A 243,793-nucleotide genomic window follows, 5' to 3' on the forward strand; every position below is an offset into this window, starting at 1 on the left:
GCCTTCATTGGATTTCTATTACAGAGGAATCAGAGCAGTAAGGGAAATGAAGCAGAAGCTTGTTTCTCCCTCCCTGTCTCCCCACCCCAAATCCCCAGCCTCCCTCCCTTAGCTTTGGTTCATTTCCTAGAGAAGAACAGCTCTGTGATCTTGCTACCAAGCTGCAGGAGTAACTGATTCCTGATTCCTGTCTGTTGATCCAGCAGGACTTGCGAGGTCATTTACTAAAGGGAAACGTGAGGCTCTTTATCCACCCTTCACCACCGGAGATTAAAAACAACTGCAGTACGCACACACTGTGCAGTGTGAGCTCTTGTCACAGTCCACGCTGGGAGAGCACGTTTGTTCCAGTGCAGAGGCACAGGGGGATCCAAGCATGGGTAAAATGCGGTCGTATTTTGCCTCAGATATAAAGTAGCCATCGTCATATAAATTGTTATGTAAACCACATGCTGCTTGGGGAGCATTTGCATATGTTACTTATATTTTTTGTTCAATGTGGGAGGTTTTAATTACTTTTTAGGAAATGAAGACTTTTTTTAAAGGTCTCGAATACTCCGAGCAACTGCATCGAAAATGCCCTCCAGCAATCGCAGAAACAGAGCAAGGGATGGAAATAGAACATAGGCATTGCACTTTCCAAACAGAGAAGAAATTGTTTTTTTTTTTTTATTTTATTTTTTTTACATGTGTTTACTATTGCCACAGTCCCAGTGTCTCATCATAACCACTTGGTAGCTTAGATTTCATAAAAACTATGGCCCCACTGTAGGATTTTGAAAGTGATACGTGGATTCAAGATAGTTAAGCCAAATACAATTAAATGTATTTATTTTACATCTCCTTGAAGTTGCAGAGAAAACGATGATTTAAATTTGCTTTATGAAGCCAGAATGGAGTTGGAACTAATACATGCAAAGAGTATATGCCTTTTAGATTTGAGGTTTTGAACTTTAAAAATTCCGCTAGTTTTTTTTTTTTTTTTTTTTTTTTTTTTTCAGCAGGAAAAGAGCGTACATAAACCGTAAATCCTGTGAGTTCTGCAGGCTCACATCACAGAGATGGGAGTAAGGAAACAGGGAAATTTCAGCCTGCTGATACTCTGAAATACAGCCGTGGAGCAGGTTATGAAATGTACTACCATTTTGCTACCTGGTAGCACAGCACCTACCAGAAAGAGTTATTACAATGAAAAAGCCCAAAGCTGCGGCATAAGGAGAGTAATGTGCACCTCATAGTGTGCACTGGGTGTATTCCAGTTTGAGGCACAAGCATTTCTTGCTGAAGGTGATTGTATGTTCTGTGTACTTTTTAAAAGTCTCTTCAATGACATGTAGTGACGGGGATCTTCTGTAGATGGGGCCTATATGGGTATGCCAATAAAGGTCTCTGCTTGTAAAGGTGGAGATGTACAAAACTGATGGGTATCTCTGTCCCTGAGGGGCGGGGTGGATACGGCAGAGGGAATAATGACAGGAATAAAGAAAGCAAAGGATTGCTTCCCACAGGACTGAAGGGTTTGATTTCCCTTTGTTTCAGATTATTATTATTTTTTTGGTCAGGTTTTTATTTGACTATGTGAAAAGCTCTTGCATTTCGTGTATGCAGATTTCCACGTCCAGATCCAAGACTCTTCTGCATTTGAAGTTTGGTTTCAGGCCATTGAAAGGCACAAACTATCTGCAGAGTGGAAATTTGAACATGGAGTGCAACTGCCCAGGAGAATGGTGATACATCATTTCCAGGGTTTGTTGAGGTCTTATATTTTAACAGTGTCAGCCTTCCCACTCTGTAGCAAGCACAATTTACACCCCTTCTGTCTCCTAAGAGGAAAGGAAATAGAGGCGACAAAGATGTTCCCAGAGGAGTGACTAATCTTTACCCTTCAGGAGCGTTCAAGGATAGCCACCTCTACTAATCATTAAATAGTTGTTTTTCAAACAAGAGAAAAAAAAAATAAATGCAAAGCAGTTAATTCCATTTCCCAGGTGCTCTGTAATGCACATCATAATCTATTCAGCTTCTCATAGTCATTACCAGATAGAAATTAGGTCTAGCAATGAATGGTCAGTATGATGCTGTCAGCAGTACACACTTCAATTTTAAATTTAAAATGGAGTCTGTTGTCTGCCTATATCGGCTATTAACTTTACTGTCATTGTCACAAAGCCATCAATCTCAGTCTGTCCCAAACCCATTTTCTGTGTAGAGTCAGCCCATCTTCTTCATTTCCTACACATGCAGATTTTAAATCATCTTGTAAGCCTTGTACTGCACCAAAGGTTTAAGGCTGTAAGACTTGGCAGGCTTCTTTTTCTTATTCCCCCCACCCCCACCCCAACGTACATTCAGTATCTACTACCAGATGACAGATTGCAGCTATTCTCTGGACTGGATCATGCCAGAAACAAGAAAACAGAAAAGAAACCCTATAAGCTGATATGAAGTGGATGAAAGCCTTATTCCACTGAGGCTGGTGGCAAATACAGTAGAACTTAATTTCCCAGTAATTGCTATAAAAATTGTTTCAGAGAGAGTGCACAAAGCATCCTTTGTAGGCAGGATCTTGTACATTTCAGAGATGACCTCTGGTTGTGTAGCATCAAGTCATTTGAGAGTATCAAGAAATGCCCCAGTTTGTTGCCTTTGAGTTTAATGTGAGGGAGTTTGTTACCAGAACACTTTAAGCCTTTAAAAGCAAGAGTTCTGGATTTTTCCTCTCTTCCTGGTCTAACAATGTCTGAGAACATTGACTTTTATGGCCCATAAATTTCCTCAAATTTTCCAGAAGGGCACAGCTTAGGGAGCATATATACAATTGGAGAGATATGGATTTGATGGATGGACTATTAGAGAGATAAGGAATTAGCTGGATGGCCATATCCATTACAGTCAATGGCTGAATGTCCAAATGGAAGCCTGTAATGAGTGGTGTCCCTCAAGGGTCTGTACTGGGACCAATACTACTTAATATCTTCATTAATGACGTTGACAGGGGGCTGACTGCACCCTCAGCAAGTTTGTAGAGGACACCAAGCTGAGTGGTGCCCTTGATGCACTAGTGGGAAGGGATGCCATTCAGAGGGACCTTGACAGGCTTGAGATGTGGGCCCGTGAATGTCATGAAGTTCAACAAGTCCAGCTGCAAGGTCCGGCACCTTGGTCAGAGCAATCCCCAATATCAGAAAGCCAATCATATTCTGGGCTGCATCTAAAGTATCATGGCCATCAGGTCAAGGGAGATGATTCTCCTCTTCTGCTCTCTTGAGACCCCACCTGAAGTACTGCATCCAGCTCCCAGAGGGACAGAACACCTCTCTTATGAAGAAAAGCTGAGAGAGCTGGGGTTATTTAGCATGCAGAAGAAAAGGCTCTGGGGAGAATATATTGTGGCCTTTCAATATCTAACAGGTGCTTCTAAGAAATATGGAGACTTTTTACCAGGGTCCGCAGAGACAGGACAAGGGGCAATGGTTTTAAACCAAAAGAAGATGGGTCAGTTTGGATATAAGGAGGACATTTTTTAAGTTGAAGGTGGTGAGACACAGAAACAAGTTGCCTGGAAAAGTTGCGGGCACCTCATCATTGGAAGTGTTCACTGAAGTGCCTTGGTTTACTCAGCCCAGAGCAGAGCAGGCTGAGGGGAGGCCTCATGGCGGCCTGCAGCTCCCTCACGAGGGGAGCGGAGGGGCAGGCGCTGAGCTCTGCTCTGGGGACAGCGACAGGACCCGAGGGCATGGCATGGAGCTGGGACGGGGGAGGGTCAGGCTGGGGGTTAGGGAAAGGTTCGGCACCCAGAGGTGGTCGGGCACTGTGACAGGCTCCCCAGGGCAGGAGTTCCAGAAACCTTGGGACAATGCTGTCATGGTCTGATTTTTAGGTGATTCTGCGTGGATCCATGGGTTGGACTCAATGATCCTTGTGGGTTACTTCCAACTCAGGATATTGTATTATTCTATGGTAACAGTGATGTGAAGGGTTCCTTGAATAGAAAACTTGTTCTGATCGTCAATTTACTATACAAACATGAAATTATTCAATCAAGAGTCTTCTTTAGTAGCCACAGAGAAGTTTCTGCCTCTTTGTTTCCATGACAGAAAGCTGCTTCATTAACCTATGTCTAACTGGAAAAACTGTAACAGGACAAATTTGTTAAATATTCTGTGATGTTGTGTTACATCAGTACATAACACAGAAAGTAATGAAATTTGTATGTAATTTTGGTCATTTGCATTGTTGCTAAGCATTGATTAGGCACATAGTCAACTGCATTTGTTTCATGTACCTGAATGCCAAGCCAAATGTGGGGCACTTGGAACCTGAGTACTCCAAGAGCTTTATTGGCCCTCTGAGTGCTGTGTTCAACAACTAAGCTAACACTATTTGTTACAAATCTTGTGTTCAGATCCCATCCCACCCTGTAGCTGTCTATATTACTGTAATGAAATGCCTAGGTTTTACTTACTGGAAATCACAGACTTGCTAAGCCTTAATGTTACTGAGCTGCTGTGAGCCATAGATAGTATCTAAGTGTTGGCAAAACTCCCATACTGACCCTTTATTCCCCTCACCCTCCTGGGAGCTGGGGCTGGCAGGCATTTTCTATGTGAGGCACAAAAGATAGTACAATGAGATGCAACACCCATCCCATTGGTGATTAAGGCACTTCCATGAAAGACCCAAATCCATGTCTTTGACCTTTGGTGTCACATCCAAAGAGGGATGCAGCAGCATGAAACAGACCTGAAAGGAGCCGCCTTTATGTCCAGAAGGTGCACTCTGATATGCAATACAAATCTGATTCTTCATCTTTTTCCCTTGCAACCTATTTCAAATGCCTCTTTTTCTTCAAATTCTGCATACATAGAAACCTCACTGCAAAAGAGAAAGCAAACATGTATTTCATAAAAACTGAAGGATGACACAGAGTATGTACATAATTTATATCTGTTGGAAGATACAGCTTCTGAGTGCAAATCAAATAGCTGCATCCAGAAAAGAGAAAAGTACTACACAACAAGAACCAAGCAAGCACTCCTTCTACCTACAGCAGCAATGACCAAAGGATAAAGAGAGAGGTGATACTGTGTAAGGAGGCCCACAGAAGCAAGGTTCCCTGAGTATTTGCACCTTCAAAATATGTCACCAGCCACAATGAACTGCTTTACTCGTCAACGAGCAGTTCAGATGTGCTGGTCCTTAAATCTAAGTTACAGCTCAAATGGCAGCTGGGGCCTTTCCTGCAGTCTTTGCAACATCCATCAGCATTGCATATGGTCCTGTAACACTGCTGCCATTATGAGACTGAATTTCTAATTACAGGCTTGAGCCTGAGACATGGTTGCAACACCTTCTCACCAGACCTTTACCAAATTGCCAGAAAATGCTCCCTTAGAGAAAATACACTGCGCACACTATCTTACACTTTCTTCATGCACTCATAACCGGTGCTTAAAAAACAGAGTCCTATTACTCCTCACTGCAAACCCACCTGTGTACCAACAGCTGCACACACAAAACGTCAAACCTTAGCTCCCTTTATTCACATTTTGAACAGCTGGAAAAAAAAAAGCAGCACACTCCTTTCCGATGGAAACAAGCATTCTTGGCTAAGTCAGTACATCTGCAAAGCCTGACAGGACTTCAATAGCTGGCTGAGATACTTCACCAGTCCTTGGAAGGATGAGCCCGCACTGCCACTTGTCTTCTAGGTCTAAATAAGGGAAGAAGACAGCTAGGAGCAATTATAAGATGAGGCTTTACAGCAGGAGAACAAAAGTGTCCTGGACTTAGCTTCAGCCAGTCAGTTAAAGACTGTAGAGTACTCAGGAGGCCCTGATCTTCACTCTGTTTTTATTACATCAGGGAAGGGTCTCTGGGTTGAAAAATGTAGCACCACTCCATTTGTAAAATAAGAAGGGTAATAACGCTTCTTTGCAGGCCTCTACACTTTATTAGTAGCTGAAGTCTAGAATTAGGTTGGCACTGTGCAAGGCATGAGGAATGCTGCTGTCTCCAGTGGCTTTTGAACAATGAATTATAAATACAAGCCTGGAGCTCTCGAGTGGCCAGAACGTGATATCACTGCATCGTTTTGGCAATGCTTGGCCTTGTCTGAATGGCAATGTCATATCGGAGTAGGGAGGGTTGTAAGAGCACCAATCAACAGAGGATGATGTGTTTTCAGAAAGGATATGTTAAAAACAGAGGTATATCCCTTACTGAATTGCACAAAAGAGGCATTTCTGTTGTTGAGGATGGGCAGGAGCATGGGGAAGATGATAAAGGCATCACTGAGGTGTGATGTACTGGCTGAGAGGGAAAGGGAGCAGGAAATACTGCCGCTGGTGCCATAGGTCAGAGCAGTGCTCTGCAGAGCCTTGAAGGAAACCATGAGTAGCTTAAATTTAATGCAGGAGGCCAAAGGAAAATGATGGAAGAATTCAGAGGTGCCGCTGTTGAGGCAGATGATTTACAGAGGCATTTGAAATAGGTTGCAAGGGAAAAAGATGAAAATGAAGAGGAGGCTGTGGTAGTCTTGAGGAGAAATGATCAGGGCATGACCACAATTTTTGTTGTATGGCTGACAAGGGTGAGAAGTTGCACATGGCAAAGTGATGTAATTTAGTAAATGTCTGGATCTTGTCGCAGACAGGGAGAGACGAGTCTTAGGAGATTTAATTAATGTATGGGAGTCCTTGTAGAAAATTGCTAAGTGTTGCTATGCCCAGAAGTTTCTCAAGAAGTAGAAAGGAAGATGAAAGATGGTCACGATTCCCTGATTTCAGAAAGGAATTCAGCAAGAGTGGCAACCTCTGCTTCCTGTCCAACAATGAGCATTTGGACCTATTGGCTCCCTATGGGTAGAAAGCACAACAAAGACCAATTCTTTGCTTCTTGGATCCAGAGGCTTCCTTCTGCATGATGTCTGAAACAGCTCAATAAATCTTTATGGAGACATAAAGTATAAATTCTATATTGATTTCATATTGACTTGTTATAGGCAAGCAACTCTTCCAAAAATATTTTCACATGTTCATTTATCTCTCTTTAGAGAATGCAGCGTGCCAATTTCTGAGACAGAACAAAACTATCATATATTATTTTTGGATGTAAGCAATTTGTGGTTAACCTTAGCCTCACAAAACAGTGTATCAAACTCCTGGTTTCAAAACCAGGCAAGTTTACTGGATGAAGTGTGAAGGAAGGAAGAGAAAATTTCATGTAACCCAAACAATATTACACGTTCTGCCAGCCTACAATAAGACTGAAGCTGGAGTAGCTCAGCAAGAGAAGATGAAGAATATTAATGTATCAAAATATCTATATGTGGATGCAAGAAGCATGGAAAATAAGCAGCAGGCACTAGGAGATGCACTGAGCAATGGAGTTTATGAACTAGTGGGCCCAGCTGAGACAAGGTAGGCTGATTCTTGTCAATGTTTTGAATGTCAATAAAGAAGGATACAGTCTGCATAAACCAGGAGAGGCTCAGTGGCCCGATACAGCTGTGTTTTCTCATTGGTGTGGTTTATGCAATTGGCGTAAAATGATGTTCTGTTCTCTTGGAGAAGCTTAAAATTAGTGGATCAGAAGAAATAATGCACATGATGGATCCAGGGTGGCATTTTTGTTCCTGAGCTGTTGGAAATTCCTAAACTGCTGAACAAAATGGATGTAAATGTATTTGTGATGAGAGACAACACAAGCATTTTTGTTAAATGCACACTCATAATTCCTCAGTGAAGCTACAAAACACTGGATGCTCTGTTTGAATGTAGAGTATATTCTTATGAAGTTTCCTAATTGCAATAATTAGTACCAGCCGTGGGATGGGCCACCCACTTCTCTTTCCCACTTTGATGTCAGCTGCTCAAGGGAAGAATGTAAATAGAAGCTGGACTGAAAATGCAAACACGTCTTGAGGTCTCTGGCCTCAGTATCGTAGCCCTGAGTCACTGTTTTAAGGCTGAGCATCTGAAGCATACAGGAAAGAGCTACCCTAGGAAAGGTGAAACCATAAAGAAGGTATTTTAATCAGCCCTCAGGTAGTTTGACCATTAATGGTTTGTACTTTTCTTTTGCATACCTAGCGTGTTGATCACTGAAATCCTACATCCATTAGCTGAATTCCCATGCTCTGAGCACACAGACAGATAGTTTTGGGTCAAGCAGGCTCAGCTTTTTGGTTGTAACTCATGGCACACCACTGGATGGGTTTCATGTTCCTTGTTGGAGATGTCTGTAGGCAGGTAGGCACAACGTAAGCCTTGTTCATGAAACACTATGGGGAAATACAGATATTTTCTGAGAATACTTGAAAGGCATTCTCATGTGCCTCTGAATTGGCATTTTTTGGGGGTACAAGGTCCTGGTTTGAATTGGATAGCGATGGGACTTGAAATGTTATCCCCTGGTGTATAATCTGGTCAGCAGCCTGCCCAGCTGGTCTCCTCTCCTCAAGATTTTGGTTTCATGTCTGGTTGCTGTGGGGCACATGACAGTATGAAACCATCAGTTTCGACCACAGCTGTACAGTGTACTAAAATACTTCAAGGAAGTTTTCTGGGCTGGCACAGACAAACAGCAAGAGCCTCACAGGCTACTTAACCAAGAGTGAACATCACCCAAAGGCAGGCACAGCCTCCATCCCCACACATTGCTTCTGGCCTCGGGAGGGACCAACACTTATTGTGGTCAGCAGAATGCTTTATACCCAAGGCATTGCTGCAGTGCCCTTTCCAGCATTTTTTCTAGCATTCACACATAACCAGAAGCTGGCTGAATGACACTGTACATGCAGCTGGTACTTCAGACTCTTCAGTCCCATGCAGCAGACGCACGTCCTGCTTCCCCCGTCACTGGGCTCACTGCAGCCTGCACACAGCTGCATTTGCTGCCTCCCTGCCACCGAAAGCTAATGCCCCACTCCTTGCCCAGCAGAACTGCACCTGTTGAGCCTCCTTCCCAGGCTTTAGATTAGCCTAAATGCTTTTAAGCAGTAGATACATCCTTGCCTGGATAAGTCAGAAGACAGAGAATGCTTGTTTGACTAAGCTGCCCCTAATCCTTTAACGGGGAAGCTTTTATCTAGCAGAACTGGTGAGCAGGATGAAGGCTTGTTAGCAGAAAATATTGCACTGCTGCTTTTTTTTTATTTTTTATTTTTTATTTTTGGCAACTCCACAGCAGACTGCAAGGCTTTATAGACATGCATGTGTCAAAGCAAGCCATGCTGCTCTGCTGAATGCAGCCTCCTGGGAGCTGGGAAGGAGGGAAATTGGAGATGGGTTTGGGATGAGATATTGCAATCTGCAACTGCCCTATGTGGATTATTAAATCAGCGCTTTTAGGTATAAAAACAGTGTGGGACTGTCAACACTAAATATGTCAGTCACAGGTAGAAACTGCCTGGCGTCCTGCAATTCCAATTTGCATGAAATCAGAAATAGTAGGAGGAAATCTGCCCGCAGCAGACTTTCAATTTACGTCAGCCTGCCAAACTCTTCAGTGACAGAAAGCCTCTGTGTGAACACTTAGTCATCTCCTTCATTTAACATCCAGTGGGTGTAATGTTTGGCAGCCCAGCCTTCTGAAGAGACAGCCCTGGTATCTCATTTTAGCACATTATCCCATTATATTGAGCACTGTAGTATCCCAGTGTAAGGAAAGCAATGAAAACCTGTAACTGTATGTGCACAAGGGGCACACAGTCAGCACTGCTTTGTCTGGGGCCACACAAGTGTCTGTGATTAACAATTAACAGAGAGTAACTGAAGGAGCAGGGGGAGCACTGAGGCTGCCTGGGACAGCCAGGGAGGGCACAAGGCCAGTCTCCTGTGCTGTGGCCCTCCCCAGGGATATTAATGGGGCCATGCCATGGCTCACAAATAGCCTGAGGGGTGGACACCAGAGGCTGCCCAGTGCCTGAGCTGGGGGATTCTGAGAATGGCCACAGGCTTCACTTAGATGTCTTTTTAGACATCAAAACCCACCCAAATGTCACTCTACCAGAAATCAAAAGCAGGTTTTCAAAGATACCCTGGTGGATGCATGATGCCAAGTGCAAGTTTAGAAAATACCAGAGCACATGACATTGATGGGAGATGTCTGCTAAATCTTTGTCATTCCTTTTTTAACAAACCCTGTGATATTGCATTTACACCTACAGGTGTTAAATGGCTATTTTGGACCTTAGATGCTTAACTTCTGTGGAATTTAAAATCCAAGGCCCAGCCAGCTCCACGAGGGTACCAAGCTTTCAATGACATTCATGTAGCTGGCAAGTAAGAGCAAGACTAATGCACTTACAAGAAAAGCACCACGATGGCTAGTTTTCAGACATCCCAGGTGCAAAACACAAAACAAGAGTGGGCATATTGAGATTACAGCCACCCTGGTAATTTAAACAATACCCAAACTGTGCTGTCACAGGGGCTGGCTGGCATCGAGTGACCTGTGTTGAAGCCACAAGCAGACTGCCTGCTTGGAGGGGCCCTGGCCCATTCCTGCTCCTAGACCTTGGCTGGATGCTCTTTGGCAGACCAAGAGGTGGCACAAGCCAAGGAAGTTTCCAGGAGCCATTACAATGATTTAAAAGTGCATGTGATTGAATTTCAGTTTTCCTAGAAGCACCCTGGCATATTGTAGGTGGCCAATGCAGACACACTCATGGGCACCATACAGCCTGCTGGGATGAACTGCGGTGGCAGAAGAGACTTTTTATTCACCTTCACCAAGTGCCCTGGCCACCAAGCTGCAGCAAGGTGTACCCTTCTCCTGGCCTCAGCAATCTTTTATTTATTTATTTATTTATTTATTTATTTATTTATTTATTTATTTTTATTTTTGTGCTTTCTCACCATTTCTCTCAACCTTGAGCAACTCCCTGCTTTGCTGACCAGCCACGGTCTGTCTCAGACCTTTATCTACCTCCAACCAATTTATAGGGGACCTTAACAGCACAGGGTGTGCAGCAGAAAATCCTGGGAGAGCTTCACACTAAGCAGTAGTGAAATCCCTCACTTGTGTTTTGTGCCCTTTAGAAATAGATGCTTTAAAATGTTATCCTAAGGAAAACTAGAGGGAGCTGATGTGGTGGCTTTGAAACCTTGTAACAGGCAGTGATGACATGAACAGCCCTGTAATTCCATGAATGTTGAGGGCAAGGAGGTGGATATTTTTATTTACAGCTAGCCTGTGACTTGATCCTGTTAAGGTATGCTTGCTAATAGGCCTGATACGAGTGGGATTACTCTCATTACTCCCAAAAGCAGAGAGCCCACTGGCAGAATAAACATTGGCAGGATCAGGTATCAGATGAGTCATCCTTTCCAAACACAAAAAGCCAGCGAGCCAGTAAATAAACATGTTAGCTAAATTAACTACCACAGGTAAACTCCGTGTCATTTTAAAACACCCTTGGGATAACCACCACCAGGTACTTAAATCTCTGGCCTAAGGCAAGCCTAACATCATCCCACCCCACAGCCACCCCTTTGGCTTTGCTTCTGCCGACTGAGCTGAGGTCTGGGGGTGGATAAATTGGTGGGGTCCAGCGAGGTGAACGCCTGCAAGGTCAGTGTCTGCTCTCTTCCGCTTCCTGTGCAAACCACTTGAAGTCCATGGGGTCACACCATGTAAATTAGAGGGGAATTGGGCTCACGGGTTCCCTGACATAAGCATAACGCTATGATATTCCCTCAGGATATATCAAATAACTTTCAAGAATCAGTATAAGATCATAAGCATTAAACTAATGAAATAGTGTTTAATTTGGGAAGTCTTCCTGGAGAGTTTAAAATTAAAAAAAAAAAAAAGTTACCATATCACTATAATTAAGTAGGTGGACGTCTGAGTAAACTGATGCTAACAGTGCGAGGACAAAGCAAAGCAGGGCAGGATGCCTTGCCAACGCAGAGCCAGCTCTGTGACAGTCTCCTGGTGGTTTTATTTCGCACATCTTTCAAAGGACCGAACAACAACCTCTGCTAGGATCACGCCACAGTCAATTAGGCCTCACTTGTAGGAAAGTCTCACCCATGCTCGGTCCATGTGTTTCTCATGAGATTTTATCCCGCTGTTCTTGGCTGGCCTCATCACTGGCATCCTTCATGGCAGGGAACTGACCCCATCAGCAGGGCCCTTGAGGGGCTGTTTCAGTGGCCACTGGGCCAGTGGGAGCCTTCCCAGTTACCACAGTGCTGGGCCTGTCCTCTGGCCAAAGGCCTGCTGTCACAGGAGACAGGAGGTCTCACCCTTCAGCAAAAAGCCAGCGTGTTTGTCTGGGGACGTCTGACTTGGGGTCATCCTGAGCAACAGCGAGGGCCTATTCTTCATCAAGGCTGAGGAAGTCTCTCTGGATAATGCGCTCATTGTCTGTGGAAGTCAGGCAAATGCACGGGGTGTACACAGATGGTGCTCAGCACTAGAGAAAACAGAGCTGTTTAGGGAGTTTTGATGAATATGTCATCGCTGCATATGGATGCTGTGCCTTTCGAAAGAGAGAGCTGTGTGTTTTGTGTGGACTTTTATTGCATGAGGTGTCAGCCTCAGAACTTTAATGAGGCAATTTTTTGTGTGTCTTTTCACCTCAGCACTGGATTGTCCACAAGACACATTTTTCCAATTGTATTTCCCTTCTTAGAAGAAAACTGCAGCTGACAACGACACTTGAGATTCCTTCAGCTCTAGCCTTATTTTGACAGCATTGTAAATGAATTACGGGACCAATTTAGGCTGTACCATTAGCCACTGGTCCCATTTTCCCTGTGTTTTTGATACTATCTCTAGTATCTACTTCAAAGCTCTGTATGGGCTGGATGCCATGCGGTTTGACGGTGAGCTTTCACATTGAAATCCGTACAAGTCTAGCACATGGGCAATTTCGCAGCATGGAAATGATGTTTCCAAAAATGTACAGTGTTGATATCTTTTCCTTGGGCATAGGGCCCACTCTCTGCCTTCTGAGCTGAGAAACGCTCCAGTTGTAGCAGTGGTTTTGTGGAATTTATTTAAAGAACAGATTTCCAGCTGCTGCAGACTTAATAGCTCCACTGATTTCTGTTTCCACCTGATAAAATTACAGCTCGTTTGTTTGTTTGTTGGCTTCATTTAAGGTCTGAATGGTGCTGATGATCCTCACAAGATACATTTCCTTCCGCATCTTCTGTTGAGACACTGGTGCTGAATTGGATTGAGCTGTGATGTGGGAACTCTTCATCTGAAATGAACTGTCTGGTGAAATCAGGATACATGGCAATGGGAGTAGTGTGATGGTCTTTGGTTGGGCTTTGACACCAAGCCCGTGGCCATCTGTCCTTCATTTCTCTTACCGGTGCCCCAGAAAAGCTGATAAAATGATGAGTCTTTTGACCTGGGAATAAAACTCTACTGATAGAACCCAGCTCTGGGGATAGTTGTGGCTCTGAATTTCTCTTGACCATTTAACAGAACAAAACACAGCAGAGCAAAACAGATGCAAAATGTTGATGATGTGATTTTGTAGAGCCACCCTGTATCCATATAGGGTTCCTCTCCACACAGTTTGATTTTAGCTGTCTAAGGAAAAGCACAGCAGGAAAAGCGGTGGAGAATCGTACTGTGTCTTTTTAATATGGAATTTTAGCTGTGTTTCATTTCAGTAATATTTCACAGGAGGTTTCTATGACTGACAAGCACCATATAAATAAAATATATTATCATTTCAAAAGCATAACCTGTAGGTTGCTCCCTTGTGCTGACTACAACATTTGCTACTACCATTCTTCCTCAGCCATAAATACCGTGAATCAGTGAAGCTGCTGGACTCAGTGGTTTTAAAACCGGTCTATAAACTAAACATGTAAAAAAGGTATAACATAAGGTAGAGTACATATATATATGCATATATGTGTGTCAGTTACTCACTCACTGTCACATATTCATATGGTGCAAAGCATCAATGTCTTCCTTCTCAATCATATACTTTTAGCAAATGTAAAAATAAATCACCAGTAAAAATAAATCAAGTGACTTAGTTGCCCATATACTATGAACTGTGATATGCACTGGTTGTCAGTAGGTGTCATGCAACACCACAGTTTTTAAACACCTGGCTTTCATAAAAATAAAATACCCCTTAAACAGCCTATTCATCTCCAAATGGGTTCTGTTGGTTGGGTTTGTTTGGTTGTGTGTTTTTTTTAGGTAACAAATATTCTCATTTGGATGATGAACAAGTGTAATGTAAGCATCCACTAATGAGGAATGGCAATTAATTCCCATGTATATTTGGCTACATGTTTGGTGTTTGGAAAGGCAATAATAGGCAACACAGCAGACAAGCAGTCAGCTTTTGTTGGAGAATCCAAGCACAAAGGCATCAAGCCTAGTACCTGCTCACCTCCATATTACCTTTTCTTCTCTCTTTTCCCTGTGCACCCAATAATCCAATAAAAAATTCTTTTATTTCTGTCACAGCTGCAAATGCAACTCAATAATGTCATCATACAGATCAGACAGCTCAAGCTTTCTCTAATCCAATCAATGAAATGACCAAGCTGTGTTCCCTGTTTCAGTTTAAAACTGAAGATGATATCCTGACAGAAATTAATCTCAGCCCACTGCTGATCAGATCTTAGGGTATCATTGTGTTTGGTTGCTGTTTTCACAGCTTGGTCATACACACATTGAACTCACAAATGTGGCAATGAAGCTGAACAAAACAATACCTTAATTTCACAGATTTTAGGCTGATTTCAGCCCCCAAAGTGCTTGTTGGGTGCCCCAGCCACAAGTTATATGAGTATCTGGGTGCACTTTAGGAAGGAGAGTTCAGTCACACACCTGGTAGGACATGTGGGAGTGACACAACAGATCACAATGATTTCCATTTCCATGCCCCAAAACTGACATCCACCCACAGCCCTGAGAAGTTCAGGCTGCCCTGAGAGAGGGCATTAGGAGTGGTGGTTAACCTCAGCCAGTGCTTTCCTTTCCAGCTCCCTCTCACTAATTCCTGATAACACTGAACGTCTATTGATCAGGCAGAATTTCTTTTAGTTGCTTCTGGGATAGAAATCTCATTTGATTTGCTGGCATGAAGCCACCACCAGTTTTTGATATGAAGAGAATGATTTTTCTTTTCCACATCTATAGAGAAGAAAATAGTTGCAACCTTTTTTTTTTTTTTTTTTTTTTTTTTTTTTTTTTTTTTTAAGGGATTTAATGCCAAAACAGCTGGGGGAAGCAAGCCTGAATTTGTCAGACAGATAGCCTTCATTGCAGAGAAGTGTTTTGGAGTGTTCCGGTTAAAATTGGTTTTGATTTGCCAGAGTTAAGAGCTGTTGAGGATTGCACATGCAGTAAATGTTTTAACACTGATAGTGCTGAGCTGGGAGCTTGCTGCTGCTGCTGTCATTGCTGTGGTCTGGCTGTGTTTGCTGAGGCATGGGATGCTGGAGGCCTCTGGGTGCAAAGGGGCCAGGTAGAGGGATCCTGAACATGAAGTCAAATGGAGCCAGAAGCCATTCTGTGGTCAGGTCACAGTCCCTGACGATGCTGTGTGCTGAACTGAAGGAATGTTGGACAGTTTGGGTGAATGGAAGCTGAGAACAAAGCTTGACATGGCTGAATTCTTCCTGTTTGGGCAAGCTGAAGTGTGCAAGCCTCGGAGAGAAATTCAACATGACAACTCAGAAGTCTCAGTTCAATCTGCATTCACCAGAACAGCCTACCTAGCCCTCCATTTTGTGATGAATACAATGCAAGAACTATAACATTCTGATTTTTACACCACACTTACACAGGGTGTTTCGTGTTTACTCAGAGCCAGGTGCCTAAATTCTACCCAGAGAGAGAAAAAAAAAGAGAAAAAGAGACAAAGTCTCCCTGGGGATGTGACCCCTCAGACCTGCACTAAACCCAGCCCTAAGTCAGAGTGAATTTCTTCCTCCCACACAAAGTCACACTCTCTCGGGGAGATGCCATGCTGGTGTCACCAGTGAGGCAGCGAAGTACTCTGACAGCATATTGATTTTGCACAACGTAAGACACCTCATGGAAAGAAAGATTTACTGTGTGATTGATAGACAGATGGGCAGGTAGCTGTGTAATCAGAGAAAATGGAGTCTACTAGCAGCATCTTATTTATGGTTGCTTATTGTGCAAACACCGAGCACCCAAGGAGGACTGTTATTTTCTCTTTTAAAGCTCTTGGAGCAGATTCCCAGTACCATATGCAGCACTGCAGTTGGAGAACTACTGTACTAAGCAACTTGGGCTGATGTTTTGTTAACTGGTGTGTGTTACTAACAGTGTACTTATTGTTCTATTGAGTGAATCGTGGCCAACTCCTGTCTCTAGTCAGAGCCTCTGTGGTAGCTACAAAATTTGCAACACTGTGGCTGTGCCCCAGTGACACAAAATCCCCCACTTCCCCGCAGTGCATATAACCTCACTTGGGTTGTTCTTTCTGTGTCCTGTATATGGTCACAGCCTATACATCTGAATGTCCAGTAGCTGGTGGTGAAGAGGGAGAAGATGTGGGTGCTGGTGATGTAGCTGTCTGTATGGTTACCAGTAAAACCTTTAGTTTGATTAAAGGATGAAAATAGGGAGCATTCATATAGCTGGGATATACAGAGATGCAGAGGGTGTGAAAGACTTCATTCATGTGATGTATTCAAATGCGTGTCTGGTGTATACACAATTTCCAGACACATTACAAGGCAGCAGAAACAGAAGGGTGGATATGCATTTACAGAGATACCCAGTTCTTTGAGCAAGAGCAAATACGTAAATATAGCAAATAGCTCAGAGCAACAGAACTAATGGAGGCTGTTTTCCTATGGATTTGTGTCCTGGCTTGACTATACAGCATATAAAAATGTGTGAGCTCCAAATAATTATTTACCGCTGTGTCCCTTTTTCATAATGGTTTTCTAGCATCTAAGAAAGGGTTAGACAAAGCTGGTGCTGCAGCCTTTCCTTCAGTGGAGATGACAGCACAGCTCTTTCTTCTACTTGGCTGCCTATTTTCATTAAAATTCTAGGGATTCAGTACCTCTGAGATTGCCAGCCCCATGTCAAATACGGATGAAATTAGTCAGGAGATTCAAAATTTATTAGTAACACATATACATATATACATGCACACATGTGCAGCATGTGCTTTCATAAGCCTGGGCTCATAGGAAGCCAAACTAAGAAGAATACATAAAAATCTTTCTGATCTTGAAGCTCTGCATTCCCAGTGTAAAGCAAAACAGCAGAAAGTAGTTTCTTAAAATGTTTGTCAGTGTGTTATTCATTTAAAATCTGGATCTTTATATGGAAGGGAAAAAAATGGTGCCCTTGTCAAGAACTGAGCAAGAGGCAAATGTGTAATTGTTCATAGATTTTAAAGCTGGAGGACAGTCATGTGCAGGTAGTCCAGTGTCCAGTATCACTCATACTAAAGAGCGTACAGGCCAAGTAGTTCCCACATGCATAAGGCAGAATCAGTGCCATCAAATAAAACTTTGGTAAGACATACCTGGAGTCCCATACTCAATTCTACTCCTATGTGGTAAGGAAGAATTCTACCCAAAAATGGGGCAGAGCTGGATTAGTAGGATGTTCCAGGATTTTAGCACTTATTTTTTGAGGGAAGACTAAAACAGGTTGACTTGTTTAGCATAGCAGAACAGAGACTGAGAAAGAATATGGTTGTTCTCTGTAAAAATATCAGAGAGGCAAGCATAAGCAAGAAAGAAGTGCTAGTTAAGTGTAGAGACTATTGCTAGTGTAAGAACTTATGTCTGTAAATAATCTTCTAAAATTAGACCAAAAGTAGAAAGAAGCTACCTAGTGAGCTGAGGAGTTAAATTCTGCATCTGCATTTTAACAGAAGAAAATAGCAAACTTATTTTAAGATGTAGCTTAATGAAAGATCACCAGGAGGGTGTCTGACACAGTGGTATGTGACTGCAGAACTTGGACTCTACAATCCAGCACGTTCCTCATCCTCATGAAGTTCTAAAGGACTTCATCAGTCAGCAGTTGCGAGTCCATAATTTGGGGCTGAGATTTCAGCATGTTGGAAAAGCAATGTGCCATAGGGTGGGTCTGTAGTACAAAGCCATGCTTATCATTGAAGGCAGATGGGGACCCAGGAACAAAAGGGAATTTGGGTCCTTTTCCCCATACACCATGCTAGGCAGTACAATATGCAAGCCTCCAGGTGAAGTGGTTACGGCCCCACCACAGCCCCCATTTGGCCAGGCACCACGTCACCTCCTGCTTAAAGGCCACCTCATTAGCAGGAGGCCCAGCACTCCATCTCATCCCATTACTTTATCATTTTCTTTGTTCATGCCCTATTTACTGGGCTTGTAAAATGTGTATAAGCCTATAAGTGGCAGAAAGAACTTGACCGAAAATATAATTAGCAGAATTCTGTACAACAGAGATGTGGAAACTGTGGAAGGCATTAGCCATAATGACAATGCTGTTGGACGTGCATAATTGAATGTCACCCAACAGCATTCCATGTTACGTGGGTTTGATTTCTTTTACCCAGATGCAGGTGAGCAGGTTGGTAGGTATCTGAGGGGAAGAAACCATGGAGAATTATATTCTGACTTGCACCAAGATGCTGAGCTCACCTTCAAACTTTTATCCCAACGTGTAGGTGTAGAAGAAATCTTGTTTCTACCATGGCATATAGGCACTGCTGCCTGCTGTATTTCAATCTCTTTATGCTTATCAGTAGCATAAATCTCTTTTCTTACAGTGCAGAACATCTCTTGGAGGCAGGAACTCATTGACCACATGCTGTAGCAGTTGGAGAGGCATGCCTGCTAATTACTGGCACTCTGCAGCACTTACATCAACATTTGCTGTTGCAAGTAATAATTATGAGCCATAGCATGGATCAGATTGTACAACCAATAGCTTCCTTCCTACTTGTGTTTTTTTTACTCCAATTTTTTGTTCTTTACTTTCCACCTTTGCACCCTGATCACCTCCCTCATCCCTGAACCATGAACATATGCAGGCTTCAGAGATCTGACAAAGCATCCAAGTTGGAATGGAGGTAAAGAGAGGAACTAAATCCTTTTTGGAAAATCATATGAGGAGAAATCTTTCCCCTGAACCAGTCTCAATTATTTCAAAAGTTGTACTTGAGTTATCATTCCACAAGGTATGGTAAGCCTGGCTGTAACAGCATGGACTAGTGTTACAGAATTATTTTCCCGTATAAAGTGAGCAGAAAGCTCTTGCAGACCATAGGCAGAGAAGGCTGGTTATGTGTCCTTCTAGTTTTGAGGTGTTACTCATCTTCTTTCAGACCAACAAGATATCACAGGAACCAATGCTGCACTGGGTTACCAGAGTAAATCAGTGAGGTTCACTTAAATGAATGGAGATGCAATGCTATAAAACATCAGGAAATGTTAGGACAATGGAGTTTTTATACTATTAGTACTTTATGGCAACTTCCTTTTCATCTCTTACATCTTTGCATGTTCCTTGCAAGCAGGCAATATCAGCAAGGATTAGATGAACTGCAGACAGCTGCAGTGGATGTTTCAGAACCCCATACTAGTCCTTGCCATCCTCACCACAGACATTTCCCTGCAGATGTTTCAGATATTATTCCACGCTGACTGATGTCTGAGTCTGAGAACTATTGGTGATATGCTGGGCTCCTTGTGTGTTGCTCTGCTTTGTGATGGTAGTGGCTGCACCAGCACCAAGAACAGAGCACGTAAAACGTTCCCATCAGTGGTCATCTATCCACCCGTGTCATCCCAGAGAAGTCAGCTTTCACAGCACATCAGTGTGAGTAATTGCCAGCCCATCTGAGGTAAGGTCCATCTTCATTCACTGGCTCTTCCTGCAGAAAATGAAGATGTTAAACATAACATCACAAAGTCCAGCTCACATCTCAGGCTGGGCTACACCACGTGTGATTCCCAGTAGGTGCTCCAGTCCCTATCCTGGAACCCCCTTACTAGGAACCTACTTCCTCATTACTTTCCTACACAGTATAACAAATCACCTTTCTTTCCATCTGGAGGCCCCCTTAGTCCCTCCATCACCCAACCAAGAAGTGCTGGCAGTCTGGAGGCTCACAGAGGTGCTTTCAGCAGCACCTGTTTGGCGACCAGGACACCTCCACAGCGTGCACTCGCCTGCCAGTGCACAAAATGAAGCAACATACAGTGCATGAAGTGTACAAAGCCAAAAGTTTAACTGCTTTATTTTCTAGTCTCACACAGTTTCCTTCTCTGTAGTTTTGATTAGTACTTCAAAAAATGCTACTGCTGCTGAAATAATTGCCAGCATCTTGACTAGCAACTTGAGTTTTCAAGCTTTAGAAGCTAATGTTGGTCATAACACATCAGCCTGAAGGGGCAACTTTTCCAAGGCCCTATTTCTGAGGAAAAGCAAGGGAAGAGCATAGCTACGTGCGCTGTTACTGCCACAAAATATTCTCCCTGCCTGCAGCAGCTTAGGGACTACACAGTCTGTGCAGGCAGTTTTTGTATGAATGATAATGTGATATATGCTCTCTATTTTTAGTCAGCCAGTGCATATAAGAAGCTTCTAGGGTTTTAGTCTACTCAAGTAGGAGGCTGGAGGATTCATAGACATTATTTATTTCTATATATAAAGAGGAAAGTACTGTTTATTTCCCCCAATGTATTCTTATTTCCCTCTTATTCTCAAGGTTCTCCAAGCCAGAAAAGTAAATATACCTGCGAGTAAACAAATCTTTTCAGTTTAAACTGATACGAGGACTTTCTAAAGAAAGTGGCAAAATGCAGTCTAAGCTGAGTCTGTTTTTTCCAGAATAAAAATACATATTGACGAAGGTTATTAAATCAGAAGATGGGTGGTCAAACAACCAGGTAAACAATCGTAGTGTGCCAGCTGCTTTCCCAAAGCCAAGCCAACATTTTTAATAGTGACGAAGATGAGTGTCAATAGGTGTCAAAGAAAATCTGTACAATGCACCATAGGAACTATAGTGCTATTATCAAGTCCAGAAATTATGCTAAATATTTTGGGTACGAATTCTCGGCCCTTCTCTATTGATCTGCTACATACATACGTGCTATAGCATAGCTAAGTTGCCTAATTTGTAATATCACTCAGTCTTCAGCTCCCACTGATGTCAGTGCTTAGGTTTCTGGGAAAAGAAAAAGGAAAAATTTGTTATCTTTTCAGGACTCTAGACATGGAGACAGAAAAATAGATACTTGAATCCTGGCACCAGATGTCTGATGGCCTGTTTGGAGAATTCGTAAGATGAGATGGACGAGAAAAATGAAGAGGAAGGTTTCACCCAACATAATAGGAAAGTATCTGCAAGCAATCATGATGTCGTTGTAATTTCACAAACAATCCGTATAAACCGGTACACAAATCTCCGTAAGCGCTAAATGAAATGTTAACCATTATATCCCAAACGCTTTATCACAGGAGACGTTTTGTGACATCAGAAACTAGTTTTCCTTCCACTCAATTATCTCTATTAACTGGTAATGTGTACTGAATCCGTGCCATGTGTTTCATAACGCGGATCCTCATTAACTGAGCAAACAGAAACGCAGCCGCGTTGGCAAGGCGACTGGAGTGACCGGCGAGCACAGATCCCACTGGCCTGGGACCATCCATCATCAGCCCCTGCGCCGCAGTATGAAGTTAGCATGTAATTAATAGGCACTTAGTGTGATCAGCACCACCAAGAAAGTCTGGAGCAAGCGCATTTCCACCAAAGCCAGTGGCTACGGCAGCGTGCGAGACTTTATAGGCAGCGTTTTATGGCATTGGGTGGATTTCAACCCGCTGAAAACCTGGAGCAATTTATAAAGCAAAGCTACATAAAAGCAAAAAGCGCAGAGCACATAAACACATAACCCACTTTTGTTTTCTCCTGTACAGTGATGCAAAATGGAACAATTATCCTTCCCTGGAAAGACTTGAATTATAAATGACATTTCTATATCTCTGCAAATGGGGAATTCCCACACTGTCATGCAGTGGGCCTGATGCTTATTAACTTTGACCTCCTGTATAAAATGCTATCAAACCAAGGACCATCTCAGGAAAACATTTAAGCGTGTGCTTAGGCTTAAGTGCTGCGATGAAGTTATTGTGAGTAAAGCTCGTAGTTAAATACTTCTCAAAGCGGGGATGCCATCACGAGCTGCTGAGCAGCCCTGGACCACAACTGCTCTGGCTGCAGCCACACTGTCCTGCTCTGCAGCCATTCAGATGGTGAAGCAGGGAGTGAAGGTGTGTGGAAGCAGCCCCAGCACCAAAACCCACCAACTTCAGTCCTCCTGGCCTCTGTCCCCTTCTCCATATAACTGCGAACACACAGCTTGAATCTCTTCTCAGCTCTGGAAGTGTAATTCACAAGTAAATCCTCTGAGGAGGGGACGGAGTAGTGGAAACAGGGAGAGAGAGGCCAGCTCTTCTCTTTGTAGCTATTCCATAAAATTGTACCCGCACTGGAAAAAAAAATCACTAGGAAAAAAAAAAAATAGAAAAAGAAATAAAAGGAAAAAGGGGTCTGTAAAGCTGTCACATGCTGCAGCTCAGAATTTCCTGCTGTGCTTCTGTCATCACCTCCTGATCACCCCTCGGCTTTGCAGCTTTATCTAATTCTTCCTGAGGTTGCTGAGCCCTGGTTCTCCCCCGACACTGCCTTCATGTAAGTGCAGAGCTGCAGTTACACACAATTTACACCAGCATGCGTGGGCAAGTGACGAAATGGCCTCTGGAGGTCCCTTCCTCCCCACCTCTAGGCATCTCTAACTCGCAAAGACCGAGGCTCGCACAGGGCAGCTTGTCCCTCGTGGGCTGCGATGTAGAGGCGTGGAGTCCATTACAGGATTTATTAAGGGAGACGGTGGTGATGGCAGCGCTGCTTTTCCTGCAATTTGCATAAAATCTGTGCAGAAAGAGGGAGAAAAATTGTGAACATCTGGCTATGCCTATAGCCGATACAAAATTCTATTATCGTGTTGGCACAAGCCTGTGAGCGTGGCGCTGCTAAATAATTCATTAAATTAGCAGAAGTTACATGTGGAAGACGTGCACTAATCTTGCACGGAGGAACGCTGTTCTCTATGGCAGAACAAGCTTTACAAGAATTTTTACACCACCTGATGTCAAATCCAAGCCTGGAAGGCTCTCGTTCTTCCTCCAGTGAATTTAATACATGATCCGAGCTCAGAGGATGCTCGTTGCCCAGTCCCATGGGGGCTCACCCTGCACAGTGGGGAGCAGGAATCGCACAGGAGGATTCACAACTGGGAATATCCTCAGAGCTGCCCTCTGTCCGTGGCAGTCAGGTCACTGGGCTGCAGACAGACCCTACCCAAGCACTGTCAAGATAAAATATGACGAAATGTGACAAAATGTAACACCCAGCATGTCACCCACTTGGTTTAGCAGCTTGCCCCTCGTTGCTCTCCAGAGGATGCTCATGAAGTGCCCAGCCAGCCAAACCAAGCTGCTTCTGCTGCCCTCACTCCTCCATTGCACAGGTTCATGCATTTCTCAGCTGCTGGATGGGAGCTTCAGGGCCAAAAACCTGCCCACACAGCCCAGTAGGACACACAGCACGCCCCAGGGCCAGATCCAGGCCCCCAGGAGCCCAGGCTGAGGTCCTTGAGTGTCTCAGAGGAGCTGAGAGCAAGTCTTAATGCCTGCAAGCACTTCAGGTGCTCACAGGATCAAGCCATAAAAGAATGTGCTTAGGCAGCAAGGAGAGCCTAACCAGGAATCAGAGGCAGCTGGAGAACCCAGGCAGAAGCAGCACAAGCGCTGGTCACTTATTCAGGATTCATTCAACTGCCTCTAATTTGCCTAACGTACAGAATTTGCATAGACTCTGCATTTGTTTTATTAGCTTCCATACTGCATGGTATTGGCTCCCTGAACAGCCCATTTCTCATCTCTCTGCAAGATAAATTTTTCCAGCCTTTTTTCTTTCTTTCTTTTTTTTCTTTTTTTTCCTTTGTTAATTTTAAGGCAATGAAATCAAGTACATTTCCCTTCTATTGTTTTGCAAGCAAGTGTTGAGTAAAAGCCCGAAACATAGTGTCAGATCTCCCCATCACCTGGATGAATGCTGTTCTCAGAAAGGACAGTGCTTTCATCTTAATTGCTAGCTGGCAATGAAAGCGTTGGAGTTCAGCACTTCAGTATAAATCAATGAGAGAAAAAAAAAATCATAACAATTTACTAGAAAAGAGAGTGTCTTTTATTGTGGGTATTTTATACTGCTGCAAAGGCAGGAGAATTACATAGCTTACTTGCTCCACTAACACAATATTTATAAATCCTTATTATGCCAGTTTCCATCATTTTAAACCCTTTTTTTCCTATTCCTGAGCAATTTGCAAATGGTGTTCTGTTTTCTGATAAACACTGAAATACAGATGCCTTGCAAGACTCAGCACTTGTGAGTTTAAATGAGCTGAACATAGAACTTGGAATTTAAAGCTTATTTTTTAAAAAACATACATAGCTCTGAGACTGTGGAGCTATAAAATATCACCCTGAATAGGCATGTAATTCATTGTAATACATTTAATGTCAGGGCTTTCATTATTTAGCATAAAACCTGGCCAGTGGGGCTGGCCCCACTCCAGTGGAGAGAAGAGGAACATTTCTGCTCTGGGTCCTGCAGTTTCCAAGCTCAGCTCTCCGCAGCCACGTAGGCTGATCTAGGGGTCTCTCATCACAGAGCAACATATAAAATGCTAAAGAGGGGGCTAAAGATTTGAAATATCCACCCCTACTTTAAAATAACTTAATCTCAGAGTTGGGGGAGGAAACTAAAGGTTGTGCAGGTCTACCTAGATCCACAGATACCTGCGGGCATCAGCTCTTTCCAAAAGAGACCTTCCTATCACAAAATGTTAAAGTGAGAATTGCTCTAAAAAGATCAGCCTCTAATTAAACAGGATTTGTGTATCTTGTCGTTAAAGATTAATCTCTCTGGCTAAAATGTCAAGACTTCATAATACAAACACAGCATTTTCTGTAATTCTGTGGTGATCGAGTACTTTAAATGTGTACCCACAAGCCAGTGCAAGCCACTCACATTACCATTTGGAGTTGACATCCAAACTTCTCCAGCAGCTGGTCTCTGTATCCAATTAGTTTTCTTGACAGGACTTGAATATTAAGTTGTTGTGGTTTTTAATTAAATATTGAAGAATTATGGTGACATGGCATGACAGCCTACTGCAAAATAATTTACAATATCCTGTTACATTGTTATTTTAAAACAATTTTCCTAGCATGTTTAATCTTCTTAAAACCTGCTGCTAAATGAAATTACTGTATTTTGCTATATATCAAATAATGATAAATGGCATCTTGCATGTACATTTGCCTTCCCTACCCAAGGAGCATAGTTCTCGCTCCTTCCTTACCTGCCTCCCTCCTTTCCTTAAAGAGAAAAGCATTGCTTTTCATCACAAAGCCTGAGATTTTTAGAGCAGATCCTCAAGGGGGTCACATATATTAAAATCTGGGCTCACGCTGAACATGTGCTATTACCATCAAAGACAGAGAGGTCAGAATGGATATTAAGGAGAGCCTGTACGAGCCTCCTTTGTCCAGCAGCTCAAGTGAAAAGCTGCCACTTCACGTGTCAGTTGTTTTGATGCAGTTTGTGCATTGGCTGATAAAAGGATCACAAAACCCACGGTTCAACAGCAATTAGGCGTGTACAAAAAAATCAGTGCATAATAAGAATTCAGCTGCACAAACCCACAGAGCATGATTAAATTCCTTGGGTCAGTGCAACCCAGAGCAGAATTTACCTGGTAAATGCCAGTAATAGCAGATACTGTGGCAGCTTTGTTTGGATATATCTGTAGGACTGCGTTGATGCCTCTTTCCAGGTTTTGATGCAGAGCTCATCCCCTCATTAGCCAAGCAGTGAGCCCCACTGCTTCTCCTTCCACTCTGTGATCAGGAGTTCAAAATATACCTTCACGCGATCACTATTTGAATAACACTGGCTATCTGAATAACATTACAACTTAATTTTTGAACCAGCTTTGTCTGAGCTAAACTAGAGGACGAATATAAAAACTCTGAGCACACAGCATATTTTTCAAAGGTTGGAAAGATCTTTTTTTTTTTTCCAGCACAAGCAGGAAAAAATGCAGAGTTAATTTTGACAGCATAGACACTGCTGCCATTGTGCAGTCAGAAACTCGAACTTCCCAGCTGTCTTGCTGGCTCAACACTCCATTAAATGTTTGAAAGGGAAGAATACGTGCTGGAGATTTTGTTTGGAGGAATAGCTCAGGGGCAGGATATCAGACTGCTTTAACAAACATGGTTCCGGAAGCCACATTATTATTATTATTATTATTATTATTATTATTATTATTATTATTATTATTATTTCTCCTGTTCTTCCCTTTATAATCCAGGGACATAATGACACACTGCTGTTTCCCAAACCCATAGGCACTGCCAAGGAAACCTGGGCCAGCCTCATCAGTAGCACCATCTAGAAGCACGCAGCTCTGGTGCCATTTTTTAGCTTTATGAGGGCTGCAGCGTGGGGACAGCTCAGCTGGCTCCCTCCTCCCTAGCCCACGAAGATCAGGGACTGCCCAGGCAACGTCAGCCTGCACCACTGCTGGAGGGGAAGCGGTTCAAAGACAGGAGAGATTATTTGTGGGCTGGTGATCTTCTCTTCTCCACCTGCAGAACCCTATTAATTTTCCACAGTGATATTTAATATCTGCCTTCATAGAGCATCCACACTGAGCTTAGCATTTTTCAGATGTTAAGAAGGAAAGCCCTGCTGAGTGAGACACCTCTGTACAGCCCCACCATCGCGTGGTATCTGGCCAAGCTCTCATAAGCAAATGTTTGCTTTCCAGCAGGTATCCCCAGCTCATCTTTTGGGACCTACCGGTGATGAGATAACACAGAGCCAAGCTGCCTGCAGGTTTTAACAGACTTGTTAAGCACACAGGTCATGAGGAGTGGCAGAACTAAATACACTGTCAGGCTTGGGATTGACAAGTCAGACATTGCTTGTTACAGTGAGCAACCCCAAGCTGAGCAATGCAGTTCTAACATTCAGCCCAAAATACGGGCAAGACAGAAGTGCCCAGGGGGCAGCCTGAATGTCACTGGAAAAATCCCATTCAGTGCCAGTATTATCTAGCATGATGCAAGGGGCATCTGTCATCTAAAGCAAAAATTATCAGCAAAACCAATAATTTCAATTCAGATGCAACCACAGCAGTAAAAAGATAGAACAGGATGTAGGAAATAACAGCAGCATAGGGAAAAAAATAAATAAAAGTAACACTTTCCTTTAATAGCCTTTCTCTTGAGCCTCATGGCCTTCCCCAGGCACACAGATCATTTTCTTTGTACGTTCCTTTGAAGCATCTTCCCAAAGCAAGGCCATTCCTCTCTGGCATCCCTGCAGAGCTGCCATCCATGCAAGGGGCAGCCCTGTGCACATGGCATAGGTGACATCTTTATGCAGGAACAGAGAAAAAAAATTCATTACTCCCTCTCTGTGCCCCCTAATATATTCATCTTTCAAACTAAGTGACTAGGATTGACTAGGATTGCTGCCATGGAAGTGCTTTGGGGAGCCCATGTGACGAAAGCTTTAAAAGCATAAAGGGAACTATTTGTTTTTATGAATCCCAAAAGGCTATTCTGAGAGTTGCCCAAAGGGAACACATGAGCAATACTTAAGAAGAAGAAATATTATTTTTCAATATGGTATAAAATATTTACTACCTGCCAGTGATGGGCGCTGAATGATTTGTGGATATTACTTTGACAGTGCAGTGTTTAAGGATGCATTTCACCCTACATAGGCAATCATCAGAGCAGTATATCAAAACCTAAAAATCTCCTGCCAGTACGGATATTGACTGCATCTGAAAACAAATGCATGTGTAACTTGCCACGTACAACGTACCTTAAAGCTGTGTGATTTTTAAATATGTGCGTACAGATCGTGTCTATTTCCTGGTGGGAGAGACTGATGTGTGTTGTTGCTCAAGAAGCAAGAATCAAGATTCTCATTTATATCATGTGCAGAAAATGTAGATGTCTTTGCCACTCTTTACTCAAGTAGGGTGGTGGTACACCATCCTGCCAAGTGGAGAATAAAAACCGCTCCTTTCTATTTACCTTGTGAAGGAAGAGTGAGAGACAGAGGGAATACTTATGGTCCCATGAAGGAAGACAAAGGTGTAATGTGATGTGTGACACAGGACAGCACACTCTTTGCTTTGGTGTCTGTATCTCAAAAAGAAAACAATGTTCTAATAATAGTAAGAAAATACTGCCCAGCAAGTGTCTGCTCATCCTGCTAGTGCCCTACAGAATTTCTTACTTTAGTAACGTCAGCACCAGGACCCTTCACTATGGCATGGTCCTTCAAAAGGAGGTCTTGCTGCCATTCCCGTTGTGGCCTCCACAAGCCTCATTCCCTTCCCTGGGTTGGTACAAGGGGAACAGCAGAGTCTTTGCTGGGTGTGAGGCAGTGGGCAGGGGGTGCCTTACCTACCTTTGCCTCTAAAAGCCTTCTGAAGCAACTTGTCAAGTCTTCCTCTGCAGTCAGAGCAGAGCTAAAGGTAGCCCTGAGGATAATCCTTCCTCCCTACCTCAGAGGGATCCTGTGAGAATGCTGCCCAAGCACTTTGCAAAAATATTTTCTAACTAAATGCAAAATGTTAATGTGTCTATTTTGCCAGCCTGGTAAAAAAACATTTACCAGACCATGTCTTCCATGGTGTCTGGGCTAAGCAACTCATCTGTGATGCATGACGAGAGGTGGGCACCTCGAGAGAGCAATTCCTCCATCTCCAGAGAGGATCTAAGTGCATGCATGTAGGCCTGTGCAAAACTCACAGGGACAGCTCAGTGTTTGCTGCGGCTTTAATTTATTTACACAGTGGGCTGCATTTTTAATTCTGGCTTCCACTGGACTCCACCTGAGCTGAAAGGCAGTGATCATTGCTCCGTTCACAAGAGCGTTCAAAGCCCCGGGCTTTTGGTAGTTTTGGAACAAACAAGGCAAATCTTTTCAGTTTCTCACTTTTTTTCCCCAAATGTTCTGTTTCTTTTCAAGTCAATTGAAAACAGAAAATGTAAATAAAGGCTCTGCTTTTGCAGTAAGGATGTTGTGTAGATGTGTGTATAAAATTCCATGGCACTCGAGCCATATGTCACTGTTATGAGTGTATTGCCCTTGGGTAGAGCTGGACTTCTGGAGGCCTGACTGTGTGGCTTTGGATTATCTACAGGAGTGAAGGCTGGAGGATCATGCTGCCCTCACGAGAGATCGCTTCATCCAAACCTGACATGCAGCCACCTCTGGTATGGATTACGGTAGCATTTACCAGTGCACAGCGAGATAACCCAACTACATTAGGACAAGAAGTGGAAAAAGACTAACGCTGCCAACAGGAAATCTGGGGAGACCCTAAGTAGGCAGGTTGTAGCTACCCAAGTTGTAACCAGGCCAAGGAACCAGGAGAACTTTTCAGCAGCACAATAGTGGCTGTGCACAGGCAGTGATTTGGAAGAGATAAAACCTGGCTTATCTCTGACACCTCACATTGCACTGCACAGCCCACTTACAGCTGGCTGGGGAGGGAATGAAGAGCGCAGGAGACCTTGGAGTCACCACGAGATTGTAAAAGGGCCTGATGTATATATCCTATATATCCTATGCACTGCAGGACCACGCTGACCCTGTCTGGCTGCCTGCTCTGAAGGGAGGACTTGAAGAAAGTTATCCACAGCTACTATGGTTGTTATTACTTTTCCAGAGCTTGCTTGCTTTATGGACCTGTCTAGGGTCATTACGAAGTTTCTGGATTATACGAGACTTTTAAACTCTTCGGGTACCTATGAATAAACTAAGCCACATGAAATCATAGCCTAAAGGAAATTAAGAGTCTGAGTCTAATACTGGATGCGTGCCTGAAAAAATCTATGAGTGCACCAGCAAGCTTAGATGCCCTCCCTTCATATCAAATTCCTACTGAGGATTTTGTTGCTTTTTAACATTTTCTGTTGCTCAGCATTTAAAATGGCCACAGCAGTGGCACCTGAGCTAGCAGGGCTAGAAAGCATCGCTCTCGGCCTATGAGGAATGGAAAGTCCGCAAGCCACTCTGAAACAACGTTTCTGGCTGCTGCCCAGAGCAGCACAGAGGTCTGTGATGTTGGCTCCCAAACACCAGGAATGGCTGCTTAGGCATCCCACAAAGCACCAGAATACATATTAATTGCACTGATGAGAAAGCTCCCTCTGCTGAACCTCTCTTCAGCATTAATTTCTCAGCCAACCCATGCTCTGTGAATCTGAAACCATCTGCTGGAGCCTGTGTGAAGGGGGAGCCCGGCGTATCACAGGGCTGAGAAACTTGGAGCCCAAACCCAGCCCATCTGTGAGGGTCCCCTTGGTCTTTATTCATAGAGCAGTCACTCCCTGTCAGCGCTGACTTGTTGCATGAGGGCTCGCACATTGCTTCTGCAGTTGGCTGGGACCTGCTGCATGGCTAGCAGGCAGTGACCCACTCAGTTATTTACTCCTACATCTCCAGAATGATGTGTCTGGCTTAAAGCATTCTGCTGGTACCCCAGAGGTTCACACAAGCCATCAAATAATAGAGCTGGCCACAAGAACTCATTTTTTTTCCTCTAGGTCCTGTGTTGTCTTCCCAAAGCCTACTGAAAGAAGCTCACAATGTTAGAATGTACCTTCATCTGATCCACATCTTTGGCTTGAAATGTCTTAAAGATTGCTTAAAGCCTTCGATTTTCTTTACTCAATAACTTTGCTCATCTGCTGGAAACTGAGCTCACTAAAACTAGGACAAAGCTTATCCATGCAGGAGGCAGAACTGGTCAGCCTGGGACAGTGGAACGAGCTCCCTCAGGACTGAAGGTCCCTGTTTCCCTAACCTTGCCTTCTCTAAAATAAATACAGAGCACCATGTATATTTTTCAAAGAAAACACAACCAAACAAACCCAAAACTGATAAAGCCATACCAAAATATGACATTCCAGGGCATGCACTTCTCTCCAGAGGAGGGGAGAAGAAAAAACATCACATGATAGATATTAATCACATCACTTAAGGCATCATTACAAAGCATTTATATTCTGTTACAACAAACCTATGCAGATTAGAAATCAGACTACTGAGCTATTAAGCCAATTTGTCAAATGGTCAGCTGTGAAAGTTTAACTTCTCCCTTAAAAGCACTTTGGAACTGGAAAGCTGCAATGTCTTCCCTTTCTCTAGGGGAGATCTAGGGAGCTACTTACCTCTAAAACTGACATAGATACCAGATAAATTAGCAGGAATTGTACTAAAAACAGAAATAGTCGATGCCTGAATACATATGATGTACCTTGGGAAATCACCACAGATTTTGTAAAGGTAAATCTTGCCTTAGGAATCTATGACAGGCCTTTGAAGCAGCTGATAATCATGAGAGTAAAGGGGATATAGTCGATAAGGGTTTCTTTTTTTGCCAAGATTTTTTTTTTTAATGATTTTTTTGCTTGGTTTCACTGGACACCTGACAAGCTAATGGGAGAGGAAGTAACAACTGTTACTTGTACAGAAAATCCCTGACCAGAAAATGGTTGAAAGATGCTCCTAGTATTAGGTATGTTTGTCTTGTTCCTATAATCTTCATTTTACAAACATCTTCACCATTTTCTACTCACACAAGGACAACAAATTAGGTAAGCCTTCGATCTGATCCCTTTTGGGCATTGTTTTCTAACTATTGTTCATTTCAGCCCCTTTCAATAATTGCCAATAAGGGATCACCATCAGAGTAAGAAACAAACTTGGGATTTGGTTAGGAAAGTGTTTGAATCTCTCTTTCCTGCCTTTTTCCCACTGGACCTTAGTCCCCCATCATTAAATGGCAGCTGGTACACTTCCCTGCCTCAGTGACGTGATGTGAAAGACCAAGAGGTGCTGTGGCTTTGCAGTAACAAGGGACAGCAGACACCCTGTTTACAGAAAGGGCAGGAAAAAAATATGTGTTGTAGGCATACAGGGATGGTCTGTTCCTGGTTTTATGAAAGATAAAGAACAGAATTCACTTCAGCAGAATGCTTTAATGACTCCCAGGTTGAGAGCACACTGAAGAAACACTACCTGGAAACACAGCGGTGTGCAATAACACAGCGACAATGAATCTCTCTCTTTACTACGATCATCTGTGGTTCTGCTGACATAGCCCTGCAAGCCATGTTGCTGTGAACCATTAGTAATGGAAGAAAGACCTGGACTACAATTTTCAGGATCTCAGAGAAACCCAGTCATGACTCGATATGGCTTCTATCATGCCACTGCTAGCATTTGCTGGCTGGAAGGAAAAAAACAAAAGTTATTTTAGAGGGAGCTGCAGGGAAGTTGTATCTGTGTGAGCTCTGGTCTAGTTTAAGGTCTAACATTGTTAGCAGGGGTTAAACAATTTACTTCAGCGGTGTAAAGTAGACAAAAACTGCTCAATTCATTTAGCCACAAATAGGCATCTACTTTATTTTTGGGCACCCAGGACAACCACACAAGGCTGCCAGATAAGGCCCTGAGTTTCTAGATGACCCATAACTTTTGGAGGGGCAGCAGCAGAGAAAGAGGCACCAAGGGCATCTGTGACTGCACAATGAACTGCACTTGGTTTTTTACAGCCACAGAGTGATTCAAGATAGATTGAGCTTGTTTGGTTTCTGACCCCCAAGGACCAGAATGGCTGCAGAGGCCTGCCCCTCCTGGTCAGCACGGATGGGACCTTTGGCCTCCGCCGTGCCAGAAGAGAGCTTTTTTTCCAAGCTGTGAATCACTGCCCTCTGACAAGGCCCTTCAGCTTCACGGAGCTGATGATTTTGTTCCGAAACCGTACTGTGAGCTACTTTTCTACACTGTAGGCCAGATAACTTTTATCTCAGGTCCAGAGCCAGTGTGAAAAAATAACAGCATATGTGCTTCTGCTGTGGGCTAGAGCGACTGTACAATGCGACCACATTTCAAGCAGGTTTCTAGAAACCAAGAGAGATCAATGTCAAATTGCAAACAGTGCAAGAGCCAATTCTACTGGATGGCCTTCAGCATTGATTGGATTTTTTTTTTTTTCTATTTTTACTTGATTTATTTTGTTTTTTCCTAAAGGGCTCAGAAAATCACTAGTATATAAGTGCCCTGGAAATACAAATATAAAAATATATTTATAGTCCTATTTTTAAAATCACTTCTTAGAAGCCAAACCTTGTGGCCACAAGGAAGATATGGCATATAGGTTGCTAGGCACATTTGGGGGAAAGCTGAAGTGAAGCTGGTGACCTCTGAGAAAAGCCCATAGTAAAAAGAGAAAGGCTAGGATACTCCTGGAAAGTTGTAAACATAATTAAACCGCAGAAAAGAGAATGTCAGGTGGATTAAGGTTAGTGGTTCGAATGCTGTCACAGCTTGCTTGTGAAGGACATTAATGATTTTATCAGAAAACAGTGGAAAAAGAGACTGCACCAATCTGCCTCCTTTCTGAAGCAGCGTGCAGAACACAGGCTATCGACCTCAAATACATTTCCAGTCCAGACCAAGAATCATCACCCGAAGATCATGGTATAATAAAGAAAAAGGGGAAAAAAGGCGGGGGGGGGGGGGGGGCGGGGAAGCCCTTGAGAAGTGAGCTTGCAACCTGAAATCTGATCGAACCTCATCTGGTCTGCAGTCTGGTCCAAAAGAAAATCTTGAAGGAAGCTTGGGCTGACTTGAAATTTCATCTCGGAGCATCTCTTTCAGTTCCCCCCTCCACTATTTGGCAGTGTCTTTTGATACCACTGTTCTTCTCTCATTGATTTCAGAAGCAGCTGGCTTTCCTCCAGGCAAATGCTGGCTGGGAAGCTGAGCGGAGAGGCCACTGAGGAGGAAAAGCCCTTGTTTCGTGTGCTGCACATGCAAAGGAAACTGTAACTCCGTCCCCATCATATGGAGGGAGGTGGGAAAGAGGGGGCTGTGCACCAGGGAGCTGGATAAGAGGTGGAAGTTCCAAACCTGGCACGGAATGTGAAATAAAACCCCCAGACAGTAACACTTTGGGAAATGGTTGAGAACTGTAAGGGTTCTGGTTTCTTCAGGGAATTAGTAACACAAAAGTCAGTTTGATTTCACTCTGCAGAAGAGAAAGAATACCTAGCTGACAAGATAGCTCCAAGTACAGGAGATGACTGGTTAGATTACTCTGAACAAAGAAGGCTGTGGTGACAGCAAACTTTCCTTTCTTGTGTCTCAGCCTTGTAACAGATGTTTACTGAGAGCACTTTTTCCACTCTGTCTTTTCAGAAACCTAGTTCAAAAGAGTTAGGAATTCATGGCCATCAACACAACAAAAGAAGCAATAAACTTATACATATCAAGGCCGACATGTCAAAAGCTCCAAAGACCCAAGCAAGCAATACAGTGATGTGCTATGATACAAATAAGATACCGTGATCCACCTCAGTAAATTATTTTATTGCATAGGTAGTGTGTCTAAAAACTACATCTTATAAAAAGGTTTCACTTTAGAGAAGGATTCCCCCTATTAAAAGACGTATCTGCTTTGTGGGTATTCCAGGTGTTCTTTTTCGGTTGGACTTTTTTGCTTTACCATTTGCTTTACCATTCCCTTCTAATCCAAAGTGAAACAGTTAGCAACCTACTACACCACTCGAACACATACAAATCCATGGGCTCAGATGGGCCAGCAGCCACTTGTGGCCATCTGCTCCATGTCCCAGTACCACATATCGGCTGCTGTGCACACAATTTGAACAAAAGAGGGTGAAAATTAGGTCCCCCTCAGAGCTCTGGGTAAGAAGCATGATAATGTCCATTGGCATGGCAGCACAGCAAGAGGTGAGAATGATTTGGCCCAACCTACTTGCATGGATTTTAGTGTTAAAGGGGAGAAATTCATCTCCAGAAGTGTTCCTCCATCCATCCAGACACTCAGGTACATAACCAACTCTAGTTGCCATGATTAGTTTAGCTGTGAACACCAAGGCATGCAGACAGAAATATGATACAGCCGAGACTTTGGACTTATGCCAGTCAGTCATAAAGGCAGGGGAGTTAGAAAGTATTTTCCAAGAGAGGAGGCACACATACATCTGGGTAAGTTAGTGCGAGCAGGGAAGGATGGGCAGATAGCCACAAATTCTGAGGCACGCGTATTATTTTAAAGCACTTTTCCTTCAATATGTCTGTCACAGCCAAATTTATTATTTTCACATAAAATTCATTCCTTTCATGGAACTGGTTTCTAGTCGTCTCATTCTAAATTATATGGGATTCTCTAGCACATTTTTACTGTTTGGGAAGTGCACTGTAATCATCTGGAGCAACAAGGCCAATTCACAAAGAAATACTTCTCACAGAAGTTCAATATTAAGATGGTAATGTGTCTTGGGCTCAGTATTCCTGTCTGAGAGATTCTGAATTTCACTGGAGAAATTTACTCTCAAGAGCTAAATACATGCATACTTGTACAGAAGGTTCAATCGCCACATGAAGGCAAGTTATTGCCCCTCTAGTACCATTGCTCTTGTGCCATGCCCTTACCACCAAACCCTATTTATTGGCCTTTGCACCTGCTTTGATATCTCAGGACACAAAATGGTCGTCAGAGAAGGAAGAAAACCCAAATGGCCACCCTCTCCCAAAGTGCCACCAGACGTGTCCTGTGGGCCTGGAGTCATCGTGACACAGCCCATCTGAGGAGGTGCAGCCCAGGCTCAGCTCCTGGAGGTCCTTGTCTTAGACATATCACACACTGACTCTGGAGATCCCCATTTCCCTCCTCAGCCTGTGTCAGGGGCTCAAGCAAGTAGCTTAAAATGCTTGCAAGTAGCTTAAAAAGCTACTTTCCCCTTGGCTCTCTTGAAGATAACTGTATCTGGTACCGCCAGCTTGCTTTTGCACTAACTTTCTGGTTTGTCCTGGACTGAACCAAATAAAAATGTGGAAAAATGTCAGTTTTGATACTGTTGAACACTTCTTAGCGTGATACGGAAACCTGCTGAACTAACTAGAGGCCAAATTGCCCTGATACAGATGGGCCTCTCCTGCGGTAGGCAGGTGAGTAATCACTTTGGGCATGTTTCTGTCACTTGGAAAGAGCCCCGTGCCGAGCAGCCGCGAGCTCGCTGGGCCTGGCCTCTGCCTCCCATCCCTACCATCCCCTCCCCACTGCAGGCTTCTGGAGGAACGTGGATCCCCAAGCGTCCCAGGGAGAGACACCAGCTCAGCCTGCAGGAGAAGCAGATCTGGCCAGCAGGCCGTGTTGTGCTGCTGGTAGTATGCAGAGCAGACATCTCCACACACCAGCCGGCAGCTGGCTCCTCAGCCTCAGCGTGCTTGGGGAGAGCAGCTGGAAAGCAATGGCTGGCAGGACAAGCAGCAGTAGTTTTTAACTGGCCTTGAGTGTATTAAGTTTTCCTCTGGTTCGGGAATCATGTGGAATCAGGCCATCTCAGGAAGCTTGTACATGTGCCAAAGCAGTGTACCTGCCTGCAAATGCTCTTTGGAGCAAGTAGGTCCCCTGCATGGTGTTAGGAGGTATGGTGTGGTGTGAAAGAAATGGAAAGGAAAAGTTTCTGCTCTGCTCTGTCCAGATGATAAAGGGATCACCAGCAATACAATCCCAAACCCACTCTTGTGGTTCTGGCAACAGAGAAAAACACTGTTATTTAAACACTAGAGGAGAAGAAAGAGTCCTGAAGCAGTGCATCCCCGGAGAGTCCCAGGAGGCCCAGCAGCTCCTGGCACTCCTCCAGGGCCATGCTGTGCTCACCAGCCCCGCTCAGAGCTGGCACCCCAGCACAGCCATGCCAATACATCAAGCTTTCTACTTCTTGTCCTTGTGTAAAGAGGCTAAGGAAGCATTATATTGTCTTGTCACGGGGCAAGCAAAGGGGTTAATGCATCACTGCCACATGGTATCACTGGCTTTCTGATCTTGCCTAATTTCAAAATGAGACTTAAAGCATTTCTGACCTGGACGATTAGTAATTACCATGCTCTGCTCAGTGGCCTTCCACAAACATTTCTGCAGCACCTGCAGATGGTTTTGATATACTGCAGGTACTGTTTAGCCACAGGTTAACTCAGAAGCATTCCTGCCTTCGGCAGTCAGTTCACTTGCTTTCTACCTGGAATAACAGCAGTTACATTTTTTCCCCTTTGACTCAGCCCCTGTTCTTTCCCTCCTAATAGATCTGTGTGCCTTTCTGAAGGTTTCAGTAATCGGATATGGGAATCCTAACCAGCCCTAAGTATTATCTCAAGGAATACAATTTGTAGAGGGCTCAGTTGCTTCACTGAAAAGCTTTCATGGTCAATTAAAATAAGGATTGTCAAGACATCCACTTCCAAACTCCAGAAAATTGTTTGGGTTGGCACTTTTTAAATAATATATTTTTTAAAAAAGAATTGTATGACAAAAAAAAAAAAAAAGACTAAGTCTTTTCAATGCAGATTTACTCATAACGATAGGGAGCTTGGTTGTCTGTGACTCCGCAAGTCATATTATTTCTTATTCAGACAATCAGTGGATATTAATGAAAATCCCACAAGTTTTATACATTGTAGAAGGGATGGTTATTCATCTGAGAATCCCTGCTGAGTATATATAGTGTATTTTTTCTGCAGTTACTGTCCAAGCTCCCTACAAACTCCCTGCGTATCTATATAAATCAGACAGGGGCTGACAGAGGAGGCTTATTCTGATTTATCAGCTGGCTATCTCTGCAATCTGGCAAACTACCTAAGCCCAGAGACTTGCTGTGATTTCCCAAGATCATTAATAGCACGTGTAGAAAAAGCTCCTTCTGAAGCTCAGCGCTGTATCCTAATTAGAGAAATCAAAGCATTTCTCAGTTTGGGTGTTGATTACTAATGTTTGATTTTCATCTTTTCAGTCAGCACAAATAATACTCTGAGCTACAGTTGACCAACAATTTTCAAAGCAATAGAAAAATGTAGATGTCATCAATAGATGAGATTAGAGATGTTGTCTGTATTGCATTTATAACTGGCCTGCATTACAATGAACATGTGCAGTTTAATGCAGTTAAAGATAATCTGTATCGCTTGCTAAACACATTCCATCAGTTTTACATTTATGCAGCTAAAGGCAAATGTTTAAACATTTGGTTAATGCACCATATGTCTAAAATGTTTTAGTTCCATCTGACATTTAAAAAATATTTTTATATCAGTGGTAGCTCACTGAGTAAATTCATTTCTTCTAGAGCTGGGTATCCCATGCCCCTTTTTGCCACCACATTCCTAGACCTGTCTGCCATGATATCTTAATTTTTTGGCTCACTAATCTAATTTAATCTAATGTAATTGGTTTGGCAGCTCTATTAACTTTTTTTTTTTTTTTTTTTTTTTTCATGTAGGTGCTAAATGAGGCAAAATGTGTGCATGGTGTTTGAGACTGCCTTTTTTCCACTCACCCATTTTAAAGCACAACGGCAATTTTCTGGACTGGGGCAAGAAAAGTGGGATGACACAGCGCCTTTATGCAACCCACCTGGCAGCAAATGAAGCATCCTTCATGGCAGACTAGCAGCAAAGCCTTCTGGCAAACAATGGCACAGTGTAGATTAGGATCAACTTTGCACAGACTGCTCTGGTGACTCATGTGCATGAAAACTATACCTCAAGAAGAAGACCATACACAGCCAAATATAGAGACGAGAGAGAAAATAGAGACAAGAGTCTGTCTGTACTGGGGAATTTAGATTTGGTAGTGGCTGGGAACCCTTACTACTACAGGCTATGCATTGGGTTCCTCATAACATTGGGTAAAAAGATCCAATTTTTGCTTATGTATTTTCAATTGATGACTGCTTCTTCATGCATAATTAGCACGCTACTTTTGAAAAACTTGTAGCTCTCTGGAAATTCTCTACTGAGGACAGTAATGTGATAACATTTTAAGCAAGACACAGAAGTTATTATAATATCAAAACAGCAAGTCAGTCAAATTGTTTGACGAGCTGTAATTCAAACACATCCTAGTAGATTTTCTTTAAACTTCACAAAAACAACCTTCTTGGTTCTGAAGGAAAACCTTCCAATTTTCCATCTGAATCAATTTTGCAAATTAAAATTATAAGGAAACTGAAATAAACTTTTATTGCCAAATCATCGTTATGCAACCTTGCAAGGAAGATTTGTTAACGTGGTACTAAAATCAGAGCTGGTGCTCTGACTGTGGTGACAGCTAAACAAATTCTCTGCTGGTGTAACTTAGCTTAGGCCTTGGGTGTCATGCCAAAAGGATGATGGCATCACCTGATACCACGATCAGGTTACTCCAAGAGATAGATTAATTTAGATTCAATGGATTTATGTCAAGAGAGAATTTAGCCTAATATTCCTCTCACTCTGGTTTCTGTCTAGGGAAATATTCTAAGAGGAATTTTAAGTGGTTTTTGACTGATATTATTTATCGAAATCCAATATAAGACTATGCTTACTGGAGAAAGAAGAAGGTCAGCTTTTCCTCAGCACAGTCCAATTTAGGTGATTGTCAGAATACCAGCAGGTACTTCCACAAATCCAAAGATAAATATTTCTCAGAACTTTGGGACAATTTCTTTGTCACAGGTCAGGATGCAACTCTCAGTCCTGACAGGGTGGAATTTCCAAAACCACATCTTTGCCTCTGTAGGCGTCAACGTTGGTTTCACCAGCTTCAATGAAAAGAGGCCTAAGAGAGAGGTTTGCATGTCTGCAGCTTCAGGCTGCGAAGGACCAGCAGGACTTTAAGAACCATTTAACACAAAGGTCTGACAGGGAAGGCAAGCTAAGTGCTTCTGTCTTGGATGGAGAGACAGACAGGACAACCTCTTGGTCTGAATTCCCCTGCAGACCTCTCTGTGCTGCACTGTCTGCTTCGCTGCTGCCTTGTCTCATGCAGATCCTGACGTCTTGACAAGGGAGTAAAGTTGTGTTCTTCTTCCTTCTGCAAAATGCTGCTTTACACAAATGCCAGCAAATGAATCCTGATAAAGTAATCAATCAGCTTAACAGAATGAAAGCCCTGTGTACTAAAGGGTGATGTGAAATTATTGCCTAATCTATTAAAGGAATAAGCCTGCTGTAGCCCAATTACACCTTCACGATATACAATGAAATAGCTCTCAAGCAATTCCTCAACAAAGGAATAAACCTGTCAAGAAAGAAATATTTATTGTTCATCAAAGCTCCGTATTCAGGAAGTAATACTTCTTTCAGGGTCATGCTGGTAGTAACTCAGCATGAGATTAAAGGAAATTAGAGGAAGTCTTCATTGCATCTTGTGGTTTTTCATTGTTGAGCTACCAAATACATATCGAAATCACTAATTTCCACCAGCAAAGGATTATTCAATGGAAAACAAGAGTGTGAACTGATAAACAAATAATAGCAATTATTTTTGTACTATTTTGGCTCTGTAAGAGCTTTCTTCCTCAAAATATTCTTGAGTTACACCAACTAAAAACTAAAGTAACTACACTCTTGCTTGTTTTGTTTCATTTTTTTTTTTTTTTTAAATTCTGATTAGCACTGGTGTACATGAGAGTGGAGTCTGGCCCATTGTCAATATGAAATATTCAGACTCCAGATTCCTGTATCCATCTGTCATTCTGTTTGTAGTCTAACAAAGAAATTGTGAGGTGAAATAGTTCTAATGATTTTCAGCATTAAGAAGAATTCCCCTATCAATCTTTGCAGAAAAGACATACTAAAATAGAAAGGGTCATATCACAGGCTCTTGGTTAGTGAAAATCACAGGGAGAAAAGGTTGTGAAGTAGGTTTAAATATTGATTGGATACCTAGTCTCATTCTGAAAAGTTTAAGCTGTATATTCCCATGAGCCTCAGTTGCTAAAACCTTCTCTAACAGCTCTTCTGGGCTATGCAGGCAGCTGTATCTCTCACTAACTACTCATCTAATCAGGCTTTAATTAGGGTGGTTTTCTTGAGAGAAAAATTAAAAATGACCCAATGATGTATTGTAAAAAGTGCACGTTTTATGAAAGGACAAAATACAACAGATTTAAGAACTGCCATTTGCAGAATGAGTGATGCTTCTCCCTCCATGGGTTTCTGTGGAGATCAGTGGAACAATTGCTCCAGATAAATATGATTCCTGAATGAATCATTTAAGAATCATTTAAAAGAGAGCAGGTTCTGCTTCTGAGCAATTAGAGGTATGATCAGAAATCACGGAGCTGCTGAGCAGGGAAAGGGAAGCTAGTTATAATTCTGCTCCTCCACAATGGGGTGAAGAATTGCTATATAATTAAGATTCCTCAAGCTTTTATGGAAATATTTATGAAATAAGAACATCTTTTAAATAAATCACTGGTCTATTTATTATTCTGAAAAAAAAAAAAAAAAAAAAAAAAAAAAAAAAAAGTTGCATAGCCAAAATATCCACCCAGGCTTGACTGTTAAACTTGTTTGTGAGTCAGGCTCAACAGGCAGTCAGAAGCTGAACTGCTGAACATTACAACCACGGGACATTTGCAGCCTGTGCCTACAACATGACCCCATCAACTTAGGCAGAAGAGACAAAACCTACTGGGCTGGCAGCAAGTGGAATGGGGAATAAGTGCCTCCCTGGCATTGTCTGCTCTTACCCTGACTCCACAAAGGCTGTCAAATAAACACTATGTGAATTATGGGTCCCCTTATTTCAGAGAGAATATTGCAGAGCTGCAGGGCTTTGGGAAAGCAAGGCAGGTCAATAGGCACAATAAAAGTCTTGGAAACATTCTCCTAGGAGAAGAAATTGCAGTGATTAGAGTTATTTACCTGAAAGTCCCATTTCATGAGCAGGAACCACTTAGCTTGTAGGATGACTGCAGAGGTTTCTGTCCTCCAGATGTTGGCTCTGCCCCTCTTGGAAGATCCCGTTTGTGCAGCAGCAGCGCTACCAGAGCTGTTTGTAGAGCTGCTTAGCCCATGGTTCAGGTCAGCTGCAGGGGAGACCCTACAGCCAGCTCCCATCTGGGATGAGAAGCGAGGACCTTAGTCAAAGAAGGCAGAAGGGATATTCATGTTCTTCCTGTCTCGAGGCACAAGCTGGAGGTGGTAGGAAGGGAACAGCAATGAAATTAAACACAGAATCAACTCAAATACAAGAGAAAATTCCTGCCTGAATTATGCTGTGGATGTGCTTGATGCTACAGGGCACTGTTGAAGGTAAGGAGGCAGAAAGAATTGGGTATGAATGCTGCTTTGCTAAAGGTGATGTAAGTTGACTCTTAATTAAAAGAGTAATAGTCTTACTCTTACTTTGAAGTCTTACTTCATTGCTGGAGCCAATCTATAATAATTAGCATGAAGAGGTTGCCTAAAGCAGAAGCTGTCGTCAGTGGAGAGTTTCTGGCACCTTCCTTTAAAAGGAAAAAGTAAGGGACACTTCCAGATGTAGTCAGAGCTGGCCCACTGTACCGCCTCCTGTGCTCCTTACCAGCCCCACCAGGCTGATCCCCAGGGTCCATCTCCTCAGGGTGACAGCAAAAGGATGAGGACACAGGAACAGTCTGCAGCAAGGGAAACTCCAACCCAGCACAAGCAAAGATTGCACAGAGGGAGCAGGAGCCCAGAGATGCTCCATCTTCAGAGGTATTCAAAATCAGCCCAGACAAGGCTCTGAGCAACCTGGATTAAATCAGCCTGGCTTTGAGCAGGAACCTGGGCCTTCCAGTCATATGTACCCTACAACCTCATGTGCTTCACCAGGTTAAATATTAATACCAATAGTATTAGTGAGACTTCTGTGAGATGCTGGAAGGAAAGAAGGAAAAAAGCCCTGGGTCCTACAGGGCTTTCAGCGTGGGAGAAGAGACAGTGCTGGATGCCACCAGTTCCCTCCCATCCATGGATAGAGGGAAAGGAAAGCATCAGTGTGTGAGAGCACTAAGGATGTCTATCATGACAGCTTGATTCTTGACTTTCTAATGGATCTACTTTAGAGTGAAGGGAGCTAAATAAAGATTAATCTTTGTATTCTTAGGGAAATGGGAAAGAAATGTAGAACAACCTTTTACCTATTCACTGATACACTTTCCTCACTATGCCTAGTAAAAGGCAATAATAATCACCCTACAGAGATTCAAGGGAAGTCATCAGCGTACATTGTTCCCATTTGATTTTTCATCATTTCTGTCTATCCCCTGCCACAAATCATCTGAAATTGTCTCCATTCATTAGAAAAGAATATAATTAGGAATCATATGAAAACATTTTTTTAAGAGCATTAACTCTGCAAACGTCTGGCAGATCAAGAATATTTTCCAGATCCCAGGGCTCTGCTGGAATGAAGCTGAAGCTGAGTTATTTTTCAGAGACATCCACAAACCTCCAACATTTTCATTTCATTTCAATATTTTGTTGCTGTTCCTACTGACCTTAGCGACTCATGCCCCCAAGGCATGGAACGATCGGCTCTTCTGCTGTTATTTGAAGAGAGATGTTTGTTCCATATTTTTAAATAGTGATGTGATAATAAAACAGAGGTTTGTTTGACTCACAGATACCAGCAGCTGCAGTTGCCCTCAGTGGAATAACCACAGCTTGCCAGGCTGCAAAGTTTACATGACATCTTTGTACACCCTATGCACAGATTTATGGGCAAGGCCATCTGCAAGGCCATCTTAGGAAACAGATTGTGCAGTTCTAGAAATTCAGTCTCCAAAAAGCACTCTAACGCATACACAAAACAAACAAACAAGATATTTCAAAGAGCAGTAAGACTTCCAAAAAGTTAAAATTTATCCCACCAAAAGGAGCGTGTGCAACATTATATAAGCACTCGCATAGTTTGTGTAGTGCGTGAGACCTTGAAAGGGCTTCATGGGGTTTAGCACAGGCAGACTCTACTGGTAAGCTCTCCGCTGCTTTTTTTTTTTTGCCTTTCATTCAAGCCTCCAAGCACTCAGCGGTCATACATGGACGCAGCATTTCTTTATGTCTTTATGGCCACTTCTCCAGTCTGCTTTTTAAACCACCACATCCTCAGTGGATGTAGTTCTTTGCTCTTGTCTGTATTTTCATGATATACTACCAAAGTGCAAGCTTTTGGCTTTTGAGACTATTACAGCTCACCTTTGTATTCAGTGGGCATCAGGCATTCAGTGTGAATGAGATCAGGGCACCTACATCTTATGCAAGCACAAATGCTAAGAGCTGCATGGTTATTTTCTGACTTAAGGACTGCAGCTCAGCCACTTGACTGTTTTCCTCCCTCCATTCCCTTCATTTTTGTTAGCAGCATATGAAGGCACTGATTCTGCATATGCTCCAGGGGAGACAGCAGGATTTATTTTTCTCCATTGACTTCAGTAGGGCTGGGATTTCTTCCGTGAAACCTAACTGATCTTGAAAAAAAAATATATATATATTTAAGAGATAGATGGATAAATATGATTGGCAGCAAATTTCAGACTTATATGACTTAAAATGGTCATGTCTGTGATCGAGTCTCATACTCCAGAGTAGCTCAGCCAAGTAAATTTGTTTATAGCTCTTGAGCTTTGCCAAAACTTGCCATTTTACACCAGTCAAGGATCTGTCTCAAGTTACAAAGAATAATAATCTAGAAATATTTAGAATAGCTTTTATTACTTTTTAATGATATAAAAAAAATCATTTGTTCTGTGACCTTCCCTTACACAAGCCCAGTGTGAGTAATTTCAGTTGAATGCATTTTCCCCATTACGATCAATAACGGAAGCAGAGAGCAGACGAGAGCAGACGAGAAGATATTGTAGCTATGTCGGCAAATTTTCCCAACAGAGTTGAGCGGCTGCTTTATTCCTCACAAATACTACATTTTTAAAGCAGTCTTACATGTTTTAACTACAATGGGTAACGTCGCTTGCTAGACCATGCTGCAAAGCAGTGCCTGAAGCCCTATAATGTTAAACCTAACGATCTAAAATTTCATAGAGGGAACCACGGGCTGCGCGGAGGGTCTGTGTTTCTGTTGCAATAAAATATTTATATGTAAACCAAAATGACATGTATAATTTCATGGACTGAGCATCAACCAAGGAGAAAAGAAGCTCTGTGGCCAGTATATATAAAACATCTCCAGCAAGACACAAACAGTGGGTCCGTGACTGGTGGGAGTCTATCTTTCTCTGTCACATCGTTCTAAGTACATGCATCGTTCTGGATGAGCTAAATTCATTCTACTTCTTGTTTTCCCATGCCAAGAAATTCATCATGATGACAAAAAAATGTTCTTCTGGTTTTCATACCAATTCTCATAACATTTGATATTTTTTTGTTTTTAAAATGTCTTCACTAACTTTTGACAGGCTAGAAAGGTTACCAAACAATTCTGAAAGAATTGCCTGATGATTTTTCTATTGTGCTGGTGAGCAACATCTTTATTTTGAATCCATGAATAGCAAAACACATTTTATTTTTCTTTCCCCACAGGCAACCTCAACATCATGAGCACTTGGGATTTCTGCTTCGCATTGGAAATTTCAGTGATTTGTTTCAAGCTCTGTATTCCTCCCCCTTTCCCCCCCTTTCTTTCCTTCAGAAATTAAAACAATGTTGACAGAGAAGGTAGCCACTAAGATCCTTCATGTAGAGAAAGTTAAGGTTTATAAGGAGGATAGAATAAGAGTTATTACAGATACGTACAACACAGCAATAGAGTTCAGCTGGTCTTCCAAAGCTTTTGGCCAAAGGGCACCTGAGGCAGCATTTACACTATAGGGTAATGGTAAGCTCTGAATTTTTTACTGCATCTTGTACCATGCATTTTGGGTACATGCCAGGGACATCTCTGCCTGGTGCAGGCTGAGTGGAAGGGGACAATTTCCTTCCCCAAATGCACCAACACCTCCTTGCAGTGCTCAGTGCAAAAGCAGAGACCAGGTTAGAAGCAGAAGACAGGCTACTCTCAAAAATGCCACACAGCCATGAATTCATGAATTCAGAAGCACAAAACACCTGTGGCTGGGACAAGGAAAGGGACATCTGTCCAGCGTACTGCTGGAGAGGCCACCCACCTGGGAGACCACCAGCTCGTGGGCTGTGTGGCCAAAGCAGCAGCTGCTCTGGCAGCAGCATCCTTCAGTCCCTGGGCAGACACCAGTACCTACAGGGTTGTTGTGTCACCTCATACGGCCACCAAAATTACTCTGTGGGCAACAGACAGCGAGGCAGCCAGAGTCACAGCGCGGGCAGGCATGAGAAGTGCCAGTCTTGGGCATCTTCTCACAGCTGCCCATTGACTGCTGTGGGGCCACAGACAAAAGTCGCTGCTGTTTGAGTGTCAGACAATGTCCATCACTGGGGGCTTTGTTCTGTGATCTTCCTGGGAGGTAAAGAGCTGGAGGGGAAAATACTCATCCCCTGCTGGGCGTTATTAATGCCTTCCTTTATGAAATGAGAGAGCCATGCATAAGCAATCCATAAACACAAGCTCGATGACCAGACTGGGGGCTGCCAGTCTGGCGAGGAGCCACCTCCTGCTTTGGCACAAGGTTACAAGGGGTGCCTCCAGCAGTTGCTTGAATCCTCACATTTTCTTCCTGGTAAGGATGGGCAACATGGGGGACTGCTGAAAGGAAGCAACTGTGCTTCTTTCCAGCAATGAGCTCTTCCAAGCATCAAAGGAAGGAGCTACTGCCACTTGGCCCATCCAGGAACCCTGTCAAATAACTATCTGCAGGGGTACAGAGCTGAGGCTGACTTCATCAGCCTGCGTTTAGACAAATGGATCTCTGTAAATATTATATTATATGCAATATATACAATATATAATATACAATATATAATATATGTATGTGCACATTATATATATATATATATTGCATGCCTTGGTTTTCAGAAAGTTTAAAGTGTGTATATACATATTCAAGTATTGGTTGAGAATACTTGAAGTGGTTGTGCCTTATTTTTTAATTACTGTTCTTCCCTAGCAAAAAGCAAACTGGGAAAAACACACACACATGCAAACACAAACCCACAAAAACACCATTTAAAAAAACAAACAAGAATGAAACTAGATATCCAAGAGCAGGATGGGTTTCTGATAAGACAAGGAGAGGCATCAGATTATGACTGTATCTAATTTATGACTAGTTGCTTCTTCTTTTTTTTTTTCTTTTTTTTTTCTTTTTTTTTTTTTTTTTCACTCTGTGCTGAATTCTTTCAGTCTTTTCTAGAAATCCATAGGTATTCTATGAAATATTGCATGAATTAATTACAGGGAACTTATCAAATGGTTTGGAATACCCCAACAGTGAGAATATCTATCCTCTAGCAAAGGAGTAGCCTTCTACACTGTAACATGTACTGTTAAGAAGGAAAATCCTGACTGAAATAAATAGCACATGGAGCTGAGATCCTACATAACATAAGTACAAATACTAAGGAAGTGGAAAGCATAACAGAGATTTCTTTAAAAAGAAAACACAGCACAATAAAACAACAAACATGAGCAAATGTCTGGTACTTCTCTAGGAAGGACATTATGATTTATTCCATGTAGCCTTCGAGAAAACAAGACTGGAAGTCTGTTCCCACCCTTCCAAAAATGCACTCCAGCTCTTCTCTATATCTGTAGTCAGGAGTGACACTTGACCTTTGTTTTGGCAATTGTTCAGTTCTGGCAAACACATTTTGGTACTTCAACGTATATTATCTGAGGCTTTGTTACAGGAAGAAACCAATGGATTCAGGTTTACTGTGCAACCCCCAGATTAACTAGTCATTACAGTTTTATGATTTTGTGTCTTCCATGGCCTAAATATATTATTTTGTCTTCTCTTCTTCAGACCACTGCTCATGAAATAGGTGAAATGCTGCTATCCTCCTCAAAAGCTTTTTGTGCAAGAAAGATGTTGAACAGATATTACCATACCCATGCCTTTTGGTAGCTGAGATATCATAAGCATATAAAATAGCAGCACTGCACAGCGGTCAATGCAACCCACTTGGTAGAAAGATTCCTGGTTTACTTCATTGCTCCCATGTTCCCCAAACAGGAGAAAGGAACAGGATTAAAAAGAAAATGGAGTCATGTACTTGCAGGTTTCCTAACACAGCGATTAGACTCCCTGTAGTCAGCAGTTTGGAGAACAGCAATATGAGAAAACAACTTAGAAAAGGAAAAAGATTGATGGTGATGCCAAAAATAATAAAAAAGTCAAATGTTCTTGTGCTCCTGCTAGATGAAGTGCAGCAAATTAAGATTTAAGATAAATTAATTAAAAATAAGAATATAAGTCATAAAACCCAGCAGGTACTGTACTAAGGAATACATAGAAAGCTTGCAGCATGAGGTGAGAGCTGTAACAAAACAAAACAAAAACTAACAAATACAGAAACCAAACAAAACAAAACACACACACATAAAAATACCCACAACCAACCAAGCAGGAGAAGATAAGGAAAGGATGAAATGAAGGCCACACAAGGAATTCAGGTAAATAATAGATCTTCTTTTTTTCAACCGTATAAAGAAGAGATCAACAAAGGAATCATTAGAGTCTCCCAGAGGTAGAAGAGCAGGGACTAGATGTGAGAAGATGTAGGCATTGCAGAAAAATTAAATGAACTTTTTGCTTCACTGTTCCAGAGGAAGGAGGGTGAACTGTTGCCAGAGAGAGAAATGTGCTTTCCTGAGTGAGGAAAATGGAACACAAAAAAAGAGCTCAAGGTCAAAGAATAAAAGGTGATAAAGAAATTAGATTCTGAGAATGCTTCTGAGAAACAGATTTGCAGACACGGTGAGAGCGGTGGATGTCATTTGTCTCAACTTTAGCAGGGCTTTTGACATTGCCTCCAACAACATTCTTGTAGCCAAGTTAGGATGTTATGGTCTGGATGGGTGGACAACCAGAAAGGTAAAACTTGGTTAGATGGCTGGGCTCAGGGTACAGTGGTTAATGGGTGGTTCTCTGCACAGAGGACAAGTGAAGTGCTGCAGGGGTCTCTACACTGGGATTGTCCATGTTGTCCACATGAATGTTACACATTTATCAAGTTAATCAGTTACCTGGAGGAGTACTGAAGTCCACTTTCCTCAGGTTTGCAGATGACACCAAGTTGGAGGGAACAGTCGATACACTCACAGGCAGGGCTGCCATACAGGGGGACCCAGGCTGAAGGGCTGGCAGGAGCCTTAGGAAATTCAGCAAGGGCAAATGCAAAGTTTCCTTCATTTGGGGAGGGAGAGCCTCCTGCACCATTAGATGCTGGGGCTTTGCTGAGAAGGCCCTCGGGAGTCCTGGTAGACAGCACTGCCCATGGGACAGTGTGCCCTGGCAGCAAGGAAGGCTCACAGCACCCTGGGCTGTGCTAGCAGGAGCACCACCAGGAGGCTGAGGAAGGGATTATCCTCCCATTCAGCTCTTGTTAGAGCACATCGAGATGATTTGAATCCCTACAATACAGGAAAGACTTCAAAAATTGGAGAAAACATGGAAACTGCAGCTCTTCTGTGTGAGGACCAGATTTGTTCAGCCCAAAGAAGAGATGGCTTCGGAGCTGACCTGACAGCAGCCTGCCAGGGCCTGCGAGGAAATCGACAAGAAAATGGGGCCAAGCTCTTCATGGTGATGCATGGTGGGTGGGTGAGAGACACCAGGCATGAACTGGAACAAGAAAGGTTCAAACTGGGTAGAAAGAAAGACTTTTTCTCCATGAGGACAGTCAGGTATTGGAGCAGCTTACCTAGAGATCTTGCATAGTCTCCATCCAGGGAATTTTTCAAGACTAGACTGGGTAAAGACCTGAGTAATCTGACCTGATCTTAGAGCTGACCCTGCTTTGAGTAGAGGATTGGACCAGAGACCTCCTGAGGTCCCTTTAGGCCTGAATTGTCCTACAATCCTATGATCTGTGTAGTTCAAGGAGGAGCCAGCTGAGGACACTATTGAAAAATGGAAAACCCCATTTGACTTTGGAAACTCAGGTATCCTGAATAATAAACCACTTGAGACACCCTGGCAAGAGAAATAGTAGCAATGCCAATTAAAGTCAAAATTAGGAGCAGAGGTCTGTGGCTTAGCCAACAAGAGAGGAAAGGAGTGAATTGTCAGGTAGGGCTAAGGGCAGAGCTAACACTTCAGGCAGAAAAGATGATTCCATCAGCACCGTCCCTGACCTGCTGTGCAGACTTGGAGAAGTCTCAGGGAAAGCTCTCTCCAGTGGTTAAAGACATGCTATTTCCTGCTTTCTGAAAGGGACAGGCAACAATCTAGCCAAAGGGAGTGCCTACAAAAGCATGGGCAGCTTTCCTGGGGCCAAGAGTGTTGGAGACACATAGGTATGTCTCCAGGCATGTCCTCTCCAGGAGAGACCTGTGATCCAGGTCTGGACCTGCCTGAGAACAATTTTCTTACCTCTGGAGAAACCACACAGAGCAGCTACCCAGAGAACCTCACCAGAAGGAGCAGCCATCAGAGCAGGAACTACTTAGAAAACTTCCACCATTTTAACCAGCTTTCCTATTCCTGCGTTAATCATCTGCTTGCCATGCAGAGCTAAATAAATGCAATCGAGCACCAAACACCAACTTTGCCTATGGAAATCCCCAAGAAAACCCAAGCTGCTGAAGGCTGGAAATGTGTCTTGAAAGCATCAGTACTTTCCTGTCCTATTCCTGTATGGCACAGGGCTTTGGGCTGGGTACACCTTTTTCCTCTTATCTTTTGTAATATATATATATATTTTTTTCCCCAGTGATTTTGATTTCTAGACATGAAACAGAGGAGAAACTTTCTGTTCTGGTAATTCAGGGACTTTTTCTGGCTGTAGTCACAAGAAACAGGTGCACTTAGATCTTCAGATAAATGAAGATCACACACACACACAAAAAGCATGTGTTCTAATGCTTGCAAATAATTACAATTTAAAATGCCATAAGAAGTCAATAAACCCATTCCCAAGAGATCAGCAAACATTACCCAGAGATTATAAACTAGGAGTGGGGTCATTTTCAATAGATCGCTGTCACATCTCTCTTCCAAGAAATGGCAATATATGACACTGCAACTCATCATAAAAAATACAAATTAATTAACCTGCATAAAGGAAATGGGAAGGGATAAAACATGCTGAGGAAACAAAAGTAAGTCAATGTAGCTGACAGGAGATTGCAAGAAACCCCAAATAGACTTGACCATTCGAGGTAACTGGACAGTAGCATGCTAGATAAAACTCAGCCTGGACATGTAGTTTGTGGGAAACAGCTTGAAACTACTTGGGTGCATTTGTGGTCTCTGAATTAGTTGTAACCTCCAAAGAAACATATAAAGGCATAATTGTGGACAGCTCAATGAAGACATTCAGTGTGCAGCAGCAATCAAAAAAACAAAAATGTGCTAGGGGATATTGAGCATGGAACAGTCAAAGAATAATGCAGAGAACACTGGAATCAATGAGACATCCCCAGCCTAGCCAAGTCAATAGGCATTTATTTCATACACCACCTCTCCTGAAATCCACAGCCCAAAGTGCCTTGCAAACTAAAGCAGCCTAATTGCAGAATTAAATTATAACAAGGGGAAATAAGTTCGATTCTCTGTTGACAAATTGAGTAAAGAGCAAAGGGCTCAGATGAAGTCTGGGTGAGGGCTGCAGTCCACCACCAGTGATGGAGAGTTCCTGCTGAGAAAAGACCAGAGAAAAGGGAGCAGAAGAGCTAAAGATAAAGAAAGATAAATGCTGCTCAGACTGCTGAATGGGAAGCAGATGTAGATGGTTAAGCTTGTTTGTGGGTAGGCATTCACATGCATTGAGAAAAATCTATATATAATGAATTATCAGAGGTTAGCCTCAGGGGAATCATAGCCACTGGTCCAGCATTTGCAGGGCCAGACCTCAAGTGAAGCAGTGGGGGTTCAGAGTCAGCTGTTACAAATTTCTGTGCCAATTTCTCACATCCTATGTTTTGCCTAGTTTTTTTTTCCACTTGGTCTATATGCTTTGGGGGTTACAGATTATTTCTTTACATTTTCTGTATGTTTGTGTAGAATGGGAGAAACTGTGAAACAAACAAGCAGAACGATGCTGACAGGCTTGAAGCAATTTAGCTGAATAGCTAATCTGTCAAGGCCTTGGCAAATATATGCAGTTTTACAGAGACAGTGATAAGGTAGATTTGCAGACTGAAAGGGAGGGAAAAGATGGACGGATACTACCAAGTTAACAAACAGCAATACTAATGGAAAGCCTCAGTTAAGAAGAGCAGCAGAAATTATGTGCTTTAATGCTTCTCCAATCAGGCTTTAAGAAAATTGGCTAAAAGTAGCTAAACCTCAAATGAATGAAGTCAAAGGCAGAGGGAAATAATCATGCTGAATCCATCTGGATTTGCATTCATAGTTTTAAAGGTGGAAAATTATCATTATCCCCAGTATACAGATGAAGAAAATAAGAGGAGAGGAGCTAGATACCATCCACAAAGTTGTAGAGTCAGGTGTGAATACATGGGGGAATCCAGCTCAGCTTTGCTGTGACCTACCAACAGGCTACACTGCAGAAAAGTCACTGAAATGGTCTCCCTTTGTACAATAATTGTGCTCTAGAATGTTTTCAGTTAGAGGTGAGATACAAAGAGTAAAAAGGTGAAGAAAAAAAAAAAAAAAAGGCCCACAAAAAAACAAGCCACCAAACCTATCCTGAAAACAGCATTAACATGGGTCACCTCATTTCAGAAAAGGTGTAGCAGAAACAGAACTGATCAAGGAAGAATAAGTAGGTTGAATGGGCACAGCTGAGCTTTTGGGTTATAACCCCCAGAAAGGGCATAGAAGTCAATGCAAGGGGAGAAGCTGGGGGATGCAGGAAGGAGAAATGGATCTGTAATATGCTGAGAGCTGAGCTTCAGTCTAAGGCAATGAAAATCTCACTCACCCTTTTCCTACACATCGTACTCTGAGGTTTAGTATGCTGCCAGTCTCTCAAAGCACACATTCAGGTGCACTATATAAGCTTGGCATTACTATCATGGGTGAGCATTTTATTCTTACAGGCAGGGTAAATTTAAATATGCCAGGAACATCTTTTATTTTAAGTAAGGAATTTCAATCTGAAAGGGTTGCGTGGAATTAAAGTAGAAAAAAGAAAAACAAAAAGATCAGCATGGGCAGACTTTTGAAAGCAAAAATAAATCAGATATTGAAGATGGATCTATTGTGTACTTTTTAATAACTGGAAAAAAATAAAAGGAAAATCTCTTTACTGAGGAAAAATATTTTAATTCAAAACTGGATCAAAAGTACCACATATATTTTACTTAGTAAATCTTCTCTTTTGAAGAAAGAAAATGAAAAGGGGAGAAAAAAAAAGATGTTGGGAAAGACAGTGTTTTTTGTTTAAGAAGCCCCAGTCTAAATTTTAGTTTGTGTAACACACAGATGACCTTATATCTTTTAAAGAAGTAAACAAGTAAAAAAAAAAAACACAGTCAAAAGTAGTCCTCTTCATGTAAATACTCAACATTTTTTAATTTCACCTGCCCTCCTGTCAAAAGGGAAAAAAGGGAGAGGATAGAAATTGAAACAAGGATTTTTTTTCATCTCATTTTTAAAAGGTGTTATTTTAATAAATAAAAATAGTACAACATTATTTGAGGAGATCCCATGTGATCAAAGAAAAACTGTCAGCTTGGTCACAGCCACTGTCTGGGACAAGATCAAGGAAAGACACAGCTAACACTACAGACAAATTCCCAATTGTACAAAAAATAAGTGGTAAATCTTAATATGCTAAATATCTTTACAAAACTGAACTGGAAACCACGTCTTCCCTACCAGATCTTCTGCTTCCATGTCTAAAGCCCATTCCGTGCTTTCAGAGCTGTCACAGCCTCCATCTCAGCACTCCCCCCTCTCAGCCCTTCTCGGTAATAGAGTCGACTAAATTAGTTTAACCTGAGACCATCATCCTGCTGTGAAAGCTGTATTATTCCCAAGGTGCTAAGTTCTTGTTCACTGTCTTGATGGTACTTTGGGGAGAACGGCGAATCTGGACTGCAATAAATCTAAAATATTTCAGAACCTTTTTTCCACACACAGCTATTTGGAGGAGGCACCAGAGCCAGGTGTTAATGGATAGAGCAACGCTTGAACAGTCCTGGTCTCTAACCACCTGCAAGCCAGTTTGACTTCTTGAGCAATTAAACGCCCTTTGCTTCCATTGTTGATGTTAAATGGCTTTCTTTTAAGCCATATCAAAGCCAAGAGGCTCTCTTCTGCGCAACTCCAGTATCTTTCTCTGCTGTCTGAGGGCACTAGCCTCTCTACTATGGGTACCATTTAAATAAAAGGTTGGTTTTGTTTGTTTGCTTGTTTGTTGTTGTTGTTTTACCTTTTCCTCCTTTTCTTCCACGTGACTATCTGTGATTTCCACTTACATTGAATAGTTGGGGTAAACTTGCTCATTGACTCCTCTTTTTCATCTGAAAGACCTTCTTGGATGCATTTCTCTGAAATATTGGGAGATTGAGGGAATGCCTTTCTGCCCCAGTCAAGTATTTGAAAAATCAGTGCCCATGCCAATGAAAGGAAGACCCAGCATCTCTCTTCAAATCCGCATTCACCTCCTGCTGCAAAGCAATCCTGCAAGAGGCTCCATTGTGGCAAGGAAATGCGCTCTCCATGCAGACTATCCACAGGTGGGAAACAGGGCAGCCAGCAGCACCTACGGCAGGTAGGACATTTGGGATATATTGCACTGCTAAACACAACCTCTGCCATGTCCACTGAGTCCCCACCCCAGTGGTGCAAAGCCACTGCAGCCCCACAGCTCATTGCAGCCACCCTCTAGAGCACACCAGCCACCTCCACCTTCAATGCCTGTTGCAAACCAGCAGTCCCCACACCTCCTCTGGGCCCCATGAAACACTCTTGAGGCCCTAAAACAGAACTATTATTATTATTTCTCAAGGGCAGACAGTGGGGCTTGCTCTGCAGCCACCAGAGCTCTGTTTTACAGTGAGAAATGAAGATTTGTGTTGCCTGCCATGCACCATGACATGAGAGCGCTTGGTCTGTGTTGGGGAGAAGACTCCATTATCTACCTTAACATATTTCACTAAGTGTTACCATGGCTAACCTGTCCCCTTCAACATTCAGAGAAGGGAGTGAGACCCAGAAATAATACCCAGTTCCCTCAATTATTTTGCAAAAGGTGTTTCAGGAGAGCGAATTGCTGCAACTCCTTTCGATGCTACGAACAGACAATATCTGTCTTATCTTCGTATTGAAAATGTCAAGTGTGGTACCAGCCCCATCCCTCCCCTAAACAGCTGACTCATTGCAGCTGTGACACACTTTGGTCAAAAAAAAAAAAAAAAAAAAACACAAATAAGTTATTAACCTTGTTAATCAATTGAGCAAGGGATCTGGAGCCTGTAATGCAATATTGTCCAAGAATCTCTCCAGAAACCAGAAATATTAACTTAACGCATAAACCCAGAACCATGCTTGCTAAGGTTTCCTGGTGCTGTTTTTTCATAATGTCTGTGTGCTGTAGCCAGGGCAATATGTCATTTCAATTTCTTTTCTCCTTGACCTGCTGTTTTTCCCTGAAACTGTCCTGTTCTGCATTGACACTGCCCCAGCACTTTTTCAGTTACAACTTGCTGCAGGAAGGATCCTGGCAAGAAGCTACCAGACAGGGATGGTGTTCCCTGAAGCATCTCTAAATTCATCTGTTGCTCTGAGTATGCCTGAGCAGGCAGGACAAGCAGGACAAGTCTGCGCCATGTCTGGGCCTGCATTAATATATTTTGTCCCTCTGGGTTATGTGTAAAGAATAAGGGCAATAAATGGCTGACTTATTAAACAGATTCCTGACCAGATGGAGCTAACACAACTCTACGTGGCTGCACCTGATCAAGAAGACATCCTCCTAGAAACACAGTCTCAGTATGGCAGCCTCTGGTTATTGTTCCTAGTATTCTTAATCTCCTCTTCTCTCATATTAGTCCTTGATAGATTCCTTCTTTTACTCTACACTCCCATTTAAGAAACAAAATAGCACTCCGAAGAATCATTTGCTTAGGACAACAGCAGAAACAAACAAACAAACAAACAAGACATGTTTCTGGAAATCAGTTTCCCCAAATATACAAAATTTTGTCTGGGCTTGGAAAAGTCTTGCCTCTTCTCAATCATGCAGTAAAACTGAACCAAACATGGGGAGGCTGAAAGATTGCCCAAGGTCACAACATGAGTCAGTAGCTAGGTTGAGTGAAGCATCTAAACATGTGAGCTCTGGTTTTCGTCATCTAGCTATTAGACAACACTTTTTATTTCCAGCTCCTATCGATTTACACCCTTCTACTTTTGGAATCCAGCAGGCATTTTGTTGATTCAATATCCAATATCTCATAATGATCCTGCTAAAGATAGACCGCTACAGGGCAACCATATTCATGTAACGGTTGCATAAAAGTGTGATCAGGAAGTCATTTTTCTCATGTGGCCTGATAGGTAATTCCCCAGTCCAAAGAAACTTTTTACTCAGCTAAGTTTAATGCTGATGTGGTTAAAAAATACATAAATAAATAAAATCCATACATCCAAATTGAACTGGTTTGGGGATTATTTTTATTTATTTATTTGTGTGTGTGTATGTGTGTGAAATTTTCAGTGGGATGTTACTGAGATTTTCCATTTTGACAAGATGGAAACTCCTCAAAAATAGAAAGAGGGAGAAGCTGCTCAGGTGGTATAACTAAGGAGGTTATTCTTGATAGAGAGACTAATAAAAAAAGGAAGGAATTTTATCACATTGTTCATTTTCCAGATTCCTTGGATGACACAACATGTCAGCCGGTATCACTCACGCTATTTGCCGTGACAGATCCTGCCTGACACAGTGACTCAGAGTTGCTCAGGGCATGTGCCTAGCAGCCATCAGTACAGTGGGGCTGCTAAATCACTGTTTTCATTTGCTTCTGCATACTGTACATATGCAAAACCTGCATCTGCACGTGCTGCAAGCCACACTTGGTTTGTTGGCAGAATGAGAGAGAGGAATAACAAGGGACAGAGTCCTTTTCAGCACTCCTATTTCTTCCCAGCTCCCTGTGCAAAAAGACCAAAGAGCTCCATTAGAACATCAAAACATCCTTCTAGGTGTAAACCCAGCTCTGCATAAGATAAAGGAAAATGTATAAACAATCTTAGTATTCAAAAACCTTCCCAGGCCAATTGCAGTATAATGAATTCAGTGTAAACTTGTGCTGACCTTGGATCCGAAATGCTCTGCTTCTGCCAGTGATTTGCATCGTGGATATTGCTTTTGAGTCAGAAATACAGTAAAATGCAGTGTGCAGGTTGTAAAGGATGAAAATAAAGTAGTATATGAGTCTTCGCTCCGTGAGGCCTGTGTAGCCAGGAGGAACTCCACCAGAACCAGCAGAACTCCCCTCCTCAAGTGGGAAGAGAAATGCATTGTGTTTATTAGGAGAAATACCTTTGTACTTATTCTTGTGTGTTAATCCATGCACACAGTCTGCCTGAAAGCTCATAGACTAGGTAAACTGTATACAGGGAAAGATGGAAAATAGCTGTTCAAGCTACACCTGCTGCCCTGATGGCCAAATGCCTTCCCGTGAACCTGGGCACACCTTTGTGCTCAGACAGGAGTGTTGTGGTGCCAGGCATCTCACTCCCCATGCCTGCAAGCCAGCAGCTGGATCCAGAACCAGCCTGCAGGAAAGCAGAACAGGAAGGAGGAGAAAAATGTTTTTCTGACCTTTGCACTCACAAGTTTTTCTCACTCTGCTCTCTGGAAATGTCATAGCTGCCAGCACACAGCGGTGATCCAGGCAGCTGCAAGGACTGTCTGCTACTGCCACTGGAGGGTCTTCCTCCAGCCACCGCCAGGTGCTGAGTAGTCCCAGTGCTCTACACACTTGCCAATGTTTTGCTCTTTCTTCCTCACCCTCATATCACATCAGCTGGGGTGTTCCGAAAAGCCTTTCCCCTTCGAAGCCCCCATGTGAATTGGGTTCTTAGTCCCATCACTGGGACACTTGTGGGTGCTTTCAGAGACCTGACAGACAGTGCAGGACACTTGACACACACTAAGCACCGCAAACCTATGAGAAAATGATTTTTTGAAATGGTGAAAGGACTGAATGTGCCCGAAATTTGCAGCCCTCCACCTCCAAAGCACTAGTTTTAGTATGGGATATATCATAGGAACCGCACATGCCTTTAGCAAGTTAGTCTCTACCACTCATTGTCTGGCAATACCAAGCCTTCACAGGTATTTATCCTCACAGGTTGTTATTACAGAGCATGAGCTGTAGATGCTGTTTCTCTGCCTCTTTTTAACACAAGCAACTGTTTAGTGAGTTACTCGCGCTACATGATCTTATCTAGTTCAGTCGTAATAAACATCATTCCGTGTTTGTAGAACACCTTTGTCCCACAGGATCTGAAAGTACTTAACAGAATCGTACTGTTTTCCTGGATAGACTCATTTTTATTCAATAGGATCATAATGTGCCTTGTACAGTCAGAGATTTTTAAGTGAATCTTCAGATGTGTCAGTTCTTGCCCAAGAGAATTTCAGTAAATACACCTAAGATCATTGATTCATGCAATTCTGGACCTCTTCCACTTTATTCTGAAAAGTCAATATTTTTGAAGGGTTTGGTATAGGAATGTTAGTGCAGTACATTGGTAAAGACAGCTCTTCTTCTGAGGGGATATGAATGCTAGCACCAGTAAAACACTGGAGATATTAAGGGAATATTGCTCATGACAGAGGAGTAGATGAAGTAAAATGAGGCCCCGACAAAGCAGGTGCATTGTTTCTTGGGAAGGCACTTCCAGCAGCAAGGATGGGTTTCCTGCTACACAGCATGACACAAGAGATGCCAGCAAACACAGCATGGTTTACAACCCTGTGCTTGACTTGCTGCCTGAAGGCGTAGTCCATCACCTTTCCAAAATCGTGCATGATCAGAATGCACCATGGAGGTGAGGGTTTGGACAAGGTTTCAGAGGATGCATGGAGATGGATGGATGGATCCCATCTCTGCCACTGAAGAGGCACAGAGGCCAACTGGATGACCTGTTGGTGATTTGGACTTCCCATGTGCTCCAGAAGGAGCCACGTTCAGCTTCCTGGCCCCTCCACTGCCTGGGGCTGTCCCTGTCATCCCCATTCTCCTCATCTGCACAGCAGAGGTAAAAAAAAAAAACACCCTGGTGACACAAAGGGCTGCAAGATGATGAGGTGTAAAGCACTGGGTAAATGTAAATGACAGCCAGGACTCTAAGTGTGAAGAGCATTTGATCATTCTTCTTCTGCACAGGTGATGGAAGGGGAAGAGGATTGCTTCAAAGTAGCAAGGAGCTATTTCTGTCGGTGCTTGTGGTGCTGGGGGTTGTTCAAGATGAGAACAAAGGACTCACTCCAACATACATATCTGCTCAAAATGTAATAACACGCCACTTTGCAATGTCTCTGTAGCTACAAACAGTGGACAAGTTAGGTGGAAAAGGTTAGCAATCTTAGAGCAGAGCGAGGCATTGGATGAAGACACAAAAATGAGGAAAAGAGGGTTTGTGTGCCAGCAGGAGACACTTCAAAGCACACAACTGATATTGCACAATTATCTCAGCAACATGTGTTCAGCTCCTGGCAGGGTCAGAACAGTTCAGCCTCCTTCCATAGTTTGCAAACAGACAAACAAACAAACAAAAATAACTTTCCATATTGCCCTGCAGCTTTGCTGTCCTTCAAAGGAGCGCGAACATATGAGGGCCCCAGAGCTGTACCTAGACACGGGAAACTATGCAGTAATGGGGGAGACTCCTTGGGGAGTGCCCCGATCAGAGCTTCCTAATCCTGCTGCATGTGAGCCCTGATATCTGGCAGGTCTGGCAAAACACCAAGTCTTTTGGATCCCTCTGATCCGAAACAGTGGAGTTTGCAGGTCAGTTTTTGGGGAAAGTCCTTGGAACTCCTTAGAGAACAAAAGAAGTGATCAGTAGTGGAGAGGAGGACAAACCTGGGAGGTGCTTGTGAATGCCAGGCTCCAAAAGAAATAAGTTTAAGGTATATCATGACCAGATATGGCCATTTGAACCCACACATCTTCTTATGGAGAGCAATTGCACTTGTTTCACCTAAGGGCAGAATTAAAAAATAATAAAATAATCAAATCAAATCAAATCAAATCAAATCAATAATAAAATAAATCAAATCAAATCAATAATAATAATCAAAAGCAAAAGAAGGTGGAGACTCACACAGATCTGCTATGGGACCACTGAGGTCTTGAACAAGACCAGTGGCCTCTCTGGTCTGCTTCTTCACATATTCTTTCTCCCAGTCATAAAAGAGGGACGGCTACATGTGCTTCAGGACGGGTGCTGAAAGAAGAAACACATGGGTGCTTGCTCTGTGCTTTGGAGCTGAATCCTGTGCTACAAATGAGAGAGATTAATAATATTAATGCCCAGGTAAAGTCCTGTATAGCTCTAATAGGACTGTTTGTTATCAGGCCATTCTTTCCTCTAGCCCTGGGATCACTGCTGAACACTTTGTGTTCTTCATTCCTTGCTGGCATGCAGCACCAAAGGAGGAGAGTTACTGCTACACACACAGGTGGTCTGAAGGTTAGGATTGCAGAGATAAATGCTCAGGGACATTTAGAAAAGCATGGTACCATGCCAGCAAATGGCCACGTTCATAGGATGCAGACAGTCTGTAAAACTACACGATCTCAGCCCAAATTCACTTGGGTGGTGCCTTCCCCAAGTGAAGGGGCTGCTTGTCCAGCACACACCACCCCATTAAAAACCACCAGCATTTAACAGCATGCTGCAATGGATGATGTATTTGGACCATCACAAGGAAACAGCTGAAATACAGGATATACAAGCTAGTCCAGAAATTCCTAAATATGAGGTTATTTGTCTCTATCCTGGTGGAGGAGAACTGCTGCCTGATGTAACCACATGGGTCAGATGAAGTGGGGCAGCTTCTGGAAAGCAGCTCATCCTCCCAGTGCTGGGCAAGAAGCTGACCCAACCCAACAGCTCATGCTGTACCCATCACACCAAGCTCCAGCGGGGTGATTTCTTCAATCCGATTAATCTCTGCAGACTTTTCTGTGCTTGATTTTATCATTTTTCCCTAATGGAGGATAATAAAAATTACTGATGACATCTCTGTTCCTTCTGACAAAAAAAAAATATGGGTGAAAGAAAATTTCATTTTAAACACTTAAAAACCTCTATTTTTCAGAAAGGAGACTAAGTTTTCATATTCCTACTATGATCTGTGTGGAAGAAATTAAACATTCATTTCCAGTTCTTGCTCTCGGCGCTTCTCAGAGGAGATCTCGGGTACTAAACTTCTTATTAAATGGAAAGGAGGACAAAAGGCAGCAAGCACAGACTTACTGTGTTCAGGCTGAGAGTAAAGCTGTTCCCTCCTGGTCAGTGTAGCCAAAAATCACACTTTAAAAGTGAGCTGGAACGTATCCTGCAGTGCCCGTGATGCTGCACACCTCGCCTGCGCTGCTGGCCAGACCTCCAAGCACAGAAGTGGGATTTACAACGGGGATGAGAAAATCTGGGCGCCTATTGCTTGAAATCACCTCTGTGGTTCTGACATTACAGCTAATTAATTGCTAACCTTCCAAATTATATTGATTAGAGGCTGACAGGAAGCCCAGTAATGACCTAGGGCCAACAACCGTGGCACTGGGCCACCCCGTATTTATTCCCCCCCCCTCCACTCCTGCCTTCTGTGGGTACCAGCCTGCCCGTTACAAGCCAGCAGGAACAAGGCCAATGCCACCCACGGGAAGGTCCATTCCCCAGCTCTACCAGCTCTCTGGACTGCCTTAGCAGCCACACAAATGTCTGGGATGGCCACGGCCAGGGATCAGTAGGGCCACCTGAGGGAGTGGTCTGATAAAAAACAGCCTCTCCCCATGGTCCTCATCTTACCCCAAACCTAAGTAACCCTTCACATAAACAGCAAACTCCAACTACACGGTGTGTATTTAGTTTTAGGTGTAAATGGATTTTGCTGTTTTGTATCAGATGCAGAGGCAGGAATAGCACAGCCATTAGTGGTACACACAGACCCGACACTAGAAAACACTGGCAGAGCCAAAACCAAGATGGAGCTGGTCTAATGGACATGTGGCTTCAGGTCCCAGCTGTGCACAGGCTTCACACGTGGGTCAAGCTAATTCTTGCCTTCTGTATGTAAAATACGGCTAATGCTGCTTCCCACATCCCCGGGTACCAAGGGGCTGATGCTTGTTAAGTCTTTAGCAGCCACATGCCCAGAACATCTCTGCTGTGCTGGGAGATGGTATTTTGGTGCCGCTGGGTTATATTTTGAAAGCAGTGGACGTTGGCATTTCAGAGAGGCTGCAGTGGGCTGGCACACAGAGAAGGCTCACCATCAGCACAAGGTGAATCTAAACTCAGCAGAAATCTGCCCGTTTCAGTCCTTACACACTGTCTTTGTCACAGTCTGGTGGCAAAGAAACATCACACCTGAGATAAGGAGGGAATCCATCACTGGGAGCCAGGAGGTCCCCATTTCACCCTGGTAGGTGTCAGCAAGGAATTCCGCTGCCCTGGTGAATTTACAGACCGGGCACATACATCACGAGGAGTATGAATTAATATCCCAGCCACAGATAATAGCTTTATTCTTGGTCTTTGCACACTTATAAAATAGTTTCAGCCTGCTCTTTGCTCCCCGTTCAATGAGCAATAGAGGAACGATTGCAGGCAGTCAGAGCTTGTTCTTGGGATAGACAAGCCCCACCATGAACTTGGCAAAGGAGCTGGGGAAAGTGTTTCAAAGCAAGAAGCCATTGCAGAGGCTTCTCGGAGTAAGTGCAAAGCACTTCTACCCCTCCTCAGGCCACAATAAGCAGATGCATTTGGGAGAGCAAAGCATCCAGAGCCAGGGCTTTGGCTCAGCACAGCCTTTTCTTCTTGGCAAGGAGCGAGCCCTTTTCCATCAACTGTCATGGATCTGGACAGTCTTGACTCAGGTTTCCACAGACGGCAACAAGTCAAGGGGCCCAGGCAGGGAAAGTAATTAAGTTTTCCGTGGAAGCTGGATCTGCCATGTCTGGAACAGGCCAGCATGCTCAATGCGTATCACAGGCCTGGCCTTTGGAGGGATTTCAGGAAGGAGGGAGGAGATATTTTATCAGGCAGTTCTGATTTCTGCATTGGCATAACCATGGCCGCAACAGGAGATTCACAGGGGTTAAAGCCTTCGGGATCATTCTGGCCGTCTCATCTGCTCACCTGCGTGAGACAGACCTGCTCTTTTCCCCACTGATGCCCACATCCAGCCCAAAGCCACGTAGTTTGGCAAGAGCACACTCCCTGGAAAGACAGCCAGCCCTGATTTACGGGCTCCAAGTGATGGCGACTCCCTCCCACCCCTGAGCAACCTGCTCCAATAATGACTTACGAGAAGAAAGGGAGCTGTTCAGTCACTGGTATTTGTGTACGAGGATTTTACATGTTGCAGGGGTGCCCACCGCAGGAAGCAAATTGCCCCCTGGCTTTCATAAACATCATCTGCACACAAACATTACCCAGAACAACTGTATGGCAGGGAAATTCTCCGGTGTAAGATAATGGCATCTCCACAGCAGTAAGAAAGGTACGTACCAGCTGGGAAAGGGGGAGAGGCGACAAACAGCAGCCAGCTGTAAAATGACCGTGTCGGGGCTACAGCTGCTTGGGTCTGCCTGATTTAAAGCCCTAGCCCCAGCAAGGCATGCTGAGGAAACTAATCCTGGAGGAGAGTAACTTCATACCCAGGAAAATTACAAGGCACCCGGAGGTCAAGCTGCTTCTGTGGGGTGCCTTTATAATGCGGCCACCAGCAGGAAAGATGTCGGAAATTAAGTTCCATCTAATCAGATGGAACTGGCAATAAAGCCAGGACTGCTCCATCTATTTATTACATTAAGTCCAATGGAACAAAAGCCCTTTTTCTTTCTAAATTTGGATGTAATTATAGCCAGCTCTTCATTAGTGCTTTGTAACGTCCATCTCAGAGTGCTTTTCAGAGGAAGCTGATGGCATCATTCCTCTTTTACTGGCAGAGAAACCGATGCCCAGAAATTGAAAAGCAATTTGGCCAAATCCTCGCAACAGCCCAGCAATAGACCAGAGAAGGGAACGTGGCCCCACTGCATCATTATCCCTTCCCCACATCCCGTTGTGCTGTGTCCTGTAAACGTGGTGTAAACCTACCGCTACAACCCAGGTGCAGTCAGACTGAAAGGTCCGTGCTGGCAAGAGCCAACTTCTTGTCTACCTCTGTGAAGGCTGCTTCCCCATCGTGTGATCAAGGGATGGATAATTTCATGTAATGTAGACTCATCTAATCATGTTATGGGAAGGAATGCAGAGCTCAAGTGTCTCTGTATTAAGCTGTGTGGCCTCAGACGAAAGATGGGACACAACTGCTTTAGGCCATTTAGTCATCGCTTTAGTCATCGGATGTTCCTCCCTGGGACAGCAAGGCTTGTCATTTTGTGGCCGAGAGGCTGACGGCTTCCAGACCTCACTCTCCTCCCCACTGCCCTGCTCTGACCAAGGGAACGCTGCTTCCAGCAGCCACGTTCCCCGCTGGAAAGAAACAAACCCTCAGCTTGCAAGCCAGGATTTCAGAGCTGGTGTCATAACCATCAGCTGGAAGGGTTTTAAAGCTGCCCTTCCCCACGGGTGCCCAGCCATGAGCAGGTCTCAGGGCAGAGCACGTGGCGAGGCTGCAGCAGGGCTGCCCTTTGCTCCCAGGGGGTTTCCCAGCTGGCCACCAGCCAGCTGAACTGCAGCATCTGCTCTGTGAGCCCAGCCCTGCATCCCCTGCTTTCCCTCCCTGGTAGGAAGCTGCCCAGGAGAAGGTTTTAACCTGCCTTTAAAACGTAAACGGGTCTGTCCGTGTGGACTTCTGCCATCTTCAGATGTGCTTAAAAATTAACATTTTGTCCTCCAGCATAGAGCAAAATCACAATTTCACTTCCACCTGATCACACCAATTGAGCAAACAGCTTCTTCGGGCACTAGGAAGGAGCAGGGAGGGAACCTGAAGCTTTCATCCTCCATCAGCATCATGAGCTTCCAAAGAAAACACTAAGAAAACACTGCTATCAACTGCTCCAAGGTGGGGACAAAGGAGTTAACTTTATATAAATCATCGGGACATGTGCCCAACACTAATCCTCATGGTACGAGGCACAGGCATAAAGTAGTCATTGCTCCCAGGGGCTTACAAGCAGCTGGATCATTCCAAATACTTCAGCATGGCTTTTTCTTTTTCTTCTTTTTTTTTTTTTCTTTTCCTTTTTTAAAAAAAATCTGCTGTGAAGTGTCCCAATGGAAGCAGCTGTCTGATGAACACTTCAAGAAATTTAGCCCTTATCTGCAGGTGCTTAAATAGGAGCTGAGCCCTGGGGGAAAATCACACCTCTGAGTGGCAGTGAGTATGGCTGGGAGCCTGTGTCAGGAGATCCTGGATGTGATCCAGCCTGGACCAAGGCAGGAGCACTGGGAGCAGCCTGGCCTTGTGGAGCTCTCCGTGATCCAGGAAGGGAGATTATTCAGGCATCCTAAAATGAGCAGGAGGAGAAGGGAGGAACCCAACAGCCTCAGTACCCCAGGCAGTCCCCTTCCTCCTGGGGGCATGGAGACACTGCTTGAATATGGCCAACACCAAAACACATATACACAGCAAAAGCAGGCTGCACTAAACCATAAAAAACCACCTGCACTAAGCTGTCTGTACAATACTTTCTCTGTTCCAGTGGCCCTTCCAGCTTTTTGGCACCCTGGGCATCACCAAGCATTGGGTTTGTGCTGTAGATCCCCTTCTTGGCCATGGGAGTATTTTCACCACTAAGTAAAGCAGCTCCAGAGCATCCACTTGTCCATGCTGTTTCTTCACTCACAGGTCTTCTGGCATAGGTTCAGCCTGTGCTAACTTGGTCTCCCAGACATTGCCCATGAATCATTTTTGTCCCTACCAGTACTGCATGGTTGGAGACATTTTCCAGTCTTTCCCCATTCCCAGCCCGTGCGTGTCAGTGAGCTCTCCTCTCCCCTGCTCCTCTTTGTACCCCGCGTTCCCTTTCTCTGTACCAAACACCCAAATTTGCCATTCCAGGTCTGGGTCTGGCAGCTAGAGTCACTGCTTTCGTCAGCATGTTGCAGAGTATTGCTGTTGGAAATCATGTGAGCCAGTCACATTTCTATGCCTCGGAGACATTTCCCATCCTCTGTTTCTGCTGCCTTTGCTAAACAACCCGTCTCTGATACAACCCGGCCCACAATCCCAGACAGGCATTTTTCTCCCACTCCTTAAAACCTTCAGCTCTTCCCATCTAACTTCTGTGTCCTGTGATTTCTTTCAGAGGAGGCTAAGCAAGTGAAATGTGACCTTCTCTCTCTGCTCACTTCATTCTCCCCTCTCTCTGCCCTCCACCAGCAGGTCCTGGGTTTGTCTGCTTCTGGTCCCTGAAGCCTTCAGGGACAGAATGCCCTCTGTCCTCTCATGGCTGTGCAAATATAGTTCTGATGCTTTTGTTCTTTACAAAAATATCTGGCTCCATTTGCCTTCCCATTCCTTCTCCATGTGCAACCTTTTCTGCTTTCTCTGGTTGCTTCCGTATCTTTTTAATGAATCCTCAGGGATTTTATTTCTATCTTCTCCACAACATTCAGGGAGAAATGATGTGAATCTCCACTCTCATTTCTCTTCTCTTCTTCTTCCAAGCATTATCCCCAGTTTATTCTGATCATTTCTGGACCTTGTTTCTCAGTTCAGACCTGCAGGGACCCAGCAAGGTGTGTTCTTCTATTTGCTCTGCCAAATCTTTCTGTTCTCCCCCTGTAACCAAATCAACTGTTAGTCATTAAAAGTGAACTTCTCCAAGAGAAATGGGGGGGGGGGGGGAAAGAATGAGGAGGAAGAAGCTGACAAATAGCATCTCTGCAGCAGAGCAGGGAGGCCAAAGCTTGGGAGCCTCCTTTCTGGTAGCTCTCACCTTTGGAAGTGTCCATGCTACTGATGGCTCTGCCAGCAAGGGGAATAGCTTTTGCCTCACCCCTTCTCCTCCTCTGTGGAAATGGCTGCATGGAAATCCCCCTCTGAAGTGCTATGAAGCAGATCGGGCTTCCCAAAATCCATAACGGCCCTGCAAGAGTGCCACTGCCCCGCTGCACTGCGAGGGGACAGCGCAGGCCGGGCCCTTCTCATACCCCAGGGCCTCTCCCCAGCCAGCTCGGGGTTGTTGCAGCTCCGTCCCCTCGCCCTTCAGCTGCTCTGAAGCAAGTTTTATGTTTTAATTTGTACCTTCAGAGTCGTCAGGTTGTCTCTTCTGGCTAAGTATTTGTAAATACGCTGGGTGCCTGGTGAGGAGCAGGCCAATCCCACCCCTGCGCTCCTGTCAACAGCAAGGCGGCAGCGCGCTGCAGCCCCTAACAGGGTGTTTCTGGATGCTTGCACTGAATACATGATCACAACAGCCACAGATGAAAGGCTTTTGCTATGAGAACATTTCCTTCCAAGGGCAAGATGTATACCCCAGACGGAGGACATATACTGGATATTAAACATCGAGGACCCCATTTTCTGCTGTGCTCCAGCTGCTGAGAGCCACTTTGCTGTAGCAGAGTAAACATAAACCCAGTCAGACTGGGTTTACAGCTGCTTTGTGTTACCAAACTGGCACAAAGCAGCTGGAGTGTACCCGTAAAACTGGCCCCTACAATATTCTTGAGGCCTCATCAGACCTCATTTTATCAGCACACTTCAGATGGCAAGAGGGGAAATTGTCCATCCCGAGCAGAAATACAATGAAATCAGTTAAAGACAATGATGCACTCTCAGTATAATATTACACAGTAGCAAGTATTTTATGGGAAACCCTTAGAAGTCAGCTGCTTTGGAGCACAGAGGAGAGAATTGAGGCTCCCCAAACCGGCAGTACAGCAATGATCTTACCCAGCAACATCTCCCTCACCGCCCAGCCCAGCCCTGCCCGTGTCTGAACACTGAAATTAATTATGGGGTGAAGTAAATTGATGTGTTGCCTACTTCTAAGTATCCATACATTCACTTTCTAACACAATGTCAAAGAGATGCTTTTAGCCCGGAGTTACATGTGGAAAGTTCATTGCTCACACGAGGTTTGCAAAACCCCCTAATGTGATGTGATTTAAATTTGAAGTAGTGTAAATTTGCAGCCCGATAAAAGGGGTAATCACAAAAGAATGCATGACAGAACACACTCAGACCAGTGTTTTGGAAATTTAAAGTAGAAAAAGAAAGACTCAGCACTCTTCAAAAAGCAGGAGGTTGTGTAAGCACTTGAGAGGAAAATAAATGAAAGAAAAAGCATTTTTTCTACGTGGAGAATTAATCTGCGCACTGACCTTCAACCTGCTCTGGCACTTACACGGCTGCACAAAGGAAAATGCAGACATGGTGCAAATGACATAAACAAATTCCTGCAGAGGAAACCGTTCTGATGGAGACATCCATTCCCCAGACTCGAACCCACCCTGCCAATACACTTGCCTCTTGCACAGAGCACAGTTCCTGCGCTGTTAATGGAAAGCTCCCCTCACGAAGCATGGCTTGCAAGAGCAAAAAATCAATGCGCCTGGGTTTGAATTTCTCAAGCGCCCGAGCTGCCATGCTTTGGCAGTGAGAAAGCCTTGGGCTTTGCAGGCTCACTTGCCCTGTACTGAGTCCTCGTGGGCTGCCACCTGAGATGCCTGCAGCCCTCTGATCGAGTGCACTGCACGAGGCAGGGGTGGTGACAGTGCGTTTGGGTGTCAGCGGGGCTGAGCTCCTCTCTTGGGTAAGAAAATGGATGCTATTGCCTGCTCGGCAGTGAGAAGAAAGGGGAAGCAGCAATAAGGGATGGAGACAGTTATTATAAGTTTGACTAGGGACCGAATTAAATCGATGCAGTAAATGGCACTTAATGCACTTCAGTGACCCAATGCATTTACTTCATCATACCGTGTGCTGTATGGCTGATTACATTTGATGCATAACACATGAAAAGCACTAGAGGCCATTTCTGGAAAGTCTCAGGATGCAAAACAAATTCTCTGGGCACCTCAGGTTTTCAGCAATTCTGCACACGCACACACTCGCACCCCACACGCACTTTCCTGCATGGCACACGGGCTCTGACAGCGCCTTTCAGAGGTCACCTTGACACTGACTTAGTGCTCACAACGGGTTTGCCTTGCTATGATCAGCAGTCAGGGCTCCAGCCCTGCACAAATTCTGACAGTTTTCTTGGTTTGGTTTGATTGAAACAGCACAAGTTCCTTTTTTTTTTTTTTTTTTTTTTTTTTTTTTTCAGACCAAAGTCCAAGAAAACTTGGTGCAATCTTGGAAAATTAAATAAGCGTTCAAGTTTGCCAGCTGAAAGATACAGTTGGACTTCACTCACTTGCATGGCATCTGTCCATACACACAAACCAGGCCAGCTGTCCTCAGAAAGTTCAACCCTGAGGGCTACACGAGGGCTCGGATTTCTTCATCGACACGGCACCCTGGGGAATACCCAGTGCCAGAGCAGTGGGGATGCAAGAAAGCCAACACAGTCCTAGAGAGAAGCTAGCTGCTGAGAAAGCTGGGTTCATCTTGTCCTGGCATCACTTTGCTTTATTTTTATTTTTTTTTTCCTCCGCCTGCAGTCAGGGAAGATGCTGAAGACCTTCTGAGCATCTCTGAAATCCCTTGACAGATTTCATTGGGCCCAACTGTGCTGGGACGGAGAGGCTACTCATCCCAGAGGCTGCCCCCTGCCCATCCTCACAAATTCCCATCCAGGCAGCAGAAAGGTTTCTCTGCCCCTGTCCACCCACCCCAAGAGCAGAAGTTGTGAGCTTATCTAACCCAGCTCACTGTGAACAAACTGGGTAGTGGAGAGCCCCCATGGGTGTTTTTTTCAGGGGGTTTGCAGGGCTCTACAGGCTCTGTGCCTGATGGGCTCCTGCTGTGGACTTTTCCACCGCCCCCTGCATCCCTGTGGTGCCTCCTGTTCAGGGCAGTGTGTTGAGAAGCTGCTAGCGGATGGTGAAATGTTACCCTGGCCTCTGAGTCTCCTGAATTGGTGCTGAGGACACAGGTAACCTCCAGAACAGCTGGAGCTGCAGACAGGATGTATCCATAACTGTAATGAGCTGGGCCTCCACAGGCTGGGGTGCCTGTGTCGTACAAAACCAGACCTCAAAATCTGCCCCTCTGTTATGGAGGAATAATGATTTCAAAACATTTTTGTAAGTGGTTGTGACTGTGATGTTGTTATTGCTGTGTGTCACCATTAATCACGATGCTTTTCCAAGCCTTTTCTTCATTTAGAGGTTAAATAGAATAAATGAGTGGAGACTGCAGTGCACCCTGTGTAACAAGATGGGGGGTTGAGGCGGCCACCTCCAGTGCTCCCACCTACTGGTACCAGTTCCTGAGTTCCTCCCATGTGCTGTAACACAGATTCACTCTTAATCCAAGTGCTTCGTCTGGAGAGCAGAAAGCACTGGCACAAACCCCTACATCTCACATTCTTCCTTGTAAAATTAGGTTATTTATGAATATTTGCTTGCTGTTCAGGTACAGTGAGGTGCAGAGAGGTTAAATGGCTTGTTACCTCAGAATAAATCACTGGAGGAGTTGGGACAAGAATCTTACCAGCCCTTCCTCTGTCTCATTACACAAAAACTGTCTCCCTTGGCACTTTACTTACCACAGACATTATTCCTCCCAAGGTATCAGACTTGACTTCTGTTCCTAGCATCATAAAAATTACACAGGGAGGCTGAGCCCCCTCCCCACCCAGTTCATCACATCTCACTTGTGGGCCTGTATTGCAAATCACCACAACCCACACAGAAAAGCCACTGCTCCCTCTCAACTGGCTTTGAGGGAAGATCCAGTCCCAAGGTGACCTCAAGCCACGATCACCCCAAGGTACACAGCTAAAGAAGCTCCCTGTGGGACCGTGGTCTGGGACTCAGGGCAGGCACGAGGACAACTGCAGCAATTCTGGATTCACTCCACTGTTGCTGAAAACAGAATTTGGTCCTGCTCTAAGAGAAGGAGTGAAAAATATGTATTGGATTTATTTGCCTTTGGAGTGAACTAGACAGATTTCAATACTTAAGGGGATTGCATTTAAATCATCTGTGGATTTTGAAAACAACATTATTGCTTGGTATCACAAGCAATTCCCAATTTTTAGATCTTCTTGAGCTAGACTCAGTTTTACTCTTAATAGCAACAATTCTATTACAGCTGCGAGGGAGATGGAATTGCAATGAACTGGTATACATTTTCCTTAAAAATTATAAAGTGACAAATGTTTTATTTCACCTTCTCTTGAGGTTTTGCTGGGTATTAAAAATAATCTTAATGCAGTCACTGTTTGGCATTAACGTAGTGCTTCAGCTACCTGTTTCACCACAGAATCAGAGAAAGGCTTAGGTTGGAAGAAACCTTAAAGATCACCAAGTTCCAACCCCGCTCTAACAACCCCACATCCTTCTGGTGCTGGGGGCCCCAGCCCAGGACGCGGGGATCCAGGTGGGGCCTCACAAGGGCAGAGCAGAGGGACACAATCCCCCCCCTCCCGTGCTGCCGCCCTTGTGGTGATGCAGCCCAGGACACAGTTGGCCTTCTGGGCTGCAAGCACACACTGATGGCTCGTGTTGAGCCTTTTGTCCACCAGAACCCCCAAGTCCTTATCTGCAGGGCTGCTCTCAATGAGTTCTTCCAGTCTGTCCTCATGTCTGGGATTGCTCCAACCCAGGTGCATCACCGTGCACTTGGACTTGTTGAACCTCATTAGATTCATATGGGCCCACTTATCTAGCTTGTCCAGGTCCCTTTGATGGTATCCCTTCCTTTTGCTGTATTGACTGCACCACTCAGCTTGGTGTCATCTGCAAACTTGCTGAGGGTGCACTCAGTCCCACTGTCTGTGTCGTTGATAAAGATATGAATCAGTACTGGTCCCAAGACTGACCCCTGAGGGACACCACTCATCACCAGCCTCCACCTAGACACTAAGCCATCAACCACCACTCTCTGGGTATGGCCTTCAAGCCAATTCCTTATCCACTGAATGGTCCACCCTTCAAATCCGTATCACTCCCATTCGGAGATCAGGATGTCATGTGGGACCGTGTCAAAGGCCTTTCAGAAGTCCAAGTAGATGACACTGGTCAGTTTTTCCTTGTAAAGTGATGCAGTCACTCCATTGCAGAAGGCCACCAGATTGGACAAACACAATTTGCCCTTGGTGAAGCTATGCTGGCTGTCTCAGATCACCTCATCTTGCATGTGCATTGACATCACTTCCAGGAGGATCTATTCCGTGACCTTTCCAGGCACAGCTGTTTCAGGAGGATTGTCGGATTTCAGCATCTCACAAGGTGGTGCTCACACTGTAAATGTGGTTTTGCTATCTAGTAGGATCAAGACATCACTGAATAAAAAGTTATTGTAACTTTAAAAGTCTAATTCTGCTCTTTTTCAAGGCCTAAACCATCCATTGTCTTCAACACAAATAAGAGGGATTTATACCAACTCAAGAAAGAGGAAAATCTGTTTCTTTTTGATGTATCAACCCTTCTATGATTTATGCTTGGTTTGTGATTTATGCTATGATTTATATTCTTGGTTTTCAAAGCCCATTTCAGATATTCTTACCTTGCCCATTTTCATGCTTTCTTCCCAGTTCCCTGATGCTCCATCGGTAGTAGCAACAGTGTGGGCATGGTGATCAGGACACTAGTACCTTACCTACTGCACCATGTGGCTTCACAGCAGCTTTAGGCGACGAGATGGTAAAATGGGGCAGATTTTCAGAAAAACCCTAGTACCTACATAGCAGACTAGCAAACTGTGGTAGAACTAAAAACTGAATGTTTGAGTAGCTGACGAGTCTGTTTCAGGCTTGTATCTTCAAAAGAGCAGAGTGGCTGCAGATGACTCTGTTTTTCCAGCTCCAGGTCAAGGTGACAAAAAAGGCCCTATTTTCTTCCTAAAAAAAAAAATAAAAATCAAGATCTTTTCAGTCTTCTACAAGGCTACCAAAAGAGAACCCCACTGGTGATGCCACAGACCTCAGGCTGTTTATTAAGAACCAGAACTGAACGCGGATCTCTTTCAGAAAGGAACAAAATCCCTTGTGTTTGTTTGGCGAACATGAATGTGAGCTGTTTCTAAGTAGAGAGGAAGGGAGAAGTTTGAGGAAGAAAGATTTTACAGGGTCAAAATTCTCTTTTCTGTTGCAACTTCAAAAGAGTGCTGTGGATTTTTTTTTGTTTGTTTGTTTGTTTCAGTCACTACCTCAGCAGCTGTTGTTAACATTGTGTTCTTCAAATACCCTCTTGCGAAATCTCAGGAATGGCTCTATCCTGTGTCTTCTGGAAAGAAAAGTATCTGTTCCTTAATTCACTTCACCGCCACCAGCAAAACAACAGTTAATTACAGAATGGAAGTGGGGAGGAGCTCGAGCCAACAGAGGAGCCACTGCAGCAGGCAAACACCCATTCATCCTTAATGCGCCATAGAAATGCAGGTAATGTGCAAAATGAGCTACACTACCTGGAGCAGGCAGCTCATAAAATTCATGTACAGCCCTGAATGCGATGCAGAGAAACAAAAGTGTGGAATACAGCTCATCATGCAGCTACTGTAATGTCACCACCACACTGCTCAAAATCTTGAGCAAAATCTGTTTCTCTCCGATAAGATTGTGGATGCAATTAGCTAATGGCTTTAGAAAGGGAAAGCAGGGACCCGTTCCTTTTCTCTTTCCTAAACATTTAAAAGAGAAAATAAAATAAGATGATCAGTGCCAACTCTCTTATCTGTCTCCATTCAAGTGACAGCACAATGAGTTTCAGCGAGATTTTTCAAAATAGCCCTACAGTCAAAAGTGCGTTTAGAGTTGAATTGATTACGCGCTACATATTTTGGGCCAGATCCTCAGTTTGAGCAAGTAAGCAAAGTCCCAGGGACTTCCCTGGCCTGGCTTTGATTTATTCCAGCTATGTTTTCACTCCCAGGGTGGTAGGTTAGCATGCAAGGCTAACTTTGCATGCACTGAGGGATGCCTCTCACCTAGCCAGTACAATGCAGAGATCTCCAGTGAAGCTCATCCTCTGACAGGCTGCTTTTCTATACATCTCTACAGAGATGAAGCAGGCACAAATTCTCTGAGGGACCATTTCACCTGATTTATTTTGCATTTGATCGCCACTGACTGCATAGGCCGCTAGGGGTGCTCAGCTATAGCAGTGGCTTGATTCAGCTCAGGTTTGCCCTTCTGAAGGGATTATCCCACTTTTTTCCACTTACCTCATTTTGGTTCACATCATGGAGCAGTGCTGGAGCACACGAACTGGATCCTTTTTCAGGTTTCAGGCTACAGCTCTACACCAACTAGCCCATGCTACTTGCTGATGTAGACAACTGCCTCCTGGTAGCTCCTGCAGTTGTAGCTTTCTGTATTTAATCAAATTAATTCCACCCCAAGTTGTTTTGTATAAATAACATGGCCAGAAGCCAAGTGTTGAAGTGCTGAAGGAGTAAGAATGCTGTTCTGGGATTATTTTCAGGGTAACATTTCTTTTTTTTTTTCTTTTATTTTCTGAAGGGAAGAAGCCCATAGCCAAAATCATCAGTGCCTGTAGGTATGGTCTGTTTTGGAGAAACCTGTCCTGCCTCAGAAAACCAGAAGAATAGACAGGATGTAAGGACCTCTCCATGCTCTGACAGTCTGAACCCCACAAGGGATAAGGCCAGCCCTGGGCATCTCTGATCCAAACAGACTAATCACAAATCCCTCAAATTTCTAGGCCAGTGATGTTATCAGGAACTTTCCCAGCATGGGATTCATCAGAGCAGATGCTGGTACCTGTGCTGCAGGGTCTGCAATGAGTGTGCTTGTACTGTCAGCGCGGAAAAGCCAGTACACATGAGATGCAATTTACTTCCTGTAAAGGTCCATGTCTAAAGCAGGTGAGCAAGATAACCCCCAGAAATATTTTTTTCTGTCCATTGACTACACAAGGAGACAGTGAGGTCCGGCTCAGACAGCCAGGAGTGTTTTGGAGGTATCTAAAGTTAGGTGGGATGAATGTAATCCCCAGTGACTGTGATGAGCTTCTGAAACCCCTTGAAGAAGAAATATGTCTCAATAAATTATTACATTCTCAGCCTTCAGGGATCAGCCTTCCACGGCCTCCAGGCTGGTGGAGCATTTTTGCACATAGGAATTTATAGTGACTCCTATTAAAAGTCAATGTTATCTACCAATTACTGTGTCACATCACAGGGATACTGTCCCACCATACATAAATGACACAGACCAAATTTTGTCTGCCCTCGGGTAAGACAGTAAACACCCGTCAATGTTACTGGACTGTGCATAGATGCTGTACTATTCATGTTATCTGTGTAACAGACTTGTAAGATATACACATAGAGTTTGCTTGGCTCAAGTTGAGGAGAAAGAGCCATTCATTTAATTACCCTGAACTTGAGACACATGGCAATCATGCTCCCAAATTTGCATTTTCAACAACAATCAACAATTGTTATTTTACCTTAAAAATAAAAACACACTGCAGCAGAAATGTACGTCCTTTATTAACAACTTTTCAAAATAAATCTGAAGAAAAAAAGTCTTTGGTGACACTATCTATAAAAACAACCTATTTTAGATGGTAAACCTATGATGTTATACAGGTTAATGAAATAAACCAAATTATATGGCTTTTTAATTTCTCATTCTCTCTTTTTCTCTCACTCACACACTTGCTTTAGGTTTAATTGCACCATGTTTCAATAGTCAAACAAAGAGGGAGAAACACTTTAAAAAAAGATGTGGCAGCACTATGAAAACATTGGTAATGCATTAGAAAATTTTTCTCAAAAATGTACATTTTATACAAAATAAGATTGTATTTGTTTGCTTTTTTTGCTTTACATTTTCCCACCTAAGAATTCCCATTTCATGTTTCCATTCTCATCATCCAAACACTATACATATTGTCTCTCAAAATAAATATACAGGATTATGTACAAGGCCACAGGGCCCACTGGATCATCACTAACCCACTGAGAAAGAGTCACTAAAAAAATCATGAAAAGGAGGGAGGGGGCATCCCAAAGCCTCTGATGATTCCCATTGACCCCCCTAATTTAACTCCAACTTTAGAAATGTGTGTGAAGACAGTTAGAATAGTGGTATAAAGGCCAGCTTGACTTGGTTTTAAACAAGGGTGAGATGTACAAAACTTTGGAAGATGCAGTTTTGTTTCCAGCAGACACCAGCTAAGGCCCGCGTGGGGCAGGAGACCACAGGCCCATCCCTGCCAGGTCCCACTAAAACCCATGAAAAACGACCCTGTCAGGATGACACCCCTAAATTTCTGTATTTCTGAGTCAGCCTGGAAAAAAGACCAAACACCAATCCCCCCTGTGCTGTGAGAGCACGTTTAACTGGGGGAATTAATGAAATTGCTGTCCATCAATACAGGTATTATGACAAACACCGAGTAGCCTTTTATTTGGGATATGTGGGGAGAGAGAGAAAGAGGAAGACACCATTTCTTACATTGGGAACTTAAAGAATTAACAAATAAAACTAGTCTACTTCACACTGTTTTTTATTGTTTCAGTGTCAAATGATTACTTCCGTTCTTGAAATGACATCTTTTGGTAAATGAGCTATTTTAAAAGGCGCTCACTGGTGAAAGATTAATTCCTTTGTCAAAGTTGCTTCTACAAAAGAAATTGAAATCTGAAGGCGATCAAATCCATGGTGTTTTCAAATGGAAAAGATCAAAGCGCTCGATAGCCATGCATTAGCACACCACTGTGTTCGTTATGAAATTGGAGCATAGCTTAAACATTCACCTTTGGAAAAAGTTACGGTGATAACTTGAGTTTATGACAACATAGAAAGAGGGCAAATAAAATCTTGTACAGGCCCAAGGGACTGCATGGAGAGCCAGGCACTTTCTATCTTGGAAATTTGCCCCTGGTTTTGGGTCTCATTTTTCTCATTGTGAAACCCTCCTCCAGCAATAGATCTCATTCAAATTATAACTGGGGAGGGTTTCTTTCTTTCTTTTTCTTTTTTTCTTTTTTTTCCCCCCGTTAATAAATTCAATTAAAAATTCATAATTTCTCCCAAACTCTAGTCCCTATTTTTACTCTGTTTTAATGGCATGGATCTGTTCACATTCATCCATCCATCTCACCCCTGATTAAATTAAGGTCAGTAACCTTTACAAAAGGCCACATGCATAACACTCAGTCAAGTCATCAGGCATTCAAGTACCTGTGAAGTAAAGGCTAACATAGCCTGCTGTTAATGAAAAATAAAATAAAATAAGAAAAGGAAATTATAATAAAAATTACAAAAGGAGCAACAAGGAGTGAACCTTGTTTCAGCACCATCTGAATTAAGGGGGGGGGGAGGGGAAGGACAAAGAACCATTAACTCGCACATAGGATGTGATAAAAGGGTGATTTCACTCACTAAAGGAACAACATGGCTCTATCTGACACAGACACGCACAGGAGACTTGGAAGCACGCCTAGTGTCCGCAGGAGCACCCGCTGATAGCATCCACACCGAGTGTAACACGCCGAGTCTCTACGCTGCATCTGCGTCCAGCTCTTCCCGTGGGGCCCAGGCCATGGATGCAGACCTATGGCCATTCTCCTACCGGCCACGAGACGCATGCCTTCCTAGAGAGATGGTCATGCCCGGGTAACCTACTGCAGAGAGGAATGTGCCTAACTATCCTGATCCCTTCTGGAGATAACCCTGCCATTGTTTCTTGTTTAATTAGTGATCTGTAAACAGAAAGGACCTCGAACCGCGTTCAGAGCAAGCTTTAGCATGGTCTCTTTCAGCCACCCCAAAAAGCGATGGTAACGGAATGTCAAACGGCCTTTCTCGCTGCACTCCAAAACAGGTTGGCTGCTCCCGTTACTCAAAACCCTACACATGTGCCCCCAAATGGCACTAACTAAGCAGAATTAGGACTCTTGTTTTTTATAGGATCCCCTCTTTCCCTCTCCCTGCTCGCCCTAGACCAGTAGCTGCAGGCGCTCCTGTGGGCACATCTATGAACCTGCCCCCAGGCCAGGCCATGAGCAAAGCATGACTGCTGCCCACCTCATCCAGAGTCTGACACAAGCTCCAAAAACTGTCTGAGAAGATGTATTCCAGTCCCTGGAAGAGCTGCCTGATTCTCAAGAGGACAAAATGGCACAGGAGCTGCTTTATGGGACTTGGGGAGCTGAAGGAGCAGCTCACCATACAAAGACAGGTAGATATCCTGCTCCCTGTCCCCATCTACCTCCTCTTGCCTCTCTCCACATACTGACTTAACTCTCTAAAATGGCATTAAAAATGGAGCAAATGGTCAGTTTTCTGTGACTTTAGTTAGATGGGCTCACAGGGAGCATCAGAAGGGCACCAGAGTGGCAGAAGGTGTGAAGCGAGACTCCACGGCCAGCGGTGGGGAGCGGGGGAATGTGGCACCTCTTCCTTTCAGCAGCAGTTAGTCACTGGCTGCAGTCTCACACATGTTTTGGCAGATTCCTTTAAAGATTTGGTTCAGATTTAACACAAAATGTCAGGAACCTGATGTTCCTGCCCTAACTCGCTGTGCTCTGTTCAAATACTGCAATACATATGCAAAGCGAATCTCTCTTTGCAAGTCTTTACATGCCAAATTGCATACAAACATTTAGTAATATGTACTTTGCAGTTTTAAAGCAACTTTCAGGCTAGGGATCTTGATCTTTCCATCTCAAGAAAAAATGTTTAGGCTTTATGGCATTCCCTCTAATACCAATAACTATTACTTTTACAAACAAGGATCTGAGGCATGCCTTGGTTATGGGAGTTGCTTAAAGCTGCGTAGTAAGCCAGTGCTTGAGCCTGAATGAAACGTAATTCTGGTCCATCCTTCCTATTTCTGCAGCTACTCTTCACCCCTGGGACAGCCTGGATGCAAAGGAATGAGGTATAGAAAGGCTTACTGGTCTGTAGTGTGTGAGCATGATGCTACGCCCTCTTGCTGTGACTCCAGAAGAGCTCTTAGGGTGCCTATTGTTACAGGACACCCCAACGCACCTCATAAAAATGTGAGATTTTGAAATGTTTTTAAAGTGCTTATTGTCTTAGCAAACCATAACAGCACCTTCCTGACCCAGATCACCACTTCCGTTTTCATTCTTCAATTTAAAGAAGCACATAAATAAGCAAAGCAGTACAAAGAAGTAAACAACTGGAATACTTTCACTTAAAAAATACGTCCATCTGAAATGATAAAACCATTTTGGAGCGTGAGCAATGCTGGTATTTTTGGGGCAGGCTCTTGCCCAAGTTACCGTGCCTCAAGCAAGTCTGGGAGAACCCACTGCTGCCAGCACCGATATCTGACAATGCACTTTACTTCAGGTGTCAGAACTCCAGGAGGGAATTTCTCCACTTATTTGCACCAAAAAAATAAAATAAGAAAAGCCCGTGGATCGATTTTGTTTAAAACACTTCATTACAGGCCGAATTCCTGTGTTGCAAGCACTAACATGCTTCCTTTTTTTGCCAACATCCCTCTTGCCCTCAACACAAACTTATTTCTAGAGGCTTGGCTGCTGTGGCCAGGCAGCAGCAGTGGCTCAGGTGGGCTGCATGTGCCCCACACTGGCCATGCCATGGTCACCCACTGGCAGGGCCATGAGGAATGAGGCTCTGCTGCCAGAAGCAGCAAGCGCCGGCAGTCTGCTTCTCAGCAGGGCTGTTCCTCTCCCTGCTCAGAGCAGGTCCGGGTGTGCTCCAACACGGGCCCCCCACCAGCAGGATCTACGCTCGCACATCGCTCACTGGGGGCTCTCCAGTTTTCGGAAAACGGAGAAACAAAATATTAAAAAGTCAGCAGTAAGAGAAACATAATACTTAATTTCTGTCCTGCTTGTGCTCAGTTTGTTTCTGAAACTGCTGCATTTCCTCCCTGTGAGATTCAAGCATTTAACTTTGCAGGGGAAAATGAATGAAAATTGCAATGACAATCAAACGCATGAAAGAAAGAAATGGCAGCTTTGAAATATTCACAACCAACACAATTTTGATTAAAGAAAGAACTCTGTTTTTAATAGTTTTTTTTTTTTGATCATTAAAAAAGTTTAAACCTGCATAGCAATCATTTCAAAAATAATTATTTAATGTTCCATAATGAAACTGTACACAACCTAGTCGTGAGCAACAGAAGCCTGCCAGGCGGGTGAAGCAGTCCGGAGCCGCGCGCACCCGGGCGCCGCTCGCCGTTTTTGGGTACGGCCATGCCGTGGCACAGTCTGGCTCCAGGCGGGGCTGGGGCTGGCTCGGCCCCCTCGGCAGCGCTCCTCAGAGTCGTTCAATGTCTCGGTACTTCTTTCTCAGGATGGAGACCTGGTCTTTAAAGAGGACAGGGTCGAGCCTCATCTGAGAGTGGATCAGCGGCATATAGCCAAACCAGCTGGCGAAAGTGTTCATGCAGCTCTGCCGCTGGGCGAAGTGGTCAGGGTCAGCCCAGCGCGAGGCCCGGGACGTCTGTGTGGAGAGCAGAGCAAGAAGTTAGGCGGCGGCTGTGAGGAAGCAAAATGGCGGGCACCACGGCCAGGCTGATGCCATGCTGGGAGGTGTCACCAGGGCTTGATAGCACGCGGCTCGGTGGCAGCCACAGGGGATGAAGTCTGCTCTGTGAGGGGTTTGAAGACAAGGGAAGGACGCCCAATCTGTGGTGGTAGCTGTCGATGGCAGGCTGGACATGCCAGCCTTCAAAATACCACTGAGAGCTGCACAGCATGGCGACCTGAGTCCAACTGTGATCTGGCCTCACCCAGAGCATGACGCCCCTAGGCAGGCCTCCCAGAGCCTGCCAGCATGCTACCTCACGCCATCTCTCTCTCTCTCTTTATTTTGAAACCCTCAAGCTATTTAGGAGAGAGAACAAGTCATTAAAAACCAACAGGAACGGAAAGATGGCTGCTATTTTCCGCTGGATGTGCACATCCTACAGTCAAGCTGCTGCCCATGGCCTGCAGCCACAGGAGAAAAATACACTGAAATTAGTTTTTTCAGGTCAAAACCACATTTTTTGCAGTCCAGACTTGCGGAAATTTATACAAATTTCAACTGGCTTCTAACTGAGGTTGGTAAAAGTCAACACAAGTTGTATATATACAAAATCCTGTGGACTAATTTTCCAAAGTTGAGGGCAGCTGTAATTCCTAGAAAAGTCCATTGAAAATCAACATCTCTGAGAAAAGAAGCCCTAAGAGCTTTAAAGCAGTTATTGCTCTCTCTCTGTGCCTGGACTATCTGTATGAACACAACAGAACTATTACTTACGAGAAACTATGAATGCTGTGAAACTGCTAAATTTTGTTTTATGCCACGTCTTATGCATCTCTATGGCACTTATGTTTCCACTTCACTTTAAAAACAAATACAAGCTCATAAGCTCAAAGTGTGCTAATTAAAATGTGAGGAAACTGATAAAATCAAGGAACTGCCAAATGATTGTTGTATAAGATTTGATCTTTATCCAAGGCCTGTCCAGTTTAGTTCAAGTGGTAGCTTATAATGTGCATTGATTACAGACTCTTGACTATACAGAGGCACTAAAGAGCAAGCAAAAGCTTGTTGCTAGAGGATTATAGCAGACATTCTGTCCATTAGCAGTGAATTTCCATATGGCTATTAATCTCTGTCACAACACGGAGGTTATGTTAATTTTTTATTTGTCTTTCAAGGAATTATGAACATAGTCCATTACATTTCCCAAAGCTGCAGGAACAACTTGTCTTTTAGAGAGTTATAGTTCATGGATGACTCGAGCCACCCGCACTAAAAAAAGAAAAATGAATGTTCAGGCTTTGCCAAACAGCCAAAGCACATCCCTGTGGAGAGGTGAAGCTCAAACTGGAAGCAACAGGCACTTTCTGGATGACACCATATTGCTCATGTAAGGTCTCCCAGGTACCCAGATGAGTCTGAACCGCTGAATACTACCTATACATGAGATGAAAATGCAATGGCATACAGATAAGGGAATCTACAAATTGGTATGCCCATTCCCCACTCAAAGATCTAGGTAATGCTAATAGGAGAAAATGTGAGAGGAAAATAGAGGGCTTCTTCTTTCTCCTCTCTCCTCCTTACCCTAGTAATCCTGGTAGTACTGATCACAGACACTGTGGCAGCACAGATAGAAGATTGTTTAGGACTTGAATATCTTATAGGACTTTTTATTACTCTCATCACTTGGTCACACAAGGGAGGAGCAGATGTGCCCCCAAGTTAACACATATCCCTGTTACTAGAAGGTACACCTATTTCTGCCATACTAGAATACTTATCCAGGAGCTGGAAGAGGCCCCAAAGCACACGTTTCATGGCTGCTAGTGAGTGATGGTGTCATCATGGGACAAAATGTTTCTTGTGGGAAAAAAAAAAAAAAACAAAAAACTTTAAAAATCACGATTTGCCTCTGTTGTGACAGTCCAATGTCAGTGCCTGAATCACAGTATATACTTGACTACACTTACATAGGGATGGCCTGGTACATTATATATTCATTATTAATAATTAAAAACATAAAACCTTTTGAGAATTTAATTCTGCTTCTAGCATTGCATGTAGTCAGGTCTAGAATCTTTAATTAGAAAACTGGAGTTTAACTAAAATTCAGTCACCAGCATCATCAGTTCCGTGACTGTGAGATCACTACGAATAACGTAGTGTGAGAAATTCTGAAGAGAAGTTGTCATCTATAGTAGATGTTTGCCATTTCTCCCTCTGGACTTCCCGTCATTATAATAAGCAAATCTATAGTCTACTTATAGCTCTGCCATGCTAAAAACTGCAAAAAAAAAAAAAAAAAGACAGAATGCTATGCATTCTGTAAGCCTGATTTGAAATTCAAAATGTTATATTGTCAATACATCTCAACAGCTAAAACATGCTGTGGATACATACCTGTCCCATCATGGTCTCCTTATACTGTTTTTTCTGTGTTACTTTGATTGGAGGCAATTTTGTCACAGCTGACACCAAAAAATTCATTAGAATGTCCTCACAATTGGCCAGTTGGTCCACCATATTCTTTAGGCTGGCAGGCAGGTAATGAGTGTACAGGTAGTGATAATATCTGGAAAGCAACAGCAGGGTTATTAAGACAAGTCATTGGGCTTTCAGGGACTATGAACTCTGTCTCAGCTGAGAGAAATTTTGTCTCAACTCTGGATACACCAGATCCCTTCTTCTTGTCTCATCCTCCAACAAGAAGGGAAAACTAATCAGTATATCATCAAAACAGTAAACAGCACTAATAGCAAAACAATATATATATATATATATTTAAGTGTTAAAAGAAATAATGCAGACCTAAGTGTTAAGATAATGAAAAGTAGTAAAGAGAGCACTCTCCTTGCTCTATTGGGATAGCCAATACTGATGCATCTATCCTCTATTTCTTTCAAAACTGTTCAGTCAGAAGGAATTCTGTTAAATTAGCCTGCTACTGTCCTCAGTGTTCAAATTATTCTCCTTTGGGCCTGTAACATCCCCTACGGTCTTCTTTGCTGGGATGTGGATTAGGTACTGCAGAATATGATACCCTTCTCCTAAAATCTAGAGAGGCCTTTGGTCTGAGGAAGTTCTAACAACAGGGGTTTTCCCCAGTATGCTGATCTGTGATGTGTCCACTGTGCTACATTTTTAGAGTAGCCAGAAAACTTTGCAGACTGCAGCTGTCAGCCAACACATACCCAGAGCTGGTCTGGAAGTAACCTCCTTTCTGCTATGCTACAGGCCATTCAGCCGAGCCGCTTAATGAATTCGGGAACTCTTTGAAGTGTGTAATTCCTGATGTTAAAAAGAGCAGTCCGACTGCCTCAAAATACAAGTGACTTCAAAGAGACCCAACAAGCGCAATAATGATTACCAGATCCCCAGAGCTAAACCAAGAACTTAAATTATTACCCCATAAAAAGTAGACCCATTTATTATCTTTCAATTTTTCCCCTCCCCGGAAGAGTGTTCTTCATCCCCCTCTCCCCCAACTTTGTTTCATGCAGAAGGAGGACAGCAGATGCTTTGGATGCTTACTTGTGGTAAATAGCAGCTCCTGTCAATACCATGGAATAGTCATTAGTCCACTTGGAGGTATAGCCCCACCTCTCCTTAGTGTTGTCCCAGAAGTGACTGCGAGCAGGGTACCCTACGATCCTCTCTGGAAAACTCTGCCAAACTGTAAAGGCAAAATCCACCTGCAGACAGAGGCATAGGCCAAATGAATACCAAAACTGTTTCAACAAATGTCAACAAAACAAAATATTACCTTGCCACTAATTCATAATTCAGCATCTTGGAACTGTTGCAAAACATTAATTCTATGTATTCATCAGTAAATTAAACTGACTGCTTGACATTTTGCCCTATAATTATGCACATTTTAATGGTTCCTGTTAAAGGGAGTCTAGAGCATCACAGCATTACATTAACATTTTCAAGCTTGCCCTTTACATATCAAACCTTTTCAAGTTACAGAAAGAATAGGTGTAGGTGCACGCATTTATACTTAGATGCAATATAGAGTGGTCATAGCCATGTGGGAAACTGAACCTTTTGCACATATTCATGCATTTCACTTCGCTACCATTTCAGTACTGTCAACACAAAGCGTGGAAAATTGGGAGTCAAGCACCTTAAAGTTACAGGGGTAGCTCAGCGAGGTTAAAACAAGCAAGCAGTGTGGATTCCTCTTTTATTTTCCATCTGTTCTGAGGCACTAAGTTACATGCAGGTGATACTTTTAAGACTGTGTGACCAAGAAGGTTAAACGTATAGCTTAATAAGGGGGAAGATAGATTCCATGGAACTAAACAGCTTTAGGAGCTTGCACTTTAAAGAAATGAATGATACTATATGAGTCACAAGATGTTAAATGCTGACAATAGAGTTTCTTACACCTATTTATTTATGTATTATTTTTCTTTTATGATAGGAGTGATATGAGATTGCTGCGCCAGGATCCCACCAAACAAATACTGGTGATACGAGGAAAGGGATGATTGGGGTAGTTTGCAGGAGGCTAATCAGAATTTGGTTTGAAATGAGTTTGGTAAAAATACATATAGAAAGGTTTTTATTACAGTAAAGTTGGTTGGCAGTCCTTAGAGCTTAAGCTAGACTGAAATTTTTAATAGTTAAAGGCAATCCTAACTGTCCCAGTCAAAACCAAGAAAAAGAGACATTTGTTTCTGCATTGCATACAAAGTTCTCTCTCGATACCAGAGGGACCTAAAACCTTGCTCAAAAATGCTTGGAAAACCTTCCAAGAACAGAGCCAAAGTCAAGGGTGTAGGGGTTAGATAAAGAAGAGTTGCTATGAGAAGAGTCACATTTTGTGTGATTACTGTCAGACTTCTCTCATTTACAAGCATTTTTATGAAACAGAAGAGTCACACATGTACTGGAACACAAAGTTAGGGACTAGCTATTTTCTTTCAAGTTGTTTCAAGGAATCTGAGGCCAACGAGAAAGACAATGCGCACAAACCAGTTACCGTTGTGATAGTTCTGATCTCATCCAAATCAATACCACATGAAAAAGCTAAAAGTTTTTTTTTTTTCCTGTGAAGGCCTTTCCCATAAAGCCTGCCATCTGTTTTCTTTCGAGATGTTTGAGAACCTCAAACTTAAATAAATAATAAAGCGGCAACACCCAGTGTCCTCGCTTGTGCATTCAAGTATCTGTCCTTGTACCGGCGAAACACAATAAAGCAATCACCCTAACAGAGAAAAAAAAATCACTATTCTTTATCCTGTGTAATTTTTAGTAGCATTACCACACAGCTGATCAGCAGGAAAAGCCAGCCTGGCTGCCACTCTCTTAAATCCCCGTATCGTTTCTAACTCATGCTGATTTCTAATTACTTCCCACACAAACATCCCTCTGTGCACATGACACAGGTCCTCTCACAGGAGCGGCTGCCTGCCATGCTGCTGTGAATAGGAAATCCTTACTGCACAAGAAGTGGACAGAGCAGAAGATGTGTCTGGTGCCTGCTCCTCCCAACAGGAACATGCCCGTGTTTGACCATGTTGCTAAATTGCCTCTTCTGGTCCCTGAAGCTTTGCCACGACGACCACCCATGAGCAGCCGGTTTCAGGGGAAGTTTCATACCAGTTTCATGTTTGTGTTTGAAACAGGCTGTTTCTTTGTGTAAGCTGCATGGTGAAGGAAATGAGGAAGTAGAAAGGCCCCAGTTCTTCACGGAGAGCCACCAAAGAGAGCCGCTGACCCCAGCATCCTGGCTGAGGCATGGCAAAGTGGCAGGAGAGAGGTGGCCAGCTGAATCTCTCTGCAGCACAGGGGTGTGAGGCTCACAGAGCCAAAACCATCACGCACACATGCAGTATGGGCAGCAAGCTGCTCACACAAGGGAAGAATTCCCAAAGAAATGCATACGTTGTTTGATACGAGAACAAATGTTTGCATTTCAGGATGTTGAGTGTAAAACAAGGCCAAGTCGAACCCAAACACTATTTATTTCACATACATTCCAAAAGCCTGAGTGACTACAAAGCTTGGATGATGACAAATACCAGGCAAAACAAAACACAGCCCCAAATCCTCACGGAATCCGCAGGTTGGATTGCTGTCACTTCCACCTCAGTGCAGACTGACAGGTCTTACCGCAGCCCTCAGGGCAGCCGAGACAGGACCCTTCATCCTGGGCAACAACCTATTAGGAACTCCAGCCCTACGACAAATGCCTTTTTTTTTTTTTGGTTTGGGTTTTTTTGGCTGTGCAGGGCTTTGCACATGATTTGCCAGCAGCTGTATTCTTCCTCATCTAGCAGGAACTATCAAGATGTAACCTTGGTATCACACAGGTTCAATGCCATTTGTAAAGCAGGAGAGGGCTGCCAAGGCTCCTTCTGGAGCAGTTTAACCACAGCCCAACAAAACCATAATTGGGAGAACAGCAGCTGCAATCTGATCCATTTAGAACAATTTCAGTGACATCTTAGGGTACATAGAGCAGTTACTGGTGGCTGGTGTTAGGCATTTCCTCACTAACACACAAGCAGTAACTGCATCAGTGAAAAGTCCACACCACCAACAAAGAATGCAGTTTCATAAAGGTGAAGTGGGGAGAAAGGAATGGCCGCGGCCATGGAGGAAAAAACGGGGAAAACAAAAGAAAATCGAACTTTTCAGGCTATTCCCTGGCCATCATTAATAATGCATTTCCCAAATATTGCACTCTATATAAACTGTCATCGGTTGCTCCCGTGGTTCTCAGGAAGAGGCTCCAGAAATCAATACTCATCCCAGTTGTAAAAATTGGTTTTCTACAGTATTTTTCTTTCTTAGTGCTATCTTGCTCTTGGCACAAACACTGCAACAACTGAACTAGCAAAGATCTCCCAACTTTCTGGGGTGACAGAACAGTCAGTGAGAGAGCACTCCTCAGTGAAATCCTGCATTAGGGTGGTGACACTGTTTTGGAGCGACAGCAGTTCCCTGCTGCTGACACCCCTACTTTCCCCACCTACACCCTACTGGTAATACAGGGGGAAGGAACGCTACCCTCATCAGGAAAGTGAGAACAGAGCACTGAAGCTGACTGCTTTTGGCTGCCTACACCCGCCTGCAGCTATGTTACTAAAATAATAAAGAACGGAAGAACCATATGCTAATGATGAGCCAATTAACCAGGGTGAAAAGCTCTTCTGATGGTAGGCAGTGGCAGGGTTTCTGAAACAAGCATGACACATAAAATCCGAAGAGTATTGAGGGAAACCTTACAGCACTTGGTAACTGGCAAGGCCAAGGGAAGAGCCTGTCCGCTGTGCTCAAGATGAGCCCGGGAGCTGCTCGGGATGACAGAGACCCTTACCTCAGTGGTTGAAAGCACGGTGTCCTCATCCAGGCTTAGCACTGCATCTGTCCCTATGTTGTCGTAGGGTAGGAAGCGACTGCTCATAACCTGTGGGCATCCAAGGGAGGAAAAAAAAATCATTTAAAGGAGTCATTTCCATGGAAATACTCTATCTCATTCCTCACTCTGATTTCCTTTTGTCTTGGGCACATCGCATGTCTGTCTGATAGAAAGGACTACTTAGTTCAGGAGGGAAAGACTGTCACTTCCATCACTCCAGCAGTCAGCTTACACCTTCTGCTTGAGGAGTAATTTCTGAACAGATCTCTCCCTTTGGGGCAGGCTGCCTTCCTTATGTGACAAACTGTAATGGTCCACGCTGAGAATTAGATGGACCTACAGCTTCCTGAGGCAGGACGTGCTCCCTCTGCCCTCCCGTGGGTGTGAGGATCACAGACAACGAAGCCCTGACAGGGACTTTGCAGCACTCCTAAAGCGACACAGCTGGGAACTGAGGAGCCCAGGCTGAGTGTGAAGGATGTTACACTGCCAGGACTGTACCCCTGTCAAGTGGTACAGCTCCATCTCTGTGCGCTGCTGCTGCTTCAGCAGGGAGCTGCTGCCAAATGGTGCGATGTTTCCATCAGAAAAGGAGAACACGCTAAGGAACACGAGTACCAGTTGAGCTTCCTCTGCATCAAGAATTACATTGATACTGTGGCGTTTTTAAAAATCGCATTCTTCAGTGCCACAATATATACATATAAAATCTAAATGCAGAATAGGCTTTTAAAAACTATGGCAGGACAGCTCTCGAGGCAATAAGAAATAGAAAAGTGGGATCAAAAAGGTAACAGCAAGAGATGTTGCCGAGATGAGATGAGAATCCATATGGTTTCTTTACCAGACTAATTAGCACCTTTGGAGAACTGATGAGTGGTAATAAGGACATGACACTATTTGCTTCCCTCAATTGCTAGGAAAAATAGCCTGTCTAGTTAATAGACTTCTTTTCAAACTCATTACCTGAAGAAATCACTACAAAAATCGGGCCCGGCTAGGGGAGATCACTGTCTGGAAACAAGGACATGGAGAAGTTTTTCATGTAGCTCGTAATGGACATGATCATTTCTGCACCCCTTGCAACCTGTTCAGAGGCAAGTCCCTAAACCTATGCCATGACTGAGAGAAAGCTCTGTCCCCATACTCAGGAGGTTCACAGCGTCTGTCTGGAGAGCATCCCTTCATCGCTGCGATGGGCCTCTGCCCAGGAACGCCGTGGCTGTGAGGGAGAGGAGATCTGGCAGGTGTTGACAGCTTTGATTTGCTTATGCAGAAGCAAAGCCAAGCAAGCAGCAGTCAGGAGACCAAGCTCCTCACCCTAGCTCTATTACAGACGGTGGAAGACACAGTGAAACAGTCAGGATTACCCATGGATTTTCCTTTCACAGCTAAAGCTCCCTGTTGCAGAATGCCTGCGATAACATACCATGATTTCAAGGGTAGGAGCGGGAGGTTTGATTAAGGCAGGCCTTTGAGAGCCCCTGGCCAGAGTGACTGCGCCTGCCAGGATGCTTCAGTTAGGTCTGGAGCTGAAAAAGCAGCTCCTTTGCACAGCCTTTGAGTTGGACTGCTCTGGCTCTGCTAGCTTTGTCCAAACAAGCAGCTTTTCTGCGCAAGAAGCCATTTGGCATATATTGGGATATTAGAGAGATGAGACTGTCCACTACAAACACACCTTTGTGTACTCAGGAGACTCATTTGTAATCTAAACAGTGCCTGGGCCAATTTCTACAAATCCTGTAGAACTGGTCAGAGGTTTTCTCCTCTATCTCACCTCTGCAAGCTCTCCAAAAAGAAAAAAAAACAGCTCTGCAATGTTCAAAAGACTCAGAAATCACTACAGACAGCCTTTCTTGGCCCTGCAGCGACTCTCCTGATACTGTTTACATGGCTAGCTAAGGCATAAGCCTTCAGCTGCCAACTTTGCAGGGCCCTCGCTTTCCCTTTGTTCAGGTGACTGGGGTACAAGACCAAGGACAGGACCATAAATTCAAAACAGGACCGCGCAGCCCAAGCAGCTAGAAGTTCTCTTTGCAAAGGCAGAGCTCGAGAGCCAAACGATACAGATCGCCGAGGGGCCAGCCCAGATGTGTCTCAGTCACAGCCGTGGAACAAGAAGCCCCGCTTCTCTCAGGCCTGACTTTGGAAAGGAATCGTCTGCTTCTGCACGGATTTAACAGAAGCCTCTCCTCTCATCTGGGTGCTGCCTGTTTCAGCTTTGGGGAAGCACGAACAAACAAGCGTGCTGCACAGCAGGAGACGATGCAGTGGTTTTGTTCCCACGCAAGCGCCCCTCGTCCCTTCCTTTGTTTTATGGTGGGGTCCCATCGCTGGCAGCAGTCTGCTACAAGGCCATGGAGAAGGCACTTTCTGAACAGTGGCTTGGCACTACCCACTCTCATCTCTTCCTCTGCGTTTGGGTGTGCAGCTGATCCCCAAGCCTTGCCTCTGACTGCTCAGACTCAGTAATCAGCTGCATCGCTGCTTTCATGTCCCCGCAGAGACAGAGATCTCCAAAGAAGGGGGCAGCGCTGCCTACTCTTGGGAGCACATTTCAAAGCAGGGCCCCACCTGTGAATCTCACGGCATTAATTGCCATGCTGATGGCTTCTGGGAGCACGGGCCTTGTGCATGAAACACGAATCGGTGACCGAGCTGGTGCAGAGGAACGAGGAACAGAGAGGAGCTGTCACACAGCTGCGAACTACAAAGCTTTCACCGAAGCAGCTCGAAAAACAAATTCTGGTCCCACCGGAGAATACATGCAATCTTTTATGGTGCTCCTCTCCACTTACCTTGCTCTCTCCTTCAATGACTATGACAGGCACAGAAGTGGCAGGCCAGCGGTGTTTGGCTGGGAGGGGTTTATCACAATTCCATAAGACAATGATCTGGAAGAGAATGTTGGACCACGGTCAGACTCCTTTGTGGCAATGCAGTCCAAGCCCTACAGACTCAGATCTCCAGACAGCAATGCTGAATTCATATCTGGGCTTTCCAAATCAAGAAGAATGATATAAATCTGCATAAAAATAACACTTCCTACAGTAATTTCACCCATCCTGACTGTACACATCCTCCTAAACAAATGTAGGCTGGACAGGAACTCAGGAAGTCTCTGTCTAGGCCAGGTCACACGGACGTCATTGAAGGCTAAAACACTTGTGGCTCTCCACTGCAAGAGGGTGCTCCTGCGGAACTCCCCAGGGTTTCTTTTAGGCAAGCCAAAATCCCGGCACTGTAAGCCTAGGAGCCACAGCAGGAGGAAGGAAGATCACGCAGGGGCTCTTGAGGCACAGACATCCTTTTGCAATTTGCAGCATACACGGCTCAGATATTTAAAGTGCAGGCTTTGTTCTACCTGTCTCATGAAACAAAGGGGTTTAATTATTGTCTCTATTCCACTCGCATTATACTCAGAATTTCTGTTTCCTGTGCACGCAGGTCACAGACACCAGGAATCTCAGAGAAAAGAAACACGAGAACTGAAACAGGGGTTGGAACTAGAGTGAGAAGAGCTGGAGTCAACAGCCTCCTCACTCCCGGGACAGCAGTTCTGTCTCAGATGTGACTGACAGCCAGACAGCGCTCCTTCCTTACCTTCGCACAGTACTGGGACTTGGCTACAGCAACCAGGAGTTTCAGCACAGGTTGAGACTGGGAAACCAGGGGAGTTACTGCATGGATAACGGCAGTGAACGTGGGGAGAGGCTTCAGACCTGAAGCGGAGAGAGATGTACTCAGTAAAGACAAAATTGCCCCATTTAGTACAGGTTAAAGGACTTGGAGGTGGAAGGATAATCTATGTTTAATGCAAACCTTGGCTTTTTTTTTCTTAGGTCATCTCCTTCAGTCTTGGATACTAAGTCCCAGACACTTCTAAGGAGATCACACTTCCTTTTAACTCCCATGCCCCCTGAAAACCCTCACTCCAACACAATTACTGCCTTTTCTCACTATTTCCACAAATGTCCTTCAATCTCTTTTTTCCTTCCAGTTTGCCCACAGATAATACCTAGTTTGTTCAGCCAAATTTCTTTCCTGACACTGGCTCTGCCTGGTTTTGCTGCCTGGCTCTGGATACGTGGCGTTTTCTAGATGCATCCACGATTTCCAGAGGCGTGTTCAGTTTCCACACTTCCATCGCAGCCTCTGTCAGATATTTGCTCTTTCTGGATAAATCCCCATCCACATACGTCTTCAATTACTTTCTGACCTGATAATTCAGTTTGCATCCTTCCCTTCCAATTCTGACATTTTTGTCTTGCTGTGCCTGCCTTCCCTGCCTGAAATAACAGATCCTACTTCTGCCCTTAATTACTGCTCTCAGTCTTATCTACATTCATCTGTGTGGGGTCAGAGTCATTTTTCATCAAAATTCCCACAGAAACCTTCTTCTCCTTTTGGAGATTACCAAAAGCACGGTAACAGCGAATTTTTAGCAGGTGGGCAGTACAGATACACACAAGTGGGATGGCACAGGCTGAGCCAAAAGTGGAAGCAAGTGTCATCAGCAGGATAATTTCAGGCTGCAGGCACATTCCCCTGCAGAACTCATCACTTAAGATCTGCTTTGGGAAAAAGCCACGTTCGTAAGGCCTTTGCATTCCTTCTAGCAGGATCCATGAGAGGACACAGAGTACGGAGAATAAATCCGTACCAACTCTGGGCTCCATTTACAAGTGCATGGGTAAATTACCACTTTTCCAATTTGCCAAGCACAAATAAACAAAGAAAGCAAAAAACTATCCCTCTTGCGTCCCCTTGGGCCATAAATGGGTCAGTAACTCAGGCATTAATTACTGGCAACTGAAAAGTATGAAGGGACAGGGATTTTTTTAAAAACATCATTTGCAAGGCCCACAGTGCATGTCGATGAGTCAGAGACATCCCAGTCTGCAGTGGGCAGGGAAGACTGAGACAGGCTAAATGGAAATCATTGTTAACTAGGAATGAATGGCGAGTCCCGAGGCACGTGCTGCTCAGAGATCAACGATATTCCAAGTGCCAGCTGAGGGTAGGAAGGATTCACTCACCGAGATTCGCATAGTAGTAAGGAAAATCTCCCAGATATGAGGAATACTGTGGCAGTACAAATAACCCTCCAGGATGTTTGTTCCATATTAAGCTGTTACGTGATATGTGCTTAAATATTCTGTCCTGAATAATCTGGAAAACAAGAGAGGCGATGACTGTTAAATAGCCTGCAAGAGCCACTGGTGGGTGTTTCAGGGACTCCGTCCGACGGGAGTCCTCCTCAACCAGTCTGCAACAAGCTGAGGCACACAAATGATGAGACGTTCCTGCTTAATCTCTCCTAAAATGACACAGAAGCTGTGTACTTCAACACCACTTCAGCAGCTCAGGTTTCAGAGCCCCTCATTAGGCTCCGTGGATGCGGGGACCTTGCAGTTCATTGCATCCCGTATTTCAAGTCAAGGATTTTGTCTGCGAGAGGACGTCGGCAGCAGCAAGCCCGATTAGTGCACTGTCAGTTTTTACTATCCAGAGCTCACAGAAGATAATTACTCGAGGATGGCATTACAAAGCTAGGTATTATTTTGAGATAACGAGAGCGTTCAAAACCACAAAGGCTTTCAGCAAATCAGGCTGCACTAATTATTCATTTTGCTTATTACGAAGGGGTATTAGTATTCAGATACATCACTGACTCTACATCTCGGTTCCATAACAGCTCCTTGCTGGCTGGAATAGAAGAAGATCTTTTGGTAACTATTTTCTGTCTTTGCTGAGGGCCACAAATGTAGACTCCTAGATTTGTAAGGGCAGACCAGATTGCTAGGTCGTCTACTTTGTCATCTGGAATACCACAAACTACAAAAACGACACAGGGCCATATAATGAGTGTTGTTTGTAACACTAATAATAATTACTTCAGACCAGTTGGGAGCACGTAAGAACAGTCAGGTTCTTACACCAACTTGCTGCAAAGTCATAATAAGATTCAGCAGTGGGAAGCTAAAACTAGACAAGCTCAGCATCCAAGCAAGAAACACTTTTCTAAGTGAAATCTGCTCTTGGGCCACATACTCTATTTGTCTTCCTCTGAAGCAGCAGAGGTTGGCAGGACTGGGGATGGGACACTGGAGGGGACTGGGATTGTGGAGGAAGAATTTTCTGCTAAGACAGCTAATCAGGATTTCCTTGCCTTCTGCAGCTCATCTTCTGGGATCTCCTAAGGGGATCTGATGCAATTGGTGGTTTATGCATTGCATAAGGCTCCAACACTGAGAACAGGTTGGTTCTCCTAACCTAACGTCTCTGGCCTTAGCACAGACGTATCTGGGTGAAAGTAATGGCTCTGAAGCTGGAGTAAATCCGATCCCATGCTCCATTCCTTAAAATCTATGGAATTAAAGAAGTTCTGTACCCACAGCATAGAAAAAAAAATTAAACAAAAGCAAGCAAAAAGACCCAACATAACAAAAGCCAAATAAAAGCAGCTGCTAGAGCCTAAGCAAGCTAGAAACCTCTGTCAGCAGCTGAGTTCAAGGACATTCAGTCAGTATGGAGCATGACCAGTACTTTTCCTGGAATTTCTGATGGCTGTGACAAAATAAAGCCACCAAATCACAAGTTACCTTGTGCTAGACGATCCACTGCTGGTGGCCACGTCAGCACAGTTAACTTGAGGTCAATGTTAGGTGTCTGCACGCTGGTCTTAATTTTGCCTGCAGCCAATTAGCATTGCTAACATGCAGTAATTCACTCACATGCCTAAGTTTTAAACTTAATTTTATGTGGATATAAAGGACCTAAGGACCATATCTCCACTAAAAAGAGTGCATCTGAATATTTGTTTGGGAAGTTAGGGGTACCAGCTGCCAGACCTCCTGCATGGCAGCAGGGAGAGATGACTACTGGTTCTCCAGCTGCAAGTTAAGCCACTAAACAAAGACAGGACATGGAAACTACATAATTTCGAGCGTTTACCACAAAGCCCAAATACTACGGCTCCTTCCTCCTGTTTTCTCAGAACTGGGGCATGATCAGATAAGGGGAAGTCTGTGAATTTACACGGTCAGGAGGTTTTCACAGGCGGCGGAGTTTTCCATTGCGCTGGTAGCCAACAAGGCTGCAGGGGAAACACATGGCTCGCACTCAGCGCTGCTGCAGTGCGCCTGAAGCAGCCCTAACACGAAGCAGACCCCTGATGCCACGCAGGGTAGGCGGCCCTTGGTGCATGGCAGGCACACAAATCTCACATAAACTCCCTCAACAGGCTGGGGAGCTGGCCTGTCCTATATCACAGCTCACAAGCGGCAGATTAATTTATCACACTCCTGGTCTATGTAAGAAATCTCTCTGTCTGTCATGATAAACAGTAGAGAAGACACAGAAGTGTATAAAAAAGGGTAACATGGGGGACCAATTGATTAAAATTCAGGGTACGCAGCATGGCACATACTGCAGGGACAGGCAGCAGCTACACAGGGTCTCCAATGGTGAGGCCTGACAGGAGGAGTTTAGGAAGAGGAAGAAGGGGTGATGAACTCTGCCAAGATCTCCCTTTTCTCTTTGGAATTCATTAACAGTCCGATATTTTTTCTCCCTCATCTTCACACTTCCAAAAGTTCATATATTGCCTTGAACGTTGTCTCTTCTCAACATGCCCCAGCCAAGCACTGCACATTTATTGTGTGCCTTTGTGCTGTCCTCCTCCCTTCCTCCTGAGCAGAAGACTAAGCATATAGCCCAGGGGTTTAGGTGTGTTTTGGGTCTGTTTTCACAGAAGAACAAGCTGAAAAATTGCAGATACACTGCAGCAGACCCACACGAACAACATTTCCTGACCCACGCCATGCCCATGGCACCTACAGCTGCAATACGGACAGCTGGGCAAATGCTTCAAAGCTCCCACACCGGGCTAGGAGCTATTTGGCTCCGGTCTCCAAATGCTGTCAGGGACCTGAAGACGTGATCAAATGTTTTCACAGGTGTCCAGGATACCAGGCAGAGCAGAGACACGATGCCCTTGTAGACATCTGAGTTGGTGAAGCCTTTTGCTGCACTGATGTCCTCATACTTGGACATGGTACAGCACTGCAGGCAGCAGGGAGGTGATTATTCAGATGATATCTAGTATCATCAGAGCACCGTGACACCACAGTGTTACAACAGAAGATGGATAACATCCACCAGAAAAAAAAAATAATCCTGCTAGGAATTTACTTACAGGCATCAAATTTTAAAAAGAGGATATACTGCGTGCAGGTTTCTGACACCTAAAATCACTCTCAGCTGCTTTTTTCCTTTCCTACAGAAAGTTAACTCTGGACTTCACTCTGGCAAGCTGAAATGTGAAATGAGTATCTGCTCATATGAACAGGATCCCTCTTAGCTGTCTTTACAAATTCTGAGAGTCCTGAATTAAAAACAAACAAACATAAACCCCTCAAACCAAAACCACCCTTGCAAACAAATGGAAAAACCCAGAACATAACTTCAACGCCAGGCATACATTACTCGGTTCCATTAAATTAAACCTTGCAGGAAGATTTTTGTTTTCTCTTTTTTTCCCCTCTGAGCAGAAGCGGCAGCCTGCTGGATGCCCAGCTGCCTGAGCTTTATTACAGGTTTTACTCTCCCCTGGGCACCTACGACATTGGCCAATGTCCCACGAGGTCCAGGCAGCCCTAAAAACACATCTGTGAGCGCTGGAGCTCGATGAGATGGACACCAAGGCTGTGGGGCTGCAGGTGAAGTCCCCTCGGGACCAGCCCAGCACAGGTAGGAGAGGGGCAGCGAGGAGAGCTGCGCAGCCTTCCCCTTGTAGCAACCCTTAGTGATACCAGGGTGCGTGCAGGGAAGGGGCAGACAAGAGATGAGGCGCCCTGATTATCTCTAGGGGTAATTCTCTATGGGTGCAAGCACTGCCACGTGGTCTGCCAGTTCTGTTAGCCTGATCCTGGCACGGGCTGTGACAGTACCACTACCTCCTCCGTGCTCCTGGGGAGCCTGAGGACGCCGAGCTATTCCCCACAGGCAGCACGGACAAAGTCAAGCTCATTAGGGGTAGAAGAGATCGTTGCGAGTGCAGCTATGCCAGGGGCTCCAAAAATATCCCCTGGCTGCTTTTCTTCACCGGTGCAGGAAAACCTAAGGGAATGCCTTGCAGCTGGAGGTGGGTCAGCCACGAACAAGCCCACTGCAGGCCAAGATACAGGCAGCAGCACTTGCTTGCAGTCTGCAGGCGAATGCAGAGCAGGAAACGTGGAACTTTACAACCACGCACACAGACAGACGCAGCTGCAGGAGAATTAGCATAAGACAAATGCATTTGCACCTCCAAAGCCAGCCACTTCCAGTGGTAAAAGTGTGTCAAAAATTTCAATGCAAAACGGCAGAACAATTAGAAGAGAAACCTGCTTTTGAAACTGTATCCTGGGCTCTGCTTCTGAAGAGCCTTTTATCTCTCCTCTGTCTCTCGAATTCAGAAAGGATTCTCTCCACATTCGAGATCTCCTGTCTCCCTGTTTAATAGCAATCTAATGATGATTATTTCTTACTATTTTCTAGGGATGATTGGGCCTTTCCCTTACCCTGGGTGTGACAGTAAGACACAGTAACCGGCAAGCCCCCATTTTCTCTCAGCCAGACCTACAGCCCATCACAAGGCATCGAATGGTCAAGGAGCTTCAGAGCAGTATTTTTTCCCAAAATGAATTCCAGAAAGGTTTCTTAAAGAAACATATTCACTACCACTGACAAGGAGAGTGATTCATTGGCCATAAAGCCTTGCGAAGGCAAGATCACACATGACAACTTTTCCACGTGTCCGATAGCTCTCATTCTTCACCGTGTCAGTTTTCTAATGCGGACACCAATAATGAAGGAAGTATTTCCTTAGGGAAGAAAACTTATCAAGACGCTGAGGTGTTTTTTTTTTTCCAAGTGACCAATTGCATGTCATGAAAACCAAGGTCTGGTGCCAGCTGAGCACAGCAGCAGCCCGATGGCTATGGAAAGCTGGCTGCTCTGCATGGTCCCAGACAGTTTTTACTCACCTCTAGTGTAGTCAATACAATCTTCTCAACTGAAGAAAAATAAGCCTCCCACAAGAACTGTGTCTGCTGTCTAAGTGCTAGGATTTTATCCTGATGGATAGACCTGATTGTAGAAGGAATCTGTAATACAAGATGTAATATAGTCAGAAGCTTCCCAAAACAACACAATCTCATCAAATTAATATGCTGCCGACAAGTTCCCTCCTCTATTAGCACGCTGCACAGCTTCAGCGCTCCCATCCAGCAAGACGTGTGCGTCAACAGCCCAAACCCTGACGGAGACACAGATGAAACACAGCCCCTCACGACCTTTCGTACCGGCCCGCTGTGGAATACACGATTTATTTGTTTTTATTTGCTTTCTCTCGGTTTTGGGTTGCTTCTCTCCCCCCTCCCCAGCGCTGCGGCGTGGCACAGCGAGGAGCTCTGCGCAGATCCCTCCCGCACAACGCGTTTCACGGACCGGCAGTTTCACAAACTGGTACCTGCAGGACTTCTGGGCCCGGCAATAATCCCCACTCTCAGAGCACATTAAAGGGATCTGCGATTGCATTTACCGCAGCATGGCAACGCTAAGTGCCCTGAGGAGAACACAGCAACATCTGAAGCAAGACTTTGCTTTTGGGGAGCCTGCGGATCAAACTGCATTTTACTAATTATCGTGGGTGGAAGGAATAATGTCTCCCACAACACCTGTTATTCACGAGGGAAAACACTGCTGCTTTTTCTCCCTTCTCCATTGAAGCAACACTCTAATTCTGGTGTAAGTTGCCTTGCAAAGGAAAACCAAATCGCCCTGCTGCAATGCTTTGTGATCACAAAATGTAAAGATGACTGGATCAGAAGGGGAGGGCTTCCCTTCTGCTTCTCTCCCCATCCCCACACCCCCCTTCCATGCTGGAGGGAAGCTAATGGGTGTATGTGCCACTGGTTAACTTCTTAGGACCTCGACCAATGCCTCCAGCACGCTACTTTGACAATGCAAATTGACATCGTCAAGGGAGTTTAACTGCAATTTGCTTCAATTACAAGGGCTACTCACAGAACCAGGAAGGCCTCTAAGATATTTTGCTTATCTGTACTCCTTTCTTCTAGGAACGAGGAGCTGTGCTTTTGCACCTACTTTCTTGTGATTTCAAATTAGGCCACCTCGTTCTCAGACAGTCATTTTTCACAGAGCTTTTACTTCAATCATGAGCTATAAAAGCGTGTACTTTTGTCGTGTGTTGCTTTTTTGCACATCCCAGCTCGCTCTGAAGGTTACTTGCAGCCCAACACATCCGCCCTTTCCTGATCAAAACACATTTGCTTATTCCTAAAATATTCTGAGAAGTGGCAAGGATCAGTATTTGGTTACAGGAACTTCTGAATCAAACGACTTCACATGAAACATTTTCCTGGGGAAAATTTGAGATTCTAAGAATTTATAAGTAATGAATTTCCAGGAGAATCAGTAAATTTGTAACTGCATTGTTTGCATTCACTCTCTAAGACCTGCTAAGTATGAAACAGAATTTGAGCTTCAGAGAGTAAGGGCTGCAGAAGGAAATGGTCACAATGTCAAGGGTGGTGCGTTTTGTTCCTCTGCTATGGTCCCTGTATGTCTTTAGCTAAAACATTCCTTTCAAGCAAGTATGAAAGACGGAAGCCAAAGCCAGGCTTTAGTGCATGTTTTTCTAATCAGTTCCATCACTGTGGCAGAATGATATTTAACTGTATGAAATTTTATTTTGAGGGGTGAATATTCTTTCTTTTCATTACCTTTCCAGTAAGTTCCAATAAATAGGGGGATAATGAATGCTATCTGTACCGGCTGTCCACAGACCACATCCATGCTCATTACCAAGAGTAAAGAGACAATCAAAGTCCCTTCCCGGTGGCAACATGGCACTTTTTCTATAAAGTTAATCATTTTATTGCATTTTGTGCAACCTTGCATGTGTGCTACATGTGAGAGCAAGAAGTGAAATCAATACTCTTTTGCTGCTAGGGCCCCTGAGCGCGAAGGCTGCCCTGCCAGTGAAGGTTACTGCACGAAGCTCAGGTTTTCCAGACCAGCCTGTGCCTGCGAGTGCCTGCAAACACGGTGCCAAGGTTTAAAAAAAGCCTTGGTGCCTGCTCTGTTGCAACAGCTGGAAAGGAAAATCAGGGCTCCCACTTTAACTGCATTTGCTTATTAGTTATTAATCTACTTGTCCAGAGAGACAGGTGGGGAAAATGATGTATTAATACTAATCTGGCAGGATTACACTGGAATTACTAGAACTGGATGACGTCTTAATAAAAGGTCATTTCAGTAAGAAGTGGGGGAAGGAGAAAAACCACCCCACAAAAATAAATGCAGAAAGGCTGGATTAAGGTCTCCTAGCGCTGTGATGAGGAGAATATGCAAATAAAAACATCCGAGCTGCTCTAAAACAGGAAATGAAAAACTGTAACATCACAAAAACATTTCCCAGAGCAGACATTCAGGCCCTCTGCCAGCTCTTTAAAAACACTGTTAATAATGGTGCAGTAGCTGTTCAATATGGAAGCAGCTGTGAGGAGAACGAATGGCATGTTACCGGAAAGCGTGAAGATCAGCAAATTATTATGATTTAAAGGCAGAAATAATTTTGCTCGGAAAAACATGCTGTCCATGAAAGCAAAAAATCAAATTTCTTTTTTCTTTTTTTTTTTTTAAATTGCAGATTGTGTCTCGTTAATGGCAACAGGCAGCACTTTGCGAGGCTTGCTAGGCCAGCTCTTTACGAATATTTACGTCTTCGGACAAGTAAGAAGGCATCTAAGGAGATTTTTAAAGGTACTTCAATTTCTGGGTCCTAACACACTCGTGCCTTTGAATGCTTCTCTCCATGGATAGTGATACCTTGCCTCTTTGGAAATGAGCTAAATTTAGTAATAACAAAACCTCTCTTACTGTGGGATAAGCCAGCGTGCACTAGTGCACAGTGTGCAGTGCAGACAGCTACCCAAAAGCTGTAAAATCCATTTTTTGTGAAGAAAAAAAAAGTTTGAAACGTTGCTGTCTCCCTAGAAAAACATTTTCAAGAGGTCAGGAAGCACGTCAGTGGTGCTGACACAGAAATGACTAGATAGGAGACGCACAGCAATTTGGTGGCTATTCCCGATCTCGTGGATCTCAGCTTCACACTGGGCGATGGCATTTCAGCAAATGCTGCCAATTTTTCAAGAACTTTTCCTAATATCCATTTCTCTCCATACCTTAAAAAAAAATACGTCTGCCAGGGAAACAGAAGAAAATATCTAGTGAATTTAAAGACAAAAGCAGATACTGAAGGTAAGCAGGGCATTTCTAATTCCTTGGCTCACTTTTGTTGCATGATCTCAGGGAGATTAACAATAAAGTGATGTGAACACTGCCTCAGAAAGACAACGGTGTCTTTCTGAAGACATCTTTCAAAAAGCTGTTCTTCAAAAAGGTTCTGCTTCCACAAAACTGTTAGGCATTTACACGGACTGAGACAAGACCCCTTTGCCTGAGTGAGAAGCCCCGCCAGCCCCTTCCAGCCAGATACACGGCAATGGTGGAGCCCCAGGATCCAACTTTTTCTGAAGGACAGGAGCAAAAACGCCCTTCAGATGTCTTCTCCCTCACTGCAGCACCAGTGTGGGATGGCCCTGCCTCAGAGAGTGACCCAGGCGCTCCCCACCAGAGGGAAAATGAAGAAGCCTCCTGTGTTGAAGCACGCGGCCTGGTGGCTGTAATGACCTTCAGGTCAGGCCGTGAATGATGTCACATTAAATGAGTTCATCGCCGGCGTGACACAGACACTCCCTTCATGATAAAAATTCTTTTACAGCCCTGACCTTTCGGATTCATCTTCCCCATCCATTTAGATGGCGGCGGCAATAATCCACCGATCTGCTGAAGGCCGCCGTCTTTTTCTTACCTGTAATAGCAATCTCTCATCCCCGATGACGGCAGCCTGCTTCCAATCAATCACTTCCGAGAAGGGCAGCTCCCATCCATTGCTGAGCATCACGGGCACGCAGGCAGCCTGCACACAGAGCCATTGCACTCGTTAGCGGGCTTACCCGTGGCCGGCCAACACTTGGCACAAGCCTCAAGGCTCATGCCAATGAGATTCCTGTTTGATTCCTGCTTTCTGCACCAGTTCTGCCCCAGCGCTCGCGCCACGCCGTCAGAAGGCAAGGCAATATGGCAAAGAAGCTAGAGACCACAGCCAAAATGTTCACCGTTTTCCATTTGGGGCTTATTCAAAAGGTGGGCTTTGCGTGGAGAGCGGCATTAGAAATCCAGTGCTTATGCTGACAGATGAGGACAGAGCTGTTAAAATTCTGTAAATATAACCCTGGAGAATTTAACACAAAATGATTGCCTTCTTCGCTGCTTTGTGAACCATTCAGCGGGGAGCTAGCTCCCTCAATTTTTATAATATGTTGTAAGACAACCCTACAGAAAATATATATCAAATTTAATTCCAGAGCACTTCTTCCACCTAGGAGGAGTGAATTCCCCATCCTGTTTGATATCAGCTCTCTGAATAGAAGCAACTGCACAAACACAACCCATCCGTCATCACCTGTCTACAAAAATAATAATTGCTTTCTGTCTTAAAAGAAACAAAAAGTGTGTAAGTTTAGTATCTATTTCTCACCAGTATGGTTTGTCTAAATTGTTTTATGCTTTACGAGTCATGCAAGTTCCTTTGCACTGAGAGCAAGTTTGCAAATATTCAGTAAACAGTGCGGTATTTCCATAAATAAACGATTGCCACTGCATTCTGGTCGGCTGGGTGACAGTGTAAGATCCCAGCCAAAAGCCTGTTGAAGTGATGAAAGAACCTCTTACCAGAGGATCGGCATCAGCCCGTGCTCTGGTTCATTTTCTTTTGGATCAAGCCAAGCTTGCATGCTCTGAGTCTAGCCTAGACTGGGGTCTGTCCCCCTGTACCTCGCAAAAGATAGCATTAAGGGGAACTTTCCAGACTGCTCTACCTTCCTTTGTAACGTATATTACACAGAGGATCTTAGACTAGTCACGTCTCTGCATTACAGCAGTGCTTACAATGTGCAAAGAACTGTGATCTTCTGCAAGGAAATGACATTAGCGCATGAAAAAAGCCAAGCAGAAAACACTTAGCAATGTGTTTTCATGTTTAAAACATTCCACTAATGTGGATTATGTCTTTCAACATGCCCTGCAGCCAGACAAAAATTGGGAATTCATCATAATCAGTGTATACTGCTGCTAGCCTGCTAGGAAAATCCTCAGTGCCTGCATTTTATCATGGTCGACCTGGAGCCTCCAAGTTCCGTGCAGTGAGGTATGCTCTCTGCAGTCTCCTCCCGAGACGATTTATCCAACAGCAGCTACATGACTGGTGGCCTACTCAAGAAAAGAGCTGAGCAGTGCTTTTTGGAAGGATCTGAAGCCGCTTATCATCCCGAAGAAGCTGGTCCCACTTCTTCCTCTGAAGAGGCTGGGGAAGGAACAGCACTCTGTGGGCTCTTTACCTTCTGCTAGGGAACTGACAGCCCAGAACCTGGATCTCCAGTAGATGTGGGGTTCAGCAGCTAAACCTAAGTGTCTGATGCATTTGAGATGCTCTAGGATATCCAGGACACCCATCCACAGCTGGAAGATGTGACAGAACCTAATGGGGGACCTGAATCCTTGGGGAAAAGCCCCAGAAAACCAGCAGGGTACCCCCGGGCTTCAAAAATGACATCATACATCTAAACTTAGGTACCCGAATCCTGCTCTGCATTACAGTGAACAATGCCCTGTCATCACAGCTGGGGCATTTTGTGGTTGATGAGGAAAAGTGTTGTGATGACATTCAGCTTTACTGCCAATGCTGGGACACTTCCCAAATGGCAAAATGACATCAGGGCCCTGTAAGGTGTCCTCGTTTGCCTTCTAACCAACACCAAGAAGCTCCCCAGCCTCCATCTCCCTCAGCTCTGGCTCCCATGTAAATGAAATCCAGATGCAAGTCCCAGAGGGCAGCCGCAGCACCTCCCAAGATGCTTAGTACAGGTGACTGAAGATCCAGGACCCTGGGGATGAGCTGATGCTGGCAAAAAAACAAGGTCATGCTGTCCACAGCTGTCTCAGGTCAGTGTCAGGCCTGGGACAGAAACCTGATGGCTGTGCTGCTGAGCCTGGCTAGCCAACAGCAAAAAAAGGGAAATTATAACCAAAATGCTTTTAAAAGGTCAAGGGGATTTGGGTGAAGTCCCAAACACACTGTATGCTCCCTACATCCACCTTTATGTGATGCTTCCATCTGGGGTCTACAACCTCTGGGCCGCCTTTGGCATGTTCAGCAAGCAGTAATGCAAGGGAGACGATGCAGGTGCAGGTCTCTTTTGGCTAAGTGGAAAGGAAGAGCTACTTCACTGCTCCAGGCCTTACTGCTGGAGGTCAGTGTCCCCCACGGGAAGTCTCGCAGCTTGACAAAATTGTGCTCTAGGCCGGTCCAACCTCCCAGCCCCACCACCTCCAGGGAAACCCTTTTGCTGGAGGTAACGCAGCTCAGCCTGCAGACGAGTGCAGTGCTCAGCCCCCCCGGGAAGAAGCTGCCAATTGCTCCAGAAGTATGAATAGAGGCTTTCGCAAAGTGGATTACTGTCCATGAGGGAAATGAAACACGTTTCTCCCCTCCCCACCTCCCTGCTATTGCATGCTGAATTGCAGCCAGCACAGGCAGTGCTTTAAGCTGCAGCTCTTACCTGCAAGGCTTCCAGAAACCTGAACGAGCCAAGCCTGCGGCCACGGGGAACCAGACAGAAAGTGGCATTGTGCAGCATTTCACGGTAATCATACCTAACAAGAACAGGGGAGAAAAGAGAAAATTCAATTAGCGGCGAGTCCTCGAGTAACTGGGCATGAAAATGCAAACAGCTGTTGAGACACGTCTGGATAAAATCATCTCTGACCAGGATGGCTCTCCATCAGGTTAACCAGCTCCCTCCCCTGTGTGCACACGTGTGTGTGCACGTGTGTGACCATCGTGCTCGCCCCTCTTTGGTCTCCCCAAGGAGCAGCCACCACGGGAGAGCACTGGGACAGCAGCACTGAAACCGAGAATGAAGGGAATCATTCCGCCTTCGCAGAAATCAGCCACGTCTGTGTAAGTAGGTGTGCATGAACTCTTAACAATAAACTTAGATTAAATGCTTTTATACCCAAAGCGTCGTCACTGCACCCCTGTGAGTCTGATTTCTATTCAGATTCAGTCCAAGTCACGCACAACTGTGTTCATTTCCGCATAAGGGGTTTGTACAAAGCAAAAAAATACTCAAACTCTGCCACACAAGTCTTCCCTTATCAACCAGGCACTGACAAAGCGAAGGGGGCCACAATGACTCTCTAGGTGGTTATTGTGGAGTGTGGTGAGAGGAGAAGGAGGGATAAACTGCTTTGGCAGCCAAATTTTAGCAATTAACCACATAGCTGCAGTGACCCCTGCTCCTCCGAATTACATCTTTAAGATACTTCTGTTTATTCCCCTGATTCCATCAATCACTACAAAACCATTTACCAAAAAAAAACCCACCATCAGATCCCCCCAGTTTCCAGCCAGTTATTAGCTAATTGTACTTCTGGCAAACCTGTACAACTGCAAATGGCATTGACCTCGCTGCAACGCTCCTCCTGAGACAAAGGGCTCAGGATTAAACACCCCTCCTTTCTGAAGGGTTTCCTCAACTCTGGAGACAAGACATTATTTTGACACCAACTTGTGACACCGAAATTTCCTAACACTAAGAATCTAATTTAATCACAGCCTGCAGGCACAGCAAGTTTTTTGCATTTGTGGATATGGATACGGATATATATATACGTATGTATATGATTACACTTTTATATATAAAAAACTCCAGATCTATGTTTGTATTCTCACCCAGGCCAGACAGATGGGAGTAAGCCAATTTTCAATTATAAGCTCCGTCTTTAGGAAGAGACATCTTGCAAAGGCCCATTTGCTTAAACAAGCGTGTACAACTAATTTGCACAAGAAAAGGTCACTGTGAATGGATTAAGATTATCTCCACTGAGAGTAAAATAAAAACCCTCGCTGCATTAATTAAAACTACAAAACAGACTTCAAAGTACATTTTTTTTTAAATCGTATCCCAACTTTGGTTAAAACACATATATATATATCCCATGTGAGTGGCAGTAATTTCCTTTTCTCGGTGTGGGACATTGATCGGCACCTAAAGTCTCAGCTCAGCAGTCAGCAGTGACACAGCACATGGGGGAAAACATCAAGAAACTGGAATGCCAAAAAAAAAAACCCTTGCCATTTTTAAGCATTCATTTTCGCATAGTAGGTCTGAGACTCGTTGCTTTTACTGTATATTGTATGACAGAAAATCTTAATAAATACCAAAAATAGAATACCCCGTAGGGCTAAAATACACCAGTCATAACTCCTATATAACTCCTGGGGACTGGTGGATTCTAATGGTAGCTATCAATAGCTAGCTAAAAATGTAAAATCCTGTTAATACCCCGGAATGCAACGATATCCACAAAACGTCAATGGCAGAATCAGAGCACAAAGGAAAAGCAGAGGCCGAGGGCAGTGGAAGTGAGACCTCCATATGTCAGCGGGGTTTTATATCGGGCCCTCTTTCTTTCATATCTGATTTGCTGGTATTAGGATAGATTTTCGAAAGCAAATAAAAGGCATTTGTCGACCATTTCCCACCCGAAAACCAGTTAGGATCTTGCTCCTGTTTGTTCCTTTTAAAGCTGAACCTGTGATTTATTGCTTAGCTCTGGAATAGCATGGTTCATGGTCATCAAGTAATTTATCTACATCATGCATACAGGGAGAGAGAGCCTCATCCTAACCTTGATGTATGGGCACAAAATTTCCACTCACTTCAGGGAGAACCCGCAAATGTAACACGAGCAGACCCGGAGTAAAGCAAAATCCATCAAGAGATGCTGCAGTTCATGAATTGCACCGGCTTTCTTCTCAGGGACAAATTTCTCTGCAATTTCAGCCTGAATCTTTTAAGGTGACTCAACACCATCTCGGAGCACAGTGCGAAAGGACTGGTTCCCAGTTTAATTCCCCTCAGCCAACACCCTGGGACGAGGTACTTATTGCTTTGAAACCCTTAAATACTACAGGCCAATTATACTACTACTAGTTTGTGGGCAGCACTGACGTAACTGAAAGAGAGAAGATAGCCCCAGGTGTTTAAATATGGGCTTGGAGACGGCATTAGCTACCAAAGCATCGTGTGGTGAGGGAACCTACAGGCCATGAGGTGGACATGCAGCTTCAGGGCCACTGCAAGGCAAGTCTAGAGGTGTTGGCACAAGAGGCCCACAGAAACAAAACCAGAAACAGCACTAAGTATGAAAGAGTGTGTACAGAATGGGGCCAACATGTGCTATGGGCTGTTGTGAGGCACCACAGTCACGGGGCCCCGCTGCCCTTCACTGGGTGTGAACAACCCACAACAACCGCTTGCAGGGAGCTTTTCCCTTCAGTGCTGACCTGGTACCTGTGGTAAACACCAACATCGCTTCCATCATGGGCTTGACTTCCCCCTGATCTTCACCGACTGATCTCAGTGAGACCTCTGGGAGGCAAACTCAGACATGAGGGAGGGTTTTTGGGGCCCACCTTCACGTAAGAAACAGGAGCAGCAGCCACCTCCCGCAAACCAGCACACCCTGGTTTCTGCTGCCTCATCCTGGTCCTCTCCTTTAGGTAGGTTGATCCCCCAGAGCATTTATTGTAGGAAAAGCTTTGAGAGGAGTTTGCTGCTTTGCTTGGAGGCTGTTTATTTCCAAAAGCTCCTGGTTTCTTGGTTTGAAGACGGCCTTGGAAGGGGGACACGCGCTTACTGCTCTTGCTCCAGCTTTCCTTCCTGCGGCACGTCTGCACCGAGGTAACATTTTGCTGCCAATTTTAGGGACAGCTCGGACTGGGCCTCAGCTGCATCATCCAGACATGTCAAAATCCAAACTGCATATGCCTTTAAAGTCACAGTTGGGGTTTTAAAACTAAAATAGCTACGGAATGAACCCAAAGCTTGCATCCCTCGGTAAGGATCAGCAGTATGTTTTATTAACTTTCAGGTTTCCTTCCACAATGATTAAGTGCACCGCGTTCTCAGCTAATACCTTTTTTTTTAGGCAGCATAAACAAATAGCTCTATTTGTAATCAATCCTAATGTATTCACGCTTTAATTGAAATATCCCCTCCCTGCTACCACCCAGAGCTGGGAAAACATGGCCGGCCCCATCTATCACGCAGGTGTAAACACCGAAACGCTGCACAGGCAATTACCAGGAGGAGAAATGTCGCTCAGCAAAGGGCTCTTACAGTTTTAATTTCTTGACCCAACGCGTTGTTTCTGTCGCTTCCCCCCCCTTTTTTATTTTTGTGGGGTGCCGTCCGTCAGCCCGTGGATCAGGCGGCTGCTTGGGATTCCTGGTTCCCCGTTATCCCAAGGCAGGCAGGCGGCGGAGGCTCCGCCGTGACTCAGCCATGCCACGCATTCCTCCTCACAGCTAAAGCATTTCCCCATGTCACTACACTTCTATAAACGACCCTGGGAAACGTCTGCGCTACCAATTTTAATATAAACTGTGTTGTTTATAAAAGCAACAATTGGCACTGACCAAAAAGAGGTCTGAAAAGACGGCAGGCTGTTTAAACCAGCACACACGTCCAGCTACTCAGATGTAATGCTTATCACCACCACGCTTCATCACAAAGCAATGTACGTATTTTCCTACACAATCCTCTGATCACTGATACAGGACATCACCATCAGCTCCATTTCACAGATGGACAACCTGAGATAGAGATGACTGCTGGGCAGACCCTGGGAATGCCACCCCAGCATCCTCGCCTGCCTCCCTCCTCTCTGGGGACACAGCACCCGCCGAGAGCCGGCCGTACGGTGCCTCAGATGGAGGAGAGCACAGGAGCAGAAACCAAACTGAACGCCATGGCCTCAACCCAGCAGCATATATTTTAGCAGCGCCACACATAATCCATCTTTTGGAAGATGCTGGAGCTCATCTTGGCAGGGAGGATCAGCACATACCGCTGTAGATGTCAGATGGGACTAGAGCTGTTTTTTCCTTCACGAGCCAAAAATCGCAATGGCACTTTACCAAGTATGTCCAGGGCTCCCTCCCTGAGGCTGCAAGCCCATGGACACACGCTGCACCTTCCAAAAGTAGCTGGATCAGCTCAAGTGCTACAACAAAGACAGATATTAAAGACCTATAATGCGAGGCTAAATGGCAGAGCGTTCCCTAGTTTTCCAGTATATTAAGTTTCAGCTATTAAGCAATCAGCCAGTTTTCTGTGGGTGATTCTTAATGCAGATGGCTGTGAACTATGGGCTGGAGAGGCTGAAAAGAAACCCACTCTGTCACACAGCGTGTCTCGTTGCTTGGTTTCCATTAAGGTATGCCGGCTTTTAAATAAACTGTCAAGCAAAACTTGGCATTGGAAACACCAAGTGAGTAACCATCTTTGCAGAAAACCCGACAGCTCAGCTGTGTGTCAGATAGATAGCTGCCTAAGTCGCAGCTCGGAAGGCTAACGCGTCCTGCCTGAAAGGGTGTCGTCCCCACAGACTGCTTGCTTTGGGATTTATGGCCACGCCATGCTCTTGGGTGATCTTGCCGCTGGTTAGCAGGCTGCTGGCTGACAGTTCATTTCCCTCTCCACAAGTGCTGGTTCTGGAATTAGAAAGTTTGGAGGTGCAAAAACATAATTGGAAAACTTTTTTTTTTCCCTGCTTAAAGGGCTAATTGATTTCACAGGTGTTTAATTATCATTTGCTGTGAGATAATACCTTGTAGTGCGATAAAAAATGGATTTAATTTTCGAGTGCTTGCAAAACCATTGCCAAAGCCAAGTTAGAGCTAAAGCTAGATAATTATTCTATAAATCAAACACACTGCCTCCTTTCTTTGAAATTTTTAATACTTGGCTATAATGATATCTGACGACCTTGAAACTAACATAAAAAGGATTTTCTTGCCAAGTGCTGACAGGCAGCCATTGGAGTATTTCTTTCAGCCTGGTTCATTACCGGAGATGCAGCCAGCCATGCTGCCCCGGCTGCAGGAGGGATGCTACGGTCTGCGTACGGTGGTGGCATGCATCAACAGCACTCTCGGCACACAGGTAACACTTGAGTGCAATTACAAGAATGGGCTGGGACTGAAAATGCTGCAAAATTCATGAAAGTGCTGCAAAATGCTGCAAGGCCCAGCAACGGACACGAAACTTTGCAAGCACTCAGCAGCTCACGTCAAGGTACAAATGTTTTCTCCTTTGTGGGCGAGGAACTGTGCCAACACTTCCTTTTAGTTCAGAGGGCTGGATTAACAAAGAAGAACAGGCAAGTACAGTTTTCGGTTTAATGTGCTGACAAAGGAGCTTTGTTACAGTTAGGATGGACAGTAGCCATCGAAATCTAAATCATCTTTAAAGTCTTCAGTGGCATCACAGTCGTATTCACTTTACTTCCACGTTATGCACGGAAACATTAGGGTCCGCAAGGCGTCGAAGTCAACGCATGTCCTAACAAATACAAAACGCTTTAACGATTTTTCAGCATGAGACACTTTGTCTAAATATACACACAGAAGGCACTGTAAGGCTCATGCAAAGCATGCACAAGGCTCGGACTGCCAAATGCTAGCCAACAAGCTCGTATAGCACGGGAGTCACACGAGCTAGGACGAGCAGTCATACGCAGGAGCAAATATTTTCTCACCAGCATAACTTGATGTTTAAGTTTAATTTAAAGATTATTTAACAAGAGTACCCAAATGAGTCTGGTGGGAGGTGTCCCTGCCCATGGCAGGGGAGTTGGAACTGGGTGATCTTTAAGGTCCCTTCCAACCCAAGCCATTCTGTGATTCAAAGCTGCTGGACAAGGTGAAGACAAGGCCAACTTTTCCTTCAACAACAATTTACGCCAACGCTTTGCATCATTACGGTACCTCCCCCTTGCTATTTTTCCAGAGATCACAGAGCACTTTTTGAATATTTTAATATAAAGCACCTTGGCACGTCGGTGGGAGAACAAAGCGGCATTTCCATCTCACTGCTGGGGAAGCTGGCACAGGGCTGCGGTGCGGCAGGCCACGCGCACCACGGGGAGAGCTCCAACAGCTCCTAACCCTGAACCTTGGCTCCAGCTGCTGAGCCATCTTCCCCCATATTTGCATCGAGAAATGTGGAATTAAGTTGAAAGTAATATCCAACTCCCGATAGCGTGCTTTGGCATTTTGACAGAGAGCTCATTTTTAAAATTGGGGATATTATATCCTCTCTTTTGCAGAGCGAATTTGTTAGGCTTCAGCCTTCTCCTAGCAGTGAAGCAGCATCAAACACTTGGCCTAGATAACCCCAGCTGGCCCAATATCTGACCTCAAATGCTCTAACAGTCCAGCTGCGAACATCTTTGAGGTAATTTCCCACTGCAAAACCAGTTTTCTTATTGATTTCTTCTCTAACTTACAAAAAAAAAAAAAAAAAAGAAAGAAAGAAAAAAGCCTACTACTGGAATTGTAGTTATTAAAGCATCAGTTTGGATTAAAGACCCAAACAAAGAGAAATCCATACTGCATTTTCTGAACAAAGGAGCAAATCTTAGCTCATCTGCCTCCGAGCCTCAATTTGAGATTACAGGACATACCTGAGAGCCTCCAAGTGCAGAGAAAAGAAAGGCGCTTTGTGAGACCTCTCACCTGCCAACACCTGCAGGCTCTGAAGCCAATGATTCCCTGCTGTCTATCAGAAAAAAAAAGCCTTCCACATCTTTCTTAATTATTTTTAAATAGCTCTTTATTGAAAAGTTGAGGTAAAAAAATGCTAAAGAGGATCAGTTTTCTAGAGTTTCATCCTTCGATATCTGGGGTTACCGAGTGTTTTAACTAGCCTATAAATGGCTGATCACACCAAAAAGGCCTGCATGTGAAAATAAGGATAAAACCAGGGCTCTGCCCCCAGTTATGCCACAATCCAGTAACTGGGCCCACCAGAGCCTCCTGGCATGAAGAGCACCATCCTCTCCTTTCACCTCCTGCAGGATTTGGACAGGACCAGCGGGACAGCAGAGAAAGTGCAAAACGCCGAGGTCAGACTTAGAAGGGGCGATTGTTTCTCTTCTTGCTTTGAGTGTTTGGCTGAGCTCTTTACCGAACGTTTTAAACTACTCCTTATGAGGCTTATCATTTTCTATTCAGCTCCACAGATTTTCCCATTACGGCTATCGAGCTCCTAAGTGGCTTGTTGGCATCTTTAAAAGTTATAGTCCTCTAGCTGCAGCATCTAAAAATGGAAAGCAGAGATGATGTGCAACACCAGCTCTAATTATGCAGGAGTTCATTTCTATGAATGACTAGATTTGTTTCCAAAAAAAAAAAAAAAAAAGAGGGACTTTACACAGGAACTGCTGGCACAGCCCCACGTCGTCTAGGCACGCTGACCCAAAATGTGACCATGCTTGGAGGAAAAATTAGTTCAGCAAATCCATGGAACGACTTTGAATGAAATAGAGAAGTGATTTATTTTTACTCCTAAGAAGTCAGCTGCAGCTTAGTCCCTATGAGTGGCAACACCACAACAGATCCAGATATGTCAATATTTAGGTTGTTCCTTAGTTCTCACGTGTGCCTTTATCTCAGGATCTCGAAGTATTTTATTTCTTTTTTTATAAATGAGGTAAGCGCACCTTAAAAATAGGACAAGGACACCAGCTAGGAACAAAAGAAAACCCTAATTCTGTGTGCTTTCATTTTATAGCTCTGAATTTTAGGGTGAAACCTCAGCACTGCTGCAGTCCAGGGGGGTTTCCAGCGATGGACAGCGTGCTCTGATCTTCTGAACTTAATGAAGAGCAACTTCTTCAAAAAGCCAGTGCAGTGGTGTGAAATGCAGAAGGGCAGGAAAGTCAGCAAATGTATTTCCTATTGCAGTTAACGCTGACTATTAAAATCATTTTATTTTTCTAATAGAGAAAGCTGGAGATAGCAGGAAGAAAAATGTGACTGCACTGATAGCTGTTTCCCAGAGATGCCTCCCATTCCCGTCCTCCGTGTTGCTTACACAAAGCTAAATCAGGCCAGCCTAGGAACTGGGGCCGTGCTCCTCAGAGGAGCCGTGATGTGATCCGTCACTCAGCAGGCCTGCTCCTCCTCTGTGCTCACTCACTGCTGCTGACTTAGTAAATCAAAAGGTAAGTTTCCTATTATTTGCTCTTCTCAGCGAAAAAAAAAAGGCAGCTAGGAGAAGAGCAAAGTTCCTCTGCGTCTCTGCATCATCAAGTTCCCTTCGGAGCAAGACTCCCTCCCTTCCTCCCTCCTAGAGCCAGAGCAAAATGCGAGCTGCATGCAGCTCACTGTGTGCTTGGAACTGCAGCTGGCTTTCCTCGGGCTGTTTTGACCTTTTGCCGGGCTGTTTATGAAGCCCCAGTGGTCTTCAGCTGGCATTACACTGCATCTGGGGAGTTATATTCAGCCAGCCTGGCTGGGGAGGGTGGCACGCACACCCCCCAAGGTGGCACAGGGGACTTCTGGGGCTCAGCCTGGGTGTGCAAAACTGTCATCTAAAACTTCCACAGGCACCTGCACGCACACTCACATGTACGTGCTTTTGCACTATTTACAGAGGCTTCCATCTGGAAACCAGAGATGCTCATGCATACTCTTCTTCTCTCGCCTCACCCTGCCTTGACACAAGATCCTTACCTATTACTTCTGCAGAATGACTTTTTTTCAAAACTCTGGGCCCTTTTTGAGGGCAAAGTTAGAGGAATAAGCAAACCCCCAAAACTGAAAAACTCACCTTGAAGGAGAGAGCTCTTCCTGAGCATACCTGCCTGACTGCTCACATCTGAATCCCCAGTGCCGTGTCAGGCATCTGAGCTATGTCCAGATCCAGATCCCGATCCCGATTCTCACTTCCCCATGCCCAGCGCTCAGCACAGCTCTGATCATCTGCTTGGTTTTTTCAGCATTCCGGGCCCGCTGGGCAGTGTGTGCCTGAATGTGCTACGTCTGTTTGTGAGCTAATACATTATTTACTCAAACTATTCAGGCATAGCTGCAAGGATATGAAACATTTATCAACAAAGGGACCGGTTTGTCATTTTAAAATAATTACACTTCTTTAAAGAAAGCAAGAAATTCAGCTGTCCCGGAATTATTTATTAGATTGAGCAGACATGAAAGCTCTCTCTTGCGAAGGGAGGAGTCTCCACCCCAAAAAAAACCTTTCAGCAAAGCCCTGGATATGGCCAGACATCTCCTCCAGCCCTGCTGGGTTGCGTGTGGGGCAAGCCTGCACTGCCTGGCAGAGAGCCTTTAGCTATCTAAATGCTCCCTGCGCTGTGCTGCCTCTTTCTACCTCCTCCAGCACATCAGTGGCGAGGACAAATGGAAAGAGAAAGGCATCGGCATGCAAGTGCACAAGTCCGAGAGAGACCTGTGCTCTGGCACGCCTTGCAGCCTGCCAAGGAAAACACGATAGCCCAGACAAAAGGGTTTAGGACGGGGTGCCAGCAGTGATCAGATTAGTCGGAGGAACAACATCTCTTCGGCCAAGTGCTAACAGCTAACAGATGGAGGGGAAGACTTGCCCTGGTGCTGTTGACTTCAGCAGAGGCTGTGCGATGACACGGCGCAACGTGCAACTGCTTTTTTATACAGGTGTGTTAATTTTGATACGAATTTAAAAATCTGTAATATAAACCAATTTCCTGTTTTTGTTTTTTTTTTGGACCTTCCAGTGATAAGCATGCCACATGTACAGATATCCAAAAGGAGGCTTTTACATAGGGTAACGCCAGCTTCCTACCTCTTGTAAGCAGTAGCTGCAGCACCCTGTGCTGACTGGTGAACAGGTTGCCAATTCCCTGCTGAGACTGGGCACAGCGTGCCATGCCCCGAGGGGGTACAAATGAGCCCGTGAGCTCTCTCTGCAAACTTCCTGGCAGATGTCATCCCTCAGCTCCCTCTCACAGACTCCAGATGGGTTTTGGTACAGGCACCTTCCTCCGGCAGTGCCTCATGGACCGCATTGGGCTCGTCAGCAATTCCTGCCGACATCGGAGGCTGAAGAGATGCCGACCCGGAGCAGGATTTTTTAGCATCCTCATGCAGCACAGATATCTTTCACGTACAGTTTAAGGGACTATAAAACAGGAAACCAAAATCCTCTCTAGTGCCCAGCGTCTGAAACTTTTCACTTTAGAAAGCAGCAATTCGGAAAAGGATTACGGGGTCGCCGCAGACAAGCAACTCGAGGCTGTAACACAGGAGTGAATGAAGCCTTACATGCATCAAGCACCGAGTACAAACAAGGGAGAAATTTTCCCTGTGTACCCAGAGTCGGCGAGACAGACACCAGAACACATTCAATGCTAATATCCCTGCATTTTAAAGGATGCTGAATAATTGAAGACAGAGAACAGGGACAGAAAATTTATTTAAGGGACTGCAGTAAATGCCTTACAGCGAGACACTTAAAGGCCTCTGCTCGTTCAGCGTATCTGAGAGAAGAGTAAGAAGCAGCTTGATTACAGCACCAAGTGGCTCTGCAGGGAGAGAAGGAAGAGGAGCTGAGAGTTCTTCAACCTGCCGAGAAAGGGCACAACACCAATCAAAGGGTGGAAGTTAACCACGAAACAAACAGCAATAGAAATCCGTCCCAGCACTGAAGGCATTTTAAGCTTTGAAGCAAGCTGCCAGGAGACACGGTGGCTTCCCCATGAGGTGGGCTCCTCAGGTGGGGAGGGAGTGCTTTCCTGGAGGACACGCCGCAACCCTACCTGATCTGCTGGGTTCTGCACAGAGGTAAACTGGGTGACCCAGAAGGGGCTGTGAAGGGAGGAGATCACTGAAGTAATCTCATGGTCCATCTGGCCTTCCTTTTTCTCTAAAAGCTTCTAATATCTCTTGCCTTCTGACTGTCCAAGCACCAAACTGCTACCTCCAATATTTTAGCACACGCGCTTCATCAGATTATTGCTGAAATGTGTGGGGACACTAAAAGGGAGAGCAGCTTCTGATAAGCAACTCCTACACAGCACTGCTTAGGTCGCTCTACTACGCATTAGCAGACCAAATTCAGTAACAAAATGCTTTCAGGATTTTTGCTCCTTCGGACCAATGCATTCAACTTTCTCAAGAACAATCCCTCTGATGAAAGGGACAGTCTAAAAAGTATCTATTGCTGTACAGAGAGCAGTGTTATGTGTCTGTACATCCCTCTTGGCACCATTCCTATAAAACTCCTCACAGGACTCTTCCACAAGCACAATCAGAGCACCAAACGTAAAGGCTCACTCTTTGACAATCCTTTTGGCAAAATTAATTGTGGCACCCACACATTTGCAGGGAAGGAGGAGGAGAAAAGCAAACAACAGCAGTTGATGGCTAGGTGGAAGTTTTAAAGTGCTCTTTTCTAATGGATTACTGAAACCCTCCGCAGCTCATCTGCAGATACTGGAAACAAGAATGGATAAAAGTGGAAACCCGGGGATTAGCGAAGTCATTACGACAATCACATTTTCCTTATGCGGAATATTTTGCTTTCTCCTGCCTGCATCTTTCAAAGGTTTATGATCTCTGTCTAGCAACGCAGCCAGCTTTTCCACCGAAATGTACCAAGTCCTCTATAATTTACTTGGGAACGTTGGCATTTATTATCCTTTGCAGCGAGCGGGTTCTGTGTAGAACCATTTCCTCATCGTGCATTAATGCCCTGGCATGGGAGATTTGTAGGAGAAGAGGAAGGACAGGAAAGAAAAGCAAAGTCAGATCCCGGCCCGGGTTCAGCTGCCCGGTGCTGGCGGGGAGGGAGGCCTATGCTTCGCAATCAGGCATCTCAGAGCCATTTTCTCCTGCTGTGCCCTGCTCTTGTTGGGCTGGGGGACCCTGGCTGTGGCAGAAAGCTGGCTGGAGAGCGGGTGGGCAGCTTGTACTGGGATCAGGTTGTGTTTCAGCCCAGCACCCCTCGCCTCCTGCTCCCTGCCATCACGGTGCGGCCTCCTCCGCCACATGTCCACAGGCAGCCGAAGTGCTGCCTCAGCGGATTCCCTGAGAAAGTCATGAGAGAGCTCAGAAGGAATCTGGGACAAAATTAAGCCTTTAAAGTGACACATGACCTTACTGTCTGTCCCAGCGCTGCCACAGACTGTCAAAAGCCTCAGCAAACACTGCTTGAATGAGAGATCTGACAACAGCCCCACAGAGGAGCTGTGGCAGATAAGCGATGACGTTAAACCTTTCTTCTGTGAATTTTATCACGGATGGTATTTTTGGGTCTCCCTTCAACCCCCACACTCTCAACAAGCACACAAACTCATCCTGCCCCAGGAGACCAGCACGCCGAACCACTGCACACACAGATGTAATGCTGCAGGGAAACGTCTGTGCGCATCCTCTGCGGCTGTCTGCATTTATCAAATTTGTATTTAGGAGGAGCATTTCCTCTGCCTGGGGCCTCAGTGGCCCTCCAAGCCTCTCCAGGGGTGGGATAGGGTTCAGGGCAGGGCAGCCTGGGCTGGAGGAGGATGCACTGGTGCCGTGCTGCTTCCCCAGGTGTACCAAGCAGGTCCTGCTGAAAGCTGGCACCTGCCTCATCCAATTTAACTTCCCAGCAGCGCAGAGCCCTGTAATCCCCGCTGGGGATAAGGAGGTAAGCCCCGAGGTCAGGACGGAGCGGGCTCAGGGGGCGGCCAGACGCTGCGTGGGAACAGGAGCCACCGGGAGCTGCCCCGAAGGCCAAGCCAGGCCTTTGGGTAAGCGGGATTGCAGGGCCAAGCACCAGGCAGGGACCCTGCCTGTGGGTCCCCAAAGGACAGGCCAGCAGCAGACAGGCTTTTATCTCCACACTGCTGAGCCACACAGGGAGCTGCATCTAAGTCAGCTGGATAGGATTTTTGCACCTCCCTGCTCATCTGCAATAGCCCCGCTAAAATCCGCCTTCAGTCCCCGAAAGCACACGGCTGCTTGCAGCAGCACCAGCTCGAGGACACGTGGTGCGGGTCTGCAAGGCCCGAAATCGAGCCGGCTGCGTGGCTTGGAAGATCTGGCTGCAGTTTTCACACACAGGCAGCAGCGAGGCCATCACTTTGTTCTGGCTGCCGCTTCCAAAAACACACCAAGGTCAAACAAAGAGCACTACTCGGAGGTTCTTCCCAGCAGCATCAGGGTTTGGGTGCCGACCAGAGGTTACACCAGCAGGAAAAACGCTTCTGCCTCTGACGTCGGTATCGTGACCCCTACCAGCCAGCGCAAGGCGAGCTTTGTGCTTAGCCCGGGGACTGTTTGCAAAATGATCGGTGACGCACACAGATGGGCTCCTGCTCGCCTTGCTGCACACTGCAAATATTGCTTTGAACAATGAGATTTGGCTGAATGGTTCTGAACGTGCCCGAACTGGAATCCCCAAGATAAAACTGGACGTGGGAAGTGACACGATCCCCAGACATTTTCCAAGAGGGACTGAGCGATCAGCCTGCTGATTTGGGCTTAGCTGGTGGGGATGTCTTAGCAGGGATGAAAAATGGATGCCAGGAACATCACCTACCCGCTGCTGCTGCTCTGAAGATCAGCCTGGCTTGCAGCGAGCTGTTGCGTCCCTGTAAGCCGAAAATCCTTTCCCACTCAGCTTCTGGAGCAATCCTGGTTCTTACAGCTGAAATTCTCTCCATTTCCAAACAAGATCTAATCAGAGCTTGTTTCTGCAGGGGTCTAAGTTAATAACCAGTACACAAGCGCTGCTTTCCCTTGCAGAATCCCTAATTACTCTTACTAATTAGTAGTTGGCTGTTACTGGGTGGATGCTCCAAGTCCCCAAACCAAGCAAAACTGAATTCATGCCTCCCTGACAATGAGGTGAGGAAGGCCTGCGAGAGACAGGCAAGCGAGGAGCCCTGCTCTGAGGTCAGGTGGATGATGGTGGCCAGATTCTGCTCCCAGTTACTCTGGTGTGAATCTCAGTGGAGTTGTTCTGGATTTACACCGACGTAGCTGAGAAAACAACCTGCCCTGTCCAGGCTTTCCTTCTTCGGTGACCACTCTTCTAAAATCCTGGGCTCCATCTCAGATGTGCTTCTCCTCAGGAGCCGCCTGCCTTCCCCAAGCCAGCTGGCATCTCCCTGCTGCTCGGCAAGTGCTCGGCCCAGAGGGTTTCCATACGGCTTCGTGGTCGCTTTCAGTTGCAAGAAAAAAGAAACTCAAGAGGTTCGTCACCTGTTCTGAGTGCAGCTAACAGGTCTGAGTGGCCCTGCGTGGGTCCCCCAAAAAAGGCCAGCAGCACCACGGAAATTAGAGTGTAATGTTCTGCATTTAAAGCTGAGGGTTTTTAATCTTTGGCACCAGTGAAAGGCTGTTTTGCACAAAACTGAGTGATAAAACCCTACAAGAAACACTCATCCCCAAACTATCTGTGTGGCTTTTGCACACATCTGTTTCTCTCCTGTCCTCAAGAGATGTCTAAAATCTAATTAACCAATTAATTTGCAAATATATTCTAATTTATTCAAGGCAGATTTTCTTAGTGTTAAATTATCTGACAGTGAACCATACGCTGCGCACAGGAACAGGACTTCATTAAAATACCAAAGGTTACACAAATGGAATAAAAATTATATTTGTACTACAGTCAGCACATACTTATATCCCCTAATGAGAAAATGTGTTTGTATTTCCCTATTTCTAATTTGTTTTTGCATGTTTGGTGTAAACCTGTGGTTAATACACTCGCGACACCAAGCCACTGCACCTAGCACAGAAACATGACTATTCCAGCAGGTCTCCACACCCGCTGAACTTGCATCGGAATTTCAATACATAAATAAACCACAGTCAGCGCTGGCAAAACTCATCTCTCAGCCCCAGAGATGTCCCGGTTCCTTCTCTAGAGGTAGCACAGGGTTACCATGTGGATTCGCCTCCCACAGCAGGTAGCTCTCTTTGCTGGGAAATCTCAAGTCATCCCTGACAGCACTTGTGCAAAACGCATCTAAAGGAGGAAAAAAAAAAAAGGAGCTGATGCGTTGTTCTTGATTGCGGCATTGAAATGCTATTTTTTCCCCCCAACTCAATAGCTGTGTGCGTACAAAACACACCAGCTGGTTCCAATTCTGCTGGCTACTGGAGAGATTGTATCATTCACCGTGGCATGGCATCAGTCACAGCTACACTCAACCTTCTTACAAGCACTGGAGATGTGCTGTTGTACTTGGCGAAAAGGAGCCAACAACAATAAAAAAATCACAAAAAACCCTTCCCTAGCTACTAACTATCCAAGTATTTTATTATACCGCACCAGCACAAACAAAAATACTCTGTCTGAATACATTGGGCATGGAATTACCTCTTGAAGACATTAATACCAAACAGCTGTTTTCTTTGCTTGACGAGCAACTTAGCATTTTATTACACTTTATTACTCTACAGTTGCACCACAGTCAATTAGGACCAAGTTACTGTTCTTCCAGGCGTATGTATACAAAAGTAGGGGACTGGTCCAACACCGAAAGATGCTCTAAATCTGCAACACGTTAAAAAATAAGGCACTCCTCCCACATCACACAACAGGTCAGTGGCTGAGCTAGGACTAGCAGCCTGGGCTGCAAGCCCTCGGCTGCCAAGACACATCCAAGTCTGCCTTCAAGCCACCAGGGCCACACGTTCCCACATTCCTCCAAAAATTACATCTTGCTCATGGCAGTAGGTTTAGGAGCTGCAGAAAGGCATTGGGCGTGATGCTGAGCCCCAGGACAGGGACAGGGGCCATGGGGCCGTGCTGTCCCCATCGCCCAGGTGGGCATGGCACCTCCTGTGGGGTTTGCAGGCAGAGTGGGATGCTCTCAGCAGGGCACAGAGCACCCAGTGCGCTCTTGGACAAGAAAAATATGAAACAAGGGGGATAATCAAGGAGGGAAGGACCCTGAGAGCTCAGCAGTGGGATGCTCGTGGCGATGCTCGTGCAGCCTCAAAGGCACGCAACAAGAGAGCTTGGTCCGGGTCCGAAGACAGCTAATGAGAGTGATCAGAAACAGTTTCACAGAAGGAAAGAAAGTGTTGAAGTTCAGGGAGGAGCCCAGAGCCAGTCAGATGGGGAGTGCACAGTAACAAGGCATACAAAATAGGCAGACTTGGCGCTCCCGTTTGTTTTTATTCAAACAATAAGAACAGCCAATAAAACAAAGACGGATTTAAAGTGCTAAAAGTTTTTTAATTTTTCTTAAGCTGTAGCTTATAATTAAGCTGTGGAACTAATTGTCTCTAAATATAATTGAGGCCAGGAACTTCTGTGAGATCAGAGAAAGAATGAGCAACAGATACCAAGACTATCACAGCTATGTTGTATTCCACACACAGAGCGCGAGGGATGCACAACCCCTCCGCCTCCAGGGTGCACCACCCAAGATGAGCCTTAGGAGAGTGATTTTCCAGTCATCCCCTATGTTTTTTTACACCAAAATAAATGTCACTTGGTAAGGGAACAGCCCCAGTCCCCAGTTATCCACATTTGATACTGCTGACTCCTGTTTCCCTGGGTCTTCTTTTGGAGAGCGACCACAGAAGAAGAACACCAAAGGAAATGAAAAAAGCTTCTTGGAGGACTGCAGATCAGATATAGGACCTGAAAGAAGTTTTAATACATTTCCAGATCTATTTCCTTGCCAGCTGCACATGAAACATGCAGAAAGAAAATGCTCAGTTCTGAGGGCAGAAGCACACGGGTGGCTTTGGCAGCAAGGTGAGCTGTTTGAGGTTCCTATCATGGCTCATTACGTCAGCAGAACCTCTATACGTGGTTTGACATGGCCAATTATTCCTCCAAAAAGCTTTTAAATTTATTTATTTTTGCTCGTATCCAAAACAAAGAACTCAGCAGTGCAGCTGTTTATTTGCCTGCTGCACTGCTCGCAGACAGAGCTACCCCAAACCACTTTGGACTGAAAATGAAACTCTTGCGACTTCATAAATAAACCACAAAAATCTCCTCGGAAATGAGCTCAAGTATTCCTAGCCTTTGACTTGAACCCCCGGTCTGTGGCTGAAGACCTTTGAACCCCTGAATAAGGACAGGAGATGGCTGTGTTTCTCCCCACTTGGAAGTTTTCTTGTCCTGTAAGTCGCGCACACTGCCATACTTGTCTAAAAAGTGCCACTTTAAAACGGTGCCACTGGACAAGAGTTGGGTTATTAGCACACTGAAGCATCCACCATTGGCTCAAAGTGCAGGCTGGGGGACTTAAAAAAGGTTGATCAAAACTGGCTTCTGTTTTAGTGACAGCTGAAGCTATTAAAATATATTCAGGATCATCTGCCTTAATGTCAGCCCCAGTAAATTACTGTCCTGGTGCACATGATCCCAGAAGGAGAGCACAATTTCTTCTACATTTTTCATACAGAGCTGATGACACTTTCTACCTTGCTCGAGCAGGGTCTACCACTGATGATACATTTCATATGCATAGTGTTTTCGGCTCGCCTCTGAAATGGCAGTGTATGCTCTCAGATCTCCCTGACAAGCTTTAGCTTATTTAAGACTCGCTCAATATTTTCATTTTAGCTGTTGGGAGAGGAAAATAAGGTGGGGAAAAGTCTGAAATTGTCACAACACCAAAGGGCATTGCCTGTAATCATGCAGCCATGATTTAAAGCTAAGTGACAGACTATAATTGAATTGTCTGGGGCTGCCTACGGTTTATTTACTGAATTCAAGCATACTGCAGGGGGGTCAAAAGAGTGCAGGTCTTTACTTATTCAAGCGGGAGGGGGGGTCACTGATGCTCCAGGTCCCTCTGCTGTTAAGGAACCCCCTACACGTGTCCTGGCTTCTACATCAGCTTCAGTGCAGTGGCAGCAAAGCGTCGACACACGACTTCCCACCTGGGGAGAGGACCTGGCTCCTCGCTGAGAACTGCTGAGGTCTCTCTGGATGAGGGCTTCAGCAGGTGGGGAGGGCAGAGCCATTTTCCAAGCCTTCACCTCCACGCCCAGCTTCTCCCAGGGCTGTCTGCAGCGTTAGACAGCCTTCTGGAAGCAGGCACGATTTCTGCTTGCACCTGCACAATGCTCTTCATGCTGACGGGAACTGCCGAGCTACAAATGGCATTGAAGAAGCATCTGTAATACGGAAAGGGGGAAGGAGCACGGCTCCCACTCCTGCCTTGCTAAGGGCTTGGCTGTGCTGTGAGTACAAAAATGAACCTATCCTGTGCATCGTGGCACAGGGATGCACGGGGCTGTGCGTGGCAGCCCGGGCTCACAGCGACACCGCCGTGCCTGCAGCAGCCTCCAAGCCCAGATGGATGAATGAGCGTACGTGGTGGAAGCAAAGGACTGCCAGCGCCTTCACTGCAGGGAGCTGCTGCTCCAGCCCTGACCTCGGCCTCCCCCCCAAGGCCATCAAGAACAATCCGGACATCTGTCCATGCAAAAATATGAAGTAAAGGTCTGAGGCCACCAACGCATTTAACACGGAGGAGCTAAGGCAGTCTGTTAATCTGCACCGCCACGATGTGCTAATCGCCAGCCAGTGCCAGCGAAGGTTTCTGCTTTTCAGAAGCTTCAGAAGAAAAGAAAGGCTGTTTTTACAACACACTTTCCCTAGTAAGCATGCAGTCTGGTATTCTGGCTATTTCTGGGACACTTGGATGTAAAGCTGCAGACAGAAATATTCCTGCAAGTCTCCTGGAAGGGCTTTCACATGCTTTGCCATATTTTTGCCAGGATGCTGTCCATCCCGTTCACCCTACCAGTCATCCGACTGCATGCACATATTAGGAGCAACATGTGCTCAGAGCCAGCATGCTGGGTTGGGTTCAGACTGACCAGGGCTGAGCACCCCGTCCCCTCCTGGCACAGTGGATGCAGGGCGCCGTCTGCTCTGAAAGAAGATGAAGTGACATTGGTTGAGGCAGAAGAGCCCTGGTAAGCCTCTGCCACTAAGAACAAGCTTTTTAAGAGCTTTTGAAAACACAGTCCTTACATTTCTGTGTGTTTTAACCAACTCCAAAGGTATTTGACCACATACTGGGCACTCCCAGCGCTTAGCTAACGAGTGCTTCAAAACACAGTGTTTTAATCAAAGCGTTTCCCTTGCTGTGTGTCTTTGCCCAGCCCGGGTATTCTGACTCCCTGCCCTAATCCAGGGCAATCCAACAGCACCAGGGGCCTTCCCCTGGGGCCTTGGAGTGCTGCACCCAGGGCTGGGCCCCCAGCACCAGAAGGATGTGGGGCTGTCAGAGCAGGTCCAGGGGAGGGCGATGAAGACGAGCAAGGGGCTGGAGCACCTCTCCTGTGGAGAAAGGCTGAGGGAGCTGGGGATGTTCAGCCTGGCTCGGGGGTGATCTCACTGCAGCTTTTCAGTACTTAAAGGGGGCTTATAAGGACTCTTTACTCGGGTCGATAATGATGAGGGGGAAGGGTTTTACACTAAAAGAGGATAGATTAGACATTAGGAGGAAATTCTTCACTCAGAGGGTGGTGAGACACTGGCACAGGCTGCCCAGAGAAGCTGTGGATGCCCCATCCCTGAAGGTGCTCAAGGCCAGGCTGGATGGGGCCTAGGACAACCTGATCTAGTGGGTGGCATCCCTGCCCATGGCAGGAGGGTTGGAACTGGATAATCTTCAACGTCCCTTCCAACGGAGCCATTCTGTGATTCTCCAGCCAGGTGGAGGCTGTGGCCACCACAGGGCTCAGCATGAGGCCTTCAAGGCCAGCATGGCCTCACCCAGCCCTGGGCCTGCCCTGCAGGGGAGCCCCAAGGACGAGCACACCCCGTGTGTGAAGCCCAAGTTTCATGGCCTTGCTGTGCACTCTGTGGCAGAACTCCAGCTATGAGTGAGAAAAAAATAATTAGGTCCCAAATCTGCATGAAAACATTTTTTTTTTGCAGGAGTTTGTTCTTGGAAGTGGAAAATTGTTCCCACGAGGTCTATTTTGGGAGATTTTATTCTAAAAGAGATCAGAAAATCACGTCGACATTTCTCAGTGGGAAGTTTTTACAGGAGCGACACTTGGAAGGAGGGTGATGATGACAGAGGGGAGGAAAGCAGCGCACACCGCCGGGAACACCAGGGCCCAGCCGAAACGGGCAGTCCCACACGTGGCTCCTTCATCCCCACGTCCCGGCTGCCCCCTCGCTCCCCATCAGCCCCTTGGTAGCAGATGCTTGATTTTGGGTGTTTTTTTTTTTTAATTATTTTTTCCCAATTGCTTTTGAACAGACTGCAGGGTCATGTTCTAGCAAAGCCTCTGTGCTCACTGGGTTTGGTTCTCAGGCCAAAGCCCGAAACCCAGAGGTTTTGTATTTGTACAGGAATGTTTTCTGAATCCCCTGAGAATCTGCCCTTGCGCTCCCATCACACGATTTCTGGGAGGAAATGATCTGCCTGTACCAGAAACAGCTTCTGAATCATCTGCCACATGCTTCCTCTTTCACACAGAGGGAAAATCTCATCCTAATCCCTTCCACCCCCCTCAGAAACATGTACTGAACCCTTTAACTCGCACTCCCCGTGGACAGTCATTTTAGGAGCCCCACGCTCCTCTGTTTGCCCTAAGCATTTGTCTAGCCACTGGCTAGGAAATGCCGAATGATGAATGGATAATGACATGAGAAGACTGCAAGAAAAATGCAAGAATGCAGCTGGCCAAGGAGCAGCTCAAAGGCCATGTCTCTGACCATCAGCCTTTGCACAGCGCCTGCTGGCTTCAGCTCTGCGACTTCTCTGTCCTCCTACAGCAGCCGAGGGAGGTTCTGCACCACCCAAAACAGGACCTGCTTCTCCAGCGGGGTGCCCTGTGCTGGAGGACAGAAGCCCCTCATGAAGATTTGCTCTTTGGTGCCCAGACGGTGGCACCTCGTTCTGCGACTGGTAGACTCTTTGGAGACGTGTGTGACATTTCATGCTGTCAGAGGAAAAAAAAATGCCCCCAAAAGGTTGAACAACAACAACTTGACTTTTTCGCTCTGTACCAATTAGGAAGAATTAAGAACTCCGGAGAGAAAAAATTTAGCCATCGGGAAGGGCATCACAGGTGGCTCCACTGCTAAGCCACAGGCAGAGGGCTCAGCCCCACAGCATCACCTGGGAATACAAGTCCCTGGGATAACAATTTGGAAACAGGGCCTGTGAAATGCTGATGAAATGCTGTGCAAACCTGGAACTGCTCCCAGGCAGCCTTCCCACCAAGGAGAGCACAACTCTCATCTAATATTTGGTGCCTCACTGCTCCTGCAGACCTGGCCTCAAGTGTTTGCACAGGCTCGAGCTCTGGGGTGGCACTGGCCCTACAGAAAGCACTAATAACGGATTTGATCCCTTTGGGTCCCCAGTGAGAATTCAGCAAGGCTGAGCTGACGTCCTCAGCACAGCACAAGCCCTCCTGCTTCCTCCCATTGGTCACATCAGTGCCGCATCTGCCTGAACCCAGAGCACGGGATTTTTATTGCACAGATTAGAGAGGGGGTGCAAACAAACATAGCTCCGAGAACTGAACCAAAGCAGCAATTTATTTCACGCTTAAATGGTTTTTGCAATGAATAGGGATGCTTTTTATTTATTTGGACTTTGGGAGAGAACTGTTGGTCAGCAGCTAAAAATTCTGACTCGTGCCCTCATCACTAAATTCCCACTCAGCAGAGGCTCCTTCCCCTCTAACCTCCACTGTATATCAGTGGCTGAGGTGGGGATTTCTGGGTGTGTGAGGAATCCCCACGTGCACAGCTCACTTTGCAGCCCATACACTATTACTGTCACCATGAGCAAGCCTGCTTTATCCCATGAAGGTCTCTGCTGCTTACTGCAGGTGCACTAAGGACCACCAGCTGCTCAAGGATGCTGTAGGACAGGGTTCCCACGGCCTCTTTCAGCAGGTGGCCCCAAAGCAGCTCATCCCACAGTGGGACAGAGATTGTCCCACACCAGTGGCAGTTTCGGCCACTCAGCATCACTGGGGACAGATAGGAGAGAGAGCAGCCCAAACTCTCACCTTGAGCTTTTAATACAATCCCTTCTCATAAAGGGACATAAATACAAAATTTCTGACATCACCAGGTCAGGCCATTGCATCTTGCCTTATTTCGGGCTGAATGCTGCTAATTATTTCGACTCCAGAGCTCCCAGATTAAATGAGGCACTGGCAGTGGCCGCCACGTGCCAGCAGCTCCCTGCCAGCCCGGTCCTGCTGCGCTCACATGGAGCCGCCACAGCCAGAGTCTGGATGTGGGCTCCAGGAGACAGCCAGCAGCAGACCCGAGGCGTGGCATCTCATCCCTGCGATGCCTGTGGCTATTCTGGGAGGAAATAAGAGGCTCTGTCTCGTCACCAGTTACTTTAAGCAGCTCCCCACGATCCGAGCGGAGTTTCCCCTGTAAAGATGAGGCCATCGTGCAGCAAACGAGCAGGAGTAACAAACATCTGATGAACCGAAGCAAATCCTGGCCCAGGCTATTTTTGAAGCTGGCCAAGTTTTGAAAGGCTATTTGGCAGGGTTTGCCATGTGTTCAGAGACCCGGGCTTTATTCTACCGTGCTGATGAACTACGGTTTTGAACTTTCTGGGTTTTAAGCCGTTGTTTGCTATCATTATAATGCTACAGATTTTCAAACACTGCCAGAAAACAAACCTGAATTTCAGGCAAGGTGCAGGAAAACACCGAGAGCAAAGGGAAAGAAAGGTTGTGCAAAGAGAAGCTGAGAGAGGTGCAGTGAAAGGTCCCTGCGGGCACTGAGCATCAACCAGTGTCCCCAGTCCCCTGAGAGCTTCCCAGCAGATGCTGGTGATGGGCTGCAGCTCATTTCGACAGGGATTCCTGGCACTGAAACGTTCCCCGGGCTTCCCGTTGGTAGGTGTTAGCTCTTTGCCTAAAACACTCTTCTTTTGGTCACTTTTGTGATGGCTGCGCCTCGGCTGCTCAGCTCAGAAGGGCAAAAGTGTGCACCAGCGAACAGGGACTTCAGATGAGTCATTCTTCTTTCAGAAATATGCTTCTCTCTCATTTTATACCAAGCTTGAAAACAGCATCTCAGTAGGCTTCTGCTTACTCGAATAGAGGTTAATAAATTACTCTGCTTGAAAAATGTCCATATGTTTCAGACAGTGAGCTTCTGCTCGGAAGTTCCTTTAAAATCTGTTTTCACACTGATGGAATAAAACCAACTGCTTTTCAACTTTTTTTTTTTCTTTTTTTTTTTTTCTCCTGGCAATACCTCTCAGACGCCACAGAAGCACCCAAACCCAACCACGGGGAGCGCGAGCAGTGCCGCGGTTAAGTCACCAGCGAGGCCCCCTGGGAACATTCCCAAACCCTCCGCTTCGCAGCATTTGTGCACCTTGTGGGCCAACACACCCCGTGAGCAGGCTCCCTTAGGCTGGAAGTGTTTGGCCCGTGGTGAAGTGGGGCACACCTCCACCACGACTGCGTGCATGGCAGAAAGACTTTGGACCTCTCCAAGTGCCCTGTCCCACTCCTGCCACCTTCTCCTGGCCTTCAAAGCCAACCCTCTCCCTCCAGCACAGCCTCCGTGGGTGCTTGGGGACTCATTTGTGAACATCCCCAGGTTGGTGGGGACCAACAAGAGCTGTCCTGAGCCCAAAATCTCTGTATTGATCCTGACTCTGAAGGGAGCTCATCATGCCAAGATGAGGTGCGTCTCTGAAATCAATGACCTGGATGAGGCCACCTGCATCCTACAAGGATTTCTCACACGTTCTCTAAAACCATATTCCACAGTCCAAAGACAAACTGCTCACGTTGAGCAGAATGCCTTTGCTCAAACTCGTTATGAAAAAAAAACTTCACTGTTTAATTTGTTTTCAGCAGGCACTGCCAATTCATTGACATCAACGCGTGTTTTTTTTTTTTTTTGGTGTGAAAATACTGGATTTAACATTTTTTGATGCAAAGTCAAACTCTTGTTCTATTTGGTTTTAATATTGTAAGTGGTGGAAAAAGCCTGGTTTTCTGTTTGAAAAGGCTTTTAGTTTAAAAATGAAGTTTGAAAAAGAAAAGTGAGGGCTTAGAATCAAAACAGGGTCAATTGGCTGTCTTTGATTTCCTGTTTTCTCCAGCTTGAATTTTATCTCTGCCTCAGAGCCTTCCCATATTTCATAATCACATTTTCCCATTAAAAGTAAGTTTCTTGTTGCTGGAAGAACACCCTCAAAATCATGGGAGAGCGACTTACTGCCAAACAGCACTGGAAAAATAATTATCCCAGCTACACGAAGCACCCTTCAAGGTGAAACTCCTTCCCTTGAAGAGGTCTGATACAAGACGTAGGGAATTCACTTACTTAATGAAACAGAAAAATAAATGTTGGTGTTCTTTTTCTAATCTATCAATTGTCCTAGGTGTTAGTTGTACTGAGTTCTTGGTAAAATATCGTTGGATGTCGAAGGCGTGTGTCCCTGGAAGTTGTGATTTCAGGAACTGATGAGCCAGAGTCCTTTCGGAGAGTTATGTGCCAAATGCACTGCGCGGAGCGTGTGACTTATGTGCAAACCGCCACGGCCCAAGCAGGAGATACTGCTGCTAATAATCTGTAAATAAAGGGAAAGTGGCTTTTTCGATTTCGTAATTAAGCAAGATAATACTTTCATCAATTATATTTTTATGTGACATATTCCCAATATGGAGATAATAAATGGTATTATGCCTCTTGGTTACCAGCTCACAGAAAATCCATCTAATTGTCCCTGCCCTTGCAGAAAGCAACACCCTTTGTAAACCATTCCCTCAATCAGACACACGACTGCGTATCCCTGGGAGCGCAGCTCAGCTCGACGTACCAGTACTCACTAATTAGCAATAGCTACATCCCAATCCCATGACACTGCTGTTTCCCTCCAGAAAACAAAGCCAGGATTATCCTCACCCTTTCCCAAGTCCCCAGGGGAAGGCAGTGACCGACGGGCATGGCACGGGCACTGGCTGAGACTGGCAGTGGGATGGAGAGAGCTGCATTTTCGGGCTGGTTGAGAGTGGTTTGGTAAAACCCAAGCTGCTGCCACTGATGTGCTGTGGTGGGATCCAGGCTCTCTTTTAGGGTGTTACCGCAGGAACCCGTGCCTCGCGTGTATTTTTCAGCGCAGGTTGTCTCCCAGCCACCCAACCGTCCCGCTTTGTGTAAGCAACGCGGCTTGCAGACTCAGTGCTCGGCAGCTATTCTTCGAGCTCCCTTTATGTCACGAAACCCTTCAGCCCTAAATTTCATCCTACATATTCCGGTTTCATTTCGGTTGCTGTTTTCCATCAGAGCACACAGTGGCAGGCAGCTGCAGCCTCATCCATCTTCCCTGCCTGGGGTTTGAGCGCTCTGACTGACGTGCTCACGGCTTTGCTGATTACCCATTCATTTCCATGCGGAACAAAAGCTGCCGAGTGTTCCTCTTAGACCCCAAATCCTGGAGTGAAATCTCCTAAATGTTCCAGAAGCCGGGTGTTTGAGCACCCGAGGCAGCAGGGCTGCTGTTCGCTTGGACTCTCCAATGCGTGGCTGTGGGAGCTCTGATGCTGCTGAGCATCCTTCATCCCTCAGACCTCACAGCCCTCTTCATCAGCTACAAATGAAACAGAGACAAACTAATCCCTGGTACTTCCTCAATTTCCTCAAAACAGTGATGCCTGAACACCAAATACGCCACGTTGAAGGCTCTGATGCTTGACCACAGCCACCTCTCCAAGAGCAGCGCCACTCCTGGTCCCTCCAGCCTGGCAGGAGATGTTTTTCCCCTGCCTGGAATATTTTTGTGCCAGGCTTCAGGAAAATTACGTGAACATGTACCTGCTTCTAGGCTTTCATTTCCTTCAGGTGGGCGGTGAGAGAACAGCTCAGAAGCAGAGCCATGGCAGAGTAACCAGCAACTTCCATGCCGCAACGCTTTGTAAAGCGGTAAAAAAGAAATAAATCTATTATTTCCGAGGCAGGTTGCTTCCCCTAATTAGTGAGTCAGCTCTGCTAATAAAGATTACAACAGGGCATTAAAGCAATGCTGAAGATGGGAGTATTTATGCAGGTCAGTGGGGGTTTTCCTAAACATTTTGATTACAACTTTAACTGCACTGAAACACATGCAAAAACCCTATCATTAAATTTAAACAGCCTGATGATATGCGGTACAAGACTATGAGAACTGCAAATAAATTGCTGTAATCTGCCATCCTGTCACTTACTCCTGCTCCTCAGCAGCCATAATTGACTAATAGGATAATAAGGTGGCAGCTTAGGAAGCTGAAGGCTGTACTCCATTGTTTTTAAATGCCCTTGAGGAGAAAATGCTCCAAGTCAAGAAGACAAAGTGGCCTGAGCGCAATCACCTCCCTTGATTCAAGGCATTTAAATGCTCTCCCTGCTGCTCCCCAGCTCCTGCTCCTGCCCTGCCAGCCCCGTGCAGTGTGGCAGGACAATTCCCCCGGGGGCAATTCCCTTCGGGGTCCCCCTGGATTTGGTGGAGGGGAACCCACCATCATGCTGTCCCTGTGCTGCAGGAGAGCCCTGCTCCATCCCGGCTCCCCTAGACCATCAGAGGACAATGCGGGGTGTCCCTGGGGACGTGGACGGGCACAGATATCATTTGGGAAGACCCAAGTGGCCAAAACATGAAGGACACTGAGCCTGGGGTCTGAAGTCCCACAGCTGAAGTCGCAGATGTAGGTGGGATGTGCAGGGTCCTGGGCACACAACCCCATCACCTTCATGTGCAACGGGGGCCAAAGCCCCGGTTACAGACAGGAACAATGAGAAATGGGATTCCAGAATCAAAGCTGGGATTGCTCTGGCAGCACCCAGGGCTAAGAGTTGGGATTAAAAACCACTAAATGGGCTTTTTTTTTCTCTTTTTCTTTTGAGGACTTAGTTCCCTTGGTCTAAGAATAAGGATTAACTCTTAATTTGAGCCAGCGCCTTCAGCCTTATCTAACAAGCGAGCCAAGATTCAGCCTGTTTACAGCACGGGGCCTTAGAGCAATTAAAGGTTCTTAAAAATCAAACACTCCTGAGCATTTCGCTATTGGGTCCGTTCGCACATGCAGCGTCAGCAAGTCAAACAGTATCTTTGAGCCGGCGCTCTAAGGAAGTTTGAGCCCGGGTAATAACTTTTCCTTAATAATGCAAATCACCAAAAATAATGAGAACATTTGCATGCTTCCCCAACAAAGAGGGGCATTTCAAAGTCTCGGGGAAGGGCCCTGGCAATAAGAAACGTTCTTGTTCTCATGTGTCAGACCGCTTTGCTTTTCCTCGTTCCTGCTGACCGAGGGGTTTCATGCTGGAAATGCTAATCGCGCTCTCGTTTGCAATAGCTCACCCTCTTATTGTCTACAGAAACCTGCAATTCACCCAAATCCCCGTCAACCACAGCATTCACACGTCGATATGCCCACACATGCTTTGCCCAGGGACTCCTCCACACATCCACACGCACGAATCACTGCAAGATTCACAGCCGAAATCTCCTCAGTACGGAGCTAAAGAAGATGAATCCCCTCGCTCTTCTGTCTGCTGCCAAGTTCTTAGCTTTCTGCTCCCATGCAGTCATCAGGTTAAAAAGCCGGGTCTCCACAAACTTTGAAATCGAGCTGATCGGAGAGCCAGAAGATCAGAAGCCAAGGGTGACTTCTGCGCAGGCACAGGCACTGCCCGGACAAGGCAAACAATCGCTAAGAAAACTGGAAAACAAAGACACAAAATATTTTCCAAGGACTCAACAGGAATGTAAACCAATCAGAATAATACAAAAGCAAGAGATTTAGGATCCCTACAGCAGTCCAAGAACACTGCTAACCCAAGGCACTTGAGAGAAAGCCCTTTCGGCTGACGCATAAATGGAAGTCATGGTTTGTGGACAGCAGGCGAGATGTAGAGTTGTGCTCTATAAAGATAAAATCTAGGTTTTTAAGGTTTCCTCCTACCATAACCCATGCACCACGCCCATGGACCACAAAAGCCTCACCCAGCGCAGATTCACCTTGGCAACTTGCATCTGCTCAAAAAACCAGCTTTGTACCAGGCGGCTTTATGGCACATCGGCTGTCACCTGGCCTCCCGTACGAAGCTGGCATGAAACCAGAAAGGCAGCGCAGGCTCCATATCCTGTGCTCTGGCTAATTGAAGAGAAATGCAATCAGCTGAGTCTGCCACACCTGGAATGAATTTGTCCTGCTGGGTGATCTGGTGGCTCCCAGACCTGGCGTGAACGCCTGGCTCTGACCTGCATGGAGGGAGTCAGAAGTCATCCGTTCCTACCTACTCACATCTCTCACAAAGTGCCGTCAGTGTATCCTGACACTGCGCCCTGAAAAGGTGGCTGGGGTGGTCTTTTCTTCTGGATACCGACCCCAGGAGAACAATTCCTGTGCCCAAATGCAGGAGTCTGCTCTCTTTTACATGTCCCAGGGTCTTCTGCCCAGCCTCTACCTGCTCCTCCAAAGGGGTGCAGATGGTCTTCATGTCCCAAACCCCATCTGCCAGGCTGTGCAGGTGGCTTGGGGGCACTTCGACTGCTTGAGATGCCCGAAGCCCTGTCCTGAGGTCCTCATGGTGCTGGTAAGGAAGCAAGGCTGCTCAGGAACTGGCAGTACCATGTACCCCTCCAACAGCAAGACCACTTGCATGAGCCTACGAAACACTTTCCAAATAGAAAGAGGGAAATCTTACGTTGTGAGCTGGCTTTCTGGAGGGAAGCAGCTCAGCTGTGGCTGCCACGTCCTACTCATTAACACTCAGCACAGTGGTTTGAGAAATCCTCCCTTTCGGTTACACTTGCGGAAAGCAGAATAACGTGGGGATGCTGAGTGTCTGAGGAAAACATCACTTTGGGATGGCTTTCAACCCTATTTTCTATTTGCTTTCAACCAGTAGGGGCTATTTATTTGCAACAGAGAGCTCTGCACTCCTGCTAACTAGGAACGCATCGCAGAGGGCAGAAGAACCGAGTGAACAGCCCTTCCGAGCCCTAAGATAAGGACAGCCAGAAGACATGGTGGGAAATGCCTTCCCAGGGAAGCCCTGATGTGCTTTGTTACGCAAGGAAAAAACCCCACCCCAACTTAAAACCCTATTATGCTTTCCCTAATCTGCAGCAAACTTCGTGATGGATAATGGGGTCTTCCAAATGATCCTAAAACATCTCTTCGATGAAAGGTCACTTGGCTGGATGTAGATCTATCTGAACACACTTATGCGGATGTAATATCCACTCTCCCACTACAGAGGAAAGGTTGCATTCAGGGAAAGCACTTACCAAGATTAAATTTACATTTTCCGAGATTGTCAAAAAGTGCTTTTCATGAAGAACAACTGCAGAAGTCACGTTCCCATTTAGAAACGCCGCAAAAAGCCTCTTCTGAAATAGGCTTTGCTACTCCTGGCACTAGAAAATCCACAGAGGGCTTGACTTACAGTTATAAAGAAATGTGTTGGTGGTTCTGAGATTAAAAAAAAAATTCACAATTAATTCAGAATTTCACGTAAATGAGAAGGGTTCATAAAGTGAACTTCATTCTTGGCTACATCTGTGACTCAGGACCCATGGAGGCAGGTATAGACCCAGCAGCGTGCACAAAACACCCTCACTGCCTTCATGCAGGTCTCAGCCCAGTAGAAAATACATTTCGTAGATGTGGGCTGGTAGTTTTACATTAGAAATACATTTACGTTAGAAACGTGCACGCTGTACATCGGGGATACACATGCAAGAAATTCCTGTGGTTGCAGGGAAAAGGGTTCCCCAGTTTTACGTCCACTACAACGTTTCTTGTTAACAGAAAATGCAAAAACAAAACAGAAACAAAAGAAAACACAACAAGGCTGAATGATTACAGCAAGTCTCAGAAGCAATCTCTGCTGTTTCTAAATCTGCTCTTCGAACCTGAACCAAACCCTATGGAGACCTGCAGAGCCACAGCACGAGGCTGAAGGCTCCCGTTCCCACTCAGGACAGGGACATGAACGCACAGGGCAATACTCCCCCAAAAAACTTCACTCTGGAGTTAAGCAAGTTCCTTAGGGTTGTTCAGACGACATTGGATGCTTGTGTGGGCTGCAGCCTGCGCTGAACCTTTCCCAGTGTCCGGTGAGAAATGAGCCTGGTGTGCTCAGCCCAGCCCGCAGGGAGCTGATGTCCCTGCACCGCCACCCCCGGGAGCATCGCCCGTGCTGGCAGCTCCCAGCTGAGACCTCAGGGACCGACCGTGCCTGGGGCCAGCAGCGGCTAACCACGGGGCAGACGTGAAATAAATAATTTGGGGAGATGTCGATCACACTGAAGAGGCCCAGTAAGCAAAGAGCAGCTTCATTTGAATTTATTTTAAATTCTTATTTCTTTCTTTCTAAAAATTATTTCAAAGGGATAGGAATTTGGTGTGCCAGATCACAGTTTGCTGAGATACCTTTATTCTTTTCCCGATTTCTGAATGCACTGAGGATATTCTCCTACATCGCTTTAAGACCTGCATAACTTCGCTGCCAAAACCAACAGTAATTAACAAAAAGATCGAGCTAGGATATCTGTTTCTATGCATATGCATGTAAATATACATCAGGCAAGAATAAGCGCTGCCTTCTCATCCAATAGCTCCCTTCAGTTCTAAAAAATGATTCCCCAAACCCTCTTTCTTGGCAAAATTTGATTTACCTTGACGGATATTCCATAAAGGTGTTTTTTTTTTTTTTTTCTTTCCTCTCTAGGCAGAAAACAAAAATCAAAGCAATTAAAAAACAAGATCAGGCTCCTCCTGCCTAGCAATAAAAGCTGATTGCTCTCACCAACGTGCAGACTGCAAGCTTTTCTTTCCAGCCTGTGTGAAACCACTCCTTCCTTGAAGAGATGGCACACCAAGAAATGAGGGCTGACCAGCCTGGGTAATTCTGCTCTTCATCAAATAAAATCTCTCTTAGTGGACAAGGACATTGAGGAAGGATAGGAGGGGTGATTTTATGGTAGTTGTTCATCTGGTGAGTGCATACACACACAAAAAAGTAGCAAAAAAGCAGCACAATGCAGTATCCTTCCCCCAGACTCCTGACTACGCACCATGGAAGCAATTCAAAACCAGACCAAGATGAGGTTTGGTGCCAAGTTCTGGCTAGCACAGAGCCATTCATCACTCGAACACGGGTGTCACACACGACCTCCTGAGGTATGGCCTACACAGCATTAATATCATCTTGCCACGGCATAAATTCAGGTTCCCAGCATCCTGCACAAGCCTGAAAACACAGTTAGGCATCCCAGGAAGAATTATCTCCTCCAATATTTGTAACTATCAAAGAGGAGAGATCCGAACACCAAAACCAACCAATTTAGCTGCTCTGCCGTCTGCAACGCTGCACAGAGCTGAGCAGTCAGATCCTAAACCTCTGCCATAAATTCACAACAAGAATTCCTTCCCTGCTATGGAAGTAAGGGTTGATTTATAGCCCTAGAAAGTAAAGCAGGCAGATTAGGGAACTTCTCCAAGGTGGCAGAGCAGCAGTGCTGGCAGGGCACCGGCGGCTGGTACCCGACCCAAGGCAGCAGCTGGTTTGTGTGGTATGGTGAGCACACAAGCTGGGAAGGGTCCTTCTCTCAAAGCCGCCTTGTCACATCATATCCCCCCAGACAAAACCAAAAAATACAGATTTTCAACAATTTCTGATGAGAAAAAGCTCCTCCCGACAAGCTCGCTGTGACTACAGCAAAATGGAAAGGAAACAAAGCCTCCTCAAAACCTGTACTAAATATTGATGTTGGTACACTTAATCCCTGGATGATTTAAAGCATATATGGGTGTACGTATGTGCTTTCACATCCTTTCCAAAATAACTTCACAAAGCCTCTTGGCAAGGGTGTTTCCCTTGTACCAGTTCAAAAGAAAGAGGCAGAAAATAATAGCTGCCGCCCTGCAAGCAAGTGCTGCTTGGAGGGCTGGAAACACAGAGCAACCAGAGGTTATTTTTTTTATTAATTAGTGCACAAAGAACCCTGGCTTGTCCCTCGTTAAGGTGTCTTCAGGCAGTTTGGCTTCTCTCAGCAGGCGGCTGATGGAGGCTTTGGGGCACCCTGCAGCATGGGTGGGAGCCGAAGCCTCTCGCTGCAGGAGAGCTTCTCGAGTGAGGACAAGGCGAGTTTGAACAGCTGTGGTTTTGCAGAGGAGACGCAGGTGATGGCTGGGGTTGTCTCACAGGGCTCCTGAAATCCCAGCCCTCAACAACAAAATCCTTCCACTTCAGCCCAGCTGGTTTTTGCAGGGCTGGGGAAGGAGATGGCACAAGGGCAGGGAAAGCCATCGGGAAAGCAAGCAGAGGGAGAAGAAAAGAGAATGGGAACAGATGTACAGGTTCAGATATTCAAATATAACCCCACTATCCCTAATACGCCAGAGAACAGGGTCTCAATTTAAAGATTAAAATAGCTTAGACTGCAAAAACAAGCCCTGTAGGATGGGCATGTCTTGAAATATTTAGCACCAGGAGTCATGAAACTTTTGTGTTTTTTTTCTATTGCAAAACACAGTCCCAACATTGAAAACTTAACCACTCCGGATCATCCAAAAACCTGGGAAGTCACCTGGACATCTCCAGACACGACAGAGAAAGAACAAACAGCTCCTGCAAGACAAACTGTTCATAAACTACGTGCTCATTCCTTATTAAGAAGGAATTCCTTATTATTATATCCGCAGATAAGGAGGACTGCTTCGCCAAAAGGAAGCTGTGGGTCAGTGTGTGGCTGTCCACAGCCACATACTCACACTCCCGTGCCCGAGTTTCCTGAATTCTCATTTTTCATTTCTTGTTCACCTGGGAAGACAGCTCAGACAGGGTCTGGCCTTACCCTGAGATAAAGCTCCTTGTTCTTGTCAAAAGCAGAGTCGTGTGAATGACAGCACAGAGAGCGCGGTATTTTAACTCTTCCTCTTAAAAACAGATTAAGGAATCGTCAGCCCAGCATTAAGCACAAGCTCAGGTTGCACAAAACAAACCAATACCAAATCTTTCCAAATCACTGGCACCAAGTTCAACTATCAGCTGATATATTCCTTTATGCAGCTCTAGCAGCAGTACAGCCAACAATGCTCGCGACATAGTAACGCATCCCATCAAATTAAGAAAACTTTAAGTATAAAATGTGTTGCCGGCTGTGAAATGACTCGTTGGTAAGCACAACACTGCGGTTTTACCAGGCATGGTCTACCCAATTCCTCAGCCGACCCTGTAAAGAATGGTGTTTTGGATTCAGCTGCGCTGCATCTGCCTGAAGATCAAAACATGCTTTTCAAAAAAATTACAAAACCCTGAATTAAGTAAATAAATGCATAAGCTGAGGGTGGAAGTATCTTGGAAGTATACCCAAGAGTAAAGTTAACAAGCAGCAGAATTAGAAATAAAACTGATCTCTAGATTCAGATTTCTTTTAAATTGGAAGTATTTTTAAAGTTGTGAAGAAGCTGAGCCATTGGGATGCAAAAACCAGTATCTATTTCTTTAAATTACTTTAAAAGGTAACTTTATACATCAGAGCCCATGACTGTTCAAGTATTTTCAGAAAATTTGCTGAAAACTCATTAGTATGCCTTTTATATGGCATACTGTAGCCTGATGCAGAAGCAATAGCCATAGGTACCACATTTGCATTTTTATGCAGGCATTTACATGAATAAATGAAGTGTTTTGTATGTCTGGATTCCCATTTAGACACAAATCTCTGTTCCTGAGAACCCATTTTCGGGAGCATGCCGAAAACACAGCCTTTAAACAACGTCTTGCTGCAGCAGCCCTCGCGCAGCATGGCAGTGAGCTTGCAATTTTAAACTCATTTTTCCTCCGTATCTCCAGAGCTGTGCAAGGCCCTCGGGGTATTGTAACCCCCTACAAGCATGCCTGTTTACCCATGGCAGTCCTACAGCTTCCAGCTAGTTAATTCCTATAGAAATGATCCTCCCTGTACCCTCTTTTGGAATTTACTCCATCATTTCCAGAGAAGCTCCGGCGAGACCTACAGAAGCGTCTTGGCCGTGAATCCCAGTCACGAAAGAAAGTGGACCATGGGGGAAAAATGTGATTAACCCAACTGTTCCTGCTCACTTTCTGCAGGGGGGATCTGCCACCGCATCTCCCAGACGGGTGATAGGGCAGTGCTGGGGCCCTGGGGAGGGCTGCTGCTCTGGAGCCCTCATTTGAACCCGGTGCTTCAGCCCTTCACTCATTCACCAGCACATCGAATCGCAGCCTAACAGCACCTCCAGTTTCCAAAAGGAGCACATTTGGTTCAGCAATAAGCTGTACGCGCTCAACTTGCTGTGAGACAGAAGGGAAAAAAATTCCCCCTACTCCGTTGTTTAAAAAACAGCCCACGCCAACCCCGGCTGCCCTTTGTTAAATCCCGTGAAATGCTACCAAGAGCTTTTTGTTTCCATCCCCACAGAATTCCCCTTAAAAACTCAACTGCTTCAGGCACAAGGCCGCTATTTCATGTCCTGGCAAAGCCGTATGTTTCTGAAGGACGCCGCCAGCGTCTCCCCGCTGTCCCTGGGGCCCGGTAACCCCACAGCGGGTGGGCATGGGGCTGGTGCCCACAAGGCCACGGATGGCTTCAAACACCCCCAAAACACAAGCCTCCTCAGCACACTCATGTTGTTCTCCTCAAGTCCCATCCCCTGCTCGCCATCTCTGAGGTGAAAGCTTAAAAAGCCTATAAAGTGCCTAAACTATTCCTTTTTTCCACCACACAGCACCCTCACAGCCCAGGAGAAGGTCCTGCTCCATCACCGTGCTTCGAGGCCTGCTTCAAGGCCCTACAAAGTAACATGAGGCTGAGGAAATGCCCTCAGGTTGGACAGGGGAAGTTTAGACTGGATTATTAGGAAGAATTGCTTCACACAGAGGGCAGTCCAACACTGGAATGGGCTGCCCGGTGGTGGGGTCGCTATCTCCAGAGGTATTTAAGAGAGATGTGGACATGGCGCTAAGGGAAGTGGTGGGAATCGGTAGGTCAGGTTGATGGTTGGACTTGGTGATCTTGAAGGTCTTTTCCAATCTAGATAACTCTGTGATTCTAAGTCTCCAAAATTATTATTATTTCCCCCCAGCTAAACATTAATTTCCTTTGTTCCTTTGTTCCTCCCTCCCTCCCTGTCTTCTTTCTTTCCTTCTTTCTTTCTCCTGCTTGTGCACAAGCTCCCAGCAGAACATATGGGAACGGCATGGAGCTGGGACAGGGCAGGGTCAGGCTGGGGGTTAGGGAAAGGTTCTGCACCCAGAGGTGGTCGGGCACTGGGACAGGCTTCCCAGGGCAGTGGTCACAGCCCCAAGCCCATAGGAGTTCAAGAAGCATTTGTACAATGCTCTGAATTAAATGCTTTAACTCTTAGGTTGCACCATGTGCCAAGAACCAAGACTTGACGATCCTCATGGGTCCCTTCCAACTCTGGATATTCTATGATTTTAATTGAAAAAACAGCCCAAATACTGTTTGCACAGCAGACACCATCATCAAAGTGTCACCCCCCTTCAACCAGGGATTGAAAAGCACACTCTGGGTTCAGTCTTATCGGCATGGCAAAGGACACGCTGCCAGAAGTCCTCAAGGGGCTCCAGCACTATCAGGGCAACCACAGCCGGGAACATGTCTCGACAGCATCAAAGGGAGCGTTTCCCATCCTGTTAGTTCACCCATATTAGTTTAACGAAAATAAAAAATGCTCCTTTTGTCCATCAAGACAAAGGCTTCAGACCAGCCCAGGCTGCTGGCTCAGCTGTTTTAGTCCTGACCTGCTGTGTGTGTGTGTACAGAAAGCCTGGACTCCTTTCTTTCTGCTCTCAGTGCCCATGTGCTCATGAGTGCCTAAACCAAACTCACTGCCCTCTCCTGCACAGCCACTGCCTTTGAGCTTTCTTCATGGCCAGTCTAAAAACCCTGAGACACTTTTTTCCCTGCAAAATGCTTGGCAAGAGTGGCCCAGTGAGTGGGAAATTTGTTGTTACTGGAGAAAAAGGCCACATGGAAAGAGAGAAACCCCCGGGAAACTGGTTTCTGAATGTGCACCAAAGTTTCCAGGGAAGAGGAGTCCATGCGAGCAGCTCAGGCTTTACCCTAAAAAAACAGACAGCTGCATAGGTGCACTGGGAGGCTGAAGGCTTGAGTGTTGCTAGCACAGAAATACCCGCGCTGCTAAGGGTGCTGATCGTGTCCTGGCGTGCCGGGTAGCAGCAAGGGCCAAGGAAGCACTCTCTGACCAAAAAATAGCACGGGGTTTGTAATTGCAGCAATGCCGAGCAGGTTTAAACCCTTCCTTAGAAACACAGCCCTCTCACAAAGTTAAAAAAAAAAATAAAAATGCTTTTCAGATAGTTGGCATTAGCCACCAGGAGGCAGGCAAATCTCCCCAAGTTCCTGCAGAGCCCAAATGCAACCTGACAGCCGTGCCGCTCCTCAGCGAGAGGACAATGTGACCAAAGGCAGGCGGTGAAATGGTTCCTGGTCTTCAAGCCAGGCTTGACTGTAGCGAAAACCCTTCCCAAAGGAGGTTATTGAGAAGCTATGGAAAGTGATGGCGCAGCCTGTAATCACGGGAGACACAACTATGTTTTGCAAAGCACCAGGCACAGCACAGCCAGAAGTTGAAGGGCAGACCTGGCCCGTGCCCGTTCCTTACAGCTGCTTTCCACCACGCGGCACCTGATGGCAGAGAAACTGCATATGGCCTTCTGCTTGCTGGCCAGAAGATGTGGCAGCAGGTAATCTGCCTCGTACCTGGTGAACTTGCCCAGGTGGAAGGGGAGGCGATGGTTTCCCAGGCTGAGCGTGGCTAGAAAAACACAGGAGAAAGGAATGAAGGCATCCCTCCTCCTCCAGGAGCTTGTGCACAACGGGGTCAGCCCCAAGGTCTGCCCACATGAGTACAAATGAGCACAAAGTCTGCTGAATTGCCAATATATAATTATGAAAATGCTGTGGGCATGGGTATAACAACCCATCATAGTGCCCATCATAGGTATCTTACACCCTGTGAGAAAGCACTTGAAGGTAGCTAAATTATCTTGCCACAGAGAAGGTATTTATACATAAATTATGGCAGCGTCGCCCCGGCTAACGAGGCTGTCATCCCCCCCACGTGATTTACTGGGATCTCCTAATGGAAAAGCTTCATTTCCTTGACACCTGCGTGGTAATGGGGGCGATAATTCCTCCTTGCCCGCCGGGGGTGCTGGGCAGGCCGGGTGCACGGGCCGGTCACCACAGCGCCGCCGCTCGCCTTCGGCAGGGTTACAGCCCACGGGCATCTGCCCGTGTGTAGCAGCAGCCTTCAAGGAAAAGGCATCGGCGTGGGAGTAATTAAAGCAAGGGAGGCTCAGCTGCAAGCTGACCATGAAATGTAAAATGCTGCCGGAGTGAGTTGTTCCATAAGGAAAGCATGAAGTGTTAGCCTTGGTAGTGCTGCCCTGCATTTCCTTTAAAAAAAAAATGCTGTTTTTTATCCATATTTCAGGTCCATCATGACTGCCACGTTCTCTCCCACTGTGGGCACTGCCACAGAAGCAGCCCCCATGCACACGTGGGAGGGAGCACCAGGCAGCAAGGGAAGCAGAGGGGACGATCACCCCAAATCCCAGAAGGGCTGAGGCTGCCAAGCACCTTTAGGATCTATCTGCTGCAACCCCAGCTCAAGCAGGCACCCAGCAGGGTGCCCAGGACCACATCCAGGTGGCTTTTGGAGATCTCCAAGGAGACTCCTCAACCTCAGCAGAAGGAAGGTGGGAATATCCTCACTTCTCTCACCTTTGAGGACAGAGAGGAGGACAGAGGACGCCCGGAAGTCCCTGGCAGCCAGGCAGTGCTGAACAAACGGGCAGTAGCCTGGGGACGTGGAGGGTTCAAGGAGTGCTGCTGCAGTAGACACCATTCCTGGCATTCCTGCAGGAAGGCTTCAGCTTTCCTTTCCAGACTCACTTCCAACCCAAACGTGAGATTTTAAGAATGCGACCTTGATCCTTCAGCTCTTTTTTTTTTTTTCTGTTTATAAGGCAGTAAAAAGATATTTATCTCAATTTCAAAGCAGCAGTCATCCTCTGCAAGCCTAAAATTTCCAACGTGGCAGTGTCCTGGCCCCTGGTGAAGGTTATAAACTCAGCCAAAATTACGGGAGTCGGGGTAAAGTCTGCATTTTCACTAAGCTGAAATTCAAACTTCCTTAATTAAAATACCTGATGGGTAAGCACTGGGACCAAGTACCAACAGCGAGTAGAAGGGCTGAGTCTTCTCCAGCTGTACCTCTGCACGGAGCAAACCTTGGCCAAAAGTCGCAGTAACCCATTGTGTGTCTGCAGCTAAAAGACCAGCCTGGTATGTCCCCAGCCTGGGCTGCCCTTTGCCAAGCTCTGCACCTACCCATCGTATTTAGAAAGAGAGGCAGTTCATACAAAAAAATAGTTTGCTGCTACCCTGGCAATTAATAATTTCCCTTAAATTCACGTAAGAAATGGAAACGTTCCCTCACTCTTGGCAGGGCCGTCCTGCCGAGGAAGATAACGTGGTTACGAAGGACTGTAACTGGATTTGGAGAGAAAACAGAAATCTGCTGGAGAGACTTCCATGCCATTTGCTAAACTTCCAAGTTTTAGCAGCCACGTTTCTATCCTCCAAAGACCCGGGAGCCTTGCTTTAAAGAAAAGGAGAGGGAAAAAAACAAAGTGAAAAGAAAAACCCCTCCAGTGGAAGAGAATTATTAATTTTGATTTTGTGTGAATCGGGGTAAAGGAAATCTGGGAAATTACCTTACACCATATTTCTTAGAGCTGTACCTGTGTGGTGTAACTGCTAAAGCCAGCTACTTCCAAAGGATGCAGACAAGAAAAAAGTAATTTTTCAAATTACTTTTTTTTCACTGGTACTCAGAAAGCCACTCCTGACCAGGAGCTCACTGGGGCATTTTTTGGCTGGCAAGGCTGCTGCAAAGCGAACTGGAATAATGCTAAATGAGTGGGAATCCCTTTGGCTGCATTGCTAACGAGAAGCTAAAAGAAAATTATCTATTTACACCTTCATGCAACATCCTCTCCGATCATCTAAGCACAAAGGTAATCAGCATTTGCCAGTGATCGCTGTGTTGCATGGCTCATGGCAACCTCACGTTGGCCTCCTGGGCTGTATCATACGCTTCAGAGACAAAATAATTATCACTGCAAGCCTAAACACGTAGAATAAATAGGAGATCTGACCAAGCGGCTGCAGCACCGACCAGCAGCTTTATGAAAACGCAGTAATTGGTACCGCCATACCTTTAAGGCATATAAAAAGAGGGCAGAATCGCACAAAGGTAATTTTATGCGCCACCTTCTGCATGCAAAGCAGATGGATGATTAGCGATGCAAGAACCAAGCACCTCCAGCCAGCAGAGTGGCTGCAAACTACACAGCTTCTTATTTGGCTCATTCACACCCTCCTGTAGCTATCACGACAGCGATTTCTTGAAAGCCCTGGCTCTCCAAAGTGAAAATTGTAATTGACTGATGGAAGCCTTTGTGAATAGCAGGACTTCGCGCTTAGCCTTCAGATGTATGTACGGCCGTGGACATGAGAACCCACATCCCAAAGAAGTGAAGTGCTTGAGAGGCAAGAATTAGCTGGGAAATCACACCCAGAAGTGGGTCAGGTAAGAGACGCACACTTCACAGAGGCAGTGTGGACAGGGCAGGAGCTCCACACCACTCCTGTCTTTTCCAGCTCTGCCTCTCTGGCAAGCCTTGGGGTTGCAAATCTGTTGTCATCTCCACGGGCTAGCTTCCACTGCAAAATGGAAACAAAATACTGATCTCCTCTGCAGAGCTCCGAGATTTACGAGTAAAAAGCATTCCTGAAGATTTTTCCTGCAACGTGCCTATGTGACACACACATAGTTCACAAAAGATTTTCTGAAGTGTCGCTGTTGTTCCTGCACTCCGCGCGGGGTGGAGAGCCACTAATCAGATTATGGCTTTTCAGAAAAGGACTTGGTGATTGCAGTGAATCATAAACTGAGCACAAGCCAAAATACATCCTCCTGTTGGGAAAAAAAAAAAAAAAAAAGAACACACAACACAAAACAACGCAAAACCCCACCCAAATTCCCCAGCAGGCTGGAAGGCACACACAGGAGCAGAGCCTGCGAGCCGCATTAAGTCATCTTTCCACTGGTGTCAACAGCTCGTACAGCCTCGGCTGACAGAGCTCGGTGTGATGCAGCTCGAGAAAAATGTAGGGCAACCGAGTTTCCAGCAGAAGCCCAAGTGAGGCCACACCGTACGCAGGGGGAACCGGGAAAGTCCTTGAAGGAGAGATCCGCAAGGAAGGCTGTGATGCTGAAGGGGCAACGAGGATGAGGCTGGGATGAGCTGGCTCATCGGGACAACGTTTGGCTGTCCCGTGGGGAACAGTCAGGGCAACACATGAAGGTTGAGGTGTTGGCACACCAAAGACAGCCCCAGTGCTCTGGCAGAGAAGCGGCGTGCTCCTGCTCAGATGCTGCAGCAGCTTCTCTTTCTATCAAGTCAACCTACCAGCATTTACCCTTCTGCAGGATGAGGCTGCGGGTCACAACCTTCTCCTCCACTTCTGGGAAACCTGCTGCCTGAAGCCCTGATGAGAAGACATGGTTCCCTCCTCCCCTCCCTTCCCCAGCTCCTGCAGCTCGCTCTGGGCTTCGTTCTGCTCCTTCCCCTGCTCCCGCCGGTATTTCCACAGGATCAGCTGCAGCACTTGTAAATAGAAGCAGGTCAGGACGTGCAAGCTATTCAATATCTGCACCGAAAGAGGTCAGGCGCCCAGGGAACCAAAAAGACCATTTTCCTCCTGGACAAGAAGCATTAGCACTTCCTTAACAAGACTGCGACCGGTTAAATTTAGCGACTCGGCACACACACCGCACAAGGTCACGCTGGCTTTTCAGAAGCCTATCTAGCCTCAAGATCATCTCACCTCATTTCTTGTCCGTATATTTGCGATAAACCAATTTGTCATTCATGGTGGAACATCTATCCTGTGAGTCATGTCTAGGCACAAAGATTTTTTTAAGACCAGCGTCTGGGGGCATGAACAAAAAGGCTATTAATGGCAGCGGAGGCTAGGGACCGTCACAGCTTTAACTCACCCAGTTTATGAAGGCAATTTGTTTTCAGGTTATTGGTGATGATGGCGGATATCAGCCTCACATTGCAAATATGAAGAAAGAAAAAAAAATCAGGCACTCAAGAACCAGGCTAAAACCAAAACTGCAAATGAGTAACTGTGGAAAGTATTACTGAAAAATATTACATATCCTCTTTCCTAGAATAGTTAAACCCATTAAAAAGAAGCCAGGCCTGGAAACTAGTTCTCCTACAGTCTCTTTTTTCTCATTTCCCCATTGTTTCTTAATACTTCATATTCACCAAGTGCAATATTAGATTATGACTGGCATTCCTCTTATGTGGCTTACATTAGAGAAGGGCCCAAGCAAGAGCCAGCTGGAATGAAGAAGGGAAAACATTTCCCCAAATTTTTCATTAAAAAAGTATCTGGTATGAAATCCACATCTGGATTTTGCTGCTGAGACTTATCTCCATCTTACTTTTTTTCAACCTCTTTATTATTTTTGCATATCTATTATTGAGTTTTCCTTATGCATATGCCATTATGCATACTTGTGTTCCCAGACACTCTCACAGCCAATAAAAGCCTTTTCCATATAAAATCAGACTCTTTTCTGCGGTTACCAGCCCTGCTCTGGTGGAATGCCTACACAGTGCTCAAGTCACCAGCTAAGCTGGACACTACATTACACCCCGCTTGGGCCCTCTAGGTTGAACGATGACTCTCTAGATACTGTTAAGCAACAAACCCATTCCATCTTAGGAGCTGTGTCCTTTATTAATGAGAGAAAAGAAACAAAACAAAAGAAACAAAACAAAGAAAAAACAAAAGAAACATTTTTGTATGCAATTTTAACTACTTTTCCTCTAATCTTAAAATGCTTTACGTTAGGTTACATGAGCTAACGCTTCAGAATGGAAGTCGCTGTATGAACTCATTCATACTCATGAGAATAATATGTTCATTCTCATATTTATATATGTGTATACACACTTCTACATAAACACATTATTTATGTGGGCATACATATCTCAAACGAAACAAATGTGTTTCGGTATTACACTCCAAAAAAATATTAGCGGTTTTTTGAGAATCTTTTTTTTCCTGAATTTTCCATAAGGCTCCCAGTGATTGAAAACAACTGCACTGCCAAGGTCTCCTTGTTAATGGATGTGTCAAAATCCCAGAGGTAGAAGTAGTGACTGCAGCTCCGCACATTACACTGCATTTCTCATCCATTTCCCAGCGCGGAGCCGAAGTTATTTTTTAAGCCATATGGTTTTGCTCTACTTGCAACCTACAGCTAACACTATACTTTTAAGTGCATGAGTAGGCATTTACATACACAGAACACAAAACTCAATCTCCCAGCACTCATTTACATATATATCTTTGCGCACACATGCGAGATTTATGTATAATGGATGCACTTAAGAAGCCCCTTCTGATTCTTGAGATATTGCCACCTCCCCTAATACGCTCCACGCTGGAGCGCAGGCAGGTGTCTCCGCTCCCTGCTCCTTCCACATACGACTGGAAGACATAAAGTGGTCTGTGTGGGCATTACGAATCTGTAATATATGGCGCATTTATACCCGGAGAAGTACTCCCCATGCATCCATTCTGAGCAGCCTGTGCATAGATTGCCGCATACATCACCGGTGCAATCTCATAAATCAGTCACCCCTAAATTGAATCTCCGCTGCCACAAGCATATCTCGCATGAAGATGTTATAACTCAGCAACAGTACAATAACCACCCCTCATGACCTGCTAAAAATTGCATGCCCCTCTCTGTCCTTGCGGCCTTGGAAGTTGATGGCACACCCAGTTGTCGTGCCCAGCTGTGCACTTGTGTTTGGAGCTGAGCACCGCAGAGCCTGAGCCACCAGCATCTATTAGCTGACCAAAATTAGGGCAGGCTTGTACAACAACCTGGTGCTTGATGAAGAGGAAGCGAGGTGCTGAAGACACCAAGGAGATCACCAGGAGAGCCAAGCCCTGCTCCACATCAGACAACGCCCAGCGCACTGCTGCTTGCTGCGTGGGAGACAAGGACAAACGCCCAGGTAAATAAATAATGAGCACTGGTGAGACGCTACCTTTTGTTCTGATTGTTCATTCATGAGGATAAAGCATCTCTACGGATGGGCTCGGCTCTCCTGAGCTACAGCAACACAGCCGGCAAGACAAACGAGGAGGGGACCCTTCCCAAGACGAGGTGCTGCGCAGCTGGGGCACAGACGACGGGTTGGATTTTGGCTGGGCATTTGTCTTCAGCAAGCTGGGGAGCAGGGTCATGGCACGCCGACACGCACCAAGAATATATGCCGGGGAGGAGAGCTACAAGGCTGTAAAACACACCGTGGGGTCCAGCTGGCAGCGCATAAACTAGAAGGGCGCTCAAAGGGTTTGTGGTGCAAAAGGCAAGCTGTGAAGTGTTTACAACTGGGTTCAATGTCCCTGTCTTATTTCTCTTTTACACCGCCCTATTATTCAGGTGCTGCAGCGCAGGCCGTTTTTACATTTCAGGGCTTTTGTGAAAGGGTCATTTCTATCTTGCCACCTTCTCCCTGAGCTACACTGCTGTGAATTTCAGCATTAATTCCTACCCGTTACCTGCTCTTGCAGACAGTTATACACATAAATATTTGTGCGTGCCAATCATGCTGATTCAAGGGAATTATTCCAATATGTAAAGACAGGCACAAAGGTAACAGTTGATAGGGTAACAGCAAACAACAGACGATGCATCCTGTTCAATACTCTTTAAAAAATAAACACATGCTAAAAGATACGGTAGCAGAAGCATTGCTGAGATTATTAACTAAGCATGACGCTGCATGATGGTTTATTTCTGTTACTTGACTCTAAAGGAGCGAGTTAATAAAATATGTGATTAGAGTGAAACAGAAAAACTGAGGGAGAAGCAGAGGGAAGTGTGTGCTGGGGGGCACCAGCCCCAGGGGCTACAACTGCCCGTGGTGGCTAGGTCCCATCACAGCAGTATGCATCCGACCACCCGACCCCCAGCACGATGCAACCAGCCACCCGCATCACCGCACGCCCGCATCGCCTGGAGGGGTGTCAGCATCTCCAGGAATTGCATCCCAGCATCTACAGCCCAGCAACATCTGGGCCATGAAGTGTATTTGTTGTGCTTCTGAAACAAAGATGTGCACAGATGCGAGGAGACCCTGCAAGGAAAAACCAGGGAGAGGTTTTCTTTCTTCCACGTGTTGCTCCCAAAATAATGTAGAGTAAGGAGATGGAGAACTAATACAGCAAATCCTGTTTAGTGAACAACCCTTTTTCTATTTGTAGCATGTTTATTAAAAATTAGGCCTTTCCTTTTCTTTCCCTTTCCCTTTCCCTTTCTCTTTTCTTTTTCTTCTCTTCTCTTCTCTTCTCTTCTCTTCTCTTCTCTTCTCTTCTCTTCTCTTCTCTTCTCTTCTCTTCTCTTCTCTTCTCTTCTCTTCTCTTCTCTTCTCTTCTCTTCTCTTCTCTTCTCTTTTCTCTACTCTACTCTACTCTACTCTACTCTTCTTTTCTCTCTCTTCTCTAAGGAGTAATTCTAGCTGACTCCATGGGAGTGATTCTTATTACAAATGAAAGGCTAAGGAAGGAGGGAAAAGGCTTAACATGTATATTAAATTTAAATACAGACATTTGACATTTGGAAAAAATTAATCTGCAGCATTTAACCGCAGAGCTGTACAAATTGGTGCTTTCTGTTTACATAGGAGGCTTACGCAGTTAATTCTCATAGTTCAGTGAATATTGTATTTTAGCTTTTAACTCTATTAAGCTTATTTTACTGCGATAGAGCAGAGGGGACCAGGGAGCAGAGTGTAGATTACACTTGGAGCAGATACCCTACAGACACGTCTGGAACGGTTTAAGGAACTCTTAAGCTGACAGCCAGGATGTGATAGCTGTAGCAGAGGAAGGGCTGGAAGGAAAAAAAGAAACACAGAGGTCGTTCGGAGAACAGCCCTGCACCTTCCAGATGGTGGGCTGGGCCGGCAGATGAACCGGGGCTGCTCTGCAGGCATGGGGCACCAGGAATGGGATGCCCTCTGCTCTTCCCAGCCCACCACCGGCCTCTGCAGCAGCCCAGGCAGGGGCCGGATTCTGCCCCAGACCCACCACCCCACGCTGGAGCACAGCCCAGCCACGCTGCCAGGATCAAGGAGCTTCTGTGCGCTGCTTCGGATTAAAAAGAAAAGAAGAAAAAGGAAAAAGAGGTATCTCAACGAACAAACAAAACCCGATTTCATTTCTCGCTCTGCAGATTATCTGCACGCTGGCGGAAACAGCGCCCCACATCCCCCCAACAACAGCACGGGGCGTCATCTATCGCCAGCCCTGCAGGACGATCAATCAAGCCCTGTTTTGGCTGCTCATAAATTTACTTCTGGAGATAACGTGCTGTGTGAGAGAGAAAGGAAGGGAGGAGAGGAGAGAGAAAGCAAGACAATGCCGCTTATCCCCAAGGCAGTCGTAACAGCTTTTGGCAATCTGATACAAATTGGATTGTAAAACCTCAACGAGCATCTAACGAAATTTGAGATGTCAACATATAACGGTATTAACGTGCGAAGGAATCACGTCCCTTCTCCTTTTCTTTAAGTAAGTAAAAGTTGGGAAGCTAACATCTGAAAAAAAACAGCTTGTCCTACGAAACCCGCGTCTGAAGGAGGCGCTGGGCTCAGGGCTATCTGCACCACAGGACTTGCAGAGCGCGGATGTCAAGTTGTCAGATGCACAGATCTCCACCATCAGTCAGGCTGATTAATATTTGAATAAAGCCCCTATCTGTACGTACACGGGGAAATATGTGTACATGAGATATAGCATTGTAAGGGAGATTACAGATCCCCTACAACATGAGATTACAGATATTGCTTCTGCCTGGGGTCCGAGGTCAACATCACTTCTTCTGGCTGATTTCACTACACACGGGCAAAAGTGTTTCCTTGGGCTGTAGGCTAAGGGCCCTTCAGGGTTTTTTGGGGCCCTTCAGCTCCAGGAGATAACACAGACCCCTGGCTTTGACGGCGCTTGGGTTGGGTTTCTTTTGGCTGGGATCCAACGCCAGCCAAACATCAGACAGAGATGAGGTGCACCAGTGCCCTTCTGCTGGGAAATGCAGAAGGAAGACCCCCGAGGAGGCAGGTCCGTGTGTCCGAGTGTCCATGTGGGGTCTGCAGCTGGTCAGCGATGCTCAATGGGCAGCAGGACACGGCCTGAAGCCTTGGGACCTCTGCAGCACGGCTTTATTGTCTCAATACAGATGGGGCTCTTGTCCCTAAGAGCACAAGTAGTGCTTGCACACAGCTGATTGTGAACTCTGAGAGGTTGCCAGCACACGTGCCAGCCTCTGTGCAGGTGGGGATGGAGCAAGAGGCACAAAAATGGCCTGGAGCCAGCCAGAAGCCAAGAGCTGGCACTGGCTTTGGGTCACTGTCAAGCCCCGTGACAGCCAGGGAAGTGCTTCTTTTGACCTTCCTCATCCTGGTGCATTTCACACACATCAGGACAGGCTGAAATGCAGAGCTGAAGTCAGGCTGGGAGCCCCCGTTCCTCAAAAGCCTCATCTCTCTGCCACAGCTCACCAGCCCAGCACGGGATTTTCTCAGTCAACTGCATCTGCGCAGAGCACCTCCCTCTGAAAGAAGGCCAAGGCTGGGGCTTCAGGGGAGAGGAGGCCAAAAACCCTGCCCTCCATGCCAAAAACATTCAGCTCAGAGCACTGGGTACTGCTGCCAGCCTTTCACAGGCCAGAACTGGGGTTGTCCAGCCTGGGTGCTCGCAGGGCAGCATGAAGGAGAAGCCCCGTGGATGGCCAGGCCTCTCCGGCCCCACAAACGCCCCTCGCCGTGGGGCTCCGGCCCTGTTGTTTCCGTTTCCCTCGCCACGATTTCTGTCAGCGGAAAGGGTCTTAAAACAACAAAAGAAACCCCTCAGACGGCTCTGCTTCTCTGCAGCTTTGTTAATGGCCCGCCGGCCTCCAGCCAGTACAATAAGATCCAGAGGAGGATGCAAAGGTCACGTTAGGGGAGCACAGCTCCCCCGACTTCAAAGGGAAATGCAAAACCACGGCTTTTGGCCCAGGATCGCCTGGAGCTTTCCTGGTTACACGGCACTCATTTCCCAGGGCCCCTGCACCCCGCTCAGCATTGCAGCTCCGCTCTGCGGCTCGCTGGTACCACTCTTCTACTGCTCAATGAAAAAAAATAATAAAAATTATATATATATATATATATATATACATTTTTAATTATTCTCTTTGCATTTACCGGCATATGCTGGACATCTGATGTGCAAGAACCTTTCTAGACCGCAAGCAAAGCATCCCGCCTGCTTCCTGACAAGAGCAAGCTCATTTCAAACAAAATACGCACTGGAGGCAGGGCATCCTGTGCTGAAAGGCTGAGGCACAGCGATCGCTTCCTCCCCGCAAAAAGCAGCGAAGATGAAAACCACTCTGACACCGAGCCGCCTGACAAGGACGCTGTTCGGTGCAGGCACACCGACAATCAGCCACATGTGTCTTCATGCTTGCTGCAGCTGCAAAGCCTGCTGCAGCCACACTCGGCAAATAAAGAGCAATCAAAACCAGGCCATTATCGGCCTGGATAACGGCCCCGTATAGCTGATCGGACAGAAAAAGTCAATTTTCAATTATTTTGCATGCGGATGATATATCACGCTCCCCTCCAGCGCCTTTTCTTCCATGCACCTTTGAAGCACGTTGGATGTAAAGCCAAATTTCAGAAGCACTTAGATGTCTGAGAAGCCACCTCCATCCCATCGACTTCACAGGACCTAAGTATAAGTCCTTTCTGCAAATTCCATCCCTTTTAAGTATACCTAAAAGCCAGTCCTAAATATAATATAATATAAATATAATGGTCCTAAAAATAAGCTTCACATCCAAGCAAGTCCCACGGTCTGTCTGTCAGTCCCAAACTGGTCCTGACAGTACCTCCACAAAAGGGCTTTGGCGATTTTTTTCCCTTCTCCGCCTGCAATTTTTGCCTGTATGCAGAGGATAATAATAACAGGGTTTTTATACAGTATAAAGGGGTTCTTCTGTTGGGATTAGCATTTAAGAAGCACAGTGCGATCTCGGCGTTACGTTTGATTAGGAGCCAGGCTCCAGCTCTGACACAGAGGATATGTAAGGAACCGGGGATGTGCAGAAATCACCATAAGAAAAGCCCGTCTGCAACACCCGGCCCCGCAGGACTGTCCCAGTGAAAACCTTCTAGCTACGATTTGGCATTTCCACATAAGATTTTCTCCTCCTTCTCTCTATCTCCTTGTATGTTTTTTTTTTTCATGTGATTAACAGCTTTATTAATTTAACAGCTCCTCACTTAAGAGGATTCCACCAGCTTACTGGTAGGATCCTGGCTGGGAAGCGCAGCCTGTGCTGGGTCCGGGAAGGCCATGTAAGCTCCTGGTAATGTAACAACTTCACGCCGTACTTACTATAATCGAAGACACACAATAAAAGTATTCTTCCTAAACTCATCAAGCCATTAAACCGTCAGCTCCAGCCCAGATGCATGATGTATGGTGCTCAGCTGGCGGGGAGTTGATCCGAATGGGAGCGCCCAGATTTATGGCCCCTGACCCCCTGGCTCCCCTCACTGGACCCCCCCTCGCCTTCCAGCCCTGAGAAGGGTCGCGGCCAACCCCTGCGAGGCACTCATGAGTGCTAACAGCGATGGATGCATTGATAAAAAAGGATGCAGCTTGGGATGCAACCCACTTCGGCATGAATTGCGGCATCCGCTCGGAGCCAGCCGGCCAAAAAGGCAACCTGTGAATAGGAAAAGCAAAAAATTGAGGACAGCAAGGCAGGGCTGGGTGTGCTGGTGTCCCACAGCCCGGCTGCAGAGCAATTGCTCAGCATGCAGGAGGCCGGTGTCATGCTCTGACTCACATCAGATGACTGCAGCGTCCCCAGCCAGAGATCGCTACACTCGCTCCGAAAGAGGTAATGCCAAAACTATGAGCAGCTCGTTTACAAGTTCGTGGGAACCGTGTGACTCTTTGTTGCTTGAAGAACAGTAAATCTAACTCAGATGGCAGCCTCCTTCCCCTGGTGAAAGCTGCCGACCTCTCCCGGAGCCAGCTCTGAGGGCATCGTGGCCCTTTGAGCGCTGCCTGGTCACCTGCCCTCACACAGCGCATGTTTTCAGTGAAGCAAGAAAGGTTTCATAAAAACCCATTCTTTTTTAAGGTGTCAGCGGTGTTTTTACACAGAAGACAATCACTCTTCCTCCTCCATTCTCTTTTTCCTTCACAGCTGTACTGCCTTTTAGCACAACCCGCAAACCTGGAGCAAAGCAAGGCACAGGCCTGAGCACCACCCCTTACATCCCTCCCTCGCTGCTCTTCCTCAAAAGTCCCATCCCCACTGAAGTTTTGGGGGTCTGGTCTGCCAGGCAGCACCTACCCCATCCTCTATGCCCTGTATCTGGAGCCTCACAGCCCCACAGCCCTCCCCATGCTCCAGGTTTATGTCCTCACCCCAAACCCTTAGCCCTCCAGCCAGGCCAGCCGGCCAGACATCTGGGAGCAGTTCGCTGTGATCCTGCAGAAACTTTTTGTTTTCCCTGCTCCAAAACATTTCCATGGGAACACTTTTGCAAGCGGCAGCTTCCAGCCTCGATGTGACAAACATTTGCTCTGGTGACCGCCACACTCGCAGCACCCGCTGACCCCTGCACCTTCTGCAGGAAGCCCTGGAACAGGCCCTGGGACATGACAGCCCTGCTGATTCCCCACCAAAACTTCACAGCTTCCTTCTGGGACCGTGCTGGACCCCATGAGGCTTGCCGTGTCCGCTTTGGTAGTGTTGCTCACACGCCAAAGGACACCTACGAGCCCTGCCATACAAGCATCCTGCAGCACTTCCAACAGCTTCCTCCAATCTGCTGTAACCACAATGGTTTCTTGCTCACCAGGAAGTGTGGATTTATAAAGAATCCCCCCCCAAATGTCTCTCCAGGGTATAATTTTGCTTATTAATTAGCTCAGGAGCAGAAATAGCGCTGATGAAGTCCAGCTGTAACATCCCTCCCTGCTCCATCACATAACGGGAAGCCCTGCCCCAGCTCGGGGCTGCGGCTGCTGCCGAAGGCAGATAAGACACTATCACAGCTCCTCTCACTAGGAACTGATGTACCGAGGCGTGCAAAGGGAGCCTCTTCCCATGTGGGATGGCAAAAATATGCTGCAGACTCTGAAGATGCTCAGTGAAGGTGCTCAGGGTCCAAATATTTCACCTGCTGGTGAGCCGAGGGCAGGCAGGACATGCTCCTGCTCCCCCATACCCTCAGGGAGAGCCATCCTTTCCCACCCCCTTCCCCATTAGAAAAGGCACAGAGCGGGAGCTGCCAGATGGGGAAACACAAGGGAAACACAGGGTGTGAGATAGGACTGTCAGACTAACAAATGGGAAAAAGAAAACAAGCTTTTTTCCATGGTGGGGTGTGCTCCTGGCCAAATCGGCGTGGCGCAGGTCCATAACCTGTTTCAGTAAACAACAGACTTTGCTGCAGATGAGAAAATGTCCCCAATAATTAACTTCCAAGTTGCTCTGTGGGATTTTCTGACGATCCCTTGCTGCCATTTGGCATCTCTGCATGGGACTTTCTGGGCCTGACTCACATCTCATTATACACCGTTTCCTTACGCCGCTATAATTTAATCCACTCCAGCAAACTTACTCATGATTTACATCACCCCCAGCAAGAAGAGCGTCAAGCCCTCCTCCATCAGTTCCTCATTCTTAAGCAAAGCTTATTTTTTTAATTTGGCTAAACTGTGTTCAGCACAGTTTCCTCATTGCAAACTGACAGGAGGAAGGCTAGTACAAAGAATTTTTTTTTTTTAATTTATTACGGGGAAAGAAAAAGGCCGATTAACGATGTTTATGGGCTGTTCTCTGCAATGAGAGCACTGACAGGGCAGGCACTGACCAGTACAGCCGTGCTGCTCCCAGTGCCAGCTCCCCACGAGGGACAGAGGTCCCCACGAAGGAGATTTAACCCTGCCCGGTGTTGCAGCAACCAGGCTTGAGCTTAGCACCGCAGCCTGGGCCCAAGCTCCCCGATTTTCTCCCTCCCTGGGCTGTTTATGCGTTTTCTGCCTCGTGTCTCCAGAAAGGGTAACCAGCTTCAAGTGCACTTCCACGGGCAGCATGAATAGGAATAACGCCTTAAGCAGCTGCTAGTCATTCACTTCTTAGAGGATTATGAGACTCGCTTCAGTGAGCTCCGCTTTAACTTCCCCCATATAACACAGCTGTGCGCTAGCCCGCCCCATGTATGGGCACTGACACTTCTGGGTTCGTGTTTAGATCTCACACCAGGTTGTATAAACAGCGCGAGGCAGGCTGCTTTGTGATTTCTTTCATGCACACAAGCCCTGGCTTTTTTTTTTTTTCCCTTAAAAAAAAAAGGCCCTCTATTATTTGGTCCTTATTTGCCTTTCAAATAAGCACGCGAGGCGCTTTAAATAAGGAGGTCTGCTCTGGCAAAGATTAGGAGGGGTAATCTCAAACCCACAAAGGACTTTCATGCGCCCAGGACCCGTGGTAAGGGGGAGGTGGTGGTCAGAGGAAGGAACCAGGAAAATTCAGAACCAGAACCCATCTCTTAGAAATTGCTGTTCCTGCTTGCTTCACCTGCTTCATGCGAGCTGCTCCATGCAGCAAAGCAACAGCTGGGGACAGGACCTGGTCCAGGGCCAGGCACCTCACAGCGACCACTCTTCGGCTTGGAAAACAAAAACCAGGAGCTTGTCATGGAAAATTTTGGGGTTCTGTAGGCATTTTGGGAATGAGGTGCCCAACGGTTCAACTTCTGGTCTATTTGAAGCTAGGCAATGTCCTCCAAAAGTCTCAGCTAAATAAGTGTTTAAGGACATGACATGCTCCCACGCTGGGACTGTGAGTGCTGGCATTTATTTTGGGGGCCTTGCCTTTGGCCTAAAATTTCCTATTTCTGCCCTGCCAGTTCATGGTTCTCCAGGCCAGATGTGTCTGCACCTCAGGAAGGCTGGGCTTGAAGTGCTTCTACGTCTTCTCTGCTGAAGGCTGCCATGCAGGCATCACAGAAAGGCAAAAGCAGGAAGAAAACAGAGACACAGAGACACAAAAACAGAACAGAACTGTGGAATATGTAAAAAAAAAGCTCTGTTCAAAACAAAAACAAAACAGAAAAAACAAAACAAAACAAACAAACAAAAAACACAGAAAAAAGGTGTCAGGTGCGTTTGTGAAAGCCAAGCAGGGCTGAGCAAGCATGAAACCACGAGGAGGGCATCCTTGTTCTGCTCTGCTCCAGCAGGGAGAATCAGCAAGAGTTTGTTACCACAGAACACAGCCTCAGCTTACACTCCTTGGGATTAAAAAAAAAACAAAACATCAGCAAAACAGAACATGCCTAAAATGCTTCTGCTCCTGTCTAGACTTAGGCATCCAAAGGGATTAATCAGCTCCTTCTGCCTGAGCCGTGCGCTGCCCGGCCAGCAAAGTGCAATGGGTGGGAAAGGGGCTTTGCTCTGCAGCCCCTACCAGCTCCCAGGAGGCCTCCCCAGCGCTGGTACCCCTCTTCTTGGGATCCCCAAGAGATCCCCAAGGCTCCTGTTCTCCCGGCCAGAAAGTGCCAGCTCTCCCAGCCCCTCCTCCCAGGAGGTGGGACACCGTGGTGGGACACTTGGAGCTGCCCAAGGGGTAGGGACGAGCCTGCAGCTGCCATGTGGGGGACTCCCACCGAGGACCTAAACCATCTGAGAGGTTTAACGCGCTTAACCGTGCCTCCATTAACTCATGTTTCGTTATAATTGCAAACTGATCTCGGCAAGATAAGGCTACTGGGATTAGATACCGAAGTGATCTCATCCAGTTAGCCAGCTATTAGCATTAGGTTTTCGAAACACGCGGCCAGAAAGCAGTCCAGCCTCTCCACCAGATCCCACCACCAGATCCGCCAGCCCCGGAGCCTGCTTTCCTCCAGATGCCTGTCTCCTTCCAGCATGGCAAACTGAGCAGCGAGAACTCGGCAGGGCACAAAGAGGAAAAGCACACACATTAAAAAAAAATAAGCCTCTTGCTGTAAAATCTCACCAGGAACTTTTTCAATAGGTATCAAGAGCTCTTGAAGCTTTTTTTAAGATCTAGGAAGTGGTGGGAGAGGAAGAGGGCAGGGGGAGCTCGGCAGCACATTATAATGCATTCGTATTAAAGCCTCTTAGAGGGGTGGCTGGGGATATTTTATGATTTTACAAGAATCCCTTGTAAACAGAAAAACCCAAAATGACTCAGAGATATCTGAGTTATGAAATCTTGTAAACTTCAGCCCATAATGGAAAATTCTGTGCAGGAAAACATCTGTGTTGATTTAGGTATCAGTGAAACCGAAATGCGTTCTATAAGTAGCAACACTCCAGTAACAAAAACCACAAAAAAGGGGCAAAAAAGCTCCCATCACCTTGTACCGGATTCAGATCTCGGTTGCAGAGACACAAATGTAGAGGAAACACCACTGACTTCAAAGGCAACAGTGCTCCAGACTTACACCAGGCTTGGAGATCAGCATCTGGCCTTTTACCTCCAGCTGAATATGTGAGAGGCATGGAGAACAGAAACTGGGAAGGCCCATTCCTAGGGGATGCACACTGGCTGAGGAGAACTGTTTTGGCTTACAAGAACCCTCCTGGAGCAACACAGAGCCACGAGCCAGCGGTGTGGCTGTTTGTGGGCGTTACACCACCTATCCGCCTGCCTCCCCAGCAACTTTTCACAGCCTGCACTCTGCTGATCCTGAATCAGCACCTTCCATCGGGGATGAACTGTAAGCACAAAGGACATTTCCAATCCAATGCGACCCTCCTCCCGGTCGGTAGATGTCCAACACGAAACTACACCATTCAATTCATTAAATAACCGTGAGGAAGTTTCTCAGAGACTGTCATCCATATTCAGGCAGAGCGGTGGAGGAACTTTGAAGGCTAATATTCCTGATAATCTGGTGCTTAGGTTAATGTTCCCGAACATTTTGCTCATTAAAAATCAGCCGTTCTCAACAAAAAGACCTTTTACAGATAGGTACAGTTCAAACATCATCAGTGCCAAAGAGTAAAGAGTACATTAGAAAGTTTCAGGAGTAGTGGGTATTTAATACTCACAGCTAATTTTTAATACCGTGTGTATCAAAATGATAACATCTACCTCTGTCACAGCTCATTGAGCTCTAGCGGAGGCACAAAATCCGACAGCCCTCCACCGACGGGGAGGCGCTCCCCACCGCACAAGCAATCTCCAAGTTCACGTGCCGAGAAGCAAATCTCAGCATGTCTAAAACTGTGACTTGAATCTGGAACGAAAAAATGTAATTAAAATGGTCTCTCTCAGCTGACAGCTGTAGACAGCCATCTTCCTGATGTGACAACCTTTGTGACAGCAACAGTCCAGAAGCCAGAAGTAAGACAGAAGAGCGCAGCGTATAAAAGTAACAGTGATTACAGAATGCTCCCTGTGTTTAAAATAATAATAAAAAAAAGGCTTCTTGTGATCAATAATTAATCCTGGGGAAGAGGGAAGGGTTGCTACGCCCTTGTGCTGAACAAAGAAGCCAGGTGGAGTTCTGCCTTTGACCACTAAGCAGTAATGTGGGTTCTCTTCCTCTTCCTCTTCCTCTTCTTCCTCGTGCCTCCTGTTGGGTGCCCAGAGGTTAACAGGCACGGGGAGGGCAAAATCCTGAGCATCCCCCAGATAGATGCCAGTGCCCTCACCACTAATGGGCACACCAACATGTTTGTTGCATGGGCGATGAAACTGAAAGGGTGTCTGCTGTGCCGTGAGACCTCAGAGCTGTGAGGAAGCTCAGCCCTTCACCCTCCGTCCCGTGTTCCCCTCGGTGAGCAGTTACGGAGCAGTTCCTATGTGTTTTCATCACTTAAGCAATCAGAGGGAGCTTTTTCGGTGCGTTGCAGTTTACAACAGCAGCCAAAGTGACTTTGGACCATTTGCATACTAATTCTTAATTAAAAATGGAAAATGATTCCCAACGGGGTGATTTAAAATTCTGACATTTTTTCCCCCCCCCGTAAAAGTATGAGGTAAAATGCTGTAAATCCTCATTTCCTTTCACACTGACGAACAGCAGAAGAGCCTTGCCCTATGCGACAGGAGTGTCTGGAAATCAATTCATTTTCTGAACCCGTCCCCTGAAGGCTGCCAGGGGATGGCAGTGGGATCGTGGCCACCCTCTCTTCTGTACCAGCAACCCAGATAGATCCTTCCCTGAGCCTGAGGGCCCCGGGTACCCAGGGAGAGCCATCCGCATGCTGTGTCTGCAGGCCTTGGTCTCCAGCCAGGCCGACACGTTACGGCCAGGTCATCCTGAGGGGTGAAAAGGGAGCGGGGACGGGGTTCAAAGCCAGCCCCATGTCAGCCCCAGACTCCTTTGTCCTGACACAAAGCTGTCCCCAACACGTAAATGGGAGGAATTGCTATGGTGCCTGGCTTGAGTGGTGGTTTAGACACGTTGTTAGGCTCGGGAACATCCAAGTGCCTGGCTCGTCACCTGAAGCTGGGCAGGAGGGCTCCTAGTGTCCACGGGCACTGCTGTGAGCGTGAGGGTGCTTTGAAACACCTGACTTGGCGGCTCCCTTCTTGTGTTCGCATCGGAACCTCCGTAAAGACAGACGCTAATTAGCTTTGACTAATTCATGAAGAAAAAAAAAGCTAATTAGCAGCCCTCCAAACTTTGGATGACCTCTCTTCCTGATGCTTGCTGCCGCATCCATAAATTCCTCGCGTGAAGAGAAAGGAGGGCAACAAAAGGGTAAATGGCAGTGGCAGCTTGGGGTCACAACACAAGCTTCACTCAGTAGCCAGAGGCATGAGAAGAGGAAGACAAGATGAAAATGGAGGGACTGAGGGACTCAGCACCCCACAGCTGCCTCCAGCCCATCCCCAAGGCTGCTTGGCCCCATGTGCCATGCTCTCGGGCCTTCCCCGCCATGGCCGCCTCACACAGGGGCTCTGCCGAGCCCATGAAGGACTCGGCCACCAGCCAGCAGCTCTGAGGCCTTCCTGGTCCTTCCAGAGAAAAACCCCACAAGTCGAGACGGTTGCTGCCCCCCTTCCCCTTCGGGGGACATCTCAGACAGACAAGCCCTCCCGAAATGCACCCGCTCCACCCACGGCTGATCCCCAGACAAGGGCTGGAGGCAAGCTTGGCGGTTTGCAAACGGCTCCTAGGAACTCTCCCATTACAGATTTAGGCTGAAAGTGAACCATTTACCTTGGCATGAAAGCCCAAGCTATTCTTTCCTACATTTTTCCCAGTAAAAAGAATTTATTTGCATTGCAAGACGTCTGAAGAGCTTATATTGGCCGATAACACTGATACTGCGGTATCAGACGATGCTTGCTGAGGACGCCCATCCATTCGGGTTGGAATTTCAAAACGTCTGGACTGGAATCAGCTCATCCCACCCCAATTTTTCTTTCTGATAACATTGTATTAGCCGTCTCCTTTAACTCTCTGTTTCCTGGCTGAATTAAAGAAGAAAATTACTGAGAAATGTGTGTGTTTAGAAGGCTTCAGCTCCATGATTCCTGGTTAAAATAAATTTGAAGACATGATTAACATTGAATGCATTGATCTATCTATTTATCCAGGAAGATGATGTTTTAATATACCCAGGCCAAACGGTAATTCATGTGCAAACATATTTGAATTGAAAAATGAAAGTCAACCCTGAATTATTCTACTATCCATCATATTTACAAAAGCAGCTATGACCATTTTTAGCTGGCTAAATCACAACATCATCCCTAGATATACAAAGCAATATATCTAATAGCGCCTTCCAGCTTTTTCTGGCTCATCTGTAACTTTGTTTTTTAATGCATTCACTCAATTTACACTTGATTTCTTAAAAATTGTATGTTTGATATCTGTTTCCCCTGAAATTCTTAGGAATGCAGATAAAATTACCACAGCTGAAAAAGACAAACAATTGTCTCTCTTCTCAGCCTATTTTGTATATACTCTGCTTCCACATTTCTTCTGAATATCTGGCAGTTTCTTTGTTTTCTGTGTGTTGTCTTTCACATAGCAACAGAAGAAATTGCAGGGGTAAAGAGGAAAAAAAAAACTTCACACGGGAAAATATGAGCTCCTCTTGAATCCAAAGAACTCGGTACACTCAGAAGAGCTAATTAACAAGCTAAATAACATACTCTGGAAGCAAACACTGACGCACAAACACAAAACAAGGAACGAGAATCTGGGGGTCATGGAGAATCACAACATAAACATGAGTCAACAAAGTAATGCCGTTCCAAAAAACAAACAAAATCCTGATTTTTAGGAAAATGAGTGGCATACATAAAAAATGGGAGTTAATTACTTAGTCGCATTCCTGAGTCCAGGCTCAGACAATGCGCTTTCACATAGATACAGCAGCAGACAAATTTAAAATGGCCCAGCCCCTGAACAGAAGAATAAAAGTCACAAGAGATTTAAGAAATGTAACTGATGACCAAAGGATAATAGAATTAGATGTACATAGTCTAATATAAGAGAGAACTGCAAAATATAGAAGATAAGATAAAGAGAAATTGAATTTAAATATATAAAAAAGTGGAAGATTTCTATGTCCAACAGTGGACAAACAAAACCATCTACAATTGCAACAAAACACATTTTTGTTGGATACCAAGGGAAAAATAACTCAATATTAAGGGTAGTGAACACTGGAAAAAGGCTTCCTAAACCCACTGCAATATTAACTTCATGGAAGTTTTCAACAGCAGCTTAGACAAATGAGATCAGGGCAAGACTTTTTCTTGTCCCAGTGCCAGAGACTGGATCATTTCTTGCAAATGTGTGTCGCTGCTTTGGGATTTTTACTAAAATAGAGTCCTGCTCCAGAATGGAGGCTGAGAATGGAGCAGTAATACAGGTAGCAACAGCCCAGGGCAGAACACACAAACAATCAAACAATAATGAATCACGCAGCACCTCTTCAGATCCTGGCCAGGATAATAGTTTGTGTCTCACAAGAGACATTCATTGCACTGCCAATTCACTGACGCTACCCCATGCCAAGATCCTTGATGTTCATCTTCACACTGCAGAAGTGTATTCCTATATTTAGCTAAACAGCCAGACCTGACAAATAAATGTTTCATCGGCAGTCTTGATTAGCAAAGATGGAAGAGCACAGATCTCTGCTGCAGATACGTATCAGTTCCTGAAAAAAATAAAAATAATCCCCAACCAAACTGCAGGAAAGTTGTATTGTGGGTCCCTGTTTGCTTTATGGACCATAAGCGATTGCAAAAGTCACAGATTTCCACCTCCTGGCTGCACCGCGCTGCAAGGCAGCTGCCCTGTGCCCACAGGCACGGGCTCGGGGCGCTGCTCCAGCGGTGCCTAATCTCACTCCTTGCCACACCTGATTCCCCCACAGAGCCCATATAAAATACCCAATTCATTATGTCCACTCCATTCCCGGAGGTGATTGAAATAAAAAGCTGTTCTGGCAGAAAAGCTTAGGAAATGAAACACGAGAGAGATGGGGAATGAGAAGGAGAAAAATAGAAATCAAGAATAGAAAAAAGCACTCAACCAGGTGGATGGAATGAGTCCAGAATTACTTATAGCTCCAGAACGGAGAGAAAAAGAAGAAAATGAACACCTGGGCATATTGTGAGATTAAAAGTGTGTTTAGTGTGTGTGTCCCAAAAAGGGCAAGTCAGAGATATGAACTATGGACTGAGAAAAGAAATTCTCTTTCCCACAAAGATGGAATCTCAGTATTTAGGTTCAGGAAAGAAGTATTTATTCATGAAGATAGCTTTTCCCTTCCCTGCCAGAAGTAATGAAGATCACACTCAAAATCTAGCACCTGCACATGATTACCAGTTTTTTAACCACAATCAAAATATTTTTTAAAATGTAAATTAATTACACTGATGGCCAGAACTGGCAGTTGTAGCCAAACCTCCCCATGAAATTCCCTCCGTGAAGCTGTGATTGCCATGGGCTATAATTAAAAAAAATTGTCTATGTCTGAGGTCCCAGCTATTTTCCCACAGAAAATCCAAAGAGATCCAAGACTTTTACACTTTGTGGAAACCACAAACATGGGGACCAGACCCAAGAAGGTACCACTTGGGCTTAATGCCCAGCACTTCGGTGGTATTTTAGCACCCTTCCATCTCTGTTGTTCCTTTTTTACTGTTTTTCACGAAGGAGGAGTTATCAAGAGTGCTGATTGTGCTTGATTAACAATGAATTATTAAACTACATCTAAACTGAGTCTTCTAAATTCAATCAAGCCTCTTTCTTTCCCTATCTACAGAGAGATGTTCTGGTCCAACCAGTGTTGACTTACTGTAATGCTTTGCCCTCCTTAATATGCCTTAGAGTTCTCAAAAGGAAAAAAATAAATCACAAGCACTAGGTGCTCATTCTGGTGCTCCAGACAAGCGGGTGGAGAAGCCTAGCAAAGCCAAAACAGCAGGGCATTGGCCTCCCAAGACCTCAAACCCCAAAGCTTTATCCCGTGGTGGATCTGCAGCTCTGCAGCACGCACCGAAGAGGTGGGTTGCAGGTCCTGCGCACACGGCATGCGTCAGCTCGCGTGCAGCCTGACACGGGGCCTGCTGAACGGATGCTCTTCTGCACGGCTTGTCATCGAGGGGGGATTTGGTGTCAGTTTTCGGCAGTTTTGTTACAAAAGGTGTTGGAGCGGCTTGGCTGAGACAGTTAGATACGGGTGGTGCAGAGGTAAACGGGCCACTCCCTCATCTAATCCGGGAACTGAAAGCACCTCTTTAAAAGAGGTGTTATTAATAAAACTTCAAAGGCCTGCTAACATGCCCAAACACACACAGAAAAGGAGATTTTGCAACTGCACAGCGTGTGAGGCTAGGGCCTGCTAACACCCAGCCACGACCCAGCGCTGAGAGGGAGAGCAGATGGCTCTACACAAACACACAGACCTCGGCCACCCCAACGTCCATCTCGTGTCCCCTGCCCCTCAGCTCCCTTGCCAACTTTTTTGTCGTTTTCACATCATATTTTCCTATTTTTAAGAACCTGCTTCCTGGAGCTATAGGAAAGACCTATGCAAACAACAAGGGGAAGCTGACGACACCAGCGAAAGAGCAAAGCTGGCTGACAAACGTGAAATAAATCAGCTGAAAAACAGCCGTGTCTTTCCACTACACTCATGCAGTCACAAGAAATTCCTGTAAAAGAGGAACGGGGGAAAAAACACAGCACAGCACAGCACCAGGACTCGCTGCTGCTGCTCTGGGCCGGCCGCATCCCGTCTTTTACCGGGGCCTTGATCGCGGCCTGCAGAACGGGCGCTGGCGGAGTCAGAACATGTTTAATTCAAAACCCAAACAAACTTCTCCTTCTGGCTTGCAAACATTACATCACTGAGGTAAGGGATTGGCAATACTACAACTAACCACGGGAGGCCAGGAGTTCAGGTTCTTTGATCCCGGAGGCTACTTGGAAGTAAGCTTTGGGTGCTGGTCCTCACGGGACAGCTCCTCAGGGTAGCTGACTCCAAGCTCCTTGGCATATCCTTTATGCTGTATGCCATAAGACAAACCTACAGCAGAGCAGAGGACTAGTACCGACCCGTGAGGGTCACACTGGGGCAGAAAGCTGGGCATGTAGGTGCTCTGGTGTTGGGACTGCTCTTTTGGAGATGCTGTCCTCTGCCAGGCCAAGCCACATCACTGCTGGGTAAACCACGCCAGTCACTTTTCAATAGCATTCCTCCAGTCTGCTGGGCCCGTGGCTGCAAAGCCTGTTATTGTCATAAAAACTATGTAAAATCAGGTCTGTGCCATCCACCAGGGGTGGTCCAGGGCAGAACCAGGGCTATGGGCACAGGAATCAGGAGATGTGACACCTTTAGTCACAATGATGCCGCCTAACACAATCCCTTTTTCCTCCTAGTTCTCTCACAGCGGGGTTCTTGGGAAGATTATTTATAAAGCCCTCTTCGGTGCACCTTGATTTAATCAGATATAGTCTGAATATCCCAAGACGTATTAATTACCATTGCCGCACAAGTGCAACTGAAGAAGCAAAATGTTTTTCATTTGCATGGGCTGAGTATTTGTTTAAAACATTCTTGGTATCATTAGGATCTAATCAAAACACAGGGCATGACAGTTAGGCAGGAAATACAAAAAAAAAAGGAACACCCAAAAAACTGCCTGCTGCTTAAGTATCCAGTTTTCTAATAATATTGCAGTAATGTCTTGACAGATAATTGGCTTCCAGTTATAATGGAATTCCTTATCTAAGTTGGTAAAATTACCTATTGGTCTTTTCAAAAGACAAGGGAAGGTTGGGAAGGAAATGATAATTCTCTCCAGCATGGAGAGATTTAATCGGGAAGATAAGAAAAGATATATCACCTGACTTCTTTTGGGAAAAAAAAAAAAAAAAAAGTGATTGAAGTTTATAAAGGCTCCAACCCATTTGGAAAATTATGCAAGTGCAATTTTAAATTAAAATTTATAATAAATTGATTCATAACCGCTTTTTTTTTTCCTAATGACATGTTTGAAGGTCTCTGCATGTAGAATACCTGATTTAAGTTTTACAAATAGAGGTAGGAAAAGTACAAAACATTTAATTTGATTTCCAACTGTTACAAGTTATGAACTCTCCCTTCCCATTTACTACATTTACTATAAAGAATGGATAAAGGTCTAAATTTTCACTTTCTTCATGACTTTGGATTGTTCTGACGTTTGTTTCTTTTTTTTTTTTTTTCCTTTTTTTTTTTTTTTTGTCCCAAATCCAGGACGCTATAAAGTGACTCAGTTTCCCAAATCCTGTGCACCCAACCTTGGAGAAGAGCCTTTCAGATGATACTGAAGTCTTCAAGAATCATTACGTTGCTTTTGAATTTAAACTAAGGGATTTTAGGGACTATCCAGTGTCCCTGCACTGTGAACAATGCAAACACCTGAATGTGCTCAAACAGCCCTTGCAAACCTGCGCTTCCAGTCTTTGTGGCTTCAGTCCTTCTGCAGCCTTTGGCTTCTGTCGGTCAATCCACATGAAGAAACACATGATCAAAGTCAAGAGCTGTACTGCAGGTTACTTTCAAGAAGAACTTAGTCTTCAAGGTGTCTTAATAATTACAATTGCCTGGGAAGACAAATAAAAGATACTGCCCCAAGTGAAGTGAACATCTGAGCTAGATCTAAAATTCTCCAGTGCTTTTCAAAGAAGTGTTTTTAAAACCTTGGGTTGTATAATTAATCAAGATAGCACTTTATATAGATATTTATATATGTATGCATAATATATATAAAGTATAATGATAAATGATTCTTTAAATGTTATCTCTTCTAAAATGATGGTATTAATACTTTAATACCAAAGCTAAACCGTGACTTTAACACACCTCAACAGAAGTGCATTAAACTTTACTTGCCTTTTCTCCAGAAGTGTTGAGGCTCTCTAATCTTTTCCTGAATGTTCTGAATTTTACCTCACCTGGGACATACCATTTCAGAAACGAACTTATCTCTTGTTGAGCTGTCTTTCTAAGGAGGAATCCCTGGGCAAAGCCTTAAGTTTTCATAACAGTAAATGTAAGCAAGAATAAAGCAGACACTGTAATGTGACCACAGGAGGGGCTGGAGATGTGGGGTGGGGAGAAGACAAATCTACTTTGTTAGCACTTCTAGGCAGTTCTCTCTGTACTACGAAAAACTGTCAGCTAAAATCACTAGCTACTTGCAGAGCATAGATGATATCAATAGAAACTACATAATTTGCTAGTTCTGAGAGTTGTGTCCTTTCGTGGAAACAAAACTAGACATACAGAGGTGGCAGTTTCTAAGTAGCGGGAAGTTGTTTAATGCTCTTTATCATGCTTTTTGATACAGATGGGTTTTAGCCACAAATTCTCACATCAGAGCTCGGCTCTGGCGTGAGGCTCCGAGCAGCACGTTCTTGCTGTGCAGCTGACACCCCAAGTCCATTCGAGATCTGGAGAAACCAGCTGTTCTCCCTCAGGTTTTCACAGGGTTTGAATCCAAATGTATGGTCCAGGTCTGTCCTCCTCACCAGGAGAATAAGCCAAATAAGCCTAACCAGAGTAAGTATTTGCAAGTGGCCTGAAAAAAAAAAGAAACCTGCAGCTATCGAGTACTGTACAAACATATACGACTCACAGAATCTGCTCTTCTGGAGGACTTCCTACCTGATAACTTCTGTGTACTTTATTAACATTCAAGTTTCAGAACACGTATGAGGCATTATCTTCATTTTGCAGATAGGAAACAGAGATATTTATTGAGATAAGGCACAGCGAGGTGAAGCGACTCGCCTGAGGTCACATCAAGGTTTCTGGCAGAGGCACGATCTTTCCAGCTCTTCTGAACTCTAGGCCTCTGCTTTAAATTACAAGACTTCGTCAGGTTTATAGCATCTCGCCCTCCCCTCCTGCCGCCTGTTTGTAGTGCCGAACTTGCTCCGAGCAAAACGCACTCATTGATGAACTCTCTCACTCCTTCCCCAACATCACTTACGGCCTGCGACTTCAAATGAAAGTCTCCGCACTGCAGTCATATTTTACCTACCCGGTTATTCTAATTGAGTATCGAGCAAAGTGGCTAATTAGGAGTCTTCAAGGGACTGTTTGTCTAATTTTGTTTTGGAATGTGTGCTTGCATAAATGCCATACAAGAAAAAGTCTGGAGGCCGCAATCATCTGCAATGTAAAAATATTTCAGTTTCTGTGAAGTTTTCCCTCCCCTGAGGGTTCTAATTCATCTCCACGAGTTGATAAATCAAGTTGGAAGCACCCTCCCCCCGCACTGGTGCCTAGCAGAAATATGACCCTCTTCTCGTCCAGGCATGCAGACAAGTGATGAATCAGACTTTCCCCAAGAAAATGCTGCAGCCCTTTTCTAAAGGCACATTGCTGCCCGAATAACTCAGCTTTTCCTACAGCCTCTGACTGCATGCCTGCATTTACTTCCCAAGAACGCAAGAGCTATGGTCTGGATCCAACCCGAAGATGGCTATCCGAGTGCTATCCAGCCAGCACCTACAAAAAACGAGGACTGGAGAGCGGCCCAGCCCCTGCAAGGCCGTTTCCCATGAGGTTTCCCTTTGTTTCCATGCAGCAGTCCCGGCTGGTTCTCACGCCGTGCACCCCGGGCTCCCCAAAGTAGGTGTGGAGGCAGCCAGGCACGACCTGCTATTGCCTGCACCACCTGCCAACAACCCTACCTGCTTGAGGCGTTGGAAGACCTTTTCACTACAGGCATTAGCATTCATTACAATCTAAATCACAGGTTTTTCAAAACTTTTTCAACTCATTCGATCCCTGGGGCGAGTGGATTTCCCCCCAGAACTTCTTCTTCCCCTTCAAAGTGGACCAGGGCCAATTCCGTTTTTTTTTTTTTTTTTCCCAATGAAGGAAAGACAGCAGTTGGCCCAAAGAACAGATTTAGGCTGTTTAGAAAAGTAAAAGAGATTTTGCTATAACTTTAAAGACAAAACTGCTCCTGGGAGGATCCAGCCCCTCTGTCCCTTTGGCTGTGCTCCCACTCAGCATCCCACCCTACGCTGCAGCTACTGAAACCTGTGCTTGTCTCATTAGGCATGACGGAGCCAAGCAATCCCGGTCTCACTGCTCAGACAGTTACTCATGTGACCCCTAGTAATCATGTCCAGAAATTATGAATGTTCCCATTTTCCAGAAGGAAAGACTTAGGTGGCAATTCCTTAGCTCTGGGTACACACATGGCTCCACTACATTTATCCTATTATTTAACCAGGCCAGAAGGTGTGTGGGTGACAACATGTGGCGTGGCATGGCATGGCACGGCATGGCCTCAGGCCAGCCAGGAAGGATCTTCTTGCACAGCAACTCCAATTCTGCCCAATTCTCTTCTTACTTGATCCTTTATATTTGGTTTTGCACGTTTTCCCAAACTGCTCTAAAATGCTGACCTTTAGGAACTGAGAGCAAAAGCTGCATGCGTTGGGAATAAAATGCATCCCAGGGCTTTACGTGTGCTAACTGCTGGTCAGCTGTACACGGGCACCAATATTTAAGAAATTTTGTATCAGATCTGGCAGCCCACTAGAACATGAAACAGACTCCCAATCTTGAAAAATTTTTCCACAGCCCTGCTCCCATTTCTTCCTCCTGAGCAGATACTAAACAGACTCTTCTCATCTCCCAAGAGCTGTGTAATAGAAACAGAGTGCTGCAGGAGGTATGCATCCACATGATTGTTTATTTGGATCACTCTAATCCAGGCTGATTTACACAAGGAGAAGGGTCCCTATTTAGGTGAGCTTGCTTCAGTTCATTCCTACTTCACACTTGCAGCAGGGCTCCCCGAGCCCCCTGAGCTAACACAGATGTTTGGGAGATGAATCGGGAGCAGACACCAAGCAGAGAGCAGCCCAGCTGTAACGCACAGCCCCCCACCAGCATCCCCGCTAAAATAGCTGCAAGTATTTTATTCATTCGGGGAAGGTCGGGCTTGCACATCAACATCCCCTGGTTTCAAGATGCTCGGTGCTGGGTGGCGTGAGATCTGCGGGTGCAGCACCCTTTGAGCATCGCGGGCAGCCCGGCCAGAGGCTCAGCCCCATCACCAGGGTGTACAAAAACCCACAGGCACGCATGGCTTTGGGCACCCACGTCCCACCATCGCTGCAGTGCTCCTTACACTGCACCGATGCACGCTCTGCAAACCCAAAAACCAGGTTCCCAGGCACTTACTGAAGCAGACGAGTTAATGACGTGGCACCGATGCTGCTGATCTCCTCGTGCGGCCCACGAGGGGCTGGCACAGGAAGTCCAGGGGGGACCTTCAGCTTCCTGCTCACTTAATGCCAACTAACTTGAAAAATTAATCAAGGAAGTTCACATTAATACGACTGACAGGCAAATGCAATTACAGTGTGCCTAACATTTAATTCAATATGGTTACTGAGTCTAAAAAGCACGTTACTTTCTTTATGAGATTGCTTTGCTATTTATTAGGGAAAAGGCCTCTATAAAATGACTCTTTATCCAGTTGCTGGAAAGAAAAAGCAATCTGGGAGCTACTCCCATGGCATGGGATTGCTTCACCCACTCCAGTAAGATGCACGTCCTAAAAATGAGACAAAAACCAAAGCCAGAACTGCATCGCTGGTCTTCTACTTCTTTAGAGCAACTTCTGGGGGATCACTGTGGAAACCCACCCTGCGCTTCTGACCCCATGCAGAGTTCCTATGACAGTCCAAATTCAAATTGTTATGTCTACAGCTTTAACAAGGCCTTTTTTATTTATTTTTTGCTTAGCTAATAAATATCCTGTTAAATTCTAGGCTTCAAAGCTCTATCAGATGGCAGCATTTTATCAGTTTAGCGTTCCTGCTTTTGGGGAACAGAATGAGTAGCAGTGGTGACAGAAGAGTCATCTACGTGTAGACCTTAGCACAACTCACTAATGCCTTTTAAATTAATTTGAAAGGCTGCCTTGGCTCACAAAGGCCAGACCTTCCTCTTTTTAATTAAAACTTAAAAAAAGAGAAGAAGAAAAAAAAAAAAAAAAGCAGAGTGAATTTATGCCTTAATCTCCCTTTCTGGTCAAACAACGTAGCTTTCCTCACCACTAGCAAGTGGACTTTTTTTTTTTCCAAGCCCTGCCCTTCACTCATAAACAAAACCAGGCAGGGCCACGTCTCATTATAGCCTGCACAGACACATGGTCCTGCTGAGAGGGCAGCCCCATGCAGCGCAGCGCACAACAGCAGAAGGAGCAGTTGTCTGCAGGTTCCCTATTAGGACAGAGGCGCCGTTCAGACATCGCTGGGGCTGTTCAGAAATTCCAGTTTTAAGCCTCAGTCCGAGGGCGTGGAAACCTGGATGAGAAATTTTGTTGAGGAGTGCATCGGCATGCAGAGCTGCACTGCTGCCTGCAAGCATCCTGGACACTGCCGGACAGACGGACAGAGCAAGCAGCTTTCTGAGCATCTGCATGCCATGAGAAACAGGGCAAGATGGGCTGGTAAATGTGGACATTTTCCCATTTGCTCCTCGGTTTTGGATTTCGGCAAAACAGGACAGATTTGGCTAACACTGTAGAACTGAGTATGTCAGTAAATAACTCGTTCCTGTGCTAAGCGGTGCTGGTCTTGGTCTCAGAAGTTTACAGCTGTTTTCACAGAGTTTACAGCTGTCTCAATGCAATTAAAAAGGAAGCAGCTTTGAACCCTGCAGTAGCGATTACAGAATTAATCTAGATCTGACAGATAGCTCTAAACGCGCATCGGCACAAATATCATTTCCTGATCCACTGATCAAATGTTACAGCAGGTCTGCCAGCCTCTGACAAGGGCAACAGTGCCGAGGTTTTCATGGCAATGAAGACGCTGGTAATTGGGATAAAAGTGTGGATGGCTATTTCCTACGAGAAGAGAGGCTCTCACCACAGTGGCAGCTTTTGCTGATGTCCCTGCACTCGTGTGGCCCTGTGCAAGGCAGGTTATCATGTCAGGGACACAGCACCCGAGTGCCTCTCACGTGGCAGTCCCCATTGGAAGCGGCCATTTGTCTACACATGAGCAGGGGACCGGTGACAAAAGCCACAGGCATCTGAAAAGCAAACCTCTGCATTGCCCAATCTTCTCCGCTGGCTGCTCTTCCCACCTGAGCAATGCGAGAGGAACATTTGCCCGGGGAGCATGCACCAGCCCAGCTGCCTTCAAACCCAGGCACTCCAGAGCAGCTCCATGAACCTCCACTTCATTTATTATTAACAAGAAGCTGCAAAAAAAACCAAACCCACAACACAACAGCACAAGAAGAGCCAGGCCAGTGAAGCCCGAGAGGCCACTCAGTTCACACTCCCCTGCTTCCCCCCTTTTCTTTAGCACTGCAATGAATTTAGGGCTAGCGGGATGCTGGCTGAATCGGCTGCATTGTCTGCAGCCCGGGCTGCTTGGCTTCTGGCTGTGGCACAACCTTCCTGCTATTGGGAGGCATCTGTTTTGCATTCATTTCAAAACGGCTCCATTGTGGTACCCGGCTTTTCTTTAAATCGCTTTTATCGCTGGTCTTATCAGCTTTTGTGAGGCCAAGCAGCCCCGGGAGTAATGGATGCGGGAGGAGGCAGGGGCTGCACCAGCCCCGGCCTGAAAAGCTTCTCCTGGACGTTTTGGGATTTGGGGTGAGAAAGGCGTAAGCGATGCAATGCCTGTCCTGTTGCTTGGATACTTCCAAACTGGTGAAAAGAGCTGAGCTGCTGGCAGGCCCTGCCCAGCATTGTATAGATAGATGTACAGATATCTGGAAGCCAACAAACATGACCAGGAGTGTTTGTATTTGGAAAATATGAAGTGACCCTAATGAAAAAATCCCTAAAAATCTACTGCAAATACAAGTCTTTCAGCTCCAAGCTCCAGGCCATTTCTCAGCTAGCTGTCACTTTTCACTTCAAAGGTTATTTCTTAAAGCTAAATAAAATATTTATGTTATCCGGTATGAGGCATGAAAATTTTGTTTTGCTCATTTCTGCACGCAGATTTGAAATCTGCCTGTAATTTCCTTTCTGTTATTCACAGGTTTAGCTGTGAATATTAAGTGCTCATTATTACCAGCATTGAAAAACCAAGAACCAATCCCAAGGTCAGGCCTGGATATTAAGTGCTGGGTCATTTCCTGCCTCAGTGACAACTCTTCCCCAAAATGCGACCTATCACATCACATCTATTCGATTTTCTCTATCAGAGGGTATCAAAGTTTATGCCAACTATAGCACGAGGTGTTCTTCTGCCCCGCAGCGAACCTGGGCAGGCTGGTGACTGTCAGACCTCTCTGTGCACGCATGCAGTTGATATAAACATCAGTACTCAACTCATCAAGCAGATTTGTTTTTCTTTATTTATACCAATATATCAAACATATCCAATTTTGTTTGCTTGGTTTCAACCAACTCAGTTAGCAGCTCGCTGCATGCACTGCCTAAATAAATCTCGTAACATTGCCATTCCATTTCTGTTTGTTTAAAAGCCCAGCTTTAGAGCCAGCAGCTCCCAAACCAGAAATGAAAATGTATGTTTACTCATCCCTGACCAAATTTAACTCCTGCTAAATTCTGTGTCATTTCACTACTAATTTCATTCAGGGCAAAAGAAAAGTCCAAGGCTTTTTATGTCCTGAGTTAAACATCGAAACTATAGCTTTCGCCAAACAGTGGAAGTGAAAAGTGACATAAAGTGCTACCGTTATCCATCTATTCCCTGTGCATTTGCTAGCAAAAACTAACCTTTGTAAAGGCCAAAATTTCCTGGTGGTTTTGCATGAGTAAATTTAATGCTGTTCTACTGACCTGGCTCCTGAATTCCATCATACCTGAGCTGCCCCTGGCTCTGATGGTTTTCACTTGCATGGGCAATGGCACTGCACCTTTACCGGGACAGCTGCTGGAATCCATCATATAACAGGCTTTACTGAAGTATTATAAATAGAAATAAAGATTATTAAAGCATTTTACCACCTTCAGTGTAAAAGGCTACAAGTCACCTCCAATCTGGGTCAGGCGAGAGGGAAATCCCTTTCTGTACATGGCAGCTAGCATCCCTGTCAAAGCAGGCATGCGACTAGGAGATGCTCAACGAACCAAAAGCCCCAGCCTAACCTCCAGAGGGGAAGAAAATGTTCATTGTGAGGGAGTATAACCAAATATACAACACGCAACAGCAGGAAGCCACCTCAAAAGCGAAGACCACATCCACACGCAAGGTGCCTCTTGTCCTCTCAGATCGTGCCAACACAAGAAGTTTCACTGCAGGCACTGAAACCTACCCCAATCCGCCCAGGGGCACAATCCCATGTGGACATACACTGGGATGTTCAATATAACCCACTTGGTGTGATGGTTTGTGTGGCGGGGCCATTGTCACCTCACATTTGCCCAGCAGGCGGAAGAACAGCCCCATCTGAAGATAATTTTGGACGAGGGTTGCCGTCATGAACTGTGAAATAAAGTTGTCCTCATCCTGACAGCGTAAGGAGAACAAATGAAGAATTACCCAGCAAGTAAACTGTTACCACTTGGGGGATTCAAGTATTAGAGAGAAGCTACTTGAAGCCAATAGGGGGATCAAATATTAAATAATAACATATTAGAAGTAATAAATTAAAGATGAAATATGCTTCACAGTTTCAGTCAGAAGAACCACGCTGCCTTTAATCTGAAAAAACACAACGCAACTAAGAACAACCGAGATAGCATTAATCTCCAGCTTCAGTGCTGCAACAGGGAAAAGTAAAAAGGCCAGATTTTAATCCCATGTGAGGTTTTATCTCAGTCTCAGCCTGGCAAACCACTCCGAGGTGTTTGTCTTCCCGGCGTTTAGCAGGGAATCAATGACAACGTGGGGCCAGGAGCCTCCTCATGGCCCAAGCTGCCTGGTGGGCGCGGGCCTGCAAGGCGGCGGCAGCGCCGGGCCTGCGCCGGCTGCACCTCCACGTTGGGAGATAAGCATGCCTGCAATCTGTTCCACTTCATGCTAATTACAGGCAAATCCTGTTTAGTCTACTCATGAAAGTAAATTGATTTGCATGGGATTATTTCCAGGGGTAAAAGGGATCTAAAACTGGATTTGGGGCTTTTGGGTGAGATATCGATGAAGTCCCCCGTTGGCTGAACGTCGAGTGCTGCTGATATCGTGTTCATACAGGTCAACAAATGTGACAGAGAGATACCCTCCCTGCAAAGACCCTACACAATACAACTATTTTTATTTTTTTTTTTTAATTTCTTTCTTTTTAAATAACAGAGTTGTTTCACTACTGTAAATCTTAAGCTTTGGTTTGCATAGCCAAGAGATCTGGCTATGGTAGATAACTGTTTGAAAATTATTGTGGGTTTTTTTTGAAGGTATTCTCTAAAGGGCTACTTTCTTCAGACTAGTTAACACTTCTGAAGGAGACAGATACAGCAATAGCACAGCTTGGCCCTAGCCCTCCCTTTGCCCCGTTTACTCCACTCCTCAGGGACCCATGCATCTTTTTTAAACAAGGCACAGCTTACGCGCCTCATACATTATTAGCACAGCGTCTTCTCCCCGGGCTTTCCGAGCTCTCCGTTCCCCGCAGAGCCGCTGTTGACACTTCACATGCACCTACTTTGTAGCCCCTTTGTCTTATGACAAGATAATCAGTGCCAGGCAGATAACTTCCCTTCCACGCAGCCACTCGGGTGGCTGTGGCGCGGGGCTGTCTGCCTTCCACTGCGCCACCGCCACACAGGGCTCGGTGACACGAGGAGAGACAGCTGTAGACCTCCAGTCTCCAAATTTCAACTTTCTGGCATTCCCCCATTTTGCATGACAGCGTCAGTGCTGTCAGAGAGAAAAAGGAGGATTCAGCGTCTCTCCTGTCATGCTGTGAAGCTCAAAATTTCACATCTACAGCACCTTCATCTTTCAGCAACTGCTGCAGTGGGGCAGGGGGATCGGTCCCTCTCTGCTTCATGGGTACAAATCCAATTTAGGATTGCATTTACTTTAGCAATACAGCTATTTTTCTGCGCACACAACATCAGCTGAATGAGAAGAGGAGAAATTCCACGGTTCCTGTACACCTTGTGCTTAGCTGAAGGTGAGCAACGAGCATGGAGGATTTGGGCAATTAAGCTTCACTTGAGGAGTTATCAAAGGTCTGGGCTTGCGTGAAGGCTCCTCACATAGACACCTTGTGGAGCCTGGCTGTTCTCTTACATACATACAGGCCCTTGCTGCCTTTGTGTCACAATCTTTCATCCCTGGACAGGTCTCGCAGTGCCTGGGGTTTCACAGGACCAGCCCTGTGTGCTCCCCCACCTCAAATCTGTGTCTGCATGACAGGGATTACACAGTCCCCTCAAAGACCACTCCATTTCTGCACCAATAGTGGATTCAGGGATGGTTCTTGTTAGGATATCTAAATGCAGTGAGATTAGCCTAGTAGTGCTGCGACCCACCCTCTCCCTCATCAAGGTGCTTTTAAAGCCATTTTCAGGCTGGCAGCATTTTTAATGCCCTACCAGCTCAAAACAAAATTCCCTTTGCTCCAGCTCTGAAAGCTGGGTGGCTGGGCGAGTAAGTTTTTTTTGTTGTTGTTGAGGCAGATAACTTTCCCCCTTAAGGCTCACTAAATGTCAGGTATTCAGAATGGCGTCACCCCTCTCAAGTTTCTAAGGCCTCTCTGATGCGGACACTCAACCATAACCAGGGCTTATACACAAGAAACTTCTTTTTTTGCCTGCCCCTTCCAGCACTCGAAAGCTTTTAAAACAGAAAATTCCAAGTCAGCTCCAAGAGGAGAGACAGAATTGCCTTAACCCAGCTCCTCTTCTCTCCCTGCAATTCTTACTTACTGTTTCCATCATCAACTTTGTTTTAATATGGCATTTGCTTCATTCACTTCTCATACCCACTGCAGCCACATGTGGCAGGCACCATCTCCTCGTTAAGTGCTTGCAGGGACAGAAAAAAGCAAACCCCAGGTCCCTGTGGGACCCCAAATAAAATGTGTCCCTTCGTGTACAGGCCAACAGCTGAAGGACAACATCCCCCCCCCCCCCAGACAGCACACAGCTCCTGCTCCTGGAAATCAGCGAGCACGATGAAGAAAGACACAGGGGCCAAAAATACAGTCCGGCTGGCACCCCATCCCTCAGCAGCTTACAGGGAAGGCTGCAGCCGGCCACTGATCTCCTCCCTGCCTGCCAACACCCGAGGGCAGCTTGTCTGCAACCCAAGGAGCCTCCAGGCGCTGTGCCAAAGCAACACGATGTGTTCCTCACTCCACGACACCTCGGTTTGCAGCAGCCCAGGGTTTGGCCCAGGAAACAGGCTCCCCCGGTCACTTCATCCAGCATCCCCCTTCCAGGGAGGTTTATCTCCACCGGTTCAGTCTGGCGAAGCAACGTTGCAAGGCATTTGGCCAGGCTTGATGGTGGGTGTATCTAGAACCCATTCAACAGACAGTAATGACAAGAGAAGCCTGCGATTCCCAAACTCAACTAATTTGAAGAATAATAAGAATTCAGGCTGGATCAGGAGAGCTCCTCTGCTAACTCACTTTATTGTCGGTATTGACCAGCACAATCTGGCCAAATCCCCAGTGCAAACGAGCAGTTTTAGCCAATATCGTCACCGAGCCAACAAGTCTTAATTTGCTACAGGAAATGCTCATTTTACTGTATCTTGTGCATCTGGCAATGGCTAAAATGCATCTAACTTAGTCAACAGTCAGATGTGATGAAACACAGCCAGCATTTTTCCACTGGCGTAACGCAGAGCTCAGCAGACGGGCTGAATCCAAAATCTGAGCACCACTGAACATCAGATGTTTCTACATTCATTTTCAATTAAATGTTTTTGTGCAGGACTCTGAGAGGGAAAGAGGCTGTCTAGAGATATGCTACATGACAGAAGATACACAAAGGAGAACAAATAAATAAAAGCACCTACACAAAGTGTAAGCCATAGCAGTGTAGAGAAGCTCTCTGCTTGCAAATGGGGTTTTCCCCCCACCCACTCAATACAGATAGTTTATTTCTTGAAAACTCAGAGTTTGTTGGTTTTTTGTTTCTTTGTCAGCTGCCCAATACAAATAATTAAGTTCAACAATTTGTTCCCATCTGAAACCTATTAAAGCCTTCTGACCCACGTTAGATCAAATCCCCAGTATTTGTTTTGCATTTGGATACCATTCTGTAAACACGCGGTCTCCCTCCAGCCCTTGGTCACAGGGGACCATCGTCTTCCCAGGTGCCAAAACCACGCAGCGCAGGACGGAGCGGCCGATCCCCCCGTCCACCTTCCCCCACCTCCTCCCTCCATGCACGCTCTGGTTTCAAGTTTTCCAGGATGGAAAGAGAAGCACATGGAGACTGGGAAAATTCTCCTCCGCTGCTGGAAAACATGACTAACAAGCATGCGAGATGGCTTCAGGACTGCCTCGTTCTCCCAACAGAACAGAGACGTCGGTTGCTGATGTGGAAAGCCCACACTCGCAGCAATCACGCTTAATTTCTGACTCACTCCCATTGGCATCGGTCATTTCTCCCTCTCCCCTTTGATTTTCTCTTCCCATGAACCCCAAAATGCAGAACCTTGGGAAAAAGTAACACACCAGCAATTACATCGTATTTTAAATTCCCTTTAAAACGTGTCTGCATTATTCTTGATCAAAGGAAAAGACCGAGTGATAACCTGCATACCTGAAAACAATACTTTGAGGATCACTTCCTCATTATATCAATTTAGAAATATTCAATTTTTGGTACCACTTGGCTAGTTAGGCTTAGTTTATATGAAGAAGTATTTCCCTTCTCTTCTGTTTTCTAGAATAGAATATAGAACATAAAAAGTCCCCTACTTAATTCTTGGTTAGTTGTCTTTTTCCATGGCACTAAAATCTGTCTTATACCAAAGCATGAGTTCAAATTAAGAAAAACATTACTGAATATATATAGAGAGCTAAAAAAAATCAAGTCCTTGATGAAGTGCACAGACATTCCTGGTCAAAGCAGGGGCAAGAAACTGGGTCTCGGTGGCAGCTGGCATCTATTTCCCTCTAAGCAAGCAGGGCTTCGTGTTGAAGTCGGGGGCTTTCTCGCTTCCTCCCTTCTTCACACCACCCCTCGCGTTGGCGGCTTTATTTCGGTCTGCCACATGTAACAGGGTTGGGACCAGCTCTCGGATCTGCCACTTTCCTTGTGGGAGGTATCAGTTCGGTTTAAGAGCGAGTGGGAAAGGCAGCGTCTGATTTTGCAAACACAACTGGCACGCACAGATATTTTTATTCCCTTGCCTTCCCACCAAACGGTCTAAGCTCTCAACCACCGAGCATAAGGTGAGGTGAAACACCCAGATTAACCCCGAGGCTGCAGGTGGGAGGCCCTACAGTCTTCACCAAGGAGTTAATCCTGCTATCCCCCACTGCACTGCTGCAGCCCCGTGGGTAAGAAGATGCCTTGGATGTGCCAAATGTTTCCCCCGCTCCACTGCTGTAGGCATCCGAGGTTTGCCTAATTTTTGGTCACTACGTGAGGCTCAGCCCCAAAGCGGTTGTTCTGCACTCCTCCAGCAGTGCATGCTCACAGAGTAATCTTTCCACATTGCATTTTTTCACCCAAAAATAAAATCCCAAGGCTGGAAGCTCCCTGAGCTCCTTTCCTGCTCCCCTGGGGGCAGGGAGCACTGTGACTCCTGCGCTGGGCTGCCAGAAAGGCACGGCCCCAACGAGACAAAGCAAGCAAACCGGTGTGGTGTTTTATCCCGAGGCTTAACAAAAGGAGGCTGCCCGTCAGCCTGCTCTAACAGGATGCCTTACAGGAGCATTTAGCATTAAATCAGAGCTGCTCCTGGCCGTGCATTCCCTGCTGGCTCCCCAAAACCCAGGGCCACCTTGTTTTGGTCCCTAGGCGTGCCTGGCAGGAGAGCAGAGCTGTTCACTCAGGTGATTAGTTATGCAAATAAGTGGAAAAAAACACCTAAAATCAACGCTGAAGGTGAAGTACAAATGGGATTAATTTCCCAAACTGCAGAGCCTTCGAGTGCTACTGGAGTCAGCAGCAGCATCTACAAGTACTCAGCACATTTGGAAGAAAAAAAAAAAAAAAACACATCAATACTTTGATGGATTATTTTTTCTGTATGGAAATGCTACTTTAATGTAATTTCCCTAGTGTATTTAAAATGACAGCATACATATCTTTCTTCTGATCCAAAGTAAAGTTTTTTCACATCTCAAAGCCAGCTGAAAACACTTACAACCTACGAATGCAAAACCCTGGAAAACAGAAGTAAAATCTCCCTATATATATACACTCAGCTTTTTCCTGCAAGTGATCGGGACTGACGGAGGGCTCTGGAGTTTTCAGTTGTGGCAAAAATGGTGACAGTTCTTCATCGACTACAGGAGAATCCAGAAAAATTAATCCCTAATCTGCCTTCTGCTTCTCGTGCTCAGCACATGGGGTCTCTGCCTTCCCAGCACTCTTGGAGCAGGCTGTGAAGGAGAAACAGCTCCGTGGTGCAATAAAAGTTGAAGCAATTTAAGTAATTCCCCTCCACCCCCGCCAAGAAAAAAAAAAAAATAAGATGGAGGGGGAGAAGGGGACAGACCCACATTGATATCTGCAGGGAAGAAAGCCAAAAGCATTCCTCATTAAACTCCATTTAAACACTCCCTGTGCAAAATGGTTACACGATGCAAGAAAGCAGCAAGACGAACTTCATTTCCAGGGAAAAGAAATACCTGGTTAGAAAAAGTAGTTTGAATGAAGCCGGCGGAGATCATGTGGACGTAATCCTCAAAGCTATTTCCAGCTAGGCAACAGTAATGAGAAAAATTCTTCAGCTAAAGAAGCGGGTTACTTTTGAGCTGCATTCCTTTCCATCTAGGTTTACCCTCTTCTTCCCTTCCCCAAAATATCCTACACCTAGGGAGCAAAACCACAGAAGTTGTGGGTTTTTCTTTGTTTTGTTCTGTATTTGGTTTCTGTTTAGGAGCAACTGTTTCATAACCATAACGTTCGCAAGCGCTGTTTGCTTTTCAGACAGATGTTGCATTGTAATTCCATCCAAATGAGATTTTTTTTTTTTTTTTTGATTAGGGAACAAAGCTGATAAGAGCAAAACCACTGGGGCCAGACGAAATCTGTGGGAGTTCTGATGAACTGGCTTGCAAGCTCGCCTGAAAGCAGCGAGACTGCCCGGTTGCACTTCCAGGACAGATTCAGCAGCAGCTGCTCTCTGCCTCCTTCTCCGAAATAAGCCTTGGGCAGACGTCCTCTCGTCATGCATCAGAGGGCTGGGGTCTAACAAGCTCCTGGGGACAGAGGCGAGAACGGAGAGTGGCTAATGGGAGCAGGACACTGTGGACCCGCAGGCTCACGGCATGCAAGCCCTTTCCCTGTGAGCCCACACTCACCGAGTCTGCACAAACACGTCATGATGCAGAAGGACCTCCATGGCCTGAAACGAGGCTTGTTAAAGAGGAGATAAGGGGAAAAAACCCACCCCCAAACGCCAGGGGGAAACGATGGGCCCAGAAGGTCGCCTTCCTGCACAAAGGGAAAAAATGCCGGCTCGGAGGCAATCCGCGCTGCATTAATAGAAGCCAGAGAGCCAGCAGCTGCTCTGCAGATGCCACTTTCCACATCTTTACTGCCAAAGCAACCAACTCAGGACTCTGAATTTCCATTAATCTTCTCGGGCACTGATGGGCCGCAGCGAGCAATTTGCACAGTCCCCTCCGTGCATCCTGGGCGTCTGTGGAGAGCCCGCGGAGAACGACAGCGCTGGGGTTAACTAAGCCTGACTCTGATGAAAAGCAGATGCCATTTAATTATTTGGGGGGGCTTCTACTAATTATAACCCGTGGAAGTATATTTTATAGTACACCAAAGAGCAGAACTAACAAGAGCCCAAGGCTACTAGCGCACAGATCCTCCAGTGCCATTAATAGTGTAGGAGTGGGCAGGCCATCGGGCCACTTCAACAAGGAGAGCCCTCATTTCTGCCGCTAGAGTAAGTCCTGCACACAAGGAGTAGCATGGTGTTAGCTCAGGCTCCTCTGCTACCTGAGCTTTTCACCAAGAAAAAAGGAATAATTAGAAATTAAGATTAAACGTGTGTTAATCCTGAAGCTTCTTCCCTAGCCTTCGGCCTCATGAACACAGCATCACTCCCATATAACGCAGCTTTTGGCAGCTGTTTTTTTTTTTTTTTTAAAGCTGTTTCACATTTTCTGTAAGAGCCCCTGAATTACGTAACAGGATCTTGGTCAAAAATGAAGAATTTTAAGCATCTTTTTCCCCCGTCTGCATGGTGATTTTAGAGGAATCTAAACCACGAGGCTCTTCTAAGCCATTAGTTCCCATTCTGCTATGTTTGGAAGAAAATACTTTCGACGAAGGGTGAGGTAGGAGGTAGTGGCAGATATCCAGATAAGTTCATTTCTTTGGTACATATGCGATCATTTCTCAGAAGAAAAAAAAATTCAAATGACCTCAATTTTTGTGCCTGAAGTTCACTTTTCACAGCATTTTAAACGCACCACCACCCCAAACGCTCTTCAGATCTAATACATGCAACAATCCCAGGAAATTCCTTTTGGTTTACTCTCTACTTACAAAGAAAGTAAAGATGAAAGACAGATGAAATTCATTTCTCTTAAATTCTTTCAATGGCATGCAAGCAGCCCGGGCTCTAAATACAGTGCTAATTATGGGTAGCGGGCCTTTTTCTATTTACATGGCCGGGCTAGAAGTTGCAATGTGGTGTAGGGACTACAAAAATTCCTGGCTTAATAGGTAACGCTTGTGGCTCTTCCCTGTGAAGATGCTGTCTGTGAGCAGGGGACCACGATGGGGTTAAAATGCACATTGAGGCATGAAGAGTGAGATTTTAAATCACCTGTAGTAAAGGCTACAGTAATTTTACCTCTAAGTTAAAAAATGCCATGGGCATCATTCTCCCCGAGTTTTTATTTTCACACTGAGGCTTACCACATGAAAAGCTGTACCTGGGTATCAAGAGGGAGCAGAAACAGAAGCAAGGGTTTGTGTAGAAAGGTAACTTGCTGTCCTTCATGGGAAGAAAAGCCAGCCTGGCTCTTCAGGTATCAACCCATGGCAGGAACTCCCAGCTGCCCAGGTTAGCAGCAGTTTATACATCACTTGCTGTACTCAGCACATCTTTAACGTCAGGGAAAAAAGCCTGGAGAACTCCTGTGCAAGCGCCTTGCCTCAAAGCCCTTTTCCTTCGGGGTCGGGTGAGGAATGACACGCTTCCAGATTTACAACTGAAACTAGACTCCTGTCGTGCCTCTCCACCTTTAACTTGGCCCAACACGTCGCTTTCCTGCTGCTGAATAAAGACCTCAAGTCCCTCATCTCCTTACACCTCAGGACTGCTCCTCTGGCAGACGGGGATGGCAGCAGACAGCAAGCACGAGGCTGGAGGCTTCACCCTGCCTGCCCCGCAGCATCGCGGCTTTGCCAGACACCCCAGCACGCGTGCAGCCTGGAGACTGTCCTGCTCACTTGAAATCCCCCAGAAATGACAAAACCTGACGTGCCAGGTAGCAAAGAAAGGATTTCTTTTTGCACAACAGTTTCCTCTCCCTTAACAGGAGACGCGCGGCTGGGGCTTGCTGAGGAGCAGAGGGGCTGGCCTGAACTCTTAGCGCGCTTCTCCCCCTTCTCGAGCGAGCCCTGGCGTTCTGACCAGATGCTGGGAGCCATTCCAGCTCCATCTGTTCGAGAGTTTTGAGTTGTGCAACATAAATTTTACTTTAATGTGTGGTAATAATGACCTCCGAAACCCCATCTTGCCTCTTTCAAATGCGCGAGCTGAAAGCCAGCGTTCCCATCCGTTAACACGTTAAGTGCTGCAGGGTGCATGTTAATGCTGTTTATGAAGATTAAGCCACGCAAATTCCCATCAGCACTAATGCTGGTTTCATGACCTAATCGCCAAGAAACACAGAAAAACGTATCTTTGAGAAGTGCAGGGCTCCCTCCTGCACTCCCTATCCACGCCCGTCTGATCGCTCCCACCTTCACCCATCCCACGTGCATCCATCCTCATTAGGTCTCGCAAGCTGGGCAGGTTCAGGACAGGTCAAGCATCCAGACTAAATGCTTTTACAAATGTTACAATGTGCTACAGAAAGTCTCTGGTGCTTCATTAAAGTGAGCTTTCTGTCCTAAGGTAATACCAAGTCAGTGCTAGGGTTTGTCAAAGAGTTTGAAAATCTTAAACTTTGCTGAGAGTTACTCTTTTGGCACTCCTGCACATACATCTGGACGATCTGCTTTAACAAACCAAAAACAAATGTTGGCTGGGCTGGCTTTCTGTATTTCTGCTTTTTTCACAGCCAACCTATCTCCTTTCACCTACTTTTTCAACGGCAAAATAGAGACACAAAAGCTGATGAACCAAGTGTTTTCAAATGTAAATCTCAATTCTCCTGTGAGAAGGCAGAAAGCAGTGTATTTTCCTCCCACAGGATGCTCCCCCCAATCTTCGTTGCTTCATTCTAATTCATGTCCTAGCAGACAGAGAGAAGCACTGAAGTGCTGCTTTCTGGGTGATGTATTATTATCATAATACATGTTATTTGTGTTCGCAAGCACATACTTACAGAGAGACTTTTCCAGGTGGCACATGTTATTCAACGCTTTTTCTTTTGCGAGTAAATATCCAGCTTGGGAAAGAAACAGCATAATGGTTATTTCTTTCCTTTCTGGAAAGATCTTTGCAGAGGTCAAGGTCACAGAAGCAGGAGCCGTGCGAGTGGCAGATTTTGTCAGAAACCAAGGAGGGGGAAGAGTCAGGTCCTAAGGCAGGTTCACACAGAAACAGCCATTCACACCGAGCCCCGATTCCCAAAGGAGCAGGTTTCCTCTTCATGCTCTCTGGCTTCCTTTATCCTAAGATCGATCTGAAAACCAGACGGCTTCTTTCTCTCCCTGCCACAGCCCCCTTCCTCCCAGAGAGCCCCTCAGCCTGCCAACTGGACCTTCTGCTCCCACTCAGCCTGCACCGCCACGCAGAAATCAGCTTGGGGCTCCACCAGGCCGAGACAGCGGCGTGTTTCATGCCATTCCTCTCAGTTTACAAACTAAGGTCAAATACAGCAGACAATGGAGCAACTGAATGCTAAGCATCATTTCCCCAAATTATTCAGCTCCTAGGACAGAGCTGCTGTCTGTACACCCAGTTACCCACAGCATAATGCTGTCCTAAGGCAGGGAGAATGAAGTCACACTCGTGGCCTTTGAGGTAAAGGAATTTTTCTTGTGAAGTGTCACCGGTAGCAGCAGATGAACAACAAAGCAGCCCTTTACTCTTTTGATGACGATGTGATTTAACGCATTGGGTACTGAGTACTGCACCAAAGCTTGCCTTTTTGCTTATTGTAGCAGTGAGGGAGACAAAGGGATACAAAAAAAACTCAAAGAGATGCTTCCACCCAAAAAAATATTAAAGAAACTAATGATAAAAAAGAGGTAATAATTATGTGCAACATAATCCTGTGCATATCAAAATGTAAATGAATTTATCCAGTAACTTGCTTTGCATTCAGCAATCACGCACAAACCTTCGTCCTCTGGGACTCCGTGGCTCTGGAAGCCATGCTCACAGAGACGATGATGGACACAAAGCCCTAAGTCTGCAGCGGACCCAGAGGATTACCACACCTCTAATTTGAGATTCTCTGCATTTACTGATCCCAGCATCTCACGCTAACCACTGAGGGGGTGGAGGGGCATCAAAGGAAAAGAAGATATTCTTCCTTCAGTAACTTAGAAAGTCGTAAGTTTCAGAGGAACCAAGTGACTAACGAAACAGGATGAAGCTTGATATAGAGCAGCTGATAACACGTATTGAAAAAAACCCTGTGCCACGTTTTCAAAGCTCCAGCTGGATGCAGTGAAAGAGGAGAACCAGCGATCACTCAGGACGGATTTGCCTGCGATGAACAACAGAGATAAGGCCAAAGCACGATGAAATCACAATTTATTTTGTTTAGGGCGGGGAGCCCAGACTTTTCCCACTGGCCTATTTCTAAAATAAATAGGAAAAACTAACCAACAGTCACAAGCTATAGAGAGTTCAACAACCAAATGGATTTAGCCAGGGGTTCCAAACTCCTAATTCTAATAGCTGGCACTGGAGTCCTTCATCCAGTTCTGGCTTGCCTTTCACTAATTTTTCAATAGCTCTAAACAATCAAAGAGAATCATATTTTGGGCTTAAGAGTTTTGGAGCAGGGGAGAATCCAGACCTCCTCTTCCTTCCCACATAATGTAACAGATAGACTTAATCTAGTTTCCTCAGCAGGGCTCCCTGCCAAAATATTTAGTCATTTTTAGTCTGTTTGTTTTTGATACAATTATATGTTTCTGTTTTGTCATATCCTTATCTGATTCAGTTAGATATTTGTTCAACATGAGTGTTATGGAATGGGGTTCACTATTTGTGTGCCTGCTCCCAAAGCCCTCCAAGCATCACACTCCAGAACACACACATCCAAACCTCCCCCGTGCTCACACACACAAACGAGGGCAGATTTAGATAATTGCCATATGGAAAAACTAATATGCCCAAGACATCCTGTAAAAGAAGACAATGAGATTGCTAAACTCTCGAGCAGTACATAAATAGAAGTTTCAAGGCTTTTATTTGAGGAAGAGATCAGATCATCCAGCATTCTGTTTGGGCAAATTTGTGTCAAAATGACATTCCAATTTCAGCAGCATACATAAAACCGCACAATTATTTAGCACCGTACAGATTTTACATAACTCTTGAAGTTACTGACTCAATTCATTTCCCTTCCTCCTATAAGACAGATTAATCTGAAATGAATTAAGACAGGCAACCAGAAGTAATGTTACCATAGCCAGTAAACATTCTTTAAACTGCGATATCACTAAGCTGCTTAAAATCCTCACTATCATCGTCCGCCGCATCTGCTCAATAATTACTAGCTCTCAAACCACAGATTATGAATATATATTTTGTATGGCAACACAACACGCAAAGCGGCACAGGTAACAGCCATCCCCAATGCCAAATATTCATTTGGCGTAGTACTGAATTTTTCAGACACAAAATGTGAGCTGCCCCCTCGCACAGGCAGATGCTCTGAGCTTTGAAATCAGGATTCTCATCCCGTCTTTAAAAAAAAAAAGAAAAAGAAAAAGAAAAAAAGAAAAAAGGACATCAAACCATCGCGTGCTCACTGCCAGCGATGAGAAACCCACTGGAAAGCAGTGGCAGATCCCAAGGCATCAAAGCAGCACTTTGCTACAGGAGGCAGAAATATTTCACACAAAGAAAGACAAGCTACATTACTAAGGGCAGGAGTGTTTATCTTCATTACAATTCATTGCAGTTTATTAAGATGAACAAAAAACAATGGACAGTACCTAGAGTGGGGTGGGGAAGGAAAGAAAGGAGAGATTCCTCTCACTTAAAAAAGAAAGAAAAAAGGCTTTAAATTTTGAGACTAAGACAAGAAGCTCTTTGGGAAAAGGTCTGTTAATTCCTGTAGGACTGTGGTGCTGTCGTGGTTTAGTCCTCTACACCTAAAGGAAATGAAAGTGTTTAACAACAACCCCACAACTCCAGACAAGTCGAGGATAAAAAATAACCACCTCCACCCACAAGCACTTTGGTTTAGAAAAGGTTTCCAGCTGCACTGTGGCACTGTGCACTTAAGAGAGTTTGGTCTAGTAGCAAGCAAATCATCACTAGAGTGTGAAATGCTTGCTGAGGCCTGATTCTGGTCATATGTAAAACTGCATTAACTGCAAAAATAATAAATAAAAATAAAAAATAAATGTCCTAAACAAAAATCATACTGTTCAAAAGACAGACACAGAAAACGGCATGGAATAAGAATAAAGAGAAATTTGTTTAATAAGAATGTTTCATTTCTACATTTAAAATTAATTTCTCTCAGCTTGCCAAAGAAATATTTATCTCCAGGATCTTAATTCATGATGTCTCAGTCTATACAGTGAGAGACAGCAAAGAATCAAAGGAAGAAATAATTGGCAATGCAACAGTTCCCAGTCCTCATTTGGTTTGTCTCCTCCATCAGTATCTTGCACATACATGTTCTAATACCTGACATCGGAGGCATCTGAATGCGCTTTCAATCTCCGAGAAGAATGCAAGAACATAAGAAAATAGCTGTCTTCCACCTGGGCACTTGTTTATGCTCTGCTTATCAGATTGTTTCCCTTTAATGTAAAAAAAAAAAAAAAAAGAAATTAATTTAGTTAGTCACACAGAACTTTTAGTTACTGAGGTGAACTCAGACTACTGGGAAGTTTTCAACCTCTTGTCAGAACTCATCAAGAAAAATGTAGCCAAACACCCCAAGATGCATAGGTTTAGAAGGAAACAGAGCTATGCTATTAACTCTTTGGTTTCAGGATGTTCCAGTAGCACACGGAGCCTAGTCTCACAAAAAGGCTTTTGAATGCAAATGTCACGGAGTTAAAATTTCAGGTAGGACCTGAAATACCTTTAAAGTGTAGTTCTGGAAGAGACTCAAAAGAATCACAGAGAACACAGGCCTACAAGCTGCTTTTTTCAAAGCCAACTCGTACCATTTAATATCAAGTAAAATTATGAATGGCTGGCACGGCTTTGCTGAATGGGTGTGCTTGACAGGACTTCAAATATGCTATTGCACAAATCAAAAGCAATGGACCATGTAAATGTTTCAACAAAATAGGATCAATGCTTGATATAAAGTTACTTAGCCAGTGCTCAAAGTAAAAGAAAATTACAGTCTACAATGAGAATATTTAAGAAGATGATAATTCCCCTACGAAATAAGTCCTCTCTTACTGTTGTCCCTTCTCTCACAACAATAATTAATTTGGGATAAAGGACGAAACTCTGTAAGGACTCCCCGGTGGAATACCGCTTTGTCATTACCCACTATAAAGAGTATCTGCCAAACAAAGGCCTGGAAGCAGCTCAGCCCCAAGCTTTTGATGAAGTCCTCTAGCACATTTTAAGGAGCTGAGAGCACCCAGCCGCTATTCACCCACCCCTCCCGTGCAGATAAAACCTTACCTGTCTTGCCCACCCATTTGGTTGCTGCATGCCAGATTTGGTTTAGGCTGACATATCTGTGACTAAAGATTTGAGGATTTCAGATGATCCGGAGGGGGCATGGGTGGAGGGGGGAAGCTTCTCCTTTTCCGTGTTTCATTAGAAATTATTAGGGTTACAAAAATCCAACAAGAAAATTTCACTTCATTAATCCAGCAGACAGAAAAATATTATTTTTTTTTTTTTCCTCCAAATATACGACTGCAAAGCTTTAGACAAAAGACAAGCAACTAATCCCTGTTTAAAATAGCTTGCTTTGTCTAAAATACATGTGCCCCTTGGCATTAACTACTTCAGATCTCAGGGGCTTGAGGTTACTTCAGGATTCGGTAACTAATGGAATAATTATATTACTGGGGGCTCAAGCAACAACCTCTACATAGTTTAAATATCTTCCTGTAACTGCTGGGTGATAAACTACATTACACATCCTCCAGAAAGCAATATATTCTGAATGCTCAGACAATATTTATGAGTTTGTTTCAAAGGTTTCTGATTTTATTTAGGGTGTTCAAAGTGTGTAGGCATAGTCAAAGCAATACATTTAAAACCCTGCCATAAATCATTCACTGTGCAAAAGCAAACTTTCATTAAAAAGAAAGCCCTTAATTGGTGAGAACTTCCTGAATGTAAACTGTCACTGTGGATACCACCTCTCGAGCCTTTCTTGTAGCAGATGGTCATTAACTTGCAGCAGAACGGGCACCCCGACTGCCCGGACCCCCAGCTCTGCTGCACCACCCGGTCAGTCCCAGACCGCCTTCCCCTCCCAGGGGACCAGCTCGTCCAGGCCCCAAATGCAACACCTCAATTCCCCATATCAAGGGGCTCCCAGCTGAACCACTGAATAACCATTAGCACAGAGACCCAAGCCCTCTTTACCATTATTCAGATTTTTCTCTACTGCATGTTCTTCAGTTCATGCATTTAACTTGGCTAAGTAAATAGCTATTTACTTAGGGGTGTTAAGACTTGACTACTAAGATTTCAGCCGTCTCCATGTAAAACAAGGTTTAAGAGAGACTTGGAAAAGGCACTAACTGACAGCCCTCCAGGATGTGAAGCCAAATTCCCACCACTTCCTCCTGAAGGCCTTTTCACACCTGGGTGAAACCATTCACATTTTAATTTACGTGCTTTGACCTCACCGACTAGAGTTGATTTGCCTTCCCTTTCCTGGCTGCTCTAGCTGAAGGAGTCCCAGGGCAGGCTGACACTGCCCAGCAAGGGACCCAGCAAGGATCCTTTCACATGCAAGGATCCCCAGGGCAAACCCAGGTAACACTATCTGGTTAGCCCGGAGGAATTTTGCAAGTGAGGGTTGAAAGACAGAGATGTTGAGAACCACAGAGAATGACAGAATCCAAAACTTCTTCTGAGGACAAGGAAGAAAGGCAACTTTAACACACTTCAGTGGAAAAGAAATCCAGAAGATTCCTTCAAGCTAATTGAGCAATAAACAAGAGAGGAAATACTGCCTTCTGAACCCAACAGAAAGTTTCAAAACAGGGGCATTCAGTTTTACACATCACAACTTTTACCTCAACCCTCTACACCTGGGCACAGTTAAATAACAGGAGAAGGCAATGGCGGGGGAGGAACTACAGATACCAGTGAAGCCCTGCTGTTATTTACAAGTATTTTCAGCAGCAGAAACCTCATCCCTTCACACTTAGCTCCCAGCAAAGAACATTATGGTCTCACCTGGAGGAGCACAGCACTGCCCCCATCCTCCTCCAGCTCTTACACCCCACTAACTCGGTGCTGTGGCCCACGTCCCAGCTGTTTTAATTATCAGGAAAACCGAGTAGTTCTCCTATGCAATGTTGATTAATATCATTTAGGAAGCTGACTCTGTAAGCATCAGAAAAATCAAATTAATTTCATCTACGTTACAAAAATCTAATTTATTTCTTTCCTAAGTACTAACTGGTTTGCTTACCAAGATTTTCCAGCAGCGAACGTCACTCTTAAAAGCTGGTCGCTGACCTTCTTGTGATCCACATTTTTCTTGTGCTGGCCAGAATCTCACTTAGCTTTAACCTCCCTTTGTATCATGTACTTGGGAAAAAATACTCTGCAACAGTCCTACTCTTGACAATGCTATCATTCTCACAAAACGTTGCACACAGCCTTATCATCTGCTGTGGTGGCCGTGCTGGGCAAAATCGCCTTCCAGGGCCAATTTCACTATTACGAGCACTGAGGAAAACTTCCAACTCCTTGTACAGCCACAGCCTATAATGTAACATTTGCCAGCATAAAGCACTTAGGTATTTTAATATAGACTGCAATTCATGTAATATAAGATCAAACAATGCAGAATGTGAGTAGAAGGGGGAAGTCCAGTGGAGTAACAGCAGTAGATTGAGCACCATCCACACAGAACAAACAAAGACAGTGCTGCCGGTCCCGGCCCAGTCCCCGAGGAGCTATGGTCCATGCTGCTGAACAGGCACCGGTGTAAAAGCTACCACTCAGACAAATTTGATAGTGTCTGTTTAAGGGAGAGATCTAGGCTTGAGCAGGGATGGCTCCCAGATGTGTCACTGCTGAGAAGGAAAACCCAGTCAGGTGAAAAGATTTAGGTCACCTGCACAGCAGGCCTAGGAAAATTCACCCTGGCTGCCTGCCCTGCAGGTGACCTACTGAAAAAAAAGGCTCAAATTTACTCTCCAGACAGACAGCTTTTTACAAAGGAAACTGCAGATTACGGCTCCACTGGAAATTACTACTTTGGAGATTAGTACGTGCATACACATACGTGTACGCACAGGCACCCGTGCCTGCAGTGGGTGGAAAGGCCGAGGGCTGCCCAGGCTGCAGTTCTTATCGCAAACATGACTGGCGGCAGCTACCCCATCTTGGCACAACCACCGCTCTCGCCAACACGGCCGCCAGGTCTGAGGTGGCAACGTGAGGCATGGCAGCCGCGGGCCACCTGCTCCTGGCCCTCATGGACCGGCTGCGGAGCCATCGCGGCCTGCAGGCAGCGGCATGGCCCCTGGCCGGCCTTCATGCTGGGGCAGGGAGGAAACGTGCAGGGAAAGTTGACACCGGGTGTCATCCAGGAATTCGCTTGATAGCAGCCCTGTGATCAATTGCCCGGGGGAGTGGACTTTTTAGGAATTATCAAGGAATGCAGAGGCAGCCAGAAAGCTCCCTCTGAAGTCTCACAGCAGCCAGTGAGTGACCTGCCTAAATGCCAAGGTGACAGATGCCTGTGCCGGGGCGCCGTCCTCTCCTCGTGGCCTGGGGGGCTCGCAGCCAGGGCAGAACAGAAAGGCTTTGATGCAGTGCATGGGATACATTTCAGTGGGCACCTACCACCTACTACAGAGCTGTCAGACTGCTTTGTTAGTACGGCCAAGCCTTTTAATAGCAAAACAAGAAATTCTCTTTATTTCATTTTAAGTTCTTCTCAAATCAATTTTGACGACAAACTCATCTACAAGGACTTGGTTCCCTTCCTCTGCTAAAATGACAGCTTTCAAAATGTCATCTGCAGCAAGGTACATCAAAAGCAAGCTTCATTTGCTGGGTTTTAGACAGCCTTTATTTGTTCGGTGGTATTTGTTTTACATTCTTTAAAATACTTCCCATCCCTCTTCACTTTTACATTGTTATGTCCTGTAATGTCATAGCTACCGCTGGGCTGGGTTTTCAAAAGGAGTCTGCTCTGCCATAAACTCATCCCTGCTTAAATCAACAGCAAATACTTCAAGGCCTTTGATCAGCAGTCCTCTAGGAATTAACAATGGTGAGAAACTTCAACTATGAATATTTATTTCCAAATTTCATTGCAAATATTCATTTTCAAAGTTTTAAAAACATTTCGGTGGCCCTTCTTCACAGAGCAAGCAACGTCAGAGTGCAGCTCTGCTTTGGTTGGTCTAATTTGCAAAGGTGCCATTTTCCCAGCGAAAACATCCAAATTTTTATTTATTTTTTTCTGAATATTCAACGAAGCTACACCTTGCAGACAGGGCGAAGTAGTGCAGAGTCCAGCAGAAGAAATATTTTCTCTTATTCACAAACTGTTTTAAAGGTCTCGTCATCACAACTTTCCTGCAACAAACTGGCATAATTACACACCGACCTTTGCACGGCCATGGGGGAAAGACTGGAATACCACACAGCTTCTGATATACTGAACTGCAATGTTTTGAAGAGACAAGAAAATGAGTTTTCTAGTTATTTATGTAAGCAATTCAGAAAGCACATTTACTGGTTTCTCATCTCAGAGAGATTTTATTTTGTGGGGACTTTTCAAGGACAAAGGTTTCAATTCCAGTGCTTTACCCAGGAAAAGAAAAGCACAAAAGATAAAAACCCCATAAAATTATTCCAGCTACAAAAAGCACTGCACCGCTTGCTCACGCAGGTAACTTCTTGGCATCTCTGGCACACAGAGGGGCCCAGGTCAGCTATATTATGACAGCAGCATTTACTGTTTTGTCTCACATTTACAGAGCTCCTGATGGATGCTGAGCTGCCCGCGCTGCATGGCATCCTCCCCCAGGCACCCACAGCCGCTGCCTCCGGAAGATGAAACACTCCTGCTGCAACAAGGAGTCAATAATGAGACAGAAGAAAAGTCGACTCACATTTCCTTCAGGCAAATTGGAGGGAGGACTCGAGTTCACAGAAAGGTTTGCAACGGAAGGCAGGAGGAAAAACGACCGATAAAATACACCCGCAGAACCTTCCAGGATGCAGTTTATACGTTCTCACCTCAAACACAAGTACTATATCCGAATGGGGATCTCCCATTCTGGGGATCTCCCACACTGGAGCTGCAAATGTCAGAGCCAGGCAGAGGCACCATTACAGCCACTCACACTGCACTGATGAGGGAGAGTACTTGTACCCACACTAGGCCCAGGACACACTGACATCCTGCTATTTTTAGGGAACAATCCTGCCACTCTCAGAGGTGGCTTTGCTTAAGGAATATGCGTAGACGTCTCCCTGTTTTAGAAAGGGGCGTTGAGCAGCATTTCCCTCAGCTGCAGGAGCCCCCAGCTGGGCCCGGCCCTCCCCACACGTGTCCAGGACCTAGCTTTCTCCACCAAGCCCCAGCTTTTTGCTTTGATGGGGTGGTGAAGTAACTGTGAAGGGACAAAGGAATTGTCTCCCCTGTTCCTCTTCCTTTCCAGAAATCACCCTGTACTTGATTTACAGCAATTTGCTCACCAGTCTTCCCTGCTTTTATTCTAAATCATTACAGTCTCCTCACAGCAGCCTTCACAGTCTCCCTGCTCTTATTTCCCCAGCCCCAGGCGAGCATGGCTGCACTTCACAGTACCCCATAAGCCGAATATACGGGCGTGAATCGTTTCTGTGCTGCTCACTGCCTCCGTCAGCCAGCACCACCAGCCACGTAAGCCCCAGCGGTGCCCTCTCCGCCTTTCCTGAGAGCATCAGAGACCTGAAAGCAGGGCTGTGAGGCTCCTTTGCATTTCCCCTTCCTTTTCAGTTTCCCGCACTGTAATTAACACCAGGCATGGCAGACAGATAAGTGACAGGGGGTGGAAAGTGGCAGTGAGGTGCTGGCCTTGCTGCCCGTAATGGCAGGGTCCTTCCCAGAGCCATGGCGCATGGAGCAGAGGTTGGCTATTAAGGGCCACACGAGCCGCGAAGCCAGAAATCACTGAATTGCAAATATAAAGAATTAGAAAAGGCACCATAAACAACTCCACCTTTACAGTGACAGGAAGGACATACTCCAGCAGTCTTTAAGCATCTGCACTGATGACCTGGGTAGCGCAGCAGAGAGATGCGTGCCCACTCAAAATGGAGGCCAAGGGTGTCTGAAAGTGTTGGATGTAGGGGAAAAAAAAACTCGTGTAAGGACTTTTCTAGAAAATCCGAGTTATAAAGCAGCAGATAGAAAAGTCCTGTGTCGCATTTTCAGTATCACAGCATCTTACTACCAGAATAGTCCCATTAAAAACAACTGGAGTATTCATGCAGTCAGGTATTACTGCACCCAAGTAAAGAATAGCACGATTGTTCATCATTAAACAGACAAAATATGTATCTGAGAGAGTATTTAGCAAAGCAAACTGAGAGGTTTGCAGAAGATTACTGGAGAGGATAAATGTACTGGAGAGAACTGAAGGAAAAAAAAAAAAAAAAAAAGCCTGTTCAGAAAAACTGGGAGGTAGAACTGAATTCCCCCTTCTCAATGTTTCTAAGGAATACCATTGCAAAGTTTTGACAATTATGAAGCACGTTAGCTAATCATGGAAATTCATCAAGTATGTCAGAAGTGACAAGGAAAGAGTACTTGACTGCTAAAATTGGATGAGCCACAAAACCTCCTGACAATCACTTACATAAATCACAGGAACATATCCATCATTTGACACAGAAGGTGTTTCCAGAGAGTAATATTTTCATGCCAAGAACAAGAAAGTTTGTATACCTCATTTGGAATCACACCATATTTTGATTATTACCATATCAAAGCATTTCAGTGAAAAAAAAAAAGGGTTATATTTTGGTGGCATAAAACTGAAATATTTGCAAATGAAGCAGAGGAATTTCACGTCCACACAAAGGCAGCACAAAGGCAGGTCACAAGACGCACGCCAACAAATGAAGGTTGAAACTTGCATGTAAGTAGGGAGGAATGACAGTAAACACGCATGTTTTAGGCAGCAACACTTCAATCAAGGAAGTAACATTAGATTACAAATGTTAATCCTAAATGGTTTACTACGTTAGTGGAACAAAAGAAATGAGGCAGAAAGTTTATTGCATTTTGTTTCAAGGACTGTACGTGTGATATTACAGCACATGAAAAGTTAAGAGCACGTAAGTGAGAGCAATTGTAATTTGCTGTTTTCAAGTGTTAGGTTTTGGTTCTGCATTCGTAACTGGAAATGTCCTAGTTTAGTTTATTTTGTTGGTGTTGTGTTTTTTTTGTTTGTTTGGTTTTTTAACTTGTGTCTCCTTCAGCTCCTCCTAAATTATTCCAGATATGAATTTATAACATCATTAATATGAAATTGCATTTCTTCCTACCACAAATATATAACCAAGGAAACAAACTGCAATCTACTTGAAGATAAAAGTATTGGTTTTTTTCTTCAATAAAGGAAGCCCTGATCACCTCATGTACATTCTCCAGAGCTGATCCCACCCAGAGGTGGAACTGCTCTTAAACATTTGGCACAGGGCACTCTGCATTACTCCCATTGCAGCAACTAACTGATTCCCTTTTCCATAAATCCCCCAGTATAGAGAAAGAAACAGCATGTGGACTAACTGGTTAGCAGCTGACCAGCTTCAGCATCAGATAAACAAGGTATGGGTTTCCCTTCAGGAGGGAATGGCACACGACACAGTAGGTTGTTCTGTATATAAGGTAACAGAAAGACACAAGGAGCAGCAATAAAATACACACCTTGACACATTATTCCAAGAAGGAATAATCTGCCATCCACAGCGTCTTTCCTTGCTTCTGTAATATATATTTTTTCTTATTCAGTCTAATAGTAGCTCTCAATATCACACCATGGAATTTTATTTAATATCATGCTTTGTCAATATCCCATGGACTTTGAAGATGTCAATGATAGCTTTAAAAATAGCACACTTGTTCTGTTCTCTACCATTCTTGAAATGCTGTCAAGAGATATATTGATAATTAAATCTCTCTGTACATCAAAAGACATCCCTCAGCCAGGTACAATGCACACACTCCAGCAGTACAATTAGTCTGAGATGGCATCCTAGATTTTCTAGCTAACAAGGTCAAAAGAGAAAAGATGGAAAATAACACCTATTCAACTGCAACCATTGCTGGCATACGCCTGTGAATATGTTTGCTCTGCTTCTTATTTAAATCATAAACTTGTATTACTAGTAGGAGAAAAGGATAGATATTGTAGTCCATAAGTAAAATACAGGACATTTAAAAACTGATTGTAGAGCTATATTTCACATGCCCAGCATGACTAGTAATCACGCAGCAGTTCTTCAAGTAAAAATTTCTGCATGGTTGCCACCTACTTGACAATGAAACAAAAAATAGGCTGTCCCAGTAAGACATCTGCATATAATATCATGTGCAAGTTACCTTGGTTACCAGCATCATAGGCAGGTGAGTATTTTTAAAACAGCATATCTTCAATTATTTTAAAACAATATTTGCCAAAAAACGTGCTCAGTTAGATCATCAGCCACGTACCTATGTGTAAGCTCGCAGGAGCATGGTAAGCAGCTGTAACTCTTCAACAGTAGCAGCACTGGTTATGGTCACACAAAGGAAACAAAAGAAGTCACTGATATTTATACTTTAGTCTGTTTATGCGACATTATTTTACAAAAGTGGATAAAGCTGAAATCCCGCTTCTTTGGATGACCTGCAGGGAACCCAATATAATACAGCTCAGTAATTTTGCTGTTTACCTCTCCATAGAGAGAGAATTACGTTTCTGTGTACATGCTGTGATTTACAGTGTTCTGTTTTGTTTGTGCTCAGAGATTCCTATTAAGACCATTAAATCATATAGCCACTGATGGACTTCAATTAGCACTGAAAACACACAAGAAACGCTTTGTTAAAATAAAGTTAGCTGACAAAAGACATCCTCGAATCCAAGTTTTCTCATACAGCAAAACAAATAACCTGATGAAACGAAATACAATGGGGAACTAGTTGCAACCTTAACTACGGAGGAACACCCCAGCAGTTCATAATGAGCGCGGGACTGTCACTTATCCTGAAACTCAGCACCAGGCATTGTCCATCCGCTCCATCAGTTCTTTGTTACCAGCTCCGTGATTGTTTGCAAGCATATGAAATCCAATTAACAGTTTTTAGGAACAAGTATCTGGCCTTTGCTAGGAAATGTAACGAACTCCTGGGACAGAACTCGGAACCCCTCACTGAATTCCTTTTCATTGCACAAGTAGCCCAGGCTCCTTTCCACCCCCAGCCCCCAGAGGACGGATTTTGTCACGGTCACTTCACTCAGGGCTGAGCCCTCAGAAAAGCCAGAAGAGGCTCAAATGGACAGCCTCGGAAAATTTTGTGCTCCAGAAATTCATTTGAAACAAGGATATAAGGCACAGCTTGAGCATAAATTCAGATTAATCAAGGTCTAAGGGGGTGATAAGAGCTTTAAACTTCCATCACCTTCAGCGTTTGGCAGCACTGTCATCAGAAAACCAAAGCAACTACACAGCAAAAAATTAATTTTGCATTTCTATTTGATAGTCTATCTGCAATCTGCTGCCAATACTGCAAAATTTGGTTTTGTGTTTTTTTACTGTATTAATGTTACATTTAGTCTTAAAACTGTTAACAGAAGTTAAAGAATTAAGGTTAAATTAACGATGAAAACAAGTTAAGAGATACATAACATCTTACAACCCAAAACAACCCTTACTGCTGTCTTTACTTTCCATAAGAAATAAGACATTTCTTTCCCAGTTTCTCCAAATAGAAGTTCTCAGAGATTAGTATTTTTGCTACACAAACTCCTATCTAGTAATTATAATAGATTATTTTTTTGTAACAAGACAACCCAGATTTTTTTCCTTTATATAAAAAAATAAACAAAAACAAAAAAAATCACTTAAAATAAAACACTTGAAAAAATTGTAGTCAAAGTTCTGAGAGGGGGGAAAAAGCAACAAAAATGAGTATTTCCTTTTTACCTATCTTCTTTCTCACAAACAGCTGAAAAACATTTGTGAAATACCAGTTTAAAAAAAAGCTTACATTAGTTGGCTTGGTCCAAAACGATGTAGTATGCTTTTAATTAGTGTAAAATAAATTCTTCATGTGCTTTTAAGAATAATAGAGGGATTCCAAGAGCAAAATAAATTTGTGCAGTAAATGCACAAAAGGAACTTTCAAACCTTTATACCGATAATATAAACCCCAGCCACTGGGCACGGCGTTCTCCCTCTTGTACAGCCCTGGAGGGAACGGCTTCTTAATGTTTTAAGCAATGCATCCCAAATCAGACAATGCCGGTTCTTAGCAGAGATTATGGGAAATTAGTAACACAGCCAAGGACCATATAACACGGACGTCCTAAATGCTGAGCTACTTTCTGAACAGCCGGCAGTGGGAGGAAGGAGCCTCCCGGAATGCCAAGGAATTAAATTTGCCTGTCAGCAAGAATGCACTGGGTTTTGTTTTAGATGGAGGGATACAAAAAGGAGCGAGGGAATGTGGCCAGACCATGGCCCCCTGGTCCTCAGCTTAGAAAGAGACCTAGCTAATGACTGTAATTTTTCTTTTTGCATCTAAACTGATGAAAACATGGCCTATTTAGACCTTTGGGAGAAAAAAAAAAAAAAAAAAAAAAAAAAAAAAAAAAGCTCCAGAATAATGCAGGTAAATTCTTAACTGCACATCGTGTTAGCCACTGGAGATCCACAGGTAACCAGCAGTGAGGAGCGATGCAGAAGGAAAAATTAGATATATTTCTGCTCAAGTGGCTAAGGGGAACTTCAACAGAACATACTCCAATATTCCAATACAAAAGGAAAAGCAAAACAATGGATATTTTACTTGCAATAATCTCTTAAATATCTGCTTTCTCTGAAAGCAACAGTACACATTCCACCCAAAATTAGCTGCAAGCTTGTGAGTGTGTTAGTTTCCTACACTTGCCTTGTGGTATTCATCAGAAGTAACGCAGGTCTTTAAGAAGGTACCCAGCGTGCGTTGTTTGGCCTTGTGAAACCACCACCAGGGAAGAGCAACATTTGACTCAGAATTGCCACCTCATTGCAAGGAAACGGCCGTGCCTTCTTTTACAGGCACGCACTTTAACAAATCTCTGTCTAGTTCAAATAAACCAACTGACCTAATTAGCAGACCACAAACCGCAGGACAGACAAGGCAAAAACTTCCCTGGCAAGCGTGTCTGCCTTTCCATTGGTGACTAGGACCACGCTAGGTTAATTGCCTTAAAAATGTGCTACAGAGATCATACTTTGACTCGGTATCTAGAAATAAAACTTTCCCTTTTCTGGGTATTTTAACTGCATTACATAAGCAGTAAGAAAAACAGTCCTGAAGAGAAAAGGATCTGGGCAAAGCACCACGATTGGCAGGTAGGGCCTCACACCTTCCTCCTATTTCTTTCCACTGATTTAGCACAACCGCATTAGCAGATGGAAAGAAGACAAAGATTTATTTGCTCATAAACACCTCTCGAGTCAGCAGCAGACAGCTGCCCTCTGTCTTGGGGAGAAGGCTGCCTTCTGACTGGCACGCCGAATGCTTTTGTCGATATATATTCAGTGTATTGATATTCGCTGCCTCTCGGCCCCTGTGGTGCCTCTTCCCCACAGCACGTGACGTGAAATCTGACTTCTCCTCAGGAGAAAGCGCATACGTACCCGCAACGTTGATCCATACGAGCTCTGGACACAGTGAATAATTTCCCCTCCATCATTCTCCCCCTGACATTTGTCCTCTGCAGAAGAGAACCCAGCCACTTCAAGGCAAGATGCTTCTCGAACCAGCCAACAGCACCGGAGGAACGAGAAACACGCTTTCAAACAAGAGAAACACCCTGATCGGGCATGTGCCCAGGCTCATTTCAGAAGTGGAAGAGATCTGGAGCGAAATTGTGTAATTTGGAGCTCACTCCAGGCCCCCTCTTCCATCTTGTTCCACCAGCTGTAGCATGCAATCGAGGCAGACTCCAGCTAACAAAGCCATACAATTTAGCTGATCCAATAAAATCATCCAGATGGGAGAGATCCTTCCTCAAATGCCTTGTTATCTTAATTAGATAATAGTTTTTAAAGTTCGTTAGTTCAGGCTGCTAGGAGGCAGACACATACACATGACTCATGGCAATGACTCTCTGGGCAAAGTTCAACCATCTCCTTGCACCTGCAGCTGATTTAGCCGGATTGTTTCTCCCTCCTTCACCCCTTGCCACATCAGCGCGTGGTTACGCAATTTCCCAGAGTGGGGCAAAACTCCACCGCCCCTTTCCCTCCGTGAAATTTATCTCTGGAAAAGGCCTCCCTTGCCTTCCCTGGAATAAGCCTTTCCTTTCAGCCACCCAGCTATCCACGCCAAATAAAAGAGGCTACACATGCTAAGTGAGCCAAGAAAGGAAAAAAGCCCCAGATGATTTAGGAAAGAGTTTTATATGATTACAAAAACTTTCCAAAAACTAATAACTTTCATAGACTAAGCTGCGTCCTACATTAGCAGAATGATTTGTTTTCCATGATCTCCTTTGGTCTTTAGAAAACTCTCCAAAGCAGCACATGGTAATTTGCTTTAGGTCTGTTAATTTTTGCTGCAGAAAATGCTCCTCTTTCCCTTCACAACAGACATTTTAGGAATCTCCTTCTGTTCGCTTTCTGAGATGCTCCACACATTCTCGATGTGCTCCTCTAAGAAAAGCTCCACTGAACACAGCAAGCATATGTAGATGCAACCAGGCTGGGCAAGAGAAAAAAGTACTTAACATTGCCTCAAAGTAACACATTATAAAGACAAAACACAATTACAGTCACAATACCCAGAGTTTATACATAAAAACAATCTGATGAGGGACAAAGTTGTTAAATAAAATCCTGTAACTTCATTAGGGGCCTGTTGCTGGAGTGAGGCAGTCACCACGGCTCTCCTGCCACCTCATTTCAGCTTCCTCAAAGCCAGGAATCAGCTGAAAGCCAGCTACAGAGGCAGAGTAGAAAGGGATGTGTTCCCCCAAATCCAGTTTATTCCATCTGTCCATGGCCACAGTGACCTGCTCTTTTTTTACTGCCCAGAAGAGGAGTTTCGTTGGCCCTCCTAGACACATGACAGACAAATCCTGACGTTCACATTCCAGAAGACTAACCCAGCACCAAAGTCCCCTCTAAATGCTGGCACTTCATACATGTCATACAGAGATGAGATATACTTTCATGTACACATCTCAGCACATCTTGTATCATACAAGCACAGAACGGCTCAGGTTGGAAGGGACTTTAAAGATCACCCAGTTCCAACCCCCTGCCATGGGCAGGGACACCTCCCACCAGACCAGGCTGCCTAAAGCCCCATCTAGCCTGGCCTTGAGCACCTTCAGGGATGAGGCATCCACAGCTTCTCTGGGCAGCCTGTGCCAGGGCCTCACCACCCTCTGAATGAAGAATTTCTTCCTAACATCTAATCTGAATGTAGCCTGTTTCAGTTTAAAGCCATTACTCCTTGTCCTATTCCTACACTCCTGACAGAGTCCCTCCCCAGCTTTCCTGTAGGCCCCTTTCGGTACTGGCAGGCCGCTGTAAGGTCTCCCTGGAGCCTCCTCTTCTCCAGGCTGAACAACCCCAACTCCCTCAGCCTCTCTCCGTAATATACTGATGCTGAAAGAAATTACCAATGGAAATAACACTCACCAGGGCACCCTGCTTTCATGACGTGTCAGTGGCACCCAGCCACCACATCCCCAGGTCTGTCAGCCAGATGCAGCAGGTTTATGTCCTCCCTATGCTCCAGAACAGGCATGGAGGAGCATGTCCTATAATATTCTCTACAGCTCACCAATGCCCTGTTTGGCACATCTGAAAAAGGAGACTGCACAAGCAAAATAGGAGCTGATCTGGCGATGGAAGCGTAGCAGCAGGAAACAGAATGACTGAAATTCACTTTTTTTATGTGCCGGAAGATGCTTCCCCAAGGAAATAACTCACTTTCTTCTTCACCGCGGAAAAATGATGTGGCAGTCATGAATGAGTAAAAGAGAGAGGAAATAACACAAAAAGAATTGAGCACAGCCTAGAGCCCATTGTGCAAAGCGTGGATTTCAACCTGAGCGGGCTGTCTGGGAGAACTACTGCCACTGGGCTGAGCGAGCTGAAACCACCCACCTGCTGTTTCAAGGCCTCGAGATAACACCCGGCCATAGAATGACTCTAAAGGGAGTTATTATGAAACGAGATTAGCTGCACACACTATGCATACACAACTCAACATACAACATCAGGCCTGCCCTTTTGCGAAAGAACAGTAGTAAGATAATGATAAATTTACTCAGAACATGATCACTCATTTTATTTCTCAGTCTAGGGCATGCAAATCCGAGGCGCTATGTGAACAGCCTATAACAACAATTTATAACCCACAATGATATTTTAATACTTGCTCAAAAGCTAGATCTCCACTTTCTCCCAAGTGGAAGTGAAATATATAAGGCCCTTATGCAAATACTGAAGCACTGTTATTTATCTAGAGATCCCAGCTCAACTACAGTAGGCATACAAAAGAAAAATAAAAGCCCTGGCATAAAACAGATCAAAACCTGAAGTTTAGTAAAATAAACAATAGCTGAATATAAGCAAATAGGGAAAATACAAAAAGCTATTCCAAACTTCAGGCTGCCTGGATCTAGATACAGGCTGGATGTGGTGCTTAGGGACATGGTTTAGTGGGTGATGTTGGTGGTAGGGGGATGGTTGGACCAGATGATCTTGGAGGGCTTTTCCAACCCGAATGAGTCTATGATTCGGTAACACTGGGTCCATTCTGTGCACCAAGACACCGTCATCATTATTTCAGCCTTTGAATTTTTGTTGTACCTACAAACGAGGATCAAAAGTGAGCATGACCTCCATCCAGTGACCCGGATGCTTTCTGTTCTTGTTGCCTTATTGCCTTGCGCTGTGCCTTGGCCTCTCCATCCTACTGTCTGGATTTGGAAGCAAATCTGTTTTTACTAGTGGGTTAAACTAATATTTAGGGCAGTAACCCCAAAGCCCTGATGAAATACAGGTGCACCCAAGGGGTTCCCCAACTTGCTACAAATCACTCCTGAAGCAGAGCTGTAAACAGCTGATGGTGGTAACATCTGAAAAGGCTGCAGCAAGATGTACCAAATCTCAGGGGCACACGAAAGCCCAAAGAGGGAGGAAAAGATAACTGCCAGCATGCCTTCGGCCAAACGGGACACACACACAAAAAAGGCTGAGCACACCACGAAAAGGCTCAGCCAACGCAAAAATGCTGGTTTTACACTGTTCCCGGCTGGCGGCTGCACCGAGCACCCGTGCTACAAAGGGAGAAACTCAAGGACAGGCTGGAAAAGAGAAGGCATCAGTGGAGGCTGCCCACCTCTGCCACTGCCTTTCTGAACACGGTCCTCACGATTACTTTCACTGCTCAGAAAGACTATGTGAAAGTTCAGTTATTATAAAAGAAAGGTCAGGGTGAGAAGGGAAATCTCATCCGCTGCCAGGTGATTTTGAAAGCTTTCATATTCAGATTTCCACAGGGTAAGAAGAGACTTCGGCTTGAAAGCTTCCCTCCACAAGAGGGAAAGAGCCTTCGCTTGCAAACACCTAAAGCAGAACTCGACCACAGAGCATGACGAGAGCAAAACCAGACCCTGACATCTCGTGGCTGCAGCCCTTTAAACCAACACCTCGCTTCAGCGCCATCCCCGCCACAGGCGCATCGTGTCTCTGGAGGTGTGACCACTCTTCCACTACGCTGCACGCCTCACCTTCGCATCTCTGCAGGGTTTTCTGGTCCATGTTTTCCAGACAGGAGCTGCTGTATTTGTTGAAGAAGAGAGAAATCTGCTTTGGGGCATCCCTGGGGCAAAAATGACGCAGGACAATCAGCTGTCTTATCAGAGAGGTTGGTGGGAAGGGAGGAAGTATCAGAAGAAGCATTACGGGGAATTTAATAAGAAAACAAATATACGGGGGCAAAGTTAACTGCACCTGAAATAATTGTTTTTGCCTTTCAGGTGTTAATAAAAATATATATTTATACTCAGTACAGATATCAAGACAAACAAGCAGCCACGGAGGAGAGTCAAAGGAAAGAGCAAAACAAACACATAAACAGGGCAATTCGGGAAAGGGAATTAGCTCTCATAAAACGTGAAGCATGCTAAACTCTAACATGTTGATTTTCTAATACAAATGTAAATTTTACTTAAAACTTAATTTATTTTCTTTGCATTTTTCCAGCACACACATTACAAGCAAGTTGTTGCTAGTGGGCTTACTCGGCTATGAACACTACACTAACACTATCAGTAAGATCAATCATGCACTAAATTGCTACTGAAAATATACTCTCTCTTCTGGCTTTATTTCTCCACATGGCTGACCTGCTATTTTCTGCTGTACATTTTTTATGTAGGGAGTAACTGCATTTTGAAATCGCCCGCAGCTTAACCATTGGCTTTTCCACAAGGGTCAGTATGAAATATTTTTTCCCATACTCCGATGACACCAAAAGCTGTGGCCAATATAAACAGGCAGGCCTTGGTCAGGTTTTGTTTTGGACTGTGCTGGTTAACCAGGGCATTACAAGGCTCTGAAATGGAACCACGTCCCTTTTTGTCAGTCTTCACTGACAGATGAATGAGCAGTATTTACACTCTTCCCTTCAGAGCAGGCTGATTTCAACCACAGCTCTCACTTACAAGCTAAACAGCAATTACACTTTTTAAAAAACAATGCTATCAGCAAAAAGATAACTATCAACAATCCAGCACCACTACTTGAAAATGAAAAGATGCTTAGAGCTCACCAAGCCTCAGCTGGGCTTTGATTTACCACAGCTAGAAGTCCAGGAGGAACCCGGGCACCCTTTAATGGTTTCCAGCTCATTAAGCAGACACGCATAAGTGAACGTGGGGCTGCAGGGGTAGGGACAAACCCGTGGCAGGTGCTTCTGGTACTACAAATAACTGGTGGACAACCTTAAAATACCTGAAAAGGAAGTTATTTATCTAGTAATTTTATTTTTCAATACATCAACTATTCCTCTCTGTCCCTTTAGGAGATTTAAGCGGCCTGGAAGACCAGGGGGTGTGGGGGAGAGGAGCAGCCCTGTGGTCTCTCAGTTAATATTTACCTTAGCTCTCTAAAGAAATTTTCTGAAGAAAATCATCTTTCCTAAAGAAATCTGGTTTTCTCCAGTGGGATGCTAAAATGTGAGTCTTAAAGACACCTTCATTTTAACCAAAGGCTTTGAGGTGTTGCATTGCTTTGGGTTCGCTCCTTGTGAGAATTCTTTAAATGCTGAACTTAAACTTGGTTTAACAAATTTTGGATGCTCTCATGGCATTGTTTGTACTCTCCCATGGCTTACTGCTGTGGTAACAAGCCTGGTCCACCAGTGTGTGCCTGGGCTGTTTCTAAGAGGAGTTCTCCACTACCTCGTCCAACATCACCATGAACTTCAGGGACCTCAGGCATTTTAAAAACGTACCTGCGACATTGTCAGGGCGTGGATTTCTGCCACCGCTATGCCATGACACCATAGCTGTTCTGCTGCTTGCAGAATACAATGCATACCCGGAAAATAAAAAAGGACACAGATTGCAGCATCATACTGAGAACTGAAAAGCAAGCACCTGTTGTAGTCATCACTTTGGGTTTGGCTCAGCAAAGCTGCTGCTTTCGTAACACCAAACACTGAGGATTTCTTCTTCTGTGGTTTTGAAGACAGCTGATTCAGAAAGCAGAGCCCCGTATCACTTCCAGTTCCCCAGCTCTTTGATAAGCCTTATTTTAACGCTGACCTAACCCCTCAATGCTGGGGCTGGCAATGTGCAATACGTTACAGCTTGTCCCTCAGACAGAGGGAGGAATATCAAGCAGGCCACGTTTGGGGTTGTGCTCTAGACGGCACATGGCTGCCCATGCTTAATTCACGTCCCAAAAAGCTGGGATCATACTTAGCCATTTCCAAAGTTTGCTGCAAGGCTAAATTAATCAGCATCTGCTCCTTGGCCCACAGGTGCTGAGGCAACCAATACAGGCACTGGGCTTCTCAGAAGGTGGGGGTGAGGAGGGGAGGCATTTGGTGATGTATGGCATCTCCAAGAGCGCTGCCATGTATATGCATGTGTATTATAGGTGTATAGGTGCCATGTATATACAGATGACAACAGTCTCCTTAGGGGAGGGTGAGAAATAAAGTGGTATCTCAGGCAGGACCTCATGGTGAGCAGGGCAACCTGCCACATGTAGGCCTCAAGTCTTTGGAATCATCAGAGATGGGCGCTACCACAGGGGCCACATCAGGCCCTCATCTTCACTGCGAACCACTTCTGGGAGGACAACATGTATTCTCTTCTTTTCACAACAAGAAATTAGAAGGGCATAAAACGATAGGCCTAAATTGACAAAAGTTTTCCAGCAGAGCTGGGATTTGAACCCACCTCTAATCCAGGGCCTTATCTGTCAGGCAAAGCTGCCCAAAAAGATAAGCTCTCTTTCCACGTCCTCACTAAAAAAAGGGTTTTCTATGTGTTTTTTTTTTTTTTTTTTTTCCACAATGACCTAACTCTTTCTCATTACTGTTTCCCTTGGAAACAAAAACGTATTTTGCACAGTTTTCCTTTGGTTTGCTTTTCTTTCCTTTCCCTTTTTTTTAATAATATAAATAATCGCTCCTAAAATTAAGGATTCTTTTTGTTTATTCAGCTCTATATGGCTCTTTCTGATAAATGCACAATGAAAGCCTGATGGAGTTTCGCAGCCACACCATTACTAAATAACCTTGATGTATGGGTCCCAGCACCACCTTGCACAGACCTGACCCCGCAGAAGAAGCATCTGACCCTTGTGCTTCAGCAAGGTGGCTGCTGGACCAGCAGCGCCTCGGGGCAGGCTGCAGACTTTCCAAGCTGTACTTTCACTCTCTCTCGGCGCTGAGGAAGTATTTCCTGAAAATCACAAGCAAAACAGATAGTGTGCTATCTGCTTGTGGTGGTTTCACCCTGACGGGCCGCTGAGCTTCACCATACCGCTCTCTCGTTCTCCCTCCTCAAAGGGGAGCAAGTACAACGGAAAAGGGCTCTAGGGTTGAGATAAGGACAGGGAGATCACTCACTGATTACTATCATGGGTGAAACAGACAACATAGTCAGATTAATAGAATTTATTATCTATTACTAACAGCCTAGAGCAGTGAGAACTAAAAGCAAACCAAAAACACCTTCCCCCTACCCACCCTCTTCTACCTTCTTCCCCCGAGCAGCACAGCGGAACAGGGAATGGGGGCTGCAGTCAGTCCCTGACACTTCGTCTCCGCTGCTCCCTCACAGTCCCTCTCTGCCCCTACTCCCCGTGGGGTCCCTCCCATGGGATGCCGTCCTTCCCAAACTGAGCCTGCGGGGGCTGCCCACAGGCAGCAGCTCTTCAACAACTGCTGCCACATGGCTCCGTACCACGGGGTCCATCCCCCAGGAGCAAACTGCTCCAGCACGGGTCCCCCACGGGTGGGCAGCAGCTCCCCCCAGCCCCCCTGCTCCTGCGTGGGCTCCTCTCCATGGGCTGCAGCTCCGGCCCAGGGCCTGCTCCTGCGGGGGCTCTCCATGGGCCGCAGCCTCCTCCAGGCCACATCCACCTGCTCCACCAGGGGCTCCTCCACCCATGGGGGGGCTGCAGCATGGAGATCTGTTCCATGTGGTACAGCACAGGCTGCAGAGGAACTTCAGCTCTGGCGCCTAGAGCACCTCCAGCCCTCCTTCTGCACTGACCTTGGAGCTTCAGGGCCGCTTCTCTCACTCCTCTCTCCCAGCTGTGATAGCACAGCAGTATTTTTCCCTTTCTTCAAACTGCTCTCCCAGAGGCCCTACCAGCATCACTCCCTGGCTCGCCTCTGGCCAGCAGCAGGTCCCTTTTGGAGCAGCTGGAGCTGGCTTTGCTCTGACACGGGGCAGCTGCTGGGTTCTGCTCACAGAGACCACCCCTGCAACCCTCTGCTACCAAAACCTTGCCATGTAAACCCATTGCACTCCTTGACATTAGCCAATAGTCCCACATCTGTACCAACAACGAGCACATTTTTGTATTTGTGTCTGCAATCCTCATGTTGCGGAGAAAATAATTATATATTGCATCAGAGAAAAAGAGCGCTTTTGAAGAAGATAGCCAAATTAACTTATCTGTCAACTGGCTTTAAGTCTCAAAGTCATCAATTTTGGCAAAGCAGATGTGTGGCCATGCTGCACAAGACACCTTACCTGGCTGACAGGACCAGATGTAAATCTTAGGCGATATCCTACACAGGAAACCTGTTGTGAACATGGCGATACCATGTTCACGACATGTCCTACCTTCTTTTGGTAGGACAGGAGCTTCACCTATGTCTGAAGGACACCAGGACCTTACCAGAGCAAGGACTGTCTCCTACTGCTTCTCCCACCAGAACTCCTGTAGGCCCTTGCTGCAGCTCCACTGCAGGGCCAAAAGTTATCAGAGGTAAAACCCCATAAAGAAGCAAGCTTAAAGAATTTTTTTTAAGAAACAAATGTGTCACACAAGCATGTCCTCAATCCCTGGCTACTGAGGACAGTGGCAAAACCAACAATTGACTTCACAAAACTGTGCAACCCCAACCGTGGAGCTGCAACTCCCTAAAGCAAAGCATTAGGTTTGCAGAGCCAGCAGGTTAAGGGTACTAAATCCCAACCAAGCTTACCCACCAAGTCACAACAGAAAACACCAATAATCCCGACTGCTCCATCTCTTCATAAGCAATTAGTAGAAGACCACAAGCAGACAAGAAATTAGGGATGGGCTATGGCAAAGTTTTGCTCGGACTGCAGCATCTGGGAAAAGTACATCTTGCAGTACTGTTTGTCTTCTGCCCAAAGCGATAAAATAGTTTCTGTTATACCTCAAGTCAAGCTTATTTCATTTGGGAACCAATAATAGTTATAAAGCCATTTATGAAATTCGGTGAGTAACAGTCATTATTTTCCTTTCCTTTTAAAATATATTAAAAATAGAATGCAATAAAAGTCTAATTTCGGTGTGTCAAGGAACAACTCAAAATCAAACTGCAAAATTATTATTCCGTTTCAACTCATCGTTGGTTTGCAGAATTTTCATATGCCCAAATCTCCATGAACAGAACTACAGGGCTCTGGACAAGGAAAGAAGCGAGAACTGGACAAGACTGGATAATAAAGAACAGCATCCAAGCCAAGCTTCTGCCATTTTCTGGCTGTAAACCCGTGTCCTAGCACCTGAAACCAAAACTGTGAAGTGGAGATGTAAACATAACACATCGCTGCAGCTGCAATGAACTGCGGGAGCAAATGTTTTATTTATTTATTTATTTTGCATTAATTTTTGCTCCTATGGCCCTGAGTGGCTAGGAAGCCAAAATTTATTTCAGCATATATTCCCCTCCTTTTCTTGGCAGTGAGGAAAAGAAAAAAGTGATTGGCAAAACACATTTAAACTCTAAAATAATCCTTTCAAATGACATTTTGCCAGGAAATTTCCTTCAGTGTAACACAAAAGAATTAATACAAATAAACTATCCTTGTAAAGAGCATTGAATCATTCCCATTTTCTCTCTGGTGCTAAAACCTTTAGCAGGACTACTGTAAAACAGCTTCAGTGAGGAACACGAATACAACATACCAGACCTTTTTTCCTCTCATTTCAGAGACACTGAAGCTGTGCTCACCCTGGGAGAGGCAGAGAGGTCTGTGCACATGGCAAGCTGCAAGCCCCAAGTAATTTTGCTGAGCAAACCCTGGCTTGATACCCAACTGCTCCAAGCCCTTATCTCCTCGCTGCCCCCAGCTGCTTGAGACCGTCCTGCCCCACACGGCTCAGCTCCTACGGCAAGGAGAGGAGCCCGCGTGCTCTGCATGCAGCCAGCCCCTGAGACATCAGCTGCAGATGGATTTTTTTCCTGATTTACCATTGTAGAGGCCTGGAAAAAGATGCTATGGAAAGGCAAGTGACTGGCCAAGTGAAACAAAGACACTTAACGTTTCTGCTCCCTCAGGTCTGGCTTGCTTCCCAGGGAAAGAATCCTCCCCAGCACAGGGGGTCACCAAGAAGCCGAGATGCTCCTCCAAGCCACCTAAGAAGTATTTTGGCAGATACATGGGATTTAAGTGATGTTTAGGCCTCACACGACACGGGGGAAATTCAGCTTCCCACAGATTGAAACCTTTATTCGCTGTTTCCCTGCGTGGGCCAGAAGCACTGCTCTCCAGAATGAAGACTTGTAGCTGTCCGACAAAACCCAGCAGCACGCCCCAGTTCATCCTCAAGGCTCTGTCATATTATCCCTGTTAAAAACAGCATTTTTTTTTTCTCCATCAGGATGCACAATCCCAAGGAACCCTACCGAGAGAGAAACTGAGCTCCTCTCCTTACCTTTGAAAGGGAAAATGGCCTCATTCTGCCTCCTTGCATGTCCTCTTTAAAATCTCATCTTCATTTGCTGTCCTGTATTATTATTATTATTGTTACTATTATTATTAGGATTTAGGTACACATTTAGGTGATGCAGCCCCTCTCTGCTCAGTCTGGAGCTGGCTCTCAGGCAGGCCACCAGCCATGGCCTGGAGCAGTCGGCACAGCCTCCGTCCACCACCGCCTCGAGAAGAATGAGCCACACACGGCAGAAGCCAACTGCAGAAACCACAGCTCTGCAGCAAAATCTTCAAAGGCAAGAGCTTCACCCAATGTGTCTGCTTTTCTTTTTCTGTAAAAAATATAAGTCTTGTAGACTGATGACACTTTCTCCTTATTTCAGCTGGTTTATCTATCTGTAGTATTTGAAGAGAAGCGAGGCAAGTGGGTGATGGATATTCCACTTCTTTAAAAAATGAAAGAATGGGCAAATTCTGCTTTCCAAGGAACCTCACATAAACGGAGTAACCTGAAATAAACTTCACTTTCAAATTTAGAGTATTCTGGTTTCCCTGACCTATACATATGCACAACAGCTATGTGCAATATCTCTCACATCCCACTGCCCAGATGCTGGAGGCCCACTGGAGAAAAAAACAAATGCTGATTGCTTGACTCAGTAACAGCACCAAGTATTCATTTATATTTTACCCATTTCTGTCTGAAAGGTGAAAGAAGAGGTTTGCATCAGGCTCCCCAAGGAGCAGGGAGCAGGAAAATGCCCCATTCCCTCTCCTCCTCCACTCCTGCTGCCATGGGTAGGCTGCACGCCTTCCAGCTCCTCCAAACTGAGGATTTCCTCCTTGTACCTCCGGTACCACAGCAGAGATCATTCACACACTATTCGAGGCTTACTGAAATTAGGGAAGATTAATCTCCTGTGCTGTAATTTCAGTGGGTGCTGTCCCATCTGTATTCCCCACTCTGGACTGCATCGCTCGTAACAGCGAGCAGTAAGCAACCGCTGCCGTCAGCACTTTTCAGAGATCAGATCCATAAATCAGCGTGCTCACAGGGCCTGGGACTTGCACCACATTCATGGCCCCGCTCTCAAGCCTACAGGCCTTTTCCACAAAGCCATAATGAGGACACGATGGCATTTTCAAGGGAGAGGACAGATGGAGGGTCCTACACGCACACGGGTGTGCTCGCCCGCCGCAAGGGTGGGACAAAGGCAAAGCCACTGCGGGAAATCTGCGATGGTGAAAGAACAAAAACTGGCACCTCTGAACTTTGCCCCAGTCTGGCATCCAAAACAAGCAACAGGGCAAGCCGCTCATTTTCCAGACACACTCAGCAGGTGGCTTTTCCACAGGCGGTAGAAATGGAAATATTTGTTCTTCCATGAAAGCACCACCTCTGCCTAGTCTGGTTTCAAGCACAAGCCCAAAAAACACCCCATGCTCAAACCCGTGTAATCCAGGTACCATTCGCATCCTCCTCCAACAACCACAATCTCGGCGTGCCATCTCGACTCCCCGCAGGGCTCACGGTCAAGCCTTGAGGTCTGAGTCATCTGACCTGCTTTTAATGCCACGTCGGGATGGGAAGAAGCGCACGCAGGAGTGCTCGCTCCTCTCCTGCATCCAGACAACCCACCTTGTTCGAAACAGGTCTGCTTTGACCCAATAGGTCTGCTTCTTGACCTTATTCAGCCTGCAGAACTGATACCCTGTCCCGGCACACGAGGCTTACCATGAACACGATGCTTGTGCACGGCTTTTCTCGCTGCAGACACTGAGACAGGGCAGACGATAAACCCTGCTCTCTGCCCCCGCTTTGCTGGATTAGAAGGATTCCCTCGCACGCCAGCTACAACTCCGAGTTCAAGAGGGAGATTTCCCTTTCCTTTCTCTTGAATGTTTCTTGTTAAAGGAGATTGAGTCAGTGGGACACCCGGGGATCAGACCAAACGAATTCCAGCACAGGATCAGAGCCTCAAAACCAAATCCCACTATTGCTCAAATCTTGCGAGGTGTCTTTGCTGTTCTTTCCAATATTCATCTTCTTGTTTTGCTGCTGTCAAAATGATGCTGCCTTTTTAGCAGGTGAATGGTTACAGGAATAGGTTCGGGTTATAGGAATAGGTTTATAGGAACAGGTCAGCTGCTAGAGTAATTAGATCGGGCAGTTGACACAAATAGGAAATTGGTCGGTCGCCACCTGCATTTATTAAAACACAACCAAACGAGCTCCAAGAGCGATTTTTAGTGCACGTGGATGTTTTGCTATTGGCAAGAGCACCAAGATAATCAGCGACTCTGAGTCCCAGAGCCTCGTTAGCTCCAGCCATCGATCCGCAAAGTACATTTCTGGTTCTGGGAATTGCTGGCCAGGAACGCCCCCATGGACCCGAAGCAGGGCAGGTTTCACAGAGGCTCCCAGACCATGCCACTGCTCCCCGCGTCCCTTGGGATCACCCAGCAGGGTGCAAACTGCTGGGATTTGCTCCTCTCTTTGTGCGAGGGGACTCACTTGGAGGGGGTGGTGGGCTGCTAACATCAGGGTTTAGCTGCAGTACACAAAAGCCAGGAAATTCACAGCCAAGGCTGAAAATGCGTGCTGACACCGCGGCATTATCTCCGGCCATTCAGCCTGTTCTGGCTCCTTTGGCACAACCGCCTGGGTTAAAGCCTGTGTGTCAGCAGAGATTTTCAGGCTTCACCATGAGTTTCTTTGCTTAAGTCAAGCTACTCGGATATATTCAAACATGAGATGAACGCCTAACGGGGATCGAGTGCAAACACACGCTCCCGGCTTTCCATGCGTGGTTTTACACTTGTCCTCCCCAACAGCCGTGAATTCGGCACGAACCGCCTCGTAAAATCCCAGCCACCCCTCCAGCGTGGGCACGAAGCGGGACTGAGCAGTGTCACGGCCCAAGGACCTGGCTGTGGGGTGGGAGGAGGGGACCTGGGGATGGGCAGAGCTCTCCTGGGGGCACTCGTGCCAAAAACAGAGTCAGCGTGAGCTGAAGTTGCGGGTATGTCACGAGAATCCACTGAATTCATCGAGTTACTCTTTAAATAGGTGAGAACATGAAGAAGTGGGCAACTAATGTGGTAGGGGCTTCCCAGAACAGGAAAATCTCCATCCCAAACTCCAGCATTTGTCCGGGGAACAAACACACATTCCCCATCCACTTTTCAGACCAAGGTAGCTTGCAAATTTCATTGGAGAACGGTTTGGGCTGGAAGGGACCTAAGGGCTGGCTGAAATTAAAGAGAACGACCGCCAGATCCTATCTCATCGGGAACAAAACGAGCTAACTTAGCCCTCTAAACCGAGCACTTTAGAAATTAGAAACTAATCTAATTAGAGCCTTTATCTTGTCAGTTACAAGCTACTCGTTATAGATTTCCCTGTAAATTAAAAAAAAACAACAGGGAGGTTGCTTCCACTGGCCCACAATTGAGCAGCTTAATGCAAAGGACCTGCCAGGATGACTCACCAGCAAAAAAAAGGGCAAAAAAAAAGGGCAGGGTTGGAGTTTAGTTGTAAAGACATGCAGTTAGGATGGTCTGTAAATAACCAAAACCGTGTCTCTGAGTGGAAGGGCCATTGCTCGGCTTTATCACAGGTGTGGGGAGAAGTGCTGTGGGGAAGACAAGGGAGGCTGTAATTTATTTAAAAAAATAAAATTAAACAAAAGGGAAGGTACCTTTGGGACAGTAGATTCAGGTGTGCCCAGGGGCAGGAGCTGTGACAGTGCACACACTGAAGGGACAAACCTAACCAACACATTAGGGACAGGACACGCTGGTGACAGATCAGTTTGCATTTCAGGGGGTCTCTGAAACCCTACAGAATTCAAGTTCCCGTTAGTACAGCACAATATAATGCAGTTGCTTGGGAGGATTTTTCCAGATGAATCCGAGCCCCTTTGGACAATGATACTTGAGCAGCTCCACAGCCACCCGAAGCCTAAAACCAAACCAGTAACAACATCATTAGCCTCAAACGAGATCGGCTCCCAGTTCTGGTTCACCGGGCAGCCACGGCAATATTTGTCTTATCACAGGGGAGGCCAAGGTAGAGGCAGAGGCAGACGCGTTCCTTTTGATGGCACTGACATCATTTTGACGGTAAAGTGACAGTAAAAATTTGGCAGGCAATAAATTCCTCTCCCCAAATGCCGCTGCAACAGTAATAGCTGTCAGGAGCAGACAATGTCTCAGGCTTTACAGTCTTAACCAAAAGAGCCCGCATCCCCGCACATTAATCTGACGGGAAGCCAGCAGGTCTGATCCTGCTTCCCGTCGGGCGGAATCCATCCCAAAAAATCAATCGGCAGCGAGGGCAGAGCTCCCTGGATGCAGGGGCAGTGGCGACTCCCTGGTCCCAAAGCCACCAGGGGCTGGCAAGCTCAGGCCGGGCTCCTTAAAGCCTTCCTCGCAATAAGCTAAAAGAAAAAAGGTGAAAATCGGGGTGGAGGTTGCTTGGAAAGGCAACCTTGAAACCAGTCAGTAAGCAGGGAAACAGGCAGAAAATAAAATCCAGGGCCGTGATACGGCCCCCTCCCCCCTAAATGTTTTATTCCATAGATGATGGAGGGCTCAGTCAGTCAAGATCTGCAAATTGGTAGGCAGTACGCTCCGTGCTGTCTGTCAGTATTACACATCCTAAAGGGCTGAATAAATAATTGAAGAATAAATAATTGTGCCAGGGCTTTGTCTCATGGGCCATTTTTATAGATTGCTGTCTAATGATAGCACCATCTGCGACACTCTGCATTAATATGGGATAAAATTACATAGTGCTTTGTTTGCTCTGACACTGTGATGTTATGATGTCTCTTAATATTATCTCAAATAAAAGGCCCGAACAATGAAGGAAGTGTCCCAATTGCTAGGAAACTCTCATTTAGGGAAAACCAACTTGAAGCAATTGGAGACGTTCTCCCCCCAGGGACAGGGCACGGAAGAGTGGGGAAGCCTCGCTGTTTCCAGCGCGTGTCGTATCAATGTAATTAAAAAGAGGAGCTTGTTAGCATGTTTTTGTCATTCAAGTCCAAGTCAGAGATGCTGGGTTAATAGTGCAGTGCTGCCAACTGCCAGGAGGCAGCCCCTTGGTAAGCTGCACCCAGGTCCCATCGCTGCCTCAGCACGGAGAGGGAGGCAGAGAGAAGCCACGGGCTTTTGCTCCCTAATTTCAAGAGAAGTGACGACTTGCATCGGTTTGATCTGACACAGAGGCAAACCTCGGGTGATGGGGGAACCCTGCACGGAGACAAAGGCTGGCTGCATGAAGAAAGCAAGCTCCGACCACCACCCACTTTCCAGTAATGCTTTGCACTTAACAGCTCTCTGCCCAAGAAGCATTTTCGCCTTTATTTTTAGAAAGAAAAACCTGAAGCCATAGTTAAATATTCACCTGCAATACAGCTTAGACAGGCTTATGCTTCAGTGTACTTCTTCTTGCCTGCAGGACACCGCCAGCACTTCCCTTGTGAAGCTGCAAAGGGGCCTGCAGACGTGTCCTTCCCTCCCTCCCCACCCAGAGGCACAGGGGGACACCAGCAGTGCACCCACCGATGCACATCTGCACCCGCAGGGATGAGCGGCTGCCAGCCTGGTGGGTCTGCACGGGCAGCAGCTGTTTCCGGATCTGAGGGAGCCAGGAGAAATGCATTTGCTGCTGCGGAGCTATTCCTTACCTGCAGAGCGAATTGGGAAATTGCAAGTGGCTTTTGCAGAGCACAGTCTCAATCAGCTCTCTCTCAGTCTAGCCTCATCCCAGGGAGATTTCGATTTGCAGAGCTGCCGCCTCTCCAGCCGCAGCCCTCCGGCGTGCGCAGGTCGAGCTGCTGGCTGGCTCCCGAAGCCAGAAGTGAACATTTCAATTCTCACATCCCGGCGCAGCAGCCTGCGAGAGACATTTGGCAGATACGGCTCCTGCCGTTACGGCTCCCGTAATGTCAGGACTGCGATCGTAGGCTCCAGGAACCAATTTGCAAAACAAGAGTTTTCGAACTCTCTGTGGATCAAATGGAGCACGGCTTCAAAAGCAGGAGACACAAAGGATGAGGGCTTGCAGTGGGATTTGGAGAATAAAGCCTTCCGGCTGCTCCAGTCACCGGGAACACATTGAAGGGAAAAGCCTCTTGCCTTCAAGCCTTTCTCCGATCACAAAAATCTGCTAGCATCATTCAATCCCACCCTAACACCAAACCCGGGGCATGTGGTTAGGCTGGCCAGGCCTCTGGAGGCTGAGTTGTAACTGGATTAGTAAATTAAATAAATAAATAAGTAAATAAACAGACCTTCCAGCAGAAAGATGCCTTTAACCAGAACAGTGCTTCTGCTTCTCCAAGCAGATCAACATCAGATCTGCATTCTCACCCCCAACAGATCGTGGCTGGAATAACCACGTGCACGGTTGAAATAATGATGGCATGCAGTCCAGTTTCTCTCAAACCTCAGAAACCCAAGGATGTGCAAGATGCTCCCATACACACAAATACAATGCAGCAGCGGTGGGGAACCCACTTCTGCCAGAAGGGCCAGCTGGGGCTTTCCTTTTCCTCTCCCTTATCTGGGCACCTACACGTCAAGCAGGATGCACACATGCAGAAATCAGTCAGCGACTGCAGTTCACGCAGAATGAACTCACAGGCTTCACCCCCACACTTGTATTAAAGGAAATCTATACCAAGAGCCAAAACCAACGGTGGCAGCTTTGCCTTTTGGATGTGTTTCCAGTGCTCCCTGTTACAGACCGCACGAATTCAAGATAGCGCAGATGCTAAACAATGAGGCCATGTGATTTATGGGGGGTGTATCTGGGTCTACAAATCAAGTAAAACAAGCCCAAGCACAAGGAGTCACAATGAAGAGGTGTGTTCAGCACGCATAATGGATTGATAAGTTTCCACTTCATTATTTTTAGAGGTTGCACCTAAAAAAAGCCCTCCTCAACCCAATTTGCTTTGGGGGTACACTCTTCTTGTTGGCTCGTGGCAACTTAAAAACAATAAAAATTCCCCAGCTGATGTTTGGAGCAAGCTGAGATGCCATTTAGCAGAACTTATTCTCATGCTGAAGCACCACCAGTATACATGAAGCAGCTGGGCATCTTGGGCATGCCTTTCTCTGCCTCCTGGTAGAAGACACAGCCTTCATGGATAGGGGAGGATAAGGGACAAATATTCATCGAATAAAGGAGGAAGAGGACTGGGCTAGGAATCAGAAAAAAGCGTTTTCTTCAGCAGAAAAAATGAGAGGTTGCCCCAGTTGGGGTGAATGTGTGAGTGCCCCCCAGCAGCCTTGCTGCCATTCCTTTGCTTCTGCTGCAGACAGAAAGGGGATGGTGATGCCGGGCAGCTATTGTGCTGGAGAGGAGTTCAGCCCCAAATCCCGTCAGAAAAGCACCAGGAGGCGGCTCAGCAGGGGCTGAGGAAGGAGGAGGAGGAGAAAAAGTAAAAGAAAGAGAAGGAAGGGTTTAGACCTTGCCAAACTGCAGATAAAAAGGAGGGAAAAAGAGAAAATACAAATAATAATAATAAAAAACAAGACCACAATGGCATTAGGGTAAACTTTCTCACAGCTACAGCTCAAAACGGGGAGGGATGCAGAGGAAGACGTGAGCTGTGGCGCTGCCTGCTGAGGCTCTGAGGGTGAAAGGGGTTGCTTTTATCGAAGCGGAGTGACTGAAGAAACTAATAATAATAAAAAGTACCGCTCTTGACATTAAACATTCATGGAAGCAGCTACGGCATGGCTAATGGAAAGTGTCCGTAAAGCCTTTAAAAACTTTGTTAATGCACGGAGACTGGCAGAGGTCACGGCACGCTCGGAGCAAATTGGGAGCCATCGGACAAAAATAGTTTGTCCCCTTTCAAAAGAGCGCTAAAAAGCTGTGCGTTTACCGCACTGAAACCAAAACAGCTGAAGGCACCGAGAAAGGTTATAAACGCTCATTAACACTACACCGGGTAGCCAGCCCGTAAAACCGCGCTGTGCCAGAGCTCTGTTCCTCGCTCCCAGCCCTTCTCCTCCAAACAAACCTGCTGCCACACACCGAGAGCCTCTCGCTCCCCAGTTTTGGCCCTTTCCACCGTTATTTTATGGCATTATATTTTATTGACAGCATGGACGTTCCTGTCACGCGGCCGGGCCCCATGGCAGCGGGCAGCGCGGCCTGCTTTGGAGCGTGTGTCTGTGGGGGATTTCTACCAGGCTTTAGTTGTTTACTCCCTCTTGACAATGCAGGGAAGTGTAATTTCAAGCTGCCTCTGGCTAGTAAGAAAGAAAAGTGTGTGAGATGCTCCAGCATCACAGTAGTTTGAATAAAAAGCACCCGCTGTAACACAGCGCTTCGCCTCTTGCCCTGCCCACAGCAGCCTTCTACGACCGCCTCACCCTCACGGAGCCTCGGCACAGCAGCGTTTCAGTCCCAGTGGGCATCTCCTGGCGTTAATGTCATACAAATAATAAGGATGATAAATCAGAGAGCACTGCCACCAACCCAGACACAAAAGCAATTAAAAGCCCATAACGTCCACGTGATGAATCCTGACCACGCAGGCAGCTTTCAGGGCGCAAGGTGAGGGCAGCAGGCAGGCCATAAGCCCTAACCCCGCTTACGGCCCTAAAATCACACAGGTGAGCGTACCCAGCTGCTTAACACACATATAGGAAGGCCTGAAGGTATAGTAGCAGCAGGTCCTACTGCATCAGCGGAGCGTTTTTACCTCGTTTTCTAACGCAAAGATCAAATCAAGACACCCCTTGCTTTGTTCTGCTCTGGATTTCAGAAAGCACAGCGCCCACGTGAAGTCGTTCGCAATGCAGGAGCAGATCACACTAAGAAACCAACCTGTTAGTCATATTAATGCATTTTCATCAAGGATTTGAAGGCACAGGGATTCGTCGCTTTGTTACCTGGTTCAGTAAATCTTCACGGTTTTATTTATCTCCTAGGGCTTGATCAGCTTTCCAATCACTTGTATAGAAAGGTTTGCTACCTTTTATTCTTAATTTTAATAAATGGAGTGGGAAAAACACATTGTGATTCACTCCTAGGACACAGAAGAATTCACTTCTGCTGGAAAAGAAACCACCAACACATGCAAACATTTCCTAGAAAGCCAACAACTGCTACTGTCCTTTTTAGGTTAACATGCATGGCATTCCTCAACCTTATTTTACATAGAAAAGGTCACCAGCCCTTTTCCTTCCTAAGCATCATTAACCCTCTCTATTCTGCAGGCCCCAACACCAAACTTCCTCAAATCAGGCAGAAACCATCGCAGCTTTCCAAACTGTCCAAGTTTTCTCTGTGCCCTAAACTCTGCTAGTCAACACACCACTATCAAACCTGTCCCCACACACAAAAATTACCCCAAACACAGAAAAAAGAAGAAGCTGCCTGGCATGACATACTCCAGCACCTTGGAGTTGCTCATTCACAAACAGGGGACACCTTTGCCCATTTAACTTTTAAAGAAGAAATCTCAGATTGGGTGAAAGTTTATTTTTAAAACCATCTACCTGGTTTCTTGCACTGATGCCCAACACCAGCAGAATAAAGAATACGAGAAGGTCCCTTAGCTTTATGCTCATGGATATATGTGCCCCTCACCCATTCCTCATGAGCTCCTGTTCACCATTTGGCCACCAATTTCTTTTCTGGTTTGTTTTTAAGGTATTTCTCAAGAAAAATCTCAAACTACTAATGCCCTTGCACACACTTCCCCTACACTGTATCTTATAGATACTAAACAGCAACGCCTTTCACCTGCTAAGCATAGTGCATATTTTTAAATAAGGAGAAAAAAAGAACTGGTGAACTAATCAAAGCCACAAGCACAGTATAGGAGAATTCGTATTCAAGATGTTCCTGGATGAAGTTCAGCATATTAGATCACACTTTCCTGCAAAAGTGTTTTTATTTATCTAGACTTTGCCACACCAATAAATCAAACCCATATAAAGCCAGAAAGCATCAGAGATGCCATTATCCTCAACAGACTTGCACTGGGAGTGAACATGACTTGCAGTACCCAAAGGAAAGAGAGAAAAGTGCTGAAAATGAGATATTAAGAGCCAAATTAATTGGTGACATAAGCAGGTAAAAGTACACTGAGTGAAATGGAGTAGCTTATGTCTGCAATGAATAAAACCGTAAGCGTTTAGCATTTTCTTCCTCGAGTCTTTGTTTAAACAAATCTGAATTTATTAGTCTTCTGCTGAATAAATATGATAAATTCTTATTGAAATTATCCTCCGGTGAACAGCAATAAATACTAGGCAATATTCTTTCAAGTGATCCATTATTTTAATCTGGCTAGGAGCAACTCCAGGTTTCCTGCATGTGCAGACAAAAGTTAGCTTCGGTGCAATAGGCAAGTGTAGATCAGGGCTAGTTTGGGGAGGAACAGGGAAACCTTCCCAAGCTCAGGAACAAATGGAGCACCTCAGACGTTCCTCCTCGATGGAGTTCATACAGGAACAATACAGAACATTTCCATACATAATTTATAAGCTCCTATGAAATGCTAGAGGTCAACACTTTCAGGGTGTAATTTAACAGAGAAAGCGTGCACCGCATACCAGATCAGCCTGTGCAATGTCGAAAAAAAAAAAAGAAAAAGAGAAAAGTGGAGTAAGAACACAGACATTATGTGTCATTAGGAAGAAAAAAAGTCACTGCTTGTCAAACTGAGCATCCAAACACATGCACACACAAACAAACTGTCTCCACAAAAGAGAAAAAAATATTTTAAAACCATCCCATTTGTGCTCCGTTACACAAACACACATTTCTAGATTACTCAGCGCTTCCCAGTGTCCTCCAGCTGAGGCATTTAACAAACAGAGGTGTCGTGAGACACTTTCAAGCATTGCTGCTTAATACTAGAGGAGATAAAACCCTTTTGATGTTTCAGCCTCAGGAAGTTCAGAGGTCAGGCTGCTCGCCTAATTTGCTCTCTTATACAAAGATTCGAAGCAGGAAATGCCTCATCTTTTAAACCTTCCCTTGAAGATATCATTTATGGTGAAGTTTTAACCACCATTAACTGTTTGGCACAGCAGTGAGCTGCACCTCATCCCAGGGACAGGAGCACATGGAGGCTGCAGGTCCCCCTTGCCTTGCCTTGTGATGCCCACACCACTGCAAAACCTGCTGCTAAGCTGACCCATACTAGAGTCTTTGTAAAAAATACAATATAAAGTTAACCACCCAGGCACATAATGGAAAATTTGCATAATAGCAGGAAGATAGAAAATAAGACTGGTTAAATCAAGTCATTATGTACATCTAAGCTCTCCAACAAAGGGACATGAGACAAACTCTGTTCTGCTGGTTTGACACTGGTTTCAGGGGATGACATGGCACCTGAGCCACATTAGGACAGCCTGGCAGATATGTGGTTCAGCACAAACCCTGCAGGATCTACGTCAACCCATCAGTCTTTGGGGATTTTATATATTTTTTAAAGGAAATGTGAATCAGTGGAGCAGAGCAGATGTGTGCTTTGCTGGATGGTGCCTGTGCTGCACCATCCGGTGCTGGGAACTCTCAAACTCGGTTTATTTGATTGCTGAATGGAGGTGCCACACACAAATGCCTCCACGCCAGCAACCCTCCACTTCGACATTGATATGCTTTAAGCCAGGTGAGCACCTCCACTTCACATTTATTTTCAGGATCTGGCTGCCTCAAGGAGGTTTACAGTTTGTAGCTTGAATTAAAAACCGAGGGTAACCTCCCCACTGCCCAAATCAAAACAGCATAACCCTGCTTCTAGCAAATACAGGAGGAAACAAACTGAGCTGGGAGGGAAGAAAAAGCTCCTGCACTGAGGGTCGCTGCTGCTTTGCAAATTCTCAATTCTCTTCCTCCTTCCATCCTCAGGCTTTCACGCACAATGTTTATCTTCTATTCCAGGAGCCTTAAACAGAGAAAACCATCATTAGCACATAATCTGGGCCAATATATGACACCGAGTAGCTCTAAATCTCCTAAAGCCCTTCAAAGGAAGAAAACCCAGCAAGCCAAAGTTCAGCCAGCTCTGCAGCACTGCATTTTATTCATACCCACCTTGGGACCCAGGCAACCAGCGCTGGCTCCAGGAAGCTCGTGCTGCTCCTCAGGATGCCCAGCAGAGCTGGTGCCCACCCGGCAGGGCAGAGGCCACCCCACACACCCTGCCACTGCTGGACCAGCGATGCTTTTGCACAGCAAGCAGCACAGACCTTCATGTATGTGGTCGGGGAGGCCGCCAACCAAGAGCATCACTGATCTCCCGATGTTCTCATTACTGGAGGGGCTTATCTTAGTGTTTAAAGTAAAGTGTGTGTTGATTTTTTTCTTTAAACCACTCCTCCGTTACAGCAGATTATTTCAGGGTCTTCTTCCCATAGCTCCAAATATTAAGAGATCCAGGAACTAACTTTAACTCCTAACAAAGAAACTGATAAGCATAGAAAGAAATGGGTCAGACAACAGGTTTGACTATACCAAAGGAACTATTTCAGTCCCTCCGCTCCGATGCCTTCACATGATAGAAGTGACCTGCTCCTTTCCTCCACTTCTTGCCAAGATGACACACAGAAACAGCACCTACGCGAGGACGTCACACCAGGAGCACTCTGGCTTCCCCCTCCTCTTCTTCCCATTTGTCTTTTTTCCCCCGAGTATCCTCACCCAGGAGTTGTAAGGGAAAGCGGATACAAGAATACGCCATTGTCATTAATGAATTGGCTCAGTCATGCCGCTAACAGCCCCATTTAATTGTACAGTACTATTTGCTTGGCAGCCTCTCCCACTATAATGGACTAACAATCCACTGCACTGTCCCAAATGAACTACCAGGGCTCAGTTTACCCTCTTGCTTTATTCTGCACACCAACCACCCGAAATATTATCCACTTGATTCTTACTGCGCTCCAATTAAGCAAATAGTCGAGACCAGAGCAGTCCGTGTCCATCTCAGCTTTCGTGACCAACCCACGGGCATGAGGTCAAGTGAAGAAATAGTTGTGCATGGGGATAATAACCAGCATGTCCTCATCATGGGCAAAGCTGTCATTAATCTTGGGGTGAGGTGTCCAAGCTGCTTTTGTTGTTTGTAGTAGAGAAATGAAGTCAAGATTACCTATATATACACCCAGGCTATCCATAGTAAGACTCATAGAACGGTTTGGGTTGGAAGGGACCTTAAAGATCATCTAGTCCTACACCTGCCATGGGAAGGGACACCTCCTACTAGATCGGGTTGCCCAAACCCCATCTAATCTGGCCTTGGACCATCAGGCACTGCCTTCCCTTCTCACCACCACCACCTTTCTGTTCTTACCTCCCAGCACTCGACAACCAGTCTGCCCAGAAAAATTCTAGCTTTTCGTCGTAACTAACCACAAATGCCACTTGTGAACAGCTCTGGTCGTGGCCACAGAAAGATGACACATCTCTTGAAGAAAGACCTCGGAAATACCCCATGGCACGTTCCTGGCAGGCAGGGACAGGCTGGTGCCCCCCGAGCTAAACCTGGCCGTGCCCTCCCTGACCACTGCCACCACTGATGTGCCCCGACCCTGTGAAAGGGAGCGTCACACACCTCTAAAGGAGTACCAAAACCCCACGTCAAGCAAGAGAAATAGCTCCATGGGATACCTTTTATCTGAGGCTCACAAAGCACTTCTAAAAATCCACTATGCCAACTCTGCAAAGAAACAGCAAAATTACTCAACCAAAAGGGCTGGAGAAAACAAAACCCAGGGCTCTGCTTACTACACCACACTGCACTACAGATTTCTGTCTTTCTTTTCTCACTTTGGTGCTGTCTCTATAAGATATTAGAAACTCTTCCCCTTTTTACCAGATCAGCACTATTTTAAAAGATTGCATTTCTGAAAATACGTTTTCTTTTCTTTCATTTCAGACCCCACAGACTTCTTTTCTCTTCTAATTGACCCTGCCAGCTTCACCAGAATCAATCGAGCTGCACGGGTGCCTGCACAGCGAGCTGCCCCTGTTAACAGGCCACCACGGACTCCAGCCCCGATCCTACTGGGAATCCGTAACAGCAGCTGCTTCCATCGGCTTCAGCAGGAGCAGAAAACCTCCTCCGAGCAGAGGAAAGCGATCCTATAGAACAGGAGATGATTAGCAGAAACTCAGATGGAACTGTTCCTCCGCTCCCACAGACAAGAAATACTTGTAATTTCCAGCTATTTAAATGCAATGAGGTCAGAGTCAATGAGAAAGGTCTGGTACAATTGATCCCAGAATGAGGAAACAATAACACTTTGGAACCGATATGGATTTTTTTTTAAACAACAGCGTAACAGGGCATGCTGCAAAAATAGCCAAAACTGATAAATATAGAAGACCTGTCTTCCACTGAAGAGCCGAGCGCTGGAGTCTCTATTTACGCGTACATTACCAGCAACGCCATGCACTGTATCAAATTACAGCACAATTTTCATTTTACTGCATGCAATTCCTCCCTGCTACCCCAGCAAGTCTCATGAGGAATCACGGTTAAGCACAGCAGAAGGAAAGAAAAAAAAAAACAAAACACACACCTTTGGCTACAAATGCAATTGTCTTGCCTTATGACAGGAAGCTTTTGTTTACAGCCCAAAGCATTCACACACAGATAACTGGAAAAGATTGGTTTCTGCCTCCCCACACTTTTAAATATTTGCCTAAACCTTCCCCGTCCCCTCCCTTTCTGTAGTTTATAAGACAGCTACCGTCACCATCCTGCTATTGCTAAACGTTCAGGCTCAGCTATTGATAAAAACTAGAATGGTGAAGAAGGATAGAAAGGGCAACTGCAGTCAGAAGTGTGAGTTTCGATTCCTGTGCTGCACAGGCTCCCTGGGCAAGGTTTCCCCCTTTCCAAAAAAAAAAAAAAAAAAAAAAAAAAAGGAACAAAATAAAGAAACAACACCAACAACACCATAAATCAGTTCTCCAGGCTGACATGCATTGTGGTCAATCGTGGTCAAAAAGATCTGGGCTGACCCAGTGAGTGCAATGTGTGCACAAGGGAACAACCTCCCAGCAAACGTACAGCCCTGACACCCAGCCCCTTATCTCCCCAGGCACAGACCCAATCTTCCGAAAGCCCCAACCTTTTAGGGCTGGGTGGGGAAGATGTCACACAGAGACTGAAAAGCACCAGGCCAGGGTGCGAAGGCCGAGCAGGGATGTGCTGTGCTGCATGCTGAGGGCTTGGGGGACATCAGTTTTAGTGGGGTTTGGTTTGGTGGTTGTTTTTTCTAAGAAAGCAATGGGGTAATTAGAGAAAATGCAGGACTTGATACTCGGTGTTACACAAATATCAGCCACAGCCCACGCTGATTACATGATCAAGGTGGCAGCTTCAAGGCAGCCAGGAATGTCTGGACATGAGTTGAGATGTGCCATTAAAGGAAGGCTCCAGGAACAAGCCGTGGCTTCTCCATCTGAAAGCAGTGGCAAAAAAAAATAATCTTCTCTCACCCTTGCCATGGGCTTAGCCCACAGATTTAAAGCAAAAAGCTACAAGTCAAGCTAAAGGACCGCAATTAATCTATCGTAAAATATGTAAGCAGGCAATTGATCCTGGCCTATCAACATGAAGGATTTTTCCTACAACTTTCCCTTTGATGAAGACCAGGATTCAACTCACCTAGCCCTGGCTGGCGAACACCTGCCAGCCTTACCTGGCCTTGGCTGGGGACACCGAGGCACTGCCCCTGTCCCCCACCACAGCCTCCTCCAAGGGCCCACTCTTCATGGTCATCCTCCAGCCTACACTGGACAGATTAAGACCAGGTGTGAGCTCACAAATCACACTTCCCTCGATGATGGCTTCAGAAACCAATTCCCAACCAGAGGTCACACACCTAACCTCTCCCCCCCCCCAGATGGGGTCACAGCAGACTAATAGAGCACCGGTGGCTTCCTCTTCAAGTCTTTAGGGCTTGTCTTTAGGGCTTCCCGTTCCCTTTCCTGGGGCTCTTAATTTCTGGGCAGCGCAGCTGAACTCAAAACAGCTGCAGCTGCAGGCTTGTTGGAGCACTCGTCCTCCTGGGCCTGAAATCAAGAACCTGGCAAGGAAGTTCCCAGTACAAAAAAGACAGGGATCTCCTGGAAAGAGTCCAGTGGAGGGCCACAAAGATGATACAGGGCCTGGAGCATCTCCCCTATGGGGAAAGGCTGAGAGACCTGGGGCTGTTCAGCCTGGAGAAAAGACAGAGAGAGGATCTCATCAGTGTGTATAAATACCTGAGGTGTGGGGGACAGAGGGATTTGGCCAACCTCTTTTCAGTGGTTTGTGGGGACAGGACAAGAGGCGATGGCCACAAAACGGAGCCCAGGAAGTTCTGCACCAACATGTGAAAGAACTTCTTCACGGTGAGGGTGACGGAGCACTGGGACAGGGTGCCCAGGGAGGTTGTGGGGTCTCCTTCTCCGGAGATATTCAAGGCCTGTCTGGATGCCTACCTGGGCAGCCAGCTCTAGGGAACCTGCTTTGGCAGGGGGGTTGGACCCGATGATCTTGAGGTCCCTTCCAACCCCTACAATTCCGTGATCCTGTTCCCTGCATGACAGGAGGTTGGAGAAGCGATGAGATCCCCTTTCCTGGTAGCTCCACCACAGGAGCTCAGCTGCCAGCTCCACCTGCCCACTGCCAAGGAAAAAGCCTGCAATACCTTAAAGTGGAGGGTTTAAGTACCCGGCAGCAGAGCTCTTCAATGCATTGCACTTTCCACAAAGAGTCCCCCAGGTGACTCAGGGTGCCCAACGTGAGTTCAAGCCAGCTCTTTCTTCCCTCCCTTTTCCACCCTACTTGTCTTCACAGGTCCACGTTCCTAACAATGGAAGAGTTTGAGTTAAAGTGTCATCTACATAAAGGTTGCCTGGATACTCTGAAGATGAGTGCCACAGAATGTGTGCAAATAACAGGATTTCACTTTATGTCATGTTTAAAAGAAAACGCACCCAGCGTTACCACTTTATAGGCAATGAGAAAGAGAATAAATAAGAGAGGCCGTGTCATGCTGATAGCACGAGTGAAGATAACGGCATGGGGGCTTCCCCCCATACACTGGTAAAGTAACACCCATTTACTCTGGAGACATGAGGAGGTTAAATCAGAAGCTACCTCAGCTTTCAAATGTTATTCTGTTGTTGTGAATGCAAAGCAACGCTGGTCTCAGAGCATTTTGTAGATATTAATTAATTAAGGACCAGCACACTTTCCAGGGAGGTATCTGCAGTGAGAGAAGCAACACCCCAGAAAGAAAATAAAGGAAGATAGTTTCCATCAGAGGTCTGGAATGCAAGTGGCACATTACGTATTATGGGAGGGGGTCAAACATCCCGGACCATTTGACTTGTAAATGGAACTGGACTCTGCAGCCTCTGACACCCACAGCACATTTAGCTCACGCGTGACACGAGGCTGTGCTGCAAAACAACAAGTTTCCACATCAGCCTCTATCTGGCAGGCACCGAGGTGCCTCGAGCCAAGCTGTGCCATCCCTGTCGGTGAGGGAATCGCCCAGCAATTCGGGGCACGCTCCCAACCCCGTTGATCCTGAGCATCGCGGAAGAACAAAAGCAGCTGCTAATCAAGATGCAAAATTACAAGGCTCACCTTGCAGAGAGAAAGCAATACCGAAGTCGTAGCTGCTTCTGAGGAGGCTACAATTCACTGAAAAGCTGAGAGGCTTTATTTCCTCTTCTATTGCTCTAATTAATCGTGTAAATGAGAATAGGGCCTAAGACAACGTATTGCAAAGTACACCTGAGTTGAAGGTGCCTTGCAGCCCCGCAGCTTTTAGTTTTCATCACAAACACATGACATTTTGGTCATTATTATTTTAAAGAAAAATAAACAGGCTCAGACTGAATTTTCTAAAAGGATTTTTCCACACACACTTTACCTTCAGAACAGTCCCGAACCATTAGCACATTCCACTTTAATATCTAATGGGCTTAAATGATCCAGTTCCACTTTTACCCAGAAAAAAACAAACAAAAAACACACCGAGGAGCAGGTTGACATTGCATACCAGACCCTGCAACACCCCAGGAGCACGTTACAGCACCAGCAGAACCACTCGCTGCAGTGGGACTGCCCCATCTGCTGCTCCTCACCCCAAGCACCAGACCCAGGCCTGGTGTCACCTCCTCTCCAGGGGACACAGAGCTGAGAACCAGTGAGGAGGATGCTCAAGAGCCCCAGTCCCTTGGGCACAGACACAATTAAGGGGCAGTTCACAAAATCCCCCTGCCTGGCTGGTTTTGGTGGTGGAAAGTGTTTTTGCGGGGTTACAGCGAGGCAAAGCAAAGCAAAAGGGCACACAGAAACTTTGACCTTTATTCCTCATCGTCACGGTCTACAGATTTCTCCCCCTACTTTACCACAGCTTTCAAGTAAAACCCATTGTCTGGAAGGGAATTTTTCCAAAAGGAACACAAAAAGCATCTCCTCCAGCCCTGCAGATATGTTGGTGCCTTCTCCTGTGTACGTGCTCCCACTGACTTGCACCCTTCCCCGAGGATTTTAAAACCCTATTGTTACTGATGCTCTCCTAACCTGGAGAGGGGCTAAAGCCATACAAAGAGACCCTTTATCTTACAAACAGAGCAAAATGAGGCAGAAACGAGCTCATTCTTAGGCTTATAAAACCAGCCTTTACAGATAATTATGTTTTATTACTCTTCGTTTTATGAGGATTGTGTTATACAAAACAAATACCAGATGCCTATTTGTTTCATTGGGGGGAAAAGGGGGAGGGATGAGTCTCCACGAGCACTGCCGTAAGCAGCACTGCTTTTAATTAAACACAATAAACGCATAAAAATTAATACTGTTTGAAACCAGCAGGTAGGAAGCAAATGTATGAACTGCTGCTGCTGAAAGACCCTCTTGCCCCCAAGCTCTCACGGCAAGAAGAGCCAGCCCCCAGCCTAACACGCAGGGCCTTGTGCCAGCGCTCTGCAAAACAGGCTCTTTAGATGGGAATTTTTCTGGAAAAAATACATTTAAAAAAAGGCAATAACTAACTTCACAGAAATCCAAAAGCTTAAAAAAGGAGGGTGAGGAATTTAATGCTACTGCTGCTAAAATGACACAGGCTCAACCAAGAAAACCCATGCTTATCAAAAAAAAAAAAACAAAAAAAAAAACCAGCAAAACAGCTTAAAAATGAGGCTGTGAGCTCAAACGATGGCACAGGAGAAGGCAAGGAGGTGTAAAGGGATTTCTGGCAACCTTAACACAAAGCTACCAGCCAAAGTGGCAGCGCTGACACTCCAAAGTGGGAGGGATTCCTCAGCTCTTCGCTCGCTAGACTCAAGTCTTACAGAAGTGTGCAGGACCAAAGCCCACGTCTGGGACCAGGAACGTGCATCCGAAACGCAGGGAGGACAACTGGAGGGAGGCACGCAGAGCACGCATGAACACAAAGGCAAGAATCGGACGCAGCTCCTCAAGCAAAATAAAAGCCATCCAACTTCTCAGCAACAGCCAGATGTCAGCCATCCACCCCCGCGGAGGCACCGCTAGGAAATCCATTTCCTATTTTCAATGGTGGTTTCCTTTTTCACTTTAATTGCATTAAGATCCAATCGTGGGGGGACAATGGGCTCTTCTTTCTTAAGGCCACTGCCAGCCCTATGCTGTCGGTCCAGCTTTCAGCATCGCGCCCAACACAGCTTTAATGTTAACATCCTGCAAACGCAACTCCAGTCTGTAGCAGGATCTCATTCCAGGGGAATCTTCTCCTAGAAATATATATATTTATTTATTTTTAATATAGGGATTTTAAAGGCTCTGTGCAGCAGTAAATGCCAGATATGTAACAGAGGAATGGTTTCCACGTTGACCTGTCCATTTCCAGGTTTCCCTATGCTGTAATTACTAATACAAAGGACAGGGCTCCTCTCCACCAGTGCCTATTCTCAACCTAAGCTTCTTCCTAATGAAGTTTGTTTACAAATATTCATTACATTCCACACTTTATTAGCCCAGCCAGTTAATTGTAAGCCCACAGTACCACAAAAGGCAATTACAGCAATCAGTGCATTGATTATTGTGAAAGACGGTCATCCCGAGAATAAAGGTGAAGTAACGAGGCTTTGTTCTAACCAGTAACCAAAGGGTCAGAGCAATCTGGGACCACACCACTACCTCTAAATCCTCCGCTCTCCAGTTCTAGACACATGCAACACAGATCTCACTGCTAATTAATTGAGCATGACCTGTGGCAGAAAAATTTTCATTAAAAATGAAAGAATATGAAACTTTTTTTTTTTGCTAGAAAGGATTATTACAGGCCACCAGGAACGACTAACAGAACAAAAGCTGAAAACCAGTTGTTATTAAAGTTTGCAGTTATTTCTAAGCCCAAAGCCAAAGGACACAGGTCCTAATTGCTGCATTTGTTATTATTATCGTTGTTATTATTTTGGTTTGCAGCAGCACGAACCAAAGCGGCCATCAGAAGGCTGGAGGTGGTGATGAAGAGTCCTGTGAAGGCTGTCAAGTGCAAGATGCAATCATTTTTCAACACGTTGAGAACCAAGACTTCAGAGTAGGAGCAGGCATCAGGAGCTCTGCACCAAGAGACACACGCGAAGTTTAACGAAGCCCCTCGGAGAGCTGTGGTTTTATCATCTCCGAGGGAATGAGCACTCCTTGTGCAGCACTGCAACGTGGCACACCTGCAGAAGGCATTTTATACGAAACACATCTAAGGTTTTATTATTTGTGCCGGCACCACGGGCTCTGGTGCATCCCCAACCTCCTCCATGAGCCCCAGGGGCTCACCGCTGCGACGGGTCACGCTTCCCCTCCACCACTTCGCTCTTTGCATCAACAGCCGTGAAAAGGAAAGGGGGAGCAGGGAGAGCGTGCTCAAGAGAAGGAAAAAGAGAGAAAAGATGAGGTTTGGGGCTGCAAAAGTCAACTTGACAGAGGGATCTGGCAAGAGCTGACATACTGCAAGCTGGAGATGAAAGCACAGAGCGCAGGGCTCGCAGCGTGCTCACTGAAAGGGTGGCACGATTCTCACAAGGAAAACACATTTTTGACACCTCCTCAAAAGCGCTCCCATAAAAGAGCCATCTAGCAACCCAGCGCTGCTAAATTTACCCCGGCTTCATCTTTTTGTCAAATATGCCTGAAAGCTGCTCAAGACACGTGGCCAATCCAAACCTAAACCAAAATGTTTGTTAAAACGTGTCTTAAACTGATCCACGTGCCAAAGCCAGCCATGCAGCCCAGGAACATGCCAAGCAGCCAAGGGAAAGCTCACAGAAGCCTGCACGAAGATTTGCAGAGCTGTATTTGAAAAAGCAGCTGGGGAGGGGAGAGAGCGAAATGAACAACTGCCCGAAATCCTTCCCCGCCTTCAAGAAAATGTCACCCTTAAATCCCTACCTGTTCCGCTCACCTTGCTGCCATCAGATTTTTATTAGCCCTTCTCTGGAGCAATTCCCTGGCACTTAGCATGCAGGAGCCGTCCGCGGGAATAGATCCTGCTGCCACAGATAATGCGGTTCTGAGGGAAGCCCATCAATTGTTAATGGCCATGCAAATTGTTGAAACTAGAGAGTTATTCACAGTTATCTCACTGTGATTTGGTAAGTGTCCATGCCTGATGCGATCACTCACTTGATATATTATTCCATTGCAACTCAAGGAGTAGCCTTACCTTTCGGTTTCAGGGGGAAAGGAAAGCGTGAGGGAGAGCGGGAGGGTGGAGGGCTGCTATTTGTTTTACATGATTTTAAACAGCCACAGGAACCTTCCTGTGTGAGGGTTTCACAGCACACTAAATCTCTCCCCGAGACTCCAGCCGTGCCTTCCTGCAACGCTTAAACCCCTCTGAGCAGAAACTAAAGAAGTTTAGCATGCAATTTCAGCCCCTGATCTTGCAAAGCACCTTCTTACGTTTCAGCCGCGCACACAGCTCCACATCCTCTGTGGCACTGGCTCTTCAGGCTGAGGATCGCATGGTTTTACATTTTCTGATCAGGGCTTTCTCCTGCTTATGCAAAACTTTTTGCTGCCACTCAGTAAACTGTAGGCATTTCCTCAAATCCATAGCGCAGTCGCTCTCTTGCAGCACTAACTTACCGATTATTAATTTTCGGCTTTATTGCAGCTCCAACATATTAGATGCCGTTCTTTGCTTCCTGCCTGAGATTTATTACTTCTAGCGAAGTGCAGTTTGTTTTTTGATTTTGTTTGTTCGTTTTTAAACAGCCCTTGAGGGGGAAGTGTTACTCTTCTTTATTAAGTAATTCTAAATTCGCTGTATACAAAATAAATCCTGTAATTATGTTTCTCACTAGGATTAGATAAATTATATTTAATTAAAAAAATCTGCTAGCACCCAGCACAATGGTTGGTGGCAAATCGAGTGGATGAAACATTTATGTGTTTATCTTCCCGCAGCAGCTGATTGAGCCCATGAGCAGGCACACCCAAGCAAGCCTTCTCGGATACAGAAGCAGACATCAGCCCAAAGATTTGTCCTCCCCTTCGGATGAAGGTCCTGACTTCCAGAAGCAGCCTCTGATTTCCTTCTTGTAGGCTGCAGCAAGTAGGGTTTTGATGGGCTTTCTAGCAGTCATGCTCAACTACACGATGGCACCAGTAATTCTGGGATTGTGATAAAAGTCTGCCATCATTTGCAGAGCAAAAAAAACGGATCAGAAGAAGTTACGATCTTCTAAGAGAAGAGAAGAAAATGAGGATTTGCAACTACACTTGCCCCATGGCCGCGTGAATGAAATAAAAATGAGCTCCACTGCCTTAACCTTGCACGCCCAAGGGACGCACCAGCCCGCTGCTACGGGCAGGGGAACCTCGCCAGCCCGCTCCCAGCACTCACATCCAGCTGCAAACGCAGGAAAAGGTGCATTTGGCAGAAGCAAAGAAACATTTATACCACACATACATACACCATGCTGTTTTTACAGCCTTGGAGAACTGATCCTTCGCAGGACAGAGTCCCCTTGTCTACCCCTAAACCACTGTGGCACATGTTTTCCCTTCAGCAAGCACTGCTGGGGTGCTTGCTGAAGGGAAAACAGAGCTCTCGGCTCCGTGTAGGAGCTGAGGAGTGATTGATCCCATTGATTTGTGTCAACAGCCTGACATGGCCGCATCGACCGGCGGTAATTTTGTGGGAGGAGCCGGGAAGGGGAGCGAAGGCGGCAGCGCCACTGCTACCACGCCACCCTGCTGGAGGAGAGGACATGGCTGGAGATCCTGGAGATGTTGGAGGTGCTGGAGATGCTGGAGATCCTGGAGCAGCCATCAGCAGGGCCAAACCAGGCCTCGAGCCGGCAGGAGGGAGCAGGCAGACATTTCACATGCCCGTGTTTACGGCAAACCCACGGCTCGACGCCCAACTGTATAATTATAATCCATTACAATTATGCAAAGAAGTAACACTGCAGAAAGGCCTTCTCATTTCCCATTCTTCGCGCTGAATACTTTTGTTTTGCAGCCAATCAACTAAATTAGCCCTAATTCTGTTTCATTCACAAACACAAAGAGTATATTAGAGGGAAAAAAGTGAACAAACAGGAAATTCACTTAGGAACCCAGGAATTATTTCGTTTTCGTGTATTTCTGAACCAGAAACCATCATGGGGATGAAAGTCCATAGCAGTAACAGCAGCTTCAGCACAGGAGCCCTCAGGAGAGGCACCAGGATGAGCAGAGATGTGGGGCAGGTCTGAGTGAGGTGAGGAGAGACAAAAGATTCATAAATTACAAATGGCCATTCATCCCCATCTATGAAAACCAAAAAACCCTAAGTAAGTTCTTGTGGGGACTGCCACTCACCAGCACAGACAACATCTCCCTCGGATGACCATCCCTTTTTATTGGGAAGTCACAATTCAGATGTTTTCTGAGAAGGGGACATGGTAAATATTAATGAACTGCATTTCAGTTTTATGCAACACTTCCTCTAAAACCCTCTAAAGTAATCTCCAAAAATGCTCATGGGAAGCAAAGCGTTCTTCCCCATTTTGAAGGGGGATGGAAACGCGATGCCTTGGTCAGGGGCAAAGCTGGCCATGGATGGCAGCTGCCCATGGGAAGAGAAGGAGGTCCCATAGCAGCCACCAACAGGACTGCAGGAGCACTGGGAAGCCTTTTCTACTGCATCATGAACCAGGAGCCCCGCCTGGCCAGCATAAACACCCCCACAGGGGCATCTTCCAGGTCAGCACCTGCTTACCTCCAGATCTGCACCCTCTCCAAGAAGGCGGCACTATAGCACCTGAGAAACCGAGGCTACACCTCAGCAAGAGGGGGTGGGAGAGATGAGCAGGGGAAATGCAGTGTTTACAGAAAATGGCATCGCTTTCCTCCCATTACTGAGGAGCCCTAACCCCGTGGCTGGCTGAAACTTGTGTTTCCTTACTTCCAATACATGACACTGTTTCAGAAAGTCACATCCCATTTGGAAAGCCATCTAACTGCACACGCTCCTTTCTCCGCAAAGCAGCTAGGCACAAAATTTTGCTGAGCCAGGGCCTTCATTTCTTGAAGCATTACTTCCCTTTTCTCAAGTGAAACAAATCTCCTCTCTTTTGTTCTCATTTTCGATTCACTCCTTCAGGGAGCGCTCTGGCCAAGACACCCCTACGGCCCCAAATCCCCAGCAACCTGGAAAGCTGCAGGACCTTAACCGTAACCTAAAGTTACGCATTCCTGAGCGCTGAACGCCTCTCCGTGCAAGCAGGGACAGGAGGATGCAGCTTGCATCATCCTCCAGCCACAGCCAAGTCCTTGGGAAATCAGCCACCCTCGCAGCACGTCGCTTAACTTCCTTCGGAGCCGGCTGTCTGTGTACCCACCGACTACTTCGCTCGGGTTAGCAAAATGGTTTGTTTACCCAAGACCACAAAACGCTGTGGATTTGCTGAAAAGAAACCCTGCATCAAGGACGGGAAAAGAGTCGCAGGTAATACTGCAGAAATCACCAGATTACGGCGCAGTCTCCCGACTCACATCTGCTGAGCAAATACGCGCTCCGTGCCCACCAGCTTCATTCACTTCCTGCTCACAGACGCCTGCCGTTCGCCTTTCCAGTGGGCTGAATATGGGAGAAGAGGATTATTTCCAGCAGTCAAACTCAAACCTCAAATGACTTTCCCAACACTACGTGGATATGCAATCATACACATCTCGGAGAGCACGTTTATCCTTACTTACTGATCAAAACCTCGAGGACACATCGCCAAGGCCTTACTCAAACTAACCCAAGCCAGCAGATGTGCCCCACAGGGCGAGAAGGCAGGGGCACAGCACGTCTCAGTCGTGGCTGGACAGCAGGAGGCAAACACAGCTTTTGGCTTGGCTTTGCTCGGGGCTCAGAGTGCTTCCAACTCGCCTGTTTGGGATTTAATTCTGCTAAATGTGAAAACGATGGCTATAACCACTTTTGGGTTCGAGTGCTGCCAAACACGGTGATTATTTACCAATAAATTACCCCAGAACGATTCTCTTCAAAAAGTAAAAGCAGTTCTCACCTACATTTCTGCCTACAGGAAAGAAGGGGCTGGACCAGCCAGCCATCCACTGCAATTTGTTGTCACCGCAGAGCCTCGGATTAGATGCTGGGCAGAAGAGATGCCGAAAAGCCTGGAGCAAGTGATTATAGGAACACCTCGCCCCACAAGAAAAGGAGTTGAGGTTAGGAGGGAGGCTGGCCACGGGCAGGGCGGCTGCAGCCACGCCACGTGTGGACAGCCAGCACCCACGTCCCTTTGGTGCCTTTCGGGGCCGCCAGGAAGCTCCGTCCTCTGTGGGAACCTACAATCTTTCCCCACCTGCACACGAGGATGCTGAGATCGGTACAGAGAGCAGGGGGAGGAAGGCAGTGCAGCACATTTCAGGTGCAGGGGAGCACGTCGATACTTACCTGCTCCCTGTGCTCTGGAATAAACGCCTTGTGAGAACAGGCAAGTCTCCAGATCCTTGAAAACTGATATTAAAATAAAAAAGCAGGCTGATGGGGACTGGTCTCTGCAGGAGCCAAGATACTCTGGGAAAATGCCCAAGCTCTCTCAGTAGTTCTTGAGCTGCATCCAAGCTCCAGCAGCGGCCTGGTGATATTTCGGATCCGTGGGCCGGTTCCCGGCTCAGCGCAGCTCGCCGGATTCAGGAACAGATCTGTCCTGGACATCAGCTACCACGACACTGGATGATGGATGACTTCTCATCCCTGTCCTAAATAGCTGCTAACTCATAAAACCTTCCAAATAATTCTGAAAATAATGCTTTAAGTGATTAAAGGGGGCATTTATGCTTTACTACAACACGCTGAAGCTCGAGATGCTGAAAACCCAAGAATTTCTTGCTCAGAACATGCACGTACACGCGCGTGCAACATCTAGATTATCATCACATGCTCGCCGGGCATGCCTCAGCCTCACTTCGTGTTTTCCTGCCAGCCTTGTGAGCGGCAAACTCACCCCTAGTGTCTACCACTTCTTTTTTTTTCTCTATATGTGTATTTTATTCCTGGTGGGGAAGGAAACAAAACTGAAAGTCACTTTTCTTCCCAGCCCGTGCTCAGCACACATCCCTGTACCCTTTGCCCAGGACACTACTTCCATGGCAGGAGGTGCAGCAGCAGCTGACACCCGTTCCACCAGCAGAGTGCACACCAGGTAAGCCCACAGGGCACCAGGGATCACCGAAAGCACCCGCAACATGTTCAGCTGGGAGCCTTCCCACACGAACCCACAGCAGCTACCCCATGTCCCGCCAAGGTGCCGTACACTGGCTGCCCTCCACCACAAGAAAAAAAATCACATCTGCCCAAAACCACATTTTTTTGCTCACTTCCCCCTTTTCTTTCCTCCTTTCTTTGACTCTGCTCGTTAGCCGCGTCCTCCCCCACCAACGTTTCATTACCAACACCAACCTCAGCTATCCTGCACAGGTAAGAGCAGGGAACACTCGAATGGGCTTCCGATGAGACCTGGCATTTTTGGATACCATCGCTGCTGCTCGCTCCATCTTCTGGAGGCAGGGTTGTTCACCCATCGGGGGAAACACCACAGACAACACCACCGACTTTCCTAGAAAGATCCCCGTTGTGGTGCAGATCTCTCCTCTGCATCTGGCTGTACTGAAACGCTGCATTCCTGCATTTCTTTCAGTATCCATAGCCACTTGTGTTACCTTCCAAAAAGCAATTATTTGGAACCAGTTAGGCCTGTACATGAATTCTGCCTTTGTTTAAAGCACTTTGTACATATGTATATATTTAGACTGTCATTAAATATTTAAGAGGCTGTCTTCAAACTTCAGCAGCAGTTTGCCTGCTTAACCCTTTGTGAGAAGGAAAGCTCCATGCTAAAATCCTACTGAACAGGAGCTCAGCAGGTCCGGTGGCAAAGGCCAACTTTGACGAGCCAAAGGCACCACAGAGAAACCAGGGATTTTCTTTGTTTTCCCTGAAATCCTGTTTGCTAGTAGTCAAAGAGTGATAATGCAATTCATTTTCGTCTGCATCAGCTTTATCTGCCGAGATGCGTAACCGGGATGCAAATTAATTAGCTGTTAACACACAGACAGATCCCTCAATACAATTTGGAGATGGAGTTTAACACACACATGCCCTTCCCACCTTGCTCCCGACGTGGTGAGGCACTCCTGCACTTCACACAGGTAAGGTCACCTCTCCTGGTGGGGAAGGAACGCATCCTACAGACCTCACACACACGCACCTCCACCAGCTGACCGGTCACCCTACCCTCAGGACGCGACCTTGTCAGGTTTTGTGAAGCCAGCTGAGCATCAGGCACGGTCAGCATCCGAACGAGAGGAAGAGAAGAGGCAGGACACAGGAGGAAGCAGTCCTGGAGAATCAGCAGATGGCATACTTCGCTGTAAATCAGCTCCGAGCCACGGGCGCGAGGGGCAGCAGCACACTGCCAGGTGCTCTCTGGGATCGGATGCGAGGTTAAGGAGCTTCGGCACCCGCACTGAGCTGCCCGCCGGCTCCCTCGGTAGCCTGGCCACAAATTCAGCCTGCCTCAATTCATCATGTAACCTTATTTGCTTGGAATCATCATTGTATTACCTTCTGTCTTAAAAGGTAGCAGCGTGAGGGAATGCTGAAGTCACCAGGCACCACCCCAGATACAGCTGCATCTCGGAGCCAGACTGGTTTTTGCACGAAGGAGGGTTATGTACGCTCTTCCCTACGAAACAAGCTGCAAAGGCATTTTAGGAAGGCCAAAAAATATGAGGAGAGATCTGTCTTTTACTAGGCCAAATGCTGTAACTGGGAAAAAAAGGAAAAAAAAAAAAGGCCATACTCACGTCAAGCAACCGGCTGGTGTTTGCTTTAGGACAACTTGACAACACACGTTCTGCACAACAGAACAAATAATCAAGACTTTTCAGATCTTTAAACTAGCTCAAATTACTCCAAGCCCTGTCAGACAACAGCATGACCTAGAGAAATGTGCCAGGTCTGCCTTCTTCTCCGCCACAGCCTGGGTCCCTATAACCGTGCCCTACAGGGCAGCCAAAGGGACTCCCAGGTCACCAGCAGCAGTGTGAGTTTAGCTTAGCACCTCTGCTGGATTTCTCATCATTTGGTACCTCCGCTGGATTTTTTTTGCACCATTTCATCACTCCATCACCAGTTTCCCGAAAGTGAATGGCATGAAAAGCGTACAAAGTATTTGCATTGCCGACTTCTCCCCCTTTAGGGGGAATTTACAGGAACGGGAAGGCGAACCAAGTTCACCCAGGAACACGCAGCCCTCCTGGTGTTTTGGTGCTAACCTGGCCGATCCCTCTCAAAGCCCCGTGGCTACTTTCGGTGGGGAACCAGGCAGCCAACTGCAAATTCTGATCAGCGTTAATGGCACCGTGGTTTCTCCACCGCTCCTCCCCAGGAGTATTTTCCCACCCACGTTCCCCATGCGCTGCAAACCCCTTCCTCTAGCCCTCGGCAGCTTCCACGGCGCGAGGCTGCTCTGTTTTAACTCAGCGCCTGGCTCCACGGGGCACATTCCCATGCTAAAAACTTCGCGTACGTCCACCCTGCAGGAGATGCAGCGGTGGTCAGCATTTCAACGGGCTGCAAACAGCTTCATCAGCAGCGCAGCTCCGGAGGTAATTCCCAGGAAGCGATTTGCCCGGCAGCTCTTTGTACAGACCTGAGAAGCGCGCCGGGAAGGTAACAGCGCAGCAACCTGACGGCGCCAGCAAATACAAATAATAAGTATCGGGGGAAGCCAGGAGCAGGAGCGTTAAGGGAAACGCGAGCTGTGCTCACACCACGGACGTGTTCCCTCACACACAAAAATCAGGAACTCCAACGCGAGGCATTCACACAGAGAGCGTTTCTTTTTCCTCCTTGTTCCTCTGATGTTTTATCAGCTCGAGCCAAGGGGAAACCAGCCCGCGAGGCAAGCTGCTGCCTCGGGTAAACCACCTGGGCAAACCACCCGGGCAGCAGGCAGTGCTTTCGGACACCATCCCAACCACCGCTATCACCAACTCCAGCCCTCCTCAAACTTTGTCTCGGGCACAGCATTTACCCAGAGAGGCAGGACGGGGATGCAGGATAGCCTGAGGTGCTCGAGCATCCTCCAGCAGCATCCTCGCCCGCCGAGCCGAGGGCACCAGCGCTCCGCCGGTCCCCAGGCGATGCGAGCCACAGCCACGTCCCCCGTGGCCCCTTCCGCCGCCTCCCTCCCTGCTCCCCGACCCAAAGCATCGCTCGGGGCCAGCCAGAGGGGTACACGGAGCCTCTCCCCTGTCCCGAGGGCTGCCACCGGCGCCGTGGCCCCGGAGCCGCGCGCTGACTTACTTTTCGTATTCGGTGTTGTCTTTATCGCAGCGCGAATCCTTGTGCTTTTGCCAGTCTTTGCCATGCTTGCAGGTGGTCAAGAGGACAACATCCTCCCCGTTATGGACGTGATATAAGGCATTCCTGGTGTCTGACCCTATCCCTGTCAGGTACCTTTTCCCCTTGAATACCAACATGTACTTCCTGAGAGGAGGGATGGTGTTAAACCGCAAAAATCCCTTCTCCCCTCCTGTCCTAGGATGATCCTTAGAAAAGAGCGGAATAGAAACATCAAAATTGGGTCTGAAGTTTTCAGTACTGATGCTGGCTTTGGCCAGCATGGCCTGGCCGATGTCGAAGCCCACGTCCTCGGTGTAGTCGGGCCAGGTGCCGGAATATAAATTAAAAATCAAGTGATTGCGACCATTGTTCCACAAGTGGAGGCTCTGCACTTTGGAGCGGAGGTTGTGCACGTACTGCGGGGAGAGCTGGTCCCGGTCCAGCGTGTCCAGGCTGAGGACGAAGAGACACGCCTGGCTGGGGTCGGAGGTGTAGAAGCGGGAGCCCTCGATGGCCGCCAGCACGTTCTGGTAGCTCTCGGCGATCTTCTCCCCTTTCTGCTGCGGGTACACGTAGACCTTGAAGCCGTTTTTCTGGCAAAGGGCGAAGTCGAAGCAGGACTCCATGCGGCACCGCCGCCCGCGGTACAGCCCGGCGCTGCCGTCCCGCCGCTGCCGGGGCGACACCCGGCCGGCCCCGCCGCCCCCCCCGGCCCCCTCCGGCTCGCCGAAGGAGCGGAGGGCGTCGGGGAAGCGGGGCCAGGGCCGCTGCTCGCTGCCGGGCCGCGGGGCAGCCCCATGCCGGCCGGCGGGCGGCGGGGCGCGGGCTGCCCGCAGCTGCACGCCTCCGAGGTAGAGCAGCAGGGCGAGACAGGTGGCGGCGGAGAGCAGCGTCAAGTAGCGTTTTTTGGCCTGCATGTGGCCGCCGGGGGGTCCGGGGGGCTGCGGAGGAAGGCTGCGGGGGCGGCCCCACTGCTCCGGGCGCCGCTCTCAGCTCCTCCACCGCTCCGCCATCTTCTCGCTGCCGTCGTTGCCGGCCGCTTCCAGCTCCCCTCGCCCGCCTCCGCTCGGCGCCGTTCCCCAAGCCGCGGGCTGGGGCCGCGCATGTGGGCGACCGCCCGCCCGGGACTTGCTCGCCGCCGGGCTCTCAGCGGCGGGCGGCAGCGGGCCGGCGGCGGCCCGGCGGGGCGCCCCGCATGCACTCAGGGGCCGGCCCCCCGCGCGGGGCGGGCACCGGGGCAGCCCCGCTCCCGCCTTCGCGGCGCGGCGCTCCGCCACGCTCCCTCCCCTTCCTCCTCCTCCTCCTCCTCCTGCTGCTGCTGCTGCTGCTCCCACTGCTGCTGCTGCTCGGGCTGCCGGCGGCGGGGCGCTCACAGCCTGACGAAGCCCTGCATCGCCCCGAGCTGCCCTCCGCGGAACGGCGGCGGGGACCGGCGGCAGCCCCCTGCTCCTCCTCCTCCTCCTCCTCCCTTCTCTTCTTCCTCCTCCTCCTCTTCCTCGCCCTCGTCCCCCCGCGCCCCCCTCCCGGCTCCGCCGCCGCCCCCCCCCCGCCCGCTGCCGCCGCCGCCGCCGCCCCCGGCCCGGCCCCGGCCCCGGCCCCGCCGCGCTGACCTCACCCAGCCACGCAGCCCCGCGCCCCCATTGGCTGGGCGTCACGTCCGGGGGGGCGGGGCTTCCGCTGCGCCCATTCATAAAG

The 243,793-nt window shown here is 45.9% G+C and overlaps 1 protein-coding gene and 1 long non-coding RNA gene across 4 annotated transcripts; both read right to left on the reverse strand.

The window, feature by feature from the left end:
* Positions 1 to 80,266: 80,266 nt before the first annotated feature.
* EXT1 (exostosin glycosyltransferase 1) lies at positions 80,267 to 243,521 on the reverse strand. The gene is made up of 11 exons (XM_084507495.1): positions 242,060 to 243,521; positions 104,892 to 104,985; positions 102,083 to 102,190; positions 98,169 to 98,288; positions 93,177 to 93,309; positions 91,741 to 91,859; positions 90,936 to 91,031; positions 88,096 to 88,185; positions 84,294 to 84,454; positions 83,163 to 83,334; positions 80,267 to 80,732 (listed from the first exon to the last, which is right to left on the reverse strand). The coding sequence occupies exons 1-11, from the start codon at positions 243,013 to 243,015 to the stop codon at positions 80,547 to 80,549; spliced, it is 2,235 nt and encodes a 744-aa protein (XP_084363621.1). The 5' UTR covers positions 243,016 to 243,521; the 3' UTR covers positions 80,267 to 80,546.
* LOC311430677 lies at positions 232,631 to 240,509 on the reverse strand. 3 transcript variants are annotated; one of them, XR_014688933.1, is made up of 4 exons: positions 240,314 to 240,509; positions 239,858 to 240,089; positions 236,053 to 239,409; positions 232,631 to 235,942 (listed from the first exon to the last, which is right to left on the reverse strand). It is a non-coding gene; the product is annotated as an uncharacterized lncRNA (long non-coding RNA). The 3 variants fall into 3 exon arrangements; XR_014688934.1 differs by having other exon boundaries at positions 236,053 to 239,306; positions 239,858 to 240,509; XR_014688935.1 differs by having other exon boundaries at positions 239,858 to 240,509.
* Positions 243,522 to 243,793: the final 272 nt, after the last annotated feature.

Source organism: Aythya ferina (genome assembly GCF_964211825.1).
Source record: "Aythya ferina genome assembly, chromosome: 2".
Taxonomy (NCBI): Eukaryota; Metazoa; Chordata; class Aves; order Anseriformes; family Anatidae; genus Aythya; species Aythya ferina.

Excerpts from the sequence above, each read along its gene's own strand:
- EXT1 (XM_084507495.1), bottom strand. The coding sequence starts at position 243,015 with ATGCAGGCCAAAAAACGCTACTTGACGCTGCTCTCCGCCGCCACCTGT. Across the intron at positions 91,860-93,176 it reads TTACTACTATGCGAATCTCG|GTCTGAAGCCTCTCCCCACG; the intron begins GTGAGTGAATCC and ends TCTCCGCTTCAG. Across the intron at positions 80,733-83,162 it reads AGGAGACCATGATGGGACAG|ACGTCCCGGGCCTCGCGCTG; the intron begins GTATGTATCCAC and ends CTCTCCACACAG.